Source organism: Schistocerca americana, chromosome 6, assembly GCF_021461395.2.
Source record: "Schistocerca americana isolate TAMUIC-IGC-003095 chromosome 6, iqSchAmer2.1, whole genome shotgun sequence".
Lineage (NCBI taxonomy): Eukaryota > Metazoa > Arthropoda > Insecta > Orthoptera > Acrididae > Schistocerca > Schistocerca americana.
In genome coordinates this window covers 108183477-108471834 of record NC_060124.1, presented here as the reverse complement: position 1 = coordinate 108471834, position 288358 = coordinate 108183477, and the positions used below count along the sequence as shown (strand labels likewise).

General features: G+C 40.2%; 1 protein-coding gene across 1 annotated transcript; it reads right to left on the bottom strand.

The window, feature by feature from the left end:
- Window positions 1–63795: 63795 nt before the first annotated feature.
- LOC124619390 (vacuolar protein sorting-associated protein 16 homolog) lies at window positions 63796–279945 on the bottom strand. The gene is made up of 16 exons (XM_047145737.1): window positions 279781–279945; window positions 279374–279692; window positions 234050–234194; window positions 205881–206002; window positions 184085–184260; window positions 157336–157582; window positions 156086–156211; window positions 155561–155688; window positions 153060–153204; window positions 122843–122977; window positions 106954–107115; window positions 106619–106768; window positions 96408–96652; window positions 72591–72687; window positions 71388–71491; window positions 63796–63975 (listed from the first exon to the last, which is right to left on the bottom strand). The coding sequence occupies exons 1-16, from the start codon at window positions 279834–279836 to the stop codon at window positions 63831–63833; spliced, it is 2502 nt and encodes an 833-aa protein (XP_047001693.1). The 5' UTR covers window positions 279837–279945; the 3' UTR covers window positions 63796–63830.
- Window positions 279946–288358: the final 8413 nt, after the last annotated feature.

The window sequence follows — 288358 nt, the reverse complement described above, 5'->3', positions numbered from 1 at the left end:
TATGTACTAAAGCTCATTGCCACTCTTAAAATAGGAGACAAAGGAAAAAATGGAGAAAATGGAGGAAAAACCGTCGAAAAATTGTGGAAACAACCATACCCGTAAAAAAACTCGTAAGGCCAAAAGGTACTGACCGACCGCCGTGTCATCCTCAGCTGATAGGTGTCACTGGATGCGGAGGAGCATGTGGTTAGTGCCTCTCACTCCTAGCCGTAGTCATTTCTCGTGACCAGAGCCGCTACTTCTCATTCAAGTATTCCTAAATTGGCTTCACAAGCGCTGAGTGTATCTCGGTTCTCAACAGCACTCGGCAGACCAAGACGGTGATCCATAAAAGTGCTAGCAAGTCCAAAAGCGCTTCACTTTGGTGATCTGAGGGAAACCAGTGTTATCACTGCGTCAAGGCGGTTGACATATATGTAAATGGCAATTACAAAATGAAAAGTAACGAAGTGCTCTGTCGAAAAGTACCCCAACTCTCATACACAATTCGGAAAAGACTACTCATTTTATTTCGACATATCGACAGAATACAGGACGATAGATTAATTAAAAGTATCTTACATTATCTTAACAACAGAAAGAACATAAGCCAATGGATCAGAGATCCTTAGAAATACTTAGGAGACATAAACGTAAGTGAAGAGGTGTTTCAAACAGAGAGAAATTCAGAACTAAAAAAAATTCGATAGTTTTCAAGAAAAAGAGAAGAAAGTTAACCCAGAAATAAAAACAACAGCAGAGCAAGAGAATAAAGAAGCACTGGGAAGATAGGAAGAAGAACCACACTCGAACGAACAATTTGTCTAAGTAATTTTTTACGAGATTAGAAGTTTCCTGGAGTCGAAGCAAGACAAAAAAACCTACATTAAAACATGTCAAGCAGATCATCTACTTCACTCTGTTACACACACTTAAAGATCAACAAAACCTTAGGCCTTTATATTTTTTTGAGACGTATCGTTCCACAAATATATTAAACATATCTCCAATATATCTCTTCAGACTAACAATATTACTTTTTTAGGAAATTCCATCGGTTGTTAGGCAAAGGCCGAAACTGGAATCCCACCCTGAGCATCATTAGCAGTTCACCTGGTTGAAAAGAATCGAATTCGAATCCCATGGGATAGAAGCTTAAATGTTGAAAAAGCTAGGAATGGCGACGGCATCATTGCGATAGTACACTGTGCTACACGTCACACGTACTCAGAGCCGAACAGCAGTACATCGTCATATTGAACACACAGTGAGCAAATGATATCAAAAAGAAAATCACTTCTTAGGTTTGCAAATACTGTCTCTCGTTGTTAAACTCGCGACCACTTTGTGCATTGCTGGACACTAGTGCAATGATGAATGATGTCAATACTCGAAAGGCTAGATGTGAGCTAATGAGACACCTGGAAAATGGCGGAATATCATTGATAGTGCTGCTGAATACTGGTCACAACATGTAGATAGATGAGATGAGACTGAGTAAATTAGTAATGTGATACGTTTCAAAGTGCTTACAGACTATAGCTTTCGAGGAGCGGGACATGGGGCGGAGGAAGGGAGAGGCTGCATGTAAGCTGACCTGATAGGCCGCTTCAGATTGTTGTTGTTGTTGTCGTTGTGGTCTTCGGGCAGAAGACCGGTCTGATGTAACTCTGCATGCTAGTCTCTCCTCTGGAAGCCTCTTCATCTCTGCAAAATTATTGGAACCTACATCCACTTCAACCTGTTTGCTGTTGTCAAGCCTATATTACTCTCTATAATTTTTGTACCCGATACTGACTTCCATAACCAAACTGATTTTTCTTTGATATTTCAGGATACGTCCCATCAACTAACCCCCTCTTTCCGACAACTGGTGCCACAACGCTTATTTTTTCCCCAATTCCATTCAGTACCTCTTCATTAGTTACTCGGTCTACCGATCTCTTTCCCTGTAGGCGGCACATTTACAAAGTTTCTATTCTCGTTTTGTCTGTACCACCTATCAATATTGTTTCAGCTCCATATAACGCTTCGTTCCAGACAAATACTTCCAAAAAAGACACTCTAATACTTAAATTTATTTTAGAAGTTATAATATTTCTCTTTTGGGAAAACCTATGCTTGATATTGCCAACTTGCATTGTGTAATCCCTTCACGTTATCCATCGTCATTTATTTTGCTGCCAAAATAGCAAAACTCATCTACTACATTTTAGTGTCTCCTTTCCTAATTTAAATCCATCAGAATCGCCAGTTAATTCCTTACATTGTGTTACCCTTGTTTTACTGTAGTTGACGTTCATCTTTCAACTTTCTCGGAAGACACTACCCATTCTGTGAAGTTTAAAACTTCCCTGGCGAAAAACAATTCCACAAAAGTTCAGGCGAGTTACGGCGTTTCCTTACACTGATGTATAATTCCTTGTCACTGTTTTTCTTTGGATTCGTTTACTGCTTGCTCAATGTACAGATTGAGTAAAATGGGCGTAGGCTACACTCCTATCTCACTCCCTTCCGGAATACTGCCAGCCTTTCACGTCCTTTGACTCTTACAACTGCAGTCTGGTTTCTGTACAACGTCATTTCACTTCTCCCCTATGTTTTCTTTGATTTTACTGGTACACGACTCGTTTCTGCCTTTTAGGTCATTTTCGTGTTCGCTGCTGGTGCTTATGGCACCTTGAACAGCTTTCACTAATGGATGATTAGTGATATTTTCATTGTATTCGGCACCACAGTAACAAATTTGTTAAAAGGAAGTGGCATTTTTCCAATCCTGTTGTATTCCGTTTGTAGGTACACGACTATTTTCTGTCTTTTTCACCATTTTAAAATGATCTTTTGTTTAAAAGAGAGGACACTACATTTCTTCATCGTCCTCGTAAAGCCAATGATACGAAAGTACTTATTACAAACATAGTATCTAGCAGTTGAAAAATATACCATATTCATTAAAATGGCTGAGTCTTTAATTCTGCTTGTTGTTGTTGTCGTTGTGGTCTTCAGTCCTGAGACTGGTTTGATGCAGCTCTCCATGCTACTCTATCCTGTGCAAGCTTCTTCATCTCCCAGTACCTACTGCAACCTACATCTTTCTGAATCTGCTTAGTGTATTGATCTCTTGGTCTCCCTCTACGATTTTTACCCTCCACGCTGCCCTCCAATGCTAAATTTGTGATCCCTTGATGCCTCAAAACATGTCCTACCAATCGATCCCTTCTTCTAGTCAAGTTGTGCCACAAACTTCTCTTCTCCCCAATCCTATTAAATACCTCCTCATTAGTTACGTGATCTACCCACCTTATCTTCAGCATTCTTCTGTAGCACCACATTTCGAAAGCTTCTATTCTCTTCTTGTCCAAACTGGTTATCGTCCATGTTTCACTTCCATACATGGCTACACTCCATACAAATACTTTCAGAAACGACTTCCTGACACTTAAATCTATACTCGATGTTAACAAATTTCTCTTCTTCAGAAACGATTTCCTTGCCATTGCCAGTCTACATTTTATATCCTCTCTACTTCGACCATCATCAGTTATTTTACTCCCTAAATAGCAAAACTCCTTTACTACTTTAAGTGTCTCATTTCCTAATCTAATCCCCTCAGCATCACCCGATTTAATCTGACTACATTCCATTATCCTCGTTTTGCTTCTGTTGATGTTCATCTTATATCCTCCTTTCAAGACACTGTCCATTCCGTTCAACTGCTCTTCCAAGTCCTTTGCTGTCTCTGACAGAATTACAATGTCATCGGCGAACCTCAAAGTTTTTATTTCTTCTCCATGGATTTTAATACCTACTCCGAATTTTTCTTTTGTTTCCTTTACTGCTTGCTCAATATACAGATTGAATAACATCGGTGAGAGGCTACAACCGTGTCTCACTCCTTTCCCAACCACTGCTTCTCTTTCATGCCCCTCGACTCTTATAACTGTCATCTGCTTTCTGTACAAATTGTAAATAGCCTTTCGCTCCCTGTATTTTACCCCTGCCACCTTCAGAATTTGAAAGAGAGTATTCCAGTTAACGTTGTCAAAAGCTTTCTGTAAGTCTACAAATGCTAGAAACGTAGGTTTGCCTTTTCTTAATCTTTCTTCAAAGATAAGTCGTAAGGTTAGTATTGCCTCACGTGTTCCAACATTTCTACGGAATCCAAACTGATCTTCCCCGAGGTCCTCTTCTACCAGTTTTTCCATTCGTCTGTAAAGAATTCGCGTTAGTATTTTGCAGCTGTGACTTATTAAACTGATAGTTCGGTAATTTTCGCATCTGTCAACACCTGCTTTCTTTGGGATTGGAATTATTATATTCTTCTTGAAGTCTGTGGGTATTTCGCCTGTCTCATACATCTTGCTCACCAGATGGTAGAGTTTTGTCATGACTGGCTCTCCCAAGGCCATCAGTAGTTCTAATGGAATGTTGTCTACTCCCGGGTCCTTGTTTCGACTCAGGTCTTTCAGTGCTCTGTCAAACTCTTCACGCAGTATCTTATCTCCCATTTCATCTTCATCTACATCCTCTTCCATTTCCATAATATTGTCCTCAAGTACATCGCCCTTGTATAAACCCTCTATATACTCCTTCCACCTTTCTGCCTTCCCTTCTTTGCTTAGAACTGGGTTGCCATCTGAGCTCTTGATATTCATACAAGTGGTTCTCTTCTCTCCAAAGGTCTCTTTAATTCTCCTGTAGGCAGTATCTATCTTACCCTTAGTGAGACAAGCCTCTACATCCTTACATTTGTCCTCTAGCCATTCCTGCTTAGCCATTTTGGACTTCCTGTCGATCTCATTTTTGAGACGTTTGTATTCCTTTTTGCCTGCTTCATTTACTGCATTTTTATATTTTCTCCTTTCATCAATTAAATTCAATATTTCTTCTGTTACCCAAGGATTTCTATTAGCGTTCGTCTTTTTACCTACTTGATCCTCTGCTGCCTTCACTACTTCATCCCTCAGAGCTACCCATTCTTCTTCTACTGTATTTCTTTCCCCCATTCCTGTCAATTGTTCCCTTACGCTCTCCCTGAAACTCTCTACAACCTCTGGTTCTTTCAGTTTATCCAGGTCCCATCTCCTTAAATTCCCGCCTTTTTTCAGATTCTTCGGTTTCAATCCGCAGTTCATGACCAATAGATTGTGGTCAGAATCCACATCTGCCCCTGGAAATGTCTTACAATTTAAAACCCGGTTCCTAAATCTCTGTCTTACCATTATGTAATCTATCTGATACCTTTTAGTATCTCCAGGATTCTTCCAGGTATACAACCTGCTTTCATGATTCTTGAACCAAGTGTTAGCTATGATTAAGTTATGCTCCGTGTAAAATTCTACAAGGCGGCTTCCTCTTTCATTTCTTCCCCCCAATCCATATCCACCTACTATGTTTCCTTCTCTCCCTTTTCCTACTGACGAATTCCAGTCACCCATAACTATTAAATTTTCGTCTCCCTTCACTACCTGAATAATTTCTTTTATCTCGTCATACATTTCATCAATTTCTTCATCATCTGCAGAGCTAGTTGGCATATAAACTTGTACTACTGTAGTAGGCATGGGCTTTGTGTCTATCTTGGCCACAATAATGCATTCACTATGCTGTTTGTAGTAGCTAACCCGCACTCCTATTTTTTTATTCATTATTAAACCTACTCCTGCATTACCCCTATTTGATTTTGTATTTATAACCCTGTAATCACCTGACCAAAAGTCTTGTTCCTCCTGCCACCGAACTTCACTAATTCCCACTATATCTAACTTTAACCTATCCATTTCCCTTTTTAAATTTTCTAACCTACCTACCCGATTAAGGTATCTGACATTCCACGCTCCGATCCGTAGAATGCCAGTTTTCTTTCTCCTGATAACGACGTCCTCTTGAGTAGTCCCCGCCCGGAGATCCGAATAGGGGACTATTTTACCTCCGGAATATTTTACCCAAGAGGACGCCATCATCATTTAATCATACAGTAAAGCTGCATGTCCTCGGGAAAAATTACGGCTGTAGTTTCCCCTTGCTTTCAGCCGTTCGCAGTACCAGCACAGCAAGGCCGTTTTGGTTAATGTTACAAGGCCAGATCAGTCAATCATCCAGACTGTTGCCCCTGCAACTACTGAAAAGGCTGCTGCCCCTCTTAAGGAACCACATGTTTGTCTGGCCTCACAACAGATACCCCTCCGTTGTGGTTGCACCTACGGTACGGCCCTCTGTATCGCTGAGGCACGCAAGCCTCCCCACCAACGGCAAGGTCCATGGTTCATGGGGGGAGGGTAATTCTGCTTGTGATGAATTAAAAATCGCCTATGCAAGAAATGAAATTTAAAGTTTAGTTTACCTCAGTCTCTATTTTTTTATTTTCCATTCTGTTTCTTGCTATTTACTTATAAATAAACAGTCATACTTGTTTGAAATAATAGTACACGCTTTGTTTTATCTTTGGTCAATGTTAAATCTTCACAGACTTCGCGCCTTATTAAACTGTTAAGCTGTCAAACTGACAAGACAGCATAATATGTGAGCCAAAACAGTTGAACACATAAATTTAAAGGCGATGTCGTTTTATTGCACTTCTGACTTCGTTCTCTCAGGCGAGTGGTTCAGGGACATATTGGTCATGCGCGTACAGCATCTCGAAGGTGATCTGCGCATTACAGAGGACACGTCACCACCCTAGTGCTCGCTAACTGAGTTAAAATGTTATGACCAACGCTCAACAGATGCAATTGAAGTTGTGTGGCCCCAAGGTCATCTGGCACCAATCTTATTGAGAAAACCTGGTAACCGTTATCAGGCACCAAGAGTGGCGTCACCGAAATATATAGTTTCCGTTGCATTACTCGAGGAACTCCACTTATAGCTGTGCCATTAGAATTTTAGGTTGTGTCAGCTTTGACGTGCCACCAGCCCACCTCATCACCGATTAGCGTCGTCTTAGATCCGCCTGGCGACTGCATTCCGTATCATTATCAACCTGATTCGGTTTCGCTATGTGCCAAAGTTTTATTTTTTAAGTTCTTTTCAGAACAAATTATTTGGGGGGGTGGGGGGGGGGGTGCTTTGATAAGTCTGGTAAATTTCCTTGAAAGAATGGAACACTTTTGTTGCGCTTTCATGGCTGGTAAGCTTGATTATTTCAAATAAATGGTTCAAATGGCTCTGAGCACTATGGGACTTAACTTCTGAGGTCATCAGTCCCCTAGAACTTAGAACTACTTAAACCCAACTAACCCAAGGACATCACACACATCCATGCCCGAGGCAGGATTCGAACCTGCGACCGTAGCGGTCGCATGGTTCCAGACTGTAGTGCCTAGAACCGTTCGGCCACTCCGGCCGGCTTATTTCAAGGATAGTAAAAGAATTTCAACAATGTACAGTGTACAGTTCATTACTGACAGCCATCTGAGTTGTCTAGTGTGTTGACTGCGACTGAAAATTGAGAAAACCAAGTTTCGTGATGTTATTAAACATTTTCATCTGAAGGTTTGGATTGCCGCACAAATCAAAACAGAATTATATGAAAATCGCGCGGACTCTGCACCATCATTGAATACCATTTGCTTTTGGATTAATGAATTTAAAAGTGGTTGGAGAAGCATTGAAGACGAAGCGCACACCAGCCGTCCAACTGAGGTCATCGCAGAGAAAACCACTGACAAAATCCACGAAGTTCGAGAGCTTGCTGAGGCAGCAGGCATCTCAGCTGAGCGAGTGCATAATATTCTGCACGGGGAACTGGCTATGAAGCAGCTGTGTGAGATGTGGATACCACAATTACTCACAGTCGACGCAAAGCGCAACTGGCACAATATTTCAACATCAGGTTTGGCGACGTTTAATCGCAATACGCAAAACTTTTTGCTTCGATTTGTGACTGTTAATGAAACCAAGATCCATCATTACACAAAAGTGTCAAACGAGCAGCCAAAAGCAATGAATGAAGGCTGGTGCAAGCACACTGAAGAAACCAAAGAATGACCACTGTTTTAATGGGATCCTCAAGGAGTAATCCGCATAGATTACTTGGAAAAAGTCAGAACCATAACTTCACTCTATTATGCTTCATTACTGGACCGTGTGAAACTTGCTTTGGCGGAGAAAAGACAAGGTTGGCATGCAGGATAATGCACCATCCCACATATCAGCGATGGCAATGGCCAAAGCGCCTGAATTTGGTTTTGAATTGGTTCCTCATCCACTCTTTTCACCAGCCACAAGTGACTTTATCCTGCTCCCTAACTTAAAACTTCGGATTACTGGGAAGAAATTTTCATCAAATGAGGTAGTGACGGTTGAAGTCAACGTGTATTTTGCAGAGTTTAACAGAGCCTATTTTTCTGATGGGATGAAAAAGCTGGAAGATCGCTGATCAAGTGTATATCCTTCAAAATAGGCTATGTCGAGAAGTAAGGTTAGATGTTTAAGAAACAAACATTTTTTCTTGCTTTTTTACTAGACTACTCAAATCACCCTCGTACTTCCAGAAATGTAGATACACTGATGAGGCAAAAAGTTACGACCACCTGCTTAATAGTGTTTTGGTCTACCTTTAAAATGTAATACAGCAGCGATTCGGCGTGAAATGGCTCGATAAGCCCTTGGTAGGTTTCTGGAAGTATGTGGCACCAGAGTTCTACTCACAGCTCAGGCCATTGCTGTAAATTGCGAGCCGTGTTTTGTTGGCAAGGAGCTGGTTCTGATAGCATCCCAGATAAGTTATACTGGGCTCAGATCAGGCAACATTGGTGGCCAAGACATCAACGTGGATTCACCATCATGCTCCGCAAATCTCTGTAGCACGATTCAGTCCTTGCGGCACGGGCAGTTATCCTATTGGAAGAAGGCATCACCGTCAGGGAAGACATCAAGTATGAAGGGATGCAAATGGTCCACAGTAATGGTCACATAATCCATACTCGTCATTGGGTTCAGATGAATCTCACCTCAGAATAACACTGAGCCCATCATCGTGCATCCGTGGTGCGGTACGTGTTTCGAGTAGCGGTTCGCGTGGATGACGACGTATCCTCACACGACCATCGAACTGGTATAACAAAAGACGTAGTTCATCAGATCAGGTGACACATTTCTGTTGATCCAGAGTCGAATTTAGATTAACCCTTTTCACGTGAAATTGTAATTGATAGTGTTGCTGGGACAATATGGGAACACGTATCGGTTGTGTGCTGTGGAGACCATGTTCAACAACGGTGTCCTCTGAAACATCTGAGCCTGTACCAGCACTGAACGTCGTATCTGCCACAGACCGCAACCTTTCCTGCTTTACAGGGCTTTACGACCTCCACCTTCAGTGATAGGGTGTGGACGTCCAACAGCTGACCGCCTACATAAGGTTTCATCGACGTCCATTCACCTTCCGCAGATGATCAAGACAGTAGCACGCGAGCAGGCGACCAGCTTTGCCGCTTCCGAGATGCCCGTTCGCAGACGCCGGGACACAACAAGCTGCGCTTTGCCAGAGTCGTTGATGCCAGTGATTTTTACCATCTGCGGGCCTTATCGTCGGCAAAACTGCTCCCCCATTGACTCAGGTCCATTTATATACTTTCCTCATCGCGTCGTGGGCCTGTAACGCCACCAGAGGGTATTCGACTCATTCATGTATGCTCCACTGACTGTGGTGTGTGGAAGATGCAACTCGCAGTGACAGTTCCGCTAGAATCGACACATCCTTTGCGGTGACGTTACTGTAGTAGCACAAAGAAACCAACATTTATTCTGTTGCTCGTGAGTTTCTATTGAGGAGGTATAGTATTTCGTTTTTTTTTCCCCCCTATTCTCACCTCTTTCGTATACGCAAATACAGTTATCAGCATTTTCCCTGGTCAAAACTTGGTCATTCTTCTTCTTCTTCTTCTTCTTCCATCATGCATTAGGCTTTCCCTCAGCCTGTTGCAGCTACACCTGGTCCTTCCATGCGTTTGCAGGTCTTCCAATACATCTTTTACCTTGCAGAGTATATCGCCGAAAGTGTAGTGGTAATCTTGATTAGTCCATTCGTAACAAATGGGATATCCATTTTTGTCGGTATTCGTCAGCCTTATGTTTATACCGAAAATATTTAATTCCTTCCTGATATCTGTATTTCTTTTGTAGTCCAGCTTGGTTCAGATCAAATGGTTCAAATGGCTCTGAGCACTATGGGACTTAACATCTGAGGTCATCAGTCCCCTAGAACTTAGAACTACGTAAGCCTAACTAACCTAAGGACATCACACACATCCATGCCCGAGGCAGAATTCGAACCTGCAATCGTAGCGGTCGCGTGGTTCCAGACTGAAGCGCCTAGAACCGCTCGGCCACAGCGGCCGGCAGTCTAGCTTGGTGTATCCTGCTATGTACCTGAGGAATTTCATTTCATTGGCTTGTAATCATATTTTATCTTTCTTTTTCATTACTCAAGATTCGCTTCTATATAGCAACGTTGGTACTGACATAACATTATAAAATTCTGTTCTTACTTTACGCTAGAGGGCTCCTCTGATAGTGACATTTAAGTAGTTAAATTTCTCAATTTTGTCTTTTTGATCTAGGTCTCCCCTGTACGACAGCATGGTTCCTAGAAATTTGAATTTATATACTTGCTTTATAATCTTGTTGTCTATAATTTTTTTTGTTCTTCCTGGATTTTTTCCACAGACTGCCAGGGCTTTGTTTTTTGTTTTGATATTGACATATTATATATATGGCATGTTTGGTATATTTCGTAGCCAACTCTCTGCAGTCCATCTTCATAATTCGAAATTAACACTTGGTCATCTTCGAACAACAAAGTCATAATGTAATCTTTTTGGTTTAAGTTATGTGTATAGTTACTCAGTTTCATTCTCCATTGCCGTATAATGTCGTCAATGTATATATTAAAAAGCCAATAATATTCACATACAAATAAGAAACAAGATGGCCTACTTTCAGAGCCAACGTCTTTTCGGTTAAGATTCCGTTTAATTTCATTTTGTACAGAGTGGCTTTCCTGTGAAATATGATGCAGTGAAAAACGAAATGTATTTTCAATAATAATTTTCATCAACTATCTCCATATCCATCGTCTGTTTCAGCCAATATCCATTACGAAATATTGCTTCTTCATGATCCTTGGGAAATCAATCTAGTTAGCGTTTGGAAAATACAGTAATTGATCACACGAAATTTTCCGAGTTTTTTGTCACGAGGATATTCATTAGTTAAGTTAAAAGCTGATTGTCAGTGAATGGTAAGTAATTGTCAAAATTCAATTCGTAAAATTGTGTTATGCAATGGTCAACAGTCTTTTGACTGGTTAGATGCGGCCTGCCACGAATTCCTCTCCTCTTCCAACCTTTTCGTCTCAGAGTAGCTCTTGGACTCAACGTCCTCAATTATTCATTGGATGTATTCAATTTCGTTCCTCGTCCACAATTTTTACCCTCTACCATGGAGGTTATATTTTAACATTTTTCCTAACATCTTGTCCTTCTCGTCACTGTTTTCTGTATGTTCCTGTCTTTGTAAATTCTGCTGAGAACCTCCTCATTCGTTATCTTACCAGTCCACCCAACTTTCAACATTCTTTTGTTGCACCACATCCAAACTGCTTCCCTTCTTTTGTGTTTCGGTTTTCGCGCAATTCATGTTTCACCACCATACACTACTGTGCTCCAAACGTACATTCTCAGAAATTTCTTCCTCAAATCAAGGGCTAAGTTTGATACTAATAAACTTCCTTTGCCCAATTGCTTCGTCCGTCACGGGTTATTTTGCTACCAAGGTATCAGAATTCCTGAACTTCGTCTACTTCGTGATTACCAATTTTTATGTTAAGCTTCTCGCTATTCTCATTTCCGCTACTTCTCATTCCGTGTGCCTTTCTTCGATTTACTCTCATTTCATATGCTGTACTCATTAGACTGTTAATTCCATTCAACAGATTCTGTAATTTTTCTTCGCCTTCACTGAGGATACCAATTTCATCAGCGTATTTTATGACTGATATCCCGTCACCTTGAATTTTAGTCTCACTCTCGAATATTACTTTTACTTTCCGTCAGATTGAACTGTAGGAGCAAAAGACTGCATCTTTGAGTTATACCGTTTTTAATCCTAGTATTTCGTTCTTTGTCTTCCAGTCTTATTGTTCCCTCCTGGTCCTTATGCATATTGTATATTACGCATCGTTCTTTATTGCTTACTTATATTTTTCTACAAATTTAGAACATCTTGCGCCATATTACGCTGTGGAATGCTTTTTCCAGGTCGGCATATACTATGAAATTGTCTTGATTTTTCTTCAGTCTTGCTTCCACTATGATGCGAAAAAGCCAAGACTGCCTCTCTGATGCCTTTAACTTCCCTGAAGCCAGTCATACAGAGTCTCCATTTTCTTTTCCCGTCTTCTGCATAGCAACCTAGTATTTCAATCGATTAGACTGAAAATTCGCCTCTGTTGTGAATGACATATTTTTTATTGCACGATTGTTTTGAAAGACCCACCGCTCCCTCATAGGGTGCCATATGAGGAGGAGGCTAACATTACGAGAAAAAAAAAGGAAGAAAGAGATCTAACTCGCACCAATGCGAAATTTGAAACTGCAAAAGAAACCGTTGTGCTAAAGGGATGGACACGTCTCATATCGAAAGCAGAAATCTGCACGCTTACACACCGGAGCGGCGAGAGCAGCGCCTGCCTCACCAGTACACAGGAAAATGGTGAGACCTGTTGGCTTACCAGCTGGGGATCAATCACTGTACTGTAGATGGAGATTGAGGGCGAACCGCGGAAGTTCTCGTATGCTGTATGTTAATAATTAAAATGCAACTACTCATGGAGGTCCAATGTGGTCTGTAATCATCGTATGGCAGTAAAACCTTGCTTAAATGCGGAACCTACTTACAGTGGAAAAAATTAGTTCCAGTTTTGGTCACCAGGTACAAATCTGGCACTGTACACTACTTGTACGACGGTATGACATCCACTCTGTCATTTGTCAAGCCATAATGCGAGTGCACGGTATGGATGTCGAGAAGAGAGACACTGCTAGCGAAATTGTTTGATATGAACGGCAGTAGTTACAGTCCTGCATTGAGAGAGTATCACCGACTGAAAGGGCTCTTCATTTTCTGGCTTGGATCGAAGTTGATGACATGCGGCCAGGCAATATTCTATGGAGTGACGAGGCACATTTTACACTTCACGGTGCAGAGAATACACAGAACAGCCGAATTTAGGGTACTGCTAAACCGTGTGATGCGCACGAAGAGCCACTGTACTCGCCAATTTGACTGTGTGGATTCACAAGCACCTTCATTTTCTGTCCGTTCTTCTTTTTCCTGACGCCTGTCAGGCGTACTGTGACATTTGCACGTCATAGATACATCCTTGAACAGCAAGTGAGTCCTCGTGTGGAAGAGAGCAGCTTTGTGAAAACCAATGTTTTTATGCAAATTGGGGCAACACCTAATATCGATCACCCAATTAAAGATCAACTTAATACAACCTTTCACGAATGTGTTATTTCGGGAAGTTTTCCAGATGCATGGCCTTTACCTAATCTGAACCCATGTGAATTTTGGCTTTTGGGATATCTAAAATAACGCGTTTACTAGAGACATGTTCGGTCTCTACCTGATCTTAAGGCCAGTATACAGAAACACATTGCTCAGATTCAATTGAAACTACAGCGAGCAACTGTTGATCACGTCTTTTCACGGATTTGGCATCTAAAGCACCTAATTGACGTCTCCAGTGCTCATATTGAACAAATTGTGTAAGCAGGAGTTAATAGCAAAATCAACATTATACTACCTTCACTCGTTTGATCATTCCTGCCCAAATGCCGTTTCTAATGTATTACATATGGCAACGTTTCTATATATCTTTCTTGCATTCACAGCGTCAGATTTACGCCTCGTGGTCAAAATTGGAACAATTTTTTTTCAGCCTAAATCGGTTGTGCATTAACGCGTTAGTATATCCACCACATTTCGCTGTCATACGATAATTACAACTCGTACTGGAACTCTGTGAGGAACCGCACATTAATTGTAACCAGCCACTATGGAAATGGATCTGAGCGTTTGGTGTCATTGGCCGGGAGGCCCCTTGCGGGACAGGTCCGGCCGCCTTGGTGCAGGTCTTATTACGTTCGACGCCACATTGGGCGACCTGCCCGCCGGATGGGGATGACATGATGATGAAGACAGCACAACACCCAGTCCCTGAGCGGAGAAAATCCCCGACCCGGCCGGGAATCGAACCGGGGCCCGTAGAACGGCAATCCGTCACTCTGACCACTCAGCTGTCGGGGTGGCACCACCCACTATAAGAGTGCAGTAATAGCTGAACCGTCTGTTTACGTTAATATAAGTCCCATAAAGAAAAGACAAAACTATTGTGTAAGGCGAAGAATATAGTAACACATGCAAAAAAAGTTACGTAAAATGCAACCCCGCATTTAGACAGTAAAAATGGGTAATACATACAAAAATTTATACTGAAATGAAAGAACGACGTTCAGACAGTAAAATAGATTGAGAAGGTGTTAGATCATACGCTGTATAAGACGCCTGCTTATAGTGCTCGTAAGGACAATAAAATGTAACAAAGATCTGCTAACAACCAAGAAAGGCAAAAACAGAATCTAGCTCTATGCTAACAAAGGTTGTAAAACCTGTTGCGAGTCGGTATGTAAGGTAAAAGTAATGTTCCAAGTTCTGTCCCTAGACGACTAATTGGGCCCGACCGACCGCCATGTCATCCTCGGACAATGGTGTCATCTCACGTGATTGGGCATATGATCAGCACACTCCCTATCGTTGTCGGGTTTCCTGACATCGGAACCGCTACTACTAGATCAGGCAGCTCCTCAGTTGGCCCCGCAAGGCTGAGTGCAGTAATAGTTCTCCCACCAAGGAAAAATCCTTGACAGTACCGGGAATCGAACCCGCGTCCTCCGCTTGGCAACTGCGCTGAGCACTCAGCTATGGAGGAGGACGAGCTAAAACGTACGTAGTCAAAACAAAACTGGTATCAAACATCGAAGTGTATAAACGCAAACGTGAAAGTGCATGATTACGTTTCAAACAAGTAAGATAAATGGTGTCCATTGTCAGATATAAACCAAAAGTATAAAAATGTATACATAAAGATTAAACCTATATATAAGGAATGACTATCTGTGAGTCAGGTGCACCAGCAATAACTCATAAACATGATATGACGTGTTGCTATACAAGATTGTGCATTTTGAAATGTATCGCCGTCATGCTATCCTAAGTGTTGTGCATCAGGTTTTCCTTATTTAGCGTACAGTCTTAGCTGTGATTAAAATTGTAGAGAATTTCTATCTCTTACAGAAGATCATCCTTTGGGTTGCAGTTGGAGGATGTTAAGATTTTCGGTAAAATCACAGAGCGAATGTCAGAAGGCCTTAAGATGATTACATCGATATTTTGATTTTTAGTGTTACCAAAGTTTCTCTCTAAGATCTTGAACAGGTGATCGAGGGCTCAGATTTCTCTCACGAGAAGATGTTCAGTTTTGCAATCGGATGAATGACTCATCCCATTGTTTTTCGGGATGAGCGATTTATGTTCTAAGTACATTTTCACCCAGTTCTGAGAGTTCGAGGTCATGCACTACGGGTGTCAGTGACGTCTTTGAGAAAGTAGTTGAGTCTAACACTACACTATATCCGTCCTTCCAGAGGTGTTAATCTTCTCCTTCTTCCTTTTCTTTTTCTTCTTATGATTTAGAGCTTGGCTTCATCTAGGAGCTCAGTTGTTTACAGTGTAAAATGTTAGTGATTATGGAACAGGACAAAGGAGTACACAATTTGGAATATTTTGGAGTGGATTTCCACATCCCGTATTTGTCACGCAACCAGAGGAAACCTGCTGAAAACTTTGGTTGGCACTGGAGAGCTGGAACTAATTTTAATTTGAAGCTAGCTTAGTTCTGTCTCACAGTCAGTAAAAATAAATAACTCTAGTGTGCGCCCGTTTATTTGTTTTTACACACCATGGAGAGTCAACATGATCTCATCGCTCTCATTAACAGCAGAAATTATTAAACACCCGTTGGAAGATAAAGCCTCCTGATGGACTACATCTTCAACTACACGTATCCTGGGAGCTTCTCCACGTCTTTTAATGGCAGCCACATTCCCTAGGTCGTTGTCTCGGTTTTGTGTTAGCCCATGGATTCCTGGGCAGTACGGGAGTAGGTTCGTCTACCACTACTCGTCCCGCTCACTTCCATTTCCTTTTGATTACAGCTGATCTATTTGGTTCTCGTCTCCCATCGTAATTCCCAGCAAAACATCTCTCCTTTGTTCCCTAGAAAACCCTCATTGTTTTTGAACGGTTGTGGCGTTAGAAGTCCATATTTCACTGTCGTAAGTCATCGTCATCTTAGCATAAAGTAGAGACATAGGCTGACTGCTCCGTCTCCATATTTTCTATGACCATCACTTCCTTGACCAACATACAGGGTGTCCGTAAAATCCCACTATCATTTCAAAAAATCACAACTTCGATACTATTGCAGATAGAGAACCGTAGTTTATCGTAAAACGTTTAGCAGCTGTCAAACTTTTTTCCCTTTATGCTTTGTTGCATGTTTGACTTGCATTAAAATGGTGGGAGACGAGGAGAAGGCGCAACGTGTCATGTGGCTCTGAAAACCGACACAGCACCCATGAACGCAGTCGTGATCGCACGAAATTTAATGTCTGGTGTGGCCTAATGCATGATAGAGTGATAGGCCAATGTTTCTTCGCAGAAAAAACCATATCGGGAAATTCAAAATGAAATTTTCACTCTGCAGTGGAGTGTACGCTGATATGAAACTTCCTGGCACATTAAAACTGTGTGCCGGACCGAGACTCGAACTCGGGACCTTTGCCTTTCGCAGGCAAGTGCTCTATTGGCTGAGCTACCCAAGCACGACTCAGGGGCCGTCCTCACAGCTTCAAGGTAGGAGACGAGCTACTGGCAGAATTGAAGCTGAGGACGGAGCGTGAGTCGTGCTTGGATAGCTCAGCCGACTTAGACATATGTCGTAGCATTGTACCAACTTTTCAACACCCTCTTCATAGAAGGCAGCCGCCTGTGCTTTCCACCAATTCTCTACGCTGATCTGCATCTCGTTGTCTGTTCCGAATAGCCACCTGTTCACGCGACCAAAGAGATGCTATGTATGGTCAGTGATCAAACACTTCCCATCAAAACCGCTGCAGGAGCGTCTTTGTTACAGCTGCTGTGAGTTCCTGCGCCACTGCTGCATGACAGTTCCGTTATGTGTCCCGCAAGTAATCAGAACTGAAAAAAGCACGACGTAGCGCAATCGACGGGCGTACTAGAAATACAGCGCAACACATATGCGCAGAGTTTCAGAGGATTTTCACTATGGTTCTTATTTCGCGATCGATCGGACCTTACAAAAGAAAGGAAAAAAAACTCGTATTTTTCATATATCTCTGCATTTATCCAATTCACCCATCCGCATTAACAGCACATACATTCAATTCATTCGAACATGTTAATATTTTTTTATTAAATCTCTTCTTGTGTAGTCCTTCACTCTGCTCAACAATTTCATCTTTGCTGCTTATACGAGAGCTGTTCAATAAAGAATGATCACTTTTTTACAACACACCTTTACTCATCCTCATAATTTTGATGATCCTTCTCAAGGCAGTCTCCCATGAATGCGATGCACTTGTCCCAGTGTTTCTGCAATCTTCAAATACATGCTGGAAACCTTTTTTTTTTTTTTTTTTTTTTTGAGTGATCCTTCAAAATCGCCTCCGCAGCCTTCACCACTGCTTCTGATGGTTGATAATGCCTCCCACGAAAACGTTTCTTCATGTTAGGGAATAGAAAAAAGTCACATGGGGCTAAATCCGGACTATAAGGAGGGTGATTTTTGCAAGATATTCAGCAACAACATTGACAAAATGCGGCCGCGCGTTATCGTGAGGCAGCATCCAGCCTGCTTCAAGGAAATGTGGTCTTTTGCGCCTGATATGGACTTGCAATGTTTTAAGGGCATCCCTGTAGTATTGTCCAGTTACTGATGTGTGTGTAGGTACAACATGCTGATGAACCATTCCATGAATATTAAAAAATTAGTTGACTATAACTTTCCCAGCAGAAGCAACCACTTTTGCTTTTTTGGGGGTTGGTGGCGAAGGAGATTTCCACATTGAGTTTTACTGTTTGCTCTCCGGATCAAAATGATGTAGCCAAGTTTCATGAGCAATGATTACATTTGAAAGAAACTCTCGATCTTCCTCTAACATCAGCTTCAACTGCATGCAGACCTGCACGTCAATGTCCTTTTGTTCGGGAATCAACAGTCTTGGAACCCATCGCGCACAAACACGTGTCATGTGTAATTTTTCTATCACCAACGTGTGGGTGGCACCCGATGAAATTTTCAGTATTTCAGAAAGTGATCTTAAGGTAATTCGTCGATCCTCTCTCACAATGACAGCAGTAGTATTAATGTTTTCTTCCGTAAGAGCAGTAACTGGAGCACCGGGTCCTCCTTCCTTTGAAGTTGATTGCCTCCCCTCTTTAAACATTTTAAACCATCTTCGAGCTGTGCTGTAGGGAAGAACAGACTCTCCATAGGCCTCCTGTAACATTGTAGAGGCCTCAGCTGAAGATTTGTTGAGACGATAGCAGAATTACAAAGCCGCATATTGTTCCTCGCTGTTACCTCCATTGCAGCGATAGGCGGTACTGAACACGTCTGACCTTGCCTGCAAGCGGGAACCAGGTGTCCCAACAATGAAACTACTACGGCGTGTTTATTGCACATTAAGCTAACAGAATATCATAAGATTAAATTTTAGCACGAGAAATTACGAGCATAAAAAAATTATGGTCTTTCTTTATTGAACAGCCCTCGTATTTTGCTGCCAGCTTTCTTTTTAATTATTTAACTCGCGCTTCTGTACAACGGTAATGGTATAGCCTTAATTTCATGTAATTTCGAGTTGTATTTTTCAGGTTACTATTCTGTCTTTTGTTGCACATACCACTAGAAATTTGTGTTTTTCTGTGTACGGGGTGATAATTATTGAACTACACTGGTGTCCAAAATCAAAGCAACAAAAGGAAATTTTGCAAGGTTGCGTTTATTCTGCCACAAAGCAGTATAAACAGGTGATAGTAAAGAAGAAGCAATACAGAACGCAAAAAATTGCAACATGCATAATGGTAGACAAAAATGTTCTTCGTTTTTTTTCCAACTTAACGGGTTTGCACACACATTCACACAACCGTATGGGGTGTGACCAACTCTGGCAGCAATACACGCCTGACAACGACAGGCGGTCATCAGTAGACCGCGGATTTTAGGTAAAAACCTATTTTGTTCCTGAATTCCTATTTGCATAAAAATTTGTACTTATGCGTTTCATGACTATTTACACTTAATAGCGTTAATTCTATAGGACCTAAAAAAGCCTATTTCGACGTTAGTTCCTGTTTTTGCCTATTTCGGCTTTAATATCCTAAAAAGTGCCTATTCCATCATATAAGACAGTGGCTCCAAGTTTTTCCACACTATACGACAGATGGAAAAAAATATTTTCTGCCCAGTGTGCAGCAAGGTGGCTAGTCGATAAGCGCTCATGCTTCGTATTTGCCTAACACTTCGGTCTTTTTTTATTTTTTTGTATCGTTATCCCTGTTAATACCAAATACTTTTTTAGGTGTTTTATTATTCATATGTAAAAAATAGATCACGGATCTTTAGGTTAAAACCTATTTTTTTTCCTAAGCTCCAATTTGCATATAAGTTGGTACTTACGCGTTTCATGACTAACCAAACTGAATACCGTTAATTCTATAGGATCTAAAATTGCGTATTTCAACGCTGACGGCTGATTTTGCCTATTTCGGCATCAAAATCCTAAAAAGTACCTATTTCGTTAATCTGACATAGAGTTCTTGTGTTTTCAAAGATTAGAAAAAGGAAGAAAACTTAGGGCTTTACGCCTCGTCGAAGGCGAAGGTCGTTAGAGACTGTTTACAATACCTTTGCTTGCCTTACTACCAACAGCACTCGGCACGGTTGACCGGTCAAAGATTTGAGTTGCACATTAGAATCGAACGTGGGAGTACTAAATGTTATATTTGAAAATATTTCGCCGGCCGAAGTGGCCGTGCGGTTAAAGGCGCTGCAGTCTGGAACCGCAAGACCGCTACGGTCGCAGGTTCGAATCCTGCCTCGGGCATGGTTGTTTGTGATGTCCTTAGGTTAGTTAGGTTTAACTAGTTCTAAGTTCTAGGGGACTAATGACCTCAGCAGTTGAGTCCCATAGTGCTCAGAGCCATTTGAACCATTTTTTTTTTTAAATATTTCGTTCGTAGGATTTTGGCCAGCTGTGTATTTTCGCAAAGAAACGGTTTCATAGTCCTTAAGATGAGCACGGATTAAAAAAGCACAATGTTAATCGTAGACGCCCTCTATAGCTAAATTACTGCCCTTCGCACATTTTCTCGCTGCTGTCTACAGGCAGTCCTATCAAACTACTCTGTTTCGTGAAAGGTATTATACGTGAATTTTCCGGTTCGAAAGATAATTTGCCAGTAGTGAGATGTTTTCATCTGAAGCACCGGTAGATTCTATTCGCTTGTTCAGAAGGGGCGGCCATCTGTCAGGTGCAAATTTCCAGCAACGAGTACGGTACTTCCCATACCGCTCCCATGCACCGCAGTAAAAGGAAAAAAAGAAACAGGTCATCGTTCACTTTTTCCCAGCGAAAACAAATCAGTACATTGTGTAGCGACCGACGAGTTAAGTGTTACTGACGTTCTAAGTGCAAAATAAATTCTAGTTTCTGTGTGAGAATACTACGCCATGCCGAAAACAGCTAGTTCAAAGTCTACTCATATAAGGCAGTGTCTGCAAGATTTTCCGCATTATACAACAGATGGGAAGATTATTTTCTGCCAAGCATGCAACAAGGAGGTTAGTTGATGTTTTTCTTAGACTTCTTATTTTCCTGTCACTTAGGATTCTTTTTTATCGCGTCCGCAGCTCGTGGTCGTGGGGTAGCGTTCTCGCTTCCCACGCTCGGGTTCCCGGGTTCGATTCCCAGCGGGGTCAGGGATTTTCTCTGCCTCGTGATGACTGGGTGTTGTGTGATGTCCTTAGGTTAGTTAGGTTTAAGTAGTTCTCTAAGTTCTAGAGGACTGATGACCATAGTGCTCAGAGGCATTTTGGACCTTTTTTATCACTATCCTTCAGTAATACGAAATACTCTTTATATGCGATTCTAAACTGCATTTCCCTTTTCTCTCGTATTGGGTTTCGAGTGTTAAGAAATCTCACTTAACATGCAGATGGAATCGCACATAAAGCTAATGTTGAACGAAAGTCAAAATTGAAGCAAACTCTTTTAACCAATAAATCTGGTGAATCCTCCGAAAAAAAAAGTTCTGCAGTGATTTGTGTCAAGCACTTGTGGCAGCAAACATCCCCTTTCGGAAACTAGAAAACCCTATTTTCAGAGGTTTTCTTGAGAAGTACTGCCATTTGTCTAGTCCTGCAGAGTCAACTTTACGTAAGAATTATATGGATTCAGCTTACAATGCTGCATTGGACAGAATCCTAGAAGATGTTGGAGAATCTTGTACATGGATTTCTGTGGATGAAACTACTGACAGTCTTGGCCGTTACATTGCAAACCTGATTATTGGCAAGCTAGATTCAGATGCTCCATCCAGGGCTCATTTGGTTTACTCAAAACAGCCTGCAAAAACTAACCAACAAACAATAGCACAGTTTGTGAACAATGGGCTTGAGGTGCTATACTCAAACAGAGTGGATGAGAATAAGGTGCTTCTGGCCGTCACTGATGCTGCTGCATATATGATAGCAGCGTTTCAACTGTTAAAATTATTCTACCCATTGATGCTGCACGTAACTTGGGTAGTGCATGGGATCAACCGCATAGCAGAGCAAGTAAGACTACAATTTCCTGAAGTAAATAAAGTAATATCCATGGTGAAGAAAATTTTTGTTAAGGCACCATCAAGAATACAAGCATTCAAAGAACAGCTTCCAAATGTCCCATTGCCGCCAGAGCCTGTTGTCACCCGCTGGGGCACGTGGCTGATAGCAGCAGAAAACTACATTACGCATCTCTCAGCTGTCCAGAAGGTGGTTGAAAATATACCGGAGGATGCTGCATCCGTAACTGCAGCAATGGAGTTACTCAAAGATTCTTCTTTAAAACGGGACTTATCTTACATTAGGGCCCACTACACATTTATGGCAAGAATAATTTCACAATTAGAAGGCTCAGGAAGACCTATCTACGACAATATTTCTTTGCTTGAAGAAGTCAAAATGAAAATTAATGAAGCGCCAGGTGAAGTAGGGGAAAAAGTACGGGCAAAAATTCAAACCGTTTTGCAGAAGAACACTGGCCTGAAGGAGTTGTGTGCAGCTGCCGACATACTTAGTGGAAAATCCAGCACTCCTGACTGCAGCATTTCTGTCCAACATGCCGAAAATGAAGTACGCCCCTGTCACATCTGTTGATGTAGAACGTTCTTTTACAGCGTATAAATTGATTCTGACTGACAAGCGCAACAGTTTTTCACCAGAAAACCTAGAAAAGATTTTGTTTATTTATTGTGAAGCCAACTGTGGTCAGAATATGTGAAACTACGAATGTATTAATTAAACGATTGCCACATCTTTTTTACGGAGATCATTATCTTGCAGGAACTCAAAAATATTTGGAGTTATGTTCAACATTAATGTTGCAGATTACTGTGCCCTGTAACTGTGTAAATATTCATTCTCCTTGTTTTAATGACTAATAAGATGTTCATACTGTCAACACTGTGTATTTTATTTTATTTTTATTTTCTCTGTATCATTTTTATTAGAGCCTATTTTACGTTTTATATAGCCTAAATGAACTACTGAAGGAGCCTATTTTAGGTGCCTAAAACACACTTTTTACGACCTAAAAAACCGTGTTCTAGTCATCAGTCTTACGATCAGAAGTAACGCCCATTCTTGCTGCAGAGTTTCCTGCAGTGTTGGAGAGTGGCTGGTGGATTCTGACGTGTTGCAAGCCGTCTCGCTAGTGCATCAAAGACATGCTCTGTGGGATTCAAATCGGGAGAGCGAGCAGGTCACTCCAAGCGTGCAGTATCTGCCGTTTCCAAGAAAACATCAGCCACCCATGCTCTACGAGGTCAAGTATTATCGTCCAACAGTACGAGTTCTCGGCCCACAGCACCTTGCCACAACTGCAAACGACGTCCCAAGATCTCAACACGATACCTGACAGCAGTTAAACCTCGCCGATTCATCTGTACAATTTCATGAACAGGAGTTCGAATGGTAAACATAATCCCTGCTCACACCATTAGGGGCCCTTCTCTATCTCAGTCTCTTTCCAAAATGTTTGGGTCCCGAAATCGTGTTCCACGTCCACTCCAGATGCGAATCCATCGAGAATCATTCTCCAGACTTAATCGGGACTCATCTGTAAAAACAACATTGGCCAGCTGGTCCGCCGCCCAGGTGGTACGTTGATAACTCCGCTCTAGACATTCCATTCAGTAAAGACGCGTCGGACGTACACAAATGGTAGGTCTGCGACAGTAAATGCCACTCTGCCGAAGCCTTCTGGATATAGTTTCGGTCACTATAAACTGTCACATCTCAAAAACAACAGAACGATTCACATTAAGCCACTGGGTCAAATCAGTCTGCTACTATCCTGCTTTCTTTCTTTCTATAGCCCTCCACTGCAGAGTGTCTGAACGGGATCTTCTCTGTGCCATACTGCACCGTCTGTGATTGCGTATGTGGCGACTGTGGGTGTGGGACTACCCAGCAAACTCGTTTCATAGGTAACCTGACGTCATCATTGGCATGGTTGTCCGTTGACTGGAATGCCATCTTCCGTGCAGAAAACGATCGTTCGGACATGTAGTTCACAGTTTGTATGATTATGTTGTGAATTAGACACAGGACGTGAGAATAACGGTTTGTTGCCTTAAGTTTGGATACCATTGTATATGAAAGAAACGTATATTAGTTTCAAACTATGTGGTGCAAACACTTTATTCAACATGTAAACGTCGTTACAGACATTCGAATTTCGGTTATGACATGTTCTATACTCCTGCCATCATTGACGATTATATGACGCAGACGAATAGCGAAATTCTACACGACCCGCCAAAGTATCTGAATATCGATGCTGTCGATGACCTCCTAATTGGCTGTTTTCAACTCAGCAGTGGTTTTGGGGTTATTGCTGTACATCTTGTCTTTAACACAGCCCCACAAAAGAGAGTCGCATGTACTCAGATCCGGAGAATATGGCGGCCAATCGAGGGTCAAGCCAGCGGCCTCTGGGTACCCCAGAGCAAGAATGCGGTCCCCAAAGTGCTCCTCCAGGACACCAAACACTCTCCAGCTTCGATAGGGTAGAGCTCCGTCTTGCATGAACCACGTCTTGTCGAAGTCAGCGTCACTTTGGATAATAGGAATGAAATCATCTTCCAAAACCTTCAAGGACCTTTCGGTAGTCAGCGTGCCATCAAGGAATATCGCACCGATTATTCCCTGACTGGACGTGGGCATCACACAGTCACCCATTGATGGTGAAGAGACTTCTCGATCGCGAAATACGGTTTCTCAGTCCCTCAAATGCGGTAATTTTGCTTATTGACGAACCTATTCAAATGAAAGTGGGCTTCGTCACTAAACCAAACAACATTCACACAAAAATTCCCATCAAGCCTCGCGGCTAACCGTGCAGTCTGAACGTCCTAGCGCAAACCGTTCAGAAGTTATGACGACTTTGTTTCATATAGTTCAATAATTGTCACCCTGTGTATCATTATCCCCCCCCCCCGCCGCCCACGAACCATAGACCTTGCCGATGGTGGGGAGGCTTGCGTGTCTCAGCGATACAGATAGCCGTACTGTAGGTGCAACCACAATGAAGTGGTATCTCTTGAGAGGCCAGACAAACGTGTGGTTCCTGAAGAGTAGTTTCAGAGGCAACAGTCTGGATGATTGACTGATCTGGCCTTGTAACACTAACCAAAACGGCCATGCTATGCTGGTACTGCAAACGGCTGAAAGGAAAGGGAAACTACAACCATAATTTTTCCCGAGAGCATGCAGTTTTATTGTATGGTTAAATGATGATGGCGTCCTCTTGGGTAAAATATTCCGGAGGTAAAATAGTCCCCCATTCGGATCTCCGGGCGGGGACTACTCAAGAGGACGTCGTTATCAGGAGAAAGAAAACTGGCGTTCCACGGATCGGACCGCAGAATGTCAGATCCCTTAATCGGGCAGGTAGGTTAGAAAATGGATAAGCTAAAGTTAGATATAGTGGGAATTAGCGAAGTTCGGTGGCAGGAGGAACAAGACTTTTGGTCAGGTGATTACAGGGTTATAAATACAAAATCAAATAGGGGTAATACAGGAGTAGCTTTAATAATGAATAAAAAAATAGGAGTGCGGGTAAGCTACTACAAACAGCATAGTGAACGCCTTATTGTGGCCAAGATAGACATGAAGCCTACGCCTATTACAGTAGTACAAGTTTATATGCCAACTAGCTCTGCAGATGACGAAGAAATTGAAGAAATGTATGATGAGATAAAAGAAATTATTCAGATAGTGAATGAAGATGAAACTTTAATAGTCATGGGTGACTGGAATTCGATAGTAGGAAAAGGAAGAGAAGTAAACGTAGTAGGTGAATATGGATTGGGGGTAAGAAATGAAAGAGGAAGCCACCTGGTAGAAATTTGCACAGAGCTTAACTTAATCATAGCTAACACTTGGTTCAAGAATCATAAAAGAAGGTTGTATACATGGAAGAAGCCTGGAGATACTGACAGGTTTCATATAGATTATATAATGGTAAGACAGAGATTTAGGAACCAGGTTTTAAGTTGTAAGACATTTCCAGGGGCAGATGTGGACTCTGACCACAATCTATTGGTTACGAGTTGTAGATTAAAACTGAAGAAACTGCAAAAAGGTGGGAATTTAAGGAGATGGGACCTGGATAAACTGAAAGAACCAGAGGTTGTACAGAGTTTCAGGGAGAGCATAAGGGAACAATTGACAAAAAAGTGGGAAAGAAATACAGTAGAAGAAGAATGGGTAGCTTTGAGGGATGAAATAGTGAAGGCAGCAGAGGATCAACTAGGTAAAAAGACGAGGGCTAGTAGAAATCCTTGGGTAACAGAAGAAATATTGAATTTAATTGACTAAAGGAGAAAATATAAAAATGCAGTAAATAAAGCAGTCAAAAAGGAATACAAGCGTCTCAAAAATGAGATCGATAGGAAGTGCAAAATGGCTAAGCAGGGATGGCTAGAGGGCAAATGTAAGGATGTAGAGGCTTATCTCACTAGGGGTAAGATAGATACTGCCTACAGGAAAATTAAAGAGACCTTTGGAGAAAAGAGAACTACTTGCATGAATATCAAGAGCTCAGATGGAAACCCAGTTCTAAGCAAAGAAGAGAAAGCAGAAAGGTGGAAGGAGTATATAGATGGGCGATGTACTTGAGGGCAATATTATAGAAATGGAAGAGGGTGTAAATGAAGATGAAATGGGAGATATGATACTGCGTGAAGAGTTTGACAGAGCACTGAAAGACCTAAGTCGAAACAAGGCCCCGGGAGTAGACAACATTCCATTAAAACTACTGACAGCCTTGGAAGAGCCAGTCCTGACAAAACTCTACTATCTGGTGAGCAAAATGTATGAGACAAGCGAAATACCCTCATACTTCAAGAAGAATATAATAATTCCAATCCCAAAGAAAGCAGGTGTTGACAGATGTGAAAATTACCGAACTATCAGTTTAATAAGTCACGGCTGCAAAATACTAACGCGAATTTTTTACAGACGAATGGAAAAACTGGTAGAAGCCGACCTCGGGGAAGATCGGATTGGATTCCGTAGAAATGTTGAAACACGTGAGGCAATACTGAGCCTACGGCTTATCCTAGAAGCTAGATTAAGAAAAGGCAAACCTACGTTTCTAGCATTTGTAGACTTAGAGAAAGCTTTTGACAATGTTGACTGGAATACTCTCTTTCAAATTCTGAACGTGGCAGGGGTAAAATACTGGTAGCGAAAGGCTAATTACAATTTGTACAGAAACCAGATGGCAGTTATAAGAGTCGAGGGACATGAAAGGGAAGCAGTGGTTGGGAAGGGAATAAGACAGGGTTGAAGCCTCTCCCCGATGTTATTCAGTCTGTATATTGAGCAAGCAGTAAAGGAAACAAAAGAAAAATTCGGAGTGGGTATTAAAATTCATGGAGAAGAAATAAAAACATTAAGGTTCGCCGATAACATTGTAATTCTGTCAGAGATAGCAAAGGACTTGGAAGAGCAGTTAAATGGAATGGACAGTGTCTTGAAAGGAGGATATAAGATGAACATCAACAAAAGTAAAACGAGGATAATGGAATGTAGTCGAATTAAGTCTGGTGATGCTCAGGGAATTAGACTAGGAAATGAGACACTTAAAGTAGTAAAGGAGTTTTGCTATTTGGGAAGCAAAATAACTAATGATGTTCGAAGTAGAGAGGATATAAAATGTAGACTGGCAATGGCAAGAAAAGCGTTTCTGAAGAAGAGAAATTTGTTAACATCGAGTATAGATTTAAGTGTCAGGAAATCGTTTCTGAAAGTATTTGTATGGAGTGTAGCCATGTATGGAAGTGAAACGTGGACGATAAATAGTTTGGACAAGAAGAGAATAGAGGCTTTCGAAATGTGGTGCTACAGAAGAATGCTGAAGATTAGATGGGTAGATCACATATCTAATCAGGAGGTACATCTACCACAACTACCATCTTCTCTCCCTGTTCAGCTCCCAAACAGAACGAGGGAAAAACGACTGCCTATATGCCTCTGTACGAGCCCTAATCTCTCTTATCTTATATTTGTGGTCTTTCCGCGAATTGTAAGTTGGCAGCAGTAAAATTGTACTGGAGTCAGCCTCAAATGCTGGTTCCCTAAATTTCTTCATTAGCGATTCAAGAAAAGAACGCCTCCTTTCCTCTAGAGACTCCCACCCGAGTCCCTGAACCATTTCCGTAACACTCGCGTGATGATCAAACCTACCAGTAACAAATCTAGCAGCCCGCCTCTGAATTGCTTCTATGTCCTCCCTCAATCCGACCTGATAGGGATCCCAAACGCTCGAGCAGTACTCAAGAATAGGTCGTATTAGTGTTTTATAAGCGGTCTCCTTTACAGATGAACCACGTCTTCCCAAAATTCTACCAATGAACCGAAGACGACTATCCGCCTTCCCCACAACTGCAATTACATGCTTGTCCCACTTCATATCGCTCTGTAATGTTACGCCCAAATATTTAATCGACGTGACTGTGTCAGGCACGACACTACTAATGGAGTATTCAGACATTACAGGATTCTTTTTCCTATTCATCTGCATTACTTTTCATTTATCTATATTTAGAGTTAGCTGCCATTCTTTACACCAATCAAAAATCCTGTCCAAGTCATCTTGTATCCTCCTACAGTCACTCAAAGACGACATCTTCCCGTACACCGCAGCATCATCAGCAAACAGCCGCAAATTGCTATCCACCCCAGCCAAAAGATCATTTATGTAGATAGAAAACAACAGCAGACCTACCACACTTCCCTGGGGCACTCCAGATGATACCCTCACCTCCGTTGAACACTCACCATCGAGGACAACGTACTGGGTTCCATTACTTAAGAAGTCTTCGAGCCACTCACATATTTGGGAACCAATCCCATATGCTCGTATCTTAGTTAGGAGTCTGCAGTGGGGCACCGAGTCAAACGCTTTCCGGAAGTCAAGGAATATGGCATCCGTCTGATACCCTTCATCCATGGTTCGCAAGATATCATGTGAAAAAAGGGCGAGTTGCGTTTCGCAGGAGCGATGCTTTCTAAAGCCGTGCTGATGCATGGACAGCAGCTTCTCTGTTTCAAGGAAATTCATTATCTTCGAGCTGAAAATATGTTCGAGAATCCTGCAACAAACCGATGTTAAGGTATTTGTCTGTAATTCTGAGGATCGGTTCTTCTACCCATCATATATACAGGCGTCACCTGCGCTTTGTTCCAGTCGCTCGGGACTTAACGTTGGGCAAGAGATTCGCGATAAATGCAAGCTAAGTAAGGAGTACTCTCTGTAAAACCGAATTTGAATCCCATCAGGACCTGGCGATTTATTTATTTTCAACCCATTCAGCTGCTTCACAACCCCAGGGATGTCTGTCACAATGTCCTCCATACGGGAATCTGTACGAGACTCAAACGGCGGTATGTTTGTACGATCCTCCTGCTCGAAAGATTTCTCAAATGCTAAATTTAAAATTTCAGCATTCTTTTTGCTGTCTTCCGTTGCCAGGCCAAACTGATCAGTGAGCGACTGGATGGAAGCCTTCGACCCGCTTACCGATTTTACGTAAGACCAGAATTTCCTTGGGTTTTCAGCAAGATCTTTTGCTAAGGTATGACGGTGGTAGTGGTTGAACGCTTCGCGCATCTCTCTTTTTACAGCAGCACGAATCTCTACTAACTTTTGCCTGCCCTCATTCTCCCGATCTTTCTTGTACCGCGAGTGCAACTGCCTTTGCTTCCTGAGCATTCTCCGAATGGCGCTGTTAAACCACGGTGGGTCTTTTCCGTCCGTAACCCACTTTTTCGGCATATACTTGTCCAATGCGTGATTTACAATGTGTTTAAAATTTGCCCATAATTCTTCTACGTCCATCGTACCGGAAGTAAATGAGGTCGATTCATTTACTAAGTGGGATGCTAACAACTGCTTATCTGCTCTTTCTAGTAAGAATACTCTCCTAGCCTTCTTGACCGACTTTTTAACTTTCGTAACCATAGTCGTAATGACGACATCATGATCACTAATCCCTGTCTCAACACTGACACCGTCGATGAGGTCGGGTCTGTCCGTGGTATTGAATAGATTTGGGGAGAAGAGGAGTTTGTGGCACAACTTGACTAGAAGAAGGGATCGGTTGATAGGACATGTTCTGAGGCATCAAGCAATCACCAGTTTAGTATTGTAGGGCAGCGTGGAGGGTAAAAATCGTGGAGGGAGACTAAGAGATGAATACACTAAACAGATTCAGAAGGATGTAGTCTGCAGTACGTACTGGGAGATGAAGCAGTTTGCACAGGATAGAGTAGCATGGAGAGCTGCATCAAACCAGTCTCAGGACTGTAGACCACAACAACAACAACAACAACAACGTATCATTATCGTAGTCGTAATTCGTGTCGCAACACACATACTTAAAATGTGACACCTGTCCAATTATTTCGTTGTTAATTACTATTTTCGGTTGAACTGGATATTTACCTTCGAACACAATAAATTTCGTCTCGTGTAGTAAAATTTTAAGACTGTATTCTGTACATGTTTAGTTTAACTGATATACATACTGCTGACTGGAGGTCTACAAATAGCAATGCACTTGTATTAGTGCGTAAATGTGATTTAATTCTTGAATTATCTGATTTCCAATTTTTAACAATATTGTCAATGTAGATGTTAAAAAGAGTAAATGAGAGAGAACAGCCCTATCACAGTCTTTGATTGATTTGTATCCCGTTTGTCCTTTCTCTCCTGTATTTATTACTAGTTTTGTTTTGCGATATAAGCTTTTGACTGCCTTTGTAAGATCTGGTGGGTTGCCACTGTCACCCACTATTGTGGATTAAATATGTCGGTTATCTCAATCGTTTTCGAAATCTATAAAATCAACGTGGGTCTCAAAATCTCTTAGTTTTCCTATGAGTCGTTTTATTATAAACGTTTCCGTTACTCCATGTCCCTGAAAATAACGAACTATAGGAATACACCTATCGACTCGGTCCGAGTGCAAGAAGGGAAACGTGAGAGTAACGAAACGTTTAAAGGAGTAACGAAACTGAATCTAAAGTCAACTGACATACACATTTCTCAGTGACGATATGTATACAATGTGCAGCAGCCCTACTGTGTGCTGTTGATGAATCAATTGTTGGGTACGCCAAATGAAAGCAGACAACGTGAATGTTTCCAGAAAGAATTTTCATCCTGCAGCGAGTGTGAGCTAATGTGAAACTTCCTGGTAGGTTAAAACTGTGCGCCGGACTGACAAGGGAACCTCCCCATCGCACCCCCCTCAGATTTAGTTATAAGTTGGCACAGTGGATAGGCCTTGATAAACTGAACACAGATCAATTGAGAAAACAGGAAGAAGTTGTGTGGAACTGTGAAAAAATAAGCAAAATGTACAAACTGAGTAGTCCATGGGCCACATAGGCAACATCATGCACAATGTGAGCTCAGCAGCGCCGTGGTCCCATGGTAGCGTGAGCAGCTGCAGAACGAGAAGTCCTTCGTTCAAGTCTTCCCTGGAGTGAAAATTTTACTTTATTTATTTTTGCATAGTTATTATCTGTCAGTTCGTTCATTGACGTCTCTGTTCACTGTAATAAGTTTAGTGTCTGTGTTTTGCGACCGCATCGCAAAACCGTGCGATTAGTAGACGAAAGGACGTGCCTCTCCAATGGGAACCGAAAACATTTGATCGCAAGGTCATAGGTCAACCGATTCCTCCACAGGAAAACACATCAGATATATTCTATACGACACTGGTGACGGCATGTGCACCACATGACAGGAATATGTTGTCGACCCACCTAACTTGTACACTTGGCGATTCTTCTACCTTGCCCGATGTAGGTTTTCTTGTGGATGTGATAATCACTCCCAAAAAAGTGATGAAAACATAAGAGTTTGTCACATAAACTGAAAATAAAAATTTTCACTCAATGGAAGATTTGAACCAAGGACCTTTCGTTCCGCAGCTGCTCACGTTACCACGAGAACATGGCGCTCCTGCGATCCTAGTGTCCTTGATGTTGCATATGTTCCCATGAACTACTCAGTTTGTATATTTTGCTTATTTTTTCACAGTTCCACACAACTTCTTCCTGTTTTCTCAATTGATCTGTGTTCAGTTTTTCAAGGCCTATCCACTGTGCCAACTTATAACTAAATCTGAGGGGGGTGCGATGGGGAGGTTCCCTTGTGAGACAGAAATGCGGGACATTTGCGTTTCGCAGGCAAGTGTACAATCAACTGGGCTACCCAAGAACGAACGACTAACGACCCGCCCTCACAGCTTAACTTCCGCCAGTACCTCTTCTCCCACTTTCCGAAATTCACAGAAGTTCTGTGTAATTTGCGAGGGCATTGCTGCAAAAAAGGATATTGCAGAGACATGGCTTAGCCACAGCCTGCGGGTTGTTTCCGGAATGAATTTGCATTCTGCAGTGGAGTGTGCGCCGGTGCAAAAGACTCCTCCGCCACGCATGTAATCTTCAGATTACTGTTTTTAATTACTCCGTGTCGCTTCTATCACGTAACGAGTGTTGGAGACGAGATTTCTCTGATAAATATGAAATTTAATTTGTAATTTCTAAATTTGTACTTTCTTATGTAAAGAGACACCCATTGCGTAAAATGAAACTTTTGGAGCGCCATTTCGTTTCAAATTCACTGTTTTTTACTTGGCCATCATGTATGAGTAGGAACAGATGCAGCGCAAACGCTTCAGAACTCGGGTCTCCAATTGCCAACCCAGGCGTCCCCCCCCCCCCCCCCTCCCCCCTGCTGGCTATACTAAGTGTGCCCGCACCTGACAGGTCTCGTCGGCAGAAAAACAAGGCCCGGGCCGCGCACTTCAGAAATTTAATTAACTTTCGAGAGCCAGCTGTTAAAAGAAGAACTGTGCATTCAGCAGATGGAGGTCAGCCGAAACACCTTTCCACTGCTACAAATTCCATTCCATTACAATCAACCCTGCACGTACTGTGACGTTTCCCAGTCATATTGGTCGTTTATTTTCGATTATTTATTTCGCAGTTGGGGAAGCGTATTTGTTCTCGCAATTCTAAAGGTTGATTCACACTAGACGTTGACGGAACCGGATCGGAACAGCAGACACGGAACGTCGATAGAAAAAATGGTTCAAATGGCTCTAAGCACTATGGGACTTAACATCTGAGGTCATCAGTCCCCTAAACTTAGAATTACTCAAACCTAACTAACCTCAGGACATCACACACATCCATGCCTGAGGCAGCATTCGAACCTGCGACCGTAACAGCCGCGTGGTTCCGGACTGAAGCGCCCAGAACCGCTCGGCCATATCGGTCGGCGAACGTCAATAGAAAGTCACTTCCGTTAGCCCACTACCGAATGGTAAGAGTGTGGTTATGAGAAACCATTCTGCATACAAAATATGGGAATGTAGTTCGAGACTTAAGAAACTAGCAATGCTAATGTTTATTAATGGCCAAAGTATGCGGCATAACGAATGTTTTTGATAAATCATAGAGTGCAAGTTTTTCACGGAAGGTATTTGCGTGACTGCTGATTACTTGTTTTATGGACATAAAGCTGTGGTCCAGGTATAATTCTCTACTCAAAGTTCCGTCTTCCAATTCTGAAGGCATCATCATGAGCTTTAACGACTCAGGAAGCAATTCCTCACTCCAATTTCAGCAAGCCGAAACAGTGCGGCTTGTTCGAGTCTGTAACGCTTTCTGAGTCGTTAAAGCCTCTGATGATGCCTCCAGAACTGGAAGACGAAATTTTAGGTGGAGAATTATACCTTGGACCACTATGCCCGTAAGACAGATATCAGCAATTGCGTTCTTGATGAAGTTTGTATGTTTAACTCCTGAGAAGTGAAACTACACGACAAGTGTCATCCAAATATTTCAAAAGACTGGCATTTATTCGCCATCGAAAATATATACACAGAAACATATAAAAATATTTTTGAGGCTATACGTAGAGCCTGCTCACCTTGTCAGCAGTGCTTTTTTTCTTTCTAAGTGCCTAATAATGTCAAAAATCCTGTGCTTCTCTCTTTCAAAAAAGCATACTTTTTCAAAGTTAGAAAAGCCACTTAATGAAAATTGTATCATCAGTTTTTTCTTCTTATTTACACACAGTGAAAGCTTTTTCTCTGTCCAGTTACTGTAAAACTTAAATCATTATTCGCTTTCAGATATCCAGCCTGTCTTGAGGAAGAACACTCAAAGGGGGAAAAAATATTGAAGCCGTCACTGAACAACTGCGGTGTCTCGTGAAAATAAAAGAAAACAACAAAATAAAAAAAGAAATCGCAAAAGAACGTCTCCTCAGTAACATGAGTGAGCGCGCGAAAATATGTTAACTTCCTATGTTAGCAGACAACAACAATATCAGCTCCAAGTAAATGTCATCAAAGTCAGCTTCCTTCCTGAGGAACCTGGACTCCGACTTCCCGTTCCGTCACCTCCCATTCCGTTTAGTTGAATGCTGCCATCTGACAAGTGCTGTTGAACGTTTTGGTGTTCCATTCCATTCCATTCCATCAAGTGAGAATGGACTGAAGTCTGCATCTTACTGGAAGGCGGCCCAGTTATCAGCCGTTCTGTGCATCCCCCTAGCCACTGGCAGCCAATAATATTCATTCTCTTTCCGAGCGGCTAGCAGCGCGTTACAGCAAGACAGCTAGAACCTCGTCCCTAAATCCTGCACTGTTGCCGTACTTCGCGACAACCGAATTATTCATTCAACTGTCAGTTTTTTTTAGTAATTTTTTTTTTGTTTTAGCAGTAGAAGTGTGAATGTGTTTCTATAAATGTTCAAGTGCGATTAAAAAAAAGACGCCAGGTGACAGCAATAAGTATAAAATGCTTCAAAAGCAGGCGAGCGGGATTATCTACCGCATTTATAACTTTTTCAAACATGAATCTGAAAGCAGGTCTCCTACTGTTGACATTTGAAGACACAAGAACGGACTCCAGAACCATGTGGTGTCGGCAAGAGGACTGTTACCGAAAGTGTCAGAGAAGTAGGAACCATAGAAAAAGTTGCTTTCATGTCGCCTGGGAAGCACCGAAATCGCAAGGAACCTGTAGCAGAAATGAATGGTTTTAACAACGATGTTTTAAAGTGCTCCGTGTGAATGATGAATGCCCAACATCACAAAAATGTGTTACAACTGTGCGGGAGAAAATTAGCTTCAATGGTAAGCGCTTCATCAATGTAAAGAATTTTGAAAGACATTGCTTCCTGATATGCTAAGAAGAGAGTATTTAGTTCAAAGAAGCGCCATAGGTGCAGCATGAACTACATCCCGTAAAAAGATTCATGCTACTAGTGAAGGAGGTAGTTCAACAGTGTATTACCTTGATGAAACATTGATCAATTAGAATCATTCCAGGAAGATCTGCTGGAATATGAGTGATGGTACTGGCACTTCTAAGTTTCCATAGGAATAGGTTCTCGGATATTTATTCTGCATCCTGACTCTTCTTCTGGTTTTGTTTCTGAGAGTAAAGTTGTATTTATGTGTAAGAAATATAGCAGTGACTATCACTCGGACATGGACGCTGTCAGTTTCTGACATAGTTCGCAATTCATGTCATACCTTGCTTCGAAGTCGGCCATTGCCAGTTATAATTCAACTGCTACAGAGAAAGCACCAAATATAAAACCATAAAAATAAAAATATTAAGCACAGTATAAACCAGACTCGTGCCGATCTCCTGCAGTTCGTTAATTTATACAAGTCACGTGACAGAACGTACAAACTTGACTTCCTCGCACGTGAACGGAGTCACACAGTTTTGTGTCACTGTCGGTGTAGCCCTATGGCATTAATTTGGGCAAAGGATAAGGCCACTTGGGAGGAAAAAAAACAACAACATTAAGATAACATTCACTGAATCGCTTGTGCGTGAGGCGATAGACAACATCCCACCTGAGCGGCATGCTGAAAAGCTTCAGAAAGCATAATTTGACTTGGAGGTATGATGGATATAAGCCTTGAACCTATCATTGTAAATTTACAATCAGATTGTTCGGAAACAGATGCAAATAGAAGTGACGGTGGTATTGAGATGTAGACTTTGGAGCAAAGTAATAAACAATATTTCTTATATCTAAAGAATTGTGGTCGTAAAATGTGTTTGTCAACATATCAGTTCCGTACATAATGACAAGAACTTCCTAGCCTTTTGATTCACTTTGTATCCTTTGAATTATGCAGACTATATTTTTCAACATACTGCCCAAGGAGAAGTTAAGCTTCTCGCACCATGTTGTGTGCTGTAATAACACGCAAGAATGCAGCTGGATAAATTCGTTAAAAGTCCGATATTTCCACATGTAAACCCCTGTCATTTTCGAGGTACGAACTGGATAAGGTCCTAAAATGACAGTAACTGTTACTTGTCGAGATATCGGTGGTTTTTAATGTTATCGGTCATCATTCCCTGGAGTTATTCGCAGATGATGGTTAATTGTTTGCTGGTTCAATGGATTATAAATGCAGTCTCTCACTGTAATATGGCACGAGTTACTTTACACTCATAAAGCCCATTAACAGCGAAAAATTTGATAACTTAATGACCATTTTTACGTTAGTCTTTTCTAACACCAATCCTTTTTTCTACACAGTGATTACACTTAACTACAAAAAATGGTTCAAATGACTCTGAGCACTATGGGACTCAACTGCTGAGGTCATTAGTCCCCTAGAACTTAGAACTAGTTAAACCTAACTAACCTAAGGACATCACAAACATCCATGCCCGAGGCAGGATTCGAACCTGCGACCGTAGCGGTCTTGCGGTTCCAGACTGCAGCGCCTTTAACCGCACGGCCACTTCGGCCGGCACACTTAGCTACAGCCAAACACATACACCTTATTCACATTTTTAAAAATTCTGTTGAGTAGAAGCAGTTGTCAAGCAAATATAATGATTTCTGTTTCTTCTTGAAGTTAACTTTGTTGTGTATTACATTTTTACTTATAATACAGTTCAAATCGCAATAAATGATAATTATTGCAAGCAGTTTCAATGATCTTGTCGTTAGACGTCATTTTGAGAAAAATTGTACTTCACGTCTTCACAAAGCTGTGCCAGGTTTTATCACCTCCCGACATCATGCTGAGTAATCTGTGGAGCAGTGGACGCAACGTTCGTCAAGACGTGAATTAATATTTCTCTCATGACTGATCGAAATTGGTTTTAATATTTACTATTCCCCTCATAGATTTGAACATATAATACGATGTACCATAGGTAAATGAGCCTGACTGCTGTCCGCAGCAACGCAGTTCGGCAACGTGGACATTTTTGGCCCACTCTCTGCTGCCGCGCATGCACAGTTCTCATCCCTTTAATGCTCCGCCTCTATGTGCAGAAGCGCCATCTTACATGACGCGAGCTATAGTACTCCTTGCACACTGGCGATTTGGTCCTGTAACTTCTCTGCGACTTCATTTTCACATGCAGTAGATAAACACAGTACGGCAAGCTGAAAAAGAGAGAGTAAGATGGGGAGGATGAATATATACATGCATGTGATAAAGCCCTTCTCTTGAAAACTTCCCTCCTTCATACCTCCTCTGTATTACCAAAGATAACATGTCACTGACATCAATTGTACAAAGACTGCAGTACAAGTGAGGTGCCTATTTGCTTCCACTGTCCTGAGTGGAATGCATAGGTTCTCATTAATGTTCACCAACCTGTAGTCTTCTATAGTTGTTGACTCCTGCACAGAAAACAGCAGGTAGGTCATCAATCCGTTATGTTCGGGAATCAATAAACTCTTAGCGAGGAACTGATATTTTAGAAATAATTAAATTTCTGATTAGTTTGTTTACAAGCAATGCCACTTGCTCTTTATTAACAGAGCGTGAAAAACTACACAATTACATTCCAATTTTTAGAGGCACAAATAATTTCCATACTTCAACAAAATAATGAAAAGCAAATACACAATTTTACATTTCTGAACACTTAAAGAAAGTTGCAAGTCTTTGCACTACTTTGAAATCTTATCAAGATCTGACAGAATATTTATGCAGCTCTTTTCAGACAGTACTTCACTATAGACAACTGCATCATCTGCAAAACCTCTGAGGTTACTATCATTTATTTATTTATTTATTGTATTTTTTTGCATGGAGACACCAACTGGTGTCTTTTGCAAATGTCATAGCATTTTTTTACAAGTTTAGTACAGTCATATATACATATGTGATTACATATACATGATACAAATGTACCATTGTACCTAATAAGGCACAATATTGGGTGTTACCTCGTACCTATTACAAAATATTCAGATTTTACACAACTATATATATATATATATATATATATATATATATATATATATATATATATATATAGGGAAACATTCCACATGGGAAAAATATATTTAAAAACAAAGATGATGTGACTTACCATACGAAAGCGCTGGCAGGTCGATAGAAACACAAACAGACACATACATACACACAAAATTCAAACTTTCGCAACAAACTGTTGCCTCATCAGGAAAGAGGGAACGAGAGGGAAAGACGAAAGGAAGTGGGTTTTAAGGGAGAGGGTAAGGAGTCATTCCAATCCCGGGAGCGGAAAGACTTACCTTAGGGGGGAAAAAGGACGGGTATACACTCGCACACACACACATATCCATCCACACATATGCAAACACAAGCAGACATATTTAAAGACAAAGAGTTTGGGCAGAGATGTCAGTCGAGGCGGAAGTGCAGAGGCAAAGATGATGTTGAATGACAGGTGAGGTGTGAGTGGCGGCAACTTGAAATTAGCGGAGATTGAGGTCTGGTGGGTAACGGGAAGAGAGGATATATTGAAGAGCAAGTTCCCATCTCTGGAGTTTCGATAGGTTGGTGTTGGTGGGAAGTATCCAGAAAACCCGGATGGTGCAACACTGTGCCAAGATGTGCTGGCCGTACACCGAGGCATGTTTAGCCACAGGGTGATCCTCATTACCAACAAACACTGTCTGCCTGTGTCCATTCATGCGAATGGACAGTTTGTTGCTGGTCATTCCCACATAGAATGCATCACAGTGTAGGCAGGTCAGTTGGTAAATCATGTGGGTCGTTTCACATGTGGCTCTGCCTTTGATCGTGTACACCTTCCGGGTTACAGGACTGGAGTAGGTGGTGGTAGGAGGGTGCATGGGACAGGTTTTACACTGGGGGCGGTTACAAGGATAGGAGCCAGAGGGTAGGGAAGGTGGTTTGGGGATTTCATAGGGATGAACTAACAGGTTACGAAGGTTAGGTGGACGGCGGAAAGACACTCTTGGTGGAGTGGGGAGGATTTCATGAAGGATGGATCTCATTTCAGGGCAGGATTTGAGGAAGTCGTATCCCTGCTGGAGAGCCACATTCAGAGTCTGGTCCAGTCCCGGAAAGTATCCTGTCACAAGTGGGGCACTTTTGTGGTTCTTCTGTGGGGGATTCTGGGTTTGAGGGGATGAGGAAGTAGCTCTGGTTATTTGCTTCTGTACCAGGTCGGGAGGGTAGTTGCGGGATGCGAAAGCTGTTGTCAGGTTGTTGGTGTAATGGTTCAGGGATTCCGAACTGGAGCAGATTCGTTTGCCACGAAGACCTAGGCTGTAGGGAAGGGACCGTTTGATGTGGAATGGGTGGCAGCTGTCATAATGGAGGTACTGTTGCTTGTTGGTGGGTTTGATGTGGACGGATGTGTGAAGCTGGCCATTGGACAGGTGGAGGTCAACGTCAAGGAAAGTGGCATGGAATTTGGAGTAGGACCAGGTGAATCTGATGGAACCAGAGGAGTTGAGGTTGGAGAGGAAATTCTGGAGTTCTTCTTCACTGTGAGTCCAGATCATGAAGATGTCATCAATAAATCTGTACCAAACTGTAGGTTGGCAGGCCTGGGTAACCAAGAAGGCTTCCTCTAAGCGACCCATGAATAGGTTGGTGTACGAGGGGGCCATCCTGGTACCCATGGCTGTTCCCTTTAATTGTTGGTATGTCTGGCCTTCAAAAGTGAAGAAGTTGTGGGTCAGGATGAAGCTGCCTAAGGTGATGAGGAAAGAGGTTTTAGGTAGGGCGGCAGGTGATCGGCGTGAAAGGAAATGCTCCATCGCAGCGAGGCCCTGGATGTGCGGAATATTTGTGTATAAGGAAGTGGCATCAATGGTTACAAGGATGGTTTCCGGTGGTAACACATTGGGTAAGGATTCCAGGCGTTCGAGAAAGTGGTTAGTGTCTTTGATGAAGGATGGGAGACTGCATGTAATGGGTTGAAGGTGTTGATCTACGTAGGCAGAGATACGTTCTGTGGGGGCTTGGTAACCAGCTACAATGGGGCAGCCGGGATGATTGGGTTTGTGGATTTTAGGAAGAAGGTAGAAGGTAGGGGTGCGGGGTGTCGGTGGGGTCAGGACGTTGATGGAGTCAGGTGAAAGGTTTTGCAGGGGGCCTAAGGTTCTGAGGATTCCTTGAAGCTCCGCCTGGACATCGGGAATGGGGTTACCTTGGCAAACTTTGTATGTGGTGTTGTCTGAAAGCTGACGCAGTCCCTCAGCCACATACTCCCGACGATCAAGTACCACGGTCGTGGAACCCTTGTCCGCCGGAAGAATGATGATGGATCGATCAGCCTTCAGATCACGGATAGCCTGGGCTTCAGCAGTTGTGATGTTGGGAGTAGGATTAAGGTTTTTAAGAAGGATTGAGATGCAAGGCTGGAAGTCAGAAATTCCTGGAAGGTTTGGAGAGGGTGATTTTGAGGAAGAGGAGGTGTGTCCCACTGCGACGGAGGACGCAACTGTTCCAGGCAGAGTTCAATTTGGATGGTGTCTTGTGGAGTTGGATCATTAGGAGTAGGATTAGGATCATTTTTCTTCGTGGCAAAGTGATATTTCCAGCAGAGAGTACGAGTGTAGGACAGTAAATCTTTGACGAGGGGTGTTTGGTTGAATCTGGGAGTGGGGCTGAAGGTGAGGCCTTTGGATAGGACAGAGGTTTCGGATTGGGAGAGAGGTTTGGAGGAAAGGTTAACTACTGAGGTTTGGAGGAAAGGTTAACTACTGAGGTTTAGAGGAAAGGTTAACTACTGAATAATTCAGTAGTTAACCTTTCCTCCAAACCTCTCTCCCAATCCGAAACCTCTGTCCTATCCAAAGGCCTCACCTTCAGCCCCACTCCCAGATTCAACCAAACACCCCTCGTCAAAGATTTACTGTCCTACACTCGTACTCTCTGCTGGAAATATCACTTTGCCACGAAGAAAAATGATCCTAATCCTACTCCTAATGATCCAACTCCACAAGACACCATCCAAATTGAACTCTGCCTGGAACAGTTGCGTCCTCCGTCGCAGCGGGACACACCTCCTCTTCCTCAAAATCACCCTCTCCAAACCTTCCAGGAATTTCTGACTTCCAGCCTTGCATCTCAATCCTTCTTAAAAAACCTTAATCCTACTCCCAACATCACAACTACTGAAGCCCAGGCTATCCGTGATCTGAAGGCTGATCGATCCATCGTCATTCTTCCGGCGGACAAGGGTTCCACGACCGTGGTACTTGATCGTCGGGAGTATGTGGCTGAGGGACTGCGTCAGCTTTCAGACAACACCACATACAAAGTTTGCCAAGGTAACCCCATTCCCGATGTCCAGGCGGAGCTTCAAGGAATCCTCAGAACCTTAGGCCCCCTGCAAAACCTTTCACCTGACTCCATCAATTTCCTGACCCCACCGACACCCCGCACCCCTACCTTCTACCTTCTTCCTAAAATCCACAAACCCAATCATCCCGGCCGCCCATTGTAGCTGGTTACCAAGCCCCCACAGAACGTATCTCTGCCTACGTAGATCAACACTTTCAACACATTACATGCAGTCTCCCATCCTTCATCAAAGATACCAACCACTTTCTCGAACGCCTGGAATCCTTACCCAATGTGTTACCCCCGGAAACCATCCTTGTAACCATTGATGCCACTTCCTTATACACAAATATCCCGCACGTTCAGGGCCTCGCTGCGATGGAGCACTTCCTTTCACGCCGATCACCTGCCACCCGACCTGAAACCTCTTTCCTCATTACCTTAGCCAGCTTCATCCTGACCCACAACTTCTTCACTTTTGAAGGCCAGACATACCAACAATTAAAGGGAACAGCCATGGGTACCAGGATGGCCCCCTCGTACGCCAACCTATTCATGGGTCACTTAGAGAATGCCTTCTTGGTTACCCAAGCCTGCCAACCCAAAGTTTGGTACAGATTTATTGATGACATCTTCATGATCTGGACTCACAGTGAAGAAGAACTCCAGATTTTCCTCTCCAACCTCAACTCCTTTGGTTCCATTATATTCACCTGGTCCTACTCCAAATTCCATGCCACTTTCCTTGATGTTGACCTCCACCTGTCCAATGGCCAGCTTCACACATCCGTCCACATCAAACCCACCAACAAGCAACAGTACCTCCATTATGACAGCTGCCACCCATTCCACATCAAACGGTCCCTTCCCTACAGCCTAGGTCTTCGTGGCAAACGAATCTGCTCCAGTTCGGAATCCCTGAACCATTACACCAACAACCTGACAACAGCTTTCGCATCCCGCAACTACCCTCCCGACCTGGTACAGAAGCAAATAACCAGAGCTACTTCCTCATCCCCTCAAACCCAGAATCCCCCACAGAAGAACCACAAAAGTGCCCCACTTGTGACAGGATACTTTCTGGGACTGGACCAGACTCTGAATGTGGCTCTCCAGCAGGGATACGATTTCCTCAAATCCTGCCCTGAAATGAGATCCATCCTTCATGAAATCCTCCCCACTCCACCAAGAGTGTCTTCCCGCCGTTCACCTAACCTTCATAACCTGTTAGTTCATCCCTATGAAATCCCCAAACCACCCTCCCTACCCTCTGGCTCCTTTCCTTGTAACCGCCCCCGATGTAAAACCTGTCCCATGCACCCTCCCACCACCACCTACTCCAGTCCTGTAACCCGGAAGGTGTACACGATCAAAGGCAGAGCCACATGTGAAAGCACCCACATGATTTACCAACTGACCTGCCTACACTGTGATGCATTCTATGTGGGAATGACCAGCAACAAACTGTCCATTCGCATGAATGGACACAGGCAGACAGTGTTTGTTGGTAATGAGGATCACCCTGTGGCTAAACATGCCTAGGTGCACGGCCAGCACATCTTGGCACAGTGTTACACCGTCCGGGTTATCTGGATACTTCCCACCAACACCAACCTATCCGAACTCCGGAGATGGGAACTTGCTCTTCAATATATCCTCTCTTCCCATTCCCCACCAGGCCTCAAAATCCGCTAATTTCAAGTTGCCGCCACTCATACCTCACCTGTCATTCAACAACATCTTTGCCTCTGCACTTCCACCTTGACTGACATCTCTGCCCAAACTCTTTGCCTTTACAAATGTCTGCTTGTGTCTGTGTATGTGCGGATGGATATGAGTGTGTGTGCGAGTCCATACCTGTCCTTTTTTCCCCCTAAGGTAAGTCTTTCCACTCCCAGGATTGGAATGACTCCTTACCCTCTCCCTTAAAACCCACATCCTTTCGTCTTTCCCTCTCCTTTCCTCTTTCCTGATGAGGCAACAGTTTCTTGCGAAAGCTTGAATTTTGTGTGTTTGTTTGTGTGTCTATCGACGTGCCAGCGCTTTCGTTTGGTAAGTCACATCATCTTTGTTTTTTTATATATATATATATATAGTTTAATATTAATATTCACTTAAATAATATAAACACTTGTCAATCAAGAAATATTTCAGTTTCACTTCAAATAAGTTCCCTTAGTGGCACCTTATAGAGCTCGGTAATCTGTTGTACCATATTTGACCACTAATGCATGGACTATGGTCTGTTGTTTTTAATTTTGTTCTTTGTCTGTAGTAGCAGTCTTTATTTCTTGTATTATAGGCATGCATATCAGAGCACTTTGTTGCTTTGTTTTGATGTGTCACGAAAAATATAATTGATTTGTAAAGATACAGTGAGTAGACTGTGAGGTATTTATGATGAACAAAGATTTCCCTGCATGAATTTCTATACCTTACTCCATGGATAATTCTGATTGCTCTTTTCTGTAGGGTTAATATTCTGTTCATGTGTATGTCGGCAGCACAACGCCATATCTCTAACCCGTAATTAATCTGTGCAAAAATGGTTCCGTAATAAATTGTTTTTTATGTCTGATGTGGGACTACTTTTGATAACTGACTGATTAGATGTAATGAACTGCTGATTTTATTGCATAAAAATTTGATATGGTTTACCCATCTTAGATTTTCATCTAGGTGAATACCTAGAAATCTGCAGCCTTCTGTGTCCCCTACTTCAGTTCCACCTATGTTACTGATAGAGGTTTGGTGTGAGTTTGTAAGTTTAAATGGCAATAACTGAGATTTACTGATATTAACTTTCAAACCTTGATCTTGGAAATAAGTAGTTATTTGACGTAGTCCCTCAGTTGCTACCCATGTTAACTCATCATTTTGTTTACCAAGAAATAACAGTGAGGTATCGTCTGCATAGGTTACCAATTGGGAGTTGAAAGGTTGCTCTATATCATTTATGTACACTAGGAAAAGGAAAGGGCCCAAAATTGAGCCCTGGGGTACACCTTGTGTGACTGTCTCATATTTGGACTGGAAATTAATGATCTGATTATTGATTTTGTAAGTCAGCTTTGTACACTGCTTGCGGTTAAATAAATATGTAGCCAGCAATTGCATGGATGCATTTACATTGTATGACTCAAGTTTACTTAAAAGTAACTCGTGGTTAACCGAGTCAAAGGCTTTAGTAAGGTCTAGAAATATGCCAGATGTTTGCATTCCTTGATCAAAGGCGCCATATGTTTTGTGAAGAAATTCCGTAATTGCTGTGATAGTACTATGATATTTTCGGAACCCATGTTGTGTCTCTGTTAGGAACTTATTTTTCAAGAAATAGTCACTAAGTTGTGTCAGCAGCACAACTTCAAATACTTTGCTGAAGACAGGTATTAATGATATGGGCCTGAAATTTGAAACCTCTTCCTTGGATCCTTTTTTATGCACTGGTTTAACTGCGCTCCATTTCAATACATTTGGAAATGTACGTTCTCTGATACTGCAGTTTACCAGGTGGGTGATTATTTTAACTAATTCCTTATTACATTTTTTTAATCACGATACTACTCAAAGCATCCCATCCAGATGAGAACTTATTCTTTAGGTTATTTATTATCCTGCCTATTTCTTTTTCACTTACTTGTTTGAATTCAAAAGGTGGCTCTTCAAAGGGGCAGAGCTTTACCTCACTACTCACAATTGTGTTATTAACTGGACTAACAGCTGCAGATATAAAGTATTTATTGAAAACATTGCAGACTTTATTGGGATCTTTAATTGTGTTTCCTTCATGTCTTATATTTACAATTCCTGTTCATCTACATCTACATCTACAACCATACTCCACAAGCCACCTGACGGTGTGTGGCGGAGGGTACCCTGAGTACCTCTATCGGTTCTCCCTTCTATTCCAGTCTCATATTGTACGTGGAAAGAAGGATTGTTGGTATGCTTCTGTGTGGGCTCTAATCTCTCTGATTTTATCCTCATGGTCTCTTTGCAAGATATACGTAGGAGGGAGCAATATACTGCTTGACTCTTCGGTGAAGGTGTGTTCTCGAAACTTTAACAAAAGCCCATACCGAGCTACTGAGCGTCTCTCCTGCAGAGTCTTCCACTGGAGTTTATCTATCATCTCCGTAACGCTTTCGCGATTACTAAATGATCCTGTAACGAAGCTCGCTGCTCTCCGTTGGATCTTCCCTATCTCTTCTATCAACCCTATCTGGTACGGATCCCACACTGCTGAGCAGTATTCAAGCAGTGGGCAAACAAGCGTACTGTAACCTACTTCCTTTGTTTTCGGATTGCATTTCCTTAGGATTCTTCCAATGAATCTCAGTCTGGCATCTGCTTTACCGACAATCAACTTTATATGATCATTCCATTTTAAATCACTCCTAATGCGTACTCCCAGATAATTTATGGAATTAACTGCTTCCAGTTGCTGACCTGCTATTTTGTAGCTAAATGATATGGGATCTATCTTTCTATGTATTCGCAGCACATTACACTTGTCTAGATTGAGATTCACTTGCCATTCCCTGCACCATGCATCAATTCGCTGCAGATCCTCCTGCATTTCAGTACAATTGTCCATTGTTACAACCTCTCGATACACCACAGCATCATCTGCAAAAAGCCTCAGTGAACTTCCGATGTCATCCACCAGGTCATTTATGTATATTGTGAATAGCAACGGTCCTATGACACTACCCTGCGGCACACCTGAAATCACTCTTACTTCGGAAGACTTCTCTCCATTGAGAATGACATGCTGCGTTCTGTTATCTAGGAACTCCTCAATCCAATCACACAATTGGTCTGATAGTCCATATGCTCTTACTTTGTTCATTAAACGACTGTGGGGAACTGTATTGAATGCCTTGCGGAAGTCAAGAAACACGGCATCTACCTGTGAACCCTGGCTTCGGTGTGGCTTTGCGAAATTGATTTACAATTCTCCATGAGATCTTGGCTATATTGTCTGATTGAGCTATTTCACTGCTATATATCTGTTTTCTTAGATTTGAAAGCTCTTTGTTAAAGATTTTCTTGGCTTCGTTGTACTTGACCTTAAAAACCTGCAGGTTTGTTGACTTGTGTAACACATCCAGGTCCTGGATGTTTTGCCTGAGTTTTATCTTATTTGCTGGAAGTATCAGTCTGTTGGTTTTTGCACTTTGGTTATGGGTAAACACACTTTGTATTTTCTTAACAGGGCACCATCTGTCAAAGTGTCTTAGCATAGTATCATAGAATTTGGCCCATTTGTTTTCAGATCCTTCAGTCTGGTAAACCAGGTCCCAGTCCTCTATAGTTAATTTAGTTCTTGGGGCAAGGATGTTACCCTCTTTTAGGATTCTTTTATTTTCAATAACTTTTGTCATTTTTGGGATGCTTGTGTTTACATACTCTACAAGCTGGCATTTGTGGTCAGAGTAGTGAAAATCCATATTCCAGCACCTAACACTGTCTTTAATTGTTTACATAGTATAACGTAATCAATTCTGCTAGATGTGGACTTTGTTACCCTGGTATCACTATTTACTACATTTATGAGATTATATGGGTTAAGAGTATCTATTAACCTCATATTACACAAACTGGAAGATTTTGCCTCAATATTCAGATCACCAAATATAGTTAGGTCACTGTGTCCACAATGTCCCACTACTCTACTAAATATGTCTATGAAGCTTTTGGTGGATGATTAACCCCAATAACTTTATGTTTTCTCATAACCTCTCAACACTCTTTGGTGTGGACTTCAATGCCTGTCACTTCAATCAAGCCTTCTTTGTTGTACTGGTCTAGATAGTTTATTTTCTTGTACTCGAGATTCTCACTAATGTAAACTGCCACACCACCACCCTTATGTTGCTGTCTACAATAACTATTTGCTAAGGAGTAGCCCTCTAGTTTATAGTAAATAATGTCATCAGATTTTAATCCATGCTCAGTTAACACTATTATATGAGGTGACTGTTCATTTACAAAAACATGTAATATATTAAGCTTATTTCTAAGGTACTGTATGTTTAGGTGCATGAGCCTTAGTGGTATTTTTAACTGGTCACTCTGATTATCTTCCTTTAAAATGCACTGAGTTGGTTCACTTACATAAGTTCTGGATCCAGGCATTAAAAGTGTTCCTGTTCTTTGGCAATCTTGCATTTCTCGATCTACTACCCAACCTGGCTTCTGTCTGTCTAGTTGTCAAAGTAGCAGTTGAGGTGCCTTCTTGCTCCGTACAGTCCGAGGAGTTGCTGAACTGCCTGGTGTTGCAGTAACTGGAGTTGTATACTCCACCACATTTGATTGAGTAAGTGATGCTGAAGAGTCTGCCGTTGATGCCACAGCTTCTGTTGTTTGCGAGGACATTGATATACAACATGAACAGCATGTTTCCAAATACTCTTCCATGGGCACATCTGAACTTACTTCTACATCTAACGATGACTCTGCATCCAGGATAACATGCTGTGGCCTCCCTACCAAAATTCTTCAATTCAGTCCCAAATTTCACTAGATTCCCTGTGTGATCATACTTTTGACAATAAGCGTAGGTGTGGTACTGAGTAAAATGCTTTTCAGATATCATGAAATACTGCATTTACCTGACTGTCTTGATCCAAAGCTATGAGAAATGTGTAAGTTGGGTTTCACATGACTGATGTTTTCGGAATCCATGCTGGCTGGCCTTGAGGAAGTCATTCTGTTGAAAATACCTCATTATGTTTGAGCTCAGAATATGTTGTATGATTCTGCAACAAATCGATGTCAAGGATACTGGACCATAGTTTTGTGGATCACTTCTACTATCCTTCTTGTAGATGGGTGTGAGCTGTGATTTTTGAGGTTATAGTTCGAAGAGGTGCTAACTCAGTTGTAAATTCTTTGGATCATGTTGATCATCATGGAATCCACCGATATCGGTGCCACTGTGAATGCAGCCTGGAGGTAAGATCTCACTGAGCATACATACTTGCGATTTGACCGCGCAAGCTGCTGCGCATGGTCCACGTGACTTCTCGCAGACACTCAGCAGCATTTGACCCTCTCATATGTGGTGATCTAGTGGCGCGGATGTCATGTTGTGTTGCAATTTTTGTTAGTGCTTCATGATTGTTGAATAACGTGCTTAACTTGTGTTGTCTTAAAGATTTTTCTTCTTCTTTTGTGGTGCAAAATAACTTTTGTCAAGGAAATCTTTTCAGGAGGGCTGCCCTACTGAGAATGCCATTTACATATTTTAATCACAGTATTCTCTCATCTAAATTTACATTTTATGGGACTGATGGTACAGCCATGTAATGGATAATACCATAGTTGATGAAAATAAAGCAGAGAGTCGTACTTAGTAATTAAAGCAATATAGTCCAGCGACATAATTCTGACTGAGGAAAAATTACGTATGGAGTTCCCTAAGATTCAGTCTTAGGTCCACACACTGTTCCTCATATATGTAAACTATCTACTGTCTAATATGCAACAAGCAAATGCTGTTCATTTTGCAAATGAGAGTAGTATTGTATGCATTCCAAGTATACATACAGACACAAAAGAAACGGCAAACAGGTTTCTTAAAAGCATCATTGACTTATTTTCTGTGAATGGTCCAACCTCCCAATTTTAAAAAGACACAATGTATTAAGTTTTGCACATATAGGGATAGTACACCAATGATAAGTGTAACACAAGGTTTTCTCTTGTCTCTTAGTAGGGCATTTTATTGTTGTAGAATAGATATAAAATTTTAGCATTTCTGTCTTCCACCATTTATTACTACAAATTTTAATCTACATAATTTTAATTAAAATAAATGGAAAAACTTATTAGTCCTAAAGATATTGCAAGTTGGGAAATCAATGTATTTGTTTATAAAATTAAGGATATTATAGAAAAGAAATGGTTTCTGTTATTATTTAGTTATTTAGCATATCATGTTTACCATATTTATTCTGCAGAATATGGAAATTTAATTAGTCTTTGTTATATTTTTGGAGATTATTATATTTGTAAATATATAGCACGTTTAGCTGGACTTAATTTACAATATCCACCATTAATGTTAGATTTTTTGAAGATAATAATACAATTAGTCCATAGATATTTGAAACAATTAAAGTAGATGCAATTACAAGCATATGCACATAAAAAATTAAACAATAAACACTAATATTTCTTTATTCTTATTTGGTGTTGTTTTAATGTTATCTAATTTAACTATAATCTTGTAATTTAGATTTATATTGTTATTTCTAATTTCTTCCTCAAGCCTATAATTATAACAATAATACCCGTGTATATTTTCGAATTTAAAAATACATCTATATTTCCACAATAATTTTTGACTGTAATATGGGAAATAGTTAGTTCCAATTCTTCTTCTGGACATTGTAGTCATTTACAGCTTATTATTTTTATTTTTTCTAATATTTCACCCATTTTTATATTTTCTATCGTTTCTTTATCTCTTTCTTTATACAATAAACTCTCTTTGTTGTCGAGGATTGGCTGCATTTTTAAGTAAGCTGTTGTGGGGAAAGAATTTCCATTATAGGTAGAAAAAGCCATCTGTTTTCATTTGAAAAAATAGTTCCTCCTTGGGATAGTAAAAAATTTCTAATTCTTGTCGAAGACTACTATATGGAACACAAATAAATCCATCTTTTTTTTTAAGAATATTGCTATTATTCTTCATTTCTATAAATTTATATTTATTGGGACCTTTAACAATATAAGAAGATTGTTTACTATTATTTTCACCCAATATGCTGACATGTGTAAACTTGTTTTTATTATTTACCATAAAAGCATATATTTTATAAACTCATATGTAGGAAAATCTATCCAATGCCATTTAAAATAATTTTTTATTTCTTCTGCTATTTCTGTTATCGTTTGTTCCTTCTCCAAAATATTTTTGTTTTCTACCTTTTAAGACTGTGTATTATCCAACACTCTAGTGTTCTTTCTTCTATATTTAAATTTCCTACTCGTTCTTGTAAGCAGATTGTAAATATGGTTTATTATTTGGTTTTATTTCTCGAATACTAAATGGAGAAAGTTTATTGGTTATATTTATTCTTTTTCCACACACTAATGCAATAATATTGCTTATTTTAATTAGTCCCAATTCTTTGATATTTATTTATTTCGGTATTGTAGAAAACAGGCTCTTGATTTCAGAAAAATATGTTTCTCCAGGTTTTATAAAATATGTTTGTTTTACAGAAATTACATTCACTGCCTCTTTGCAGATTTCTACACAGTTAGTAGGTAATAAGTTAAAACTAAAAACAGATAAAACAAATTTAGCTAATTCTTCTCTTTTTTTCTTTATTAACTGTTTTAACTTTTATTTGTATTCCAGTAAATTTTTTGGTATTTTTATTGCCCCAAGAGACATAGTGTAAGAGATTGTTGTAAATAAGGCAACAACTACATTGTAGAGTATGTGTTAACTTTTTCCACATTTCAGCGAGTGGAAAAAAATTAAAAAAAGGGCTTTTTCGAAATATTTGGTATTGCTAGTTATTAATTCTAAACAATCTGTTAATGGATCAAAGTCTTGTTGTTTTTGGAAATCTGGGTTAATATGGTCATAAATGGTTGCTTCTAATCTTGTAATTCCATCTTCTTTAGCTAATTTAGAAGCAAATATTTCTTTTAATCTTTTACCCGGCCAGTTTAAAACATCTACAATATGGTTACCTAAACTTTTATTTAGACCTGTACTTGTAATTTGACAAATATGTTTTTACTCCAGAATTGGAATTAATCCAACAGAATTATTGTTGTTTGCTATTACATTACATTCTTCTTTATGTTGTCCCTGTTTTCGAAAATTAAAATTATTTGTTAAATATTCAATGATTTCTTCTTTATTAAAAATTCCTACAAAATCTTGTGTAATGTCTAAATCCAATAAATATTAGCGTTCCTTTTTAAGTTCTTATAAAATTTCTGGTAATTCTATTTAAAGTGTATCTAAGTTAACTTCTGCTGATTCTATTTTATAAGAAATAGCGATAGGATTCTTCTATTTTGGTTTAAAAATTTTTATATCCTCGTTAATAATTTGTTTAGTACCTTTGATTATTTGTACATTATAATCCAATCAATATAGAATTTTTGCTTTAACTTCATATCATACACAATTCAATTTAGAATATCTAGATATTAAAGTACTAATAAAACCACCACATGCTTCCTTTTTTACAAGAAATTTTCCATTTTTCATTTCTTCTTCACAATCTACAAAATCTGTTACGTCAACAACCATAGTATTATCACAAAAGGGTTCTGTAATAGGTTTAAATTATTCTAACTCTCATTCACCTTTAGTGTACACAATATCTCCAGTATTAGTAACAAGATTATTATTATTTAAATTGTCTCTTAGTAGACATAATCCAAATCTTTTGTTGGTTGGTTTTACTTTGTTTCTGAAAAGTTCTCTAATAGAATATTTGCTTTTATCAGTAGTAGACATTTTATTTCAATCTCCATTTACAGAGGAAAAAAAAACAAAACATTAGATTTTTGTAAAAGTAGTTACAATTTATAATTTAAAGACTGGATAGATGAATGTAAAGGGAATTGTTTACCTACATGAATATCATGATCTATATCTTAAAACAGAGGTATTGTTACTGTCTGATGTTTTTGAAAACTTTAGAAAAACTTGTATATAAGCATATGATCTTGATTCATCTTGGTATTTTACAGCAGCAGGTTTATCTTGGGATTCATTGTTGAAAGTGACTAAACAAGCACTTGATTTATTATATGATTTTAATGGCAGAAAAGGAATAAGAGGTGGTATATCCACAGTTGTAAAGGATATGTAAAAGCAAATAATAAATATATGAGAGATTATGATTTTAAAAAGATATCGAATTTTTTTAGCATATTTGAATATCATCAGCTCCTGAAAATAAAATTGTACCAGGAGCTACAGAAAGCAAGTTGTTTACTACTCTGAATGACAAACATAATTATGTAGTTCACTATGGAAATCTTACACAAGATCTCTCTCTTAGAATGAAAATAACAAAAATACATAGTCTTAAAATTCAATCAGACTGGTTGAAGAAATATATAAATTTAAATACAGATATGAGACCTAAAGCCAATTTCTATAAATTAATGAATAATGCAGTGTCCGAAAAAAATGATGGCAAATATCAGAAATAGAGTGGATATAAAATTAGATTCAGATGGAAAAAAGTGTTAATAAAACTTATAGCTAAACCAAACTTTAAGGGATGAACTACATTTAATGAAAATCTTGTTGCTATTCAGATGAATAAAACAAAAATTACACTTAATAAACCAATCTATATTGGTATGAGGGTACTTAATCTACCTAAGGAACTGATGTATGATTTTCACTACAGAATAATGAAAGCGAAATAGGGAGAAAATATCAAGATCTGGGCAGTTACATTTACAATATTAAAACTGAAGATTTTTTTAAGGATATGAAATCGATGATTGATTACATTGATACAAGTGGTTACCCAAAACATAATATTTATGGAATTCCACAAGTAAACAAGAAAGTTTATGAAAACTGTATGCTTATAAAATTGGTGATCAAATAGAGGAAAAATTTAAGGAAGTTAAGAAATGTACTGTTCAGAACAGAATAAGGTTAGAAGATTATAAAGATTGTTTGTTTAACAATAAAGGACAGTACAGAAAAATTAATATGATTCGAAGGTGAGATAAGCAACAAAGCATTGAGTTCACAGGATAAGATATGTGTTTTGGGAAATAAAATATATACATTGTCATACAGACATTACGCATTGTAAAAAATCTGATGAAATGTTTTCTATACAAATGGAGAGCAATCAAGAAGCTCCACAATGCAAGTGTCTTGAAAGAGATTAGAAAAATAAGTGAGTTAGAGGTAAATGTTTTTCATAACATTACTGGATGTGAATATTTAAATACTAGATATGGAGAAAAAATTTATAAGGAGCTTAATAATGAGTTTTAGATTATTTTACCAGGCAAACATTCTAAATTAATTACTGATTTGGATTTTCAATTAGTTGAAAAAGAACTGATGAAACTGAAATACAAAGGAATGAAGAAACTTAAAAATAGAAATAATAAATTTCATGATCTAGAATTCATTTTGTGAAATTTTTTACATTTTATTTTTTCCTATTAAATTTTATAATCTTTAAATGGATAATACTAAACAGCTAAAGCAGTGTAGTGATTGTATGGATAAAAATGATATCAATGAATTTAATAAAGATAGGTATTGAAAAGATGGACATCGTAATATTTGTAAAGAATGTAGTAAAAAATAACAGAACATTTACATTACATGTAAATGTGGTAAAACTATCGATAAGTCTTGTCTGAAAAGCATTTACAATCAACGATTGATAAAAATCTTATGACCGCTCAAGAAGAAAATATTAGAAAAATTTTGGGTATGGAACAGAACATACAAAAACAGTTTTTATTTATTCACCTTTTATAATAAAATACACTAAACAAGCCAGCCAGTAAAATTTTAATATTAATTATTCTTTGTGAGAGTGAATCAAAATTTTTTCCTTCATGCACCTCTGATGAAAAAAATATTAAATTTATTTCATTACGTTCACCTTTTGTGAGAAAAAAATAATTTTTTTATAATAAGTGAATGCAATAAGAAAAAATATACATTTTTCTTAATTTTTTTGAGTAATTTATTGCAAAACATGCTTTCTAATGAAATTAAATGAAGTAGCCCTGAAAATTGCACTTTAGTAGATGATAACTGTAGGTTCTAGGTAACTTTTTTACAAGACAGCTCGATTTTTGTAGTAAAAGTGTAAATTCTGTGATATTCAAAAAATTGGCACCTACATTATTCGTTCTTGCTACATTAGAAACATCTCACTGCTACGCAGGTTAACTATCAAATGGGGCTACCTCTGTGTCTGCAGTTCGAAGCATTGATGTGCAAAGTAGTTCCGGGTACCTTATTAGATTGCATGTATGAGAGATTTTGCAAATCACAACAGGCCAACATTTTGAGGAAAACTCTATGCGTTTCTTCATTTACTCATCGATACATACGTTTATTCAATTAATTAAACTTAATCAAAAATAGTAAGTAATCAAATAACATGAAATTCACTAAAACTTCATGCAAATACATGTGTTCTTATAAATTATATTACCTATCAAATGTCATATAAATTAAATAGTATGACCATGATGACTTGACCACCACGAACTCTAGTGAGGTATCTACGTACAGCTACATCAGTGTCACATAATAGATGTGGAAAAATTCTCTTGTGATTTTCTCAGAATTGCCAGAGTAGTGCACTGCTTGCACATTATTTGGTTTTAATGACCTTCTAAAGCTGTGTAAAGTTTGAGGTAAATATATGATCCCTACGTCGTGGCCTCTCCTTATTAGTTCTGCCACATTTACACTTAGAATCATTGCAAATCTTGGGGCGAAATTAATCAGTACGTTGCCATATTCTGTACATTTTCATTCAAGAATGTCATATGGAATAATGTTCTGTGGTAGCTCATCTTTAAGAAAGATCTCCATTGTGCAAAAACTTGCCACAGGAATAACAGGAGGTGCTCACTCACGACCATCTTTTAAACACCTGTTTAAGTAGTTTGGCATTCTGATTACTGCTTCACAGTATATTTATTCCCTCCTACATTTGTTGTAAATACTCCACTACAGTGCAAGAGGAACAATGATGTACATAATTACAATACCAAAAAGGAAAATGACATTCATTACTCCACATTAATGTTGTCATTAGCACAAAAAGAGTGTACAATGCTGTGACAAAAATTTTTGATCACTTACCCAGTGATAAAAAATGTCTAACAGACAGCAAAATGTGTTCCAGCGTAACGACAAGTGCCAGCACGATGATCAAGAATGGAAGAGCAGAGAGGGCTGCGAGATGGTGTCAGCCAATAGTACACTGACAAACCTCTCTCTAGGATGACACCAAGACAGGAGCGGCCTCTACATGAAGAGAACATAAGCCCTGCACTAACTAGCCATGGCCGGAGTGGAAGACGAGCCATCCTACAAACACTACAGCAGTGACTTATGAACTGTACTGTTTTGCTTGCAATGAAATTGTATATACTGAATGACACAGATTATTTCCATGTTGCTATTTGCTTGCAACACATCTTTGTGAATACATAAAATTAAGTATTGTCAATTTCACTAACTGTAATAATATCCATGAATACGATTTGCCTGAATTGTTGTCTACCAATTCAAGAAAATAGTTTCCTCGGCACCATGTATTAGATGAGTGGGCCAAACACAAAAATTGGCGATGAGGATGGGATCAACCGTCAGCTTGGTGCTTCCATGTATCTCATTTCAGGTCCAGATGGATTGCAGCACCAACATCACAATCATCTTTGCCACTGTCATGTGCACGGTGATCCTTCTGTGTCTCTTCCCCAGATTCAGGGATTCTGAGAACACTGCGGCCACAGCAGCTGGCAGAGAGTGTCATCACAACATCGCAGGGTGACCCCATGGAGACGGATCCTTCACCTCCTCCGCCTCCTCTCGTCCTACTGAAGGAGCTGGACCCGCCCACGTCGCAGCAGCTGACACCTTCTACATCTGGTTATTGGCCTCAGGAGGTGGACATCTACCCTCCTGGTCGTTTTCCGGGGGATGTTTCCGCCAGAGCAAAGGCCGGATGGCGGGGTACGACCAAAAGCTTGATGTCCCCTGCAGCCACAGCTTCTGGTCCAGCAAAGCATCCACACGCCTGCTCCCCCACCATTGTTGTGCTCCCTACACGACGACGGTCCGTCACTTTGGAGGGAGGACTGTTCCGGTATAACGACAAGCACCGGCATGACATCAAAGAACAGAAGAGAAGAGAGGGCTGTGAGACGACATCAGCCAATAGTAGGATGATGAACCCCTCTCTAGGATGACACCAAGACAGGAATGGCCTCTACACAAAGAGAATATAAGTGCTGCACTGCCTAGCCATGACCAGAGTGGAAGACAAGCCATCATATAGATGCTACAGCATTGACATGAACTGTATTGTTTTGCTTTCAATGGAATTGCATATACCAACGGGCACTGATTATCTGCATGTCGCCATTTGCTTGCAACATACCTTTGTGAATACACAGAGTTAAGTGTTGTCGATTTAAAGTACCGTAGCGCAACTGCTGCGGTCGCAGGTTCGAATCCTGCCTCGGGCATGGATGTGTGTGATGTCCTTAGGTTAGTTAGGTTTAAGTAGTTCTTTTAAGTTCTAGGGGACTGATGACCACAGATGTTAAGTCCCATAGTGCTCAGAGCCATTTGAAAGTACCGTAATAAACTTCATTAATACGGTTTTCTTGAATTATTGCCTAGCAATCCAAGAAAACAGCCTCCTATGCACCTTATATTAGACGAGTGGGCCGAACACAAAAAACTGATGAAGTTATTCCTTGACAGTTACTTATAGACCGTAGAACAACTTCCATTACTGTAATGTGCAAAAGGTGGTGAGTAGGAATTACTAACTCCCATCTTAGAAATGTTCAGAGCGTAACCAAATATATAAACTGACTTGCAATGTGAATCTAAAAGACTCATTCCACATCATTACAATCTATCAAGCAAAATGATCCATGGAATATGCAACAATAACTAATAAATATCTACATAAGTACATATTATAGCTGAAAGATCATAAAATGTAATGCCTGGAAAAAGAAAAAAAAATGTTCTTTACTTCGAAAATGAAACTGCATAAAAAAGAGTCTCATGCATATTATTTTATTTATTACTGACTATACTACATTTTAATCTTGTTTATTTGCCAAGCAATGGTGGTTTCAATGGTAACTAAATAATCTGTCTCGTACACTCGCTTCATAGCTGCTTCCTAAAGGCATGGTGCTGTGTCCATCTTCTAAACCAATTATTTCTAAAGGTTCATACAACTTGAATCCATGTGTTTCAAGAAGAAAGTTTTGCAGAATACAGCATGCTCAAATTATTACTGCACAGAAGTCCTCTTTCACATTTTGTGCGATGAAATATTCGCTATTTTGTTGTCATTTCCTAACTGGCTCGCACAAGCACAAGGCTCTTGCCAGTTGTCAGAGAACGTCAGCCAAATGCTTCAATCGCATTTCCAGCGATTCAATTGCACAACTCAATCACACAATAGCCACGCCTTGCAACAACTGAACCACGCTGTTGAATCGCTAAGACTGAGTCATCAGTGCAAAAGCAGCCTTAAAAAGGCATGCAGTGAGCAGTGCATTTGTCTCAACCTGAAGACATATTAAAATTCAGCTGATGCATAGACAGCTCAGCTAGATAGTAGCATGTGGTGGTGCATCTCGTGTGAATGCTGAGACTATAGCGTTCTAGAACAATGAAACGAGTGCGAAGTCCCTGTGCAAGCCACAGACTCCATAATTATTTACTGAAGTGGGACTGATGTCTCAAAAAGGTTCATCATCCAGTTTCACAAGACACCTACTATGTGAATGAAGATAGAGGCTTCAGATGAATTTTAACTTACACATCAAAATTAAAATTTATGTTGGCACAGTTCAAAGTTGCCAGTTCATACGGTTGTCATGGGGGTCTTCCTCATGCAGCTATCTAGCTCATTCATTAACCACAGTGTGTCAAGTCGAGATGGCTATCTAACATATCACCAAAAGACATTTTGCGTTCCGCATTTCAACCCGTAAAATTCAGTTAAAATTATGTGGCGAGAGTCCGGCACTACGCACCATCTCAACAATGGACTGCCAGTAATAGCCCAGTCAGGGAAGATTGATAAAGGTCAACTGAGGAATAATTCATGTAGTCGCAAATTTTTGTATAGTAGTAGGGGGAGTGTCTGCCGCTGGTGGTCTTGCGGTAGCATTCTCGCTTCCCGAGCACGGGGTTCCGGGTTAGATTCCCGGTGTGGTCTGGGATTTTCACCTGCCCCGAGATGACTGGGTGCTGTTGCCATCTTCATCATCATCATCATCATTCATCCCCATTACAGAGGAAGGCAACGGCAAACCACCTCCATTAGGACCTTGCCTAGTACGGCAGTGCAGGTCTCCTGCATCGTTCTCCATGCTCTGTCAAGAGGCATGGGACTTCATTTCCAATAGGGGGAGTCATGAACAACATATTGAAAATCCTGACCAGTGGAGTCTCATTGTGGGCATGGGGGTGGGGGGGGGTGGGGGGGGGGGGGTGTAAATCCAAATGTAACTTTTTTTTTTTTTGTTTGTTTTTCTTGAATATCTCAAACACCACATCCTCTAGAGAAAATTTTTTCCAGTACAAAATTAAACTACTTTACATTTCCTACAAAAAAAGGTCTTATTCATTTTTTTCTCTACGATTAATAGTTTCCACTTTGCAGGGAACAGAAAAATAGCAGATTATTAAAAATAGTGTTACAGTGGTATAAAATTAACATTTACTGTTAAATAAAGTAGGTTAAAACAAATATGAAATATGCATACCACATCTAAATGCAATAGAACTGTGTTAGATGACAAATTTCGTTCTAGTGTTGTAACACGGTAGAAGGGGAGCGTCAGGTTACATAGGTGAGAGAATGTAGGTTGACAGATTGTGGTCATTCACTTACCTTCTTCATAGGTCTGCAAACTGAAGAGCAAGCAGGGAATTCCCTACACTCTCAACTGCTCAAAAAGTTATACCGACCTATTATGCAGCTTGACCCATTATGCATCTCACAAAAACTGGTATTTCTTCTTTTAACTGATGCATTTGTGTCCATAGATAAACACACTTAAATATAGAATGGCCATTTTCTTCACTCAGTCTACTTCAGTGTCATCTGAGCAAACTGTAGCTGGTTTTCTTTGTCCTCAGAAAATAGTAAACAACTGACATGACTGATTTTTGGGGCAGCGAAGAGGCTGTCCTTGTGAACAGATATTGAATTTGTATACTGCAGTCATATTCACTTTGTGCTGGGTGTTAGAACTGTAGCTTGACGATGGCTGGGAACCTGGTGAGTTTGTTATTGCGCGACAACCAACTGATCATTTTTCAATAGGAAACTAGTGTCCGGACATTTATAGTTTTGTCAATGAGGGACATCGGAGTCTGAGAATGGTGGCAACCTTATTAGTGATACAGCGCATCAGTCAGTGGTATAAAGTGGTTTTATGGATTGCACCTGCAGAATGCCTAGTATGTTCAACAAGAGGAAAATTACAATTTTTGTGATGTGGGTCATCTTATGTAGAGAATGTTATGGGTATGGTGATCAGTTAGTATTCCACATTTTGACAGGAAGCCCATCCAAGGCATCACACAATGTAATACATTTTTAAAAATGGATTCAAAATTTGATTACAGAGAGTACATCACTCCTGTGGGGACTGTCACACATTATGATCAAGTATGGCTGCATGTTTGTTTCAGCTAGGACTCTTGCGATAAGATCCTTTTCTGATGTTACAGGAGTAACAACATGTGGTTTTCATAGGCCTCAACAGAAGATGATCAAGAGGTGTTTGATCTGGTGATTGATGGACATGGAATTGGCCTATGTCTACCAGTCCCTAAACTGGGGTATAGAATCCAGGTGGTACCACACATTTGCACCACAATGTGCTAGAGTAGGAAAATTTCTATGAGAAAAATGATGTATATTGGTCCCTTTCGGTTGGCATTAGATGTGATCAATGATATTATCACACATTATCCCAGCCCATACTTTTCTGACTACGCCTGTGTTGGTTACCTCTAACCATTTTTGCTCTCAGATTTTCCTGTAGCAAACACATATGTTGTGCAAGTTCACAACGCTCTCTCTACTGAAGTGTGCAAATTACAGGTCAAAAAAGTGATCTCTCCTCAAGTTTCAAACTTCTCAGTTTTATTAAAAGCAGGACAGTGGGACATGCAGTCACAGAGTTGTGAATTCTGCAGTCCAGTTGACAAAACTGCATAATAACTTGTCAAACTGGGGACATGAGACCACCTATTCAGTACTAGGCTGTTAAGTCATTCTATTTGCCGGTATGAATGTTGTTTCGGTAGGTATCCCACTTTCATCTAATTGAATGCTGACCATAAATTACACTTGTAATGTAGCTTTCAAAACATATTAGCCTGACTTATTACACCCATCAGCATTAAAAAACAGTAGTCATGAAAATCGCAAACAAAAAATCCAGGATGGAATATAACAGTACTATAAAAAGGAAATTTGCTACTCACTTTCCTTTTCATAATATTGTAGTCATGAAATTAATACACTAAATTAATTAACATGATTAGATGTTATGTTCCCTGATCAATAAAATGTTGTATGTGACATCAAAGTTAAATGAGTATATTTTATTTTTTGTTTCTCTATTTTAAGGAGTATCAGTCAATGGCAGTTACTGTTAAATATTTTTGTTGATATCTAACATGATTTCCCTAATCAACCTAATTTTTCACCTGTTTAATATTTTTCCCATGGCAGCACACCTTGAATAATCAAGTAATATGTTTGAGTGTCAATCAGACATTGATAGTATATGAATAACGTTTTCTATCTTTATTCCCAAACTCATTGGAGGGAAGGATGACTAGCACTTATCCATGGCAAAGTTATCAGATATAAACTATTTCAAAACAAATAACATGACATTCATCTTAATCAGTTTAGGGAAGTCAAGGAAACCCTAAAACTGGTTAGCTAGATTGAGATTTGAACCGCCATTTAGTGTCTTACCGCTGCAGCCTCACTTGGTAAGCTTGCTGGATATGCTGCATTTAATTATATGAAGACATAATTTCAGATCGTTAAATCAAAAAGGCAGTGTTCACATCTGGATACAAAGCATTTACATATGTGATTACATAATGCCAGATGATGAAACCAAAAATTCGGCATCCATATTCACATCAATAATACAGAAATATGTACTTCGTATGTACTAATAAAATATGCTTACCTTTTAAGTATCATCACAATCTACCTTCAAACAAATATTGAGTGGATTACTATGAAAATATATAATAAAGCAATTACTTTTTGTACTTTGGTTTCAAAGTTAGTTCTTGAGACACGACACATTGATCTCACTGAATCTGTTATACCAAAAATTCAATTTTATATGTATGTCTCCTTTCTGCAAGGATTTGCATAGTCCAAGTAGGACAATAAGCAGACCAAGACTATTGTGTTCACCCCATAGCATGACTGAACACCCATAATGCATCACAGTACGGCATGCATGTTCAAAATACCAGGCTTCTGCTGACATTTTTAAAATTTAAACATGTCTATAGCTGGGAATAACCTGACTAACAACATTCTCCCCATTGTTGTTGTACCCAGTTTGAATGCTCATTACTCCAGTTTCATCATTTCAAGGCATTGCATGGTGTCATCAATAGTTCTGATATAGGCACTCTACCACAAATGTTTGGCACAGAGATTCACATTTGATAGGTTTTGGTAATATAGCATCTTGTCTATGTATATTCATCTCAGATGCCATTTCTTTGTACCTCCTTCCACAATTCACTTTAAAGTCCTTACATTTCTTTAAGTCCAACCTTCAGCCACTGTGGTGAATTATAGACGATACTTTTCCTTATTTAATGCAGGCTGTCATTGTACACCACACAGTACTACTCGCAACAACAATGATGGTGGTGGCAGTTTTCATTCCTGAGGCTCAAACAATGGATATTCCATTTGTGCCTCTTTCTTAATCTAAAAGATAAGCCATAACGAAGATTAATATATTTTGCATCCAACTACTATCACTGATACTATTAGCCTGATGTGTATGGACTCTCACTAATTAGCAAGCTTCAACATGAGATGATGAGATTACACAACTGGTTTCCTTTGAGTACTGTTACTGATATTAGGGTCAGAACATATGGTGCACTCCACCCAGAAGGTTGGAATTTGATTATGACAGTGTATGAAAATTAATGAACTATAGCAATGCATTTTACTGTTGACTGTATTTTGTATTTTACTACTGACAGCAGTGATGAAGGATGGATTTTATTTAATTTGACGTTATTGTAAAAACATTGCCATACAAACTGCTGTAATATATGATACCTGGGAATGATAAGCTGATTGAAACTGGTAGTTAATAAAGATTTTTTCACTAGCAGTTCTTGGAGTTCCTAATACATGATATTTTTCAAATGTAGGTAAGGCTGAAAACAGATTGCTTTTAAAATAAAGGCAACAGTTTACAATGTACAAAATAAACAAATCCACTAATGATGAGGTCATCTGAGTTGGAGCACTAGCTAACCCAAGACAAGGAATTGGAAGAAAAATAGCTGTGTTCCTTCCAGAAGAATTATCTACATCTTGGAATAGTAGTCACCTTCAGTGATTCTGGACATGTCATGGAAACATCCAGACTCCTGAAATAAGAATCATGAATCCACAGCAAGCTACATGTGGATCTTCAACATCATCTGAAATGGCATCCACATTGCAGATATCATTAAACATAAAGTTCTCATTCTTTTTTCCCTACACATGAAGAAGAAATGGAAGACAAACGTTTAAAAAAAAATAAAAATAATGACAGAAGAATTTTTGCTTGCGTTTACAGAAAAAAAAATGTGTTAATCTGAAATACTTAAAAGGAAACAGTGGACTAACAGAGGAGGTAAGTTCAAACGTGTCTAAGATAAACAGTTTACTATATGAAGTGCTTACATTAACAATCAGAAAAAATGCAATGACTGATATTACATCTTTTTATAAAAACTGAAAAATGTTTATTTCAAGTCTGAGACTGCCAGAAGCTAGAAACTTTTACATATACATACAACACATACATAAATACATTCACAAAAACTGTGCTTTAATAAATGTTGCTTACAAGCTATAGGAACAAGGAAATGTTGGCAGAACATTGTAGGGAATCACAATTTGCATTTACTCACTGTCAGAATATTGTAAGTGGAATTATCACCTTGCTGTTGGATAGAGAACATAAAAAGTGTCTAATTTTTGCTAACAAATTTTATCACAGTAGGTTGATTCTGGGTCATGTTGCTGAGTTCCAGAATTAGATCATTCACTTGTATTTTTCACCACACTCTAATAGTTACCCTCCAATTTCTTTCTTCATCTACCTCGATGCATACATACTGCATCAACATACATTCTATAACATTCTTGAACAACTGAAAAATGTTCCTTGGAGTAGCAATAGGCAATGTTTTTATTCTTCTTTCATTTTTTGTTTGCAAGCTGTGACACAAGTACATTTATTTTGTCAGACAGTGTTCTGTCAGATGTCTGGCAATGATTCTGAATGTACAAGAGACCTTGTACATCTTTCTGCTCAAACGCTATGCGTGACGCCTCTTCAAATAACCTGGTGAAATGAGGAAAAACGTATTAATTAACATTCACAGGGGCACAAAAAATCAGAAAGACTGAATTATATTCGTTACAGTGAATAATTTGATAGCCATAAAAGATTTAATATGAAAAAATTAAATGCATGTTGTTGTTGTAGTACCTGATACAGGTCACTGTAAACAAAATTACTCCATGAGCTATTAATACCAAGTGTCTATTTTATCATACACATTTCTGATTTAATTCCGTTTGAAATATGCTGAAGGTCCTAACAAGGGTTCTACAGACTGACAGTATCCTCCCACCTTTAACATGGGTAATCTTTCTATGCTCTCTACAACCTCATGCACCGCAACTAACTAGTTACTGGACACAGTGAATCTCGCTTATCGCTTAAAAAAGAAGCAAAAGTACTGTTTTTTTTTTTTTTAATATAAGGATTGTTTTTCTATTTATAAACAAGGAAATCAAAACTCCTTCAAACTTCTGCCATCTGACACAATGCAACAGTTTCAATTAGGGATGTTCAATAATCATTGTTATTTACAAAATATCAATGTTGGGCATTGTAACACTGATGTTTCAATGCTGATACTGAAGTCTTTGAAACACCATAATGTTGATGTTAAAGACAAAATATAAACCCTTCAGTGTTAGGGCACTTGCTACCAATGTCAGTAATTTTTTTAATTGTTGTTGTTGTTGTTGTTGTTTGTTGTTGTGGTCTTCAGTCCTGAGACTGGTTTGATGCAGCTCTCCATGCTACTCTATCCTGTGCAAGCTTCTTCATCTCCCAGTACCTACTGCAACCTACATCCTTCTGAATCTGCTTAGTGTATTCATCTCTTGGTCTCCCTCTACAATTTTTACCCTCCACGCTGCCCTCCAATGCTAAATTTGTGATCCCTTGATGCCTCAAAACGTGTCCTACCAACCGATCCCTTCTTCTAGTCAAGTTGTGCCACAAACTTCTCTTCTCCCCAATCCTATTAAATACCTCCTCATTAGTTACGTGATCTACCCACCTTATCTTCAGCATTCTTCTGTAGCACCACATTTCGAAAGCTTCTATTCTCTTCTTGTCCAAACTAGTTATCGTCCATGTTTCACTTCCATACATGGCTACACTCCATACAAATACTTTCAGAAACAACTTCCTGACACTTAAATCTATACTCGATGTTAACAAATTTCTCTTCTTCAGAAACGATTTCCTTGCCATTGCCAGTCTACATTTTATATCCTCTCTACTTCGTCCATCATCAGTTATTTTACTCCCTAAATAGCAAAACTCCTTTACTACTTTAAGTGTCTCATTTCCTAATCTAATTCCCTCAGCATCACCCGATTTAATTTGACTACATTCCATTTTGCTTTTGTTGATGTTTATCTTATATCCTCCTTTCAAGACACTGTCCATTCCGTTCAACTGCTCTTCCAAGTCCCTTGCTGTCTCTGACAGAATTACAATGTCATCGGCGAACCTCAAAGTTTTTACTTCTTCTCCATGAATTTTAATACCTACTCCGAATTTTTCTTTTGTTTCCTTTACTGCTTGCTCAATATACAGATTGAATAACATCGGGGAGAGGCTACAACCCTGTCTCACTCCTTTCCCAACCACTGCTTCCCTTTCATGCCCCTCGACTCTTATAACTGCCATCTGGTTTCTGTACAAATTGTAAATAGCCTTTCGCTCCCTGTATTTTACCCCTGCCACCTTCAGAATTTGAAAGAGAGTATTCCAGTTAACATTGTCAAAAGCTTTCTCTAAGTCTACAAATGCTAGAAACGTAGGTTTGCCTTTTCTTAATCTAGCTTCTAGGATAAGCCGTAGGCTCAGTATTGCCTCACGTGTTTCAACATTTCTACGGAATCCAATACGATCTTCCCCGAGGTCGGCTTCTACCAGTTTTTCCATTCGTCTGTAAAAAATTCGCGTTAGTATTTTGCAGCCGTGACTTATTAAACTGATAGTTCGGTAATTTTCACATCTGTCAACACCTGCTTTCTTTGGGATTGGAATTATTATATTCTTCTTGAAGTATGAGGGTATTTCGCTTGTCTCATACATCTTGCTCACCAGATGGTAGAGTTTTGTCATGACTGGCTCTCCCAAGGCCATCAGTAGTTCTAATGGAATGTTGTCTGCCCCCGGGGCCTTGTTTCGACTCAGGTCTTTCAGTGCTCTGTCAAACTCTTCACGCAGTATCTTATCTCCCATTTCATCTTCATCTACATCCTCTTCCATTTCCATAATATTGTCCTCAAGTACATCGCCCTTGTGTAAACCCTCTATATACTCCTTCCACCTTTCTGCCTTCCCTTCTTTGCTTAGAACTGGGTTGCCATCTGAGCTCTTGATATTCATACAAGTGGTTCTCTTCTCTCCAAAGGTCTCTTTAATTTTCCTGTAGGCAGGAATTTTTTTAATTATTTAAACAAATATTTTTCTGAACATGGCCCACAATAACATCAGTGGAGTGGTTAAAGCAGTAGAAATAGTATTTCGAAGAAAATGTCATACATTTCTCCATATACTCAATTTAGTGGCAAAACATCTATGGAGAAGCCAGGCAAACTCCTGACTTGATTACTGATGTGAAAAGGATTTTAATGTGATCTAAACAAAGTACAGCAGCAAGTGATGAGCTGAAAAGTGAATGAGGCTCAGACTGATTCAAGATATATCCACCAGATGAATACAACGCTACACACAACTAAACAACTTATCTGGCAGCTGTTAGCAATGATGAAAAATGTCATTGATATACTAGTGCACCAAGCCATTCTAACAGCCACATGTATTGTAACTATGGAAGATGATTGGCCATTTTGCAGTCTACAGAACTGGCTACTCATGAAAATTGTGTAGATAAGTATGTTGCAGGCAGTAATGTAATCCCCATAACTTTCAGTACTGATTCTCAACATGTCTGACTTCCAACAAACACAGACTGCTGGAGACAATCTCAAGGGGAACACCACAACAGAAATCAAAAAGCACTTTTTACCAACTGAACATATTAACATATTATCCACATCAACAATTCTCAATCCTAAATTCAAGAAGATGCTTTGTATGTTCAAAGGCAATCAAAACCATCACAGATTTGCTTGCAGAGGTTGAAACAACTATCAGTTAGCATGTATACATCGATACATGACAGGAAAACAAAGAAATAAAATTTTATTTGTGGAGTAAACTTTATAAAACAGCACAAGAAAAGAATAATTTATGAACAGTGGAAGAAAAATATCAGTTATTATCTGAAAGACCGCCTTACAGATCTTAAACACGATCCATTAGAAGTACGGAAACACATCATCGGTGCCGCCACCCGAAGCTACAAATCCTTGCACTGAAGTATTTGAGCTGTATAGCTACATCATCAGCTTCTGCAGGCTGTTCTCAAAAACAGGATGCGTGCACTGTCGCCTGATAAACAAAGTAAGAGCCTACGGAATATCAGACCAGCTGTGTGGCTGGATTGAAGAATTTTTAGCAAACAGAACACAGCATGTTGTTATCAATGGAGAGACGTCTACAGACGTTAAAGTAACCTCTGGCGTGCCACAGGGGAGTGTTATGGGACCATTGCTTTTCACAATATATATAAATGACCTAGTAGATAGTGTCGGAAGTTCCATGCGGCTTTTCGCGGATGATGCTGTAGTATACAGAGAAGTTGCTGCATTAGAAAATTGTAGCGAAATACAGGAAGATCTGCAGCGGATAGGCACTTGGTGCAGGGAGTGGCAACTGACCCTTAACATAGACAAATGTAATGTATTGCGAATACATAGAAAGAAGGATCCTTTATTGTATGATTATATGATAGCGGAACAAACACTGGTAGCAGTTACTTCTGTAAAATATCTGGGAGTATGCGTACGGAACGATTTGAAGTGGAATGATCATATAAAACTAATTGTTGGTAAGGCGGGTACCAGGTTGAGATTCATTGGGAGAGTGCTTAGAAAATGTAGTCCATCAACAAAGGAGGTGGCTTACAAAACACTCGTTCGACCTATACTTGAGTATTGCTCATCAGTGTGGGATCCGTACCAGGTCGGGTTGACGGAGGAGATAGAGAAGATCCAAAGAAGAGCGGCGCGTTTCGTCACTGGGTTATTTGGTAACCGTGATAACGTTACGGAGATGTTTAATAAACTCAAGTGGCAGACTCTGCAAGAGAGGCGCTCTGCATCGCGGTGTAGCTTGCTCGCCAGGTTTCGAGAGGGTGCGTTTCTGGATGAGGTATCGAATATATTGCTTCCCCCTACTTATACTTCCCGAGGAGATCACGAATGTAAAATTAGAGAGATTAGAGCGCGCACGGAGGCTTTCAGACAGTCGTTCTTCCCGCGAACCATACGCGACTGGAACAGGAAAGGGAGGTAATGACAGTGGCACGTAAAGTGCCCTCCGCCACACACCGTTGGGTGGCTTGCGGAGTATCAATGTAGATGTAGATGTAGATGAAGAATACAACAGACTTAGGGGGCAATTCCTTTCAAAAAATGTTATTTTTCCAGTCTGTATACAAAAAGCTGCAGGACGCATAACTTTAATTATTGCTCAATAAACATTGTATTAGATGTATTTTTATTTACATCAATGTTAAAAACACTTATGTTTATGGGTCAATTATTATTGAACATCTGTGTTAGACATTGATGATGAAACTGAGATCAGCAAATTTGCCAACAGTGCATGTCCCTAATCTAAATATGTTTAGCAGTTACAATGAGATAACAAAAGTATGGGACACCTCCTAACACCACGCTGGACCTCCTTTTGTCTGGTACAATGCAGCAACTCAACATGGAATGGACTCAACAAGTCACTGGAAGTCCCCTGGAGACATATTGAGTCAAGCTGCCTCTACAGCCATCCATAACTGCAGAAGTGTTATCAGTGCAGGATTTTGTGTGCAAACTGACGTCTTGAAAATGTTCCATAAATGTTCAATGTGATTCATGCTGGGCAATCTGGGTGGCCAAATCACTCGCTTGAATTGTCCAGAATGTTCTTCAAACCAATCAAAAACAACTGTGGCTCAGTGACATGGCTTATCATTGTTTGGGAACATGAACATAACCATTTCCAGTCAATGATTGGTTCAGTTGGACCAGAGGACCCAGCCCATTCCATGTAATCATCCCCCCCCCCCCCCCCCCCTGCCACTTTAGCTTCTTGAGGTCCAAGATACACTCGAACCCCACCATCAGCTCTTACCAGCTGAAATTTGGATTCACCTGATCAGGGCACTGTTTTCCAGTCATCTAGGGTCATGAACCCACCCAAGAAAGCCAAAGCGTGCCACATTGTCCAAACACATGGGTTTATCATACATCCCACATTAATTTCTGCATTTTTCACAAACAATGTTGCTTCTCTGGTATCACTTACAGTTCCAACCACTGCATTTTCTATGTTGAGAGGTAATACCTGAAATTTGGTATTCTCGGCACACTCAACACATCAGATCTCTGAATACTGAATTCCCATGATTTCTGAAATGGAATGTCCCATGCTTCTAGCTCCAACAACTACCCCGGATTCAAAGTCTGGTAATTCCTATTGTGTGACCATAATGACATCAGAAATCTTTTCACATAAATCACCTGGGTACAAATGACAGCTCTGCAAATGCGCTGCTCTTTTTACACTGTGTACATGATACTACCGCATACTACTACCGATACTACTACCGCAATGGACTCAATAAGTCACTGGAAGTCCCCTGGAGACATATTGAGTCAAGCTGCCTCTACAGCCAACCATAACTGCAGAAGTGTTGTCAGTGCAGGATTTTGTGCACAAACTGACCTCTTGATGCCACACATAGTGAGACTGGTTGATAGCCTGAATCCTGATCTTTTTTTGGTTAACAAAACAAACAAACTCTGTCTGAATAGTCCTTTAAGGCCCAACAGTACTGACCGACCACAATGTCATCCTCAGCTGTAGGCGTCACTGGATGACAGCAGTTGTCAGTTCTCATGACTGGCTTTTTGGTTAAGAACTGATGCATAATCACAAATAGGTGCTGCGGGCTGTTGTGGTGGAACAAGCAGTACCCACTTTTGCACAAGACAATGCTTTTTTCCTCTGACTGTGCCATACAAACATTTAGCATCTGTGTGAAATTGCAGTTTGTAAATAAATCTGGAAAACAAATGACTATGGTTTATTTTGAATCTTCCCACACGTTCCACCTGTTCCACCTGACTTATTTATTAATCATCTTTGCTGCAACCATCATTCTCTGCACAGATAAACACCAACCAGCTGACCACTCACATGAATGGCCAGAATCAAATTTTTATCAACAACGAACATGATCACAAAGTTGTCAAGTTTGCTGTCCAGCACAGCACAACTGAGTCACATTTTATCAATCCCTTGTCCCTCTTTTTTCATCCCACCAAAGAATAGCTTTTCAAAAATTGCACAGTTGGAAAAGGGTGTAGTGCTGCTGGTACACTCCATTATCTCACAATCCACCACGATAACATTTATTTTATTTTCTCATATTTTGTGAGTGTCTTTCTTTACTGTCTTATCCTCCGGAATGTGAGTACTCCCTATCTTCACTTGAAAATGGATTTCACCTTCCTCTCCCATTTCTATGCAGTTCCATTACCACTGAACATTATTCTGCTACATTTCCTTATCCTAGTTTTCATGTCTTATCAACTTCCTTAGCCAAAACCAACGAGTGACTTTACACAACAAAAATAAGAAATTATCTGAAATGTGTAAAGTTATTAGTTTCATTACAGATATTTTGACTTAAATAATGATTTATATTTTCAAGTTATCTATCTGTTTATTAAATCTATGCAAATTTTGAACACCATATGATTATCTTTTGCATAACAGTGCCTGTATTGAGGTATCCCCAGCCTCTTTACAATTATATTATTTCTTATGTAAACACAGCTTCCCCTTATTTTATCAGCAATGAAGCTTTGGTTTTTTTTAAACATTTTGTTGACTCTGAGGTAACTATAAAAAGCTGAAAATTTATGGAACATCCAAATCACAACAATTATGATAGAATTTGAACAACATTCTTCACTAAATAAATTACCCTGTGCCATCTTAGTACATACTATTTGAATGATACAAAACTATTTAGCAAAAAATAAAAAAATAAAAAAATCCAAATGACTTCTTTCCTCCTCATAGTAATCTAGCCTTATTTCCCCTCCCCTGTCCCCTCCAATGATTTCATTCATTATTACTGAACCCAATTGCTTTAACCCTTTGACAAAAATAAAACACTAAATTATACATTAGGTTATCAATATCTGAAGGACTTAATGTCACAGAGGCAGAAAACATATTCAAACAGAACTAAAACTTTAAACAAATACTCAACACAAAACCACTGACAAGTACTAGATACTCACTTAGCCTTCACATAATACTTAACCTTCAGTTCATCCCTCACTTTTGGTAAATACTTCTGTGCTTCATGTATATTATTATGCTTCAGACAGACTTCCACAAATGGCTGAAATGGATTAATAGAAGCACCCAATGAAATTAACTGTACAGATTTGTCTTAGATCAAAAATTTATGTTTTTATTAGTATGGCTAATAACAAGAAATTACTGCAAGCAAATTGAAATACATGGCTACTATGAATAATTTTTTCACTTTCAAAGTTCTATATTTTCCAAAGTATTTGATCTACTAATATGACTAACACATTAACACAACCGTAAACTCACCCAATTTGCATTGTGCCCACCAGATAGTATTGCAAGCGAAGTGCCTTGACAAAATGACACCTAAGAGGATGAACATTTCACCTCCAAGCTCATATTCAGTGATGAAGCAACATTCCATTTATCTGGAAAGGTTAATTGCCAAAATTTGAGGAAGTGGACACTGAAAATCATCATGAAATTGTAGTGCATGAATGAGATGTGCCAAAGATTAATGTTTCCTGTGCAACATAATAGAATGCCCACCAAGGAAACTGGAATGGCCACTAGTGGGTGACAGGGACCATGTTGACTACCACTGTCACAGACAAAGTTGTATGGGTCATTTTTCTTCTGCGAGAAGACTGTGATGAGTATGTCTTGTCTTGATATGTCGCAGTTGTGTTTGTTTTCATGATTGACTGCTGATTTTGAGAATTTCATCTTTCAATAAGACAGGTCACTGCCTCTCTGGAGCATCATGTTCATCACTACCTAAATGAAGGACATCCACAATACTGGATTGTGTGTAGTGGTACAGTCGATGCAGCTCTGTCCCCTAACACTTTGTTAAGTTTTTCTTTGAAAGTACATTAAGGACCACTGCCAAGAACACTGGAACAGCTCAGAAAACCCATCAGTGTTGCTGTGCTGACCATTGACATGGTTTTGCTACATAAGGTAAGGAACAAACTTGACTACCATTTGGACATGTGTTGTGTAACCAGAAGGGCACTCATAGAATATCTGTACAGTGCAAATGCAAACTTGGTGGGTTTATAGTTCTAGTCATGTATCAATAATATTTGTACATGTAATACTTTGGAAAATAAAGAGCTCTGAAATGAATGAATCATTTATAGTTGCCCTGTATGTTTGACAAAAACAAATTAAGTACTCACTTCATGACCTGCTGGAGATTTCTTGACTTTTGACAACTTCTCTAACTCAGTCCAGTTACCAAGCTCAGCAAGGCTGAGTATTCGCAACCAACAATAACTGCAACAAAAAACAACACACAACTCAACTTTCCATTACTCTTCATGTTCCACGATGAAACTTATGAAAGAAGTAGTGTAATATAAACACATGGCAATAGTCTGAACCACATGAACAACTCTGAGGGAACATTAGTTTCTCAAAACCATAGGTTCCAGCATCTAACAATTGAGAGGAAACAGTTGTAGAGAATGAGACCAATTAGAATGAAGCTGAACAGCAAATCTTGACAATAGTCTAACATAAAAACAATATGATAGGGAATACTATACTGTCCTGGCTACACCTACACCGAACTACGTACTGACAGTCTTCACTGCACAAGAGAAGCTGACTCTTAGACTGACTAGAAGATTTTGGGACTTATGAATTAAGTGGCTTGACAAATATCATCAGGCCACCATTTTCTGGGTGTTTCCTTATTGTTCAAATACAGCTAGTTCCTTGACCCCAGCAAATCAGCTTTGTCTACCACCCATCTTAACAGCCTCCTTACAGGTACTGTTGTTTGTAGCAACCTGCACCACATGGAATGATTATCACTGAATGAAGAGCCACCTGAATTTCTAATTCAGCCATGTCATGTACAGTTGACAAAGTGAGAGGTCAATTGTGGATGATGACTCAGGGTGTGTAAAAGTTCACTTAGGCACTGTTTAAACTATTATTGTCTTTCAGTTGAGTCCCTCAACAGCACAACTTCTATGCAGGTGTGCCTTAAGTATCGCATCATGCATTGAAAACTCCCATTATAATAACCATTAGGAGTAGTCATTTAATTAGGTCAGTGGTCCATTCATATCAAGAATTTCATATAGCAATAAGTAAACAATGATATTTAGTGAAGTGTCTGTAACAGGAATAACTGCTTACAAACTAGTTATTTATAGAATGAATTTTGCATAAGATTTAATCATAAATAATGCCACTCTGGCCTTCTGACTTTCATCATTGATGACATCTTTTCTTTGAGGAGAGAAACTTTTCAACACTAGGGGATCAGATGACTTCAAATTAGTTTACTGGAGACATACCTACAAACATTTTTCACTTCCATGTGTAGCCAGATTCCATTAATTTTCCACTGAAGCAAGGAAGTCATTCTAACAACAAGTATTTCTTTCATTTATTGTTTTCTTTTCAGGATCAATTCTTCATCAGTTTCTGTAAAAGAGGGGCAACTTGGAGGCCTGTACAGTACTATGTACATTTTATATTCATCCAGAAAGAAGTGTAGTGTTGCACTTTTTCCCCTGTTTACAGAGATATATTTGCAGCTTCAGATACAGCATTTCTGCTAACTTCAGTCAAGGGTGTCCTATACCGTGCTTGGGGTTTAGTTTACTGAATATTGTAACAAATGAAGCTGGAACTACCGAGGACCGCAGTTTCCTTGCTTACGAATACGGATTTCATTTTGTGGTCTTTAACTCTTGTACTTTCTTCTCTGCATCACAGACTGGGCAAGTTTTGCTCCAAACTGAACATTTGACTGAGCAATTCAAGTGACACTGTAAAGGTAAGCAAGGTGATCCAGGCTCATAGTATACGTACCACAAATTCAAAATGGTGACGTCCCTTCACAAGGTAACATGCCATACATCCAACTAACTGACAATGGATTTGGAAAACACAGATGGAGTTGTAACAAGGAATCCATTGAGAGTAAGGTCGAAAAGGCCAACGATGTTTATGGCACTTGATGCACCACATACTGTCTACCTCTAGCATGCAACCACAACATTGGCTGTTAATGGCAACAGGGGGCAGGACTGGAGGTATCCAAGGGTTAGCATAGAAAGAGGAATGGAGCATAGTTGAACTGCTTAGTTCACGAGTAACTCACAACTCTGCTACAATGCTAGAAGTGTTGATACAAATCAGAGTAATAGCAACAATAAACAAATCAAACATTGCACTGTATTATATCAGTTGTCGAAGTTGACATTCCTTCAGAAAGGAATCCAGTGAATTTTGCAGAGTGAGAAAGAATTGGCTGATGAAATATTAGCATTTCTGCAAGACGAGTCAGTGGAACTTGTGGTGTCGTTTACATTCAATGTGTGGACAATGTACATGAAGAGTACAATGATGATGATACAGTACTTGAGCCAAACATCCCTTCTCCAGTGAAACACAGTAAAGAGCACTCATTGTCCAAGGAGCAGGTGCTAAACATAATTACATACATGGAAGATCATCCGCAGTATGGATATTTGAAAATGACCATCAAACTGGTCAGTAGCACCAACTCTTAACAGCCTACAATTCAATAAAAATGATCTTCATTTCTCTAGTTTGGTATGTTATTGTGTAGACATGTCAAATGGACTACAAATGCATGTTAGATGTCAGACAGGATTGCACCCCATACAATTCAAGAACTGTGTAGTTCAAGAAGATCAAAACACCTCTTCAACCTTGATATTTCACCATTTTTTCTTCTTATTGGATGCAGAAGTTTTATTTCTTCTGTATTCAGACTTGCACACAATGTATAGTTTACCAACAGTAACGCTTGACTGTGTTCACACGCTAATATAATTGCTTGACCATGAAAACTGAATGAAGCCTCAGCAAGCCTTGATGAATCAAATTGAAAATTACTGTTGAGATTAAGATGTGCACAAGTGAATGGGCTGCTCTTGCAGGGATTGGTGACACATGTTTGGCCATACTTGTACTATGGTAAGTGCTGGGACTGTCCCTTTTTGTAGCTTCTTAACGACCATAGTAAGAAATGACAGAGAAAAGTTTGGGTATCCTGTTTTGGCAATGTTCTGTAAAGATTCAAAGCCTGCAAGATTTCAAAACAATGCTGATATTGCTGCCACAACAAGAAAATGGTATAATTTCCTATTAACAACCCGAAAAATAAACAATAGAGTATTTAATGAAGCCACTGTCTTGCTCATTGCATGTGGTTGAGTATAATCAGAGACAGTCATTTCTCTAAAGACTCGAGAATCTTGAAATTAATAAAAAGTCTACCACAGATTCCAAAAGCAGTGGATGCCTAGCATTCTCAGTTTTCCAGCTGTCATCCATATCCCTTATGAATCTGAACCTAGAATACGTATACTGGAACACGCCCCCCCCCCCCCCCCCCACACACACACACCCCCATCTCTGTGCTGGGTCTCATGTCAGATCCACAGCCTTCTCCAAAACCAACAGCAAGCCGAGAGTCTGTACCACAATTGCCTTCTGCCTCTCTGGTGCAGGACATGGGAGCAGCTCCTCTACTATCGACAGCATCTGAAGCTGCACCCCAGGTTTCACTGCAGGCTATGCTGTGTCCACTTCATCCTCTCCTGTACTAGCCAGGGTGGTTCTGGCCAAATAGCTGATTGAAAGGGGGCAATGATCTTGTAATCCCACTGAAGTATCAGTGGGTCATCAATATATAACTGTGCATATGTCTGCTAAAGTTGCTAGGCATGGCACAGAAGGATAAATCTGCCAGTACCATGTCACTTGGAAAAACACCTGCAGCAGATGTAAAGGCTGCCGTGGACTGCCACGGTCTCACTTGTCAACTAGCTGATGTTTACATCAAGATCTCCATTACATGTATTGATGATGACCTTGTGTTATGTGGTTTTCTACTGGACTGTGACTTGGACTTCATTGTTACATACAACCATACGGAATTACTTGTCTGCCTACTGTGGTACTGTTTTTGTACACCACTCCACTGACCACTGTTCTTTCAGTGAACAAACTGATGACACTTGATTACACCGATAGATGGTTCATATTCGAGTGCTTCCCAGTCAAAACTACAAACAGTGTTTTCATGTACAAACTTATGAGTCATTCAACAAACATCCAGAGTACTGTATCAACCAAGAGATATACATCTTCAGAAGTCTTTCTTTCCATATATTTTCAGAATAGTCAGGAACTATTAATTTCTGTGATTTGTTTCTACATAATTGGGTTAATAAAATCTGTGTTGTTGAAAAAGACAGCTTGCAATAAAAGCCACCTTTTACAGAGCATCACATTCTCAACATATTTCTGATATTAGCATATGACAGATGTAACTGAATTAATTCTGACCTGCCCTTCAAACACTTAGCACATTTTTGGCATAACTAGCTATGACAAAAATTGCATCCAGCAACTGAGTTTGGCTAGAAATGTCTTTCATATTAAGTACAGCAACAAATAAAATTATGTCCCTCACTAAAAAAACTCACACTCTTTTGGGCATCCACAGTTTGTTGAAGTCTTATCACATGACAACAGTTTTAATGTCTACATAATGTAGTATATGGCACCATTTTACGAATTTACAGAACTCTTTTAGGTAGCCTGATGAGATTCAGATTAAAAATTGGAGTTCTCCAATAGTAATTACAGTAAAAATTGCCTATGAGAGAGACACCTATGTAAAACCACATCAAATAGGTGAAAAATTTCGCCATCTCATAATCCATATTTCAAGCAAACCTACAGCACCACTTGTAATGTCTGAAATGGATGGTTATGATGACAAATGAGTGTAAAGAAATATAACATTAATGGCAACGAGGTCTAGTAACATACTACCCCATTTACTGTTCATTTCACAATAGTAAGCAAGAAGAACAATTGCTGTTATGGCTCTATAACATAAAACATTCATGTGGGGTCCTTTTCCTCTTTTTAATATTTCTTAGATTTTTTGCGATTCTGTGGAAAGTGGTTTTCTAATGGCTTGTTTTGTTTTGGTAGCTTCTTAGATTCACTATTTTATAAAGTGGGACACAGAACATTTGTTCCACTGACAGCACAGGATGGAAGCCAATCTTATCTCCTTTACACTTTACGTAAGTAATGCCTGGGCACCAGTTTCCTGGTACATTCTTGTTTTTAAATGACTTCTTACCCATAATTGTAATTTATTGTTCCATCATTACAATACATACTAGAAAATGGAACAGTATTATTCCAAAACTGGTGGCAAATAATAAAATTTAACTGATCCAACAACTGTTACAGTTTTCCTCATTCTGTGAGAACCTCTATAACATGTCACATTACTCTGATTTTCCATCATGGTTATTTCACAATGTGCATGTGGAAGGAAGTAATATGATAACTGACTCTTCTTGGAGCATCATCATCATCATCATCAGTTATCTGCTATATTAGTAGGTCCTTTGCCTCTCCATTTTCTGCGCTCCATTGGAGCATATTCTCTTGGAATTCAAACAATCATTCTCTCTGTGATGCACAACACCTCTCTTGGAGCATATACCCCTGGAGTTTGATAAGCATCTCAATGACACTCTTTGCTTACTACTTGAATCTGCTCTTCTTTGGATCTTCATCATCCCCTCATATGATTTTCACACTTCTGGGCAGTACTCAAGAATCAATAAAATAAATGTTTTGTAAGGCAGTTCATCTGGGAGGAAATAATTTTCTTTAAGATTATTCTAATTAATCTCAGCCTGGTATCTACAACGAAGGAAAAGACAGATTGCTACTTACCATAAAGAAGACACATTAAGTTGTAGACAGGTGCAATTAAACAACACTTACACAAAGTTTTCAGTCACAGCCTTCAGTAGCAAAAGAGAAACAGAGAAACACACACTATTCATACACACAAGCAAGCACACCTCACACGCGTGACCACCAACTCCAGCAATTCCGGCCAGAATGTGACTATCATGTGGGGTGGCAGTAGCAATCTGGAGGGGGTGGGGAAGGGGAAAGGGAAGGGAAAGGGGAACGGGAAGGGGAAGGGGAAGGGGTAGCAGTGTACAGGTGGGGGACAGAGGAGCACTGTCTGGCGGAGTGTGCAGGGATTAGAATGCCAATATGCACAGTGTCAGGAGGTTGTGGGACAAGGAGTTGGGGAGAAAAGGAGAGGAGCAGGGAAAGATAGGTGGGTATGTTGGCAGAGAGCAGCAAACAAAGAGGTTGGGAGACAAGAAGGAGGAGAAGATGATAGGTAGGACAGAGAGTGTGGAAACTGTTGGGTGGAAGATGTGGGGACAATATGTTACGGTAAGTTGAGACTGCAATAATTACAAGAGCAGAGAATGTGTTGCACGGATAACTCCCACCTGCACAGATCAGGAAAGCTGATGGTGGACGGGAGGATCCAGATGGCTCGGATAGTGAACCAGTCATTGAAATCCTGTATATTATGCTCAGCTGCATGATGTGCGACACGGGGATGGTCTGCCTTGCTCTTGGACACAGGTTAGCGGTGGCAGTTCATCCTGGTGGACAGCTGTGCAATGGGTGCAGCAGAGCTGGTAAATGACAAGGCTGCTTCCACAGGTGGCTGGCCCCTGATGGGGTAGGATAAACTTGTGGCTGGACTGGAACAGGAAGTGCTGGCTGGGTGGACTGGGCAGGTCTTGCACCTCGGTCTTCCACAGGGATATCATTCTTGGGTGGGCGATGGAACACCACTTTAGAAGGGGTGGGAAGGATCTCGAGTAGGATGTCCCTCATTTCAGGGCATGGTGATAGGTAATCAAAGACCTGACAAAGGATGTGGTTCAGTTGTTCTAGTCCAAGGTGGCACTGGGTGACAAAGGAGCAATCCTTTGTGGCCATTTCTTGGGGGTGATGGGAGGACTGGGAGTGTGAGGAGAAATGGCACAGGAGATCTGTTTGCAGACTAGGTCTGGGGATAGTACCTGTCTGTGAAGGCCTTGGTGAGACTCTCAATTTACTGAGCAAGGGAGTTCTTGTCACAGCAGATACACCATCTATGGAATGCCAGCCTGTATGGGAGAAATTTTTTTTGGTGTGGAAGAGATGATAGCTGTTGAAGTGCAGGTACTGTTGGAGGTTGATGGGTTTAATGTGGATAGAGGTGTGGATGGAGCCATTAGAGAGGAGGAAGTCAATGTCTATGAAGGTGGCACACTGGGTTGTAGAGGACCAGGTGAAGCAGATGGGAGAAAAGGTGTTGAGGTTGTGAAGGAACAGAGATAGGGTGTCTTGGTCCTGAGTCCAGATCATGAAGACATCATCAATGAACTTGATCTAGACAAAGGATATGGCATTTTAGATGGCTAGGAAAGTTTCCTCTAGTAGATGGCCCATAAACAGGTTGGCATATAAGGGTGCCGTGGATTTGTTTGTATACCTTTCCTGGAAAGGACAAGTACGTGTGGGCTAGGATAAAGTTAGCAAGGTGTATGAGAATGAGGTAGGGGGTTTGGAATCTGAAGCATGCTGCGAAATGTAGCAGGGTTGCCAAAAGTTTCCCCAAGTAAAGTTCCCTGATTTCCAGACAAGTTTTAGCATTTTTCCCTGACAAAGTTTGAGATCTCTAGGGCAAGTAGACACATAAGTTGACAAAAAAATGTAAGGACTTCTGTACTTCTAAACGTGTGAGCAAAAATCTTAAGTATTAACATCAACATCTTTTGTAATGAACTGTTTTTAGATGGAGAAAGCAAGGCAAATGATATGTCTGTTTCATTAAGGCCACTGGTGTTATTTTACTTCAATAAAGCGAAACACATTTGGTGACAAAAATATGAATTTTGTTGGAGTCGCAAGACAGATTTAAAATACCTTCACTGTTTTCAGAAATAATCTCAGAAAAAGGTAGGTCTCCTGAAAGAAATGTATAAGGTGAGGAAGAGTTGTGTAAACCAGCACTACAGGTGGCTGTCAATCAAATGTTGGTTCTACTATGTTCATTATTGTCAGTTATTACACACTGTCTTATGTCTATTATTCTACAGGTATTGTGTGATTTTTCTTTCAAGAAACACATGAGTAAATAGTGTACCAACTGCGAGTGACTGCCATAATTTTCTTTTTCTTATCGTCCATACTTTCTAATATATAAACTACTTTCGAAGTGGCAAAATGTACTAGAATAAATTAAATGTCTATAAAATGCCACACTGTACAATGTACATTTGCTTCAGATCAGCAGCCTGATCCATTAGAGATCCCCACAGAACTGGCCTGTGGTTTTGGCCCACCATGGAAGTCCACTCGTGTGGCCAGCTATTAACATGTCACTGACACTATGTTGATGAAATGAGATCGCAGTGATCACCCACACAACAGATAATGTGTGCAAATACTCAGAATCAATACTAATGAGGATAGGTAGCAACTCTCCATAAAGATGATTGCTGAACCACGGACAGGCACATAGGTAAGACAATCACACTCTCACAACTAAATTTTTGGCCATAGCCTTTGTCAGAAAAAGAGAGTGCACACACATTCACATAACCACTCTAACCACTCAGACACAACTCATGCACACATGGCCGTTGTCTCCAACAGCTGCATCAACAAGCTCTGAGAATCAGATACAAACAAACCACTCCTCACGTCCTGCCTGCCTCTCATTGGCAGCTGCTAGGCTAGCAGCAAGCAGTGATGGGATGGGTTGGAAGGGGAGAAGCAGTAAGAATGAGAGTAGGGAAGTGGCACATGTACTCAGCTGCGCCCAGCCAGTGACACAGCATGACATCTCAGTAAACAAACAATTTCATAATTTCATGCTACTGAGACAAAAATGAGATTTTTCCAGTGTTTTTTTTTTTTTTTTTTTTCTTTTTCAAATTCCCCTGATTTCCCTGATACGTTTGAAATTCCCTTATATTCCCTGATTTCCAGAACTTTTGGCAACCCTGGGTAGTGTTCAATAATAGTAAGACCATGGGCATGAGGGATGTTGGCGTAGAAGGAGATGGCATCAACAGTGACGCGTAGGGATCCAGATGGTAAAGAGGTGGGGACGGTGGAGAGTCAGTGAAGGAAGTGGTTGTATCTTTGCTGTGGGAGGCTAGATTACAGGCAATTGGTTGGAGGTGTTTGTCAATGGGGGATGATATTTTTTCAGTAGGGGCACAATAACCACCGACAATTGGTGTCCAGGATTGTGGATTTTGGGGAGCATGTAGAAGGTGGGTTTGCAGTGTGTCATAGGGGTGAGGTGGGAAATGGATTCAGGGGAGAGGTTCTGGGAAGGGCCTACGGCTTTAAGCAGGGATTGGAGGTTGTGTTAGACTTCTGGGTTGGGATCACTCTGAAAGAGTTTCTAGATGGAGGAACCAGAAAATTGCTGGAGGCCTTCTGCCAGGTAGACACTGCAGTTCATAACAACAGTGGTGGAACCTTTATCTGTAGGTAGGATGATTATGCCAGGACTTGTTTTAAGGTTGTGTATGACTAGTCTTTTTTCTGCTGAAAGACTGGTATTCTGAGGAAGGATTGTGAGGCTAAGCTGGAGGTAAGGACTAGCAGGTGGTCAGATGGGAGGGAGGGTGGATAACGGTTGGATAGTGGTATGAACCAGGAGACGCAGGGTTCACTGTTGGAATGAGGTTGGTTTTGGGTGGAAGGACAGATGAAAAGAAGTGCTTCCATTGCAGGTATTGGGAGAAGGAGAGTAGGTCTTTGACACATCCAGCATGGTTAAATTTGGTTGTAGGGCTAAAGGCGAGGTCTCTAGAGAGGACTGAAACTTCTGTTGAGCTGAAGGTTTTGGTGAAAAGGTTTCTCTGTTTCTCTTTTGCTGATGAAGGCTGTGGGCAAAAGCTTTGGGTAAGTGTATTTTAATCGTGCCTGTCTGTAACTTAATGTGGATTCTTTACAGTAAGTAGCAATCTGTCTTTTCCTATATTGTTGATATTCCTACAGGGAGTTTCCATTGTTTGATTCAGGCTGGTATCTACTTCTCCTAGCACTAGCTCACCGAGGATGTTCAATGTTATGGTACTTTGGATGGTTTCTCTCATATATTTCACATTTGTTAATGTTTCCAGCAATTTATCAACAATAATGTAAAGGCAATTACACCTTTCCTCGGCTTCTAACACCTGTTGCCTCTGGGCCCATGCCTTAAATCCCTGCAGCAGACCTAGGTGCAAGATGTGTCCCATACAACCTCCCATTACCAGTCCAGTCCTGTCACCAGCACCAATTATCCCATCAAAGGCAAGGCCGCCTATGAAAGTAGCCATGTGATCTGCCAACCCCGCTGCAACCGCTGCACCATGTTCTGCATGTGTTTGGCCACTAACAAGTTGCCTGTCTGTAGGAATGGCCACCACTACACTGTGTCGCTGAGCATTCTGCCCAACATGATGTGCTTGACTGCTTCACAGACTGTGCGACTGAAAGTTTTTTATCACCAACACCAGCTTTTTTGGATGATATACATAGGAACTCTCCCTGCAACAAATCCTTCATTCTCTTAACAACCTCCCCCTGCCCCCCTCAACCTTCACTACCCCTGTTCTCCACATAGCTAATCCCTTACCAAATATCACTCCAGACCTAAACATGCCTTCTATCCTGGCAGAGCACCTGTGTAGCCCATTTCACTTGTCCACTTCTCTCCTGCCCTGCCCCCAAGCACAGCCTCCTGATGCTGTAGCTAGCAACCCACCATCCTGTACTCTGCATGTCCCTGCTCAATCCCACATGCAGTACTAGCATCTTCACCTACCTGAACACTGCTATCCTTCCCCTCACTGCCCCACACATGTACCCCACTACCCATCACAGTAAAGATCGCTGCTTGCCTCAGACGCAATCGCTGTTGGATGTTAGCACCCAGAGAAAACAGTAGCCATGTTTGTGTTTCAGTGAGGCATTTGTGAATCTGTGTGTGTTTTGTTTTGTCCACATGATGAAGGCCTTCACCCAGTACTCCTGTAATGTGACAAGTAACTATCTTTTCATGTTGTTATTCCATCACACTTTTGATTATGCACGAAACCTTCATACATACGTCTCACGTGCCTTACTGTCGTTGCCATAGAATAACAAAGAGAAATCAACTTTGAGTCACAGATGGTAAGACACAACACTCTGGTTATTGATAACACAGTTATGCAGAGTCATGACTAGCAATCAAAACATCCTGGATCCCAGGTCTGAACATAGCCACTGCTTAAATTTTGAATAAAAATCATCGGCAATGGCAGGGTAAGAAGTCACTCTCATTTTGCATACACCTTTGTCAAAGAGGGTGGAGGAGCAGACAGATGTTCAAGTTGATCTCCTGCATTTGCGATGAGAAAAGGCAGATGCATCTGCAATGACCAATGGCGTGATGGTGCAGAAGCAATGTAAACCACTATATTAAAGACAAATAAGATGTGTCCACAGGAAATGTGGCCTGTAAGTGAAATATTGTCATGTCACTGCCAAAAGACTCTGGTTTAGTCCCCAATTGGATCTACAGGAGGGAATTTCCAAAGGGAGTGGACCATGAGAAAAAGATGGAATAACCAACAAAAAGAGCAACGTTCTATGAGTTGCGACATGTGATGTCAGAAGTTTCAGTGAGCTAGGGAAGCTGGAAAATCTGAAAATGGAAATGCTAAGGCTCAATCTAGTTATAGTGGGGGTCAGTGAACTGAAATGGAAAGAAGATAAGGATTTACAGAATGCCAAATATAGGGTAATATCAGCAGCAGCAGAAAATGGTATGAGTGGAGTAAGATTTGTTGTGAATAGGAAGATACAGGAGAGAGAATTATTGTGAACAGTTCAGTATTGGGTCATTCTCATTACAACTGAGAGCAAACCAATGCCAATAGGAATGCTGATGTTGCAAATAGAAGATAATGAGATAGAGAAAGTAAATGAGGATATTGAATGGGCACTTCAATACATAATGGGAAATGAAAATCCAATAATGATGGGGGGTTGGAAAGTGGTTGTAGGGGAAGGAGTAGCAGAAAGGGTTACAGGAGATTATGGGCTTGGTAGTAGGAATGAGAGAGGAGAAAGACTAATTGAGTTCTGCAATAAATTTCAGACAGGAAAAGGGAATACTCTGTTCAAGAATCACAGCAAGAGGAGATATACAGGGAAAAGCCCAGAGACACAGAAAAATTCCAGCTGAATTACATCACGATCAGGCAGAGATTCTGAAATTAAATACTGGATTGCCTGCTGCTCCTGCTGATATAGACTCAGATTACAATTTAGTAATGGTGAACAGCAGGCTGAGGTTTAAGAGAATCACTGTGGAAGGAAGTTGGAAATAAGTACTGAGAAAAAATGAGACACATTTGAAGTTCATGCAAGATGTTGATACTGTGATAAGGAATAAAACAGTGGACAGTTCAGCTGAAAAAGAGTGTACATATCTCAAAAGAGCTATCACAGATGTTGGAAATCCAAACATAGGCATTAGAAGGGTAGCTTTGAAGAAAACTTGGGCAACAGGAGAAATACTTCAATTGATCAACGAAAGGATGAAGTAAAAAAATTTTCACAAAAAGACGGGAATAGAGTGATCACTTAAAAGCAAAATAAATAGAAAATGCGGGGAAGCCAAGGTGAACTGGCTGCAGGAAAAATGTGAAGAAATAGAAAAGAAATGATTGTCGGAAGGACTGGCTCAGCATATAGAGAACTCAAAACAACATTTGATGAAATTACACGCAAGGGTGGCAAGATTAAGAGTGCAAAGAGAATTCCATTGTAAAATGCAGAGAAGAGAGTGAATATCTGGAAAGGGTGCACTTAAGACCTCTATGAGTAGAAGAAATTGTCCAGTGATGTGATAGAAGAAGAACCCAGAGTGATGTGGAAGAGATACGGGATCCATTATGAGAGTCTGAATTTGAAAGAGCTTTGGAAGACTTAAGATCAAATAAGGCACAAGTGATAGATAACATTCCACAGGAATTTCTAAAATCATTGGAGGGAGTGGCAACCAAACTACTGTTCTAACTGGTGAGCAGAATCTGTGAGACTGAAAAAACAAAAAATTATTACTGACACAATTCCACAATTCCAAAGACAGCAAGAGCTGATAAATGAAAGCACAATTGCAAAATCAGCTCAACAATTTATGCATCCAAGTTGATGACAATAATAATACATAGAGGAATTAAAAAGAAAATTGAACATCTGTTAGATGAAAATCTGTTTGGCTTTAGGAAATGTAAAGGCACCAGTGAGGCAGTCCTGCCATTTCCCTCGATAATGGAAGCAAGACCAAAGAAAAAGCAAGGCACAAGCATAGGATTTGTCAACACTGATAAAGCTTTTGACAATGTAAAACAGTGCAAGATGTTTGAATTTCTCAGAAAAATAGGATAAAGCAATAGGGAAAGACAGATAATATACATGGTGTCCATAATTACAGTTCCAGTTTCAGCTTCAATATGCTGTAGAAAGGGAACAACTGCTCAGAATAATGCCAAATTTGAACAGCATATTATTGCACAGGAGAAATGCCACAGACAAAAAAATTAACAAAAATGTTCCAATAGATGGCACTGTAAGCGTCTTCTCATAAATGGGGTTGGCTACAAGTGACAGATGAATTGCAATATGACGGCTATGGTTTGAGTTGCATATTCACCAGCCGTACAGTCAATGTGCATGACAGCACAAGTTTGGCAGTCAACATATGTGGCACTACTAGTCAGGTAAGCCCATCCACCACAGCAAGGTCATATGAAATTGGCCGGAAAAAATTTGTTTTTAATTGTCCTGAGGCCAAAAACAACATGAAAAACAAAATTTCATCTGTTTTTAATTCTTCCGGAGCCAAAAACTGCATAAAAAGCAAAATGACATTGGATTTTAATTGTCATGTAAACAAAAACTGTGTAACAAGCAAAACGACATCGGTTTCTAATAGTCACGAGATTGGTGCAAGACATATTCAATTTGCTATCTACTGTTTTCTGCCATCATGTTCCGTGTGTGTGTGTGTGTGTGTGTGTGTGTGTGTGTGTGTGTGTGTGTGTGTGTGTGTGTGGTTTGGGGATCTTATGGGACGTTATTAGCACCCTAACAATGATTAAAATAAACGAATGTGGATAAGAACGAAAACTGGTCATTTCATGTGCATTTTCCATGTCAGATCCAAGTGTCTTGAGGGACATGCTCAGAATGTGTCATGTAATGTATGCCTTCAATTCAGCTATGTTCATAATTGGAGCACTGGAAACATCTTTAAGATAATCCCACTACCAGGAGGCACATGGATTACAATCAGGTGATATGGGTGGCCGGCCGTAGAGGAATGACGGTTTATAACTCTAACATTTCTGAAATACCTCTGCAGCAGCCACTTCTCTGGCAGTGCAATGTGCAAAGAGCATCACACTACATAAAAATGACCTGACCCATGCATTCACATTGCCAAAGTTTTGGGATAACGCTGGTGCACAAAAGACTGACTTGGACAGTGAGATCGAGTTATCACAACTATCCCAAATCAATTCATACTTTCCACCTGCACTACTGATGGCACTGTGATCTGCGAGTGTCCACCCCAAGACAAGCTCCAGAAAGAAGCCATGCCCTCGAGGTGATCACTGCATCAGCTGGCAGGATACTGTAGCCGATCTAACTGATATAAGCAGATGCTCCACCAGAAACAGCAGTTCCCACTGGTGCTCTGTATGATCTGCATATTAAGCTGGCCGCCTTGTAACAACAATGACCACTTTGGACCAGGACTACTCTTGAACCATGAGATACTGTACATCTTGTTCATCATCAGTCTGTCTAGTGATTATGGAACAGTGTTAGTAATAAGTGTAAATCTCAACAAGACTCTCATGGTGTCTACCAGCGACAGTGCAGATAAAAGGGCAGGAAGGATTTCTCTCTTTGAAAAAATATGACCCCAAAGAAATTGGTGCCACAACCTGCACCACAGAGTCACTTCTGCAGAATGAAGTGGTACTGGCTGATGTGCGTGCAGATTTTCCATTGCCTATATCCTGCAATTCAGCACACTGACATGTCACTGGAGATGGAAATGAGCTTTGTCTGTCCATAGGATGTTCCACGGCCATTCACTGTACACTTTCATGTGAGCAAGAAATTCCGAAGCAAATGTCTGTCTTGTTGGCAGATCAGGAGGGAGCAACTCTTGAACACAGGTGACCTTGTATGGATAGCAACGTAGGATGTTTCATAGGATTTTATGCAATGTGCTCACAGGCACGTCCAACATTCAGGGGATTCCTCGTGCACTGCATATTTGTAAACCACCACATGGCTCCATCTGCAATGGCCACATCTTCAACAGATGTTGGATCAACTGTTTGTTTATTTTGTTGTAGGGAGCAAGAACAACTAGGGTCATATGCACCCATGTCAGAACCATAGAACACAAAGATGAAAAAGGAGTTAAAAATGACTACACGTTAAGCCCAATCAACAGAAGGAAAGGCAGCTACTAACAAGGAGGTGGGGAAAGATCTATAAATACATCATAGAGAAACAGAGGTCCTGAACAAAAGATAAAATGTCCTTTGCCATATTGCTATGGTGGATAAAAAGTGAAAGGCGGTCAACAGCCCGAGCATCATTCGCTAAAGTGGCCGATAACTCAGATGACAAACATAAATGAGAATGTAAGTGGTTAAAAAAAAAGGGCATTCCATCAGGACATGGTGAACCGTCACAGATTGAGGGCAATGAGCACAAAGTGGTGGGGGAGCACCACTCAACAAATGGCAATGGCTAAAAAGACAGTGCCCAATACGCAACCTAGCTAAAATGATCTCATGGCAAGAAGGCAGAGAGGAGGTCATTCAAGCTGCTGAGAGACGCTCAATTCCCCACCTCCCTTGAAGGGAGGACCAGTGGTGATGCCGAAGTGACACCACCTGCTGAGAGATAACACAGAGATCATTGGAGGGAATGGGAGAACTAGCGGGCCAAGGTACGAGGACTCCAGCCTTGGCGGCAGCATCAGTGGCCTCGTTTCACATCAAACCGATGTGATCAGGAACTGACATAACATCGCAGTGGCTCCATCAAGAGTGAGCAAGTGACAGCTTTCTTGGACCCGTTGCACTAAGGGATGGATGAAGTACAGCACACACAGGCAGAAACCGCACATACCTTGAAAACTTGGTCTCTTAAAAATGCCTGAAGGAAACGGGACATGCATCCATGGGAGCCCCACATGTAGAGAATACAGAGGATACCAGTCCTGCAGCAGGTGTCTGGCTTTCTCCAAATCGAAAACCACAGCCACAGTGTGATATTTCCGCACAGAAAACCATTCATGACATGGGTGGACAATGTCAGTAGTTGGTCAACTGCACAATGCTGTGCCTGAAATCCACACTGTGCAGTGGTTAGTAAATTGCGAGACTCGAGCCACCATAGCAGCTGGGCATGAATCATATGTTTCATAACCTTACAAACACAGCTGGTGAGAGAAATGAGATGGTAGCTAGAAGGAAGGTGTTTGTCCTTGCCGGGCTTAAGTATGGGTATAACAGTGGCCTCACACTTGCATCCGGGGAATGTGACCTCCCCCCCAATGCGATTGTATGTATGGAGAAAGTGCTTGCCCCAAAACAAAGGTTCTGCAACATCTGAATGTGAACAATGTACGGCCCTGGGTCAGAGCATCGTGATGAAGTGAGATCATGATATAGCTCCCTCATAGTAAAGGGAGCACTCATTTCCAATGGAGGAGGGCAGGGTGATAGTGGGAAGAGCTTGAAATCTCTGCAAAATAGCGGCATTAGGTGCTGGAAATTGGGGAATGGACCTTGGTCCCAGAGTATCATCGGAGGTTGGACCAAGTGACTGACGAGGGAGTGGAACTGTTAAAAGAACTACTAAGTGAAATCCAGTTAGCTTTTTTATCCCAAAGAATGCGACGACACTGTGCACGCAACTGTTAACAACAAATGCAGTTTGCCATCATACGATGACAGTTAAAAATGTGGAGAGCATGTTTCAGTGCACGAATTGTGACATGGCATGCCTCAGTCCACTAAGATACCAGGGCACAGTGAGGTAAAGAGGAAGTGCAAGGAACTGAACATTCTGTGGAGGTAAGGATAATGTTTGTAAGACTTTCTACCTGGTCATCACAACTGGGGAAATGTTGTTCGTCAAAGGTTGCCAGCGAGGAGAGAAGCCTCCAGTCAGCCTGAGAAAGCTGCCATTTGGGTGTGCACATAGGAGGAGTAGAAGTCAACAAACAGATAGCACACGGAAAATGGTCACTCTAGTACATGTCAGACACAACGGACCACTCATCCCCCTGGGTGCTTGCATGTTAATGCAGATGAGGTTAAGTTGATTGGGAAGATCAGCCAAGAGGGCACCTCTGGGACAGGTTCTGGGACAACCCCAATGGGGATGGTGTGCATTAAAGTCACTGAGCAGCAGAAAGGGGTGAGGGAACTGCCCAATAAGCTGGAGAAAGTCTGCCCTGGTGTAAGGCAAAAGGTAAAGTGAAGAAGGAAAATGCAGACTGGAACAGATTGAAGCCAGTCAGTCAGAGAATGGGCTGATTATGAACGTCATCCCAGATGGGCAGCATGACTCCCTCATAACATGGAATGCCATCCTCAGGGGGAAGGCCAAAGTGGATGGGGAAGAAATGCGAGAGCTCAAAGTGAGCGTGAGGACACACGTTAGGTTCCTGGAGGCAGAGAACAAGTGAATGCTGTGATTCTAAGAACAGCCTCGAGTCCTCTTTGTGAATCGAAGGCTGCAAACATTCCGTTGGAGGTGAGTCAGGATCAGGGAAGGGGAGGAGGGAAAAACTGAAGGGGTGTCACCTCGGTGGCTGCTGAATGGCAGTCCTCAAAGACTCACTGCTACAGGGCACAGAGGCTGGAGAATCCTGCTCCATGAGATCTACAGAGGCTTTGGCATTCTCCCTCTGCCAATCTGCAGAGCCCAGGGCACAAAAATGGTTGGCAGTGCACATCAGCAACATAGAGGTCAGCTGGGTGAGGGTATCACATGGTGACACTGCTGAAGAGGATCTCAGAGTCAGAGAATAAGAAGACCATTTGTCTTTGTTTGATTTCTTGGACAGAGGAAGACCCCAGATGTTTGTTGGCTGGAGGGACATAGGAAGTCTTTGCGGGAGTATTCCTTTTGTTCTTTCCGTCCTGCCGGTTGCGTAGCTGGTGACTTTGCCCCTTGTGGTGAAAGTTTAGTGGCTTGTTGCACAGCTGGAGGAGGAGATGGGGATGCTACCATGACACTGGCCAATTTTACAACTGCAGTGCTGAATTTGAGGTCGCATGTCTGCATGGCCATGTCCTTCATGGAGCAAAATATAACAAGAACAGTACTGTAAGTGCCAGATGGTAGAACGCAGGGTCTGCGACTAGCCAACAACTTGCGAGCAACCGGGTAAGGCATTTTTTCCTTCACCCGGATCTCCTAGACAACCCGCTCATCTAGATACATGAGACAATCTTGAGAGGTGGCGACATGGTCGCCATTGCAGTTGATACTGCGGGCAGAAGGAGGCAGACAATCACCCTCATGAGCATCCCTACTACAGTTTACACATTTGGCTGGGTGTCGACAGGATATTCAAGTGTAATTGGAATGATGACACTGGTAGCAGCGCATCATGTTTGGAATGTACAGTCGGACTGTTATAACTTCATAACTTCCTTTGATCTTTGATGGAAGCAGCACTATATCAAAAGTGAGAAAAAGAGTTCGTGCGGGCACTAAGGATGCTTCTACCTTTTTCACTGTCCCATGGACTGCAATGACGCCCTGATCTGGGAAGTACATTTGGATTTCTGCCTCGGTCAGACCATTGAACAGCCTAGTGTAAATAATGCCATACGAAGACTTCTGCATTTGATGGGCTTCTACACAAACAGGACAGCCATAGAGGAGTAAAGCTGCAAGCAGTTGTTGAGCTTGAAAACCAGAAGCAAAGTACCAATGCGTAAACAAGAGCACGATTTCACAGAGCCAGCAATTGCATCAACAACTTTCGGTATAATAAATGGGTTGACTGTAGCAAAGGTCTGACCACCTTCAGTATGTGAAACCATGAGGAACTGTGAGGTAGTTGGGAGGGTCTCTGAATCATTAGCCTCACTCCATTTACATTTTGTAGAAATTGACTGTAAAGAAGGTGATTGGCTCATAGCAAGAAAATCCCCACGTCTCCGATGGCACGCTCCTTCCAACTGGGGGAGGGGGGGGGGGGGCCCTCAGAAGGGGGCAAACGTGCCCTAGGTGACTGTTCACACCTCAGGTCAAACCTCCTGAATATCTGACAGATAAACCAATTGGCAATTTGGGAAGCTAGCACCTCAGGCAATCACCCCTCCCTGGGCCTGGTCCTTACGGTGAGGGGGGGGGGGGGGGGGAGGAGGGGGGGATTACGTGTGAACCCTACCTGTCAACCAAGGGTTGGGAATCATGCATTACGCAGTCATCTGTCACACATCAGATGCATGGGCTGGCCTTCAGGAGCACACAGGGAGAAAGAAGAAAAAGAGGAACCTCAAATGCCGAAGTAGAGGAAGGATAGGAGAAGGGGAATGAAGAAAGAAAAAAACGAACAAAAAGCACTAGAGAGACTGTTCTGATATTGACTACTGAAAATGTAGAACACATTTCCTAAAGCATCCCAGACATCTTCCGCAAGGGAGGGGAAAAAGAAGAGCAAGAGTATAGACGTGCAGCATGGAAGGGAAAAGATGCTACAAATGTTGGAGCCCCATGGTAGTCAGGCACAAACCCACCAAAGAGCAGCGAGCCTCCTGGGGTAGGGGGTGTCAGATCAACTACTTTCCTCGCTCTGCCACACTGCACTTCAAAAGAAACTGTCTTTTTGAATTTTGTAATCATTTTCTCCGCACCCTTACAGACATCACACCAAAGCATTTTTTCATACTCTTGAGTGTCCAGAACTTCTGCAGGGCTACTGGTACACAGTCACTGTCATTGGCCACTGTTCTTGTACAAGAATTTCATCAGCAGCATGCAACCCTTCATGTAGCCAGTCACATTGTGCATCTCAGATGCAAACTGAGGAACAGCTGTGTGCCACACATCTGTTGTTGTGCATATTCTGAACAGTGGTTTTATTTCTACTGTATTTTGAAACTGGAATTTAATTTTGGACACCCTATACAATATGTAGAAGAAGCAATGTTCCATTGAGAAATGAAGACTAACAACAAAGTGCTCAGATTAAAAAGGCTGTTATGACAGGGCTAAAGTAATCCACCCCTACTGTTTGATCTATACATCAAAGAAGCAATGACAGAAATAAAATAAAGGTTCAGAAGAGGTATTAAAATTCTGTGTGAAAGGATATCAATGATAAGATTTACTGATGGCATTGCTATCCTCGGTGAAGATGAAGAAGAATTACAGGATCTCTTGAACAGAATGGATTGTCTAATGAGTGCAGAATATGGTCTGAAAGCAAACTGAAGAAAAACAAAAGTAATGAGGAACACTGGAAATGAAAGTAGTGAGAAATGTAACATCAAAATTGGTGATCATGAAGTAGACAAAGTTAAAGAATTTTGCTACTGTGCAAGTAAAATAACCAACAACAGATGGAACTACAGGACATAAAAAGCAGACTAGCACAAGCAAAAAGGACATTCCTGCCCAAGAGAAGTCTATTAGTATCAAACATAGGCCTTAATCTGAAGAGGAAACTTCTTAGAATTTACATTTGGAGCACAGAATTGTACAGTAGTTGATTGTGGACTATGGGAAACCAGAACAGAAGAGAATCAAAGCACCTCAGAATTGGTGCTACACAAGAACGTTGAAAATCATGTGGTCTGATAACATGAGGAATGACAAGGTTCTCTGCAGAATTGACAAAGAAAGGAACACATGGAAAACAATGGCAAGAAGAAGGGAGAGGTAGATAGGAAATGTGTTAGGCTCAGGGAATAACTTCCATGGTACTAGAGGCAGCTGTAGAGCGTAAAAAGTGTAGAGCAAAGCAGAGACTGAAACACATGCAACAAATAGTTGAGGATGTAGAATGCAAATGCTACTCTGAGATGATAAGTTTGGCATAGCAGAGGAAATTATGGCAGGCTGCAGGAGTGGAAAGGGGGGGAGGAATAACAATGAAAAAAATTAGCCATAATTAATAAATCTCACATTTACCAATTAAGTACATCCACTGTTTTAAATCTGCGGTCACACTGAAAGAGATATTTTGACATTTTATTAGTATTACACTAGCTGTATCTATTGTAATGCATTGGGAATTACACTTTTGCAAGACTCCCCATTACTCTTTTGCCATTTTCCAACTTTAAAAAAAAAGAATCATTTCTGGATTGTGCTAATCCATATCCCTTAGAGATGTTAAGGATTCCACATTCTTTTTGTTTTAAAAACGATGTAAGTGCTACCCTCTCATACCTTTCCTATGGTCTTGGTGAACAAATTCAGGAGGAGTGGTGTTCAATGAAACACATACACATTCGAATGCATGTTTTCTATGATTTCACTAAAATGAATGCCAGGTTGACTCTTTGAAAATGACATAGCCAACTTCATTCTCCATTTGCTGTTCAGTCAAAGTTGTACATCATGACCTGTGAATTTTAATTAAGAAGAAGTCAAACAATTTCAGATCGCATGAATAGGCACGCTGACGTTACTAATGAAACATTCTGTGGCAAAATATCAATAGCTCTCTCAGCTTTGTATTCAATCCTTGGTTGTGTTCAAGAAAGTAATTAATTTTCCTTGACACTGCACACTTTGGAATATCAGAGAAAGCAAGCCGAGTTAAAAAGAGTGTCACTTAATGCTCAGTAGTCACTGACCACGAACTACTCAAGGAAACAACTACAAAGTCCTGTCTTCATGAGAAAAGAGGTGAAGGGAGCACCCTTCACAGAGTAAAACCTAACACTGTATTTTCATTCAATTAGTGGTATACATCATGGTGGTATAATAGTGTCTTAGGGATATAATAATGTCTTAGTGGTTGTGTGGTATAATAATGTCTTAGTGCAAACAAGTAAACCATTGATTCTTTAAAGAAGATTCCACTACCATGTACAAAACAGTTTCAAACTCCTGATTACGTTACAAATGAGTTAATGTGTTAAATATCTGACATTAAGCTTGCAAGAGAGAAAAAGTTTAGAAAAGGTTTGAAATTATGTTTAGAGTTGATTAGAAGTGACTAAGTGCTCTCACTATCAAACACTGGATGAATATACCTGTTTTAAGCAAAAGTTAGTTTGTCATGCATCACAATGTTTTCTGATGCCATATGTCCTGAACTAGGTGTCATACAATGATACAGTTTTCGAGGTACATATGTGGACACTGTCTGCAAAATGAGTTAGTAGTAAAGAATTAATAACTTAAAATTTATTGTAGCAGTTTTAGTGCATGAACAGCAAAAATGTGTATGCAATAAGCTCATTTCTCATCGTCATTCTGTCGGGAGGTGGGGGGTAAGAAAAAGTTTCATAAACATTTGAAATTATGTGAAGTTTACTGCAATCTGCAATTCACTAAATGCTCTCATTCTCAAGACTGAATATGGTCTGAGTATTTACACATGTTGAGCTACACTGCCTCAAAGCAAACACACACTTTCCAACATAGTGTTTGTCTTAATGTGTTAAACCTTTACCAAAAGGCTGCATCTCTTAATGAGTGGATTATGCCAAAATAATTCAATAATTATGCAAAATATTGAAGATCAAATTTATGTTGTCCTTGGAATCCATTAGAAAGGCAACCAGCAGCTGTGGCTGTGCACCATCACACAGAATCATGAACCAGGTTAGACATTAGTAGCATAGAATTATAGAGCATTGTGTCATAGTTACATTTTCTTAGTATCTACTCTGCTGAATTTTTCAAGCATAAACCTTTGTTGCTCCATCCTTCTGGCTTTCTTCTGCAACTGTGAGTAAATATGACAACCAACAGGCACACCACTTAATGAAACAATGTTCATTTAAAATCATTCATACCCCAGTCAATTCAACATTAGGAGTCCACTTGACGTGTAAATCACATTATACAGTACATCAAAGGTGAAAAGCTGGCCTTTGTCAATAATTTGAATATTTGGTCACAGAAAATATTCTCGAATTACAATATATATTGAGAATAGGCACCTGTGCATTCACGTGCTCTTAAAATCAAATTCATACTCATTTTACATATTGTACAAAAAGCCCATGGATAAAAATCACAACCAGACAAGACATCATTATTGGACTACTGTGTCATTATCAACTTGTGACACAATCTTTTGCAAGAATACTGGAGTTTGGGAAGACAACTTTACGAATCATCTTAAGTGAACAATTACGGATGTAGTTTAAGCTATACAGATGCTTTTATTCAGAGAATGTGGCAAACTTTACTCAGATAACTTGGAGAATGGCGAAAAGACACTCACAGCTGTTTCAAGCACCAAGCAACAACTGAAGCTGTGACAATTAATTATATCTGTCATGTGGTCAAAAGAGTGGGTAAATGGAAAAACGGAAAATCAAGTATGGCTTACAGAGGAGACCACTCTTATCTTGAACATAATTTATAAGGGTTCTCGGCAACAGATGTCCTCAAGTATTAATGTGTTGCTGCATCAATGATGTTGTTGGACACCCAGTGTGTCATCTCAAGAGAGATGAAACCAAATTCTGACAGCACACTGAAAAGGGAAGACAGGTATCTTCTACATTTCAGACATTTTTATAATCATACAAAATCAAGCCATGAGAAATATATTTTGGAATACGACTTGTTTGTTTATGCCTTGAGGTTTTTCACTCTTCCCGTTATTTCAGTGAAATATACTGAATCAACACCTTTGTGACGTGTGGTACCAACATTTAACATTATTTTATTTCTGAGTTGTTCTATGTCAATGTTGCTGAAAAATTTTGACATGGCCCTTTTACACTGTTTCAAGTGTATAGGAAAATACTATTTAACCAGCACTAGAGAGCATAAAATAAAAGAATACATTGTGAACATACGTGCGATCAGAGACTTTATACTCAGTGCGTAGCTTGTCAGCCAACTTGACTTCTGACAACATCAACAACCTGTACACCGTGTCTCGAAGTGAGGCACCTGCAAACTTGGTGCCCATTTTTTCTTCCAGTTGTCGCTGATATCGAGAGAGACGCAGCTGCTCCTCACAAAGGCTGGCACCAAAGTCATTACGTGCCCTTCGGTATGCATCTTGAGCAGCTTCCAGTGATGCATCTCGTGACTGGTTCTGTAACATCAGCTATATTACTACTAATGCTGAAATTGAGAGATCGTAAGAAATGCACAGTTTACAAATACAATGTGGAATGTGCCCATTTTACAAATTTACAAACAATATCTTGAACGGTCATGCTTCCTAGATAACTTAATTCTTTAAAGTCCTATACTGTAATTCTCAAAACTACAACATATGCCCATGGTTATTCTCATTTCAGCTACTGATCAGCATGTCCTGCATTTTTCTGTTAACTACCCCATTAATTCATCTTAACAGCACTTCTTAACTCTTCCCTTATTTCTATTACAGTACCGACATTGGTACAGGCTAAGAGGCACAATCACCCATGAAAACAGGCATGTTATAAACAAACTCTGCTGCAGCTTGTATATGGCTTTTTATGTGGATGTTTGCTACATCTGTGCCCTGAATAGCTTGCATTATACACTAGCAAAGACTTCACCTGCATCTGACTTTTTTTTTTTATAAAAAGAAAGAAAACCACTCACGAGCAATCAAATACACATGAAATAAAACAGTTCACCTTGCCAGCACAAATTCACTCTATACTGTGCAATGCTCTAATACCTACCTCACTGGCACAGTGCATATGTGAGTCGGCTGCTTACTGGATCTCATTTGGACAACTCTTTGGATTGCGAATACAAGGATGCTTGACAAACTTGCATGACACGGACTGTCTGGAGTCTTCTCTTGGTATGTGTCTACAACTTTACGTTGACCCAACATGGATCATTTTTGTGAACTATCAGGTGATAATTGTGTATCTCCTTACTGTGTAATAAAGCATGTTTGTTACACTTTAACAGGTGTAACAGGCAGTGGCTTGTGTACCCACTAAAATTGCCATGTCAGAAATAGGAATTACTGTCCAACACAACATTAGTTTCTGCAATCCATTTGGTCACAACCTCTGCTATTCTCATACTTAAATCCATCTCTGTCTCAATCCCTGACCAATTTTCACTCCAATTTTCACTCCTACCCCAATATGTTTCTTGCCTTGTGGTCCACACTGCTCCACTCTAGCTATCTCACTCAATAAAGGTAAAAAAAAAAACGCTGCATTTAGCTGCTTAAATTTTTAAACTGAAGATTGAAATATCTTTGCTTTCTTCAAATTTAACTGTCTTCATTAACTTTTTCAGATAATAATCAAACAAAATTGCCAATGAACTGCAGTTTTGTTTCCTTGCACTTTTAATGCAAACTTGGCATCCTTGTTTATTCCCTCGTATCGTTTGCTCAACAGATTTCATTTTTCTTCAGAATTTTGGACATCTTATTCAACCTTACATTATCAGAGGCTTGTGTGTTCTCCCTGTCCAATCTTCTTCCTCTCTTCCATCTTTCTTTCTGGTTTTCTGTATATAATTCTATTTTGTAACTGACATGTGTGAAGCAATTTGGTTGTCCAATAACATTGCTATAGTTCATAATGATATTAGTAACTTCAATGGTATTGTCTTTAAGGTCACGTCGCTAAATGCTCTGTTAAAGTCTTATCACATTACCACATCATTTATTTCTTCTGTATCATTTTTGGCTACCATATTGTTATTTTTTCCTACAACTTTTATAGTAAAGGCACTACTGTGTCTTTATTTAGTGGGTTTCCATAAGCAAGTTGAGTCTGCATTTATAAATTTCTGGTAAGATAGCCTAGAATGTTTCACGCATGTAGGTAATTGTTACTTAATTTGAATCAACATAGTACATAAGGTTTAAAATCATTTGTCCTGGAAAAATAAGGGTGACCCTCAGAAGTTTGTTTTTGTGCAATAGACCCCTGATCATTAAGTAAAATTAAATATTAGTCTTAAAAGTAAGAACACTACTAACCCAATTCGAGTGGTTGCAGATGTTATATTGACAGTACAAAACCATCAAGTGAATAAGAGCACTTTTGCTAAAGTGCATACAAAATTAATCAGATAAGACTATAATCTTGATGTACGAGATGTGGTCAAAAGGTAAGGGGAATTATTGTTTTTCTTAAGCAATCTTTATTCATTCAACAACATCAACTTTTCCCCATTCCATGTAATACCCCCACCCCCAGATATATGGCAGAGCTTCTTCCAGTTTTGAAAGTACTTCTGGAACTCATTTTTCATTACGGTTTTCAGCTTCTTCAGCTATTCTGTTTTTACCTCAAAAACAGTGGCAAATCAATGTGCTTCTATGGTTCTCTTCTTTAGAAGTTCTAGATCATTGTCAACTTCATTTGGCAATTCCTGAGTGATGTCTATGCAACATCATTTCTTGTTGAAATTTGGCAATTTTGGAACAAACTTTTCTTCTAGACATTTCATGGCCAAAATGCCCAAAAAAATTGCTTGGTATGAGTCAAAGGATATGCTGGCATCTTCAGCAAACTCTCTGACAGTGATGCAATGATTTTTTCCAGAACCATTTTCTTTACTTCTTTCACATTGTCATCACTAATTGATGTGCTGGGCATCATTGTGGCTGTCTTCAACGTCTTCTTAACCCTCTTTCAAATGTTTATAGCACTCATAAGCTCTTGTCTTACTCATAGCAGATTCCTCAAAATTACAGTTTTGTTAGTGGTGGGCATGATAAGACATTCTGTGAAACATTACTAAATGCCTCCTCTGAAAACTACCTACAACAGGTATTTAGGAACCCCACTCATGAAAATATATTGGATCTAATGGCAACAAATAGACCTGACCTTTTTGAGGATGTCTGTATCAAAACTGGTATCAGTGACCATGACATGTTTGTGGCAATAATGATTACCGAAGAAGAAAGGACAACTAAAACAAGCAGAAAGATATGTGTGTTCAGTAAAGTAGATAAAAGATCATTAGTGTCATACCTCAGTGAGGAACTTGAAATTTTCAGCACAGGGCAGAAGCATGTAGATGAACTACGATTCAGCTTTAAAAGAATAGTTGCAGATGCATTGAATGGATACATACCCAGTAGAACAATTGATTAGGGGACGTACCCTCCATGCTACACAGTCATTGTAAAGAAACTTCCATAGAAACAGAGATTACGGCACAATTGATGCAAAACAAAGTTTAAGGCTATATAGAGAGAAATTCTGAATAAAATGCATTTGGCTGTCAAGACAGCAATATGTGATGCCTGTAATGACTGTTGCAGCAGAATATTGTCATCAAATGATATTTCACAAAACCCAAAGAAATTCTGGTCATATGTAAAGGCTGTTAGTAGCACAAAAGTTAGTGTCCAGTTCCTATCAAATGAGACAGGAACTGAAATTGAGGGTAGCAAAGTGAAAGCTGAAATGCTGAACTCCCTTTCCAAATGTTCCTCCACAAAGGAAAACCCTGAAGAATTGCCCCTATTTAATATGTGTACCATTGAAAGGATGAATGAAATAAGTATTAATGTCAGTGGAAATATTATGAAAGATAATTGCTATCACCATACAAGGGGGAACCCCCACCCCCCCCCCCCCCCAAAAAAAAGAAGAAAAAACTGAAATTGCAACATTGCCATGGGTGGAGCTTGTGTAGTACACACTTCTACCACTAGGCGTATACAGCACAGCTCATAGCTAGTTCAGTGCTGCCTGTGTTGCTGACCTGGCTTGTTCTGTTCACCTGCAGCAATTGTTTTTGCTACTGCTGTTTTGTTCCTGTTCTATTTTTTATGATGGAAAGTTTAAGTGAACAATGCGTAGCTGTGAAATTTTGTTTTCTACTCAGTAAAAATGCTGCTGAAACTGTTTTAACCCTTTTAGTGCCAAATACGATCTGATCGTGATCCAGATTTTCGGCGAAAAATGCCAGTAACGATCTGATCATGATGCCTTTCTCATTCGCTAGGAAATACCTACAACTTTGCCTTCAAGCGGGAAAAAATGAATGAGAAAGGCATCACGATCAGATCGTTACTGGCATTTTTCGCCGAAAATCTGGATCACGTTCAGATCGTATCTGGCACTAAAAGGGTTAACATTGAAAACAGCTTACCAAAATGATGCTATGGGAAAACCCAAGTGTATGAATCATTTGTGTCATTTAAAAATGGTGACATGTTGATTGATGACAAACCTCATTCTGGACATCCATCAACTGCTCAAATCAATAAAAAAAAAAAAAAAAAAAAAAAAAAAAAAAAAAAAAAAAAATAAAAAAAATAAAAAAAAAATCAGAAGCTTTTGCTCACAGACCACTGACAGACAATTGATCAACTGTCAAAGATTACTGGGTTGTCTTGCAGCTTGGTTCAGTCAAAAAAAAGACCTATTTGTGGCTGACAAGAGACAGGTTTTTTTCACCACAACAAAACACTAGCACACACAGCCATCTTTGTTAAGACAGTTTTTGGCTAAAAATGGCATGGTTCCATTACCTCACGCACCTTAGTCGCCTGACCTGGCTAAGTGCAGCTTTTTCTTATTTCCATGAATGAAACGGGGCATGAAAGGACACAGATTTGACAACACTGAAAAGTCAGGAAAATAGTGGGGAGGAGCTGTCAGCCATTTCTGAAGATGATTACAAAAAGTGTTTCAAATAGAGGAAGCACCGGTAGGACAAATATATTAGTTGTAATGGGAAGTATTTTGAAGGGGATAAGGATGTTTTGTAAACAATTTGAAAATATATAGCTTTTAAAAAATAATTCCTCTTTCCTTTTGAGTACAAATTCTTTGTCGGAAAAAAAAGGACACCACCCGCCCGCGCGCGCGCCCACACACACACACACACACACACACACACACACACACACACTGGCAACTGATGCCAAACTACACGAGCAGCACATGATGGGAGAGGCAACCGGGTGGGAGGAGGAGGGATAGCAGGGTAGGAGTGGGGGATGGTGAAGTGCTGCTAGTGGGGGCATGTAGGGACAAAGTGGAGAGAGTGTAGGACAGCTAGGTGCAGTTGGGAGGTTAGACAGAGGGCAAGTGGTGATGAGAAACAGCTGAAATCGTTGAAATAGAACAAAGCTACAGGGTGTGATTGAATCACTATCAGACTCTATATTGAATTTGCAACTGAGGGAGCCCCTCTTCTTACTACAATAAATCGTAGAACCGTTGAACAAAAAGCCGTGAACAGTTCTTGGAAAGAAGCACAGGTCACACGGGTCTACAAGAAGAGGGTGATCCACAGAACTACCATCCAATATCCTTAACATCAACTTGCTGCAGAATCTTAGAACATATTCTGAACTCAAACATAATAAGGTATCTTGAACAGAATGACCTCCTCCAAACCAACTAGCATGGATTCCAAAAACATCGATCATTTGAAACCCATCTCACACATTCCTCACATGACATAGTGAAAGCTTTGAATCAACGCAGTCAGGAAGATGCAGTATTTCTTGAGTTCCGAAATGCATTTGATTCAGTACCACACCTACACTTGTTCTTAAAAGTATGATTCTATGGGGTATCAAGTGAAATTTGGGGCTAGACTGAGGACTTTTTGGTAGGGAGGATGCAGCATGTTATCTTGGATGGAAAGTCATCATCAGAAGTAGAAGTAACTTCGGGTGTACTCCAGGGAAGTGTTTTGGAACCCCTGCTGTTCATGTTGTAGACAATATCAATAACGACATCAGTCTTAGGTGACACAGTTACATGGATGAAGTACTGTCTGAAAGAAGTTGTATAAATATTCAACTACGAAAATAATCAATTTTAATAATATAATGTACAATTACATTACATTGCATAAATATTCAGTCAGATCTTGATAAGGTTTCAAAGCGGAGCAAAGATTGGCAATTTGCTTTAAATGTTCAGAAACATAAAACTGCGCACTCAACAACACAGAACAACGTGGTATCCTATGAGTATAATATCAACGAGTCACAGCTGGAATTGGCCAACTCATGCAAATACCTGTGTGTAACACTTTGTAGGGATATGACGTGGAATGATAACAGTTGTGGATAAAGCAGGTGGTAGGAATAAGTTTATTGGAATAATACTGAGGAAATTTAAGCAGTCTGCAAAGGAGATTGCTTACAAACCACTCATGCGACCAGTTCTAGAATATTGTTTTAATGTGTGGGACCCGTACCAAATAAAACTAACAGGGGATATTGAACATGTACAGAGAAGGGCAGCACAAATGGTCATAAGTTTGTCTGACGCATGGGAGAGTGTTACATTCATGCTGAAGAGACTGCATTGGCAACCTCTTGGAGATAGACATAAAGTATCCCGAGAAAGTCTGTTAACAAAGTTTCAAGAGCTGGCTTTAAATGATGACTCTAGAATAAATTACAACCCCCTACTTATGACTCCCAAAGGGATTGTGAGTATAAGATTAGAATAATTACTGCATCCACAGAGGCATTCAATCAATCATTCTTCCCACACTCTATATGTGAATGGAATGGGAAGAAACCCTAATAACTAGTACAATGGGACGTACCTGCTGCCATGCACCTAATGGAGCTTTGCAGAGCATAGATGTAGACGTAGTCGTAGCAAGGATATAGTCAATACTTTGGAAATGTGGTGCTGAACTTTATTCCATTTTCAAGCAAAATTTAATGCAGATTCTTTGGGCAATATTTTTTTAAAGTAAAAATTTGCCGATCACTCGAAAACACATATAACCTTTTCAACTGTTAACAAAAAACTCAATATTCGAAACAGCATAAACTGCAAACATATACCAAGAATTTGTGTTCCAAAAAGATAGAAATAGTTTTGAAAATCATATGTACAAAGCCAGGAAATTAAAAAACTCCTTTCACTATTTTTATCACCCCTCATATAGTTAGCTTCCTATCATTCCCTTTTTTTAATTGGTTTCATACTGATGATTTACCGATATGCCATCTGTGATAGTGATCTTATGAAAAATTGCGTTTTATTTTGAAATACTATGCTTCACCTTCCTACAGACAGTATAAATATAATTTATAAGCAAGTATTTTATAATTTCTGTACAACTGTCTTACATTTCCTATTTTCCTTCTTTGGATTTTATTTCAAACTGACTTCTACTGCTGACTCATCATTCTCTTATTCTCTATGTTCTTTTAACTAATATTTTTATCAATAAGATTAAGTACATCTGATGGCTCAGATTACTAATGAGGAAGTATTGAAGCGAACTGGAGAGGAAAGAAATTTATGGCAAAACTTTGTAAAAGGATGGGATCAGTTGATAGGACAAATCCTGAGTCATCAAAGAATAGTCACTTTGGCAACTAGGACAGTGTGTGGGCTCATGGGAACAGAAAGGGGGATGGTGGACACTAGAGGGACACCACAGCTTGATTACAGTAAGCAGGTTGAAATGGCTGTAAGTTACAGAACTCATGCAGAGATGAATGGGCTTGCACTGGATAGATTAGCATGGAGAACTGTATGATACCAATCTTCAGACTCAAGATAACAACAAATGACAACAACAATGATGATGACTCTTTGTGGAATTATGCATGGTTTATATGCCCCTGCCTTTGCTGTATCAACAGTGGCCTTAGTTATTTCCTTCTTTACTATTGTTCTCTCATCTTCTTATGGATTACCCTCCATTGCCTCAAAGCCCATATCATTCTGTCTTAATTTACCAGTATCCCACTTTCAATATTTCTTTGTTTTTCTTTCCGTACAATAACTCATTACTCAGAGGGAGTCCAGTTGATATTTCCCAGTGTCACTTATGTTTTCTTTTTTCCAAGTATATCTCCTTTTCCGATTTTCAAACCTGTAAGATAACTCGTAATACCCACCTCAATAACCAAAGATGTTAATGTTTGCTTGTAGAGTGGTGCTCAATTCTCAGTAAGTCAGTTCAAATCTTAGTGCTGCAAAATTTTCGCTGGCCGTATTTGACCAGAAAGGGGAGGAGAGTTGGTGATGTAAGGCTTCTCATCACAGTCTTTGCAAACCTCTCTGTAGTGTCTCATGAAGTGAGGGCGTTTGACACTGACAATGGTGATCTGTCCATTACATTAAGCCCAATGGCTCCCTCAGGACTATTCGACAGAAGTAGGCAATCTGCCAGTACTGGATGTCACCTTCTCCCTTCCATTCATCCTTAACAACACAAACCTAATATTACCATCTACAAACACTCTCATCAGAGTCATCCCCATGACATAGTTACACATACGACAATTTGTGGCAGGTTTCAGAAGACAATGGCAAACCACCTCCACTACGACCTTGCAAAGAGTGGTGATGAAGGATTCCTGCCTCTGCTCCCCTGCACTCATTTCCTGAGTATGGGACCACAAAACTCTTTTAGGATTGTAACCCCTCTTGTTTGTTTCACCCAACCCATATTGCTCATTAATTCTGCCACTCCCCCCCTTTGTCTTCCCATGCCACCAAATTGCAACAACTCAAAATTACTAAATCATCATTCCGGCCTGCATACTTAATCAGTTCCTTATTTTCATCACACACACTATTTTATAATCTTTGACTGTTAAATGAGCATGTAAACCTGTACAATAATACTTGTTTCCTTTATTTCAGCCCTGAAAAGCATAATTTCATCACTGTATCAAAATAAAATGCACTTGAGGAAAGTGCACAATTAGTATGAGACACAATGGGTGGTCAGTTTTTACCATCATGAGGTGGAATTTCAGGTACTGTTGACAGATATATTTAGAAGTAGGAAAAGCAATACCTAGCTTTTGGAATTGACAGTCCTCTGGGAGAAGAGATGAACAGGTTTGGCAAAGTTGGAAAAGAGAAGCAAATCACTCAGACCCCAGATTTGGAAGTACTGCCTTATCGTGAGGAGGAGGGAGACACATATGACATGTAAGGTGTCAAAATGTAGGACAGTTCTGAAAGTGAGGTATTGCTTTTCGTGCTTTTGATTGTGTCAGTCAGCAGTTCTTAGAATTTTGCTTTCTGGATTTTATCACTGTTTTGTTCACAGTAACTCACTCTCACCCTATAATCTACTCATAACAAATCAATGCATGCTAAAAATATTCACTAATATGCTCCTCCTCCTCCTCCTCCTCCTCACTTTCCTCCCCCTTCCCTCACTCATGCTCCCTACTGTGCAGTCCTCAATCAGGGACTGAAACAAGGGACTAGCTCATCTCTGGCCTTTTTCACTTTTTTTCATCTTTGAAGGCACCCCAAAGGCAAGAAAGTGTCTTATCTGTTCCTTTAATCACTTTTCAAAATATAATCAACAGAAACATGGTTCCTCTGTACACTGAAAATATCTGAATTGAGATGTTATTTTTATATAAAAGCAATCAATGGTGGGACTCAGGACCTTCAGGTTAGTAATTACACATTAATCATGAAGGCCACAGTGATAATAGCACAATGAGATCAACAAAGAGACATTAAGAGAGGTGACATTGTATGGTTCATTCAGCATAATAGTACAGAGGAAGGATGGGTAGGATGGGACAGAGTATTGAGAGAGATCATGAAGACATTGAATCAACAGAAGCTGAGGAAGAGAGAGTATCGGACTAGAGAATTTTCTGCAGAGCTGCGACCTACAACATTATGAAGGGCAAACCCAGAGAACCCCTATGATATCGTAATGCTACTTAACCCAAATCCATCTCAGTCTGTGTCACTAGTGAAAACTATTCTTTATCTCCATCTATCATTACTATTTAGAAAAATAATCCATTCCATCATTTAACTAAAAACAAAAAATATGAACTGTGACACTGGTAAGAATTCTTATGTACAAATGTTTGGATGTCTTGAATCCCCCTTTTCTCATGTGGACTTTGATGAACTTTTATAAGAAACTCTCTTGGCTTCTCTGTAACATAAGTGTTGTGTAATTATTTTCAAGCTGAGGATTTAGCAACTGCAGTCCTATTACACTACAAAAGAAGCAATAGTAAATATTAGCATATTATTTTAATTGTAAAAGTGATAGAGTCAAACCAATATTAGTTTGGATCTATCAGTAGCTTGCAACTTCATCAACCAAAATAGAACAGCATACAAAAATGTAATAAATATATTACCTTCAAGTCATAACTTTCACGAATAAAGCAGGCAGCCTGTGCATTGAAATCATCCTCCTGGACATATATGTCCCTCAAGGTTTCAGGATTGTGATCTCGACAATATTTAATATACAGTGCTTGAGCCATGGGAAAATTTCTTACTGCCAACTGAAACACACATAATGTGTATATTAAATACATGGTACATAAAAGCAATCCTCTACATTTAGTTTCCCATTATATTATGACCAAAATATAAAAACAATGTAGTTGTTAACAGAAGTCTGTTACACTCAAATTTGTAGAAAAAATTAAAAAAATAAACACTCTACACCCTCAAACATTTTACTGACCTGAAATTCTCCTAAAGGCATATTCTCACGGAGATGGAGCAGCACAGTGAACACAAGATCTGTATCACCACTTTCTATGGCTTTTACTAATGCTGGTTTTACTTCACCCAATCTCAACAGGAGCGGAACTTGAAGATTTGCACGAGGCTCATAATCCATTAACTGTGAACAAGAATGTAATGTGTACTATAAGTGTACAAAACCATTTTGAAAAAAGTTTATATGCAATCACAAAAAGAATTAAACAAATAGGAGGGACTTGATCACTGCTCATAAAAGAGGTGGTACTGAGCAGTGGACAGGGGCATGAAAATAGGTAAAAAAAATCCTTAGATTTCATAAAAGTCCTCATGCAATGAACTGGGAAACTCTGTCTACCAGCAATACAAGCATGATGGGTGGGTTGCTGAAGCTGTGGCCCCACCAGCGACTCTATCACAGCAAGACTACACTTAAAACTATAGGTGAACACAACACAATGGTTTGTTTTCAAGTGGCCCTCCAACAGATGCCACAGAAAAGGGCAGTGCCCACTTCACCACAAGCAGTACTTGCATTGTCACTGGAGGCACTACAGGTATGGTACTGCTTGCTTCCACTGATCACATGCCCACAAGTTCACTGTGCAAACATCATTCCACCAAAGCTGTACTTGCTACAGGGCAGGCAGTTCCAACCACAGTGCCAACCATGGTGGTTCACTATAGCATCCATCCATGAGCAGCCAGCAATTGCAGGCAGAGACCTCACCTCCTCTGAACTCAGTCTCATTCATATTATGTGCTCCTGGATTAGAATACACCAGCTGACTTCTGTACAAGCCTGCCGTGTAAATTTACATTATTTGCTGATGATACCACAATTTTTATGAGCAGTAGAACAGACAACAATCTTGAGGAGCTCAGTAATCACATACTCTCAGATATGGTTAATTGGTTCAAGGTGAATGGTCTCTCATTAAATTCCAGTAAGACCAGCTTTATTCAATTCTGTACAAAAACAGAAAATGAGAGAGAGATAAGTGTGACATGTGGTAATCAACCAATAGTCAGAATGGAAACAACAAAATTTCTTGGAGTGCACATTGACAAGAAAATGAACTGGTCTTCACATATTATTGATCTCTGTAAGAGGCTTAGCTCTGCTACCTATGCTTTACGGGTTGTCACTACATGTGTTGAACCTAACACTGCAAAAGTGGCCTATTATGGCTATTTTCATTGTCTCATTGAGTACGGAATTATTTTTTGGGGGCAACCAGCCATTAGCAAGGAAAGTGTTCATTGCACAGAAGCGAGCTTTAAGAATTATATGTAGATTGCGCCCAAGAGACTCTTGTAGAAATAGTTTTCGTAATCTTAAAATATACTCAACTACATGCCAATATATTTTTTCTCTCATGTGTTTTGTTTGTAAAAATATAGATATATTTCAACCAAATAGTAATTATCATGAGCATAACACACGAAGGAAGAATGACATACACAGTGAACTCAGAAATTTGAGCTTGGCACAAAAGGGTGTCCATTACACTGGAGCAAAACTCTTCAATGCTCTTCCTCCCGAAATAAAGACAAAGATTCATAACAACAGCGAGTTTAAGAAAGCACTAAAAATATTTCTGCTAGAAAAAGCTTTTTACAGTCTAGATGAATTTTTAACTAAATAAATTGTAATATTTTAATATTATATCATACAAGTTGACATAATGCCACTACGAATTTTATTTAACCTGAGATCTGTATCTGTGTGTGCTCCGTATCTGTTTTCTGTAGTGTTTTATTAATTCTAAGAAAATATGTATTTTCTTTTTCTATATTGCTGCCCAAAGAATTTAGTGTATAAATTTTTATATAATTATGTACTCAAATTTCTGTATATGCTATAAGATTATCAGACTGTATTTGTAAAAAACTGACTCGTTCCACGTCCTTGTGTATTCAACACAGTTGACCTATGGAACACGAAATAAATCAACTCAAATCAAATCAGTATTATTGCCTATTAACTATTGTCAATGACAGGCAGCTGACCAGTATTAGAACTGTACAAATTAACTTTCAGTGGTGAATGACATTCTATAAAAGACTTAGTTAAACTCCAAGTGGTTGTGTTCTGTGTCAACTAACTAATCAAGTCAGAGACTATTATTTCTTATCTAAAGTGCACATCAAGAAGATTATTATTTAGTGTGTTATCAGATTTCCCGTGTGGAGTTTGATGGTCTCCCATCGGGTGCCTCCCCAGGTGGCGGATAGGGGAATGCTCACCAGATATGGTCGGTATGGGTACCGGGGAAATAAAATACCCGGAGTGGACCAAAACTAGCAACTGCTGCCTTGTAGTATGATATCGGCTTATCAAAGGCTAAAGGAAGAAAACCCTGAGTAAAAATTACCTGCTCCTCCGGGTTGGGGTTGTGCAGCGGGCCAGCTCCTCACTCACATAAAAACATAAAAATGCTAAAAAACCTAATAATATGCCTTGGAAAAATTAGAACTTTGTACGACGAACTGGCGATGAGAAACGGAAAATGATGTTTGGGTGCTGGAATGTGCAAGGTACTTCCACTAAAATAAATTTACTACCTGCAGAACTTGACATGTTCAACATGGATGTTGTTGTACTCTCTGAAACAAAGAAGAAAGGCCAAGGAGAAGAAGAAGAACTGGATAATTATGTACATATCTGGAGTGGGGTATCAAAAGCAGTAAGAGCCAAAGCAGGAGTCTCCATTATGATAAAGAAATCATGGAAAGAAAGAATCACAAATTGAACATTCATCAATCAACGTATTATAACTGTTGAAATGACATTATTTGCTAGGGAAGTTGTGATTATTGGCGTATATGCACCCACGAATGACACAAAAGATAAGGAGAAAGATACATTCTGGGCCACCCTCAGGGAGACTATTGAAAAAAATCCCAAGAAGAAAGGAACTGATTATCATGGGAGATCTGAATGGAAGGGTAGGAATTAGAGAATCTTTAAGAATAGTAGGAAAACATGGAGAGGACGAATATAATGACAATGGGGAACGATTGATTGCAATTTGTGAACAATTTGATCTAAAAATTACCAACACTTATTTCAAACATAAGGACATTCATAAATATACTTGGCAACAGAACACTAAAGAACTTCGTTCTATAATAGATTATATTATCATTAGGCAAACAAGTAGATTCAAGGCAGTAAACGTCAGATCTTATAGAGGAGCCCAGTGTGGATCAGACCACTATCTAGTTAAAATGAAGTCTTTCTGGCCATGGAAGAATGCAAGGAATGATACAAGTAACATAAATAAAATGAACCAGACTGAGAAAGATGAAAATTTACCTTTTAATATTGACAGCCTACAAGACGAAAGTATCAGAACACTCTTTGCGGCCAGGATGGAAAGGAAACTGGTTGAATCATTTGAAGGAAGTACAGAGGAAATATATGACTCTATAAAAGCTAATGTGAAAATCATAGCAACAGAGGTGTTGAGTAAAAAAGATAGCAACCACAACCTTGCAGCAGAGTGGTGGTCAGAGGAACTAGAGGTCCTCGTTAGGGAAAAATGAAATGCGTTCCTTCAGTGGTTGAATGATAAATCAGATGAAACAAGATCAATATACAAGGAAAAGAAGAATGAAGTGATGAAAAAAATAAGGATGGCAAAAAATGAAGCATGGGAAAGAACATGTGCCAAGGTGAATAGCAAATTAGGATTTGGGAGAGCAAAAGAAGCATGGTCAGTATTAAAAGGGCATCGACAGGATACAAAAAGCAGAACTAATCTCCAAGTGATAACACAAAAGGAATGGGAAGAGTACTTCCAAAAATTATTAAATTAGGACAGAGAAGAATAGCTAGAAGAAGGAACAGTGGAAGAAAAAGGACATGAAGATGATGAGATCCAGATTTTAGAAAGTGAAGTACTTCAGGCATTGAGAACAGGAGAGAATGGCGAATCACTGGGACCAGGCAATATCAATCTGGAGTGTCTGAAATACGGTGGTGACAAAATTGTGAAACTGAGAACACAGCTCTTCAACAAACTGATACATAGAGATTCAATATCCACTGAGATGAGCTAGGTTACATTAATACAATATTTAAGAAAGGGGATCGCAAAATTTGTTCAAACTATCGAGGAATTTGTGTTACAAACACATTAATGAGAATTTTTGTGAAAGTAATTAAAAACAAACTGCAAAAAAATTTTAGAACCCAAGAAGAACAATGTGGATTCACGCCTGGGAGATCATGTGTAGTCCATATTTTCACATTACAACAGATTTTGGAGAAACATAGGGAAAAATTAAAAAATATAGGATTCATTTTCATAGATCTAGAAAAAAGCATATGATACTGTTCCAAGAAAATTACTTTGGAGAGCACTACATATGGCAAACATAAACCCTTCCTTGATTAAAATAATACAACAGATGTATAAAGGTAACATTTACCAAGTGAAAGTTGGTAATAGACTTTCACAGAAATTTAGAACAAGCAAAGGCCTTTTACAGGGCTGTCCCATGTCACCATCATTATTTAAAATCTATATAGATATTAGCCTTAAACATGGTCTCGTAAATGTAACAGTATGGGATTAGAAATAAGAGATGGAGTTTACCTACATCATTTATTGTTTGCTGATGATCAAGTAGTCGTAGCACAAGATGGGGAGAATGCTAACTATATGTGCAATCAACTAGCAGTAGCATACAAAACTTGTGGTTTGAAGATTAATTACCAAAAAACAGAATACTTGACTAATGATTCAGATGAGCTGTACATTGAAGGAAATAAAATCAAAAAGATAAACACTTTCTGTTATTTGGGATCCATTTTAGAAATCGAGGGAAAATCAGAGTCAGAAATCAATAAAAGAATTAGTAGCGGACGGAGGGTCATTGGGATGCTTAGCTCAGTCTTATGGAGCAGGAATGTAATGAGCAGAACTAAAAAATTAATTTACAAATCCATATTAGAGGGTGTGGTTCTGTATGGAACGGAGACCTGGACAATTAACATGAAGCACATTAAAAAATTACAAGCTCTAGAGATGGACTTTTGGAGAAGTTGGCAAGAATCTCCAGGAAAGAAAAGATAAGGAACACTGAATTAATAAGGAGAATGGAAATAAAAGAAAGAATATATGACATAATGGATAGGAAGAAATTACAGTGGTACGGGCATGTACAACAAATGGAGAAAACCAGAATACCAAAATTGATACTGGAGTGGGAACCGGAGGGGAGAAGAAGAAGAAAAAGAAGAAGAAGAAGATGATGACCTATGACCACCTGGCTCTAAAATGTACAGCACACAATGAGGAGAATGGGCACAGAGGAAGAGGACACACAAGATTGAAACACCTGGAGGAATATTTTGAAACTGTAGTTTAAGAACATTTATTGTTTGTATTGTAATTTCCAATAAATTATTATGTTGGAGATAAGCCTCTGTAATGAGGAAAAGCTCAAAATAATAACAAATAGTTACCAGTTTTAATAACTTGAGGTCCATGAGGACATTGTTTGTGAATCATTTCATTTTATGGTTGTTAGAATAAAGTATTTTCACACACACACACACACACACACACACACACACACACACACCAAATAACCAGGGTGAGTAGAAGACTCAGATGGAACAGAAGGTGTGGAAATGAAGCTCATGGAACAGGAACAACAAGAAAGGAAGGCTAGAAAAGATAGTACTGGGGTGCAGGGGCAGCCATTCCGCAAAGGATATATAAGGAGAAAAAGGCTTAGAGTATCAGAGAAAGGATGTAGAGCAGGGAAAAAGAGGAGACAGGGAAAGACTCTAAGAAGACAGCTGGGATGTAGTAGAAGAGAAAGAAAGTGGGGTTAGTGATGAACAGATGAGGGAGTGGGATAAGGTGGGCATGGGAGAGGGGGAAAATGTATGTGGGGGACAGGGAGTAGGGAGATTGAGATCACAAAGATTGTAGGAACAAAGATAGATTTCTCATCTACACAGTGCAGAAAATCAGGGAGAATTAAAATGTTGTGGATTGTAAAACACCTACTGAAGTCAATCACGTCATATTGCACAGCATGGTCAAAACCAAGGTTACACAGCTTGCCTGTAGTCAATTTAATAGAGTGCACTAACATGAGTAAATAGTTTCTTAGTGGTCAAACCAATGTAGAATGCTGTGCAATGACTACAGCGAGGAATACATAGGATTTCTCTCCTGAGAGTTGTCAGTTGCAGTTCCCCTGGTGCTTCACCAGGTATTTGCAATTTCGTTTGTGGGATGTGTAGCTTGAGTCATTCTAAACAAATACTGTTCATCACATCTTCCATGCTAAGCCCAGTGTCAACAAAAAGCATCAATTTGTATCCCCTTATTAGCAAAATTACTTTTCAAGCTGAATTTTACACAGCCATTCGATAGAGCAGTCGCAAACTAGTCTAGTTCCATATTCATTTTATCAATATGTATTGACAAGAACAGTAAAACATGAAGCACAACTGGCGCTCCAGTCTGAGAAGCACTCCTGCATGGCAGTAGGAGACAGCACAGAGCGGGACAGCATGGAATATAGCACAAATTGGGCAAGGCAGACATGGTGTACAAATGATTATCAAACTTTCGGTGTCTGTTGTGGTTACCAGCTGCATTAGAGACATTAGTAATAAATGTTACTGGTATTTTCTTGTGCTTTTCTACATTGTTCACTTTGCCACCATGCTTCATCCATTATATCACAGATCTTTGTTTCTGCATAACTCACGCACCTTTGACTTTAATGCCCGATGTTTCAGCAAGCATACCTGACCTTAAACCTCCCATCTTCCTCCAACCTTCTCACTTTCAGTTTTATGCATCTTCCCTTCCCTTTCCAACCCCCTCGCATTCCGCAAGGCGCCCAGCCATGCCTGTCTCCGGCACAACTGTTCTTTGTACCTGTAGGCTTATTGCAAAAACGACTTTGATGCCTCTACACTACAATCCACACATGAAAACATGCAGTCCTTATCAGCCCACTTGGCTGAGTTTCTCTACATACTTCAGAACCTCAGCTTTCATGTCATACTCTTGTTGGAGACATGGCTGAAGCAGAGTATTCCCTCCAGCTTTCTAAGCCTCAATGGCTAAGCTTTCCAGAGACACAAAAGAACAGACAACAGGCCTAACACATTTTCATTGAACTTAAACCTCTCAAAAGATAAAACACTACCTGTCTAATATACAAGTCACCAAAACTTGGGCAGCTCTCTAGCTTTGAATCCACACTCTCAGGTTGTGAATCTTAGCATAAACTCATACACTACCTGATCAAAAGCAACTAGGCACTTCTGCTTAATACAGAATTGACCTCAAGATGTCACAGGAGGCAAATATGCCAGTATAAATGGAGGAGGAAAGTACTGTGTTGTCAGTGAAGAAGCAGTAACTGCAGCATGGGTCGGTCAGGAGAGCTCAGTGATTGTGAATGTAGACTAGTCATGGATGTAACCTGAGTAATAAATCCACCAGGGACATTTCAACCTTTCGAAATTTGTTTAGTTTAACTGTTGATGATGTAAATGTGAAGTGGAAATACAAAGTAACAACCATAGCAAAACCATGACGAAGCAGACCTCGTGGACTGATGTAAAGGGATCAACAAGAACAGTGGAAAGTGTTTGTAAAAAAATTGCATGAAATCAGCAGAAGGAATCCCTCATGAGTTCTGAAGAGCTACCAGCAATCCAGCTAAAACAATGACTGACCATAGGGAGTTAGAAGGAATGAAGTACTATGGTTGAGCAGCTTGAAGTGGTGTTGAAGAGCAATACCACTGGACAGTGGGTGATTGGAAATGAGTAATTTGGAGCAATGAAACATGTTATACCCTGTGGCAACCCAAAGGAAGAGTTTGGGTTTGGTAACTTCCTGGAGAATGTTACCTGTCATCATGTATCATGTTAACAGTAAAGTATGGAGAAAATGGTGTTACAGTATGCAGATGTTTCTCATGGTTAGGATGTGGTCCCCTTATGGTGCTTATAAAAATGCTGAATGTGGAAGGATAGGAACACAGTGCTGTGTACAGTACAGGAACAATTTGTAGAAGGCTGCTTGTATCGGCATGACAACTGACCCAGTCATACAGCACCATCTGTGAGATAATGGTTTGTGGACAATACCATTCCTGAAATGGATTGTCCTGCCCAGAGTCCCAATCTGCACCCACTGGAATACCTTTGCGATGAATTGGAGCATCGGCTTCGCTGGGGCGGGGAGGGGGACAGTATGGTGGGGGTGGCGGATGGTGAAGTGCTGCAGTTTGGACAGAAGGCAGGGGAGAAGGGGGGGGGGGGGAGGGGGGGGAGGAGTTAGCGAAAAGGAGATAAATAAAAAGAAACTAGAAGACTGGGTGTGGCAGTGAAATGACGGCTGTGTAGTGCTGGAATGGGAACAGGGATAGGGCCTAAATCAGGATGGCCGGACACGGGATTGAACCGTCGTCCTCCCGAATGTGAGTGCAGTGTGCTAGCCACTGCGCCACCTTGCTCGGTCACATGACTGGTTTCACACGTAGCCCTGCCTTTGATGGGGTAAGTGATGTTAGTGACTGGACTGGAGTAGATGGTGGTAGGAGGATGTATGGAACAGGTCTTGCACCTAGTTCTATTACAGGGGTATGAGCCATGAGGTAAGGGATTGGGAGCAGGGGTTGTGTAAGGATGGATGAGTATGTTGTGAAGGTTCGGTGGACAGCGGAATACCACTGTAGGAGGTTAGGTTAGGTTAGTGTTGTTTAACGTCCCGTCGACAACGAGGTCATTAGAGACGGAGCGCAAGCTCGGGTTAGGGAAGGATGGGGAAGGAAATCGGCCGTGCCCTTTCAAAGGAACCATCCCGGCATTCGCCTGAAACGATTTAGGGAAATCACGGAAAACCTAAATCAGGATGGCTGGAGATGGGATTGAACCGTTGTCCTCCCGAATGCGAGTCCAGTGCCACTGTAGGAGGGGTGGGTAGGGTATTGGGCAGGACATTTTTCATTTCAGGGCATGACGAGAGGTAATTCAATTGCTCCAGTCCCAGATGGTACTGAGTTTCAAGGGTGCATGCTCCTCTGTGGCTGTACTGTGGGACTTTGGGAGGTGGTGGGAGACTGGAAAGATAAGGCAAGGGAGATTTGTTTTTGTACAAGGTTGGGAGGATAATTACGGTCAGCGAAGGCTTCAGTGAGACCCTCGGTATATTTTGAGAGGGACTGCTCATCACTGCAGATACAATGACCATGGGTGGCTAGGCTGTATGGAAGGGACTTCTTGGGTTGGAATGGGTGGCAGCTGTCGAACTGGAGGTATTGCTGGTGGTTAGTAGGTTTGATATGGACGGCGGTACTGATGCAGCCATCTCTGAGGTGGATGTCAACATCTAGATAGGTGGCTTGTTGAGTTGAGTAGGACCAGGTGAAGCAAATGGGGGAGAAGTTGATGAGGTTATGGAGGAATGTGGATAGGGTGTCCTCACCTTCAATCCAGATAGCAAAGATGTCATCAATGAATCTGAACCAGGTGAGAAGTTTCGGATTCTGGGTTTCTAGGAAGGATTCCTCTAGATGGCCCATGAATAGGTTGGCATAGGATGGTGCCATGCAGGTGGTCATAGCCATACCCCGGTTTTGTTTGTAGGTAATACCTTCAAAGGAGAAGTAATTGTGGGTGAGGATACAATTGTTCATTGCGACTAGGAAGGACATTGTTGGTTTGGAATCCATAGGGCATCTGGAAAGTTAGCGTTCAATAGCAGTAAGGCCATGGGCATTAGGAATGTTAGTTTACAAGGAGGTGCCATCAGCAGTGACCAGCAGGGCACCTTGTAGTAAAGGGACAGGAACTGTGGAGAGTCGGTGGAGGAAACGGTTGGTATCTTTTATATAGGAGGATAGGTTCCAGGTAATAGGTTGAAGGTGTTGGTCTATGAGAGCAGAGATTGACTTGGGGCACAGTAACCGGCCACAATGGGTCATCCTGCGTGGTTGGGTTTATGGACTTTAAGAAGTATGTAAAAGGTGGGGGTGCAAGAAGTGGTAGGGGTAAGTAGAGAGATGGACTCTGGGGAGAGGTTCTGGGATGGGCCTAAGGATTTGAGCAGTGACTGGAGATCCTGGTGGATTACTGGAATAGGGTCACTGTGGCAAGGTTTGTAGGTGGAAGTATGTGAAAGCTGACGGAGTCCTTCCATCACGTAATCCAACTGTCAGAAAAGTGGTGGTCAGCAACTGTCAGAAAAGTGATGAGAGTGGGTCAGCGATGTTACAAATAACATCACTGACCCACTGTCATCCAAAAGTCAGAAAAGTAGCATATTTGGAAAACAAGTAACATCTGATATACATCTCCACTCTACACCTGGACGAAAATAATAATTCCAAAACAGACAGGAGATGACAGCAACAATGTTACGTGTAAGAGCACCTGACAATGGCAATTTGCCAAAATGGGCTCATTGTGAATGAGATAAAATATAAACAACTTACATAGCAGTGTAACTGGATATTATTCATAAAAAAGTATTTTTATTAATGATTAGTACAGTCTGTACAAAGCATGCCACGCCTGCTTGCTGGACTTCTACCCGGTGGTCAGCAGAATATTTACGATGACTGTTTATGCATTTTGGTCTTCAACATTTCCTATGATGTCCAGACCATTTACGTCATGACTTTAGCATGACTCAGTGAGGATTTAGCATAAGGCTGTTATCAGTGTGAGTTGCCCATTTTATTTGTTACCTAGCTGTAGTTTTAGCCTAGTTTCTTTTCACTGCTGGCAACCTGAAGGTGTTCAATGAATGAAACTGGTCACAACACAATAAATGAGTGATAATACAGCTGAGCTGGTTTTTTATTAAATAATACAGTTGAGCTGGTTTTTTAATCATCAACATTAGTGTCAGCTGTGGTGCTCAACATGATCAACAATAGTATTTGTTTGGGTTGTCTCAATCTATGCTTTATTAAAACAAAATTGTACAGACAAAATGTTCCTGACGACTCTTAGCAGAAACGCCACATATATGATCTGATTGCTTCCACATGTGGCTCTACATTTTATGGGATAAGAAACGCAGTGCAAGGCCTTGAATACATGGTGGTGGGCTGATGTATGGAACAGGCCCTGTACTTAATCTCTCAGAAGGTCATGAGCAGTGTGAGAGGGAGCTGGGAGGCAGAGAGCATATGGACAAATAGGGATGCTGCATATGTTGGGTACACAGCTGAATATAACTTTTGGAAGGGTGGGAAGGACTTTTCAGGTGATATTCCTCTTTTCTGTGCACTACAGATCAATGAGACTTACCCAAGCCTTAGTGGAAATCTTATATTAACTCTTCCTTCTTAAGAGGAGGAATCGTGGTTTTTGAATGCACAATACAAAGACTGTTTTGCAAAAACAGTGATGCGTACTTTGCTCCTGTTTCACAAACAACTCCACCAAGTTTTCCAACAAGAGACAGTGTGAGAGACACTATGTCTGCACTACTGATTGTATTGCAAACAAAGTAAGTATGTAAGTATTAAAAAGCTCATTTCCCTATTGCTGATCACAATCTTTCTCCAGCTGCAGCCACCAGTCAGGTTGGAACTTTACCAACCTATTTTGATGTCTCTTAAAGGTCATAGATTTTCATTTTCATCTATCTTCCTCTGATGATTAGTAAGTGTTTTATTCAGCTAATAATGATTTAGCACAACACTGTTACATTTTAATTCTCACTTCATTCATATTTACTTTTATAAACACATAATGAATGATCAGCTTGCTTACAATGAAGTATGCAGCTTTAACAACACAGACTGGTAAACTCCATAGGCTATCTATGAAAAAGTCACAAGTGTAACAGATAACTTACATACATGGTGGTTATAATTAAACTTCCGCTACTTGAGCCAGTGTACACACAAAACTATTTACCGTAAGGGTACCCAACTTTACAGAAATGATGTTCAGACTGTGCACTGCAGGATTTGCACTGTTAGTATGTTGGCGTCTTGACATGCCATTACGTGCCAATACTGCTACAGCAACACAGGTTTGAACGCTGTTTTATAAAAAAAAAAAAAGGAAAAAAAGGTACAGTGTCGCTGCTCTTTGTTGGTATCTATGCATTAAAGGAATATGGAGGCCCTCTTTCCACACTAGGGTTGAAGTGATCTGGGAATTGCTCCTGGGAGAGGCTGATGGCCAATTCTACCACAAATTGTTGAAGAAGTTATTGCTAACACAGCTGATAATGCTGAAACCAACGTGTGATCTTCAAGCAGTGCACAAGCTGTGTCTCAACAGCTGGACATTCCATAGTCTACCATTCGAAAAGTGCTGTGAAAAATTGTGAAATGGTATCTCTAGTGCGGTTCCAGGCTGTTGAGGATAGAGATGGCCATCACACTGAGTAACATTTTTAAACTGGAATATATATATGGTACACAATTAACATATGTTATTCTCTTGTGTGGAAATTAAAATGTGTTTCTGCCAATGGTTCATTCATTATTTCTCTTTCGCATGTGCTTAGAAATGTTTTCACAAAATTTCTTTGTCCTAAGATCACTCTTTTTCATGGAGTCCCTCTCCAGTAGCAAAAGTTCAATTATAACTATCCCATAGAACAATGACGGTAATTCTTGGATGGAGCAATATGTAAAATAAGGGAAAGGCAAGCATTCACCTATAGCAGATCAATACATCAATCCCAGAAACACGTAACAGAAAACAGCATCCCCACTAGCTTTTAGATACCAGATGTTTTTCTAACTAAAGTACACACATTCACATACACAACCACATAGAAACCCAAATGCACACAGCAGGAATGGTTATCGGTACTTGATTATTAAAAGCAGTTGCCTGAGCTGATGAAGGTGGGTACAGGGAAGAGAAGAACAAGAAAAGGCAGTAAAGGAAAAAGGGAGGTCTTTGGACAGATGAATCTGTGACCACACTACAAGACAAAAAGAGTACAGGGTAGAACAAAAAGATATATAGGAAGATGGTGAGGGGGGAAAGGTTAAGATACAGAGGGAGAATGAAGGATGAGAGGCTGAAAAGAGGGAGGGACAAAGGGGGGATGGAGGGAGGGAGGGAGGATAGAGATAGATAGATCGATAGATAGATAGATAGATAGATAGAGAGAGAGAGAGAGAGAGAGAGAGAGGGCTCACAGGGGAAAGGGTGGGGGAGAAGATTGGTGGGAGAAGGCAGAGCTTAAAGTGATACAATAGGAACAGGTCAGTGGAGGTTTAGGGTAAGGGGACTGAAAGTGCAGGATATTCTGGAGAGACAATTCCCATCTGTGCAGTTCACAGAAACTTGTGCTTGTAGGGAGTATCCAAATGGCCCATGTACTGAAGCGGCTGTTAAAGTCATTTGTGTTGTGTGTGCAGCATACTTGGCAACTGGGTAGTCAAGTTTGCGGTTTGCCACAGTTTGGTAGTGGCCACTCATGTGAGTAGACAGCAGGTTACTTGTCATGCCCACATAGGATACTGTAGAGAAATTGGAGCATAGCTCATATATAACATGACTGCTTTCACACGTGGCCCTAGTGATACGAAATGCCTGTGAAAGCAGCCATTTTATATATCAGCTATTAATCCAGTTGCTGAACATGCTGCACTCCTCAACACAAAGACTTCAACAGTTGTTTCACTGTGTGGGCCATTTGGATATTGCCTTCCAGCACAATTTTCTTGGGACTGCACAGATGGGAATTTTCTCTCCAGCTTATCATGCACTGTTGCAATCCCTCTAGTCTAAACCTCCACTACCCCTCTCCCACTACCTTCTCTCTTCTCTTCTTTCTTTAGTCCACAGCTCAGCTTCTCTGTCCACGTCATTCATCGCCTTCTCCCACCATTCTGCCTCCCCCCCCCCCCCAAACCACGTGGTCATATTCTCTCTCTCACTCTCTCTCTCCATGCTTCCTACTCTCCCCCCCCCCCTTTCCTTCTGCCCTCTCCATCTTCATCTTTCTCTCCTTCCCTCCTCCCTTTCCCACTCTCTCCCTCTTCCTACATGTGTTTTTTGCTCTACTCTCTGTACTCGTTTCCACTTGTAGTGCAGCCCCACAGTCATCTGTCCAAAGAACTCCCTCTTTATTGCTGCCCCCTCCTTACACGCTTTACTTCTCCCTCCCCAATCTATCAGCTCAGACAACTGTTTTTAATAATCAAGAATGAATAACCAGTCTTGCTGTGGCCACAGAAGTGTGTGTGTGTGTGTGTGTGTGTGTGTGTGTGTGTGAATGTGTGTACTTTTGCTAGAAAAAGAGCTAGTCCTGAAAAGCTAGTGCAAAAGCCATTTTGTGTTACATGCATTTATGCTCCATGCATCGATCTGCTATAAGTGAGTGGTTGGCTTTTCCTTATTTTACAGATAACTGACACAACACCTTCAGTCTTTGAATGGTAGCTGCCAACTGACCTTACATGTTGAGAGCTCAGCACTGACATATAACTTAACGCAACAATGAGCAATGACTGACTAAAAGGTCAAACTGAATAACACAGAGTTCATACTGGTTGATTGTTCACCACCAACTGACAATGGCTTCGTGCACAATGCCTACTGCAGATGCATGATAGACAAACATTACAACATACCCAGTACCTACATCTTCAATGACAGCATAAAAGACCGGAAAAATAGGTACTACTGTTAACACACATATACATTACACAATAAGTAATTGTAACTGTAAGCTGTATAATCTGGCAAAAATAATGGTTATATTTTATGGGATATAAAATTAGGCATGTACCTGGATCTACAAAAGCCAGAATTTTCTGTGAAGTTAAATTTTCCAATTGAAATATTCTATGCACTAATGAAACTTTATACAATTTTGAATAAAAAATGTGGCTACAAAACTATTAACACTGAAATTTGGAAAGAATTACATTTTAAGATTCAAACTTTCTAGAATACAATAATTTTGAATGTGAATAACTTCTGAAATATTAAGTTTTTGGTAAACCAAAAATGTTTGCTTGAAATAGAGTGAGGGTTTTCAAATAAACTATGTTATTCTTAAAATAAATAATTATTAGCAGGATTAGCTTTTGAAATGTATATGGATTGCCTGACCCTAAAACTGTATTGCCTGACCCTAAAACTGTATATATTTCTTTATATAAAATGTCTCGGAAAACTACTTGTATCATATCCTCAGCAGTACAAAAAATTTACCGTAAATTAATAAAGTTTAGTAAAATACATTAGACACATAAATTTAGAGATTTTAATTATTCATGGCATAAGCATTAAGACTGAAAAGAAATTTAAAAAAGAAAAAATTGTATTTGTATTAGGAGCATTATTACAGAAACTGGGCTATTCCACCTTGCTACATTTCAAAGATTTTAGTAAATAAACATTTTTTCCAGTTTGACTGAAAAGCAATCAAAGATGTTGCAAGGTAGTGAAATAATACTGGCAAGGCGGGGGAATACAGCAGTTGTCTGAATCCAGTAGCTGTGACACAGTGAAATTATTGTGTGCAAAGCTGTTCTAAAAATAATTTAAATTTCCTTACAACCATTAAAAAAAGGGCTGATTTGTCATGTGTACTTAAAAGTTGCAGAAGGAGGAGGAGGGGGGGAGGAGGAGGGGGGAGGGGGAGGGGGGCAACAGAGAAGAAAAATAGTTATTAGTCTTGGGGTTAATCTGAAGACCACAGGGAATTACAAGACGTGAACCTCCTAGAACTGAAGTGACACTGCCTACCTATAACTGACTTGCTTCCCAAGTTAAGAATGAGCTGTAGTATGATTTTAAATTTACATGCGATGAAAACAACTGCATTTTGGCACTTTCCGTCTGCAAACAGGTGAATGGCTGACTGAATTATACAAACCTTTATTGCAAGTTGTGTCCGACCACAGTCTGCAGCCTTAATAGCAATATCGCTGTATGATACACCAGGCGTATCCCCCAACTTCTCTGCGATTTCACGAGCCACCTGTTCACGATCCAGCTGTGTCTGCTTTACCTGCAAGAGATTCAAAGAATAATTTCAACATACCTACAAAAAAGAAGGAAACTGCATACCTCTATATGTACATACATACTCTGCATACTAGTCCACACCAGGCCATTCTGTTTTCCCAAACAGAATGGCACTGAGTAAATAAGCAAAACATTTAGCATACTGGCTACTCCAGAATGGAGGAAGGTAACCTTATTTTGGAAATGAAATGTTTTTAATTAAGTCAGTATAAACATCATCAGCATACTGCTGCATACCATTAAAGTGGCTCTCAAGGTGCAACTGTCGATGTTAATGTAGACTTCCAGAGCAAGTTTATGTTAGTGCAGCATGGCACTGAGCTCAGGTATTTTTAAAATATGAATAACCTAGTTGCACCCCTCAGTGTTACAGTTAAATTACAAAATGTGCCAGGAAAGAGAGAGTAAATAATTTCATGACTGTTTGCAACATTCCTAGCACAGAAAGGATCATAACTGTCTTGGTGTGTATGGAGAGCCAGCTCTGTAAACAGCATTCTGTGACTTCTCATTCTCTGTGTATATGAAGAGTTTTCTGGGTCCCAATATACACGAGCAGCCAACTTAGAGCTGTCCAAGCGAAAAACGTGGTGTTCCAGATGAATACCTGCCACTTTTAACAATTGTCCTCGACTGTTATGTACAGTGATCGAGAAGGCCACTTTCAAAGGGAACTGTAAGCAGGCAAATGGTATCAACACCATCTCTCCTTTGGCTCCACTACTGATGATGATGCCCTGCATGATACACCCACTCAGCTCTATGATGTGTAACCTGGTGCCATTGCACAACTTTGGAGTATCCAGGTTATGCACCAGTGTTGTTGTTTTGTTATAGGTTGCAAGAACAACTGGGGCCATACATGCCCATGTCAAAACTGTAGAACACAAAGACAAAGAGAGGAATTAAAAATGACTACACGTTAATCCCAATCACCAGAAGAGAAGACAGCTAAAAACAGGGATTTGGATAAAGGTCTACAAAATATGCTTTAGAGAAACAAGAGGTCCAGAGCTAAAAATTAAATGGTTTTAGCCATATTGCTACGACAGATAAAAAGAATGCATCAATACGACAGGCACACCCGTCTTCAGCTCCATCTTTTGGGATGACACCCCCAACAGCTATAATGAGTAGAAATTTTACAGAGTATGTAGTAGTGTCATCTCTTGTTACCACTGTATCAACTGACATTAGGTTGTCAATTCCTTAGACATGTGATCAATAACTTTTTTATTGGTATTTGTCACTGACTCATTCATGGGCACCAATAACTCTTTGCTATCATCATCATCATCATCATCATCATTTAAGACTGATTATGTCTTTCAGCGTTCAGTCTGGAGCATGGCCCTCCTTATACAGTTCCTCCATGATCCCCTATTCAGTGCTAACATTGGTGCCTCTTCTGATGTTAAACCTATTACTTCAAAATCATTCTTAACCGAATCCAGGTACCTTCTCCTCGGTCTGCCCCAACTCCTCCTACCCTCTACTGCTGAATCCATGAGTCTCTTGGGTAACCTTGCTTCTCCCATGCGTGTAACATGACCCCACAATCTAAGCCTGTTCGCCCTGACTGCTACATCTATAGAGTTCATTCCCAGTTTTTCTTTGATTTCCTCATTGTGGACACCCTCCTGCCATTGTTCCCATCTACTAGTACCTGCAATCATCCTAGCTACTTTCATATCCGTAACCTCAACCTTGTTGATAAGGTAACCTGAATCCACCCAGCTTTCGCTCCCATACAACAAAGTTGGTCGAAAGATTGAACGGTGCACGGATAACTTAGTCTTGGTACTGACTTCCTTCTTGCAGAAGAGAGTAGATCGTAGCTGAGCGCTCACTGCATTAGCTTTGCTACACCTTGCTTCCAGTTCTTTCACTATGTTGCCATCCTGTGAGAATATGCATCCTAAGTACTTGAAACCGTCCACCTGTTCTAACTTTGTTCCTCCTATTTGGCACTCAATCCATTTATATTTCTTTCCCACTGACATTACTTTCGTTTTGGAGATGCTAATCTTCATACCATAGTCCTTACATTTCTGATCTAGCTCTGAAATATTACTTTGCAAACTTTCAATCGAATCTGCCATCACAACTAAGTCATCCGCATATGCAAGACTGCTTATTTTGTGTTCACATATCTTAATCTCACCCAGCCAGTCTATTGTTTTCAACATATGATCCATAAATAATATGAACAACAGTGGAGACAGGTTGCAGCCTTGTCTTACCCCTGAAACTACTCTGAACCATGAACTCAATTTACCGTCAACTCTAACTGCTGCCTGACTATCCATGTAAAGACCTTTAATTGCTTGCAAAAGTTTGCCTCCTATTTCATAATCTTGTAGAACAGACAATAACTTCCTCCTAGGAACCCGGTCATATGCCTTTTCTAGATCTATAAAGCATAGATACAATTCCCTGTTCCACTCATAACAGTTCTCCATTATTTGCCGTAAGCTAAAGATCTGGTCCTGACAACCTCTAAGAGGCCTAAACCCACACTGATATTCATCCAATTGGTCCTCAACTAATACTCGCACTTTCCTTTCAACAATACCTGAGAAGATTTCACCCACAATGCTGATTAAAGAGATACCTCTGTAGCTGTTACAATCTTTTCTGTTTCCATGTTTAAAGATTGGTGTGATTACTGCTTTTGTCCAGTCTGATGGAACCTGTCCCAACTCCCAGGCCATTTCAATTATCCTGTGTAGCCATTTAAGACCTGACATTCCACTGTATTTGATGAGTTCCGACTTAATTTCATCCACCCCAGCCGCTTTATTGCACTGCAATCTATTGACCATTTTTTCCACTTCCTCAAATGTGATCCTATTTCCATCATCATTCCTATCCCATTCTACCTCGAAATCTGAAACATTACTGATCGCATCTTCACCTACATTGAGCAACTCTTCAAAATATTCCCTCCATCTGCCCAAGGCATCCACAGAATTCACCAGCAGTTTTCCTGACCTGTCCAAAATACTTGTCATTTCCTTCTTACCTCCCTTTCGAAGACTGCTAATTACACTCCTGAATGGTTTTCCAGCAGCTTGACCCATAGTCTCCAACCTGTTTCCAAAGTCTTCCCACGATTTCTTCTTGGATGCTGCAATTATCTGTTTGGCTTTGTTTCTTTCTTCAACATAACTTTCTCTGTCTACCTGGGTTCTGGTATGTAGCCATTTTTGATACGCCTTCTTTTTCCTTTTACAGGCTGCCTTGACTGTATCATTCCACCAAGCTGTTTGCTTCATCCTACTTTTACACACTACTGTTCCAAGACATTCTTTAGCCACTTCTAGTATTGTGTCCCTGTACCTTGTCCATTCCTTTTCCAATGACTGTAATTGACTACATTCAACTAACTGGTACCTTTCTGAGATCGCTGTTATGTACTTGTGCCTGATTTCCTTATCCTGAAGTTTCTCCATTCTTATCCTCCTACATATGGACCTGACCTCCTGCACTTTTGGCCTCACAATCCCAATTTGACTACAGATTAAATAATGATCAGTGTCATCGAAGAATCCCCTGAATACACGTGTGTCCCTCAAGCCTTCCTGAATTCCTGATCTGTTATTATATAGTCAATGACAGATCTGGTTCCCCTGCCTTCCCAAGTATACTGGTGAATGTTCTTATGTTTAAAAAAGGAGTTTGTGATTACTAAGCCCATACTGGCACAGAAATCCAAGAGTTGTTTCCCGTTCCTGTTGGCCTCCATATCCTCTCCAAATTTACCCATAACCTTTTCATACCCTTCTGTTCGATTTCCAATCCTGGTGTTAAAATCACCCATGAGCAGAACACTGTCCTTGTCCTTTACTCTAACAACTACATCACTGAGTGCCTCATAAAAACTATCCATCTTTCTTGATCTGTCCCTTCACAATGCGAATATACTGACACAATCCTAATTTTCTTGCTAGACACTGTCAAATCTATCCACATCAGTCGTTCGTTTACATACCTTATTGCAACTACGCTGGGTTCCATTTCTTTCCTGATGTAAAGCCCTACACCCCATTGTGCTATTCCTGCTTTGATTCCTGACAGGTAGACCTTGTATTCTCCCACTTCCTCTTCTTTCTCACCCCTTACCCGAATGTCACTAACAGCTAAAACGTCCAGCCCCATCTTACTTGCAGCCTCTGCCAGCTCTACCTTCTTCCCAGAGTAGCACCCATTGATATTAATAGCTCCCCATCTCATTACCATTTGTTTGCCAAGTCGTATCTCGGGAGTCCCTGGTTTGTCAGTTAGAGGTGGGACTCCGTCACCTCCAAAGGTCCGAGGCATTTTGCTCTGATTGTTGCCAGCATCATATTTAAAGTACCAGGGAAGCAGGTAGCTAGCCTTACTTGCCCCGAGTCCCATTGGGTTTTACCCCTAACAACTGAGGGACTAACCGGTGGATTTGGTAGTCTTTGCCGTATGAGCACAAAGGTGACCACGACTCAGAATATGTCCGAGATGCCCAGCCTTATTCCAAAGTAACTGGTATCCCGACTGTCGGGACCACTTACTTGGCCACTCATACGTTGCCCGTGGTTCATGAACTAGGACATGACTACAGGAACCCACACCATGAACCACTAACTCTTTGCTAAAGTTAATGAATTCATTTCACAGTTAAATTTCATGGATGACATTTTAGTCTTGTTACGCACCCCATGGGAACAGTAATCACATTGACCATCCCACGAGTACAGTGACTTTTTTTCAGAAAAAAATGTAGCCTATGTGTTAAATCAGGGTACAGGCTATCTCCATTCCAAAGTTCATCCAAAACCAGAGAGATGCTTAACCATAATGGAGTAACAAACACAATAACTTGATGAAGAAATAAAATAACCAATTTCTAGTTTGGTGCAGCACATATGTTATAATATTTCTATGTGCAACAACACTTTTATGTGTGTGCGCCTGTTACCTGCAGATATGCTTGCATATCATAATCAAATCCAGCCTCACTAAAAACCTACCACATTCTACACATAAAGGAATGTCACCTCTATGTCATGCATCGCCATCATTGTGAGTCTTCAAGCATCTCAAAAGCTGCAAGATGGCCTGACTTTCTAAATGCTAAAATGCAATGGGCTTGTACTACTTTGAGGGTTATTTAAACACTGTATTCATTATGTTGGGTTGGGGTCGGGTTGTTTGCGGAAGGAGACCACACAGCGAGGTCATCGGTCTCATCCTAAATCAGGATGGCCAGATGCGGGATTGAACTGTCGTCCTCCTGAATGCGAGTCCAGTGTACTAGCCACTGCGCCACCTCGCTCGGTTTCATTATGTTGAATCATAATATGTAGGACGTATTAAAAATAAAAGCATTTTCACAAGTACGTTACAGTTCAAAAGTCAAAGAGTAAATAGCTTTTCTAAGGCTAATTATTGTTCCACATTTCATGTTATATTCTTCATATCAATAAGTATCTTTTACTACACACATTTAAAAGTAGCCTATGTGTGAATTTGGTGCACAAGCTAATTCCTTGCAAATTTTTTTCCATATATATATATATATATATATATAAAAATAGGCTCCAGCATACTACTCAATAAAATGTTGGAATTTTAATAGTCAACTTCTTCAACAATACCTCTCTTGTAGCATCTGCTACTGGGGCTGGATGAGTATTTCCATGATGTTTTCGCACTTACTAAACAAAATAGTGATAAAATCCACTTCTTTGGATCCTTCATATTTCCTCTGTCAATCCTACCTGGTAAAGTTCACAACTTGAGCAGCAATATTAAAAGTATTGGTGATGATGTTTTGTGATCTACCTCCTTCGTAGGTAGATTATAATTCCTGAGGATTCGTCCAACGAATTTCAGTCAAGCATATGCCTTCCCTATGATTAGTTTCATGGGGTCATTTTACTTTACTCTGCTCTGTAAGCTTACTTCCACACAAGTAATGGATGTGACTGTTTCCAGTGATAGTTCGCAATCATGTAAATCAAAAGGTAATGGGTCTTGCCATTTATTTGTGCACTAATGCTCTGCAGGTATTTCTGCATTTCACTACAAGTTTCTGGTGTTGCAACTTCTCTATATACAACAATGTTAACCATGATCAGCTTCATGGAACATCTGACATTATTCACTATGTCATTTATAAATATTGTAAACCCTAAAGGTACTAAAACACACTCTTGGGGTCTGCCTGAAGATCTCTCTTTATTGAGAATGACATACAGTTTCATTCGCAAAGAGCCCTTCAGTCCAATCACAAAACTTGTCTGATATTCTGTATACAGATATTTTATTCAGTGCAGGACAGAACTGAATGTCTTCTAGAAGTTAAAGGAACATGCCATCAACCTAGAAGCCACTACCTTCTGCCTTATAGGTTTAATGGGTTACTGAAATATAAAAGGTAGTGAACAGGACTTATGAAATCACAATACCTGCATACTTTTTTTTTCTTTTCGGGGAAAAAAAAGAAACAACTTAGAAATGTTCAGAACGTAGCTATATGTGCAAATTAATTTGCGATGTGAATGTAAAATGACTTGCTCTACCATGCAAAATGATACACAAAAACTGGAAACCAACTAACAGGGAGTTGGGTTTGAGATGGTTGTTGTTTGCACCACCAATTTTGACCCCTATAGAGGAGATTGTAATTGTACAGCAAAGTCATCGTGTGCAAGCATAAAATGTGTTAAAACAACATGTGGTGTCATCGTAAGACACCACTCGTGCGCTGACCATCAAAAGCCTACCCCAGCACGAACATCAGTATCTGCGGACCCCTAAGGGTGGCACCAGCATTGCAGTATACATAAATTACACCCCCCCCCCCCCTCTCTCTCTGGGATGATTACATGATACCAGTGTTCTCACTCTGGCACTGGCATAAAGGATGATGTGGTTGGCAGCCCTGCAGCTAAGCAGATGCACATATACGGAGCTCTCGCTAAGTTAAGTGATTAATATTGACATAAGAGCTAATTTAGTTAATATTACATTTTAGACTAGCGTATTTACTTCTTCTCTAGGCTATCTATTGAAGGTTTCGCTTTCCTGGCCGTATTTAGATCAAAAAGAAAGTATTTCATAAAGGCCGGTAGTTGCTAGTTTTGTTTATGTTTTCTAGTCGTAAATTTTGCGTGAGTGTAGATTTTCGTTTTTGACTAGAGTTGTCGGTTAGAAATGTGGTGGTTGCTGTAGAAATTTGAAAGAGGGGGTGTTCTGTGTAGATTGTAAGTTATAGTTTCATTGGGGCGAATATAGCGGTGAGGAAACGAGGGTAGAAAATGTGGCTCTTCCATGGCAGTGTAGGTTATGTAGAAACAACAGAAAAATTGCTGAACAGGAGGCAAAAATTTGTGCCCGTAAGGCTGAATTAGATAACATGAACTTAGAATTATGTAGGTTAAGGGAGGAAAAAAGAGACTGGGAACTGGGAAAAGGTAGCAAGCAAAGGGCGAAAAAGGGAAACACTTGAAAAAACTCTAGAAATTCAAATAGTGAATCAACGGCTTGCTATTTGAAGTGGAGAAAGGGCCTCATCCAGATGTCGTTGAAACTAGGTTGAAGCAGAATACTGGCTTAAAGAAAAAAGACAGGTCGGGATCAAACCAGAATAGGAAAAGTAGAATTCTGCTTATAGGCAGCAGTCATGGAGGGGTGTGGACCAGCAGCTTCAGGAGAAATTAGGTGCAGGGTACCAGGTCACAAGTTTTGTGAAACCAAGTGCTAGCCTTAGCCAGGTGACAGAAAACTTAGGTCAGCTATGCAGAGATATTGAGAAAGAAAATCAGGTAATTATAGATGGGGAAGCAGGAAACAGCCTGGCTATGAATCCAAGATGCAGTATTAGGAGTGACCTGGATAAAATAGGAGCAGAAACTGGGTGCACAAGTGTGGGGTTTGTGGAGGTCTTTGAGTGCCATGACCAGCCTTGGGTAAACACTGCTGTCAGGCATGTTAACACTGAGCTGAACACGATGCTCCAGACACCGGCAAAATCTCACATAAGTGTCATTCCAGCTAATGCAATTGGTAGGTGGGGATACACTACACATGGCCTGTCCTGAATAGGAAGGGGAAGGGGCCCACAGCCACACAAGGGGAGATCCTTGTGGTTAATGGGTCCAGACAGATTAAAGACAACAATCAAGATAAATAGAATAAAAGAAACTTCATGTACAGTAAATTGGGGCAAAGCTAAGGGCAGTATCAACTTACTTCATCAAAATATCAGGGGAATAAAAAATGAAGTAGATGAGCTATTAGTGTGTTTACATGATCTCAAAAATAAGAATGAGATTGATATACTCTTGTCTGTCTGAACAGGGATGGATAGTGTCAGTATAAATGGGTATAATTTAGCATCTTACACTTTTAGATCTAGGCTGGATAAAGGAGCAGTTGCCATTTTCATAAAACAAGGGTATTATTACAAAACTGTAGAAGTAAGCAAATCATGTGCTGATCATGTGCATGTCAACTTCAGCTAGATAATGCGCTATTGATTTTAGCAACAGTGTACAGGTCCCCGTTAGGAGACTGGGAGCTATTCATAAAAAGGTTTGACCCCCTATTATGCTGTCTGTCAGACAAAAAGAAGTATTTATCAATCTGTGGTGATTTCAATGTAAACTTTCTAAGCAGTTCTGATAGGAAAAGTGAACTAAAAGTGTTATTAACAATTTCCCTAAACATATAGCTCAAGACAGTAGAACTCTAATAGATACCGGGATCATATGTGATATGATGAAACTTATCATAGTATGTATCTACCATTCCCCTGACTCAGATGATAAAACTTTTTTAGATAATTTAGACAGTGTACTCTCCTACATAACGAAATGGAAACAGTATGTAACTGTAATTGGGGGAGACTTTAATTCAAACTTTGATGTAACATGTAACAAACCCAGTGTAAATAAGTTACTGAATATACTAAGGCAGCACAACTTCCATCATGTAAATTCAGAACCAACAAGACTACAAGCGTGCTTGGATAATGCTTTTGTCAACTGTGCTCGTGATATGTACTCCACCAAGGTAAAGGAATTTGTTTTCTCAGACCACTCCATGTTAACGGTAGAGTTAAGACATTTTATAAAAGGGGATGAGAGCAAGGCTGCACAAAAGTTAACAAAATCTAATACCTTAATATTAACAAAACACAATCTCATAAAACTAACACACCAGCTGAGCATAACAAACTGGGACAAATTATTTCAAAACTGTGATTCCAGTGCCCAAACAGTTTATGAAACATTCCACAATTATTTAACAGATATTTTAAAAGCCCATCTTGTTCAAAAGAAATACCATAAAACAAGAAAAGGTAAATTTTGGTACACCAAAGAACTGGAGAATCTAAAAAATAAGCTACTGCTGTTGAAGCGCCTTGCCAAAGTAAACAATTCTAATGAAATTAAGGATCTCGAAAAAATCACTAAGAAACAGTATAAGAAAGAGTTGCAATTGGCGAAGCTAAGATACAACACAAATTTCATAAAAAATAGTAAAAACCAATGCAAAACAGCCTGGTCAGTAATTAATACTGTTAAAGGTGAAGTCAGAAACTTCGACAAGACAGTCCCAATACCAGCAGATACATTCAATAAATATTTTGTAAGCTGTGGTGATGATATCAAAAAGCTGATCAGTAAACCCAATGTAACATGTATAGATTATCTGAAGAGAGCAAACCTAAATCATAATAGGGCCAGATCATCATTGAAACACTTCAAAGAGGTATGCCAACATGAAGTTCTTAAAATAGTCAAAGAAATGAAAAATTCATACAGTACAGATATTTTTAATATGTCAAACAATCTATTGAAAGAAATCATACATTACATTGCAGCACCATTAACATATTCTATAAACCTGTGTCTCATAGAAGGGTTTTTTCCTGATCCTCTCAAACTATCCAAGGTAACTCCAGTCTTTAAGAAGGGTGTCAAATCAGATCCTGCAAACTACAGACCAATTTCACTAATTCCAGTACTAGGAAAAGTGTTTGAAGGCATAATATATAAGCAGATGTATGAGTACCTAGAACTAAATGGTATGTTAAGTGCATCACAGTTTGGTTACAGAAAAGGAAGGTCAGCTATACATGCCATAGAGCTCTTAGTCAGAGACATTCTAGCAGCATTTGAGGACCATGCGCACGCACAGGTAACCTTATGTGATCTGAGCAAAGCTTTTGACTGTGTTGACCACTCACTTCTGCTCTCTAAACTTGAGTACTATGGAATATGTGATAAAAGTTTAAAACTCATCAAATCATACCTCAATAAAAGGAACCAGGTGGTGAGTTCAGGAAGTCATCTGTCAAACATACTCGAGGTTCAACATGGAGTGCCACAGGGATCTAAATTGGGACCACTTCTTTTCCTTGTACACATAAATGACTTACCAGGAAATATAGATGTAAAGACATATATGTACGCAGATGACACAACTTTTCTATCCGTAAACCATGTACTTGATAACCTTGTAAGTGATATGAAATTGGCAAAAGAAAATGCAACATCATGGTTTAATGCCAATGGTCTGCTATTAAATGAGGAAAAGACCCAGAATATGTGGTTCAGTCTATCAAAGACTACAAAAATAGAAAAACAAAAGGCAAAGTTTTTAGGTATTGTACTTGACAACAGTCTAACATGGAACTCTCATGTTGATCACATAGTGGTTAGGTTGTCAAGAGTTATATATTTGTTGAAGAGACTGATGTGTTGTGTGACATTTGAGTAAGTAAGGACAGCGTACTTCGCCTTTTTTCAATCTGCTTTAAGGTATGGGTTAATACTCTGGGGAAACAGCAGAAAAATAAATGAAATTATGGTGATCCAGAAGAAAGCTATCAGAGTAATGGCTAAGGTAGATAATAGAACACATTGTAAACCATTGTTCATTAAATATAGAATTTTAACAGTAATTAATTTATATATTCTTGACAGTGTTAACTACATACTTGCTGAACTACCTAATTTAAGTGTAACAAATGAAAGGCATGGCTACTATACAAGAACGTGTACTTCTCTGCTGTTGCCACAAAATAGATTAGCTAAAACTAACAATAGTCATAAGTATATGGCAGTTAAAATATATAACAAATTGTCTAAAAATGGGTCAATCAAGCCTGACAAATTATTTAAAGATAATGTTCATAACTTCTTGTTAACTAATCCATTCTATTCATTAGAAGAATTTTTAGAAATGCCCAATATCAACTTAAATATGTAAAAATTTATTTTGTAAAATTAATAGGTTAAGTGAACTGACGAAGTCTATTGCATGTAACAATGCTGAATGACTAATAAAGAATCTGAATCTGAATATGTATTTGTACAGAAAGAGGATGTAAAACAGTCACATGCTTTCCCTGTGGTAACTGGATTGTCAGACCATGATGCACAACTGATTAACTTACAAAACCTTACAGGGTGTATAGTTCTGAAACCATTACGTAAAAGTGTGAGGTTGCTCAACCCGGTATCTATAGAGCACTTCAGAGAAAGTTTAAGAAATGTTAATTGGGGAGATGTATATAATGAGCCAAATGCTGATGATAAATGCAACATGAGAATAGTTCAAAAGAAAAAGCCAGGCAATACAGGGAAGAGTCAATTTCGAAAAATTTTAGTCAGATAACTTTCACCTAACAACCTCTTGTGAAATAAGTAAAATTATTAAATCTTTCAAAAATAAATGTTCTTTTGGAGTAGATGACATCTCTAATAATATATTAAAACAATGTGGCGCAATTACAGCTGATGTTCTGAGTCACATATTTAATGCATCACTAACTCAAAGTATTTTACCAGACAGGTTAAAATACGCCATTGACAGGCCTCTCTACAAAAAGGGGGACGCCGCAGAAGTCAGTAATTATCGGCCAGTATCCCTGCTTGCAGCATTTTCAAAAATCTTCGAGAAAATAATGACTCAAGAGTGGTTAGCCATCTCAATAGCAATGGGATACTTATTAAATCATAGTTCGGATCTCAAAAATGTAGTTCCACTGAGGACAGCAATACACAATTTCACTTTCCACATTATAGAGTCTCTAAATAGTAAAATGTCACCAATAGGAATTTTCTGTGACTTGTCCAAAGCATTTGATTGTGTGAACCATGGCATTGCGTTACAGAAATTGCAATTCTATGGTATAAATGGAATAGCGTATGAGTGGTTTACGTCATACCTACAGAACAGGAAACAAAAAGTTTCTTTATATGGGTCAAGTGATTTAAATAAGTTTGCCTCTTCATCTAACTGGGGTGAAATTACAGTAGCTGTTCCACAGGGTTCAATCATGGGTCCCATTCTGTTCTTGATATATGTGCATGACCTCCCTTCTCATCTGAAACAAGAAGCTGAACTGACACTGTTTGCTAATGATACGAGCATCATTATTAAACCAGTAAAAGAAACTCCAATTGAAAATGATACAAATAAGGTCTTTGGAAAAGTAATTGATTGGTTTTCTGCAAATGGGCTTGCTCTAAACTTTGAAAAACACAGTACATCCAATTTTCTGCTGCAAAAAGTACAGTTCCTTCAATAAATATAACACATCAACAAAAGTCAGTAGACAGGATAGAGCATACTAAGTTTTTGGGCATACATACTGTCCCATAGAAGAAGGTGTAATTAGATGAATGATGAGCATTAACTTCACTTAACAAAAATTTATTCAGCAGTTGCACATACAAGAGCGTGGAGCGAGATGCCTCCGGCCAGAACACATATGGTATATATACAGCTATAGAACATTCCAGTACAATGATTCTTGACATTTGTGGATACTTCTAGAATGTACTCGAAACAAATATAGAAATTAAAATGGTACAGTACAGGTGAGTTTTGAACTCATGACCCTCAACAGTTTAGTACCATAACCACTACACCACGGTACTACTCAGCTTCCTCTGCAACATTGCTCCCTCCTTAAGAGAACCGTGTCTCGGTGTTACATCCTCCTAGTCCAGAACGAATCATCAGTCCTGCATACTCCAACTCCGGATGACTGATGCTCACCCTGGTGGTGATCTTCTTAGAACTTCTTTTGCCACTACGCCCTTAATCACCTTTCTGCTTGTTGCCTGTCACTGGAGCTTCGAATTTACCCTGGGTGACAGGATCCTTGGAGGGCTTCATTTGAAGGACATGGACCGTATCTCTGATCTTTCGGGGTTGAAATCTTCAACTTCATAAGTAACATCAGACAACTGTCTTACAACCTTATAAGGTCCAAAGTAACGCCTGAGGAGCTTCTCAGAGAGACCAACCTTCCAAACAGTAGTGAAGATCCAGACGAGGTCACCAGGCTGATAGACAAAAAGGCGGTGGCTCACGTCATACCTTCGGCAATCGTTTCCTTGAGCCTGCAGCATGTGGAGTCGAGCTAACTGCCGAGCTTCCTCAGCTCTGGTTAACACCTGGCCGATGTAGTCATCCACGTCATCAGGATGTAACGGAAACACAGTGTCCATTGTCGTAGTCGCCTCATGCCCATGCACCAGGAAACATGGCATAAATCCTGTGGTGTCTTGTTTGGCGGTGTTGTAGGCAAACATCACGAAAGGTAGCACCTCATTCCAGTTGCTCTGCTCAACATTGATGAACATTGATAGCATATCCACCAAGGTCTTATTAAGGCATTCAGAAGCCCGTTAGATTGCGGATGGTAGGCAGTAATGTTGCACCGATGGTTTATCTTGGTCACAAGATTTGATTGAAAAACTTTCCTTCGATCCATAATTAATGACCTTGGGGCACCCTGTTTTAATACAATGTCTTCCACAATGAATTTGGGTACCTCGGATGCTTCGGCTATTTTCACGGCTTTAGTAATGACATAGTGTGTCAGATAATTAGTGCAAACAATAATCCATCTATTGCCACTAGCAGATGTTGGAAATCGTCGGAGGAGGTCAATCCCAAAACACCGGAAAGGCATTTCAGCTGGTGGAATTGGTACGAGTCGGTCAGGTGGTTTCTGAGGAACTGCCTATCTCCTCTGGTACTCGTGACAGTGGGACACATTGTGACAGACACTCTTAAATAAACCTGGCCAGAAAAATCTCTTGTGAATTCTATCATAGGCCTTAATAAATCCTAAATGTCCGGCCTCAGGTGAGTAATGGAATTTTTGTAGAACATCTAAGTGCATGTGTTTAGGAATCATTGGTAGCCACCTCTTTCCAAACAGATCAAAGTTTTTATTGCAAAGTAATCCATTAACTATCTTAAATTGTCCTTTCACATCCTCTGACCAGTTTAAGGCAAGCAAAATTTGAGATATCTTGGCATCCTTCTTCTGCTCAGCGGAGAGATCCTGGAGTGCAGCGAGACAGTTACTATGTTCATCGAAGTCTTGATGGTCTTGTACTGGGTTTCTTGAGAGACAGTCAGCATCTTGGTGTTTTCTTCCACTTCTGTACACTTTGGTAATGTCATACTCTTGAAGACGTAGTACCCATCTGGTGAGTCGTCCTGTTGGATCCTTAAGACCTATCAACCAACAAAATGAATGATGGTCTGTAACAACTGTGAATGACCTTCCATAAAGATACAGTCGAAATTTGCACATGACTCAGATCACAGCAAGACATTCTCTTTCTGTAGTTGAGTAGTTTCTCTCGGCTTTTGTAAGTGTCCTAGAAGCATAGGCTATAACCTTCTCTTTTCAATCCGAAATTTGCACCAGAACAGCATCGAGCCCATACCCACTGGCATCTGTGAGTAGTTTTGTAGGTGCTCTCTCATCATACAGACCAAGTATAGGATCAGACATCAGAGCTTTTCGCAGCACATCGAAAGAATCTCGTTGAGCACCACCCCAGACAAATATAGCATCAGCTTTTAACAACTCTTGGAGTGGCCTGGCTTTGATACAAAAGTCTTTGATAAAATGATGGTAATAAGAACAGAATCTGAGGAAGCCTCTCACATCTCTAATACTTTTAGGAATAGGAAATTCCATTATAGATCTCACCTTTTCTGGGTCTGGCCACACACCTTCGTTTGACACAAGGTGTCCAAGTATTTTGATTTCTTTTGCTCCAAAGAGACACTTTCTTGGATTAAGTTTCAGTCCACTTTGTTTGAGACATTTAAGAAAGGCCCTCAGACTTTTTTATACCTTCATCAAATGTCTCTGAGAACACTATAATGTTATCTAAACAACAAAGACACATCGTCCAATTCAGGTGATGTAGAAGATTATCCATCATCCGTTGCAAAGTTGCTGGTGCATTACACAAACCAAATAACATTACCTTAGACTCATACAGGCCCTCAGGGGTGATGAATGTAGTTTTCTCACGATCAGCCTCATCTACTTCGATTTGCAGTATCCCGAGTACATGTCCATGGTTGAGAAAAACGTAGCCCCCTTCAGACAATCTAGTGTATTGTCAATTTGTGGAAGAGGGTAAACATCCTTTTTAGTTACCTTATTAAGCTTCCTGTAATTAACACAAAAGCGCCAACTGCCATCCTTCTTCCTGATGAGGACCACTGGTGACGACCATGGGCTCTGCGAAAGCTGAATGATGTTATTCTTCATCATTTTCTCTACCTCATCGCGAATTATTCAACATTCTGTTGCTGACACACGGTATGCTCTCTGGCTTATTGGTTGATAGTCTCCAGTGCTTCACCATCGATTTGTGTAATTTGCTCTTCACCTGTGGATTGAAGCATTCAGAGACCACTTGAAGAATGGCAAGTAGCTTCTTCTGTTGTTCCTTAGTGAGATCTGGTGATAGTCAAGCTAGAAGATCTTGTCTCATAGTGGTAGTGCTAATTTCACCCACAGTCTCGACATGGGAGGTTTCTATTATGCTCAGCTGTTCTTCAATTGACGGCTCAGCGTTTGCTATGCACACGCATCTTGGAAGGATCTGCGGTTCTCGGCGACAGTTAACTATCCACAATTCACCGAATCCTTTCTTAAACGAGATGATAGAGGCTGGGATGACCAAGTTATTCTTCAGTGGTATGCTTCTCTTACATTCCACTACAAGATCCATGGGTTGATGCATGGCATGACATGTGACAGTTACCTTTCTAGCACTGACTGCAGGAATGATCACTCCATCCAGCAAACATAGTCTCCATACACTCGGATGTTCGTCTTCCTTTCACAGTACCTCATCTCGTCTAGCATAATCTTTGAGCGACCACAGTCTGTAATTGCCTGCAAAGCTTTCAGAATGTTCTAACCGAGAATAACGTCATGACTACACTCTTGTAAAATGATGAATTCTAAGGGCTGTGTATGGCCACTTACACCCACACAAATGGTACATCTTCCTGCAGGTTTTACATATTTCCCATTAGTCACCTTCAGCAGAGATGTTTTGTTGTCGATGAATACGGTTTTCTGCAACTGGTGACAGGACTTCTCTGAAATGACTGAATATGATGCTCCAGAGTCCACAAGAGCTTGGGCTGGTTGGCCATCCATGAGGATATCGATGTAGTTTCCTATCATTTTTTTAGTGATCTACGGTGGATGATTTTGCTCTTCCTCCAAGGAAGGTCGCACCCTTTACTTTTCCAGGTTGCAGTGGCTAGGTGATCGGCTGGAGCTTCTAAAAGGCAATGGAGACCTTGATCAGTGTGTTGGGGAGCGTCCTCTCCACTGGCTAGCTTGCAGCGATGGTGACCTATGTCGTACTGCACCCACATCATCTTGTTCATCTTCGTCGTCCTGGAGTTGGGGTCAGCTAAGATCGGTCTGCTGTCTTCTGGCGCAGGCGTCATCAAATATTCATCGCCTTTCTCAACAATAGCGCACCATATGTCCTGGTCGTCTGCAGTAGAAACATACTGGTTGGTTATCCTGGGTCCTCCCGACAAGTCTTCCTTGGTTTCCTTGGTGCCCAAACAGGCTCCTTATGCAGCATTGTAGGAATGTAACTCTGCCTCAGTTTCGACTTTTTCACCGTTTTAAAGGGAAATGAAGGACAAGAGATTGGGTTCAATGTCTCTTCCACTTCCTCCCTTATGACCTCTTGAAGCGTTTCGGTTTTTTGTTCACCGTGCAATCCAAGTGCCTCCTGAACTTCCTCTCTCTCGCTATCTGATGAAGAAAACTTGTGAAATCAGTTGCTCCCTCCATCACAGACATTGATACAACATTTGGAAGCCATTCAAACTTCTTGCGTGTAATTCTTTTTTGATGCATTGTCATGATATACTGGCACCATTTTATGAAGTCGTCTGCTGTCGAAACCTCCTTCAGGAATAAGGCTTGGTACATGTCCTCAGCAACACTCTTCATGAGATGTGCAACCTTATCTTTCTCCTTCATTCTAGTATCCTATTTTACACAGTTCCAAGATGTCGTGAATGTAGGAAGCTGTAGTTTCTCCGGGACACTGTGCCCTGCACCTTAATTTATCTTCAGCCTTGCACTTCTGTCGTGGTGTGTCGCCAAAATACTTGTGCAGTTCCGCTTGGAATACTTCCCAGCTTGTGAACTTCTCCTTGTTGTTCTCATACCATTGCTTTGCAGTGCCCTCCAAGAAGAAAAATACGTTAGCCAAACACAAGGTGCCATCCCATTTGTTACAATTTGGCTATACACTCATATACCTTCAGCCACTCGTTTGGATCTTGGCCATTGTCACCAGAGAACCCGGAAGGATGTCTCATGTGGTGGCACACAGTTGCTGTCTCTGATAGATTGCGATCTGTTAAATATGGCTTGAACTCGGGTTTCTCACCACGTAAACGGTGGCTCTGTCGTGGCCTGATAGAAGCCACTGTGTCGTCGATAATGTGTGCTATCACAAGTTCCAATACCCAGTGCCTCCACCAGAATAATGTCACACAGAAGAAGATGTAATTAGATCAATGACGAACACTAACTTCAATTAACAAAGGTTTATTCACCACTTGTACACACAAGAGTGCGGAGCGAACTGCCTCCAGCCAGAACACATTCAGTATATATACAGCTACAGAACATTCCAGAACAATGATTCTTGACATTTATGGATACTTCTACAATGTACTCGAACTGAATATAGAAATTAAAATGGTACAGTCCAGGTGAGTTTTGAACTCACGACCCTGCATTCAACATAACCACTACACCACGGTACTTCTCAGCTTCCTCTGACAATATAGATGAGAATCTTAATTGAAAAATTCATATTTTGGATCTTCTAAAGCAACTAGGTTCAGCAACTTTTGCAATCAGAATAATTGCCAATTTTGAGGATATAGAAATTAGTACGCTAACATACTTTGCATACTTTCACTCTCTGATGTCATGCAGAATAATATTTTTGGGTAACTCAACACTTAGACAAAAAGTATTCACTGCTCGAAAGAAAGTGGTTACAATAATGTGTGGGGTTCATAGTCACACTCTTGTAAGCATTTTTTTAAAAAGATTGGGAATTCTTACAACAGCCTCACAGTACATTTACTCACTAATGAAATTTGTTCTCAACAACATGGGCCAGTTTAAAAACAACAGTGACATTCATGATTATAATACCAGAAAAAAGACAGACTTACACTATCCTTTACTCAACCCATCTTTGGCACAGAGAAAGGTAAAATATGCTGCTATAAAAATTTTTGACAAATTAGCAGACAAAATAAAATGTCTGACAGACAGCATCAATAGCTTCAAAAATTAATTGAAATCATACCTCCTTGACAACTCCTTCTACACCATAGATGAATTCTTGAATAGGAATAAAAAAATCTATAAATATAGTATATGCATGTTGTGCCATTTAAGGTAATGGGGTAAATAATAGAAATATTAATCTTTAACACTGTACTTTAAAAAATATTTTTTCATACCAGTATGTGCATTTCTTGTGCACTTGACACATTCCACATCATAATGGCTACTCTACAGTGCAATTGATCAATGGAACACACAACCAACAAAACAAACAAACAAACCGCGACAGCAGTTGGGGACCAGTTCATCAGAGCTCATCGTCTTCTCAGTTCAACAATTCAGATGTAAGTGACAGCGACTGCCAATGTTATAGTTAATTAGGTCTTTGAGAACCAGGAAAACACACACACACACACACGTTCACACAAGCACAACTCGCAGACACATGACAACTGTCTCCAGGCACTGGAGCCCAACTTTGATTGCTTCTGACGTGAACAGCAATCTGCTGGATGGGTGGTGCAGGTCAGGAGGAGGTATGGGGCAGGGAGGGATAGCAGGGTAGGGGTGGGAGAAGATGCTGGGCTGGCTGTGGGAGAGTGCAGAGACATACCGAGGACAGAATAAGGATGCAAGTTGCAGTGTTGGGAGGCTCTGCTTGGAGGGTGGAGGAAAGGGAGGGGGGTAGGAGAGGATTAGAGAAGATGGAAAGACTAGTAGGAGTACCGGGAGAACAGAAGGCATGTATGGATATGGCATGTATGGATATCCACCCCTACTTCACCCTTGCTCTCAACCCCTTGCCTCACAGCTCATATTCATGCAACAGATCCAGATGCAAAACCTGACTCGTATATCCCCACACTACCACAGTCCTGTCACAGGTAACTCCTTATCATATCAAAGGCAAGATATCTGTGAAAGCAGTCATGTGATCTACAAAGCAAGCTGCAACCACTGTGCCACTTTCTGTGTGAGCATGATAACTAATAAGCTGTCTGTCCACATGAATGTCCACTGTCCAACTGCAGCCAAGAAACAGCTGGACCACCCAGTTACTCAACATGCTGCCCAACACGATATGCTTCACTCTAACGCTCGCTTCACAATGTTTGTCATCTGGATTCTTGCTACCAACACCAGCTTTTCTGAACAGTGCAGGTGAGAACTCTCCTTAAAACATATCATTCATTCCTGTAACTTTCTGGGCCTCAACTATAGAACATGTCTTCCACCAATCTATCCCCTTCCCTGCTCCAACGCTAGCACAACACATGCCTTCTATCCCACTAATACTCCTATTACTCTTTACACTTTCTCTACTTCTCTCTTCTCCTCCTCCCTCCTCCCCCCCCCCCCCACTCCCCTCCCAGCACAGCCTCCTAACACTACACCTAACAGCCCTCTCCTGTCCTCAACATGTCCCTGTATGCTCCCACAGGCAGCATACCATTTTCTCCCACCTCTTCCCTGCTATCCCTCCCCCTCCATTTCCAGTCCCAGTCTCATTCCTCCTCTTTACATTACCTGCACCACACTCCTCCTCCTTACATTACTTTCACCACCCACCCCAGCAGATTGCGGCTCATATCAGACACAGTCATAGTCAGGCTCCAGTGCTCGGAGACAGAGGCCATATGTGTGTGAGTTTTGCTTTAGTAAAAGTGAGTGTGTTTTCTATTTCGGAGGAAGGACTTAGTCCAACAACTTAATATTTCAGCAGTCTTTCTCATTGTGCCTGTCTGCGATTCAAAGCCTCCTCTGAGTGGTGAGTAGCAGTCAATCCTTTCATATAGTTTTTATCCTGTCCAGAAATTTCCATTATTTAATACAAAATAATATGATGATAGTTTGATTTTATGCAATTGAACCTTGTTTAGTGTTGTTTAACTCTCTGGGCCTCCATTTGTATTCAAGGCATGTGAGCTCATGATACCCCAACTCCTTTTCAAGTTGCTTTGCAAATAAATTGTCAACAATATCTAGAAATCTCTCTCTCTCAGTGCATGATTTTCTATGTAAGCTATTTCTAGCTCTTTCTGTTGCCATTGGTTTCACAATTCAGCTAACTCAGCTTCCAGAACTGTTAATCTGGTCTGGAAGATTCTTTAAGCAACTGCATGTTAAACCTGCATTCTAATTCATTTACAATGTTCACATCATTCTTGAACATATCAAATTTAAGTGACATTTTTTGTTTTACTCTTTGATATTCTCCTGACTTTTTGTCAAATTTGTTCAGCTGTTTTTGCTTCAATGAGCTCACTGCAGTATCTTTAGGTCAACGTTCTGGCTACTTACATTTAATGTTGAACATATCAGTGGTGGATTTTGTTATGTGATACTGACAGTCTCTGTAGTGATTACAATCAGACATACAACTGTTATCAGCAAAGGTGTACATGCCTCTTCTTAAAATTCTGCTAGATTCATTTCCATTTCTCTAATAGTCACTCAGAGCCTCACACAATACTTCCAGCACAATTAGATGTTCACTCCGATGATATCTCGTTTCTACTGAAGTATCAACATTTCTTGTTGGAGCAGTTTTACTGTTTCCCCTCTATATTTAAAAAATAATAATTTAATAACTTTTGCTCTGTCATCATCTCAAACCACTTCCCACTTCACAGAAACAACTTCACTACCAACTCTTCCTAAACTTATGAATCTTCAACATACCATTTTAAGTGTTCATGGAATGAAGTTACCTAAATTTTTATGTGATGGTGATATATGTACCACACACCCAAACGAATGTTTCGTCATTTCTTCCTCCCATTTTTTGGAAACCAGACACACATCTTCACATTTTGTAAAAGTACTTCCAGTAGGAAGAACATACTGCTTCAATAGTTTTCACTTTGATTGGGTTCACACGCAAATCTCAAAAATTCAAAATTTCATTGCTTTCCTCTCAAGTATTAAAACTCATTCTACAATTGTTTACAAATATTAGGGAAAAAATATGAAAAATAACAATGAACCAAGAAAATCTTTTGAGTTGTCGAAGACTTCTTAATTTCCTAATGAATTTTGTGAATGAAAACAAGAAAAAAATACTTCACACTTTAGTGCTGAGGACCGACTTTTGTCTCACTCATTTTCTTTTGTAGATCACATAACAAATGAAAATTTTTCAGCATGTGGAACAAGTAAAATTATACATTAATTATAAATTAATAGGAAGAAGTAGCTGTTACACACTATATTTGTAACTTAATGTCTTTAAACTGTGTGTTCTTATCTTGGCTAACTCTAAGACAGCTTGAAAAAAGCAGCTGCTTATATTGAAGATTTGTTGCTTTATTTGCTACTGCTAGTTTAATATCTACATGCTTACACAGCAACTTCTAGAACAATAGTCATCTAAATTTGTGAGAACAGTTTACAATAAGCATGTGCAACAATGTTTCATATGTTGTTATACGAGGAAAGTGGTTCTGTGAATGATGGAGCGGAGGGGGGAGGAGGAGGAGGAGGAGGGGGAGGAGGAAGAGATTAGTGTTTAACGTCCTGTCAACAACGAGGTCATTAGAAATGGAGCACAAGCTTAGCCTAGAGAAGGATGGGGAAGGAAATAGGCTGTGCCCTTTCGAAGGAACCACCCCAGCATTTGCCTGAAGCAATTTAGGGAAATCATGGAAAACATAAATCAGGATGGCCAGACATGAGTTTGGACTATTGTCCTCCCGAATGCTAGTCTAGTGTGCTGCCTACTGCGCCACCTCACTTGGTTTCTGTGATGTGGGAAGAATGTTGGATAGGTTGGGATTAAACAATGACTTAAGGAGCACCTAAATATTGCAAGAAAGTTCATTCATTACACCCTAGGATAATACTGAGTAATAAGAGGTACAATGCATTATTTTCATGATGATTAATCAGTTTAGGAGGTAGCAAATATCTTAGTGTGAAAAATTGCTAGTGAATGAAGCTTGTGAAGGAATTTTAAAAAGTGTAGGTAGCGGTGAAGCTGAAAATGTATTTGTTATTCATTCATTCCGTGCATTCCACACATCCCATCAACAAGAGGAACTTTTCCCGATGTCAAATGAGTTAAGGTATACATTAACAAAAGACTAGGATATCATAGATACTTAATTTTTATACTACATTTAACAATCAACTATTCTACTCACACCATGCAAAGTTACGATGGAAACTGTGGAGCGGGTGTGAAATTATTATCGACAACTACTCGTATGGCACTGATCACCAGACACACTTTCTCATGGGTTCTTGCCTAACTACAGAATATGAGCTAGCCTAGGCTGATCTAAGCATTTATTCTTGTAACAGTAGAGTGTGTGGCCTGTTGTTGTATTGGCTACTGTGTTATTCTGGTGGGCTCTAGTTGTAATACACAGAACTCTGATAAGGGCTGGACTGGATTTAAGATAGCTTGCACTGCATCTTGCATATACATTTCTTGTTCTGAATAAACTCCATTGTTGTGTCAATAGGCAGGCTTTTACAAAAACTGTACTGCTTAATTTTTTTCATCTAAATCTAATCAAGCAAATTAGTAAGAAAGTGGTTACATCGAAAAAAGTTGCTGCCTCCTCAGTGTAATATAAAGCTGGTGTTTATCTGTTACATATAGCTGAACATTTACTTGATTATACTGATATTTTTCATATACTATAATTTCCTGTATTTGTCAATACTGAATCTTATAGACAGTAAATAACTACTTGCCATACAGCTTTATAGCAAACTTTACAGAATTTTTCAGTCCCTAAATTAAGCTATTCAGATAATTTGTAGGAGTGGTTAAATGAAGTACGTTTTTAATTTTCTTTTGAGTTGGTCAGGATTGCCAATGTCTTCTTTTATGTTAGATGGATGCTAACTGAATGTCTTACCAGTGAAGTACTTAACTCAATTCTAAGACAGTATGCAATTTCTTCAACCACTTTCAGATAAAATCTTTCACATTTTTCTTTATATGTTGGTCTGATGTTTCTGGTTGCAGACTTTTTTCTGTATTTATTCTATTTTTGACATAATTCAGAAGACACACAATTTAATTGTTATGGATACCAACACTGCAAACAAGTAATAATAAACATGGACACCATTTTTTGACTGCATATCTGACAGAATTATGGTATTGCCATCAGCTTTAAGACTTGAAATGCAGAAGTACAGCATTCTATTTGTGACTAACAAAACTCTATTAATTAAATTGGTGGCAGTAGTCTAACAGGGAAAGGGAGATTTCTTGTGATTTATGAAGTATGATACTTTACCTTCTAGATTCAGTAGTAATATAATGCACGTTACAGTGCCCTGTCCTCTTGCTTTGAAATGTTCTTCACCAAGAAATGAAATAAACAAATTTTGGATGGAAACATTTTAATGCTATATTGACTAAAAAGAGCCTGCTGCAGAGTAAAAACATTACTCTCACTGTGCTGGGAAATTTCATTGTAGTTTACTCTCTACTATAGATTGAAAGACTTATTCCAGAAATAACTCTTGAGCTGTGACCAAGCCGTTATCCCAATGTCCCTTCTCCCAGCCCACTATCCTGGCAACATGGAGAGGAGGGTATTTTGGGGTTTTGAAGAAAGGAGAGAGGAAGAAAAGAAGACTGCAGTTCAACAGCCCATTGAGGACATCATTAGATATGGAGCACAAGCTCAGATTAGGGAAGGATGAGGAAGGAATTTGATCTCATCCTTTTCAAAGGCCCCACTATAATACACATCAAAGGTGAATGAGGGGAACAACATAGAGTTTTGAAATTAAGGGAGAGATACTGGAAGAACTGAAGCTTTGAAGTGGGCTGTGTCACATGTCTGCATAGCCCATATGCCAAGAACATTGCTCGAGAAAGGGAAGGGTCTGAGTGTGAACCATGTCAAGGAGTTTGATACTTCTTAGGACTTAGCATGCTTCTATTAGCAGTTGCATTTAGGATTCAAACTGCCTTCTACACGAAATATATTTCAAGGAAGGAAGAAGTAAATATAATGAGAACGACAACCCTATTCTTTCGCTAACACTGATAGTTTGGTGTGGATGGTCAAATTGAATAGCCTGAAGGGTATTCAGGCATCGGAGTAGATGAAAATTTCATGGCACTATTTGTCTTCTTTCCATTGTTGCCTTCAAGCAAACAAGCAACACAGCTTCATTCCTCACAATTAAGGGGTATTAAGAGCATGATAAAAATCAGACTATTTATGGATGAGTGACTGTGTCATAACATAAAAAATCTGATGTTCAGCCACAGCCACATACGATATTCAAACGATTTATTTTACATTAAATATTAACCCTTTCGCGGATGCAATTTTTTTTTTTTTTTTTTTCAACTCAGTGAAAATAATTTTTTTGCTATCCTTTTAGAATTGTCATCCACTCACTATATTTATTTTTCGATAATTTTATTTTTGTTATTAGGGAGCATAAACTATGTTGGTACATATATCACCACAGCACTTTCGTGAGGGATTAGAACTATGGTGGTAATCTCATTTCCCACTTCTCTTTTGTGAGCTGTTATGTGTTGTTGTTACACATAAAAATAATGAACAGTCTTTTCTGTTTTTATTTTATGTTTCCTTTTATTAGATTTCAAATTCTTTTCACTGATGTTAAAGTTGACTTACGGCAATGTGCAAACAATCCTAGAAACTTTGTCACACTAAAATGGTATGAGCTGATACAAGTCAGAATAAAGCATATTGCAGAAGTGAAGCAATGTGTTCCAACAACAGTTGATCCTATGTCAAATACAAGGTGTTTATAAATGAATATCGAGGTTTTAATGCTTTATAATATTTATTATATTAATCTTACAGTTATAAATGGTATGTCAAATGAAAGAGCAACTCAAACAGTTTTACCAAGGACCTTATAAATGTTCAATGTGAGCACCATTTGTCACACGGCAGCACACATCAAGTCTATTGCCACATTCTTCGCAAATGTTGATAAGTGTGTCTTCAGTGATTGTAGCAACAACTGCTTCAATCCGGTTTCTTAATTCAGGGAGGTCTGTTGATAGCAGAGGTACACGATCCTTGATGAATCCCCAAAGGAAAAAATCACATGGCATTAGGTCGGGTGAACGTGGAGGCCTTGTCATTGGGCCCATTGCAGCCTATCCAGCACTTGGGTACAGTGAAGTTCAACCAATCGCCATACTTCACTACACCAGTGAGATGGCGCACCATCTAGCTGGAAAATGAAGTTCTCTGGCTCATCTTCTTCCAACTGAGCGAAGACCCATTGCTCTAGTATATCAAGGTAAGAAGTGCCAGTTACAGTAGATTCACCAAAAAAGAAAGGCCTATAAACCTTCCACTGGGATACGGCACAAAAAACCGTCACTTTAGAGGAATCTCGTTGCATCTGTACCATCTCATGAGGATTTTCTGAGCCCCAGAGCACACATTGTGAGTGTTAACATGTCCACTAAGGTGAAGGGTCGATTCAGCACTGAAGACAACATGATCCAGAAAATCTACATCGTCATGAAACAACATTTTGTTTGCGAAGTTGGCACATAATCGATGGTCTACCAGCTTTATAAGGTTCTTGATAACTCTTTTTGAGTTTCTCTTTCATTTAACATATCATTTATAACTGTAAGTTTAATGTAATAAATGTTATAAAGTGTCAAAACCCCAATATTCATTTATAAACACCCTGTAGAAACTGACTGTTGTTTACATATAGCTCATGCAGTGTAATATCACGAGATGTCAGGCGCAGACAGAGGTGGTAAGATGTATTCCCAAAAGCTTTAGAATACCCCGTTGGTGGTAAGTATGCTTCCCAAGGACCATGAATGACAGATTAATTTTGTGGGAAGTATCCTTCCCAAGACCCTTCCAGAAACTACTTTGGTGGTAAACATTCTTCCCAAGAACAATTAAAACACAGTTGTTTGATGGGAAGGCTATATTTTACAACAAACAGAAACTACAGCTGGTGCAGTGGACTGTTACTAAATGCCAGGAGGATACTGAAGTGGTAACAGCACATATTCCCTTAAATGCTGTAAGGAAATACATTTAGTGGGAAGCATATTTCCCCCACGGCCCGCAAAAGGATCAATATTTGCTGAAGATATTTACTCAACACAGAGTACCTTGTTTTACTTGCAAAAGTTTGCAGAAGTTTGTGATTAACGATGGATTACATCATCCTGATAAGGAACATATAACAGAACTCTGGTGAGTTGCTACCTGCAACAGAGTTTTGTGCACTAATTGCATTAGTATACAGTCATTACTATTTTCATTTTTGTCACACAACATCCTCATGTACAATATCTTCATTATGAAGTTAAGTCACTTTAACCTTTGGAGGAGGCGAGTGACCGTGGATTCTAAATTTTAGCCTTTGCAGTGCTGCTCATATTTTAATTTATTTGACATACAACCAGTTTCAGGTTTACAGACATCATCATATCTTAAGAAAAGCTACAATACAAAAAAACTCAACTATATGTCCTTCATGTTGGTGTATTGTTAAGATATGATGGCTGGTTATTTATTCTGATTAATTAAGATTTGACGAAAGGTATGAAGTCTTCTTCAGTGTAAGCACAGATGAACAATTATGAATCATCATCCCCATGGATTGTTTCCAAACAAAAGTGGCACCACTCAGTGACTAGTATCTCTATATTTTTCCATTTTTCAGCTTGTGAAGTAATCAACAATCACAACCCAGGATTCCAAAAACAGTTTATGTAATGGTGATAGTTCGTAAGGCATGTTTGTTCAAATGGCAACTGCAATGAAGATGCCGTCACAAATAGTACTTAATACAGTCTGTATGCAGTGAACCCATAAACAAAGCCATTGCAATCTTTTGAAGAGATAGTGACTTTGACAATGACCTAAAAAATAGCAGTGGTCATTGTAAGAAAAGTAGATTCAAAGTTCAGCAAAATGTGCAAATAAAACTGCAAAAGAAAGGTCACGAAGGCTAGTCCTACGCAAATTAATTGTCTTAATACCACAAAAAGTGCTGCAGTGAGAGGAAAGACAGGCAAATGTTACAGTCTGCAATAAGTATAATATTCAAACAATGTACTCGGATTACATTCAGTCAAAGATTCTGATTCAAACAGAGGATACAGCATGGGGTTGGCACTTGCGGCTGTTCATGCCATATCACAGCATTTACAGTAAATTTTCAACCAAGTCTCACAAGCCCACCAAACAGAGAAAGAAAAGAAACCTGCCATCCTGTGGCTTTGTGTCAGGCAAGATAAGCCACCTGCTGAAATGACACAAGACAAAATCAACCTTCAAGCCTACGACAATAATTCATCCTTTACCGAGACCAGTTAAAGATGCAGCAGGTCTCAGAACATCTAAGGTCTATGAGACACCTTGCAAAGATGGCCAGTCTTATATTGGACAAACAGTATGCAGTGCAAGGTTTGTACAAAAACAAATCTCCCGTGCCAGATCTTTCCATTTTCCCACCAGCTCCCAAAGTCACACCGTCCGGTCACAGAGAAGCATTCCCCTCATAACTCAGTACCACCCAGGACTGGAGCAACTGAATTACATTCTCCACCAGGGTTTCAACTACCTCTTGTCAAGCCTTGAAATGAGAAATATCCTTCCCACCCCTCCAACAGTGGTATTCCACCATCCACCAAAGCTACACAATGTACTCGTCCATCCTTACACAACCCCTGCTTCCAACCCCTTACCTCATTACTCATACTCCCGTAATAGACCCAGATGCAAGACCTGTCCCATACATCCTCCCTCCACCACATACTCCAGTCTGATGACAAACATCACCTATCCCATCAAAGGCAGGGCTACCTGTGCAAGCTACGCTGCAACTACTGTGCTGCATTCTTTGTGGGCATGACAACCGACAAGCTGTCTGTCCACATGACTGGCCACTGATAAAGTGTGGCCAAGAAACAAGTGGACCACCCTGTTGCTGAGCAAGCTGCCAAACATGACATCCTTCAGTTCAATGACTGCTTCACAGCCTGTGCCATGTGGGTCCTTCCCACAACACCAGCTTTTCTGAATTGCACAGGTGGGAACTTTGCCTGCAATACATCCTACATTCCTGTAACCCTCCTGACCTCAATCTTCGTTAGTCACTGTCCTCACCCATCCAGCCCCTTCCCTGTTCCCATTCCAGCACTACAAAGCCATCATTCCACCATCACATCCAGCCTGTTTACTTGCCTATTTTTCCACTATTTCCCCTCGCCCTTCCCCCTTCCCACCTCTCCCCTGCCCTCTGTCTAACCAGCAGCACTTCACTGTCCACCACCTCCACCACCACCATACTATCCCTCCCCCTCCCTGCCCCAGGCTCCTCCTCACACTCATCCAGTTGCCAGTCCCATCAGACACTGTGCTGCTGTTTGCAGTGTAGTTGCAGTTGCCTGAGACTGCAGTCATGTGCGTGAGTTGAGTTTGCATGTGTGTGTGTGTGTGTGTGTGTGTGTGTGTGTGTGTGTGTGTGTGTGTGTGTGTGTGTGTGTGCACGTCATCTATTGTTGACGAAGGCCCTACCAACCGAAAGCTTTATTTGCGACTGTCTTTTTGTTGTGCCTCTCTGCGACTCAGCATCTCCACTGTATGGTGAGTAGCAACTTTTCTTTTGATAATATAGTTGTATTGTATTGTATTGTATGTTAACCAGGGGCCTAGAAATGACAGAGAGGCTCCGTCCTCACCACAGCCGCAGTGGTCCACAACCCACAATGAGTACCACAGTCCACTTCACCCCTCCGCTGCCCCACACCGAACCATTCTTGCAGGGTTACTGTGCACTTCGACCCCCAGTGGACTACCCCCCCTCCCCCCCCACCTAGGGAATGTGTCACACCAGACGAGTGTAATCGAGTGTAACCCCTATGTTTGCGTAGTAGAGTAATGGCTGGGTAGATTCGTACCGGGGACCGGGTGTTCCTTCCCAATTCAGAAAGCCATGCATTAGACTGCACGGCTAACTGTGCAGGTCATAATATAGTTGCTTTTCAGTATCCCTTTAACAAGTCTTCTCCATTTTCCTAGCCACTAGGCATGCTTCTTTCTATTTACATATCCAATATTAGTAAAATATCGAATTATGGGAATACTGCATATCCAATACTTCTCTGACCAAAGTTCAATGTGTATAGCCTACATTAATTTTACATATGGGGGAAAAAAGATATAACAACAGTAGGATAATAGTTTTTTTTTTTTGGGGGGGGGGGGGGGGGGGGGGGGACAGTACGATCAGATAACTGAACATGTGCAATTGTGGCACTTACTCACATACCTGTCCTCTCATGCATACTACAACCAGAAATTAATAATAAAGTTCATGTAAGTCATTACATACCATCAATTAATGTGATGACAAAAATAAACAATGATGTGCTCACTTTATAGCAGGCCCAATGCGCAAGAATACGACTTGATCCCTCTATCTCTGGCAGACGCAAATATTTGGCGATGTGGATGGCCAGGCAGTAGTGGTGTCTCAGCACCAATCTGTCCAGCAATACCTGTGTAGTCAAATGCTCCAATCTTGTGAAAGTTGAGGAAGAAATATCTCACTCTTGGCTGTTATTTATACATTTACTTAACAATAATAAAATGTAATGAGTGTTTACTTTGTACTTTTCAAAATGAAGAGAGTTCTATTCAAATTACAATGCATTTATATTTTCCGTCTCAATTAATAAGCAGCATGACACTCAATCTTCCTCTGGAAATTAAGCAAGATGTAAATACAAATGAGGGACATTCAACAATTTATAAATTTATATTTTTTTATTTAATTTTGCAGGTGAGAATAATCATACTCCTCTTTTACTACTGAATTTTATGTCGCTTCTTAACCAAATATGTAGAATGTTTGAAAAAGATTCATCTGATTTCACATGACTACACTTTTCCACTTGAAAATACACAGTTGGAGTACATTATGACTAATGCATAGACCTAATATGTTGTTATTTTCAAATAAAACACACACAAACACACACACACACACACACACACACACACACACACACACACACACACAGAGAGAGAGAGAGAGAGAGAGAGAGAGAGAGAGAGAGAGAGAGAAGAGGTTGGGCATTCTTCACAATTACATTTACAATCAAAATTTACCTTTCACAGACGTTCAATGCACGCTCTACCAGAAGTATAGCAAACATCCAGATGATACTCAACTTTTCCCATACTTTTACAACCATGTCACCACTGTTGCTATGTGGTGTCACAGTTTACCCAAAAACTGTTGGAATGGGAGACACATAAACAACATCATTTACAAACCTTCACAAAAAAGAACAATGTACCATGAGATCAGGTGACTTTAGATGCCCATGGTGCAATGCAAGATCCATAAGCCCTTTACACTCAATCTACTAATGAGCAGCTCAATGTTAAAAAATTATTTTACTGGTGGGTGCAAGTGTGGTAGTGTTCTGTCCTATTAAAAAATGAGTTTCAGCATGTTCTAGCAGTTGTGGAAAACTCAGATGAATGAACAAGTGAGTGAGAGTCCACCAGTAGGATGCCTACTGGCAAACAAATGAACAGGCAACTTACAACTAGTGCCAAAGTAGACCGTTAGTTTCTATGTATAAGTTAAAATTTACCCCAAGTCTCTATTTCCATTCATGTAAAAGATAGTCTTATGAAATCATATGAATCTTTTTGAAACATCCAGGATTTTGCCTAACTGCTTTAGGCATCTTCAGTGGTTTTTATCTCTCTTATCTTCTGCTTGTGTAGTTAGTTAAGCACTACATCAAGGCTATATGTAGTATAGTAAATGCATAAAAGACAGTTTGATTTAATGGCAGCCATAATGATAATGATGAATAGGTCTTTGAACCTTCCCAGCCATTACACTGGATTTCATTCTGCATCATGTTTTACACATGCACTCATTTCCCAAAGCGAGAAGAGGACAGATTCCAGAATCCAACTAGAATAAATCTAAGAAAAAAGATTTGAAATACAGCTGATGCAGATAATTCATATGACAATCACAGTCAATACCAATTGATAATGAAAATCATATCTCCAATGAAAATCATATCTCCAATACAACAAACTACTTCAGAACACACAGAGATCCATGTATTAGAAAATTTAAGTATTAAACTGCAGAGGTTCACAAGAAGAACAGTTTATATATGCTGCACATTAATTTTTTTTATTTCATTTATGCACTCACACACATTCACACAATCAGGCACCAGGTGCGTGCGCACACCCATTCGCTCGCACTCACTCACTCTCTCTCTCTCTCTCTCTCTCTCTCTGTCTGCCTGTCTGTCTGTCTGTCTGTCTTTGGGTAACATAGATACAAACAAAAACAACCAAACGCAAAAACTGGGAAAGTCAATAAAATGTTTTTAAATCAATAGCCAATACATGACAACAACAAAAAATCATTTAATATTCCAGGACATCCACGGAAGACACCTTGTTAAAATGGCATAATGTGTGTGGATGCATAAACAGAACAGAAAATTGATGTGCAGCATTCCAAAGGTGTTTTTCTTGTAAACTACTGCAATTTATATACAGCTCTGGTGGAAAATGGCCACCACAAGAAATTTTGTAAATAATAATTAGAAGCAAACACTACCACATTTTTATCCATGCTTATTGTTCTAGTTTCACATTCATTGCATAAAAAGTTTCAAGAACATGGCCCACTTTAACATCTTCGAACTCAAAGACAAATGTTAATATTTAATCCCACTGTCCCACACATCAGTACTGACCTGCACTGTTTACAGCAACATCCCCACATCCATGTACCTTATTGCCCTTTCAGAATGTTGCCACAGCAATGAAATATATTAACTATTAAGTAGTAGTTAAAAATCCACCTCCAAGTGATATGAAAGGATACTGCGTAATCGTCAATGGTATTCCAACATGCCGATTTCGCATAGCATTAAGAACACGTAGCAGTCGACACATCCTAACATATGAATCGGAGTTCATACTGGGAACAAAGCCTTTGCCAAATTGTGCTGCCTAAAAAGGGAACAGATTTTAAAGATGTTACCATGCTGAAACAAATTAATGTTTCCAGATAAAAAATTGGTCAGAAGCTGTATTTACTATATCCCAAGTATTTTTCATATAAATTTTACTAAGCACTTTCTAAAAAGTAATTTAAAAAATGTGTTGGAAAAAGACAAATTAGAAATCTATTTGTGTACTGCAGCCAGAAAGGCATTCATGAGAACTTAAATACTAAGCCACAAAAATCTGTACTATACTGGAAGACAACAACATCAAACTGGGTTAATTTATGATGTATGAGGCAATAGTAAAACAAGACACCAATAACATAAAATCAACAAATAACTTCAAAACAGTTTGCATCTATATATTCAATGAAGATAATAAGCAGAAGAACAAAAAATACCCGAATCAGCATTTTCTGTGTGTCTGTGTCAAATTCATAGCCTGCAGCCTCAATGCAATTTTTAACTGCTTCCTCTAGCTTGTCTTTGACAATTCTTATATATTCATCTGCTCGATGACTTCCTTTCTGGAACAACAGAGACACATGACATTTTTCTAACAGAGGTATACCACTTACTGCATCATTACCAAGTTTACCTCATCACAAGTATCGTAGTACATTTAAAGATGACACATTATGTTAGTTCTCTCTTTCAGTTATTCTTCCTAACATTTCATTCAGCTGTCAGTCACAGTTTCATACTACATTTTAAAACAAATGTAAGCTACTACTTAATCACTGACTTCTGAACGTATGACCTTTACAGGTAAATATGCAACTGTGACTGTTCAATTGCAGTAACTTTCATATTTTGCTACTTCATTAAAAGACCCTGAAAACAAATAATCTTCATTTCAAATATATGAACAATTTTATACAGCATAAACATGACCCATCTCAGCCAACAGATAACAGGTCACATGCAAATAGAAGCCAATAAAATAAAAAGGTTACAACATGAAGTCTTCCAGTCTCATTTCCCATATTCATAATTGTGAATCACAGAACTATAAACAATCTTTTCAACAGAAAAATCTTATGTCCTTGCTGAAAATGGACTACTGTCAGTCAGGGGTGATCTACTTATTGGCTAACATTATGACAAAACAATTACAGTAACAGAATAATCTATATGGCATCTATAACAATTTTTTCTTTTACATTATACAAGGTTTTGCAGTGACAGAGACTTCATCACAGAGCATCAAACATTCTCAAACCCAATATTCACATGTTGAACAATAATGTACAGCTACATATTCTAGATACAAAATGATAAATGTTAGACAGATACCAATGAAAAAACTTTTCCTGTATTGTAGAATTATGATATGAACCAACAGACTGACTGTTACCCAGCCTAGGGCACCTAATTCGGATGGAAAGCACTTTTAGTATAACACAAGCAGCAGAAATGATTGAAGTACTTAAATACCTCAACAATAATGCACTGTGTCTGTGTGTGTGTGTGTGTGGGTGTTTTTTTTTTTTTTTTTTTTTTTTTTCGAATTTTATGTTTCCATCACTGTTCGGCAGATGTTTTAAACAATGGTTATTATGCTTAATGTTTGTAAAGTGATGACAGACATTTTTTATTCAGTCATACTGCTTGAAAAATTTTGAAATGTCCCTCACTGTAATTTTTGTACCTGGAACTGCTTTGAAGCTTCAAATAAATAAGATCCAGGATCATTACTATTGATTCGAAAAATTTCTTGCACCACAACTGGCACTTTCTGAATCATTTCATGAGAGAACAGAGACAGCACGCGAACACCATCCATCTCAGGCACTAAGTACACTCCAGAATCATATCCATACTTTGTGGAGTCTCCTTGCCGTCCAAAAAGTAGTAGTACACTCTCCCAATATCCAATGACCGCCTCAGTCCCACACCTGTCAAACAACAATTTAAAATTATTGAGCTCTGTGGATACGTACATACTGCAGACAATCACATATGATAAAGAAATAATGAAACATGGTAAACATTTTTACCTTTGGTGTGAAATATGCAGAACTACGAAAAAGTTATCCTTTCAATCTACCTGCCACTTTTTTCGCTATGTTATCTATCCCAACAACCAAACTAAGGAGTATTTCAAAAAATAATCTTTACCAATAAACATAATAATTATTATGAAATAGAATTCTCATGACACAAACAGCATACAACAACAGAACACTCAAACACAACCGCGCATTCATTACCGCAGACCCTTCAGGATCGCACGTACGAACAGTTTGTGGTTCCACTAAATGACAATTAAAACTTGTGAAAGACTACAGAAGCATTTACCTAGTGCTGCACTTTTGCAGTGTAGTCAACAATATTTTACAGTATCTATGGTCTTGAACACTCTTCCCTCCAACTAACACAATATGAACAGGAATTCAATTGAGTAAAACAAAAGAGAAAAACCTTTGTGAGCACAAAACATACATAAGAAGGAAAAGCTTAGTATACAGAAGGAAAATATTACAGAGAAATGATGATGTAAAGAAAAGACTCTTACCAACAGAGAACAGATGTGAGAAATTAACAACAGTAATGCAATATACTGAAAGATGAATAAGATAATTTAATTTAAAAGTAATAAGTGAAATATATTTGTCTTTTATAATTAAATGAGAATATTATAAATATAATATCCAACTTAAGCAACTATACTGAAAAGCTTACATTAGCAAAAGTGTAAAATAAAATGAGATTTTTTGCAAAGATACTCACACTGACAGGTGCTAAGTGAAATGCTTTTATTTTACATTCAGTTTCGGTCTTTCAGGCCATTTTCAGGTACAAAGACATCACCCCACTGTACATATGTTCACATTATGATTTCAGAACACATTTATGATGTCAATCGGTGACAAAAAGTTCTTTAAATTGTGTTTCAAGAAAAACCTCACATTTATGTTTCTTTAATCAGTGAAATGAACTGCTCATATACATTTGACTTAACTTTTATAATTATCTCACATAGCACATAATGTCAAAAAAAGCCATCTAGCCTCTTGTTATGAGTGAACTATGTTCAGTCACTCCTCATGAAAATTCTACAACACTCTACTGTCTTGATAAACACAATTGGAATTGTAATCATGTTAACACTGTAGTGATGTTTTTGTTCCTGAAGATGTTCTGAAATACTGAAAATGCTTGTCAAATGAAAGCAATTCACCCTGCAGCTTTTGGTATGTTTCTTAAAATACAGTTCATAACAGCTCCAGGACAAGGTTACCATTTGAGACGCTTAGTTTAAGAAGGAACCAACCCTGTGAACAATTTGAAGTTAAGTATGCACATATCATTCATTCTGGTTACACCTGTGATAAATTAATTTACAGAATACCAAATTTATATCTTTCTCTGCCAGGATGCAGGGGAAGTGAAAGAAACTGAATAAATGAATGGAAATTGTTATAATCATGTGATTCCAATGTTTCTGTACTGTGGAAGAAGGGTTCATCCACCCCAGAGATGCATCTGTGTTGTTGCACAAACAAAAGAGAGTAGAAGTAACAAATTATTTTTTTAATTACATACTATGCAGACATATATGTATATCTTTGGTCTTCATTTATTAGAGTCAATGGAATAATTTCATTATTCTTTCATATGAAATGAACAAAGTTCCTTGGAGTCCTACTTTCTTCCCACTCTGTCATCTGTCTAGATGCAAGTAAGAATACCATGTTGTATCACAAATTGTCTATACAAGTTTGTTACCCATTTTAGCAACCCAATTCTGCTGGAAAGTGCAAGTTCAGCAATGTTACAAAAACATGCCATCAGCTTGCTGTCAATATGCATATTTGCATCCTTTCTCTTAGAACCTGTAGTCTAAATTGTTTATTATTAGAAGTTGCCATGCACTGTGACATATTTCGTCATGCTGTACTGCATTTTAACAAGGTCAACCATCACCCATTTTATCCCTCTCCTACGGTGATCTCTGTGGCTGGTTTCATCACAGTGGGAAAAATTATGGGAACACACTCAGAATCAGCTACACTGAACATCTGTTCAAATCACATCTTAACTGAGAACTAAATAAAATCAGTTTCACTCCCACTACGGCCTTTGTGATTTTCCCACTTCAGAACAATTAGTATTCTGACACACAAAGCAATCTAGTATTCCATCTTTATACTGACTACATTTTTATGGAAAATGTCACATAAGGCTGATCTAAGCTAAGTTAATGCAGTTTGTGATTTTGGAAACTGAAATAAATCCAGAAGTGGAAAAGAAATGTTAATGATAGAAATGAAGAATAAAATTTTTGCAGAACTGGAAATGAACACGTCTGCCTCTGGGAAAGTGATTCATGTGATGAAGCTCACTGAAATCAAACAACATTATAAGACAAGTTGCCAAGCAGATAAGAAAGGAAGAAAGGTGACCTATTCCTTGTGACCTCTACAAATGGTCAAAACGCTTAATCTACACATTCTCTTCGGTTAGGTTAGTGTTGTTTAACGTCCCGTCGACAACGAGGTCATTAGAGATGGAGCGCAAGCTCGGGTTAGGGAAGGATAGGGAAGGAAATTGGCCGTGCCCTTTCAAAGGAACCATCCCGCACATTCTCTTAAGATCCACTGATGCAGAAAAGGCCTACAAAAAAGACAGATATAAGCTCCCACTACAAATATTAGTTACATTACCACGGATTTTTAAGGGAGATGACTTACAACAGATCATGTCTGACATAAACAATAAATTATGTATCTAATTTTTCGTGATGTGTCTGTAACTTTACGTGATCAGTATATGTTATAAAAGATAACACAAAGTATATGAACTTGTTTTACTGGTTTGAAAACAGAAGTTTCTAACTATGCCTTCCACACCAACGTTTTGCAAACCACAATGATGAATTGTCACTCCAGAGAAGTCATTATTTAATATTAACTCTTTCAAAGATGTCCATTTCTACTTATACTACGGTCTCCTGCAGGTTGTTAAATTGAGTAAATTATAATCAATAACTTCAGTTCTACTCACGCTAGATAAGTTAACACTCGCTCCCTCTGCTTAACTTTGATGTATGTAATCATTAATGAATAATCACTTGATTTGCTAGTACAGTTCTTCCTCACAATACTTTCAACTTTTACCATGACTGATACATATCCTTATAGTTGATCAACACTTCTAGCTTCCAGCACCGTCCTACTCACGTGTCCACTTGTCACTTAATGGAACAATTCCAACACAACTTGACAATGTTCCCACCGCCAAAAAAAATATGCATTGCGTATCAAATGTTTCAGAATGGCTGATTCACCAGCTAGTGCACACTAACCAAACAGTATGACTATAGAAGACTCAGTACACTTGCAGAGAAAACAGTCTGGCAGTAAAAAAACCTTTTAAATATTTTGTTAAGGATCAAAAAAGATGCAAAGCTTGTTTATGCAGGAGTTCATTTTGTGGCCCTACAAGTAAATGTTTGAGAAATCTCAGCGGTGAGTAAAGTTTGACCTGAGTTTGAATTTAATGACACCCAATGTTACAATAAATGTCTTATGTCTTCCATTTCATTTAAGATAACACATCACATGGAATCTACACCTGTCAAATAATGGCACAGCTCACCTACAGCATGGCTTGCAAAAAATAAATGATGTAAAATAAGCAATATTCAGAAAGAGAGAGAGAGAGAGGTGGGGTGTGGGTGGGGAGGACTTGGGAGGGGAAATTATACCCTAGTTTCCATAAAATTTACTTTATTTAACAACAGTGATCTTAACAACAATACCAGTGTGGAAATGTAGCCATGGGCCATGTCTCACTGCCCAAGGAACTGGAACCTGGATGATGTGGGCTGGCATGTGCCTGCACTCCTTACGGGCAGCAACAATGATCCCTTGGATCACGTGAGTCATCCCTTGTAACCAGGGGAGCTGACAGATAACAGAAGAGGCAGATGCAACCATGATGCTCTCTGCAGCACGCAAGGAACTGGCAGGGTATACCTACAGACTGGGGAGCTATGGAATGCTTTGTAGAATGTGGCAGACAAGAACTTACACTATAAGGAAAGGATAAATTGCTACTCACCACAAAGAGGAGGCACTGAGTCGCAGACAGGTACAATAAAACAGAAAAATTCTAGAAAGTCCGTCTTCAGAAGTAGAGCTCTCACACATTCCCAAAACAACAAAAACCAACTCTCTCTCTCTCTCTCTCTCTCTCTCTCACACACACACACACACACACACACACACACACACACACACACACACACACGTGGTCATATGTGCATGAACTGTTGTTATGTATATGTGTGAAAGTTCTACTTTTGAAGACATACCTTATCTGAAAGCTAAAAATATATCTAGTTTTCTTTTTCACTGTGCCTGTATGTGACTCCACACCTTCTCTATGTGGTGAGTAGCAATCTCTCCTTTCCATATGGTTGTTATCCCATCCTATGTTACCCATATTTCTTTGTTATTATAGTAGTGGCAGAAATAGTTCGTTTTATAGTACGTGTAATGTTTATTAATACCAGAATTAGTTATATTAACTGGAACTAGTACTGTAACAATTTTTACATTCCATTCTGGATTTTCCATTGTTGGAACTAGTACTGTGTTTGATGTAACAATTTATTCCATATAATTAGTTGATGATATATAGAAAAAATATTGTTGTTGATAATATTATGAAAAGGATAGGATGCCACTCCCCATAAAGAGGAGATGTTGAGTCGCAGTCAGTCACAACAAAAAGACTATTCGACATGTAATTTTTCGGCCAGAAGGCCTTCTTCTGAAACAGACAAAACACACACACACACACACACGCAGAGAGAGAGAGAGAGAGAGAGAGAGAGAGAGAGTCTGGCCCCAGCAGCCGAAGACAGTGGTCAAGTGTGTGACAGCTGCATTTGCATGAAAGTGTGTGTGTGTGTGTGTGTGTGTGTGTGTGTGTGTGTGTGTGTACACTATTTCAGACGATGGCCTTCTGGCTGAAAGCTTTGTGCTTAGTAGTCTTTTAGTTGTGCCTGTCTGCAGCTCAACATCTCCACTTAACATTTTCCATTTCTGTTGATAGAAATCCATGCAAGGATGAAAACAGTCTTTGTTTAAATTACAGGTAATAAAAAACAGGAGATATGTTTTTGTACAAAAACAAATCTCCCATGTCAGATCTTCCCAGTCTCCCACCCCCTCCTAAAGTTCCACCGTTTGGCCACAGAGGAGCATCCCCCTCGTAACTCAACACCACCCAGGACTGGAACAACTGAATTACACTCTCCGCCAGGGTTTCGATTACCTCTTGTCGATCTTTCCCACCCCTCCCCACTGTGGTATTCTGCTGTCTACCAAGCCTACACAATATACTCGTCCATCCTTACACAACCACTGCTTCCAACCCCTTACCTCATGGCTCATATCCCTGCATAGACCAAGATGCAAGACCTGTCCCATACATCCTCCAACCACCACCTACTCCAGTCTGGTCACTAACATCACCTATCCCATCAAAGGCAGGGCTACCTGTGAAACCAGTCATGTGGTCTACAAGCTAAGCAGCAACCACTGTGCTGCATACTCTGTAGGCATGACAACCAACAAGCTGTCTGTCCACATGAATAGCCACCAAGAAACAAGTGGACCACCCTGATGTTGAACATGTTGCCAAACATGACTGCTTCATGGCCTGTAGTACATGGATCCTTCCCACCAACACCAGCTTTTCTGAACTGCATAGGTGGGAACTTCCCCTGCAATACATCTTATGTTCCTCTAACCCTCCTGTCCTCAACCTTCGTTAGTCACTGTCCTTACCCATCCAGTCCCTTCCCCGTCCCCATTCCAGCACTACACAGCCATCATTCCACCACCACACCCAGCCTTTTTATTTCTCTACTGTTCCGCTACTTCACCCCCCCCCCCCTCCCCATGTCTCCCTTGCCCTCTGTCTAACCTGCAACAGTTCACTGTCCACTAATCCCACCACACTACCCCTCCCACTCCCCACCCCAGCCTCCTCCTTACCTCCACCCAGTTGCCACTTCCATCATCCACTGGTGCTGCTGCTCGCAGTGTGGTTTCAGTTGCCTGAGACTGCAGTCGTGCGCGCACGTGTGTGTGTGTGTGTGTGTGTGTGTGTGTGTGTGTGTGTGTGTGTGTGGACAGAAGATTTAATTGTGAAAGTCTTTTCGTTGTGCCTATCTGTGACTCAGCATCTCTGCTATACAGTAACTTTAAATGTTGATTTATTTATAACTATCCAGATTATTTTGAAAACTGTTAGTGTGAGGAAATGATTTTCTTATTAATCATTATCTCAAAGTAAACAGGAAAAATTATACATTGGCAAAGAGCTGATTCTATGAAACAGTTCTCTCATGAAACTGTTAGTGAATGAATTTAATGTACTTATTTAGATTTTGGCTTTAAAGATTGCAATTGCCCTGTTAACTAAAATAAATGTCCAATCTGAAGTGGCAATCATTTTATTACTTGTAACAGATAGTTCCATCTGCCTTGTGTGACCCGACAAAAACATTTCAAAATCAGCATTTGTGAGTTTCAAAGATGAGCAAACAACTTTTACAAAATTGCTGAGGGTTTTGTGACGACTTGTTGACATAATTCTTGGTGGTTTCTGTCTTGAGATCTTTGGCTGACATTTGTTTAAGGATTTTCCAGACATTTCGTCAGCATGAGTGGCTTGCTTTGTCAAAGATTCAGCCTCCACTGCTGGTGGTGGACTGGAGTCAACTCCAAACAAAGCCAGAGATTATATGTACCCATTACACCAACGTTTAAGAGCTTCCCCGTTATCATTACCACTGTTTTTCTCCCCTTGCTACCCGCAATGGTCATTCACTGACCTACAGAAATCCAGTATCCATTTACCTTGAGGCTCCTGGATTCCCAAGCTGGAGCTAAAGACCATTGCAGGCAGCATGAGGAGACCTAAAGCGATAATCATCAGGGAAACCCTCATGTATTGGCCAAACCCTCATATATTGGCACAACAGGTACATATAATCTCTGGTCATAGGCTTGACTCCAGTCTACCAGCAGCAATGAAGAGTGAACCTTTGATGATGGCAGCTACTTGAGCTGGAAAAGTATTAGGGAAACCATTAAACAAAAGTTGGCCAAAGGTCCTGAAACAAGAAGCCAACAGGCAATACATAAAGTAATTTTTAGTCTGATTGCCTACATAAACCATTAGTAACACATCCAAGATTAAAATTTAGTAAAATAACTGCATAGGAGAGTGTGTATTACAGTGGGACTACATGCCTCAGGTGTGTGTTGGTATCTGTCCACCTCCACTCTCTTCAATGATGATCATCAGATGTCAGACACAAATTTTGCTCTTGTTAATGAAGAGAACTCCACATCCACTAACCCACACTGCCCGGGGGTTTTATACGGTTGATCATAATGGACACTTAGAGAACAAACCAATCATGTAGGGACAGTTTTGTACTATCTGGGTAGACACAGCCATCCCAGTTGCCTCCACGAACGTAGTACACACTTACATTGCTTTCTTCTTGGAGTACCTACAAACTATAATTTCTAAGTAGCAGTCAACAACTTGTGTTGTTGCCCATGGGCAACCACTGTGACCCAGATCTACAGCCAGCCAGGGTGGCCAAGCGGTTCTAGGCGCTTCAGTCTGGAACCGCGCAACCGCTACGGTCCCAGGTTCGAATCCTGCCTCAGGCATGGATGTGTGTGATGTCCTTAGGTTAATTAGGTTTAAGTAGTTCTAAGTTCTAGGGGACTGATGACCTCAGATATTAAGTCTCACAGTGCTCAGAGCCAGATCTACAATGTACATAATTGTCAGGATAAGGCTAATATAAAAGAAAACTTTTGGAAAATACACCAGAAAAGTTGGAAACTTGGGTGGTATTTTTGTACAAAAATCTCAATGACAGTTCTGTTGTCACACGACAACAGTTGTACGTTTCACTGACATCACTGCAGTGTATGCTGATCCCACAATCAGCTTCCCATGCTGATGAATCTTCTTGCCATAAAGTGGCAATGGAAGCACCATCCACACTTAAACTGATCATTCAAGGAATGTTCACAGGCTGAACAGTACACTCAAGTCGGAGTTCTTTAATAGTACAGACTAGTATACTAATCAATCTTTATCTTTAATATAGCACCCAATACATAGTTCATGGGAATGAAAATACTTGTAATTACTGTTAATGTTCTGACATTTATAATTTTGATGTTTCAGCAAGTTGAACTAGACTTAAAGAACATACTGTTTGAAATCATGATATTTTTATTCTACAAAAAAAAAAGAAATCACCAATTATAGAAGTTTCTAGATGACTCGATATTTTGTAACCAACACAGAAATGTGTTTCCTTCTCATCCTGTACGGTAAGTCTCCCCTGACCCGCGGTTCTGGGTGACCTTCCTGATACTACCCCTTTACCTAGACCTCTCCAGTCCTTTCCATCATTCTCCTTCCTTCCTCTTCAACCCTTCTGCCTGAAGAAAGAGCCACTGGCTCCGAAAGCTTGCCAATCACAACAATCTTTTATGTGTGTGTGTTCTGCCACTGCTTAGGGAGTAGATTTTTAATCTAGCCAATTAAATAATTGTTTTAATAATATTATGCTATGGTAGTCACTGAAGGCTTCATGCACTGCTCTCTTGAGAGTCAAATGTGTTTCATTCAGTAGCTCCCTATCTATGTCGTCTCTGTTTCTTTACACTGACTGAGTACCATGGAGGGCTCATCCCATCATGAACTATTCTATTATATACACATCTATCCAGTGCACAGTCAACTACTCTTTTAAATGTAAGCCATGTTTACTCTACATGCTCCTGTTCTGAGCTAAAAGTTTCATGCTCCTGTTCTTAGATAAAAGTTTCAAGTTCCTCACTGAGATATTGTACTACTACTGCTTCTTTACCTAGTTTACTTAAAATGTAAATCTTTCTACTTGTGTTAGTTGACATTTGTATTTTGGCAACCATTGTTGCTGCAACTGCTTCACTGTCACTGTTACTAGTTTCAATGTGGACATTATCAAAGTGGTCAGGTATATTTGTTGCCATTAGATTGATCGTATTTACATCATGAAAGCAGATTCGAACTACACGTTCTAGGTAGTTTTCTGAGAAGGCATTTTGTAATGTTTCACAAGATGTCTTGCCACAACTACCACTAACAAAACTGTAATTATCTCAGCTGACTGTTTGGTGATTAAAATCTCCTGTAGTGATTACAATATGATCAGAGAATTTAAATACTAGATAACAACTGAAGTTGTTGGTTACATCAGGAGATAGCCTGCTGGTCAATAGAAAGATCCAGTTATAATTTTATGCCCATACAACATTGCCTGCAGCTTCAATTTTTATATCCATGGATATGACAAGTACACTATTCCCATTTTCCATTAGCCTATACTTTCAATATGTGCTTGAATTTTCCCAAAAATCTAAGTGTTGTCAATTCCAGTTTTTAACCAGCTTTCTTAACTAGTATTATGTGAGTGTCACTGCAGTTTTATGAGTGTTTCAGACTGTGGCACTTTGTTCTGACTGCTTTGGTAGTTAACCATAAGAATTTTAATACTCTCTCCCATGGGAGGGTTTCATGGACCTTATACTGATACTTCCATGTCTCCTACAATTATGACAACAATGAAAAAATGTTTGCGTACATCTTCTACATGGTTAGCTAGATGGTCAGCAGCCTCTGGTGTGTAGTGCACACCCGCCCATTTAGGGGGAACCCTGCAGTACTATCGTCTACCATGGCTACTGGGCCTCTATAGAAAGTACATGATCTATCACCAGTTGCCCAACTGACTTAGTGGCTTGTCAGTCGTAGATCTAGAGGTCCTTAAAAGAAAGGCTGGGACAAGGGAGAACTCAGGGCAGTACACACATTCTACTAACCAACAAGCCTGAGGTGCTGTTTTCTACTGAAACTCAGCCATTGAGACACACTTCAACTGTTGGTAGGCATGCTGTAGCACATCGGGAGTAAGCAAGCACAAATGTGTACCAACCTGTCAATCAGTGGTAATCTGAATGTAGAGCACATAATGGTGCTCCTTAGGGATATTGTGGCAAAGAATGGGAAGCCTCATCGCTTGCACTCTGTTGTATGCCTGGAGACTACTTTCAACATGTTGAAGAGACTGATGTGGTATCCACTGAGGGAACTGAATACAACTAACTGTAGATTGTGTTGCAGGTTGATACAAATAAAGCCTGTCATTTGAGCTCTAAGGTTGTACTTGGATCATACCAGAGATTGGCAGAAGAGGTCGAGAAGACTAACCACACTCATGGAGGTTCAATGAATCTCACAATCTGCAGCACTGTCCCCAGAACCAATTGCGACCCTTTGTTTCTGAGTCAGAGAGAAGGCTTGATCCAGAGACTTTGAAGGTTCTGTGATAGTCTATGCTATGATTTCTTGGGTGCACAACAGCTTAAAATGCTAGGATCAACCTAAACATGTCAGGAGAACACTACTTATCTGAGACTGCTATCCCATGTGACTAGCTAGCACAAAGGTTTTCTTTTAGCTTAATTGACTCTCCATTCAGTCCAAATAATGATAAATGTAGAAGTCCCAAGTACTAGTGTAACATCCAAAGAAATATGACCTACAGACAAGCCTGTTAAAACCTTTTGAGAAACTGGTAAAATAAGCCCAAAAAGCAAAGGTACCTCACTTTATACTAGGTACAGAAAGCTGGCTAAATCCAAAATATTACAGTAGCATTATTTTGGGGGTAAAGTTACATATGTAATAAAATTATAGGCTAAACGGAATGGTGGCAGCATATTTGTTGCAGTAGACAAGAAACTTCAGAGCACCAAAGTGGAAATTGGAGTTTCATGCACGTGTTTGAACAAGACTCAGTATCAAGAGTGTTCTTCTATCAACCACCAGACTCAGTCTTAGATGTAGCCAAAAATTTCACAAATTGTTAGTTTACTAATACGTATGTTCCTCAATTATATAGTTCTTATTACAGCAGACTCTAAACATCACAACTGATTGGCTTCATTACAGCTTTGTATGTGGTAAGCATGACAAGACATACTGTGAAATAATACTAAATAGTTTCTCGAACTACTACTTGGAATAAATACACTCCTGGAAATGCAAAAAAGAACACATTGACACCGGTGTGTCAGACCCACCATACTTGCTCCGGACACTGCGAGAGGGCTGTACAAGCAATGATCACACGCACGGCACAGCGGACACACCAGGAACCGCGGTGTTGGCCGTCGAATGGCGCTAGCTGCGCAGCATTTGTGCACCGCCGCCGTCAGTGTCAGCAAGTTTGCCGTGGCATACGGAGCTCCATCGCAGTCTTTAACACTGGTAGCATGCCGCGACAGCGTGGACGTGAACCGTATGTGCAGTTGACGGACTTTGAGCGAGGGCGTATAGCGGGCATGCGGGAGGCCGGGTGGACGTACCGCCGAATTGCTCAACACGTGGGGCGTGAGGTCTCCACAGTACATCGATGTTGTCGCCAGTGGTCGGCGGAAGGTGCACGTGCCCGTCGACCTGGGACCGGACCGCAGCGACGCACGGATGCACGCCAAGACCGTAGGATCCTACGCAGTGCCGTAGGGGACCGCACCGCCACTTCCCAGCAAATTAGGGACACTGTTGCTCCTGGGGTATCGGCGAGGACCATTCGCAACCGTCTCCATGAAGCTGGGCTACGGTCCCGCACACCGTTAGGCCGTCTTCTGCTCACGCCCCAACATCGTGCAGCCCGCCTCCAGTGGTGTCGTGACAGGCGTGAATGGAGGGACGAATGGAGACGTGTCGTCTTCAGCGATGAGAGTCGCTTCTGCCTTGGTGCCAATGATGGTCGTATGCATGTTTGGCGCCGTGCAGGTGAGCGCCACAATCAGGACTGCATACGACCGAGGCACACAGGGCCAACACCCGGCATCATGGTGTGGGGAGCGATCTCCTACACTGGCCGTACACCACTGGTGATCGTCGAGGGGACACTGAATAGTGCACGGTACATCCAAACCGTCATCGAACCCATCGTTCTACCATTCCTAGACCGGCAAGGGAACTTGCTGTTCCAACAGGACAATGCACGTCCGCATGTATCCCGTGCCACACAACGTGCTCTAGAAGGTGTAAGTCAACTACCCTGGCCAGCAAGATCTCCGGATCTGTCCCCCATTGAGCATGTTTGGGACTGGATGAAGCGTCGTCTCACGCGGTCTGCACGTCCAGCACGAACGCTGGTCCAACTGAGGCGCCAGGTGGAAATGGCATGGCAAGCCGTTCCACAGGACTACATCCAGCATCTCTACGATCGTCTCCATGGGAGAATAGCAGCCTGCATTGCTGCGAAAGGTGGATATACACTGTACTAGTGCCGACATTGTGCATGCTCTGTTGCCTGTGTCTATGTGCCTGTGGTTCTGTCAGTGTGATCATGTGATGTATCTGACCCCAGGAATGTGTCAATAAAGTTTCCCCTTCCTGGGACAATGACTTCACGGTGTTCTTATTTCAATTTCCAGGAGTGTAGTTTGCTCATGAAGGATATATATTCAATCTAATAGCAACAAAAACTTGGTCTTTTTGAGGATGTCCATAATGAAACTATTATCAGTGACTATCAGACAGCTGTATCAATGTTAATTAATAAAGAACAAATGGCAACTGAAACAAGCTGAAACAATTACATGTTAAAAAAGCTTGATAATGAGGCAGTCACGTCATATCTCAAAGAGCAGCTCAAAACATTGACCTCTCGAAAGGAGTATGTAGAGAACAGTGACTCAGGTTTAAAAGAATAATTGACCAAGCACTGGACAGATATGTACCTATAGCAGAACAGTTCATGATGGGAGGAACCCACCATGGAATAAAGTCACTTTAAAGAAACTTCTAATGAAACAGTGACTACTGCATATTAGCTGCAAAACAAAGGATATGTATACAGACAGAGAGATGCTGAATGAAATGCCTCTGCTGTCAAAAAGACAATGTATGAAGCCCTCAATGACTGCTACAGTAAGATCTTATAGAAAAATCTCACCCAAAACTGAAGTAGTACTGGTCATATGTAAAGTGCCCACACGCTCATGTATGACAAACAGAAATGGAGGGTAGCAAATAAAAGGCAGAAATACTGAAACCTGATTTCAAAAGTTGCTTTGCAATTGAAAATATGGGAGTACTGTCAGTTTAATAATTACACTACTCACTACTGCAAGGATGAGTGACATGCACTGCCTGTCAAAAAGAGTGAAGGGCCCAGAAAGGGAGGAAGAAAGAAAGCTTCTCAGGATGAGATGGATGGAGTGTGAGCCGAATGAGCAAGATGTTGCACTCCCTCTGATGCATGCACTGATTCAGTTAGAGAGAGTAAAATGTAAAACGTGATTTATTAGTCTCATTATATACATTGCACAGATCATACAATCTGTTGTACAGGAGACACTATCAAGTTTAGCAAAAATATAATGTATAATGATTTACAGAAATTCTTTTTACACTATTTTAAGAATAATGCCAATAAATACAATACTACACTATTTGCTATAAATTAACAGTTTACCAATTTCCTTTGTTGTACACAGACAACACTGCAATATTAGCTATAGATTTTTATTGTTCAAAGTGACAGACTGTCTTCCATGAATTCTTCAATGGTGTAATAACATTTCTCTATTAAAATATTTTGGAGTAAACTTTTCAGTGAACCAAGGTCCACTGTTAATGTGTTTCTTCCTTTTAATTTGTTATATATTTTTAGCCTCATGTACAGTGGTGTCTGAGCATAAAGCTTTAAGTGAAGCTCATGTTTCCCTTGTGACGAGTACCATAGCTATGCTTAAAACATAACTTTTCAAGATTATGTTTATTATTACATACAAAAATCAAAATTTCAAGGATGTACAATGAAGTAATTGTTAATATTTTTAATTTCTTGAACAATGGGCAACATGACTCATTTTTGTGGGCATAACATATGTTTCTAATGAATTTCATCTGACGAATTAGCAGCCTTGTACTGCTCCTAGAGTTTTCCCAGAAAATTATCCCATACCGAATAACAGATTCAAAATAACTGTTGCAGGCTGTCTTTATTGTTCCATATGAGTGGCACTAGATAAAATTAGCATTGCAAAAGCTAGGGAATTTAATTTCTTTACCAGGAAGTCCATATGTCTTCCAGTTTAAACTTTTATTAAGGTTTAGGCCCAAGAATGTCACATGGCTCACTTCTGTCATCAGTCAATTATTATGGGCTATTTCTACAGGACATATTGCTGACAATTTAGAGAGAAATTGCATTATCTGGGTATTAGTGACATTGAGCTTTAGTCCATTTTTGTGGAACCAGGATTCCAGTTTCCCCAAACATTTTCTTTACTATTTGGAATCTTTTCTATTGTATCATTTGCTATCAGGACTGAGGTGTCATCTGCGAACAAGACTGAATGAACTTCAATATTTAATGGTAAATCATTTATACACAACAAGAACAGGTAAGGACCCAGTATTGAACCCTGTGGAACTCCTTGGGAACTTGTTTTCCATTTGGAGTGGTTGTTAACTGAACTTGATGTTAAAATAACTCTTTGTTTCCTTTCTGTCAGATGAAAGTTGAACCACTGTAATGCAGTATCTTCGATCCCATAGCTCTTCAGTTTGTGAAGTAATAATGAGTGGTTCACCGAGTCAAAGGCTTTCGTTAGATCACAGAATATTTCTGAGACTTTTGTACCCCGGTCTAGTGATGTGCTTATTTTTTCTGTAAATTCTCCGATGGCATTTATGGTGCTTTTTTCTCTTTGAAAACCAAACTGATTTTTACAAATAATGTCATTTACTGTAAGGAAATTTTCTAGTTGTTTTGTCACAAGCTTTTCACATATTCAAAAAATAAAAAATAATAATAATAAAGGTAGGAGAGAGATAGGCTGGTAGTTTCCCTTATCTTCTGGTGATCCCTTTTTAAATAATGGCTTAATCTCTGCATATTTTAGGATATATAGGAAAGACCCATGTTCAAAGGATGGGTTTACAATAATCGTCAGTGGGTATGAAATAATATGGCATACTGCCTTGATTACCGTTGAAGGTATTCCTTTTTTTAATGATAATATTGTGTCTTTCACATCTTTCTGAGAGATTTTTCTGATTTTTTTAAAACAAATGTTCTGTATGTCATCTCTATGCCTGAAAATCATATTGTCCTGATGGGCTGTCATGTCTATGTCAGATTTTTTTATATTGACAAATGAATCATTGAAGCAGTTTGACATTTGAACATGATTTACAATAATATCGCCCTGAAACCTAATTTGAGAAATTTCTTGACTTTTAAAATTGACTGCCAACTCTCATTTCACAACAGACCAGACTGCCTTTGTTTTATTTCTTTGTTTGTTTATGAATGTACTATTTGACAGTTTTTTTGCTGCCATTATCACTTTTTTGAATATAGTCTTATAGCACTTAATATGTGTTACAAAATTAAGGTTTTTATCTTCTTTGAGCTCATTGTGCACCTGTCTTTTTCTGGCACTTGAAATTTTTATGCCTGGTGTAGTCCAATTTCGTTTATTCCTGACTCTCTTTTGAAAAGATTTTGGGGGAAATGTTTCATTGAATACACCCAATAAACAATTTAGAAAATTATCAAAATTTTTGTTGTTTAAATCACAGTCATTTAAAGGCCAGCTTATAACACTCAATTTATCACAAAACAACTCTAAATTTTCTTTGCTAAAATTCCTTCTGATATAAGATTCAGATTTTAGTTTCTCTGTTTTGGGGAGTTCTATAAACGAAGCTGAGTAATCAGAAATCCCTAGATCTAGGCAAAACTTCCTTGTATCATCAAACTGATAATTTGTAGTAATATTATCTATGCAGGTTACTGAGTGGAAGTTTTCTCTAGTGCACATAGTTTAGTTTCATTTGAAACCAGATTTTTTTTTTTTTTTTTTTTTTTTTTTTTTTTTAAATTAAGTCATGAAATTTTTCAATGTTACTGCTTTCAATAATGTATTTAAGTTGAAGTCTCCTGCAATCACAACCTTTTTCTTGCTTCCTTTTTTAATTTTATCTAAGAGATACTGAAATTTTTTTAAGATCAATTCAGTAGCAGAGCTCCCAGGAATTCTGTATAAATTGATATTATCACAGTATTTAAATCACACAGGTCTACACAATAGCTTTCAAAAATACATTCTTCATTTAGATAACTAAAATCTTCTTTCACTTTAAAGTTTACAGAGGCATGCAGTAAGATACAGGAGACCTCATGAGATTTTTTTTTTCTAAAAGCTCCTGGGAACTTTGAAATTATTAATTTTATTTAGAATGTCTACGCATTCTTTTGTGAGCCAGTGTTCATTTAAGCAGACTACCCGTATGTTTGTCATGTCAGAAAGTATAACTTGCAGTTCATAAATTTTAGAGTAACATAGATTTGGACGTCTTTCTGCTAAACCGTTTATATTTAGAAGCATCAAGATTCAAGATAGAATTTTTGAGTTTGTTGAAGAGCCTCATTTGTTCCTTTATATTTACAGCTTCCATTTTGGATCACCACTTTTGTTTTCTCAACCCTTTCAGAAGCTTTCAGTTTCCCTTGCTTTTAATGAATCTGTGAATGTCCACGATCATTTTGCTGAAAGTCATTGAACCTAACCTATTGAAGTGTAGCCCATTCTTTCGCAGACACTCACCACTTACAAATTTATATGAGTCTACAAAAATTGCATCCAGCTTGTCACACTGTTCCCTGATTCCACTGTTTATCTTATTTATGTGTGTATCACTTACTTACCTGTGTAAAATTGCACTAATGACAATTTTTGAATTTGCAAACACACTTCTTGCTGAGCAGATCAAGTTCCGTGTTCCATTGATTATTTTTTCCTCACTGCAGTTCTGGATAGAATTTGTGCCAACATGAATGAAAACACCTTCGTGTTTGTCCTTTTTTTCATTTCCACTTTCAGTTTCACTTCATTTTGAATTTAGGATATTTTGAAAGTGTCTGCTGATCTGATGCAGTCGGATTGTGGGATATACATTGATTTCGCAGCTTGGAGCTATAACATTTTTCAGTATGGTGTCACCAACAACAAGAAAATCCCTTTTTTCAATCCGTTTTGCTGTGGCACTTCCACATTTGTCCTTTTTGTAGGTCACTGTTTCCCATTTATATTTGTTTACAGATAGTCTGGTGGGAGGGTTTTTGGTCACATTTCACACACTATGTGTATTTTGAAGGTTTTGTTTTGTATTTGGCTGGTGTTTTTCAGAAACCCTGGATTCCGTTTCACTTATTTCCGTTTGATGGATATCACACACACAGAAATGTTTTTCTTGAGTTACTCTATCATTTTCTTTCTTTGTAGTCAGTAATTCAGTTTTCAATGCTTCAATGTCCTTGTGGAGCTGCTTTATAATTTTGTTTTTTGTATCTTCTTTTATTTCCATTTCACGTATTAATCTATGTTTTTCTTTTTTTATAGTCACTATTTCAGCATTTAATGCCTCAGTGTCCTTTTGCAGCACCTTTATAATTTCGTTTTTTGAGTCCAGTGTACTTACAAGATCAGCTGTTTTAGCTCACAAACAAACATAGCATGTCCATGGAATAACATCATTGATGATTTTTAGGTTCACTTTCGCACACTTTTCGTGCAACCAGTAATTGCACTTGACACAGAAAATACCCTTCATCACTCACTTTTCACATTCTCTACATGAAAAACTGTTTGTTTTTTCCTTTTTTTGATGAGAGCAAAATTTTACTACACTTTCCTATCGGCGCCATCTTGAACACCAAAATCACTGTATTCTCCCCTGAGGCAAACAGACCCACAATTGCTGTAAATGTTCCTTGGAGTCCTGGATTCTGGCAATGGAAAGGAGTTGACATCCAAGCTGGTCCCATACATGTTCTTTTGGGGCAGATGTGGAGATGTTGCTGGAAATGGGAGTACCTCAACATCACACACACAGTTCAGAGACACTTGTCATGTGTGGATGAGGATTGTCCTGTTGTAAAATGGTATGAGATGTAACACAAGAGGATGCAGTATGTCTATGACATACCAATGTGCATTGGAAGTCCTCTCAATCGCTACCAGCTTTAATGTGGAGTCATTCCCAATAGTTCCCCATACCGTGATACCAGGAGTAGCTCTGCTATACCTCTACAAAGCACTGGAAAAATGAGATCTCTCTCCAGGTCACTGTCTTACTTACTGATAATGATCCCCAGAGTAGCGCATAACTGTGATTCATCACTGAACGCAATGTGATGCCGTTCGTTGGCACTCCATGCTTACCTATCACATCATCATTTCAAATGCAGTTGTTTGTATTGTGGTGTTAATGGCAGCCTATGCATGGGACAGTAATTCCCTAGTCCCACATCAATAGCGTGGGATGACACAGAATATTGCAGGGAGTCCATTACTTACTTTTTGCTGGCAGGCACAGATCTGAGGGGCTACGATTTGCTTGGCACTCAATATAGCGCTTCTCCTTTGTGATGGACATGTGACAAAACAAACTGCTTGGCTGATATGTTGAGTGCTATATTGAGGTAAGCAGTGAAGAACTGTTTGTTATTGTGTATGGACAGTCTACGTGAATCAGGAAGAATGGACAGAGCCACAGCATGAGCAAAGCAGCCGAATACTAGTTTACCTGCAGACAAAGCACGGGCCTGGGGAAAGCCCAAAGCTAACAACCCTGGTGACAAAGTAAGTGAATGCCAAGATGGCCTGGCAGCTGAATGTGTTACAAGAAAAGTATTGTATACCTACAAAAATAACCAAAACTGCCTACAGTTGATGTACAGAAAATATAAGGACATTTCTGGAATTAGTGGAAGCCCTAGAACACAATCTATATCTATACAATGTCTATATAATGTCTTTTATAGAAGCAGTTCAGTTTTAAATGTTTATTTATACCACATAATAATCATCAGCAGACATCTTATTAACACATACAACACACCAACAAATAGATCATGACTTCATTTACATGATAAGCAGGCTCATTGTGTGACATGCATGAAAAAAATTGTTAAATTATTTATAATTTTTAATTAAGCTGCAATAAAATAGAATTTGGCACATGAACACCATTATTTAGCTTCATCAGCATGTTGACACTGCAGTAGAGACTATGATATAATAATTTATGTAAATATGATTTATTATGTTCATTAAAAAATTAAGAAACTTGCTTTGAGTCTTGTAGTGCCATAGTGATGAATAGTGCATGACAAATAAATGGAATCCGTCAAACTCATACAAATACCTGGGTGTAGCAATCTGTCTGAATATGAAATGTAATTATCACATACACTCACTTGTAGGTAAGCCAGATGTCAAATATGATTCATTGACAGGCTACTGGGAACAGGCAGCCAAACTACAAAAGGGGAGCACTTACAAAGCACTCATGTGATCCTAGAATAATGCTCAAGTGGGTTGCGTCCTTAGCAAATAGGACTAATGGGGAAGATTCAACATATTCAAAGATGGACAGCATAATTGTTCACAGGTTTATTTGACTCGCAGAAGACAAAGGAAAGCTGGGAAACCTGATTTGGCAGATGAAGGGAAATGCCAGTTACCCTACGAAAGCCAACTCATTAAATTTCGAGAACCAGTACTGACTAATTAATGTGTGCACAAAGGTATTTAAGCAGTCATTCTTCCCACACTCCATAAACAATGGCAAGAGAAGAAACTCTAACATATGACACTTTGCTACGTATGCTCTGCCATGCACTTTACAGTAATTTGCAGAATATGTATGTAGATTTAAGTGTTGAAGAAAGAGGTTCCCAGTCAGAAAAATACAAAATATACAAGTTATGGGAGTGATGTAAAAGATTTTTTCGAGCAATTTAAAAATATTTGAAAGAAGACTGCAAGTTTACTCAGAGGGACAATGGGTTGCATTCAAAAAGAAGAGCCTAGCTTTCAGTTCTAGGACCCTTACTTTTCCTCTTATTTCTCCGTGATCTGCATCTGAATTTACCTAGTGCCTTACCCGCATTGTTTGCAGACAACTAACTCTCCTTTTCCAAAATCCATCTCTTCAGGTTGTAAAGCATGTATAAACACAGTCTATACAAGGTTAATTCTGTGGGTAACTTACACAAAAACTATTATTAAACTAAAGTAAAACTGCCCATATGCTTTTTAGTGCCTCCAAAAATAACCCAAAGCATATAGAGCCCATACTAATTGATGATGAAACAATACAGCAAGCAAATGAGATAAAATTTCTTGGGGTATTGATTGACAATAACTTATAACGGAATACTCACAGAGAAAAGTTGCTACAGAAATTAAGCATTGTGTGCTTTGCTTCCCTAATTCTTAGACAGTCCTGTGGTATCTCAAACCTAAAAACAGTTTGTCTTGCTTTAGTACACTCTTTTGACAGCCCGTTTTGGATGTCAGGATTTGGAAAAATTTGTGTGATGTGAAAAAGGCTCTTAAAGGTAACGAAGTAGGTGCCTCTATGTATCACCACTAAGCCTACTTTCAGGGAATTCAAAATACTGCCTGTTCCCTGCATTTATATCTTAAAAACTGTGGCTTTTGTTAATAAGAATTTGCATTTATTTGAGACCAACAGATCTCTTCATGATCATAATAGTCATTATAGTGCAGGCATTCACCTGAATGGTCAAAGACTGACGAAAAGTTTATTTGGTGTAAGAAATATGGGTAGCATGCTTTACTATTAACTATCCCTCTTGTTTAGGGAAAATAGAAATACATTTAGGAATAAAATAAAATATAACTTACTTACTATTTTTATTGTGTTGATGAATATCTAAAATCCAGTTTGTTATAACAGTTCTTGTACTTCTACTCTACAATACTACACTATGTATAAATGTATAAGTTTTATGGAATAGTATGTGGTGTCCCACATAAAACTGGTCTGCCTCATTTACTGGTTAAGCACCTATAACCAAATTGCTTGTGAAATGGCAACACTGTCTTGAAAGTTGGCTGCACTACATTTTATCGGAAAGTTGAGTGCAGTTGTGTGTTCACACTTAGTGTTGTAAGAAGCTCATACTGTTGAGGTGTTACAGAAATGGGGCAGTTTGCATTAGAACAGCAAACTGATATTGTGGAGTGTTACATAAATACAGGCTCCATCGAAGAATGAAAAGAAATGTTTCAAGTGAAGTGTCCTGATAGGAACTCTCCACAACCAGCACTGTTCAAGAACTGTACAAGGAATGAGAGGCTGTTGGATCCATTCAGAATGTTGAGAGGAATAGGCAACCAACAGTGACAACCCCTGAAACTACAGACAGAATTTGCCTGGACATTAAAAGAAGTCTCTGCAAGTCAATAAGGAGGTTATCGCAGCAGGTTGGTGTATCTCGTATATCATGCCATCATGTACTAAAAGATATGAAATTAAAAGCCTGTCGTGTGAGTGTGGTGCAAGAGTTGAAATTTGAAGAACAGGGGGGGGGGGGGGGGGGGGGAGAGTTCATTATTGTGACTGACTGTTAACATCATTTGCCAATGATTATCTTTTGATCCCTTACTTTACTTCATGTCAGATGAGGCCTGGTTTCATTTGTCAGCCTATGTAAACTCCTAGAATTGCAGATACTGATCAAGGGACAACACACGTATTCTGCACAAAGAACCTCTCCAATGATAGATGATGGTTGTTTGGTGTGCATAGTCCAGCATGTGCTTCATTTGCTCCATGTTTTTTTAATTACATCTTATACTCCATGATATAGAAAACAGAGATTACTGCATAATAGGTGTAAAACAAAGTGTAGTGCTTTAGATAGAGACATGCTGAATGAAATGTGCTTGACTGTCAAGAGAGAAATTTGTGATGCCTTCAATGGCTAACATAGCACAATATTGTCAACTGATCTTTCACAGAACCAAAGGAAGTTCCGATCATATGTAGAGGCTGTTAGTGGCACCAAAATTGGTGTCCAGTCCCTTGCAAATGACACAGGAACTGAAACTGAGGGTAGCAAAGCAAAAGCTGAAATGCTTAACTCCATTTTCAAATGCTCCTTAACAAAGGAAAATGCAGGAGAACTGCCCCAATTCAATCCTCGTACCACTGAAAAGATGAATGAATAAGTATTAGTGTCAATGGCGTTGAGAAACAGCTCAAATTGTTAAACTGAACAAAGCTCCTGAGCCCCATGGAATCCCTGTCAGATTCTATACTGCATATGTAGCTGAGTTAGCCCGTTTTCCAACTATGATCTATTGTAGATCCCTCAAACAAAACACCGTGCTCAGTTCTTGGGAAAAAGCACAGGTCACACCCATCTACAAGAAGGGTATTAGAAAAAACTACTGTCCAGTTTCCTTGACATTGATTTATTGTAGTATCTTAGAACATATTCTGAGCTCAAACATAATGAGATACCTTGAACAGAATGACCACCTCAATGCCAACCGGCATGGATTTCAAAAACATCAATTGTGTGAACCCCAACTCACATTTTTCTCACACGATATACTGAAAGCTTTGTATCAAGGGAACCAGGTAGTTGCAGTATTTCTTGATTTTGGAAAAACATTTGACTCAGTACCACACCTACACTTATGGTCAAAAGTACAATCGTATGGGGTATCAAGCGAAATTTGTGACTGGACTGAGGACTTTTTGGTAGGGAGGACACAGCACGTTATCTTGGATGGAGACTCATCATCAGATGTAAAAGTAACTTTGGGTGTTCCCCAGGGAAATGTGTTGGGGCCCTTGCTATTCACATTGTATATTAATGACCCCACAGATAATATTAATACTAAAATCAGGTTTTTTGCAGATGACAGTTATCTACAATGAAGTACTCTCTGGAAAAAGCTGTCTAAATATTCAGTCAGATCTTGATAAGATTTCAGAGTGGTGCAGAGATTGGCATCTTGCTCTAAATGTTCAGAAATGTACAATAGTGAACTTCACAAACGTAGTAACATATGACTGTAAAATCAGTGAGTCACTGATGGACTCGGTCAACTCATACAAACACCTGGGTGTAATACTATGTAGGGATACAAAATGGAATGCTTACATAGATTCAGTCGTGGGTAAAGCAGATGTTAGACTTTGTATAATAGGTAGAATACTGGGGAAGTGCAATCAGTCTACAAAGGAGATTGCTTAAAAATCACTTGTGTGACCAGTTCTAGAATATTGCTCAAGTTTGTGGGACCCATACCAGATACGACTGACGAGGGATAATGAACGTACATGCAGAGAAGGGCAGCACGAATGGCACAGGTTTGTTAAATCCATCGTAGAGTGTGATGGAGATACTGAAAGAACTGAACTGGAAGGCTTTTGAAGACAGACGTAAACCATCCCACAAAAATCTATTAACAAAGTTTCTAGAACCGGTTTTAAATGATGACACAGGTATCATGAGGATAGGATAAGAATAATTACAGCACACACAGAGGAATTCAAACAATCATCATGGTGTTTGTGGAGTATAAATGTAGCTGTACATGTAAACAGTGCCAGATTTCTAGAGATCTTTGACTACTTCTATGCACAATTAACAGATGCGGACAAGCTGTAAGCAGTATTCCAACAAGATGGAGCAACCAGTCACACATATAACCACGGTAGATGAACTTGTCAATACGGGCCTCTGGCCCCCAGGTCTCCGATCATGTCATTCTTATTTATGAGGCACACTAAAAAGCAAACTGTATGCTTGACAATCATCACACAATAGACAATCTTAAACGGAACATTAGAAGGGAAATTAACATCATATCTGCAGAATTACATTGTGTTGCGGTAATGTCATCACACAAAGTCAGCAATGTCTGATGCCAATAGCACCTCTTTCAGCAATCTCTGATAAACAAGTAACCTACATGTTTTTTTAATGTTACTATTACCTATTCTTTTTTTAGTTAGTTTGTTTGTTACTTGAATCTCGGGGGGTGTACTGGTTTATGTGGAACACACTGTATATAACTGGCCTGAGTTTTGCTATTATGATTTGTATTTTATTTTAAATTTTAAGTGTTGCTAACTTGCAGTTAATTAAGTTTTAACTGCAAATCTAGTTTGATGAATTTTGCTGTGCTCAGTTATTTATGTATTATATCAGATAGGCCAATCTGTTTAACAGTGCTGTATAATTTATAGTTTAAAATTTCTATCCTATATTGTAAATTGAATTTGTTAAAAAATTATTCTTGTGTATGAGGTGTGATCAAAAATTTTTAAACAGGAATTTTTATAATTTTGTGGCCTTCATACATCATTTTCATCCCCCCCCCCCCCCCCCACCCCCCCCCCCCCCCCCCCCCCCCCCCCCCCCCCCCCCCCACCCACCCCCCCCCCCCCCCCCCCCCCCCCCCCCCCCCCCCCCTTCTCTCCCCATCGCTCAACATGTTCCCGATATGTGTTTGCATTTTCAGCTGTTTTGAATATTTAGTTTACTGTAGACAATCAAAGAGGTTACACATTTTCTTGAGTGCTTGGTGAATTCTTCCTTTTAAAAAAGATGGATCAAAGAATATGCATTAAATTTTGCTTGAAAATGGAATAAAGTCCAGTACCACATTTGAAATGTTGACTGTGGCTTTTGGTGAATCTACTATGATCAAAACAAGAGTTTATGAGTGGTTAAACATTTATAAACATTTCAAAGAGAGTTGAGAAGACACCGAAGACGATGACTAGCACATCATTTACTGACAATACAGAAGTAAAGGAAATGGTCCTGGAAAATCACTATCAGAGAGGTTGCTAATAATGTCAGCCTAACTCTCGCTCAAGCTAAGAAATTGTTTTTGGCATTTTGGAGATAAAACATGTAGCAGCAAAATTTGTTCCAAAACTGTTGAATTTCAGAAAAAACAGACATCACTCAGGAACTGCTAAAAGAAGCTGACAATGATCCAGAACTCCTAAAGAAGGTTATAACAGGTGACAAAACAAGGCTACACATGTGTGATATCAAAACCAAGGCTCTATCATTGCAATGGAAACTGCCTGAAGACCCAAGACAAAAAAAAAATTTGACACACTCAATCATATATGAATGATCACTGTTTACTTTAATTACAGTGGGATAGTGCATCATAAGCTCCTGTCTTATGGTCAAACGGCCCCCTTCTTTCTATTTCCAAGGCTGTCAAGAACCATGAAAAGACATTGTTTTGCCATTATTGATGAGATAAAAACAGAATTGTTGAACACTATAACAAAAAGTGATTCCAGAAGTGCTTTCAGAGAATGGAAAAAGTGTTGGCACAAGTGTGTTACCATATATCTGAGGGGGATTACGCGGAAGAGGACAAAGTTGATGTTGATGAATAAATAAAGATTCTTAAAGAAAAACAAAAATTCCCATTACTTTTTGATCACACCTTCTATACTGTACATGTAAGATTTGGTGGACCACATAAATAAATAATATGTACATATTATTGGTAAAAACAAATGTGTCAACAGGCAAACAGAAAGTCTGCAATAGGTAGGCACCATAGTTCCTATTTTACAGAAATAAGTATGCAATATTCTTTCTGTAAAAGTTTGCAGTAGGCAGATGCCCCAGTTTGTATATTACAGATGTAAGTATGCAATATTCTTTCTGTAATATAGTTGCAAAAGAAATCTATTTTGTAAAAATGGAAAGAAAACTGCTGTTTGTAATGTGATTTAATCTGTCTTTTGAAACACCTCATTGTAGGTCACTTAAGAAGCTTGACTATGATGATATCAAATCTCTCATGAAATTCATGTCTCCTATATATCAGATTTATATAAAAACCACACAGTAGGAGCTAAAGATACTTCTGTGTCTAACAATTGGGGGTGTAGATTGTGACTCAGACCTATGACCTGATGTTAAAGAAAGATATTCATCTTCTCGTTTTCTTTCTTTATAGAGACTGCTTCACATGTACTCTTCGTGCAATAAAATTTATAAAAAGTAGCTACCATATGAAATAATTTACAACCATATCTTCCCTATGAAATGACATTTGTCCATTTACACGGGATTGATTGGAAATGTTACAATACATGATTAATAATCTCAAAAATAACTTATATTGACTTTTTGCAAACAAAAAGCTTCTTGAACTTTGTCATTCCTTGCCAAAAATTAATTATTTAATATTTATGTATACAACAAAGAAAAACTCTTTTAATCTTGAAACTAACTCGAGCAGAATGTGCTCTTATTTTACTGAGATAGTCATTTGTCACCTCAACAGAAACAGAGATACATACATACCGTAAACTAAGAAATTAAAAAATTAAGAATACTGACAGGTATTAATAAACTATCAACCACTAACTATGTATCTTTGGAGACATACCATACAAGTTGTCGGGGCTTACAAGGAAATTCTGTGTCCCTTTCAATGTATTTGTCACGTAAGTCAGATGAACCAAGCCATAATTTTCCATCATCAGTAATAAGTGCAACATGACGGTTGTTTTGCGACACTGCCATCTCCACCACTGAACTGTTACCATCAGTCATGTCAAGCATCTATAACAAAAGAGTCAATTAATTCACAGCTCATTAAGCATCCCTGTGGACACTGAAACACTACCATTATTAAAAGATATTTTTATATCCTTCCTAATGATAAGATAAAAGAAAATATTCAAACAGTTAAGGGAGATGAAACTTTAATTGTGATGGGGGACTGTAAATTGATAGCAGGAACAGAAAAAGAAGGAAAAATAATAGAGGAATATAGACAGAGGGAAAGGAATGAATGACAAAACTACTGGTGTAATTCTGCACAGAGCATTCTTTAAGAACTAGGAGACACTAGGAGGTATCATACTGATTATGTAATATAAGACAGACTGTGAAACCCGACATTAAACTGTAAGACATTTCCAAGGGCAGATATGGGCTCTTACCATAATTTATTGGTTATGAACTGCAGATAAAAATTTTTTTAAAATGCTAAAAGGTAGGAAATTAAGAAGAAGAGACCTGGATAAATTGAAGTAACCTGAAAGTGTTGGGAGCTGCAGAAGGAACATTAGTCAACATTTGACTGAAATGGGCGAAAGGAACACAATAAAAGACAAATAGGTAGGTTTGAGAGATGAGATAGCGAAGGCAGTAGAGGATCAAACAGGTAAAAACACAGTCTAATGGAAATTTTAGATAACATAGGAGATAATGAATTTAACTGTTGAAAGGAGAAAAGATAAAAATGCAGCAGCTGAAGCAGGTGAAAGAGAATAAACATCTAAAAAAAAGAGATCAACAGAAAATGCAAAATTACCAAGCAGGAATGGTTAGAGGACAAATGCAAGGCTATAGAAGCATGCATGACTAGGAGAAATAAAAATGCTGTCTATAGCAAAATTAAAGAAAAAATAACCAATTGTATGAATATCAAGAGCTCAGATGGGAAAGCAGTACTAAGAAAATAAGGTAAAGCAAAAAGGTGTAAGGAATACATAGAATCACTGTAAATGGGAATACTGTAGACAGGGAAGAGGGGAAAAATGAAGGTAAGATGGGGGCAATTATGCTACGAGATGCAGTGAAAGACCTAAGTCGAAACAAGGCCCCAGAGTAGATGAGATTACCTTAGAATTACTGAGATCTTTGGTAGACAGCAAAACTACTCCACCTGGTGTGCAAGATACATGAGAAAGGTGAAATACCTTCAGACTTCAAGAAGAATGTAGTACTTCATACTCTACAGAAGGCTAGTGCGGGTGCTGATAGGAGCAACCACTATTGAACCACCTGTTTAAGTCATAGTTGCAGAATACTGACATGAATTATTTACAGAAGAATGGAAAAACTGGTACAAGTCAATCTCAGGGAAGATCAGCTTGGTTCCAGAGGAATGTGCAAAGACACGAGGTAACTCTGACCCAACACTAATCTGAGTAAGATAGATTAAAAAAAGGTAAACCTATACTTATAGCAGTTGTAAATTTACAGAACATTTTTTGAAAGTCTGAAGGTAGCACGGATAAAATGCAGACAGCTATAAGTTACCTATAACTTGTACACAAACCAGACTGCAGTTGTAAGAGTCAATGGAGATAAAATGGAAGAGGTGGTTGAGGAGGGAGTGAGACAGGGTTGCAGCCTCTCTCTGATGCTTTTTGGTCTGTGCTCTGAGAGAGCCGTGATGAAAGCCAAGGAGAAATTTGGGAAGGGAATTAAAGATAAGGGAGAACAAACAAAAACTTTGAGAACTGTTGATGAAATTTTAATTCCATTTGAGACGGTACAGTGCTTAGAAGTGCAGTTGTGCAAAATGGAAAGCATCTTGGAAGAAGGCTACACGATGAACATCAAATAAGTAAATCAAGTGTAATGGAATGTAGCTGAATTAAATTAGAGGATACTGAGGGAATTTTGTACTTTAAGAAATGAGACACTAAAAGATAGTAGATGAGTTTTGCTATTTAGGCAGCAAAAGAACTGACAATGGCCAAAGTACAAAGCATATGAAATGAGGAACTCGTTTAGATGAATTTAAATGCTAGAAGCTCCATTTAAAATATATTTTTCTGGAGTTTAGCCTTGTACAGGAGCGAAACATGGATGATGAGCAGTTCAGACAAGAAGAGGATAAAAGCTTTTGAAATGTGATGCTGTAGAAGAATGCTGAAGATTGGATGGGTCGGTTGAATAACTAATGAGGAGGTGCTAAATCCTATTGGAGAAAAACGACATTTCTGGCAAAATTAGGCTAAAAGAAGGAATCAGTTGATAGGACTCATCCTCAAGGAACCAACAATTTTATAATGGAGGGCAGTGTGGAAGGTAACAATTGAGAGGGAGACCTAGGCATGAACACAATAAACAGCTTGAGGTGGACATAGGTTGCTTGAGAGAAGAGGGTTGTACAGAATTAACTAGTGTGTAGTGCTGCATTAAACCAGCCTTAAAACTGAAAACAATGATGACAACAGTATAATAGCTGAAAAGTCTGAATGCAACATAACATTATGAGGAAAACAACCACTTATCACATACAAGAAGTTGTACTAAGCAATGGAGAGGCACATAAATGACAAAATATAAACTGAAGCTACATTGTTTCTTATCATTTCTTAAAACTTGGTATGAAACCAAGGACAGAAGTCCATAAAGAAGAGACTAACATAAAGGTTAAACTAAAAACTGAACAATCACCCACACGGAAAAGTATTATATGAGAGGTTTAGATTAGAGCCTAGACAATATTTAATGCACACGCAAAAGTCGTTTCATTATCAGCTAATATAGAGGGTAGCTCCTCATGTATACAGAAGCCTTCTGATGAGAATATAGAATAGTGTTGCCATGATCATTGGGTGTCTGTGAGGTTGTGAGGTTGTGTGTGTGTGTGTGTGTGTGTGTGTGTGTGTGTGTGTGTGTGTGACTTGTGATTGAAAAAGAGCTACTGCTCAAAAGTTAGAGTAATTGCTGTTTTCAGTAACATGTTTCTGTGCTCCACACATCGAACTGCTATAAGAGAGTGGTTGTCTTTCCCTTACTTTATGTAAATATAGTTTTTTTTTTTAATGTAGCGAACGTGATTCCAACATGTGGATAAGTTAACTAAAAAGCTCAGTTCTGTCCACTTTGCACTTAGAAAACTCTCTCATCATGTTGACCTGCAGATTGCTAGCATACTCTGTACTTTCACGCAATAGTCTCCCTATGGCATAATCTTTTGGGGCAATGCTGCCAAGGAGTAAAAAGATCAGTGGAAAAAATGTTCCTATTTGAGCACAAAAAAGGCGAATACGCTCCTGTTTACAGAAAGACTGACTGAAAAGTGGAATATCAGCTGCCTCATGCTGCCTACATCAAGCATCTTTAAAAATTTTCCAAAAAATGTTGACATGAGAACATATTTGCACTTTTTAACATGCAACTCACCCCTCACTCCCATAAGCTCCCATACCTGTAACTCACCACACCCAATAATCGATCACTGTAAGTCGATCAGACCCATCCACTCCCACTTGCCCACTCTCTCTCATCCATTCAGGCCAACTCATTGTCATTATCTCTTCATGTGTCTCTAACTGTCACTGTCCCCCACGTCATAGCCACAGTTTCCTTTGTTCTATCCTATCAATACTGTCTCCTCTCACTGTCACTGTCTCCCTCTTCCAATTCATTCATTCATTCCCATGCTACTGTCTCTTTCCATTGTCACTATCTCTCTTTTCCTCACAGTCACTGTCAACTTTTTCTCATTATCGCTGACTCTCACTCATTTCTAAGTTTCTTTGAGTCATCAGTCTTCTGCGGCCCACCACAAATTCCTCTCCTGTGCCAACCTTTTCATCTCAGAGGAGCACTTGCAACCTATGTCCTCAATTATTTGCTGGATGTATTCCAATCTCTGTCTTCCTCTACAGTTTTTGCCCTCTACAGTTCCCTCTAGTACCACGGAAGTCATTCCCTAATGTCTTTAACAGATGTCCTATCAATCTGTTCCTTCTCCTTGACAGTGTTTTCCACATATTCCTTTCCTCTCTGATTCTGCACAAAACCACCTCATTCCTCACCTCATCAGACCATCTAATTCTCAATGTTCGTCTGTAGCGCCACATCTCAAATGCTTCGGTTCTCTTCTGTTCTGGTTTTCCCACAGTCCACGTTTCACTACCATACAATGCTGTTCTCCAAAGGTACATTCTCAGAAATTTCTTCCTCAAAGTAAGGCCAATGTTCAATACCAGTAGGCTTCTCTTGACCACGAATACCCTTTATGCCAGTGCTAGTCTCCTTTTGACATCATTGGCTATTTTGCTGCCTTCGTAGCACAATTCCTTAACTTCATCTACTTCGTGACCATCAATCCTAATATTAATTTTCTCGCTGCTCTCATTTCTGTTACTTCTCATTACTTTCGTTGTTCTTCGATTTACTCTCAGTCCATATTCTGTACTCGTTAGACTGTTCATTCTATTCAGCACATCATGTAATTCTTCTTCACTTTCACTCAGGATAGCAATGTGATCAGTGAATCATTTCATTAATATCTTTTCACCCTGTATTTTAATTCCACTTCTGAACCTTTCTTTGATTTCCATCACTGCTTCTTCAGTGTACAGATTGAAAAGTAGGGGCGAAAGACTACATCCCTGTCTCACACCCTTTTAAATCCAAGAATTTCGTTCTTGGTTGTCGACTCTTATTATTCTCTCCTTGCTCTTTTACATATTGTATATTACCACTCTCTCCCTGAAGACAGATTACCCCTATTTTTCTCACAATTTCGAACATCTTGCACCATTTTACACTGTCGAATGCTTTTTGCAGGTCTAGTTTCTACTTCTCTTGATTTCTCTCCCAGTGGCATAGTCTCCTTCATTCTTATCCTAGCACAGTTCCATCACTGTCAACTATGTTCCACTACCACTATGTCCCACTCTTTCTCCTGCACTGCCCCTGTTTCTTTCACTCTTCCTATATCACAACCCCCGTCTATTACCTTGCAGTATTTATTACCGCAAGCTCTTTCCCACTGACACTATCTCTTTCTCTCTCGAAATAACAAAGGGAAAATGTTCGCATGTTAACATTTTTCAAAAAAATTTTAAAAGTGCTGGAGAACGTGGAATGAGGCAGCTCGCACCCCACTTTTCAGTCAAAGCCTTTTAAACAGGGGCATATTTCCCTCTTTGTGCTCTAATAGTAGCATTTTTCTGCTGGTTCCCTTCTTTTCCCTGCTACAGTAGGGCGTTTCACTCATACATGAAAAGAACTTAATGGATCAGTAAAATTTTGATAGTTTACTTATGTGAAACTGAAGTAATATAGAACTATATAATTTTACACCTCAGACCAGATTTTATGTGCACAAAAATATGTTTAAGTGCTTCAGTACAACAACAACACGGGATTCCCAGAACCCTTCTGCTGACTATGGAGACACTTTGCAGTATATTTCTCCATGCTAAAACACTTTATAAACTACATTTTGTCCTCATACCAGATTTTATGTGCATATTTTACGTGTACAAATAGGTTAACTTTTAAACTCTGTATCTCAGAAACAGATAGAGATTTCAAGAAAATTTTCAAGGGTGTTCTGGATAGGGATCTAAGGAATACATCATAAAAATTACAGCCATTCACTGAACGTACTGATCTTGGACCCTACAGCTCAGTTTTGGTACCCAAACACCACGTTTTTCACGTTTTTTCAGGAATAGCACTCGAACTAAATGGTGGCCCTGTAAGTCCCTTAAGGCACACCACTGACCACATCTAAAACAAAAAGAACCAAATGATTTTCTCCATTTGCCTAATCTAGAGGAAGTGTGCAATACTAAAACTTTGGCCCTGTACTGTAGTTAAAGTAAGACAATCCTTCAGTTGGGTACACAAATCGTCCATAATGCAAGGGCTATCCGAAACACTTGACCCTCTATCACCAACTGAATCCAGTGTATGAACCCCAAAAAATCTCAATTTTATGCATAGCATTTCAGAACATAGGTAGTACATACTCTCATATGAGCAGTGATACTGAAGAGACTCAGCATTTGACTCACCATGAGCCACAGGCACCCTTGCATATCAGAGGTTGTCCCCCTTTTGGACCTCTGGGCAGGGACTACTCAGGAGGACATTGTTATCAGGAGAAAGAAAATGTGTTCTATGGATTGGAGCATGGAATGTCAGGTCTCTTAGGGAAATTGATAGGTTAAAGTTAGATATAGTGGGAATTAGTGAAGCTCGGTGGCAGGAAGAACAAGACTTCTGGTCAGGTGAATAGAGGGTTATAAACACAAAATCAAATAGGAGTAATGCAGGAGTAGGTTTAATAATTAACAAAAAAAAAAAATAGGAGTGCGAGTCAGCTATCATGAACAGCTAAGTGAACGCATTATTGTAGCTAAGAGAGACACAAAGCCCATGCCTAGCACAGTAGTACAAGTTTATATGCCAACTAGCTCTGCAGATGATGAAGAGATTGAAGAGATGTATAATGAGATAAAAGAAATTATTCAGATAGTGAAGGGACATGAAAATTTAATAGTCATGGTGGACTGGAATTTGATAGCAGGAACAGGAAAAGAAGGAAAAGTAGTAGGTGAATATGGAATGGGGGTAAGGAATGAAAGAGGAAGTCGCCTGTTAGAATTTTACACACAGCACAACTTAATTATGGCTGACAATTGGTTTAAGAATCTTGAAAGAAGGTTTTATATGTGGAAGAGGCCTGGAGACACTGGAAGGTTTCAGACAGATTATATAATGGTAAGATAGATATTTAGGAACCAGATTTTAAATTGTAAGACATTTCCAGGCACAGATGTGGACTCTGGCCACAATCTATTGGTTATGAACTGTAGATTAAAACTGAAGAAACTGCAAAGAGGTAGGAATTTAAGGAGATGGGACCTGGATAAACTGAAAGACCAGAGGTTGTAGAGTGTTCCAGAGAGAGCATTGGGGAACAACTAACAGGAAGAGGGGAAATAAATACAATAGAAGAATAATGGGAAGCTTTGAGAGATGAAATAGTGAAGGCAGAAGAGGACCGAGTAGGTAAAAAGATGAGGCTTAGTAGAAATCTTGGGTAACAGAAGAGATATTGAATTTAATTGATGAACTGAGAAAATATAAAAATGCAGTAAATGAAGCAGGCAAAAAGGAATACAAATGTCTCAAAAAAGAAATCGACAAGAAGTGCAAAATGGCTAAGCAGGGATGACTAGAAGCATATATCACTAGGGGTAAGGTAGATACTGCCTACAGGAAAATTAAAGAGACCTTTGGACAACAGAGAACCACTTATACGAATATCAAATGCTCAGATGGAAAACAGGTTCTACGCAAAGGAGAGAAAGCAGAAAGGTGGAAGGAGTATATGGAGTATCTATACAAGGGTGATGTGCTTGAGAGCAATATTATGGAAATGGAAGGAGACATTTATGAAGGTGAAATGTGAGATATGATACTGTATGAAGAATCCAAAAGAGCACTGAAAGACCTAAGTCAAAACAAGGCCCGGGGAGTAGACAACATTCCATTACAACTACTGATAGCCTTGGGAGAGCCAGCCCTGACAAAACTCTACCATCTGGTGACCAAGATGTATGAGGCAGGCGAAATACCCTCACACTTTATGAAGAATATAATAATTCCAATCCATAAAAAAAGCAGGTTTTGACAGGTGTGAAAATTACTGAACTATCAGCTTAATAAGTCACAGCTGCAAAATACTGACACAAATTCTTTACAGACGAATGGAAAAACTGGTAGAAGCTGACCTGGGGGAAGATCAGTTCAGATTCTGTAGGAATGTTGGAACACGTGAGGCAATACTGACCCTATGACTTATCTTAGAAGATAGATTAAGGAAATGTAAACCTACGTTTCTAGCATTTGTAGACTTAGAGAAAGCTTTTGACAATGTTGACTGGAATACTCTCTTTCAAATTCTAAAGGTGGCAGGGGTAAAATACAGGGAGCGAAAGGCAATATACAATTTGCACAGAAACCAGATGGCAGTTATAAGAGTCGAGGGACATGAAAGGGAAGCAGTGGTTGGGAAGGAAGTGAGACAGGGTTGTAGCCTCTCCCAAATGTTATTCAACCTGTATATTGAGCAAGCAGTAAAGGAAACAAAAGAAAAGTTGGGAGTAGGTATTAAAATCCATGGAGAAGAAATAAAAACTTTGCAGTTTGCCATTGACATCATAATTCCATCAGAGACAGCAAAGGACCTGGAAGAGCAGTTGAACAGAATGGACAGTGTCTTGAAAGGAGGATAGAAGATGAACAGCAACAAAAGCAAAATGAAGATAGTGGAATGTAGTCGAACTAAATCAGGTGATGCTGAGGGAATTAGGTTAGGAAATGAGACATTTAAAGTAGCAGATGAGACGTTATTTGGGGAGCAAAATAACTGATGACGGTCGAAGTAGAGAGGATATCAAATGTAGACTGGCAATGGCAAGAAAAGTGTTTCTGAAGAAGAGAAATTTGTTAACATCGAGTATAGATTTAAGTTTCAGAAAGTCTTTTCTAAAAGTATTTGCATAGAGTGTAGCCATGTATGGATGTGAAACATGGGCGATAAATAATTTAAACAAGAAGAGAATAGAAGCTTTCAAAATAGGGTGCTACAGAAGAATGCTGAAGATTAGATGGGTAGACCACGTAACTAATGAGGAGGTACTGAACAGAATTGGGGAAAAGAGGAATTTGTGGCACAATTTGAACAGAAAAAGAGATCAGTTGGTAGGACATGTTCTGAGGCATCAAGCAATCAACAATTTAGTATTGCAGAGCAGTGTGGAGGGTAAAAATCATAGAGGGAGACTAAGAACGAATACACTAAACAGATTCAGAAGGATGGAGGGTGCAATAGTTACTTGGAGGTGAAGTAGCGTGCACAGGATAGAGTAGTATGGACAGCTGCATCAAACCAGTCTCTGGACTGAAGACCACAACAACAACAGTAAATTCAATTTAGCATTAACGTTTAGCAATGGAAAAAACAGGGTCTTGTCAATTGATGTATGGAAATGATAAAAAAATCTGACTGATGAAATGCAAAATTTTTATAAAACATTTTAATAGAAGAGGAAATTTGGATACACACACGAGCTGGAAATTAATCAGCACTCTTTGGGTGTTACAATATGATGTGATATCCAAAAAAAGAAGTTCCAACCAGGAAGCAATTCCAAGGAAATGGTAACTTGTTGATTCCATTTCAATCGGCCTGTCACTGACACAACTGCAGCAATAACATATGGAAGAACAGATAATGCTGAATGTTATACAACAATATCTTTGCTACAAGTAATCAATGAAATAAGGAAAAATAGCCAAAAACTTACCCTCAGTTATCATAATGACAATGCCATCTGCCACAGCCACACAGTGCATCAAATAATTGATTATTTTATGAGAAAAATCAAATTAATGTTTCATTGTGTTAATTACCTAATAGTCTTTTCTTCCCTTATGTCAAACAAGAAATCCATAGATAGTCACTTTAATCACGTTAAGAAGCTGTTGAACTTCTTTGAAAATGTATTTCTGAGGCATCATCAGAGCAGAAAAAATGTTCCCATAATTGGTTTGAACCCTTGCAAAACAGTATAGTTTTTAAAGATGAATATTTTCAAAAACAATAAAACAATTCGTATCAAAAATGATTTCTTTCATTGCTTTTGTACATAGTTAAAAGGCAATGCTTTTATTAGGTGACACTTGCACCAGAAAGCCTACAGTGCAGCCACAGTTGTGTGACACTGTTTATGATGGTACAATACTGCTGTATGATGCTACTAGTGCTCCGGCTATAGGTTAACGCAGGTGCTGCAGTGATGTTATTGAATTCTCGAACGTATGAGAGTTGGTGATGCTGGTGTTGAGAACTTGTTCAGGATGGACACATTTCAGGAATTTGGATTTTCTATCACCAACTCAGTTCACCTTTTGTCCAATAAGGTACTGTATTCTCCACTGGAAACACTGTGTGAGGAGTTTTCAGGTCTTTTTTTTTTTTAAAGTACAGGGTGTGAATTTTTCTGCTCATATTTCTTTGAAACCCAAGGGTCTGCTTAGTTTTTATTGTGTGCATCCTATTCCTGTCACCCTGAAAGATAAGGTGAATGCAGAACTGGACAGACTTCAATCTCTAGGGGCACTGCAATCTGTTATGGCGAGGTTCTCTCCAGACCAGCACATAGTTTTGGCGATTGATACCTCACAGTGCAGCCTCGGCACAGTCCTAGTGCACCAACATGCCGGTAGCTCTGAATGACCTGTTGCTTTTGCCTTTAAATCTCTCACTCTAGCCCAGCAGTGTAACTTTCAGGTGGAAAAAGAGGCTCTTGCCATAGCCTATGCTCTCCAGAAATTACATGTTTTTTGTTTGGCTCCAAGTTTCACCTTATTCCTGACCATAAACCCTTAGTTTCCTTGTCCCTCACACTTCCTTGCCTACAATGCTGGTGCCGTTCTTCTCTTGCCACAATTATGAAATCCACTTTTAACCTTTGCCTAGACATGCCAATGTGAGCACCTTGTCCCACCTTCCTGTGGGTCTTGACCCCAACTTTGATTACGAAGAACTGCTTTGCTTCTATCTTTATACTGAAATGCAGACTGCGGTCGAGGGTTTTCCAATTACAAGCTTTCATGCAGCAGCTGTCGTTACTCTGACCTGGTTCTGCACCAGGTGGTTCGGTTTGTTCAAAGGACTGGCCACACTAACTGCCAGGTCTGTTTTTGATGGTGTTTTGTTGTTGTCCATGGAAGACCTCTCTCCCAGAGTAACCACCCCACCGTGTTATGGCATGAGGGTCTATGCATTCTCCACCACAGCTATCAGGCAGTTTCACACACTAAACTGTCAGCTAGGAGACGTGTTTTGGACCTGGACTGGTGGCGAAATTGTGCATTTTGTCACAGCTTGTGAGCACTGTGCCTGACAACAGGCACCTTCCAAGACATCTCTGCCCCCTGTCCCACTCCACACCAGCTATGCGAATGCATTCATATAGACTTTACGGGTCCCTTCTTGAATTCCTGTTGGCTCTTGGTTGTGGATGCATTTGCCCAGTTTCCTTACATTCTCCAGTGTGTCTCAACATTGGTTGAGATCACAACTCTCACGCTTTTGAAGATTTCTCTATTGAGGTGTTGCCTTGCATCTCATTTCTGATACGAGGCCCCACTTCATTTCTCATACCTTTCTTCGCATCATTGCATTCATCATGTTACAGCTCTGACATTCCACCCTCAGGCGAATGGTGAGGTGGAATAAGTAGTGAGTAAGTTCAAGTCCCAAATGAAAAAGTTTGTTATGAGTTCTTCACCAGATGACACCCTTCTCCATTTTGTGAGCACCTATCACTTCACATCTATGAGAGAGCAGAGCCGGGTTGAGTTGTTTCACAGCTGACAGCCACGCATACTCCTCCAGCTTCTGCAGCATGCACCACACCCACTGTGGGAAGGTTCACCTGGTCACTCTGAACTGCAATCGCTGGTGTGGGCATATTGGCTTGGTCACCAGCTCAAGAGGATACTGACCGCTTTTGTCTGCCACCAGACGCCATCTTTGTGACATCCCTCCAGCCAATGGGCTGGTGGAAAGCCACTTTGATCAGTTGCACTCCCGCTAGCCACCAGAAGCTACTGGTTCAAGGGTGCAGCCCCCTTCACTGCAGCCTGCACCACTGCCCTCCACTTCAAGTCCGTCTTCGCCTGCTATGGAGATGCCCCCTCCCATTGGCTGCCTCCTGAACATGCGGCACCCTGGGGTTCTGGTTTTGTGGTGCCAGACACTGGTCCGTGTTCAGCATCACATCTGTTGCCGCAGCCTGCTGTTCTACACCGGCCCCCTTGTCATCATCATCTGAGCCATTGTTGCCGGTGGGTCCACTAGGACCTGCGTGCTGATGACAATGCAATGCAGATATAGTGATGGCACCCTCCTCTGTGGTGCTGTTGTCAGGTGCCACACGGGACCACTGCCCTCGAGTGCACCCATGTCTCTGAATGTTCTGGCACTATGTTCAGTGCCCACTTGGTACATTGTCCCACCTTACCGTAGACACCAGCTACCACCACTCCATATCCGATGGATATGTCTCTTGTTGGGCTGTTGCCATCTCCTCTGTCACCTGGGAATCCTTTTCGCATGAGGGAGAGGTGTGCTGTATCTTGCTGCTAGTGTATGTGAGTGTGAGTGCACCGAGCATAGTGTCACACACTAAATTAACCACCAACTGCATCTGCTTGGGCCTAACGCTAGAGGCTGCCTGTATGAAGTGTGTGCACGGCACAGTCTCCACCACACCATCTACTGGCGACTCGTGCCTACATACACGTGGAACAGCACTAACCCACTCTCACTATGTTCTTTTAGATCATAGCGCTCCCTAATGAGTTCTGTGTATTGTTTATGTTGCAACTTCTGTATGATTCTTTTGTCTTGTTACATATGGAGTCACATGAGGTTATTGTTCAGAAGTTTGTTAATAAAGCCATATTTGAGTTACTTGGATCATTTAGTGTATTACTTGGTTACCTTCTAAGCCTACACAAAAGGCGATTAAAGTGTTGCTTGTATTCAATCATCCAGACAAGGCAGTGGATGAGCATTCATTACAATTCTTTTTACATGCAGCTAGTTAGAACAATACAACAATAATTACTTGTGTAGTCTCCACCAGGTATGTGGAGGGGAATGACAACAGCTTCTTCCTACAGGTCAGGAAACTGCTGTTCTTCATATGTTGTTGTTGTTCTTCTTGTTGTCATAGTCTTCATCATGAACGATGGTTTCATGTGCCTTTCCACACTATTCTATCCTCTGCAAGCCCCTTCATCTCTGAATAACTACTGCAACCAACATCCACTTGAACCTGCTTACTACATTCATCCCTTGTTCTGACTCTACAGTTTTTACTGCCTAAACTTCCCTCCAGTAACAACCTGATAATTCTTTGAACACTTACAATATGTCCTACCAACTGATCCCTTCTTTTAGTCAAGTTGTGCCATAAATTTGTTTTCTCCCCAGTTTGATTCAGTTCCTGCACACCAGTTATGCAATCTACCCATTTAAAATTCATCATTCTTCTACAGCACTACATTTCAAAGTTTCTATTTTCCTCCTGTCTGGAATGCTTACAATCCACATTTCATTTTCGTACAATGCTACTCTCCAGATAAATACCTTCAGAAATGACTTCCTAACACTTAACTAATTCCACTTTTTCAGAAATGCTTTCAGAAATAGCCAGTCTGCATTTTATATTCTCTCCAATTAAGCCACCATCAGCTGCACTGTTGATCAAACAGTGAAGCCCATCTACTATTTTCCATGTTCCATTTCCTGATCTAATTCCCTCAGCGCACCCTAATTTAATTCAATTACATTCCATTACACTTGTATTTTTTTTTTTTAACTTTGTCTTACAAGCTCTTTTCAAGACATTATCCATTACGTTCAACTGCTCTTTCAAGTCCTACAATGTCATCAGCAAATTTCGAAAGTTTCATTTCTTCTTCCTGAACTTTAATTACTTCTCCATTTTTTTTTTTTTTTTTTTCCTTTGGTTTCCTTCAGCGTTTGCTCGATGTACAAATTGAATAACATTGGGATATAACCCCATCTAATTTCTTTCTCAACTATTCCTTTCCTTCCATATCCTTTGATTCTCCTAACTGCAGTCTGGTTTCAGTACAAGCTGTGTATAACATTTTGCTCCCTGCATTTTATCTCTGCTCCTTTCAACTCTTCAAAACATGTATTCCAATCAATACTTTCAAAAGCTTTCTCTACATCTACAAATACTATAAACATTTGTTTGCCTTTCTTTAACACATCTTCCAAGGTAAGTTGTTGGTCAGTATTCCTTCAAGTCTCCAGAACCGAAACTGGTCTTCCCAGTGTCAGCTACTACAAGTTTTTTCATCCTTCTGTAATTAATTTGGGTAAGCATTTTGCAACAATGACTTATTAAACTGATAATTCAGTAATATACTATACCTGTTAGCACCTGCTTTCTTAGAGATTGGAATTATTGAACTTCTTTAAGTCTGAGGGTATTTCGCCTGTTTCGTATATCTTATACAACAGGTGGAATAGTTTTGTCATGGCTGGCTCTCCCAAAAATCTCAATAATTATGAAGGAATCTCATCTACTCCAGGGGTCCATTCTGACTTAGCTCTTTCAGTGCTCTGTCAAATTCTTGTTGCAGATCATATCTCTCATCTCGTCTTCATCTACATTCTCTTCCCTTCCTATAACATGGTTTAAAACTCATTGATGTTGTAGAGCCCCACTAAATATTCCTCCCACCTTTCAGATTCCTTTCTTTGCTTCATATATGAAATTACAAATAACAGCAAAGGTTTCCTTAGTATTTGTGGAGAGGTGCAACATGCCTTTATGAATTTTGTAATGACTTTGTGCCACATTAAGTTTCGCACACCAAACCAAATCCAGCCCCAGCACTGACAGAGGGCATTTATATATATCATTGGCAAAACTCTGACTTTACAACAGCTCCACTCAGTGAGCCTTCAAATATAATGGAAAGCTACATCCTGACTGAGGGTAGCCGTTTCGCAAGTAAAAATCCGTGCTATGCTCTGGAAAATGTCTAATTGCCGATCCAGACAACACAGTTCCTTGTTACAGTATTAATAGGACGTGTTGCATTCTGGATTTAAATCCTGTTGACAGTATCTTCGATAACCATTGGCTTGGTGGAACAATTTAAAGACTTTAAGAATTCTTCTCACTGTCTCACTAGCTCTTGTATATAGGAAAGTAGTACCTGTCTGGCTCTCCTCTCCAGCTGGTCTCCTTTTAGAGTGAGTGTTACTGTTCTCAGATGCCATACATATCCAGTAGCGGGTGTTTTCCCACAAAAGATTGGAAATCGTTTTCTTCACATGAGGAACTACGAGTATAAAAAGTGACTCCAGCAGAGGCCCACACATCAAAGCAAGTCCGGTGGCGCAGCACTTGCTCAACGGACTGCCTGCCAAGAATGCTTTCAGGGTGAAGCTGTCATTCCCGTTGGCACATAGTGCATCATGAGGGGGAGACTACTACTGCTTCTTCATACAGTTTGCAATTATCCTCACAGACCAGACAGACAGACAGACCAGACAGTAGATTACGCTATTCAAGGCACAATATTTTACTATCGCAAATAATATTAGTCAAGATGGCTTGTCCAAACCTTTGGTAATACAGGATCAGTCCCCAGCAAAGGAATATCAAGTTTGTCAAATCAGAAATTAGCCACTAGAAGCTGAACTCCGTGAGGTCGCCACCCTTTAGCAACACCCAAAAGGTAACTATAGCTAATGGAATTTTATGGCTGTAGCAAATGTTATCCCCTTCACACACACACACACACACACACACACACACACACACACACACACACGTTGCACAGTCCTTATGGTCACAGTTAAAAATAGTTCACTTTTTGACCAAGATCTTCAGCTTATTGCCTGTGCCTGTAAACCATCTATCTACATCAAGGACATTTACCTCTGTCCCATTCCTGTTCTGGTGGTTACCATGAATCTGTTGTTTATTACATCTTTAGTCAACACTGTTGTCTTTCCTCATTTAATAAGTTATGTGAATGTTAGGATAAATCAAATTACAGCTTGAAAACAACAAAAATGTTTGTTGTTGTTGTTGTTGTTGTTTGTGTGTGTGTGTGTGTGTGTGTGTGTGTGTGTGTGTGTGTGTGAGTGAGAGAGAGAGAGAGAGAGAGAGAGAGAGAGAGAGAGAGAGAGAGAGTGGGGGGGGGGGGGGGAGGAGGAAGGGGGGTTGGAGGGAGTGGGAGCATTGCCAAAGACAAAGTAAGAATGATCTGTGTAAAGTTATGGCTTTCTGACCTTAAGGATTTTGTGTATGCAATATCATATTGCCAAATTTTCATCATATTCTTTCATGGGACAGCGATGAACAACTGAGCATTACATAAGAAAGTGCAACAATTTGTAAACACTGACTATGAAGACCAAACTGCTATAAAATGACAATGCTACAGCTCATACAGTCAACAACACCATGACTCTTTCAAGCAATGTTTCCTTGGACAAGTGATTAAGAAGGGACTGTGGTCTTCTCAGTCTTCTGATTTAAACCCACCTGACTATTTTCTTGTGGGGATAAATTAAGGATGCTACTTGCAAAACTCACCCATACACTATTATTGAACTGCACAAAGAAATTCAAGATGTGTTGTTGCATTTCCTCAGAAATATTCATAGGTTACAAACTGTATTTAAGAATATGCAAACATCATATCCTATTATGAGAATTACACAATGGTGGGCACTTTCTGCTACTTTTATAAAGTAGCTATCTCCCTCTACGTGTGCAATGCCTTTTTAACACTCTGTAAAAATTATTACAATTTGCAACAATGACAAAAATAGAGTTCCACGGTGAATCTTTCACTTTATAGAAAAGAGGGTGCTGTTATCAGACTTCTTTGAGATTAAAATTTCTGCCAGAATGAAGTAAGCTAGCCGACGACAATGTTCTTACCAATTTAGATATTCAGGTGCAATTCATGATCTGCTCTCACAGCTTCAATTCTGCTCGTACCTTTCCCCTACTCTCCAAACTAAACAAGCTCTCTCACATTTTTTCTTTATCTAGCAGTTCTGATAGATAGGATATCACAGAGAAATGGGTAAGCCTCAACCTAGGGTTTGTTTCCAGAATTAATTTCTACTGTGATTGGAGGTTGCGTGTAATCACTGGCTAGTTCAAACAGGAAGAGCATTTTCTTAGAAAGGCAAGGTTCTGGTTTTAGGTCAGCACAGCATGGAAGTTTCAAAGACAGAGTTACTGAAAACATAATCTGCAGGCTTTTTGCATGTTATTTAATAGCCTCACTGCAAACTGATATGGAAAACGCATCATCGATCTCTCTTACTGCTACAATATGTGGCACTCAGGTGTCACCAGCTCTCACGAAGCAGTTCCATAGACCACCACGTCTGCTGTTGCCTCCCGAGTCTCAGAAGCACCCAGCAACCACTATTCGACAACTACCGACTGGCTCTTTCAATATCCCAACCGAGAAAAGTGTGCTCACCTCAGGGAGCACATTGGCTAGCATCTTCTCTACCTTCCATCTTCAAGGAATGGTTCAAAGCAAATAACACTCAACCACCTGCAACTGCAAGCCCATCCACACCACACAGTCCCAACAGCACTGTTACATTGCATGCCAGGTGTCCTATTCCACATCAGCACGGCTCATTTCGTTCTATGGGCTGGTAGCAGGAGGAAGGAATTTTCTAGCACTGCAGGATATTGGCAAGTAACTACTACAGTGTTCTGCAAGCCACTTAGCATGATGTGTGTGGCTGCAAATTGTGTGAGTTAGTCACCTGGGTTGAGGGAAGGCCAGCCAAAGCCTACTGCAAGGCACTTTGGTGTATAAGTGTCGCAACACCTTACAGCAATGCTAGTGTACCCTTTATAATAAACTGTGTTATCCTCTGACTGTGTTTGTGTTGCTCTTTGGTCTTTGCACCCATTGTCACTAGGCTCATGTTTGGACTTGGACTGTGACAGGTTTCCTTACCATGAAATGCCCTCCTCGGCCTACAATGAATTTACTGCTTCATATTTATGATGCCACATTTATTTCACAACCACACAGACAACCAAACAGTCTTTCACTTTGCCTCAGTGACACCCACCACATATGAGAGATGGCTCAGGCTCATGGGACGGGGTAGGAATGGGGAGGAAAGGAGTATGGTTTCTGGAAGTAGGTGGGGAGGTACTGAGTAGCAAGAGAATGTCATAAAATACTGTAGGGAAAGGGAAGGTATGGGATAGCATAGGGGGTAGGGGTTTGGGCAGGAGGGGAACGGTGTGGAAAATGATGGCAAAGGAAAGTGTGAGGAAAGGGTAAAGCATTAACAGAAGTACAGAGGTTTACGTTAGAGATGCTGATAAACAGGGGGCATGTAGGAATGACAGTACTGACCTGCAAAGTTCGCAAAAGCTGATATTGGAGGGGAAAGCATGTCCACTGCAGCAGCTGTTCAAGTCATTGGTATTGTGTGCAGTGTGTTCAGCAGCTGGATAGCAGAATTTGTATTTAGATGCTGTAAGTATCCAATTATGTTGATGGACAGTTAATTAGTTGTAATCCCTGAACATACTGTGCTACACATTAATTTCACTACAGCTGATTTGTAATACCATTGCTTTTTGAAAGAAAAATAATCCGCACTGGCTGTGGAACACTTTTTATTAAGAGCCATGACTGGTTTCGCAGCACCTAGAAGACACATCCTAAGGTGATAAAAATTATTTTTAACAAGTCATGACCAAAAGGTACCTGTCTTAGAGCCATTCCCCCTCATTCGCAACATGCTGTAAACAATTAACACGCTAAAAGCGGTAGTCCTTATTGAAAATGAAGGAGACAGCAGAACCACAACACAAGCTGGAAGTTGACTGAGCCGCAGCAGGCAAGACAGTACTGACCGCTATGCGATGGAGAAGATGTTTACATTAAACTTCTTCCCCATTGCATAGTGGTCACTGCTGCCTTGCCTGTTGCAGCTCAATAACCTTCCTGCTTATGGCAGCATGGTTCTGCTATCCCCTTTGTCTTAAGTAAGGACTTCTGCTTTTAGGGCACTATTTGTTTACAGCATGATGTAAATGATGGGGAGTGGCTCTAAGGCAGTTACTTTGGTGATGAACTGTTAAAAATAATTTTTATTACCTGAGGACGCATCTTCTAAGGGCACGAAACAGGTCATGACTTTTGATAAAAAGTATTCTACAGCTAGTGGAAATTATTTCTTTCAAAATGTGGAAGTTCGGCAGTAGTGGCCCTCAATTTAAAATAAAATAGCGTTGCTGCCACAAGTGGTCCTACCATTTACAGGATAGAAAATACCTGTGACTGTATGACAACAGGAAGATGTAGGTGGTTGTACAGAACAGATCTTGCTCCTGGTTTGTTCACAGGATAATGAGATGTAGGATTGGGAGCATAGTTGAGATAGGTATGGCCTAGGACACTGTGTAGATGGGTGGGCAACAGAATACTGCTTTGGGTGATGATGTCTGATATCAAGCAGGAAACCCTTCAACTCTGGGCATGGCGGGAGGTAGATTTGTTGATAACACAGGATGAAATGACACCGGAAATATGTTTCTGGATTAGTTGAGCAGGTTTTTGACCATCTGACAAGATCATTGGCACATATGTATAATTTTTGCAACCCACTGCTAAAGTGGTGCCTTTGGGTACCTTCCTGACTGTTGTGTGTTATATGGACAGATGTTTTCATGAGGTACCTGAGATGTGGCTATCAGTTAGGAAGATAACTTGATGACTTGAGTAGGATCAACTGAAGTGGATTGGGAATAGGTGATGAGTCTCTGGAAAAAAAAAATAAAAATAAAAACAGACAGTGTCATTCCTGAATTAAACTGGACAAGGTTTGTTTAGAGTAGAGTGGATGTGACAGATTCCTCTTGCTGTGGGTTGGTTTGGAGTTATCATAAGATGGTACCATGCTGGTAACCATGGAAGTCCTACAGACTTGTAGGTATATCAGGGCATCAACGCGGAAATAACTACAGCTCATAATGAGGTTGGCCAACAGCATTAGGAAGAAGGTGGTGGTTTTAGTACAACGAGGGCTCTGGAAAATAAAGTTTTCTACTACAGCGTGGTTGTGGGCACAGAGGATGTTGGTATATGAGGATCTGGCAGGAGCCTGATGGCAATGGAAAAGAGCTGTGGAAAGTCAGTGCAGGAAGACTGTCTTGAGTGTGAGAAAGGACACCAGACAACTGCTCGGAGATCAATGAGGAAAAAGAGTTTCTTTCGGTGACAGTACTGTAACGGTCACAATGGCGCAACCACTAAGGAAACCAGTGAAATTATGTTTGTCAAGCTATGGCTGCTGCAGGTAAAATGTGAGTGTACAGGATGTTTCTGGTGAGAGGAAGAACATGGATTATTGTGACAGCTTTTGGGACAGACCTTGTGTATGAAGGAGCTGTGAGATGTCAAGTTGGACTTGTGCAATGGACTATAATGGTAAAGCTTGTAAGTATTAGCAAGGTGGCGGATACCTTCAGACAAAAAGTCATTGATGCATGAGCAAAGTGGTGAAGCCCTTGTCTGCTGAAAGAACAATATGATCATGCCTGATTTTATGATTATGGATAGCTGTTCATTCCATTGTTGTGATGTTGAGCTTACTGGGAAGGAATATGGCAAAGGAAAGTTTCAAAGTTGAAGGTGAGGAATTCTTAAGAAGGCTATCAGTGAGGGGCTGGGCATTAGGGATGAAGATAATGCTTAGAGGGAGGTGGGACCTGTCTGAAGCAAGATTATGGTGTGCTTTTGGTTGGTCCTGGTCAGTACGATGAATGGCAAAGAAATGCATCCAGTACAGCGAACAAATGAAGGAAGGCCCTTTAGAAGTCCAGCACGGTTATACATGGGTTTGAGATTAAGATGAGGTCTTCTTCGAAGATAGGTTGACACAGTGTTGGAAATGTGGAGAGGACATTCAAGAATATTAGTTCTTACTGAGGTGGAGGTGGCTGAATGCAGGAAGTTTCTGAAAATTTTCATCCAGTCACAGGCATTTCCCATACCACAAAAGATAGGGCCACAGGTGAAAGTATCTATCAGCCTTGTTGACATTATTGAAATCTGTTCTATTTTGGGATAACAACCAAGAGACCACCGATACGAGTGACCATCACCAAACTGTTGTCTATCATGAAAATGCCAGCCAATTCCTATACATGCTATACTGTAAACATCAGATACCAATGATTTAACAGCTGCTTCAGTATCCCATATCACTTGCCCCAAGCCCCCTCCAACCTCAACCCTCCAGTTCCATGATCTTTGAACTACACGGGTATAAATGATCCCTACCATATATTCTTGCAAATCCTCCTTTCCCTTCCCATTCCTGTCAGTCTGGGCACCCACTCATAAACAGTTAGTATTGACACAGGTGTGGATAGGAATGTGCATCTGTTGTCTGGTTGTCATGAGAATGAGTGCTTAAACTAGAAAAAGAGTAGCTGATCAATGTCTAGTGAAGTCTCTTTACTGTTACATGTTACTATGTGCCAACCAACAGTCATTAATAGATATTTTTGTATATTCACTGATGCATGTGTGGCCCACTGGACAATAGCCAGATTACACATTACACATTCATCCCCACTTGGTCTTTGGATGTTTTTCTCTCATTTATTGTTTTTTTTTTTTTTCACCTCTGCCAATGATTTGTTGATGTGACAAATGCCAAGTTTCACAATGATTTGGAGTCCACAATAAACATCAGGGCCCCTGGTAACTGGCTGCATATATCAGTTCAGGTCAGTGGAAGGTTAGGGGACACCACCTTCAGTAGGCCCATGCCTAATTCAAACCAGCAGTGTTCAGAAAAGCCTTTGGGTTGAAGCCAGCTAAATCATAAATGATCTTAGAATAATATAACTGGAATTGTTTAAGTGTTAGGGTCACTTTTAGGAACCCTGGCGTACAAACATTATAATTCACAATTCACAATGAAGATGATGTGTGAACTCTGTCTCAATTTTACTTTTACTGAAAACATAAAATATACTTACAACTGGTTTGGCTTGCAGCTCAGATCGGATAAGTATAAACAGATCTCGCCCCTTAGCAACCAGAACTCTACTCTCACGGTCTTTCACTACAATCTGCCAGCTACTTGGAGACATGTTTGGTCCTAGATGAAAAATGTTAAAGAAATTGATTACAATTAACAAAAAATAAGGAACTGCTTGTGAGATATTGTGTTTATATGTAAACTAGCACTACTTTTAAAAAATAATATGTACCAGATAAAATACACTGATGTACCAAAACATTATGACCACCTGCTTAATAGATAGTTTGTCCACCTTTGGAACAAAATACATCACTGATTCTGCATATCAGGAATCCGACAGTTTGTTGGTAGGTTTGTGGAGGTACATGGCATCAGATGTTTACTTATAGGTCACGTAATTCATGTAAATAACGGGGCACCAATTTGCTTATGCAAAGGTGGCACCCAATAGCGACCCAGATGGGTTCCATAGGATTTATGGCTGGCAAATTTGGTTGCTGAGATGTCAATGTGAGTTCACTATAATGCTTCTCAAACCACTGTAGCATGGTTCTGGCTCCAAGGAATGGAGAATTATACTACTCAAAGATGACATCATTGTCAGGGAAGACATCAAGCATGAGGGGATGCAGGTGGTTCACAGCTGACAGTGTTCCTTCAATTACTACCACAGGCCCCATGCAAGCATGGGAGAATGTCTCCCACAACATAATACTGCTCACACATGCCTGTAGCTGTGGTGCACTGCACATTTCGAGCCACCATGCACCTCAGAGACCTAGTGCAGAACAAGCATGATTCATCCAAAGAGCTGGCACATTTCCACTGATCGATGGTCGAATCCCAATGGTCCCACACCCACTGCAATCGTAATTGACTATGCTGTTGGGTCAACCTGTGAACACACAGGGGTTGCCTAATGTGGAGCTCCCCATTCAAAAACGTGCGATGAACAGTGTACTCCAAAACACTTGCGTTTGTACCAGCATTGCTCTCTTTCGGCAGAGATGCCAAAGATCACCATCTATCCTACTTTACAGAGCAGACAAGTCTCCAAACCCCACATTCTGTGAAGACTCATGGACATCCAACCTTTTAGCACCTAGTGGTAGTTTCACTATCCTCCAACCTCTTCCCTTAGATAATCACAACAATAGCATGTGAATATTCAACCAGCTTCCCTGTTTTGAAGATAGTCGTTCAGAAGCTCCATGTAATAATGATTTTCGTTTTGTCAAAGTCATTTAACTCAATGGATTTCCCCATTTTAAGCCTATATCTTCACTAAAGTGATCCCCGGTCCGTGTCTGTTTCACTTACGAACTGTTGTTGCCACGTCATGTGTCTGCAATGCCACCAGGGGGCATCTAACGTCACTGTTGGCAGTGGTCATAATGTTTTGGGTTATTAATATAGTATAAGTCTATCAGCACCAGAAATTTTATCAACGGTATTATGAACACTAAAAGAAAAAAATGTGTATGAAATAACTGTGATGGAAATTACAAAGTGCCACAGGTCTGTAAACAGGAACTTCTAACTTTACTTCAAATGTATTGGAACACTGCTGAGGCACTTTTCCCATGGCAACAAGGCAGTGAATGATCATCTCATAAAATTGAAATCCAGTTCTGTACATACTGCCTCACATCCTCTTCTAAGGTAAATAATTTTCCTCTCAGAGCATTCTTAAGCTCATCAAAAATGGCATAACCAAAGGAAGGCAGGTCCAGAGCCTACGTAGGGTGACTGCGGTCCTCCCATTTGACTGTCTGCAAGACTTCCTCAACTGTGTTTGCTGAAAGGACCTTGCATTGTCATGGAGCAGCATGAACCTATGGTGGAGCTGCCCCAATCATTTTGATTTGATTCGCTTGCAAAGGGCAGTCAAGGTTCGTGAGTATCGCTGAGTCTTCGTCATTGACCCATGCTGCAGAAGCCAATAAGAAGGTGGCCTTTTGGTCAAGGAATAAGATGAGAGTAATCTATCCCAAACTTGTGTGGAAGGGCTTGGATTTCTTGGTTGGTAGTGATGTTCCATGGTTCTCTTGGAGACTTCATCATTTTGACTCAGGTTTGATGTCATAACAGCATGACTCGTCTCGAGTGACCACTTGAGACACAAACTTATTCCCTTCCTTGAGGTAGCACCACAGATATTCAAGAGAGAGTCCCATTTGGCACTCTTCCTGTGATGGTTGAAGACTTTGAGCCAACCTTACAGCAGACCTGTTTTCCATCCCCACTTAATGGTGACAACAGAACAACTCTTTTATCTCTACCGCCACTGGGGCATGCACTTATGTGAGTTCAGTGGACACAATGAGGTTAGTTGTGGTGGTGTGGCACGACAATGGACAGTCTGAAGGACAGGACAGCATTAGGAAGCCAGTTGTGAAGACCATCTTCTGTGGAAGACAAGCGTTTGGTGCAGCATTGGGGACCAGGAATGGCAAGTCAGCCAACTGTGTTTTGCATCAGCAGGACAGATTCTGGGAAATGATGCTGGGAGCACGGTTCTGGGTATTCTAAGAACTTGCAGCCACTTTCACCATCAGGTGAGGCAGGCACAGTGGAGCAGGGTTGGAAATACTGAACTGGAGCAGCAGCTTGAACTGGGAGCCTGCACTGGACCACGGGTTGTGGCTGACGAGGCTGCAGTGTGGCATCAGGGACCATGCTTGGTGCACCAGTTGAACTTGTTTTGCATCGATATGGCTGTACCATGGAGTTGCCACAGTAAATACATTTCACTTTAAAGGGGGAATTGGAATCAACCAACAAAAGCAAACACGTCTGGGAGGAAGCTCAACTGTGTCACCTGGAGACGGAGCAGATAGCATGGAGACAGTGAGACAGTGGGACTGAAGATTGTCAACACATTATGTGGCATGCTGTTAACTGCAGACATCATTTGATTGGAGCAGCACATGGAGTATGCCTCTGTATGTCCAGAGGACTGGGAGTCAGGAAGTGTCTGCAGAAGAAAGCTTTCCATCATAATAAGGCAAGGCTGTGCATAAAACAACTTGTGCCATTATATTGTGTTGACCTATGAGTCTATGGTGGCATTTGTGTATTGGCAAGATTCTGAATTGATGTAACATGGCAGGGCCACTATTGGGCCTGTAATTTGAAGATCAGTGTCTGGCATAAGTGTATTTTATTTTCGTAATCCATGATGAGGCAGTGTGGGGCCTGAATATTCTAAAGTAATGAATTATCTACAGAAGTGTACTTTGGTGGAGCTTTTAATGATTCAAGTTGTCGTTCTACATTCCTTGATAATTTATGCACATTTGGCTATTGTGTCACTGTTGACTGTGTAGGTTGTCTTCGTTGTCTCACCGTGTTAGCTTAATGTGTTGGCTGTAGTGGAGTGTCCTTGTGGCGGCTTGTTGAGAAGAGAATGCCTCTTTTGATGAGTTATTCTCAGTAATGCAAAGTATTTATACTGCATGTGATATATACACTCCTGGAAATGGAAAAAAGAACACATTGACACCGGTGTGTCAGACCCACCATACTTGCTCCGGACACTGCGAGAGGGCTGTACAAGCAATGATCACACGCACGGCACAGCGGACACACCAAGAACCGCGGTGTTGGCCGTCGAATGGCGCTAGCTGCGCAGCATTTGTGCACCGCCGCCGTCAGTGTCAGCCAGTTTGCCGTGGCATACGGAGCTCCATCGCAGTCTTTAACACTGGTAGCATGCCGCGACAGCGTGGACGTGAACCGTATGTGCAGTTGACGGACTTTGAGCGAGGGCGTATAGTGGGCATGCGGGAGGCCGGGTGGACGTACCGCCGAATTGCTCAACACGTGGGGCGTGAGGTCTCCACAGTACATCGATGTTGTCGCCAGTGGTCGGCGGAAGGTGCACGTGCCCGTCGACCTGGGACCAGACCGCAGCGACGCACGGATGCACGCCAAGACCGTAGGATCCTACGCAGTGCCGTAGGGGACCGCACCGCCACTTCCCAGCAAATTAGGGACACTGTTGCTCCTGGGGTATCGGCGAGGACCATTCGCAACCGTCTCCATCAAGCTGGGCTACGGTCCCGCACACCGTTAGGCCGTCTTCCGCTCACGCCCCAACATCGTGCAGCCCGTCTCCAGTGGTGTCGCGACAGGCGTGAATGGAGGGACGAACGGAGACGTGTCGTCTTCAGCGATGAGAGTCGCTTCTGCCTTGGTGCCAATGATGGTCGTATGCGTGTTTGGCGCCGTGCAGGTGAGCGCCACAATCAGGACTGCATACGACCGAGGCACACAGGGCCAACACCCGGCATCATGGTGTGGGGAGCGATCTCCTACACTGGCCGTACACCACTGGTGATCGTCGAGGGGACACTGGATAGTGCACGATACATCCAAACCGTCATCGAACCCATCGTTCTACCATTCCTAGACCGGCAAGGGAACTTGCTGTTCCAACAGGACAATGCACGTCCGCATGTATCCCGTGCCACCCAACGTGCTCTAGAAGGTGTAAGTCAACTACCCTGGCCAGCAAGATCTCCGGATCTGTCCCCCATTGAGCATGTTTGGGACTGGATGAAGCGTCGTCTCACGCGGTCTGCACGTCCAGCACGAACGGTGGTCCAACTGAGGCGCCAGGTGGAAATGGCATGGCAAGCCGTTCCACAGGACTACATCCAGCATCTCTATGATCGTCTCCATGGGAGAATAGCAGCCTGCATTGCTGCGAAAGGTGGATATACACTGTACTAGTGCTGACATTGTGCATGCTCTGTTGCCTGTGTCTATGTGCCTGTGGATCTGTCAGTGTGATCATGTGATGTATCTGACCCCAGGAATGTGTCAATAAAGTTTCCCCTTCCTAGGACAATGAATTCACGGTGTTCTTATTTCAATTTCCAGGAGTGTATATATATATGTTTGTGTTTGTTTGTGTGCCTGTCGACCTGCCAGCACTTTCATTTGGTAAGTCACATCATCTTTGTTTATATATAAGCCTAAAATTTTGTGACTGTGTATTCATTGGTGCCCCACTAAGGCTTTATTATTATCATGGGGCAAGATTTTATTTTACTGAATTTATCATTATGTCGGACACTAGGGCATTTGGAAAACTGAACACTAACTCCAGGTCTGTTTTGTCTTAAGCATGCGCTCTTGGTCAATGCGTGATTCATCCTGTTAATAAAATGAAATTATAGTCATTTAAGAGCCCACACTTGCACAGCCCCCAGTTAAACATTCCCACCTAAATCCTGTCCTACAGTTCATAATTATTGAATTTATCTAAGGGATCTGAATTATCAATTTTTGGAATGTCCGCTCTATTCAGCACATTTGATATCCTCTGATTTCCACCTAGAGCCATGTCTAAAGTAAATGAAGGCTGAAAAATTGTTTGTCCTTGGAGACATTATGGCAGGTCCAGATGTGTATTTTTTCATACTATCAACTTCACACTTTACAGGTGCAATTCATTCACTGGGAACTCATTGTGCACAGTGCATTGACCTAAAATAGGACTCAGGACTGTGTTTTTTTACCAAAAACTCACTGCAGGCTCAGAACTTTGCACCTTCACAATACTGTATTTTACGCACTATAAGACACTACAGATTATAAGATGCAACTTAATTTTTAAGTATCTTCTTTTAAAAATAACATTTTTACCATTTTTATTATTAGACTGCAAAGAAAGACTAAAAAAAAGTTCTTAGTTTAAAAAACCGAACTGACTTGTAAAATCCCTGAAAATCGTCATCTGAACTTTCTTCTTCTTCTTCTTCTTCCTCCTCCTCCTCCTCCTCTTCCTCTTCCTCGATGTTGACATCTTCATATATATGATGGTCTTCACTAACACTGACAGCATTACTTATGGCACACTTCTTGAAAGATTTAACGATAAAGTCATCTCCACCCTAGACCACAACTGTTTTATCCACTGACACACTTGTTTGATTGTAGGTTGTTTTAAAGCTCCCTACGGTGTGAATTCATGTTGGATTTCATCCATCATCCATTTGTTCCATTCCTCTCTTACACACACTTTAAATGGTTTATTTATCGAGACATCAAGAGGTGGCAATTGTGAAGTATGTCCTCACAGAATAACAGCAAGCTCTGTATTTCCCTGTCTCAATTTCTCTTTCACAGAATTTTTCAATAACTACTAAACTCATGAAGCACCTTTCCTTTTCTCTCACACTCTGTTAATCCATAATTTCATACCAGCCTATCCACTCAACCCTTGTTGTCTATGTGCAAAACAACACCTGCCAGTATTTCAGAAGGTTTTGGCATTGTTTTGTACTTGAAAGATCACTGGATTAAGCATAGTACCATCAGCACAACACAAAAATACAATGGTGTAGGGCAGTTTTTCATGTCCACTTTTATTTATATTTTCTGTTTTACCACCTTTCATGACAACATTTCTGTTACTCGGCACATTAAATGTCAGAGGAGTTTTGTCAATATACGTTATTTGGCTTAGTTCCACACTGTTTTTCTTTTGATGTTGAATAATAAGGTAATGGAAAGACAATATTTTCTCTTCATACTCTTGTGGCATTTTCTGGGCTATTTTGGTTTTGGTTTGCATGCTAAGCCCATGATGCTTCATGAACCTGTAGCACCAACAAACTCCACCCTTGAAGTCTTAAGCTTCACTGTAGTTGTAGCTTATATGGGTGTATTTGAATCATTTTTTTATCAGTTCAAATGCCATTTTGACAGTGTCCTTGAATCCAGTTCAATATGCCATCTTCTAGTTTTGGCCATTTTGCATTCAGTCCTCTATTTGCACATTTGATTTCCCTCATTTCTTTGAGTTGTTCTCTGCTAGCCCATCAGTCATGACTGGCTTTTCTGTTGGCAGAGCCGAAATCCTGCTCTGTTCCCATAACCTTTTGCATAAGCCATTTCTTTCAATTTATAGCTCACATAATATGAATGCCTTTTATTTTTTCCACTATGAAACTAGCTACTAACAAAAGTACTCCTATACTGTTACCGATAACATAAATCACTTTCAATTCATAATTTTTAATGCAATAGGGTCTGCAGCTGCAACAATTTTTTTTAATGATTACAGGATACCTTCAGCTGCCATTCCCTTTATTTCATGTAGAATTGCACAATTGTGGCCTTAGTCTATTTTCAAGTGTTTAAAATGGAAGCATTATACATTGTATATATTAGAGACACATATGATTTTGACATACACTACACAATCAAAAGTATACGGATATCCCCAAAAACATACGTTTTTCATATTAGGTGCATTGTGCTGCCACCTACTGCCAGGTACTCCATATCAGTGACCTCAGCAGTCATTAGACATCATGAGGGAGCAGAATGGGGTGCTCCATGGAACTCACTGACATTGAGTGTAGTCAGGTGATTGAGCGTCACTTGTGTCGTATGCCTGTACGCGAGATTTCCACATTCCTAAACATCCCTACGTCCACTGTTTCCAACGTGACAGTGAATTGGAAACGTGAAGGGACACGTACAGCACAAAAGTGTACAGGCCAACCTCGTCTGTTGACTGACAGAGACTGCCCACAGTTGAAGAGGGTCGAAATGTGTAATAGGCAGACATCTATCCAGACCATCACACAGGAATTCCAAACGGCATCAGGATCCACTGCAAGTACTAACACAGTTAGGCAGAAGGTGAGAAAACTGGGATTTCATGGTCAAGTAGCTGCTCATAAGCCACGCATCATGCCACTAAATGCCAAACAACGCCTCGCTTGGTGTAAGGAGCATAAACACTGAATGACTGAACGGTGGAAAAACATTGTATGGAGTGACGAATCGTGGTACACAATGTGGTGATCCGATCACAGGGTGTGGGTACAGCGAATGCCCAGTGAACGTCATCTGCCAACTTGTGTAGTGCCAATAGTAAAATTCGGAGGTGGTGGTGTTAAGGTGTGGTCATGTTTTTCATGGAGGGGGCTTGCATTGCTTGTTGTTTTGCATGGCATTATCACAGCACAGGCCTACATTGATGTTTTAAGCACCTTCTTGCTTCCCACTGTTGAAGAGCAACTCGGGTACGGCGATTGTATCTTTCAACATGATCGAACAGCTGTTCATAATGCACGGCCTGTGGCACAGTGGTTACAAGACAATAACATCCCTGTAATGGATTGGCTTGCACAGAGTCCTGACCTGAATCCTGTAGAACAGCTTTGGGACGTCTTGGAATGCTGACTTTGTGCCACGCCTCACTGACCGACATCGATACCTCTCCTCAATGCAGCACTCCGTGAAGAATGGGCTGCCATTCCCCAAAAACCCTTCCAGCACCTGATTGAACGTATGCCTGTGAGAGTGGAAGCTGTCATCAAGAACTGATGAACGGCGCCATGAACTTGTAAGACATTTTCAGCCAGTGTTTGGATACTTTTGATCACACAGTGTAGGTACAAGTCACATCAACAGATATACTACACACATTATAACTTACTTTATGGATGATTCTTTAGTAGTATATTATACCATGTACATTCTTGCCCTATGACTGCATATTATGCTCATAAAATAAATTAGAGAGGTTTTTCGCTATTTTAGGAGCATGTTATCTCCTAGCAGTTGCTAAGCGTGCGTGTGTGTGTGTGTGTGTGTGTGTGTGTGTGTGTGTATAGAGGGAAACATTCCATGCGTGAAAAATATATTTAAAAACAAAGATGATGTGACTTACCATACGAAAGCGCTGGCACGTCGATAGAAACACAAACAGACTCATACATACACACAAAATTCAAGCTTTTGCAACAAACTGTTGCCTCATCAGGAAAGAGGGAAGGAAAGGGAAAGACGAAAGGAAGTGGGTTTTAAGGGAGAGGGTAAGGAGTCATTCCAATCCCGGGAGCGGAAAGACTTACCTTAGGGAGAAAAAAGGACGGGTATACACTCGCGCGCGCGCACACACACACACACACACACACACACACACACACACACACACATATCCATCCACACATATACAGACACAAGCAGACATATTCAAATGAATTCTGCTTATGTCTGTATATGTGTGGATTTATATATATATATATGTGTGTGTGTGTGTGTGTGTGTGTGTGTGTGTGTGTGTGTGTGTGTGTGCGCGTGCGAGTGTATACCCGTCCTTTTTTTCCCCTAAGGTAAGTCTTTGTGCTCCCGGGATTGGAATGACTCCTTACCCTCTCCCTTAAAACCCACATTCTTTCGTCTTTCCCTCTCCTTCCCTCTTTCCTGACGAAGCAACCGTTGGTTGCGAAAGCTAGAATTTTGTGTGTATGTTTGTGTTTGTTTGTGTGTCTATCGACGTGCCAGCGCTTTTGTTTGGTAAGTCACATCATCTTTGTTTTTAGATATATTTTTCCCACGTGGAATGTTTCCCTCTATTTTTTATAATTTATTAACATACTTACGCTTTTGGTCTCAATTATGTTTAATTATCATTCACCACCAGTGTAAAACAGTAAGTATTTTCTTTAAAGAAACTCATTAATATTGTACTCTTATGGTGGGAGCGTGTCATTTTTGAATAGTTGTTACAAAGATCTTATTTATAAAACTGATAACAGTACTGTAACAAAACAGTACTGAAAAATATGAGAGTCGAATAAAAACTTCTTTATGGTTACATGACGTTTCATATTACAGTCATATTTATTAATGAATGCAGCGATAATTTTACATTCTATGGTTCTGTAATGCTTTGTAGTAGAACTGGTATGAAGCTGTCTTGGAACTTCAAGTTTTGCAGGTCTTTTTGCTAATTTAAAACTCTGTCTGACTGGTCTTTTAGATGGATGTAAATTTCAATTCCTTCCATTACATCCATAATTTATTCTTTCTGTAACGTATGTAATATTTGACGTGATGCATCTATATTAGATATTTTGTGATTGGTTTCTTTTAAATGTGCAGCAAATGTGGATGGATTATTGTCACTTATTGTCATGTGTTCTCTAAATTGTGTGCTAGCTTTCCTTCCTATTTGTCTAATATAAAATTTTGAGAATTATTTACAGTTAATGTTGTAGATGACCATTTGCAAAAACAGCTCTGATTTCCGTGGTATCTGTCTCAATAATCATTGTAGATTGTCAGTGCTTCTGTAGATGGTGTATAATTTTGTATTCTTGAAACATTGAGTAATCGTGTCAGAAGTAATACCTAGATAAGGCCTTACAAGTACTTTATTTTTCTATAGTTCATTTGTGTTTCAGGTTAAAGTTATTTCATCTGTGAGATTGCATGTGTCTGGTTGGTTTTCTTTTTGAATAACATGTCCACTACATTTTTAGGATAACTGTTAAAATGCCACATTTTGGAGAAATCCAGTTCTTTTTCAGTTTTTTCATTTCCAGTGATAAGTTGATCAGTCTATGTATTATAGAATGAAAATACGTGAGCTTGTGTGCTCTTGAGTGGCACGATTGACTGTGAATAATTATATCTGCTGTCATTGGTTTACAAAAAATATTGAATGTGAGTTCATATTTTTTGTTTGAAATTTTTAAATTCAAAAAGTTTATGTTTTTACTTTTTTCTCTTTGCACAGTGAAGTTAATTTTTGGATGCAAACTGTTGAATTGTGAATGCGTGATGTTACTCTCTTCTAGATGCTATTGAATAGAATTAAAATGTCATCAACATATCTGTAGTAATAAAGGATTTTTTTGGCTGTTCGAATGAACTTGTTAAAACATTTTTCTTAAAAAATATCAGTTAATGTATCCACTAGGTATGAGCCCTTTGCTACCCTCCCTTCTTGGAAATAAAGTTTGTTCTGAAATGAGAAGTAATTGGAGGAAGTGATTAATTGTAAAAGTTCTACTATTTCACAAACTTCTACTTTGATTTTCTTATATTTGAGAAAGTTGTTTTTAATGATTTCTACAGTCTCTGTTACTGGAATGTTCATGTACACATTAGAAATATCGAGAGATAAGAACGCTCCATTTTCAGTTATTTTTATATTTTTAACTTTATTGAGAATATTGCAACAATTTTTTTGTAGTGTATTCTATTTCATATGTGTATCACTTCTTAAGAAGTATGTTGAGTTTTTTACTGACAGCATTTGCTGGGCTGTTAACTATGTCAATGATTGGACGATTCAGGATTTGTTCTTTATGTATCTTGGGCTGGGCTTGCAGTGATGGTGGTGTTGTGATCATTATTATGGAATCTTTTATGTCCTTTTCTGTAATCATGAAGTTACAGCCTTTCAGTGCTTTCCTTAATTGTACATTATATTTGTTGGCTGGATTCTGGATGATAATTTTAATATTATTTTGTCCAAAAACTCTAGTTGATTCTACTGTAATTTTCTTCAGACACAATCATCAATCTATTTCCTTTACTCGATTTTACATGCATTGCATTATGTTCTTCAAACTCATTATTAATATGACATATGACATTACTGTCCTTTGCTCTTATATTGATCCTAATTTCTCATTTTATTTGTGTTTGTATTATTTTTGCTATTTTTGCAAGTAGTGTTGTTTTGCACATGAGGTGGCAACTATGCCTTATCAAGTGCTACTTTAGTGTTTGCAATAACATTTTTAATCAGTTTCCAAAGTGGAGTTGTATGTTAAATTTGAGGACCTTATTTAGTACATTCATTTCTATGGCAGTGATTCTACTGTTGATCAGATATTCTACCTCGTGGGAGAACATGAAGCTACTTTGCATGTGACGTTTATTTTCACTGAGTGTACTTATATCTTTTTCTTACATGCGCCTTTTTAACTTTTTTCTATCTTAGTTAAATGTTTGTGTTGTAACAGCGACCGGAATGGTCGCGGGGTAGTAGTTTATCTCATGTACGGTTATACAATTTGGGCCTTACGCTATGTTCAAGTATCTAAAATGGAAGCATTATATGTTGGATATATTAGCGATGCTCGTGATTACGACATACCCACAATTCAACAGTTTGCATCCAAAGATTAATTTCACTATGGAAAGAGGAAAAAAATAAAAGCATAAACTTTTTGGATTTAAAAATTTCAAATGAAAAATCTGAACACATATTTGATATTTTCCATAAACTGACAGCAGATATAATTATTCACAACCAATCATGCCACTCGAGAGCAAACAAGCTCACATATTTTCATTCTATGATACATAGTCTGATTTACATCCATTTAGCGGATCAGTCAGACAGAGTTTTAAATGAACAAAAGACCTGCGAAATTGGAAATTCCAAGGCACCTTCTTACCAGTTCTACAATGAAGCATTACAGAAGCAAGAATGCAAAATTATCACTACACTTATTAATAAGTATGAAACATCGTGCAACCATTAAGAAGTTTTTATTTGACTCTCATACTTTTCAGTACAGTTTCATTAGAGTACTATGATTAGTTTTATATATAAGACCTTTGTAACAACTGTTCAAAAATGATGTGTTCGCACAGTAAGAGAACAAATACTTACAAATTACTTTAAAGAAAATACAAACTGTCAAATTTACACCACTGACAAATGATAATTAAATATAATTGAGAACAAAAGCATATGTAGGTTAATAAACGAATTTCTGTAAAATAATTATAATCTTCCTAGTGTTAAGCATTCTGGCATAACCACAAGCACCAGAACAAAGATGAAGAATGCAAGGGCAGAGAAGGCAGTGAAACTACGTCGGCCAACGGTGCGCCGATTATGACCGCACCACGACAGGAGCGCCCCTTTGCCGAAGAGAATACAAGTGCCACTCCTGCCAGCCTCGGCCAGACATTAGTGGACAGGATTAGCAGAGTATTAGCATGGCCTAGGAGAGAGTGCTACAATATCATATTGTACTGGTCCATATCCACTGATGGTTTGAACACTGTGTATAGCAAGGACTCGGATTTATGTTGAATGTCGCCCATTGCTTGCAACACCTTTGTACATTGAAGGTAAGGATTGTCAATCCGCTTTACAGAAATTTTTCAATATGGCAAGAGCATCTAATGATATTTTTTTAAATATTGATATTTCAGCTTTCTAAAAATTTTTTTAAAATATCAACAGTCCTAGTAGTAAGTATGAATAGTTTCATCTACATATGTGATACACTGGGAGTTGTCCTGTGATATGCTGACTTTTTAGAGAGTCATCTGCTTTTAAATAAACAATCAGACTCTTGGCCCTCATTAACAATTAACTAGAATGCATAAAGTTGTCGTTGATGGCTAACTACACATCATTCACAAAGTTTATTTGCCCGTGTTAATGTTTAGGTATACCAACAATATTCTTAGTATTACGTATAAATATGAAAAGATACAATGATGATTTCACCAGAGAATCAATTGAAAACAATAAGTGTGAGAAAAAATGAACAGAAGCATATGTTGGGTCGACAACTCATTTCATAAGTTAAAATGGCAGCTGGCATATTAAGACATGTACAAGCATTTGAAATTTCTTTAAATGTCTGTATAGTATCAGACATGAATCAGAAATACATAATGAGAATAAGGACCTTCCAGAAGTAATACCCTACTGAATATACACAATTGAAGGTAAGAAGAAAGAAAAGCTCCCTAGAGAAGAATGTTATCAATACCAAGATGAAGCAAAATTAAGCTAAGAAAAATACAGGATGTTGGAGCAAAAGTAATATGAAAAGATGTTGCAAAATTATTTATGGAATGCCTGCAGACAACAACTATTCCTCAAAACTGGACTGATAATGTAATTATTTCACTTCGCAAGAAAGGAGTCAGGTAAAGTATAAAAAATTATAGCCTTATTTGCCTCCGCTCTGTAATGTACTGGATGTTCACTATATTATCACCTTAAGAAAGAAAAAAAGAAAAAGATGAAACTTTACATTTTAATTAAGCACAGAGTTGAAGAACATGAAAGGGAAGCATTAGTGTAGAAGTGAATGGGAAAGGGTTACAGCAAATCCACAATGTTATTCAATCTACACACTGAGCAAAACTAGCATAAATTCATTCATTCTGTACGCAGTAGTTGCTCATTTGTTTTGTTTTGAAGAGAGCTGTCTGTTCATTTAGTAAGCTAGTCAGTAAAGCAGCAGCTCTCAGATGATTCACATCTACAGAGTGTTTATCTTCTTCTGCGTTTTCCTCATAGTAAATTTATTAAATTTCATGTGTGTTTTTTTGTTTAGGAGGTTCTGTTCTGGTGTAACCACAAGCACCATAATGAAGAGGAAAAACACAAGACCAGAGAAGGTGGTGTGGTGATCTCAGCCAATAGCCTGCTGACAAGGATTATACGATGACAGGAGCGACCCCTGAAAGAAGTGAATATAAGCGTCGTTCCTGCCAGCCTTGGCCAGACATTAGTGGACAGTACTGCAAAGAATGCTTTGATCACACTTAGTAATGATCCACAAACTGTATGTCAAACTTGCTTGAACATTATAAATAGCCGAGGACTCAGTTTTATGTTGCATGTCGTTCACTGCTTGCGACACTTTTGTTATTTCAAAGTTAAGTATTGTCAATCGCTTTATTGAAATAAAACTACTAATGTTATTTGCTAGAACTGTTTTATAGCATTCCGAGAATGCAGCATCCCTTAGGCACCCTATACGAGATGAGTGGGCAGGACGCTACATTTGGTGACGAGGACTCAACATTTTAGCGACGAGTATTCTTGTCATTTTTGCTAATAAGTGTTTTCAGGTGGGCGTTGCAGATATTTTTTTTTGTCTACTTGTTGCATTTGTGTCTTCCAATAAGCCCCCCCCCCCCCCACACCTGCCCCGCCCCCTGCTTAGGTGCCACCACCGCAAGTGTTAGATGTCACACAGCTAATGCAGATGTCTCAGTTTCAGACACAGAATATCACTACACTGCTCAATACAGTGCAGCAGCTACTGGCCAACGCTGCGCACCCGACACAACGATCACCAGCTACTACAGCTGTTAATCACCTTTCTGGCAGTTTTGTGAACAGTTCGATGCCCATATGCTAGCTCACAACATCCAAGGTACTGTGAAACTTCCATATCTATTATCCACGGTAAGAAATGCAGTGTTCAGATTAATTCCAAAACTCTTTCTTAACGCCACTCCGAGTGCACTTGCTTACGATGCCGTGGCAGACTCACTAACAAACTATTATGAATGACAAGTGCATGGTCAGAACAAATTTATCGTGAGTGGGTAACAGATTTTCAAGGAATGACAAGGAAATGCAAATTCGAATGTGCTTGTGGTGCTTTATATTCAGATTTTATGTTGTGTGATGCAATCGTGTACAATGAACCTGATGTCAAACTCAGAGAACAGATTTTGAAACAGTCCGATCCATCATTTCAGCAGGTAGTGCAACTCTTAGATCAGTACGATTCCAGTGCTTTGTTGGCTGTTAAATTTGAGCAGCCAGCTCAAGCGTAACAGGTTGAGTTCCTTGCTTGCGAACACCACATTCTGCACCGGTGGTGTGCGCTAGCCACGCTGAATAAACAACGTTCCACACCCACAAGCAGTTCCGTAAACAGGTGGCTACACAGCCGAACAGAATTAAGTCTTGCCCTAGGCGTTTTTCACGGCACAAACACCAAGACTGCCCCTCCCGACAAGCCCAGCGTTACGCTTGTAGAAGGAAAGGACATGTACAATCTGTATGTTTGCAACAGAACATACATAAGAATTCGGCCCACTCACAAAAATCTAGTCACAAGACCCATGTCATTAATGTAGTTTATTCAAAGTCTGCAACAGGCAATAGCAATACTAGCAAGCGTTCAGTTTCTACAATGATATGCCAGTCAAACAAACTTTATGTTCATTTGCCTATTTTTGGGAAATGTGTGAAATTTTAGTTGGACACAGATGCCTCTATCACATTGCTCAATCATCATGCATATGAACTCTTAGGCTCCCCGTGCCTGCCTAAAACTAGCATGCAACTGATGGCTTAAAGAGGACAAGACATTCCTGTTCTCAGAACATGTACTTTGCCTGCTACGTATTGCTCGCATAAGCAAACAGTGACTTTTAGAGTGCTCAAATCATGCGACTGTGAGAACATATTTGGTCTACATTCTTTTGATTTGTTTAGCTTTAACATTCAGGACAATGTGTTGTCAGTGTCTGCATTCAATGCCAAAGACACTGTAGCTAGCTTGCTAAAAGAATTCCTGGAACTCTTTTCTGATGGTTTAGGCAAAGCTAACACTTTTGTTACACATATTACCATGAAAGACAATGCTCAGCTGAAATTTTGCTGGGCCAGAACTGTTCCCATTGCATTAGGGGGCCAAGTTACTGCTGAAATTAAAGAATTGCAACATAACAGAGTTATTGGGCCCATATCAGCTAGTCACTGGGCAAGTCCACTGGTTTTGCTCCCCAAACCTTCAGGTCACATTCACCTCTGTGTTGACTTGAAGTCTACAGTCAACCCACCAACTGTCATTGATACCTATTCATTGCCATGCCCAGAAGATCTCATTGACAAATTAGGCGCTGGATGCTACTTTTCAAAAATTGATCTGTGCGTTGCATATCTTCAAATACCACTCGATGACAAATCTCAAAAAGTGTGTGTAGTAAATACTCATCTGGGCTTGTTTAGATATTTGTGTTTGCCTCTTGGCAGTACTTCCGCACCCGTCATTTTCCAATGATATTTGGAACAGCTGACTGCGCAATTGTCAAACTGTTCAAACTATTTATTGTAGTAGCAGGTCATACAACTGAAGAACATATTGCAAATTTAGGTACTTCGTTTGTTATGTTATCTGATGCAGGACTAAAGTGTAGACTGGACAAGTGTGATTTTTTTAAACCTGAGTTGCAGTATCTTGATCACGTCATAAACAGTCAAGGTGTACATCCACTTAAGTCGCATTTGTTAGCCATAAGAGACTTGCCAGTACCTCACAATACCACAGAATCACAGTCAGCTTGAGGGAAAATTAACTATTATATTCGGTTCATGCTGCACAAATCGCAGCTCCTTTGCATCACTTGCGTTGCAAGAATGTCCCCTTTTCTTAGGCAGATGAGTGCCATGTAGCTTTTCAAAAACTTAAAGATGCATTGCTCAGTGATTGACGCTTAGTTCACTTTGATCCTGACAAGCCAGTTGTACTGCAAGTTGACGCTACCTCTTACAGAATCAGTGCAGACTTGGTGATAAAGACAGACCTATTGTTTTCGCATCAAAAGTGTTGTCTAAAGCTCAGTATAACTATTCACAAATTTAGAAAGAGGCTTTGTCTATTGTGTATTGTGTGACCAAATTCCACCACTATTTGTATGGCAGAAAATTCTACCAGTAACGGATCACAAGCCTTTGCAGTACTCGTTTCATCAGACAAAACCAGTTCCTGTACGAACTGCCCAAAAATTGCAATATTGGCTTTGTTGTTGTCTCAATACCAGTACAAGATTGTGTATTGTCCGACAGCTCAAAATGGAAATGCAGACGTAATTTCATGCCTTCCAATTGACTATCACACAGACTTTGACACCTCTGCTGCATCTTGTTGTCACATCGATGCTCAGGATTCTGAATTGCTTCAATCTTTTCCGCTGAACTATAATGAAATTGCACAGGCCACGGAAACGAATTCCAATTTAAACATTTTGCTCAATTACATTCGCACATCTTGGCCTCACTCACTGAACAGCATAAAGAACTCCGTAGTGTGCCGATACTTTGCACATCCGCATAGCCTCGTTGTACAGAAAAAGGTGTGATTCTTGTTCAAAATTACAGTGGACAGTCACGTGTGTTGATACCTAAAGTTTTGCAAAAAGAAGTGTTGCAGTTACTTCACCAAGGACACTGGAGGATTGTTCGTATGAAACAGTAAACAGTTAGCGCATCGACACTGTACTTGGCAGGGTCTAGATGCCCCAATAGAACAGATGACGTCACAGTGTCATGCATGTGCGGAAAATCTGTCCACTCCACCATAAAAGTTCACTGCCTGGCCTAAGTTGCAATCGCCATGGCAACGTGTGCATATAGACTTTGTGGGACCTTTTTGGAAGACCCATCGGTTGATTGTAGTTGACTCACATAGCAAGTTTCCTTTTTTTGTGCCAATGAACTGACAACACCACATAGCACAATTCAGTTTTGTCATTGATTTTCTGCCTAGGTTTACCTGAAGAAATAGTGTCAGACAATTGACCTCAGTTCACGTCAAATGCATTTGAAACATTCTGTGAGCACAATGGCATACAGCATCTGACTAGTGAACCGCTCCATCCACAGTCAAACGGTGAAGCAGAATGTTTCTGTCAGAGCCTTCAAGCAGCAGATGGCCAAACTTTGCTCCACACACACACACCAGGGATCGAGCACTGCAACATTTCTCATCTCATATCATTCGCACCGATGAGATGGACCATCGCCGGTGGAATTGCTTCATGGCCGTTGCCATTGCACACTGCTCCACCCTCCTCTGCATCCGGTGCCAAAGGAGGGCCAGAAGTATTGCTTCACGCTGCATAATATTGTGTTTTACAGGGTTTTTAGCAGCAGAACACAGTGGGCTTGAGGACAGATCATCCGTCAACTTGGACTTGCATCTATTTTCTTTCCGGTCCAGATGGCTTGCAGTGCTGCCATCAGAATCAAATTCACCTCTGTCATGTACACGATGATCTTTCAGTCTCTCTTCCCCCAGATTCACCACACAGAGGACAGTGCAGCCACAACAGCCCCCCAGAGGGTGTCATCACAACACTGTGGGACGACCCCATGGAGACGGAGCCTCCAACTTCTCTTGAAGTACCGCTGCAGCTGGACCTGCCCACACCGCAGTGGTTGCCGCCTGCATCATCTGGTCCATGGCAGCAGGAGGTGGATGCGAACCCTTCTGGTGATTTTCCGGGAGTGTTTCCACCAGAGCAGAGGCCGGATGGTGGGGTACAGCTGGAAGCTTGACGTCCCCTGCAGCCACAGCTTCCAGCCCAATGGGCGCACTCTCTACATTCATCGCTTTGGGGGAGAGGAATGTTCTGGTGTAACCACAAATGCTGGAACAAAGATGAAGAACACAAGACCGGAGAAGGCGGTGAAACGACGTAGGCCAATGGTGCACGGGATAAGACTGCACCACGACAGGAGCACCCTCTAGCCGAAGGAAATATAAGCACCGCTCCTGCCAGCCTCAGCCGAACATTAGTAGACAGGATTAGCAGAGTATTAGCATGGCCTAGCAGAGAGCACTACAATATCATATTGTAGTGATCCATATCCATTGATTGTTTGAACATTGTGTATAGCAAAGACTTGGATTTATGTTGCACGTCATCCATTGCTTGCAACACCTTCCTACATTAAAGTTAAGTATTGTCAATATGCTTTATAGAAATAAAACTACTAATGTTACTTGTTTGAATTGTTGTATAGCATTCTGAGACTGCAGCATCCCTTAGACACTCTATACGAGACAAGTGGCAAAGACCAAACATTAAGCATGTTAAAACCTGGACCTTATATATTTGAGCTTTGCAACAACTGTTCGAAAGTAATGTGGTCCTAAAATAGAGGAAAGCCTGTACAATTTATTTTATGAGCATAACATGTCATAGGAGTAAGGTCATACATGGTATAAAATAGGGTCAAATCCAAATGAAGTGGTCCAATAAAAATTAAGTTGGTTGCTTGACCATTTTTAAATATATTAATCTTGTATGTGGTTACCCTATAATTGAGAAGTTCAAAACAGTTTTTTAAAAAAATTTACCTTTCTCCTTTACTGAATGGCAGCCATTTTCATTTGTAAGATGTTCAGTTTAGAAACCTTAGGAAAAATATGAATATCTCTACACTGGCTTAAGTTACAACACTGCAATTGACATGATTGATTTTAGAAAAGTGTCCTCTACAACATTGTCTATTACACAAAGAACGCTAAATTAAAAAATAACCAGTCAAAATGACCTCCAAAATTTGGTATTGAAATTTTCAAAAATCCACTTTTTAGGCCCAAAAATAACAAACAAGGAGTGATTTATGAGACTCTATTTTTTCCTAAGTTTGATATCACACACTACCAGCCTCATCTAGTGCAATTAGTTATCTCAAGTGGGACTGAAGATAAAAATATGATTTTTGCACAGTTTGTACACCTATATGATAGCAACATACTGCAAAAATTTCAACATTGATATCTGACTGTGAACAAAGATATGAATTTTGGAAAATGAGGAGATAATTCACATTACTCTACAACAGATATTATGGCTGTTGCCCATTCATGTGTGATATTGGCAGGATACAATCAATTATTATTGAAATAAGGTACTGAATTATACACAAAAAGTGGAAACATCACTGAAATTAACATTTATATTATTCTGACATACTTAAAATAAATATTTTCAATTAACATCCTTCAAGATGCGACTGTTCCTAAACCTGGTGGTGAATGCTAAGAACACTTATTCCTTCAGACAGCTTCTGTGATATAGAATATGACCTCCCACTTGCTGTGGTAAGTTCAAGCACTGAAAGTTTCCTTAAAATATTTTTCATTGGTATCCAAACTTTGTCAGTAGTAGATTTCTTGAATGATGTTCTTGGGCCAGCAAGCCACCACTGTCCATCATACACACATGCCACTATGCCATTCAATGTTAAAGTCAGAGATGTAATTTTACTGACACAATGATCCTCGTAAATTTCGGTTTCTGATGTTACACAGCATCGAACTAAGTTTTCTGCAATGCCAAGGAATTTGTGGAAATGCCTTGTTCCCTTTATTGCTATACAGTTTTCAAATCTGGTTTGAAGTGTTGTTTTCATATGCAGAACCACTTCTTTCTTGATCAGAAAATAGGTAATGCCTTTAATATTATCCTTGCAAAAGATATACATGTCTGTACTGTGAGAATCTGGTATGTCGTTGGTCTTTGTAGGCTGGCTTTACTTACTTCACGTTTTGTTGAGTGTCCTACTCCATCACATGCATTTTTACCATGCAAGATGCAAAAAAGTGCCTTTCAGCCTCCAACCCAAAGTCTACTTTGTGGTTACACAGATTTGAAAAATTCTTTTTGTTCTTATACTGACTACCACTTCCATCTGAAAAATATATCAGCTTCTCAACCTTGGGAAAATTTTCTTTTATGTAATTTATTACATACTTTTGAAACACATGTACAGCCAAAGTGTTGTGCTCCAAGTAGTCGCTTAGAATGCAAATTGAAGAACTGCGAACTTTATCGTTCTCATTTTTAAAGTAGAGAATAAATGGATGCACTGTTGCCTGGTCATTGACCCAGTGGTACCTTTGTATTGCATCCTGAATCACAAATGTGAAATTTTCTGAAAAATCAGCTAGCACTATGCATTCAGTTTCATGAAGTTGTGCTTTTTTGTCTTTCAAAAACTTACTTTGGATTTTAGAAAAATAGTGGTGACTTTTTAGTTTTTATAAGTTATCAGTTAAAGATTCCAAGTACTCTTCCTGAGATTTAACCACTGTAATCTAGTAACTCTTTGTAGTTAATATCACTGAGTTTTGCACCCGTAATCATCAATTTGACATTTTGATGATATAAACAAACACATACGGAGTGTGTCCCTGTGAATCCAGCCAAAATACACCACTTAGGGAGGAAGTCGAAAAATTTTGACCTTCTAATTTTGCATTCAGGATGAGAATTTTTGAAAGTTACAAAAAGTTCATTTAAATTTGACAGCACTAGTCGTTTCTGCTTTGTTACTTGAACTCCATTTATAACAACTCTTTTGCTACCTTTGCAACCTGGGCACATTCTACTGCTTTCATAATCTTCAAAAAATTGCTGGATCTTTTTAATTGTTTCCTCACTTATACCTACTCCTTTCTTCTTCCCTAAAACTGGAAGAATCCCTTGCTCTTTCACTAATTTTCAGATTAGTTTAACCAAACGATGAGATACCTTGGAATCATGAACTTTTTTTTTCCTTTTGACCATGAGTCAGGGAGCAAACTTAAAATTTTAACTTTGTCCTCTTTAGATGTCACTGAACATTTAATTTTTAATTTCTCTATTAAGCTCAAATATTCAGAGTCAGATGATGCTGGTGGTAGGTTTTCTTCTTCTTTAGAAATTATGTTGGTATCTGTATTATTAAAGCATAATTCCAAGTCTTTTTCTAATTTAGTCTGAAACTTGTTGTACCTTATTTTCAATAGCTGCTTTTCTTTTTCTGCTGCTTAATTTTATTATTTTTGAAGCAGGAGATACGTCTAACTTAGAACAGGCAAAGTCCAATATACTAACAGCTTTCTCATTAGGAATATCAATGTTATTAACAAGGTTACATGATTCTGGTTCTGGATTCACAACAAATATTTTTAGTAACAATTTGGGCACAGGGAATTTCCAGGAATCACATTCTACATCTACATCTACATTGATACTCCGCAAGCCACCCAACGGTGTGTGGCGGAGGGCACTTTACGTGCCACTGTCATTACCTCCCTTTCCTGTTCCAGTCGCGTATGGTTCGCGGGAAGAACGACTGTCTGAAAGCCTCCGTGCGCGCTCTAATCTCTCTAATTTTACATTCGTGATCTCCTCGGGAGGTATAAGTAGGGGGAAGCAATATATTCGATACCTCATCCAGAAACGCACCCTCTCGAAACCTGGACAGCAAGCTACACCGCGATGCAGAGCGCCTCTCTTGCAGAGTCTGCCACTTGAGTTTATTAAACATCTCCGTAACGCTATCACGGTTACCAAATAACCCGGTGACGAAACGCGCCGCTCTTCTTTGGATCTTTTCTATCTCCTCCGTCAACCCGACCTGGTACGGATCCCACACTGATGAGCAATACTCAAGTATAGGTCGAACGAGTGTTTTGTAAGCCACCTCCTTTGCTGATGGACTACATTTTCTAAGCACTCTCCCAATGAATCTCAACCTGGTACCCGCCTTACCAACAATTAATTTTATATGATCATTCCACTTCAAATCGTTCCGTACGCATACTCCCAGATATTTTACAGAAGTAACTGCTACCAGTGTTTGTTCCGCTATCATATAATCATACAATAAAGGATCCTTCTTTCTATGTATTCGCAATACATTACATTTGTCTATGTTAAGGGTCAGTTGCCACTCCCTGCACCAAGTGCCTATCCGCTGCAGATCTTCCTGTATTTCGCTACAATTTTCTAATGCAGCAACTTCTCTGTATACTACAGCATCATCCGCGAAAAGCCGCATGGAACTTCCGACACTATCTACTAAGTCATTTATATATATTGTGAAAAGCAATGGTCCCATAACACTCCCCTGTGGCACGCCAGAGGTTACTTTAACGTCTGTAGACGTCTTTCCATTGATAACAACATGCTGTGTTCTGTTTGCTAAAAACTCTTCAATCCAGCCACACAGCTGGTCTGATATTCCGTAGGCTCTTACTTTGTTTATCAGGCGACAGTGCGGAACTGTATCGAACGCCTTCCGGAAGTCAAGGAAAATAGCATCTACCTGGGAGCCTGTATCTAATATTTTCTGGGTCTCATGAACAAATAAGGCGAGTTGGGTCTCACACGATCGCTGTTTCCGGAATCCATGTTGATTCCTACATAGTAGATTCTGGGTTTCCAGAAATGACATGATACGCGAGCAAAAAACATGTTCTAAAATTCTACAAGAGATCGACGTAAGAGATATAGGTCTATAGTTTTGCGCATCTGCTCGACGACCCTTCTTGAAGACTGGGACTATCTGTGCTCTTTTCCAATCATTTGGAACCCTCCGTTCCTCTAGAGACTTGCGGTACACGGCTGTTAGAAGGGGGGCAAGTTCTTTCGCGTACTCTGTGTAGAATCGAATTGGTATCCCGTCAGGTCCAGTGGACTTTCCTCTATTGAGTGATTCCAGTTGCTTTTCTATTCCTTGGACACTTATTTCGATGTCAGCCATTTTTTCGTTTGTGCGAGGATTTAGAGAAGGAACTGCAGTGCGGTCTTCCTCTGTGAAACAGCTTTGGAAAAAGGTGTTTAGTATTTCAGCTTTACGCGTGTCATCCTCTGTTTCAATGCCATCATCATCCCGTAGTGTCTGGATATGCTGTTTCGAGCCACTTACTGATTTAACGTAAGACCAGAACTTCCTAGGATTTTCTGTCAAGTCGGTACATAGAATTTTACTTTCGAATTCAATGAACGCTTCACGCATAGCCCTCCTTACGCTAACTTTGACATCGTTTAGCTTCTGTTTGTCTGAGAGGTTTTGGCTGCGTTTAAACTTGGAGTGGAGCTCTCTTTGCTTTCGCAGTAGTTTCCTAACTTTGTTGTTGTACCACGGTGGGTTTTTCCCGTCCCTCACAGTTTTACTCGGCACATACCTGTCTAAAACGCATTTTACGATTGCCTTGAACTTTTTCCATAAACACTCAACATTGTCAGTGTCGGAACAGAAATTTTCGTTTTGATCTGTTAGGTAGTCTGAAATCTGCCTTCTATTACTCTTGCTAAACAGATAAACCTTCCTCCCTTTTTTTATATTCCTATTAACTTCCATATTCAGGGATGCTGCAACGGCCCTATGATCACTGATTCCCTGTTCTGTACATACAGAGTCGAAAAGTTCGGGTCTGTTTGTTATCAGTAGGTCTAAGATGTTATCTCCACGAGTCGGTTCTCTGTTTAATTGCTCGAGGTAATTTTCGGATAGTGCACTCAGTATTATGTCACTCGATGCTCTGTCCCTACCACCCGTCCTAAACATCTGAGTGCCCCAGTCTATATCTGGTAAATTGAAATCTCCACCTAAGACTATAACATGCTGAGAAAATTTATGTGAAATGTATTCCAAATTTTCTCTCAGTTGTTCTGCCACTAATGCTGCCACTAATGCTGCTGAGTCGGGAGGTCGGTAAAAGGAGCCAATTATTAACCTAGTTCGGTTGTTTAGTGTAACCTCCACCCATAATAATTCACAGGAACTATCCACTTCTACTTCACTACAGGATAAACTACTACTAACAGCGACGAACACTCCACCACCGGTTGCATGCAATCTATCCTTTCTAAACACCGTCTGTACCTTTGTAAAAATTTCGGCAGAATTTATCTCTGGCTTAAGCCAGCTTTCTGTACCTATAACGATTTCAGCTTCGGTGCTTTCTATCAGCGCTTGAAGTTCCGGTACTTTACCAACGCAGCTTCGACAGTTGACAATTACAATACCAATTGCTGCTTGGTCCCCGCATGTCCTGACTTTGCCCCACACCCGTTGAGGCTGTTGCCCTTTCTGTACTTGCCCAAGGCCATCTAACCTAAAAAACCGCCCAGCCCACGCCACACAACCCCTGCTACCCGTGTAGCCGCTTGTTGCGTGTCCTGACCTATCCAGCGGAACCCGAAACCCCACCACCCTATGGCGCAAGTCGAGGAATCTGCAGCCCACACGGTCGCACAACCGTCTCAGCCTCTGATTCAGACCCTCCACTCGGCTCTGTACGTTTCACTTGGGAAGCTGTTTCACTCTCACATAACAAGGACAAGGACAAATGTTCAAGTTTTATTTCCCTCAAACCTTTAGTAATAGGCTTTTTATGAACTTTAAATGGGTCACAGCACTTTCTTCCAAAAATGTGGTTGTACTTAAGAATATATTTTTTCTCATGATACTCATACACTGATGTTATAAAAGAACTTACTCAAAATTTAAACACAGTTTGTCTAACTTCATCAAAGTCATTGACATTTTTCAAGTTTTTTGAAACTGAACTGCAAACTGCTTTGTGACACACTTCACTTGCTATCTGTCCAACAGAGCACTGTTCATCCATGTTACTGCATTCCAGTTAATCCCTCAAAATTAATTACAAATTACACACAGAACAAAGCACATAACACATTCTACATTCTCGATGAAGTATGTACATCCACTCTATAGAGGTTTTAGAACAAACTGGCTACAACAATACCACACCCAGCAATAATGTACTTCTTTATTGACAATAAACCTAAACGTCAATGGGCATTTTTATTACCACAGAACAAAAGCAAAAGCTCCTATTGTTTAATATTGCAATATTAAAAATAAATAAACTAAATGAATATTGGGTGATAGTGTTAACTAAATATATGTCACAATCAAATTTTATTACAATGAAACAATAAATCATTTAAATAGGCAACACCCCTAAGATCAGTTGTAGAGTAATGTGAATCATTTCCTCATTTTCAAAAATTCATATCTTTGTTCACAGTCAGATATCAATGTTGAAATTTTTACAGTATGCTGCTATCATATAGGTGTACAAACTGCGCAAAAATCATATTTTTATATTCAGTCCCACCTGAGAGAATAACCCCAAACTTTACAAAAAATGAGAATTTTCAAATTTCAAAAATTCATAAAAAATTAAGGAAACATTTGTAAGTGTTCTTGCTCTATATGAGGCTAGTAGTGTATGATATCTAACTATAGGAAAAAATAGACTCTCATAAATCACTCCTTGTTTGTTATATTTGGGCCTAACAAGTGGATTTTTGAAAATTTCGATACCAAACTTTGGAGGTCATTTAGACTGATTATTTTTGAATTTAGCGTATTTTGTGTAATAGACAATGTTGTAGAGGACACTTTTCTAAAAACAATCACATAAATTGCAATGTTGTAACATAACCCAGTGCAGAGATATTCAAATTTTCGCTAACGTCTACAGACTGAAAAATCGTTGCACACCTAGAAATAAAAATGGCCACCATCCAGTAAAGGTGCAAGATAAATTATTTTTAAAAACTGTTTTGAACTTCTCAAATATAGGGCAATGACATGTAAAAAAATTAAAATATTTAAAAATGGTCAAGCAACCCTCACTGGACCACTTCATACAGACTGACCCAATACTGCGAAAGAATCATCCATAAAGTAAGTTATAATGTACCTCGTATATCTGCAGAAATGATTTGTACCTATGACAAAATCACAAGTGTCACTAACATATGCAATGTATAATGCTTCCATTTGAGATATCCGGAAATGACCTAGGGCCAAAATTGTACAATTGTACATAAAATAAAGAGAATGGCAGCTAAAGGCCTCACAAAATCATTCAAAAAGCTTCCAATTCAAATTCACTGGCACTGTAGACCGGAATGACGCTACATAGTATTCTGGGTTTGTCATGGTGGGGCAAGAAGGAGACATCATTAGCAAGCTTGTGAATCCCTGCAACCTATGTTCTTCATAGTGGTAGACTGCTGCTGCATGTTGAACCCAATAGGTTTCCAGCAGTATCAACTATATGGCCATTTTTATGATTGGTAGCAATTTTAAATCAAATGCCGTACTTGTTTATATTAATTTTGAGTAAAGACGCATCTGAATTTTGGAGGCAATTTATCAAAGAATAAAGTGTCTCTCACATTCTGTAAAAAACAGTTAAGTCATTTCTTGAAACTTTTGATAACAATATACATCTACAAACATTTTGGTAATAGTACATAAAACAAGACTGATAAGTATGACTGCTTGTAGTAAATGTAAGATGTGAAGAATTTAGATAACAATCCATACTTACAGAGCTCAAGAGTAATAAAAACTGCTTACTGATAGTGAAAAAAATGTAAAACTTAGAATATTGTGAATAATAATTATATGCCAATGGTTTTAAAGCTACGTTGCTAACTGGTCCTATGTCATAATGAAAATGTGCTGCAACAAACCTTCACAACAATCACAGTGAGTCACAATCTTCCATCTCAAAGCAAACAGGAGATGGTTCCAGAACAATTATAAAGGAGGTACATCAAAGATATAAATTAAATACATAAATAAAAATAGCTGAGTTCATCCTAATTCTTAAAGACAAGAAAAATCATGTAAAAATAAGAATTACTGGGGCGGCACTTTTCTGCTGCTATTGTTCACAGCAACAATGTTTAACTGACAAGTTTCCAATATACCCACATCAAATGAAGATGCATTTCATTACCATCTTTATTTTCCAGTTTTTTCCCCCCTTCATTTTCTTAGCACAAATCTGGACCTGCATGTATGGGGACGTGAACCTCAGTCTCCCACTGCCCCCTCCCCCTCCACCCCTCCTCTTCTCATCTACCTTCTCTCTCTCTCTCTCTCTCTCTCTCTCTCTCTCTCTCACACACACACACACACACACACACACACACACACACACACACACACAAACTAACTGCTTTCAAACACAGCAAAATGTTTCATTAGAATAAAATTATTACCAGGAATTTCTGGAAGTCTGTAGACCTTTGGTTCAAGTACACTGTTGACTAAAAATATGCGATAGGAAGATGTTAGTACAGCAACACCTGTTCCACTCTCGCTCGCAAATATTCTTGCTTCCAGAATTTTTGCGTCTTTTGCTTCCTGAAAAATTTGTGGAACACATTTAAATTTGCCTCTAATTTTAATACAAACATTAACAGTGACATTACAGTATAAGCATTATCTTGATTAACACAACTACAGTATGCCTATACATAAAAAGGACTGACTCTATAGATACTGGTTTGTGCCACTGACATGGAATTCCTGAATCCTATTTTTATATGGAACAAGCAGTGGAACTGACATACAATCAAAACAGTGTTATAAAATTAAAATGCTTGCACCAGGCTGGAAGACTTTTTTTTCTTTCATCAAAAAAATTATCACTGAAATAAAAGGAAAACAAAAAAAAGTTAGCAAACAAGTGCTGTTCTTGGATTAGCTACATATGTTACATAAGACTCTGTATCGTGTGAGACTGGACACGAGTGATTGTGTTTATCTCAGTTCAGTTGAAACCAAAATTGTTAAGGCTTTCGTGGCCACTTGTTGACAAACTGGCTGTTGGCTTATGTCTCCGGTTCTTCGGCCAACGTTCATCTGATGATTTTACTGATGTTTTGCCAGCACGAGTGGCTGGCATTGTCAAAGCTTCACCCATCCAGTTCACCACCGGCAATGGAGGGTGAAGCTTTGACAATGCCAGCCACTTGTGTTGGCAAAATGTCAGTAAAATCATCAGATGAGTGTCGGGCGAAGAACCTGAGACAGAAGCCAATAGGCAGTTTGTCAGTTGAAACCGATCATTACTGGCAGAAACAAATAACATTTAGGAGTTAATGTTTGCTGCAAACTGAGAATGAAAAAGCAGACTCATTTCATGACATAAATTCATCAGGAAGTTAGTTTACTGAGTACATTTACATCCAGATTAAAACTTCTGAAATTATGCAATTTAACAATATTCTTAATGCCCGATCACCTGCCAGTTACTCCACCTACTTCCCACAGCAGACATAAAATGGGCCACTACAGCAAGCGTAGTATGTGCCAACATTCGAACGGCACACCTGCAACTACTCAAGATGGTTGCTTGGAGCAGCCTGTCCATCAACCACCATCCACCAGGTCCACCACGTGCGCACAGCACTACACCAGCGACACCTGACATGGATAGCATCTTTCTAAGGGCATGCACAGACCTCCACGGCCATCAGTTCGAGATGTGTAAACTACTTTCTTGTATTTTTGTTGACTTCACTCCATGACCCAATAAACTGTATCTCTTTTACAACTGCGTATTTCCTCATGTTTCAACTTAGAGCATAAATGTAAATCTCAAGGATTGAAACTTTCATGTGCTACAGATTCTGTAGTTTTTCTGTCATACGGCTCTTCCATGGAGGCTTTACTCCAGTCATATCTGCAACAACAGCACGCAAGCAAGCACACACAGATGTGTTGAAATGGTTGTTGACAACACTGACCCAGGCTCACCTGCCGCTGTCCCCCCCAAGATGAATCCATGGAAGCATGGGCATTTACAAGAAGCAGCTTCATGAACATTTCATGGTGTTCTGGGGGCCAACGCAGAGGACTGTAAGGCTCTTTTCTTACCGTGAAACCCCCATTTATATATCATTCACTGTGCCAATTAGTTTCTCCACAAGAACCAATGTCACTTTACGACATGTCTAGTTTACTCTCCTCCTATCGCCAAAAGCATACACTTGTGTGTGTTGAATTCTACCAATGTCACTGTCGCAGCAGTCACATCAGGCTTGAACAGTCGAGCTCCACAGCTTCACTTGAAAGTGTTGGTTGGTCACAGCTAACTCTCAGGAGTCTTATGTGGACACCATGGTCAGAGATGCAATCATCTGTTCCACCACAGTTAAGGAGATGTGTCAACATGTCATTCAATTTGAGGACCCTAAATATGAAAAGATTTTGAAATGAATACTGTGCACAGTCGTCTGAGGACTCCCACGACACGCGCCACCAACTAGAGGCCTGGACTGATGTCACCACTGTTGACAGTATGCAGCCCCGGCAAATGGAGCCTAGTGTGCTGGGGGAAAGAGGACGTAGCTGCAGTAAAAACAAGCCACTGGGCTGACATTGACAAACATGTTGTCAGAAGCAAGAACAGTGAACACCATTTTCTTTGTTACCCTCGTTTCATACAGCACAAGTGGGCAACCTGTCCCATACGGAGAGCCTCTCACCATAAATGTTAAAAAGAAAAACAAAAGAAAGAAAGAAAAATTCACACAGCAGAGGTATGCCTATCTCTAAACCCTATCCCCTCAGGAGTCATTGCAGGAATCAATGTATGTTGATATTCATAACATTCCGTCAATGTGCTTGCCACATTCTGCAAGCTAGAACCAACTTTTCATGGAAGTGTGAGTGATGGATCCAATGGCCTTGCTGCAGTGGTAACACTGCTTCCCAACAGACCACTGAAGTTAAGCGCTGTCGGGCTGAGCTAGCACTTGGATGGGTGACCATCCGGTTTGCCGAGCACTGTTGGCAAGCGGGGAGCACTTAGACCTTATGAGGCAAACTGAGGAGCTACTTGATTGAGAAGTAGTGGCTCCAGTCTCGGAAACTGACATACGGCTGGGAGAGCGGTGTGATGACCACATGCCCCTCAATATCCGCATCCAGTGACACCTATGGACTCCGCATCCAGTGACGCATATGGACTGAGGATGACATGGCGGCCAGTCAGTACTGTGGGGTCTTCATGGCCTGTTCGGGTTATGGATCAGCCATTAATCCTGGAAGTTGACATAGGGGCCATGGTGTCCTACTCAACTCTCAGAATTATATCACATTATGGTTCCCATCATTGGCACGTGTTGAGTGTCAACTGGTAAGTGATAACAAACAACAGATTCCTATTCTTGGCCACTTTATGACCAACACAGTTTACAGGTCAGTTTGTTACTTAATTTGTGGTTAACAATAGCTGTTCGGATTAGAACCTTTGCTATTTTTGGTATTTCCATTTAGACGCAGTGCATCTGGTGTCAGTCCAAATGCCTTGTCACAAATTCGATTCCTTGTGTTCTGAGCTTTTGGATCTGTTTGCCCCGAGGTTAGGTTGTGGAAGCAATTTTACAGCACACATCACTCTCAAACTGCCCGCCCTCACATTTTTTCAGGTGCAGCCAGTGCCAGTAGCTTTATGTGACCATGTTAAGACAGAGTTGGACAACTATGTATCATTGGGAGTGATTAGACCAACTTCCTCAGGTGAATGGGCTATACCCTTAGTGATTGTAAAGAAGCTGTACGGTCTGCTTCAGCTTTGTAATAACTTCAAGGTCATTATTACTGCACTGGCAGTCATCAATCGTTACTTCCTACTTTGCCCAGAGGAGTTGTTCATGAAGTTGGCTGGGGGGCAATTCTTTCAAAGATCAACTTTGCTGAAACCTATCTTTGGAGTCCATTGACATTCCAGAATGAAATTTTCACTCTGCAGTGGAGTGTACACCGATATGAAACTTCCCGCAAGATTAAAACTGTGTGTTGGACCGAGACTAGAAATCAGGATTTTTGCCTTTCGCGGGCAAGTGCTCTACCATCTTAGCTATCCAAGCACGATTCACGACCCATCCTCACAGCTTTACTTCCGCCAATTTCACAGAAGAGCTTCTGTGAAGTTTGACAGGTAGGAGAAAAGGTACTGATGGAAGTAAAGCTGTGAGGACGGGCTGTGAGTCATGCTTCGATAGCTCAGATGGTAGTGCACTTACCTGCGAAAAGCCAAGGTCCTGAATTTGGGTGTCGGTCTGGCACACAGTTTCAATCTGCCAGGAAGTTTCAGCATAACAGTTGCCTGCAGTTAATACACCTTTTTGCCTCTATTAGTATCAACTGCTAATGTTTTTGTTTGCTAGTGCACATGCCATCTTTCAACATTTTTCAGAACAAGTTATGATATTTGTCCCTCATTGTATTACTATTTTATGATATCAACGTGACAGGTAATACCACAGAGGATCACCAACGTAACCTCTGTTCTTTGTTTACTGTTATAGGCTACAGACCTCAAATGTAATACCACTGATTCTCACTTTTTCCAGTCCTCCATTGTCTGTTTGGGTCATGAAATTTCTCAGCACAGCATACACCCCATGGAACAACATGTCGCTGTCTTTATGATTATGCCCGATACATCTTTACAGGAACTTAAGGCATTCCTCAGGAGAGTAGCATGCTATCACAAGTTTATTCCCAGAGTGGCTAATGTCACCCATCCTTGCATCTGTTGCTTTGAAAAGTGCTCCTTTCATTTGGTCTGCAGTCTGTGCCACATTTCAACCCAGCAAGCATCTGGTCCTGGCCACGGATGTGTCACAGTACAGGGTGGTGGTGGTCCTGGTCCATCACTACTCAGATGGCTCCAAAGAGCTTATTGCCCTTGCATTGAAAACACTCAGCTCGGCTCAGCAACATTATACTCAGGTGGAAAAACAAGCTGCTGCTGCTATCATCTATGCCTTAAAAAATTTCATGTGTTCTTCTATGGTGCAAAATTTCATTTTATTACTGACCATAAGCCCGAGGTTTCCCTGTTTAGCTCTTGTATGGTGCAAAATTTCATTTCATTACTGACCATAAGCCCTTGGTTTCCCCATGTTTCCCCATTTAGCCCATCAGCACACTTACTGGATGATGTCGTTCATTGTCTTGAACATTGGCCTCCGTTCTTGTCCTTGTACAATAATGAGACCCACTTTCATCCCACATTGCAGATTCTCTGTCCTGGCTCCTCACAGGCCCTGAACCATCATCATTTGACCAGGGGGGGGGGGGGGGGGGGGGCAAACTGCTAGGTCATCGGTCCCTCATTCCAATTAAAATAATTCCACAAGGATGGGAGTAAAATAATCAAGGCGTACAAAACACAGCTGGAAGAAAGAAGAAAACCACAAGAATGACAGAAGGGCAAACAAACACTAAAATGGACAAAATCGGACAAGAAAACCACAGAGAGACGCAAGAAACATGTAGAAGAGATCAAAACAAGAGAGTAGATTACCATGGCTGGCTGACCATGAGAATAAAAAGGAGAAGCCAGCCACTCTGCAACACATTAAAACCTCCATCTCAAAAGCACTAGGGTGGAGGCCACAGAGGGACAAAGCACATGCACTAAAACTTAGATCGAGTGATAAAACCCATCCTCACGAATACAACATAAAACTAAAGCTGCTGTTGACGCATTGTCACTCAACACTGAAGGTAGGGTGCTGGGAAAGTTAAAAATACGCCATAGAGCAGCTAAATGTGGGCAGTTCAGCAAGAGGTGGACAACTGTTATTGGTAAGCCCCAGCGACACTGAGGTGGGTCCTCGCGATGGAGGAGGTAACCATGCGTTAGCCACATATGGCCAATGCGGAGTCAGCAGAGGACAACTGATTCCCTGCAAGAGGACCGCATGGAAGACTTCCACACATTCATAGTCTCCTTGATGCCACACAGGTTGTTGTTCATACTGTTATGCCACTCCGTCTCCCAAAGCCGAAAAATTCTGCTGTGTACGACAGAACACAGGTCAGTTTCGGAGATGCCCATCCCCAGAAGCGGTTTCAGTGTAGTCTGTTTGGCCAGCCTGTCGGCAAGTTCGTTGCCTGGGATTCCGACATGTCCTGGGGTCCACACAAATACCGCTGAACAACAGGACCATTCCAGGGCATAGATGGACTCCTGAATGGACGCTACCAAAGGATGGTGAGGGTAGCACTTTTGATAGCTTATAGGCTGCTTAAGGAACCAGTACACAGGAGAAATGACTCACCAGGGCATGAGCAGATGTGCTCAAGAGCACGAGATATGGCCGCCAGCTCTGCAGTGAAAACACTGCAGCCATCTGGTAAGGAGTGCTGTTCAATATGTCCTCCATAAACATACGCAAAGGCTATGTGACCATCAGCCATCGAGCCATCAGTGTAAACCACTTCGTGGTCCTGGTACATGTCGAGAATTGAGAGGAAGTGATAGCGGAGAGCCACAGGGTTAACGGAGTCCTTAGGGCCATGCAAAAGGTCCAGAAGAATCTGCAGCATAGGTGTACACCATAAAGGTGTACATGAATGGACCTCGAGGAGAGGTGGTAATGGGAAGGACTCCAGTTCATACAGAAGGGACTGGACGCTAACTGCAATCTTAAGCCCTGACCTGGGCCGTCAATGCGGGAGATGAACCGCCGTGGTTGGGAAAAGGAGATGGTAATTCGGATGTGCAGGAGAACTACGAACGTGTGTGACGTAAATGGCAAGCAGTTGTGCACACCTAACCTCCAATCGAGGGACTTCGGCATCCACCAGGACACTGGTCACCGGATTCATTCTAAAAGCTCCCGTCACCAGGTGAATGCCACTGTGGTGCACTGGGTTGAATAAATGCAATGTTGAGGGCACTGCCAACCATTCTGTTCTCCGACACAGAGGCTTGACCAAAGTGCTCGGCAATCGTGTTTGCGTCGGTAGATAACACACAATTGATGTTAATGCCAGGGACACATGTTGAGGTCTGGTACCCAAAAAGACACCTAATCTTCATCCAGACTTGGGAAGGTGATGTATGGCACCCAAATGGTCGACACGTACCTCTCCTAACAGTCCTGTTTTCGTATGGCGAACGCAGGAACAAAGCCACTTAAAGGCTATTATGTGCTCTGGGGAAAGGTGCTGCTTACGTCACTGTAGAGTTCGCCGATGCACTGTAATTGCCTCAGCGACTTCCAGCGACCACCAAGGGACTGTCTTTCGCCAGAAGCACCCTAAAAAACGAGGGATCACATTTTCCGCCACAGATACGATTGTTGTTGTGACCTGCTCTACAACAACATCGATGACACCATGTGAGGGAGATTCAGCAGTGACAGCAGAGGTGAAGACCTTGTTTAAAGTGCATCTGGGTAGGCGTCCATGGGCACGATGCCGGGGGAGTGACAGGAAGATGGGGAAGTGGTCACTACCACACAGGTTGTCATGTGCTCTCCAGTGGATAGACGGAAGGCCAGGATTGCAAACCAAGAGATCAATGGCTAAATATGTGCCATGCGCCACACTGAAATACATGTGGGCACCTGTATTTAAGAGGCAGAGGTTGATTTTGTGATAGTAAATTTTCGACCTCCCTACCTCAGCCAGTAAGCATGGCGCCACCCCGCAAGGGGTTATGCGCATTAAAATCTCCCAAAAGTAGGAAAGGTTTAGGGAGTTGATCAATCAGTGCAGCAAATACATTCAGGGGTACTGGAGGACAATATACATTGCAGACAGTTATTTCCTGTGTTATCCTTATCCCGACAGCCACAACTTCAAGAAGGGTTTGAAGGGGCACAGGTTCACTACATACTGAGTTCAGGACACAGACGCAACTCCACCTGACACTTTATTATAATCACTACGGTTCCTGTAATACCCCTTACAGCCACAGAGGGCAGGGGGTTCACATTGTCGGGAACCAGGTTTCCTGGAGGGCAATGCAGAAAGCATGTGTAAAGCTTAACAGTTGCCGTAGCTCAGCCAGGTAGTGGAAAAAACCGCCGTAATTCCACTGCAGGATTACATGATCATGAGACTGGGAAGGCATGAAACACTCTAAGTGGCAGTCTATGTCTCAGGGTCACCTGCTGCAGATGAGTAACTGTGCGATCAACATCCATTGTGTCTGAGGGCCCAGCAAGATCTAGGTCCTCAGCAGACGCCAGAATCTCCACCTCATCCTCAGACACAGAGCTTGTAGGTAGTGGTGGTGTGGGTGCCACTGCAGTGCCTTGGTTCTTGGGGGTCTATTTCTTTTTAGGTTTCTATTGCTGCTCCTTAGGTTTGTCTGGCTGGGAGGGCTTCACTGATCCAGTCTCAGGGACTGAGGAGGACCGTAAAGCCCTATGACCAGCTACCTGTGGTTGCTGCGGCCACTGGTAGGAACCTGGGAAGGGAGTAGCCCAAGGGATCCCTTCCTGGTGAGAGGAGCCGAAAAAGAGTTACGCTTTTCCAGCTGAGAAGTGAAGGAGTGAGGACTGACGTCCCCGATGGTTGGGGGGGGGGGGCATTGCTCCTGGCTCCTGAAATAGGTTGTGCAGGAGCAACAGCGAGAGAAGTGCCCCCCACCATCAAGGGGGCAGGTGGAGTCTGACGGCTCTGAGAGCCAACTGAGAACGGCAGAACGGAAGATGGTAGAACCATTGTTGTAGCAGTGATGTAGGTTGACGTCATATGGACAGGACGTAACATCTCATATTTTCTCAGAACTTCAGTGTAGGTCAGTCGGTCCAGGTTCTTGTATTCCATTATTTTTCTTTCTTTCTGGAGAATCCTGCAGTCTGGCAAGCGAGGCGAATGGTGCTCTCCACAGTTGACACAGATGGGAGGTGGGGCACAGGGAGTATTGGGATGTGAAGCACATCCACAATCCCAACAGGTGACGCTGGAAGTACAGCAGAAAGACATATGGCTGAACTTCCAGTACTTAAAGCACTGCATAGGGGGAGGGATATATGCCTTTACGTCACAGCGGTAGATCATCACCTTGACCTTATCAGGTCATGTATCACCCTCAAAGGCCAAAAAGAAGGCACCGGTGGACACCTGATTATCCCTCAGACCCCAGTGAACGCGCCGGACAAAATGGACACCTTTGCCGCTCTAAACTGGCGTGCAGCTCATCGTCAGACTGCAAAAGAAGGTCCCTGTGAAATATGATATCCTGACCATACTTAAGTTCTTATGGGGTGTGATGGAAACAAAAACACTCCCAGCTTGTCACAGACAAGTAGTGCCCATGACTGGGCAGAGGATGCTGTTTTGATCAAGACCGACCCTGACTGCAGTTTGGACAAGCCCTCCACCTCCCCAAACTTGTCCTCTAAATGCTCCACAAAAAACTGAGGTTTCATTGAGAAGAAAGATTTCCTATCAACACTCGTACATATGAGGTTTGTGGTTGTATTTCTTAGCTTTGAAGTTAGACCTTGATCTCTTAGAGACTGCTGGTGTTTGATCACCAGCAAGAGATGACGTACTACGCTTCATAGCATGTCATCCGCCCTGATGCCATCCACTCCGACCAGGGGCCCTCCCGGGCATCTACTCCTTGGCATATGTGAAGAGTTAATAGTGCAGGGTCAGGGGGCTACAACCAACAGAGCACATGGCGGCCCCACCACAACGGACTGGCTACTGTGCTGGATGTCATGCGCAAAAGAGGAAAGAAGTCCATTATTGTCGACAGTGCAGAAAGCGATACTGCACAGAGGATGGAGGAAAATGCACCCAGGAGGGTGACCTCACCCAACAGCTGCAGAATGAGCAGAAGTGCAGATCCATGTCAACAAAGGACGCGAGAGGTCTCAGCGCATGATGGACACTACGCACTATGTAAGGTGCCCTTCCCCAATTAGCTTGCTCTTCGGGAAAATTTTGAAAAATGGAGGTCAAACCCTAAAGGGGACCATCACATAAAGGCTGAAACATGTGAGACTCCTTTTAGTTGCCTCTTACGACAGGCAGGAATACCTCGGGCCTATTCTAATCCCCGGACCCACAAAGGGGGAACTGTTCTATTTTCAACTGGATACAGAGAGGTGAGGCACACCATGGATGGCTCCCACTTCACTAGTTCCTGTATTGTCTCTGCTGTGGTGGTGGATCCAGTGCTCCCACAGGTCATACGGACTACACCAGGCTGGGCATTGGACCCACTTTGGCATTTTTTTGCATTGTGCCATCACCTCTTCCTCTTGGATGGTATTATTCGCATATCAATGGAAGAGTAAACTCCCTGCATCATAGTTCCAGTGAGTCTGCAGTGGGAGGTCCTCTACTTCATCAGGGTCACAGGAGGGGGAGATCTCTTGCACAAAACCATTGGTGCACTGCCATATGTTTTGACTAGGCATTGATTGGGAGGTGTAACTCCTCATCATGGCTGCTGCCAATGTTCAGATCAGCTGATGGTGCCGTGCACGATTTGTTCGCAATGACCAGCCCTTACACAGCCACGGAAAAGAGTCCGCATTGATTTCACTGGTCCTTTTTAGACACTTTCTGATTATTCATGACTGGTGCTTTTTCTCATTTTCTTATGCCATTTGTCATACATCTGCAACAGCAGAAGTGACTGGCAAGCCCCTGTCACCTAGATATTCTTCACAGAAGGCTTGCTTGCACCCTGGTTTTGAACAATGGGCCTGAGTTCATGGCACAATCTTTCAAGGACTTTTGTATACACAATGACATTTGCTACATTAAGCACCTACCTTCCATCCACAGTTGAATGGTGAGGTGGAACACCTTGTCTGAATGTTTAACATACAAATGTGCGAGTACATGGAAGATTTCCTGGCGAAGGGGGTCACACATTTTTTAAGCTCTTACAGAACAATGCCAACTGGGGCCAAGAGTCCTGCCGAGCTCCAGCATGGCTATTAGCCACAGACACTGCTCAACCTCTTGCTGCCAGACAATCCACAAGCACTACAGTTACTGCATCTTCATAGTTCACACCGAAGACTGACTCACGGTACGCCACTAAAACCAGCTGCATCCCAGGATGGACACAGGAACCCCTCCTCGCCCGACACCTCTTCATTAATCCTGGGCACTCCAGGAGTTGAGCAGGCCTGGCTGCACTCACCTACCCCAGCAGTCGTGGCTTCGTCAGCACTGACAACAAGTTTGCTTCCTGCAGCAGGTGCTGATGCCTCCCACTGCACTGAGAAAGTGCTGCAGTCAGCAAGTACAGAAACCGGATCTCCATCACCAGAGCCTCTCCTCTCCAACCTACCATCTTCATTGCCCATGCCGGCACCCCTTGTCATAGACTCCAACATCCAAATGGCTCTCGCTCCCATCACTTGTCCTACCCAGTGGTCACACTGGGGTTTACAGGCAGTTAGGAGTGATCCCATCCCACTCATTTTCACACATACGTGCTGGTCTGGGCAGATCAGGAACTTCTCACACCTTAGGCTCCCACCCCCAGCTCTACCACAGACACCATGGACTTCTCTTCAGTCACAGCACCGTGGACTGCAACATGTAAGTCTTTCTCCCCACAAAGGAGGAGGAGTGTAGTAATCAACCTATTGCTACACCTATCACCCACAGCAGACATAATTCGGTCACTACAGTATGTGTAATGCACGTTGACAGTCAAATGATGCACTCACAACTACTCGAGGTGGCCGCCAGGGGCAGCCTACCCATTGACCACCATTAACAGGTGTGCCGTGCATATGCAACACTACACTGGTGACACCCAATATGGATGATGTGCTCATAAGGGCATGCACAGGCCCCTGAGGCCAGCACGGACCTTTGAAGCACTCAATTGCTAAATGTGTCTGAGACATGTAAACCACTTTCAATGCATTTTTATTAATGTCACTGTGTGCACCAATAAATTGTATCTCTTTTATGGCAACATGTTTCCTAGTTAGACAGTCACCAATTTAAATTCTTTACGTAGTAGCCCTGACACTTTCAGCAGTACGTATTCAATCTCATTTGTTCCTGTTTTATGCTTGTTGGTAAAGTTTGTGCTGTCTAACAAAGAAGAATAAGGAATTGTTTCATTCAAGCAACAGCCCAATTGCAGTAAACTAGTAAAAATTCAGGAAAACATCATTTTTCTTTCCCTAGGTACATGTGATGTATTTTACAGTGATATGTGGACCATCTGCTACAAGAAAATGTGACACGGGAGTATTGGTATGTCGAAGGGCATATTTTGTCTAATTTGTCTCCTGGACCTAATGGTCTGAGAGGTCATAGTGGTAGCTATGTTAGGATTGTATGAACTTACGTTAACTTGCAAACCACTCTGCCCACAAAACAGCACTATATCACAGCTACATCTTTGCTCTGCAAAAAATAAACTGTGATGTGCGTGACAAAGGGTGTTTCCCATAGTGTCACTTACTAGAGCTTTTTCCCATACATTTGTGTACAAAGTAGAGGCAGGATGCTTGCTTAAATGCTTCTGTGCATTGATTAGTTCAGTCTTATCTATGCAGCCCCTATGGAGGAGATACATAGTTGGTTGTAATATACTCTCAGATTCCACACTTTATGCTGATTCTTGGAACTTTGTAAGTAGGCTTTCGCAGGATAGCTGGCAACTATCTTTGTCTGCCAGCTTAGCTTTTTCAATATCTGCAAGATGCCTTCCCATGCGTCAAACAAACCATTCATGCAGCCCTTCTTTGTACACTGCCTGACAAAAAACAATGATGGTAACTTTTACACATATACTCCATTGGAGGGTATGTAAATGACTGGAGGTGCAACGCTCTGTGATAGATACAGCAGCCACCAGTGCACATTCGCATTTTTACCAGGCCTGATACGATACATAAGGGGTCTGAATAGCATCAGATGTTGAGCGATAACTGTGAAGGACATGGAGATGCCACATATTTGTGCAAGACAGCATCATAAGTACCTGGCAGAGATTGAAAGGGGCCCCATTGTGGATCTCCATTTGTCCAGCTGGTCAAATAGTATAATATCCAGATCTGTCGGCACGCAGATGCGAAAATGGCTCGATGCTAATTATACGGAAATGTGAGGGCAGGCAACCATACCTGACCATCGCATGTGAAGATTGTAACCCCATCACATCAGTACTGCCATCCAAGAACAAGTAATGGACTCCCTGCAACATTCTGTATCATCCTGCACAACTGGTGCAAGACTAGCAGCAGCTAGACAAGAGAATTACCATTCCATGCATGATTGTGTTTGGAGTGGTGCTGTGACCAGGTGCCATGGGCTGTCAATGAATGGTGCTGCTTTGTGTTCAGCAATGAACCATCATTCTGCACTACCCTAGAAAACCACGTTTAGTGAGTAGAGTAGCAACCTGGGAAGAGGTGTCTTTCTTCCAATATTTTACAGAACTATGGCTGTGTTAGTACTGATGGTGTGTGGAGCCATTCATTATGACTACAGGTAAGATATGGTAACGACTGAGGGAATTCTAACTGCACGTCGGTATGTCACGGACATGTGTTAACTCACATGTAACAATATTGTGGTGCAATTTTTCAACAGGGCAATGCTCATCCAGGCATAGCACTTGTCTCTATGAACTGATTGACTGATTAATTAATCAACAGGGGTTATGGGACCAAATGGCGAGGCCATCAGTCCCACAGAGGGTCCACTAAAAATGGGTTGATCCAGTCAAGGGAGTCAAATTATAACTCAATGAAGTTAAAACACACACAGTAAAAGGCATAAATGTTGAAACCAAATTAAAAAAAAGAAAATGACAGATAAAAAGAGCGGTCTTTCCATTGGGGAGTGGTCATGGAGTCCCAGAGCAAGAAGGCATGAAGAGATGTCCCAACAACCACCATCCTGCCCCTGCTCCAGGAGGAAAGCAAAACCTTTTATCTCGAAATAAAAACTACTTTCATGGAGGAAACTGAGGACCAGTTCAGCCATTTGTGAATCATCTGCTAATATTAAATTTAAGGAATCTGGAAGACTATACTTAGCACGAAGGGCTAAAAGAAGGGGACATTTCACCAACATGTGGGATACCGTCAGTCTGGCTCGACAAACACATTATTGGGGTCGTTCATTACGCAGAAGGAAACAATGGGTGAGCCTAGTATGACCAGTGTGTAAACAGCATAAAACAGTGAACTCCATCTGAGAGGAGCAGAAGGAAAAGTGCCAAACTGCAGTAGACTCCTTGATTGTAACACATTTATTAATGTGAGCAGTAGAGCACCAGATGTCATTTCAGTTTTGGGCAAAGAGAGAGATTTGACGGAGATTCACCTATCGGCAGCTGGAATCATGACAGGGAATGGGAGTAAGTATCTGCTTCTCTAGCCAAATGGTCAGCCAGTTCATTCCCCAGGATGCCCATGTGACTTGGGACCAAGAGAAAGACAACTGAGCTGGTGGCATGGCCACGGGCAGAGAGAAGGTCATGGACAGCAGAGACCAAAGGGTGACAAAAGTAGCATTGGTCAATAGCGTGCAGGCTGCTCATTGAGTTGTTACAAATTAAAACATTGTGGAGAGAGGCCTGACGAAAAAACGTAGAAGGCTCTGTGAATGGCCGGGAGATCTGCTGTAAACACACTACATGATCCCAGCAACAAATGGTGTTCTAAGCCATTAGGAGAAGTGAAAACATATCCCACCTTATCCATTGTCTTAGAACCATCTGTGTATAAGATGGTGGCACCCTGGAGCTCTGCAAGGATGGCATGTACAAGACCCTGAAATACCTTAGGGGTGACAGAGACCTTAGGAGCCTGGAATAGGTAACTCCTAATCCGTGATCTAGGCACCATCCAAGAGGGGGTGTGGAAGGAAATACATGGGGTGCTTTCCACTGAGTGGAGATGGAGATCCTGACAGAAGGAAGCAAAAAGCGTTCCATCTGGCAATCCCACACATGGGCGGTTGTCAACAAAGAGGACAGGGTACACAGGATGGTCAGGGAATTGGCTAATGGCCATTTTGTACGAAAACAAGAATTGGCTCTGGCATATTTGTGGAGGGGGAATTCCCACCTCTGCGAGGAGACTGTCAGCAGGACTAGTGCGAAAGGCACCAATAGCCAGGTGCACCCACAATGGTGAACAGAGTCAAGTATTTGTAGAGTGGAAGGAGCCACTGAGCCATAAACCCAACTACCAAAATCTAGTCTGGACAAGACCAGAGCATGGTAAAGATGGAGTGATACAGACTGCACCCCAAGATGTTTGGGCCAGGAGGAGGAGAGCTTTAAGCTTCCACATGCATGTAATCTTTAGGTGGTGAATATGGGGCAGCCACGTCAGCCCTTTATCAAAAATAACACTCAAGAAACGGAACTGTGCTACAACACTGAGAAGCTGGTCACCTAAATAGTTCTGGATCAGGGTGCACAGTTGATCAACAACAAAAATGCATAACCTGCATTTAGGAGGGATAAAACTGGAAGCCATGGGAGACGGTCCCTTGCAGAGGCCTGTTAGATAGTGCCTTGGAGCCGGCGCTCAGCAGATGCTACCGAGTGGGAGCTGCACCAGATGCAAAAATCGTCGATGTACAATGCCAAGGTAACCACAGGCCCAACAGAGGTCACAAGCCCATTGATGGCTATGAGTAAGAGTGTGAAACTTAACATAGAACTCTGTGGAATACCATTCTCCTGAATGAGAGAGGTGCTGAGTGAAGTGGTAACTCGAACCCAGAAGAGCCGGTGAGATAAAAACTCACGGATAAAAATCAGAAGGGGGCCACAGAAGTGCCAGTCATAGAGAGTAATTAAAATGTAATGGCGCCAAGCCATGTCATATACCTTATGTAGGTCAAAGAAAACCTACATAAGGTGCCAGCGGTTACTAAAAGCCCGTCGGATTGCTGTTTCCAATCAGAGTAAATGTTCAGTTGGAGATCGTCCTTCCCAGAAGCAACACTGATACAGGGGCAAAATGCCCCAAGATTCGAGTACCCAACATAATCTCAAGATAACTATCCTCTTGAGCAGTTTACATAGTATATTCGTCAGGCTAATTGGGTGGTAGGTGATGAGAGTCACTGGGGTCTTCCCGAGCTACAGAACAGGGATAACTATACTATCTCATTATTGCGACGGGAAAGCACCCGAGAGCCAAATGCAGTTGAAGACTCTAAGGACATGTTGCCTCGTGGGGAATGTCCAAGTGTTGAGCATTTTGTTGTGGACAGAATCTGGGCCTGCGACCATGTCAAGTGAAGAGGTAAGATCCTGCAAGAATTCCCATTCAGTGAATCGCTTATTACAGGGTTCAGCACAGTGTTGACTGAAACAGAGTGGGTCTGTTCAACTCAGCATTTCTGCTGGAGAAAGGTAGCATGATAGGTAGAGGACGGCAAAGCCATCGTAAAGTGTATGACGAGGTGTTCTGCAATGACCAACGGATCAGTGCACGGAGCAGCTTGGAAATTAAGACCCTAGACAGCTGACTGACGGTGGTGGCCCAGAAGGCTACGGAGCTTGGACCAAACTTGTGATGAAGCATACATCCCCAGGAAGGAAACTTAGTGCTCCCTGCATTCCTTTTTACTCTGCTTAAGAAGGTAACAAGCCTTACAACAGAGATGCTTAAAAGTGAGAAGGTTGGTCTGTGAAGGGTGTCGTTTAAATCGCTGCAGTGCCTTTTGGCAGTCCTGGCCAGCAACTGCTACATCCTGTGTCCACCGAGTTACAGTTAAATAAGAGGTGAAAGAGTGGATAGGTGAAAAGCAGTGCCAGCAACACGAAGAATAATGGCAGAGACATCTTGCATGACCACATCAATGCAATTCGAGAGGGAGGTTCGAAGTGCACACCAGATGTATATAAAGGCCAATTGGCCCTGTGGAATGCCCAACAAGGGGGCCGGTCTGCCTGACAGGAGCAGGGGAATGACAGAATCACAAGAAAGTGGTCATTGTCATGAGGATTATCATGGGATGACCAATGTTGGGAAGCCTAGAGAGCATGGGAGGAGATCGTGAGATTGATAGCAAAAAATGTACCATGAGCACCACTAAAATGGCTAGGGAAACCATCACAGAAGAGAGACAAATTGAAGTCTGTAATACATTGGTCAATTAGGAGGCCCCTTACTTGTTGAAGTGGCACTCCCCCAGTGGGTGGTGTGCACTGAAGTTCCAAAGGAGGAGAACCGGAGGCTGAGTAGCTGTATTATGGAAGTGGCCTATCGGGAGGGAAGTAGACATTGCAAGTGGTGATTGCTGGAGTCGTTTGCACTCTAATCACTATTGCTTCCAGGTTGGTATGAAGGGGGATCCAGTCACTAATAACATAGGAGCAAACCAAAGTGCAGACCCTGCCAGATGCTACCACAGGGCTGGACTGATTCCAACAGAATGCGTGATAAGCAAAAAATGTTGATGAGTGGTCATCACGGAAGTGCTTTTCTTGAAGATCAAGACAAAACATAGAATAGAAGGAAACAAGACTTCTTATTTCCAGTAGGAGACAATAGTATCTGTTGCTATTCTGCTGGATGATCATGTGGCAATAGTCCAGGTTAGACACAAAGAAGCCTAGAGGAGGTCATGTCACTATCAGTGGTTGTCACTGACAAGGATGGGGTGACATCCATAAATAAGATGTCAGACTCAGGTTGCAAGGGGTAGACGGCACCGGGGGAGGAGGTGGGGGGAGCTTGTCTTGGGAGTTAAGTTTCTCCTTCTTCTTCTCTTTCAGAGCTGAAGGAGAGCAGGGCACAGAGGGAGTACAGGCGTCTGCAACATCTGGAACCAAAAGAGAGCAGGCGACCTTGGGACGCATAGATGGTGCATCTTGTGGCCAAGTTGTGGTAGGAGGCTTCCAGCCTGAGAGACACTGGGAAGAGGGGTCGGGGGCGGGGGGTAATGAAGAAATAGAAGGGGGGGAGAGGATATAACAGACGCAAAAGTTGAAGAAAGTTATACAGGATGGAGTCTCTCATATTTCTGGCAAGCCTCAGCATAAGACAGGCAATACAGGGACTTGTACTCTTGGATCCTCTTTTCTCTCTTGTACACCAGCCAATCCGGCAAGCGAGGGGTGTGGTGGTCATGACAATTGACACACACAGGTGGCAGAACACAAGGGCTTCCCTCAAGGAGTGCGTGTCCTCAGTCACCACACAGAGGGTCAGCCATACAGCAGGAAGTCATAGGCCCAAAATGCAAGCACCAATAGCACCTCATGGGTGGTGGGACGTACAGCTTCACATCACAGAATCTTTACCTTCTCTGGGAGGGTCTCACCCTCAACAGCCAGAATGGTGGTTGTCTTTGCAACTCTTCTGCACACGTTGAACAAAATAAATACCATGTCACTCCAGATTAGCATAGAGTTCCTCATCAGCTTCCAGGATGAGGCCCCTATGAAAAATCACTCCCTGGACCACATTCATAGATTCGTGAGGGGCAATAAACACTGGGACATTGCCAAGATGATCACACGCATGAAGAGCTGCAGATTGGGTGGCAGGAAGCAGCTTTGATCAACAGGGAGACCAACCACATCTTACTGAAAGACTCCACTTCACCAAACTTGTCCTAGATATTCTCCACAAAAAACAATGGCTTTGTGGCAGTGAATGTGTCCCCATCCATCCTAGTACAGATGAAACAGTGGGGAAAGTGTTTCATCTCAAGCCAGCGAGCCTGGCCCTCCTCCCATGGTGTAGCCAGGAAAGGGAAGGCTGCCGGGTCATACGAAGCAGCATTCAATGATCGTTCACCATTCGAAAAGATAACTGTTTTAAAATGGCCAGATTTTTGCAGCTCGATATGCTTCAAGCGCCAAGCATCTGCCATGATACCACCCACTCCTATCAGCGGCTCTCCTCATGGGTGCCACCCAGCCACAGCAAGAGCCACCTGGCACAGCAACCATTGCTGGGAGTTCCAATGATCCAGGAAGACAAGCAACCACTCCTTGGCATACATGGGGAGCGGACAACTCAGGTATCAGTAGTGTGATTCCTGTGTTGTCAGGGGACTCAACCAGATGGGTACATAACAGCCGCACCATGTGAACCGGCTACACGTGCAGGCGACTTAGTAGTGGGGAAGGGGGGGGGGGGGGGGGAGCTACAGTGGGAATAGGAGAGGGGAAGGAAGGTGGGAAAGGAATCCACATCACAGATGCTAGGAAGGGAGTTCTTCCCCAAATGGCTCACAATAAAAACAGAAAATTTAGAAGTGGAGGTCAAATGTCAAGCAGGCACCTAAACACCAAAAAGGATGAAAAATAGGCAGAAGGAACAAAATTGCAAGTAATACAGGGAACCAGGTGGATAGCCAGAGAGGGGAAGGAGGGGTCAATGGGAAAGGAGCAAGGATACGGAGGGAGGGCACAGTGAAGGAAATGCAGCCAGGGGAGGAATAATTGGCTGTTATAGCTTGGGGTCCTGTGTGCGCCACGCACGATCTCACGAAAGAACCATGAGCCCCGTGGGGGCTCTCTATGAACTGACTGCATGTTGTTAGGGTACTACTGTGGTCACCAAGTTCCCCAGACTGATCCTTGACAGAATGTGGGGAGCACCAGCATAGACGTCTACCCCATATCAGTGTCAGTGCTCAGGACCAGTTAAAACAATTGAGGGCCAGTTTGTCTCAGGAGAGACTACAACAGCTTTGTAACACCCTACTCCATCAACTCGGAGCATGCATCCAGAACAGAGGGCGTGCAAAGTCATATTGATATTGAGCTCATATTGTCAATTTCTTTGTAAATTTGTCTTTGTACTGTAATCGCTAAAATAACATTACGTAACCTTTCAACCAATGAAGTTTCAATTTGTTTCCTCCTCCTTTCCTGAATGCTTCAGTTTGTTTTTTCAGGGCATGTCACCTTTTAGTTGAACCAGGCATGCGTTCACACACTGGAGCATGTGGAAATAACTTTTCAATTTTATTCTATGAAGTAAAGATAGACGTAGCTAATACATTATTTTTATTCAAAATAATTTAATTGGATAGATAAAAAATATACTCACCAACAGGATATTGTGTGTTGCCAGTTAATGCCCTCTGTCTATGCCATTCATCCCAGTTGATAATTTGGTGGTAGTCGTGCTGATGTAAAAGGCTAAACAGTGTTTACATAACAGCTTGTATATGACATGTCATTTCACTGGTGGCTCTCCAATTGATAGTATATGTTTTGCCAGTCACGGGTTGGTGTAGGTGGTGGTAAGACAGTGCATAGACCAAGCCTTGCACTGGGGTTAGTCACAAGGATAGGAGCCACTGGATAGGGAGACGGGTGCAGAATCAGCATAGGGTCTGACAAGAATATTGTGGAGATTGGAGGCGGGGCAATGAAAAGCTATTCTAGGTGTGCAGGGTTGCTACATGTTTCCCCAACTGAAATTCCCTGGTATTTCCAGACAAGTTTTAACATTTTTCCCTGACAAATTTTGAGATCTCAAGGTTAAGTAGAGATATAGTTGACAAAAAAAGTGTAGGGACTTCTGTATTTCTAAACATTTGAGCAAAAATCTTAAGTACTAACATCAACATCCTTTGTAATGAACTTGGTTTAGATGGAGAAAGCAAGCCATATAGTATATATGTTTCATTAAGACCACTGATGTCATTTTATTTCAATAAAACAAAAGACATTTGGTGACAAAAGTATAAACTTCCTTGGAGTCCCAAGAAAGATTTAAAATACCTTCACTGATTTCATAAATAACCTCAGAAAAAAAATAGGCCTCTTGAAAGAAGTGAATAAGGGGGGGAAATATTGTGTAAACTCACTGTAGGTGACTGCCAACAAATTGTTGGTTCTACTATGTTTGTTACTGTCAGTTATTCTCCACTGCGTTATGCCTACTATTTTAAAGGTATTGTGTGTTGGCCTGCTTAGCTGAGTGGTAACATTTTTGTCTACCATGTAGCAAGCCTGGGTTCGATTTCCGACCAGGTTGGAGATTTTCTCCACTCGTGGACTGAGTGTTGTATTGTCCTCATCATCAGTGACGTGCAAATTGCCCAATGTGGCATCACCTGAATGAAGACTTGCAACCTGGCAACCAAACTTCCCCAGATGGGGCCTCTCGGCCGTCAATGCCACACGATCATTTCATTTAACAGGTATTTTGTGATTTTTCTTTCGAGAAACATATGAGTATATAGCATACAAATCGCCAGTGACTGTCACAATTTTCTTCTTCTTATCATCCATATTTTATAACATACGAACTACTTTCAAAGTGCCAAAATGTACTAGAATAAATAAAATGTCTATAAAACTCCACACTGCACAATGTATTTGCAGTAAGACAGTCGCAATTGCTGAAATCCATTGCCCATGGCCTCTAGCCTGCCGAGGAGCACCACAGTCCTGGGTCCATGGATAAACCACACATATCCACCACATTATGCCACACACAGACAGACGTGGCCTGCAGGCAGGTCAGTACAACTATATCCAATGAGCAGGGCCTGCATTGCTGGGAAACAATGGGCCTCAGATTGGCAGGCATGATCCATTAGAGATGCCTGCAGAAATAGCTGAGAACCAGTACTAATGAGAATAGGTACCAACTCACCATGAAGATGATCGCTGAGCCACAGTCAGGCAAGTAGAAAAGGCAATCACACTCTCACAACTAAATTTTCAGCCATAACCTTTGTCAGAAAATGAGAGCTCACTTACTTTCACATAATCACTCAGACACAACTTATGTACACACGCCAATGTCTCCAGCTGCTGCATCAACAGTCGCAGTGAATCAGACCCAAACAAACCACTCCCCATGCCTCCCTGCTTCTCGTTGGCAGCTGCTAGGCTATTGGCAACAAATAGTGGCAGCACTGACTTCAAGCTGAGGGGAATGGTAGGAAGGGGAAAAGCAGAGAATGAGAGAGTAGGGAAGCGACACACGTAAACAAACCATTTTATCTGCCAAGACAAAAATGAGATGTTTTTTTATTTTTTTTTATTCTCTGATTTCCAGAACTTGTGGCAACCCTGTTATGGTAAGCCAAATCTCATTTCAGGGCATGATTTTAGGAAGTGATGGCCTTGTCAAAATAGCTGATTAATACATTCCAGACCAGGATAGTATTGAGTGAACAGTGATGTGCTCCAAAGTTGTTTTTTGGGGGGATCAACAGTACCAGGTTTGGATATGATGCTCCAGGAAAGCACGTTTTGCTTTTCACTCGTATTATCTCATGCACAATGTTTACGCAGTTATCTCTGTCCTGCATATTACCCTGTCTCCCACCTTTAAGCTCTCAGGTTTTCAAATCTCATCCGAAGCAGTCCCCAACAGTCTGTCTTTCCTTCTCAACCTGTCCGGTACGTCTCCCCTGACCCATGGTTCTGGGTGACTTTTCTGAACCTCTCCAGCCCTTTCCTTCACCCCTCTTCCTTCCTGTTCAACCCTTCTGTCTGAAGAAGGCTACAAAAGCTTGCCTACTTACAACCTTCTTTTCTTTTTGTGTTCTTCCACCGCTTGGTGAGTAGTTCTTTTATCTATCCAATTAAATTATTTTGTCAAAAATCGACTGTGTTCATTGTTAAAATTACTTTTATTATTTCTTGAATGCCTCTTCATTGTATGAGATCATCCTTCAAATACGCAATTTCTATTTTTTCCTATCCTTGTTATTTCTAGGCTTAACTTATTTTCTTATGTGTGGGTTTTTCTCTTATATATGCAACATTTACTATGTTCCTTGGTAACAGTGGTAGTAAGTAGAGCTGTTGATAAAATACTGATGTATCAATATTTTTCCCAAAAAATATTAATATATATAATGGGGATATTTATCCCCCAATATAAATCAGTATCAAAATGGCAATAGTGAGTGCCCATATTTTTATTTTATATTATACTTTTTTCACAATTTTCGGTATATATTTGAAGCTGTTCTTTTGAAATTTTAGTAGAACATAAATGTACTTTCACTGTGTGAAGCAGTTGCTTTTTGAGCTTTCATCACAAATAGTCTTTCTCTTTGACCATGTGAAGCAAGTATAGGTGGCACAAAAGAAGAAGTCCAATTCCACTGGGCGGTGACGGAGTGAATGTAATAACAAAAATTCCAGTGTGAAGAAATAGCAGTAGCTTTAAAAGCCAATTTTTAACACAACTAGTACATTACTACTTCACATTGGCATTCTTCAAAACAGGTGGTGAAAATAATGAACAAAAATCTCCTCACCACATAGTGGAGATCCTCCTTGGGGGACACCCCCCTACAGTAGCACTGTCTACGCTTGAGGGCTATACCCACTGTAGCTTAGCTACCAGCAGGGTCACCCATGCCGGATTGGCCAAGAGGGAGGAGCCAGACGAAGTGTGTCCCACAACAGCCCACTGGTCCTTTTCACCTATCCCAAGCCTGTCCTTACCCTGTCCTTTTCCTGCCATCTCAAATCATAATAAAGGGTAGGGGGGACTCTTAGGCGTAGGGAACCAGCCACCCTAGGGGAGTAAGAAAATTGGGCAAGTCTGGAGGCTCTTAGGTGGCAGCCCCACCACCAGACTATGGAGCTGTGGGCCAATCACCGGCACTCCCAAAAACACATGATTAAAGAAACAGCAGAAAAGAACAGCCAGACGGACTCAAGTATGACGATCTTTGGCATGAAAAGGACAACAAAAATAGGTTTCTGGAATATTACAACATTGAGGGAAGCCAGCAGACTGAAACAGGTTACAAATCAGATGAAGAGTTACAGGGTGGACATTCTCAGACTTAGTGAGGTGAGGTGGCTAGATTTTGGAGAAATCCAAACACAAGATGTATACACCTTTTTATACTCTGGACCCGCTGGAGAGGACGCAGAGCACAGAAACTGAGTTGGACTTTTGTTAACCAAAGAAGCAAAAAAGAGCCTTATGGAATGGAAACCGGTTTCAGAAAGACGACTGACAGCACATTTTAAGACAAACATTAGAAATGTCACAGTTATCCAATGCAATGCTCCTACAGAAACCTCAGATACTGAACAGAAAAAAAAGAGTTCTACCTCTCCTTAAGTGACACCATTAAAAGTACCAGTAATAGAGACATCTTGATTATTATGGGAGACCTCAATGCAAAATTTGGAAAGAACAATGAAGGCCTAGAGCAGTATTGGAGAAATGAATGAAATGTCGTGTGGCTAGGGCCTCCCGTCGGGTAGACCGTTCACCTGGTGCAGGTCTTTCGAGTTGACGCCACTTAGGCGACCTGCGCGTCGATGGGGATGAAATGATGATGAGTAGGACAACACAACACCCAGTCCCTGAGCGGAGAAAATCTCCGACCCAGCCCGGAATCGAACCCGGGACCTTAGGATCGACATTCCGTCACGCTGACCACTCAGCTACCGGGGCCGGATGGAGAAATTAATTAAAATGGGGATATGTTATCAAATTTCTGTGCCAGTCACGATTTGGTGATTGGAGGTACATTATTCCCACACATGGATTGCCATAAGGTTACACGGGTATCCCCAGAACACAAAACGGAAAACCAATAAAAATTTAGAAGGTCGCTGATGAACGTGAGAAATAAACTTGGGGCTGATGTTGGCAGTGATCACCACCTTATTGTTGAAAATTTTAGACTAAAAATCACGGCTACAAACAGAAAGTTAGAACAACGGAACAAAAAATATGATGTGGGAAAACTTAAAATAACAGCAAAACAAGAAGCTATCTGTAGGGAGCTAAGGAGCCACTACGAGGCACTACAAGAAGCACAGGAAAATGATGAAAATAGTATTGTTTATACATGGACTCAGATTAAGGACATCTATTGCAACGTGAGAAAACAGATCCTTGGCTTTAAAAACCTTTTTAGAGAAAGATTGTATGTCTGTTCATACATGGAATTTGATCAGCTGTAGAAAAGAGATTAAGGTAAAATTAAATATGAGTAAAACAAGACAGCAGAAAACTCGAATGCAAGCTGAGTATGCAGCTACTGATTCTCAAATAAAGAGGACTGTGAGGAATGACAAGAGAAAGTGGATTGATGAGCAAGCTCTGAGAGCAGAGACAGCCACAGCAAGGGGCGATGCAAAATAACTGTATCGCATCACTAGATTGTTGTCTAAAAAAGGTTTCAACAAGAACAGACCTGTGAAAAGCAAGGAGGGTCGACTGTTGATGACAGAAGCAGACCAACTTAGAAGATGGAGAGAACATTTTTCTGAAGTCTTAAACAGAGAGCAACCTAAAGAGAGGGATAGGCAATGGAAGTTTCCAGATGCCAGTGACAGAATCAATGCAAACACACCAACTAAGACTGAAATTAAAATAGCTCTCAAACAGATAAAGAATGGGAAGGCTCCAGGTATGGGTAATATTGCATCTGAGGTGATAAAAGCAGACACTGACACCACCGTAAATCTACTGCATCCATTGTTTGAGAAGATATGGTCAGAAGAGAAAATACCAAAGGACTGGAAAGAAGGGCTGATAATTAAGTTGCCAAAGAAAGGGGATACTACCAACTGTAGTAACTGGTGAGGCATCAGCCTCCTATCTGCACCAAGTAAAGTATTATGTAGACTGATGCTAAATCGTATCAAGGACTAAGTTGAGGCATGACTGAGAAAAGAGCAAGCTGGGTTTAAAGAGCAAAGAAGTTGTGTCGATCTTATCAACACACTGTGTATAATACTTGAGCGGGGTGCAGAATGGCAGAACACACTCTCCCTTACACTTATTGATTTTGAAAAGGCATTTGACTCTCTTAATAGAAGAGTTGTGTGGCATACCTTGGAAGAATATGGAATACCATCAAAGATAATAAATATTATTAAAGCCATGTATGATGGATAGGAATGTAGGGTGCTACACAATGGGAAACTTACTGAATGTATCCAAACAAATGCTGGACTGAGGCAGGGATGTATTCCGTCACCTACATTGTTCTTGTTGGTAATGGATAGCATAATGAAAAGAGTTGTTGATGGTAGGAGAAGAGGTATTCAGTGGGGAATGCAAGACAGGTTTGAAACCTTGACTTTGCTGGCGATATCTGTCTGCTCTTGTAAAGATTGTATGACATGAAAGAAAAGCTGAAAAGACTGAAAGAGGAAGCAGAAATTGCAGGACTTAAAATAAATGTTCAGAAAACTAAGGAAATGAGAATGCAATCTGAAAAACAAGTGAAGCTAACAGCGTATGGAAAGGAACTGAAACAAGTAGACTCCTTTGTATATCTAGGAAGTACCATCTGTAAAGATGGAGAGGCCAAGGAGGATGAAAAGGGTTGGATACGGAAGGCAAATGGAGCCTTTGTACAACTGTACCCTGTCTGGTGTAATAAGAACATCTCGAGATGAACCAAGCTGCGCTTGTTCAATAGCAACGTAAGGTCAGTCCTCCTGTAAAGTTGTGAAACATGGAAGGTTCAAACATGATTGTAAACCAGCTGCAAGTCTTCACTAACCGGTGTCTTTGGCAAATTATAAATGTGAGGTGGCCAGATGTTATATCAAGTGACGAATTGTGGGAGATGACAAACCAGCGACCAACCCATGAACAAATAAAGGAAAGAAATTGGAGGTGGATTGGTCACACAATATGCAAACAACAAGGAGCTGTTGAAAAGGCAGCACTGGATTGGAAACCACAAGGAACACATAGACATAGCCGCTCGAAAAAGGCATGGAAAAAAATGGTGGAAGAAGAAGTTCTGAAAACAGCTAAAACATTGAGTGAAGTGAAATGTCTGGCTGCCAACAGAACCAGATGGAAGGTCTTTACTGCTGCCCTATGATCCAAGAGGAACAACAGGAATTAAGTCAAGTCAAGTAAGTCATATAGTGGAGATGCTGAGTTGCAGATAGGCACAACAAAAGGATGTGACTTTCACAATTGAAGTTTTCGGCCACTCGCATTAATCAACAATAGACACACACGCACGCACACGAACATGCGCGCGCACACACACACACACACACACACACACACACACACACACACACTTACTCACTTACCTACGCAAACACAACCCACACACACAGCTGCAGTCTCAGGCAACTGGAACCACTGATTTCAGGTTTCATTTGCCTGAGACTGCAGTTTGTGTGTGTGTGTGTGTGTGTGTGTGTGTGTGTGTGTGTGTGTGTGTGTGTGTGTGTGTGTAGTTGATGGAGGCCAATCACCGAAAACTTTAATTGTGAAAGTCAAGTTCTTTTGTTGTGCCTATCTGCGACTCAGCGTCTCCGCTATGACTTACTTGACTTGACTTATTTCCTGTTGTTCCTTTTGGATCATAGTGCAGCAGTAAAGACCTTCCATCTGGTTCTGCAGCAACTTTCCTTCTCATAATATTGTTACATTCCATCCTGGATTTTCTGTTGTTTGATGAACAAAAATCTAAATGACAAGATTGGTATTTGCATTGGATAGAGACACATGAGGGGAAATGCTGACATAACCAGTGCTCAGCACTACCAACAGAAACTGCAATGTTTAGCTTCACCATTCAATTTTGACACTACTACTGCTAGGTCATTGGCATTGGGGAAAAAAAAAAGAAAAAGAAACGGGAAATCAATAAGAAGTGTTCCGGACAAATTTGATATGTGACGAAACTGAAAGACAGTCTAATCAGACACCTTTTATTGTGCCACTTACGTGCAGTTACCAATGTTAGCAACGTGGTTATCACCAATCATGAACGTGCATTATTTTCCTTTAATTCTTGCTCTAAGGGGGAAGTAGGCTATCAGCTTGTTGATGTACAGAATATCTAATAGTAAATGAGTACTTAAATGTGCAGCTTTAAAATCAACAGTACATTTACAATGTGCAGCCAATATTTTTCAGGGTGTATACGTGGACAAGGAAAAATAATTCCCGGATTTTTCCCGGATCTCCCGGTCAAAAATACATTTTCTCCCGGGTGAAAATACATTTTTTTCCGTGTTAAGTGACAGTGTACTTTCCGTAGAAACAGTAAAACTTATCAATCCTTTGAATGGATATGGTTTTATATAGCAGCGTAGAGTTTAGAAAACGAAACTCAGGGGGGGAAACACTTTTTGGAAAGATCTTTGATGTGCAGCAACATGTACGCTGCATATTTTCGTATTACAAAAGTCTACATTCTAATTCCACCAACAGGAAAAGTTAATGGTTTAAGTTAATATATATATAGTGTTGCTACAAGAAAAGCAAAGCTTTCGCAAATAATATTTGTCTCGAAGATTAATAAGCTACAAGGAGGAGGAGGAGGAGATTAGTGTTTAACGTCCCGTCGACAACGAGATCATTAGAGACGGAGCGCAAGCTCGGGTGAGGGAAGGATGGGGAAGGAAATCGGCCGTGCCCTTTCAAAGGAACCATCCCGGCATTTGCCTGAAGCGATTTAGGGAAATCACGGAAAACCTAAATCAGGATGGCCGGAGACGGGATTGAACCGTCGTCCTCCCGAATGCGAGTCCAGTGTGCTAATTAATAAGCTACAAGGGAAGCTGAGCTTTCACATATAATGTTGATCTGTTTGGCGCATGTTACACTTTAAGATACATCACACAAATACGCCAGTAACATTTTTAATACCGACATAAATCTCTGGTCTTCTGGGCTCGAAATACTTCTAAATGGCTCGTCATCAAAGAGTTGATTTTTAAATGAGAGCAAACACTTTATGATTTAAGAATTTCATCGTACATTCTCGCACATAGTTCATCTTGCGCTAAAGGAAATTTACTTCGAAAATAACCCTTTTCGAACCACAATTCGCAATATTTTCCCGCGACCTGTTTAGATTCATTTCAGCAGTTGCCAGGGAGCGCCAGATAAGAGGCGTCACCGCGCTTGCGCAGCTACGGTGACGTGGGAAGCCCGTATGCTCGTACGTATAAAACATTAGATCTTTCTTACATTATGTCCTAAAAGAAACAAGACATCAGAAGATACTCCAAGAGCGTCAGAATTTCGTGAACCATACTGAAATGCATAGTTCGCCTTAAAGCGCCCATTTGACGTAGGCCTCGATCTGATATTACGCTTTTCAGTGTGGTTTTCGGCAGGTAAATTTTCTTGGAGTACCAGTACTGTATTATGTTATGTTTGGTTCTTTATTATGGCATAATGCCATACGTGCTAGAAGATGAAAACGTGCATTTGAAATGCAGCGAACAGTTGAAACTAGCCAATAGTGTGGAATTAAACACTTCGTTTCAAATAAATTTACTGCCTCAGCAGGAAAGCCTAATGAAAGCCAAATTTCTTTAGCAAACTGAAAAAAATAACTTTATTGTTCTGCAAGGCGATTAATGCTTGACTGACAGAAAAGTGGAAAAAAATTAAAATCTGAAACTAGTAACATATTTTAGCCTTCCGTAATTATGCGAATGTATTTTAATTCACTTGATAGCTCCCAGCCACAGAAATCCGTCTTGTTTTCATTTGACGTGAGAGCAGTAAACGAAGAGGAAACAGAAAACAAAAATTAAATGTAAACGAAGGTCACGTGGAGACTACGCCCCCCCCCCCCCCCCCTTTCCACTATAACTCAGACTGCTCTGCGCATCAGAGAACGTCAAAAAAATTTTTTTTTAGAAAAACGGCTTTTCAAAAAAAGTTCATTTTGTAGCGCACATCTTTATGAAGAGTGTAATACATAAAACATATATCTTCGAGGAAATGTAAAACATGTTATTTGGTCTTAAGTGTGCCGAAGTGCAGTGCCACACCTGTTCGAACAACATTCTTATACGGCACATCACTGTATTTCGCTCCGTGGAACTCAGACGTGTATATTTTGTAATGGTTGCCATCAAACTATTTCAGGACAGTGGAAATAAAAATGTCCTGTAGTGCCTCTCCTACTCTCAGTAGGCCGGTTTGACATGTTGCCCCTTTTAAAAATAAAAAAAATCGCTATTAATACTGAATGGGATTATTTGTAACCGGGAGAACAAGCACTCTTTATTGCCTATTAGCTAATAACTGCTCTTCTGAGTGACATAAAATTCAATATAGGGTACCTAAAACCAGCAAAGACAAGAGACAGGGAGAAGGCACATTTATTCAATCCTTAGGTTCTAGCGATTTTTCTCTGATCTTGCTACAGCTTTACATGGCGTGCTTTCCTTTCTGCGAAAGAACTATTACCTCATCAAAGTTCGTCAACATGAAAAATCGAAATGACGTCGTCTAATACTGAAAAAGCTGTTAATACTGGTGTGGTTTCTCGATCTGATTACGTCTATTTTGTCACCGTGTGCTGGATGAAACAAAATAGGCCTTTCTAATATTGCAGCAATTGTAACACACACCAAATAAGTGAGACTGTTTTGGCGATAATGATCATTATAATAGTATGACAATATAATTCACGAAGTACCAATAGAAATACCTATTTGGCCTACAACAATCAATTCATTCATACAGTCCAGTTTCTCATGCTCGAGACCGAAAAGTAGTAGAATGAAAGTTTTGTATAAATTTGGAATTGTCATATAATTTGTGTGATGTCTCCGTTTCTTCTCCTTGCTCGTCCTAACAAACAATCTTGTCATCACTAATTCTGTAACTAATCCAACTACTGTCAAAACTTATTCTTTGGTTAACTTTACTAGCCCTGCCACAATCACCGTTTTCAAAAATGGTTCAAATGACTCTAAGCACTACGGGACTTAACATCTGAGGTCAATAGTCCCCTAGACTTAGAAATACTTAAACCTAACTAACCTCAGGACATCGCACACATCCATGCCCGAGGCAGGATTCAAACTTGCGACCATAGCAGCAGTGCTGTTCCGGACTAAAGCGCCTAGAACCGCTCGGTCATAACGGCCGACATTTACGTCTTCGTACAATGCGTTTTCCGCGCTATTCCCAGAACGGAACTTAAAATGGCTGTTAGCCCGGGAATACAACTGGCCCTGTCAAGTGTAGCGATCCGGCCAATAATTTTCTGTTAGAATTTCACTTTCTTGGATACACCGTGAAGATAATACATGATCTTTCTTACCTGTTATTCCTGTTAGTCGTTTATTTCCACTCTGGTAGTATGAATCTATGGATTTCGCTAGTAATTATAACAACGATGAACATTTGCAAACCCAATCAATCACATAAACAAGCAGCAGTTTACGTTCACCGGTTCTACTTTCTCAGCTCGTATAGCGCCGTCCCGTTTTGTCTGCAGGAAAGTTAAATTCTAGATGCGACGAGGATTCCCCTGGTGGACACACCACTTACACTATGCACGCATTCAAAAATCAACTTAGACTGTGTTCAAAAATGTCCAAAAAGCAGCAGAGGTGCATTTCAAAATCATATGAATAATCGATGGCCCGACGTGCGCTGAATGCTAGGTGCCTTGTGAACCAAGGTTTTTTCCTCAAGAATATTAATTGGCACCCCAGATCATGGCCTGCTGCGCACGCGTGAATCTGGCAGCTTGGGCGCGCCAGTAAAATTTTTTCCGGGTACCCCGTGTGGCTGGTTGCTGCTATTGTTGCTGTTTCACAGCCAACAGTCGCACTTCAGTAGCCAGAAGCGGGAGAAGGTATTATTCATACGCGACTCAACTGCGCGTGTACATGACCCCGCTCGTAATTGCTTAAATGAATCTAATGTAAACAGTTGTGACGTCACTCTCATCGGAGGCAATTTGTTGTTATGAAGTATTGCATAGTCTTCCAAAAGCCTTTGGCACATTTTACTGTAGGCAGACGCTTGTACGTGCATTGTGTTATTTTATATGGCGCCTTTCAATTTAAGTTTTATTTTCGTTTTTTCTCTCGTTCAAGTTTTAGTACTGCATTATTATTCTGTAGTAGTGGGATACTGTAACATCCTTTGCTAGAGTATCGGTTCTTACCAGCTAAAATTACAAAAATTTAACTGAAAACTAAAACAACAAAAAATTCGCGGAATTCTAAAAAATTCCCGGGTTTTCCCTTCTCCCGGATGAAAAAATTCCCGGTTTTTTCCCGGATCTCCCGGTTGTCCCGGGTCGTATACACCCTGTTTTTCTAGGCCGGTACGTCTATATTTTTTCTGTCAATATATAGATAATATTTTTCAATATGTCAAGAGCTGCTAATGATATTTTTTTAAATATCGATATTTCAGATTCCCGATATTTTTTAAAAATATCAACAGTCCTGGTAATAAATATGAATAGTTTCATCTACCTATGTGATAGACTGGGAGTTGTCCTGTGATATGTTTACTTTTTAGAGTGTCATCTGCTTTAAATAAACAATCAGACTCTTGGTCCCTCATCAACAATTAACTAGAATGTGTAAAGTTGTCGTTAATGGCTAACTACACATAATTCGCAAAATTTATTTGTACATGTTAATGTTCAGGTACACCAACAATATTCTTAGTCTTATGTATAAATATGAAAAGAAATAATGATAATTTCTTCAGAGAATCAATTGAAAACAATAATAGTGAGAAAAAATGAACAGAAGCATATGTTGGGTTGGTAACTCATTTCATAAACTAAAAAGGCAGCTGGCATATTAACACATGTACAAGAATTTGAAATTTCTTTAAATGTCTGTGTAGTGTCAGACATGAATCAGAAATACATAATGAGAATACTGACATTCCAGAAGTAATACCCTACTGAATACACACAATTGAAGGTATGAAGAAAGAACAGGTGCCTAGAGAAGAATGTTATCAACACCAAGTTGAAGCAAAATTAAGCTATGGAAAATACAGGATGTTGGAGCATAAGTAATATGAAAAGATTTTGTAAAATTATCTATGGAATGTCTGCAGAGAACAACTATTCCTCAAAACTGTACTGATGGTGTAATTATTTCACTTCATAAGAAAGGAGTCAGGTAAAGTATAAAAAATTGTAGCCTTATTTGCCTCCCCTCTGTAATGTATCGGATGTTCACTATATTATCACCTTAAAAAAGAAAAAAAGAAAAACGAGAAACTTTACATTTTAATGACGCATAGAGTTAAAGAACATGAAAGGGAAGCATTAGTGTAGAAGTGAGTGGGAAAGGGTTATAGTAAATCCACAATGTTATTCAATCTATACAGTGAGCAAACCTAGCATAAATTCATTCATTCTGTAGCATAGTAGTTGCTCATTTGTTTTGTTTTGACAAGAGCTGGCTGTTTGTTTAGTAAGCTAGTCAGTCAAGCAGCAGCTCTCACCTGATTCACATTTACAGTGTGTTTTTCTTCTTCTGCATTTTCCTCACAGCCCATTTATTAAATTTCATGTGTGTTTTTCTGTTTAAGTGGCTCAATCTTGCATTTTTGTCAGGGTAAATTTACTCGATCTGTAGCACTATAGTTGCTCAGTCAACAGCCAGCTACTTAGCTCATTAATGCATCAGCATGCATTAGTGACACATCAGAAAGGTAGCAAGTTGCATATCTAGAATACTGTTTGGATTTATAGTTTACGTCCTCAGTTAGTCTTGGCTATGGTCAGTCATCTTCAGGCTGCTGCCTCGGGGCTTGGCAGTGGCAGGTAGTAACACGTGCACATCACTATAGGCGTAGGGCCAGTGCAGAGACTGGCTGCCTGTCCTCACCCATTCACCCTGTGAGTGGACAAGTGGCCGCTCCTTCAGCACGGTCCAAGCTGGCATGCAGGGAGAGGGTTTTACTAGTTAACATGAGCTCCAACATTAGGCACAAAATGCATAATGGAGCGCCTTGGCAGATAGCATTCACGGCTAGAAAGAAAGCCAATGTGTGCTTGGTATGTCTGCTGGGGGCCTCACCTGAGATGTGGAAGCGTCCTTGCCTGTGGCTATCGAGTGTGCAGGCTGCAGTTTTACGCAAGTTGTGGCTCACATCGGCACCAACAATGCCTGTCGCATGGGCTGTGAGGCCATCCTCAGTTCATACATGCAGCTGGCAGAGGTGGTGAAGACTGCCGGCCTCATACATGGTGTGCAAGCAGAGTTCGCAATGTGCAGCATTGTTCCCTGAGTTGATCCAGGTCTCTTGGCTTGGTGCCAAGTCGACGGTCTCAACCAAAGGCTTCATCAACTCTGTGACGGTCTTGACTGCAGATTTCTACACCTATGTTATAGTGTGAGGATTTGTAGGACTCCCCTTGACAGGTCACAAGTGCATTACACAATGGAAGCAACTACTCGAATAGCAGAGTATTTGTGGAGTGCACATGAGGGCTTTTTAGGCTAGACGGTAGTTTGAGGTGCTCTGATGAACACTTGCCAGCTGATACGTAGCAAGGAAAGTCAGACCACATCCAGAGTAAAGACACTTTGAGTGTCAAAATTTTATATCAGTAAGCTGTCAAGTATTTGTAATTAAGTTCCTAAATTTACTGTCATCCAGGAAAGTTCCCACGCTCAAATTATTCTTGGGACCAAGAGCTAGCTGAAACCGAAGAGGAAAGCTCTTAGATATTTAGCAGGTCATTGAATGTATATCAGAAAGACAAATTAGAGGCCCTAGGAGGGGATGTTCATTGCAGCTGACAAAAATATTATCCCTTTTGAGGTCAAAGTTGAGTGTGACAATGAACTTACCTGATCACATATAACATGAAACCAAGTAAAATGTTGGACATTTTTACTGACCACCCAGTTGTGCTGTGACAGTTCTAGAGTCATTCAAATATAGTCTACAGTCAGTAGTGCGTAAATACTCAAATTGTCGAATGCTAGTTGGAGGCAACTTCAACATACCAAGCATAGACTGGGATGTCTATGGATTCATTGCAGGGGATGCAGACAGACAGTTGCACGAAATACTGTTGAATATGTTTTATGAAAACTGTCTTGAGCAGCTAGCTCAGCTGCCCACATGCAATGGAAATATCTTAGACTTTGTAGCCACATATAGGCTGGACCTTACTGACAGCATCAGTACAAAAACAGAGATTAGCAATCATGATGTCATTACAGCAACTATGGTTATGAAAGTTAATAAATCAGTCAAGAAGGGTAGTAGAGTGTTTCTGCTAGATAGAGCAGATAGGCTGTTGTTGGCATCTCATTTAGACAGTGAGCTGACATCCCTCAGTTCCAATATGATGGGTGCAGAGGAATTATGGGCAAAGTTGAAGCAAATTGTAAATTGTGGTTGCACAGTTATGTGCCTTGTAAGTGGATAAAGAATGGACAAGACGCACCATGGTTTAATAACTAACTTTGTAAGATGCTGTTGCACCCGTAGTTCAAAAGAGAACACACAAATAACAACAAGCAAACATTAGTACAACTTCGTGTATCTGTGAAAAGATCTATGTGTGAAGCATACAACTACCACTGTCATACCTTACAAGGGAACCTCCCCATCGCACCGCCCTCGGATTTAGTTATAAGTTGGCACAGTGGATAGGCTTGATAAACTGAACACAGATCAATTGAGAAAACAGGAAGAAGTTGTGTGGAACTGTGAAAAAATAAGCAAAATATACAAACTGAGTAGTCCATGGGCGACATAGGCAATATCATGGAGACAGTTAGCTCACGAGCGCCGTGGTCTCGTGGTAGCGTGAGCAACTGCGGAAGGAGAGGTCCTTGGTTCAAGTCTTCCCATCGAGTGAAAATTTTACTTTCTTTATTTTTGCATAGTTATTATCTGTCCGTTCGTTCATTGACGTCTCTGTTCACTGTAATAAGTTTAGTGTCCGTGTTTTGCGACGCATCGCAAAACCGTGCGATTAGTAGACGAAAGGACGTGCCTCTCCAATGGGAACCGAAAACATTTGATCGCAAGGTCATAGGTCAACCGATTCCTCCACAGGAAAACTCATCTGATACATTCTATACGACACTGGTGACGGCATGTGCGTCACATGACAGGAATATGTTGTCGACCCACCTAACTTGTACACTTGGCGAATGGGTAAAAAGATTCTTCTACCTTGCCCGATTTAGGTTTTCTTGTGAATGTGATAATCACTCCCAAAAAAGTGAAGAGTTTGTCACATAAACTGAAAATAAAAAATTAAACTTTTCACTCGATGGAAGATTTGAACCAAGGACCTTTCGTTCCGCAGCTGCTCACGTTACCATGAGACCACGGTGCTCCTGCATTTCCGATGTCCTTGATGTTGCATATCTTCCCATGAACTACTTAGTTTGTATTTTTGGTTATTTTTTCACAGTTCCACATAACTTCTTCCTGTTTTCTCAATTGATCTGTGTTCAGTTTTTCAAGGCCTATCCACTGTGCCAACTTATAACTAAATCTGAGGGGGGTGCGATGGGGAGGTTCCCTTGTTAGTAAAAGATCTGGCACAGAACCTGAAAAAATTCTGATCATATGTAAAATTGCAAAGTGGGTCTAAGGCTCCCATTCAATCCCTTGTTAACCAGTCTGGTGCAGCAGTTGTAGATAGCAAAATGAAAGCTGAAGTTTTAAATTTCATGTTAAATAAATCGTCCATGCAGGAGAATGGTGCAAACATTCTGTTATTTGACATCGGACAGACTCCCATATGGATGACATAGTAATAAGAATCCCTGGTGCAGAGAAACAACTAAAAGATGTGAAAGATAATAAGTCACCAGGTCAGGATGGGAATCCCAATTCAGATTTACAAAGAGTACTCTACAGAATTGACCCCTTACATATCTTGCATTTACTGTTAATCTCTCACCCAGCACAAATTTCCAAGTGACCGGATAAAAGTGCAGGTGACTCCTGTATACTAGAAAGGTACAGGAACAGGCATGCAAAATTACAGGCCAATGTCACCAACTTGTTTGCTGCAGAATCCTTGAACATATTCTCAGTTTGAATATAATAAACTTTCTTGAGACTGAGAACCTTATGTCCACAAATCAGTATGGTTTTAGAAAGCATCACTCATGTGAAACTCTTTACGTGACATACTGTGAACTATGGATGAAGGGCAACAGACAGATTCCATATTTCTGGATTTCCAGAAAGCATTTAACATGGTGCCCCATTCCAGGCTGTAAACGAAGGTATGAGCATGTGGAGTAGGTTAACAGATATGTGAGTGGCTTGAAGACTCCTTAAGTAATACAACCCAGTTTCTTGTCCTCGGTGGCAAGTGTTCATCAGAGACAGGGGTACCATCAGGAGTGCACCAGGGAAGTGTGATAGGTCTGCTGTTGTTCTTTATATACATAAATCATTTTGTAGACAGGATGGGCAGCAATCTGCTGTTGTTTACTGATGATGCAGTGGTGTACAGTGCAGTGCCAAAGTTCAGTGACTGTGGCAGAAAAAGTTTCTAGTTGGTATGATGAATGGCAACTAACTCCAAATGTGGAAAATGGCTTATGGCGCCTTGGCTGTGGAGACCTCTAGTGGTAATCGAGGTGCATACCATCTGGCGCGGATTCAAAACCCGTGGCACTTGGTACTAGAACTACCACCAACATACTTTGTGCTTAAGGACTGAGAATATAATATATGAGAAATCAGATCTCATGCAGAGGTATATAGACAATTGTTTTTTTCCTCGCTCTGCTTCTGAGTGGAACAGGGGAGGTATGTGGTACCCTCCACCATGCACCGTACATGGTGGATTGCAGAGTAGCTGTGTAGATATAGATGCAGATGAAGGAGGAAATTTGATAAGGGAATTGAAGTTCAAGGACAAGAAACATACACCCTGGAGTTTGCTGATGACATTGTACTTCTGTGAGGGACTGCATAAGAACAGAAAGGTCAGTTTCACTGTTGGATACTGTCTTGAAAAGTGGTTACAAGATGAACAACAACAAAAAGTAGATGGAGGGTAATGGAAGGTAGGCATATTAAATCAGACAATGCTGAAGAAATTAGGTGCAAAAAGTAGTAAGCGAGTTTTGCTTTTTGCACAGAAAAGTAACTGATGATGACCAAAGTAGAGAGGATATAAAACACAAACTGGCTATAACAAGAAGAGAATTTCTGAACAGAAAAAAAAACGTTAAATCATTTTATTTTTTTTTAAATTTGAGGTAAGGTCTTATGGGACCAAACTGCTGAGGTCATTAGTCCCTAAGCTTACACACTACTTAATCTAACTTACACTAAGGACAACAACAGACCCATGCTTGAGGGAGGACTCGAACCTCCGACAGGGAGAAACCACGTGAACTGTGACAAGGTGCCTTAGACCGCTCGGCTACCCCGCGAGGCTGTTAACATCAAATTTCAGTTCAAGTGTTAAGATGTCATTTCTGGAGATATTTGCCTGGAGCATAGCCTTGGACAAAAGTGAAATATAGATGAAAAACAGTGTGAATGAGAAGAGAATAAAGCTTACAAAATGGGGCATTACTGAAGAATCCCAAAGTTTAGATGGGTAGTAGAAATTTACAGTAGGACTTGATTAACAGGAGGAATCGGATACTGGTTGAGAGGACATTTTGTATTGGCAATGGAGAGAGAGAGAGAGAGAGAGAGAGAGAGAGAGAGAGAGAGAGAGAGAGAGAGAGTGTGTGTGTGTACGGGGGCGGGCGGGGGGGGGGGGGGGGGGAGGGAGGAGAACAAGGCCTGATTACTGTAAGTAGGTTCAAATCGATGTAGGCATGTATAAAGAGGTTTGCAAGGGACAGATTAGCACGGAGAGCTGTATCAAACCAGACTGAAGACCACAACAACTCAAGCAAGCCACCTAAGGTCATGCAAGGAACACCCTTTATCATGATCTTGGGAAATCAGGACTGAAAGATGAGTCCGGAAAAAGAATGTCCATATCTTTAAAACTGTTCTCTGCTGACCCAGAGGAAATTCTTAAAAGTAAGTGTATAAGCGAAAGATCAAAAAGAAAATGGCACAAACTGATAATTATGTCATAGGGTCAATTGATCAGTTTCTATATTTATGATAGTTCAGCAAAAGTATAAGGGGAGATAAAAAAAGTTTCGGTTTGAAGGCCATATTGCCCAGAATTGGTATGCCAATTAGGCAAAATTGCCATGAACATTTAGGCAAATCACCTCATCAATGCACCAAGTTGAAGAAAACCATTTGGAAAAAAACAATGTCCTGCTCCGTAGAGAAATCTGTAACAGCCTGCTGCATGTCCTCGTCTGACAGAAATCATTGAGCCTTCAAGACCTTTTTTAAGGAACCAAAGGCATGATAATTGCACTGGGAAAAATTAGGACTACAGGGCTGTGCTCAAGTGCCTCCCACTTGAGTTGGCATATCTTCTGCATTATGACATTAAAGGTATGGGACGTGTGTTACCATGAAGCAGCAGTACTCTTTGGTGCACCATTCCACAATGGTGGTTTTGACAGACTTGCTGCCCTCTTCATAATATCATCACAGTGGATGTTTCCATATTTGCTGCAAACATGTGAGAAAGATACAAATGTCGCACTAATCCCTTGCCTACATGTTGGTGCTTATATACCAACATTGGGGTTGCACTAGATTACATAAACACGGCAACAAGGCCTTAAAACAGAAACTTTTTGATCACCCCTTACAATAAACAAAAGAGCAAAGAAAATGACATTCTAATGAAAGATCAGTAGATGACACTACAAAATTTTGGAAAACAACATGGACACACTTAGAAAGAGATCATAAACTGTAGATGAGGCCTTTATCTTATAGTGGGTGTGAAATGGCTTATAATAACATCAATATCAACTGACTACTGGACAATGTAATAATACTGATACCACATCAGTCAAAATTCTTAGGTACCTATTCTACACAAGCAATCATTTGAAAATGAAACTAATGATGAAATAAAGAAGATTGTTTGAAAAAGGCTGTAGAATATCTTTTTAACCAGTTTTTCTACTTTTTTGTCTTTCTACAGCACTTCATTAGTGTATACTGGTATAACCCATGTATGTTCGAAGCTGACTGAGAAAGTGGCAAAATATCTGTATCAAAATTGTGGAATGGCTGGGTGGGTTCCACTCTAGTAGTGCTCCAAGTATGAAAGAAATGCTCAGTTGCGCTATATCACAAAAACCATATTAAACTGCATGTTTCACTGTTAAGTGGCTCACTGCAACAAAAATGATGATGTTACCATTTCTGACTCTGTGATGCATGGACATTTAAAATGAAAACCATTGAAAAATGAATGACTGTACAGTAAGCAATGGATGGTGGAAACTACTACAAGAGAATGGAAAACAAAGCAGAAGATTTTGGAATACACTGGGGACCAAGATATAATTATGACTGGGGTGAAAACGAAATGATAGCTGATGGGAAAAGTAGTTTGCAAATGGTTGGTAAAGAGATCAAGAAAGTTCTTTGCTGGATCTGAAAGGCCAAGACAACCAACTAATGCAAAGTTGGTAAACGACATCGAAATCGTGCAGGAACAACACTGATGATTAAGCCAAAGAGATGCACTTTACCCAACAGCGGACAACAAATGATCATTGTTGTTGTCGTTCTTGTTGATGACGATGATTATCTATTAAATGTTACAGAGCTGTTAAAATGCCCATTTCAGCATCATTTTAAGACAAGATCAGTGTAAAAGTAAAATTAAAAAGGAAGGAAGTTTAGGGTTTAACGTTCTTTCGGCATCGAGGTCATTAGAGATGGAGCACAATCTCAGTATTTTTCAAGGATGGAAAAGAAACTCAGCATATACTTTCAAAAGGAACTATCCCCACATTTGCCTGGAGTGATTTAGGAAAGTCACAGAAAATATAATCCGGACGGCTGGACACAAATGTGAACCGTGGTCCTTCCCAATAATACTCAGTCGGTAACAGTAGTAAGTCATACCTTCGGAATATGATTTTAATTTAAGGGATTCAAAATCTACACTGAAACTGTAACAGCTATTCAAGAATTAGGAGTGTCTTGCTGGACAACACAAATCACAAATAACTGCTTCTATTTATTGTTCTAAGAAAAGGCACGTGATTATAATTTTTACCTTATTGCTATCATTTATCCGAACCATATTTTCTCCACATCTTTCCCACAAAAGCAGGCAACTAAATAATAATTTCAGTTTTTTGAGTCTGAAATTTAAGTGATTCTGAAAAGACACAGAATGTCTGCTTCCTCTTGGCTTCTTAACTAATGCACACAAGCAAGAAGAATAGTAATGATATTTGCAATACTCAAATATTTTAGCAGATTACAAAAAAATTATCTTGCAACTATTCTGCATTAAACTTTCAGCCAATTCACTGTTTCCAGTTCAATGCATTTATGGCTTATCTGACTGAATAGAAAGGCTTCTATGGTTCTGGCTGCCAAGAGAGACAAAACAACAGACCAAAGTTACAGCAGAATACACATTATAAGGGAAATATGCAACATGACTACATCCTTAATGGCACATGGGAATGTAGAGCTGTGATCTTTCTGTGAGGTGCGTATTCTTTTCCTCACTTTTTTTTCGGTTTGTTGTGCTACAGTGGCAGGAAGTCTGACACCGATAAATAAAAACTCTCCCCCTCAACACTACCTTACTAAGGTGAAGGGATTGAAACTGTGAGATAGAAACATTATGAGCACAAGGAGAGAGGTGATTTTCTGGTAATGGGTCATTCCATGTCAAACCAACCCAGAAAAAGACCATTTTCAACTGTACACTCATGTTAATTATTACAACATTACTAACACTGACATTTTCGTGAAAATAAACATGAACACTGTTGAGATAAGGATTCAAGTAAATAGTCCAAAGTAAAACTAACCAATAAATAACAGGCTCTGTTAAACATTTTAAGTTTTAAAAGGCTTCATTCGTTTGGTACACATCATTTTTAAGTAAAGTATAAGTTCTTCCAGTAGGAGTCATGGAATTTACTTTCACCAGAACTACCATTACTGACACCCATTGAATATCAGCACTTTTTGGATATGAGAAGGATGTATATGGCCCAGCTAGGTAGAGAAAAGTTATTTTTACTTCATCAAGTACTTCATTTTTCTGTAATACGTATCTGAGCCCCTAGTTTGCTTAATAGACACTGGTCATGGAGCCTGATAGAGCTGCTAATTTTGGTTTATCAGGAAATTTCAACACTTCCTTTTCGCAAACTTCTGAATCTAAAGAAAAATTTTTCACCCATGTTTTTGATCTAGTCTTCAGAATGAATGCATGGTATTGATGAGTTCCTTTGGTAGTTGGTACTTGTTCAAAGTGATTTTTCAAGAAACATTTTGATTCAACACAGTCTTCTTGAGCTGAATATGCTATGATAACATGGGTAATATTTTCTACAGCCCATTCAAAAAGTTGCACTGGGGTTTGCATTTGGTTTTCATAGGGTCTTTGCATATTGGCATCAGCCAACAGTCTCTTTAAAGATCCCCAACACTGTCACAAGCCCCTTTGTCATGTGCTGTGGCAAAATAAATGCCACTCTGCTTCCACTTTAAAATCTTCCTCATGAAAACAAACGTTTAAGAAGTTCTTTTTGGTTTTTTATTGGGCAGCAGAATCATCTGAAAAAGTGTGTGTGTGTGTGTGTGTGTGTGTGTGTGTGTGTGTGTGTGTGTGTAACAAATGCAATGGCAGTTGTGTCATGATGGACCAAAGAGGACAACTTGCTGCAGAATAAATCAATAAATTCTTCCGAATCTTTCTCCAACGTCTCTTGATTACAGCGGACAACTGAAACCCAATGGTGAGATTGTACTTTTTCACCTGAATTTTCAGCAAAGGATTCTTCCAAAATTTTTACCCATCTCAGTTCCATATGGACAGTAAGCACATTTCACTACATTGCAGTCAATAGACAATGGCTAAAACACACTTTTCTTGTAATTTTGGATTTTACCTTTTGTTACGACTTTCAATTTAGCATTTTATATCAGTAGTTTCAGGTTTTGTTGTGCCACTTTGACCAGCTTACATACAATGTTTAGGTCTCAATTCAGCAAACTTGTGGAAATCTACTATTTTGCTGGAAATCTGGTCTTTAAAATTTTTGTATGCTTCTTTAAGTCTTTGAAATCTTTGATTTACTTCCATCTGATCCAGTAACTGTCATAGTCTTCAACAAATGGCACTGTCCTACTAACGACATCATCTTTATATAATGAATATACAATTCCAATTGTCTCTATTGGCAAGCTTATACCTGGTTTTAAATATGGACCATCAAAAAGGCCTTTTTCTTTAAGAATTCTTTCTGACTGCCTGGCCATGTTGTTCAGTGCATTAAAGCCACGCATTACCTTTCTAATGCTCCAGTTATCTGGCAAACATGTTAGAAGCATTAGCCTTTTCATCCAATTCGTACAACTGGAAGACTTATTTTTCAATTTTTTACAACTCCACATTTCTCAAAATCACTATCGCTTTCTGACGACAAACTTTTGGCAAAAGCAGGACAAATTTTATGTTTCATGGTTGTAGAAATTTTTCTTACTTTTGATGTGCAATAATTCTTGTATTTCATTTTTCTCTTAGCAATGGGAGACTCGCCCAAGTGTTCAAGAGATACATTCAATGACTGAACTAACTGTGAAGTGGTTATAAATTCTGTATCACTGTGCAATAATGTTTCTGAGTGAGAATTATTATGTCCAACATTTATGTCATTTAGGCACTGTGTATTTTTTAATTTCCTTCCTACATTAATCACAGACTTTTGAAACCCTGACTATTTGTGGATACAATGCAGGCATCCATAATATTACATTTCTGAGCTTCCCACTGTTTTTAACACATGATTTGTTTCCGGCAAATGATTGCAACATTGTATTCCAAATGTGTCTCTTTTCATCCCAAGGAACAATGTGCCACTTTCCATCTTGAGTGGAGGAAAAAAAAAACACTCATACATACTTAAAGTTAAAACAGAACACTTGTTAAAAATTAGCCATTAACTTTAACTTTACATTTTCATGATTGATTTTAAGTCACTTTATAGCTTCCAATAACACCTTGTGGGTTCAATGGAGGTGCCCAATCCCACCCGTCGGCTTTGACTCATGACGTAAGGGTGTTGTGGTGTGTGACGTCACGAAGGCATGGAGTTTAGTTTATGAGTGTGTTGTGTTTGTATATGTCATTTTGTTGCAGTCGGTGGTGTGTTTACGGTTCGTATGTTATGTTGTGTATTGGGTTCATTTTGGTGTTGCCACTTGATTTGCTCAGGTGTGGTTTGTAACTGGTCTTCGACAGAAATTGCTTTCAGGGAGTTAAGAATTAAGTTTTTGTTGTGTCTACATTATTGCAGTGCTGTTTGCTGTATGTCACTGTATGAGTCAGTTAATTTAATTTGTGGCTGCTTTTGTTAGGTATGAAAATGACAGATAAATATAATAGTTCTCGTTTGTGGGCGGAAATGGGGGACAATATGATGTCCCTGATAACATTCTTACAATTATTCGGGCTGTTGGCTGAAGTGGTGAAGTGCAGCTTGTGTCGGCAGAACATGCGGTTGGTCAGAGTTCTGGCCTCTCCGACCACGGACTGCTACATGTGGCGGTGCCATAGGGACAACCTATGGCGCTCCATAAGACATGGTACCTGGTTCGAGAGGTCTAGGTTGGGCATGTGAGAGATAGTGTTGAAGATGTATTATTTTTTATATAAATCCTCCCATAGTTATTGTGCACATGAGATTGGTGTTAGTGAGAGGATGGTTTATGACTGGTTTTCGTTTCGTAGGGAAGTTTGTTCTGAATATATTAAGTGCAGGGGTAAGTGGGGTGGGTCTGGTGTGGTTGTGGAGGTTGACGGGTTGCAGTTAGGAAGAGGACATATGGGACGGTTAAGTTTCCGGTTCGTTTATGGGTGTGGGGGGCTGTTGTATCTGGGGGTGATTTTTCAGAGTGTGTTTTTAGGGTTTTGGAGGGGTGCACAAAAAGGGAATAGGTGGGATTAATTGAGGAGTTTATAGAGAAGGGCAGCACATTAGTTTCCAATGCTTTTTCATCTTATAGGGGGTGGAGCCAGAGGAGGTATGATCATTTAGTTGTTAACCATAGTTCAGAATTCAAGAATTATGAGACTGGAGCATGTGCATATATGACAGAGGGTTTTTTTTTTGGGGGGGGGGGGGGGGGGGGGAGGCGGTTAAGTCAGTTATTGGGAGGGGGAAGACGCACTCTTTTGACCTTCAGTCTCATTTAGATGAGTATTGTTGGCAGAAGAGAATCCCTGGGGATTATTGCATTTTTCCCGTTTTTTTTTTTTTTTTTTTTTTTTTAAAAAGAGCTATTAGTAAAATGCATAGGCCGAAGGGTTGATTAAAGATATGTTGCGATTGGGGGGGGGGGGGGGGGAGGGGGGGCTGTGGCACTGGCGAGGGAGTGGCCGGGGGAGGGGGGAGAGAGTTGTTGGTAATGTTTGTGGAGGTGTGTGGGTAGTGGGTGGTGGTTGTTTTATGATTATGTTGTGGAGGATCTGTTTTGTTGCAGTTGGTTTTTGAGTTGTTGTCTGTGATTGGGATTTGTTTATTTTTTAGTTTTTATTTGTTGATGGATCTTTGATTTTTTTGGGTATGTAGTCGTATTCTTGGTAGTATTTTTCGTGTTTTATGATGGTTGGTGGGGTATTTCTGTGTTGTTTGGTTGGTGGTTGATGTTATGGTATTGGCACGGGGGGTCGATTTAGATATCTTTGGGGAAATACTTGATTTAATTTTTTTGGTATCATTAGTTTTTTTTTTTTTAGATTTATTGGTAATGGGAAGTGTATGATTTCAATATGTTCTGGTAGCTATGTGTGTTGTAATATCGTGAGCTACATTGGTGAAGTGAAGTTACCGATTCCATTGGATCGTCGTCGCTGTGTGTGTTTTGGTATCGTGAGCTGCTGTTGACTTAACAGAAACACAGGTGTAACTAACGTCAACAACAGTCTTTCTTATCATCGTACGTTTTACACAGGCAGAACACATACTGCAAACTGAAAGTTACTCTTACCTGGCCCATGCTGAAGGTATGTTGATACGTTCCAAAAATATCGTACTTTAGCACGGAACCATCATCCTGCACACAAAGGAGATCTTCTGTTGATGACCACCCCATTGCTACAATGGGGCCACTGTTCCACATGATTGAAGATATAAGTTTTCCAGCAGCAGTATAAATTGATATTATAGGTTTAGTGCTTCCTTGTACTTTGACAATCTTTTTTCTGTCTCTGACAACTGCAACAGGGCCACCGTACGGTGCAGCTGCCAGCAGTACATTATCTAAATTTATTTCATGATGCCAGTCCATTGAATAAATTTCAAATTTTCTGCGAACAAAATAAAATATACATGGACATAACGAATAATAGTCGTTTGTTAGAAAGGAAGCAAACTGCACAAAACAGACCACGACACCTGTAATATTTATCCCGTCCCAAAGGACACCAATCCGCCGTCAACATAGCAGACATGGCTTGGCCGGTACGTATATATACATACACACAAACAAACACACCCACTACCGATTGACGTATAGCTGTGAAGTGTCAACAAGCATTGGGTTATGAGCTGCAAAGATGTTCTTGAACGCAAAGTGCGTTGCGCGGCCATGGAGGTAAAAATAAGAGGAGTTGTCATGACGTCACAAACTTGAAGCCGACCCAAGAGAAGGTCCGCCATGTTAGCTACCCCAAAACATTCGCTTCTGGTGGTTTGATTCCGTGTAGTCGTGAAGTGTTTTGATAAAAAAATGCCGGCTGCGTCGCTTACGGGTGTACTAATCGTTCTGATTGTAGTCTAAAGTTTAAACAAATCACATTTCATTCGTAAGTGGACTTATTTAAGCGCTATTTTCTTATATATACTTGAAATTCTGATGGACTGTAAAGTTTTACAGTATGGTTTTATTTCTGTGATTTAACTTTAGATTTCCTATCAATCTAAGGCGAAGAGCTGCCTGGAAGTGAGCATTACACTTGGTTTTCACTGTGTGGTTATTCTGAAGTAACTGAAAAGTCCTGGCAAGAAATATCCTGGAAATGGGGACTAATGTTTTAAAATGCAATAATTTAATATAAAACTAATGTAACTACATGTAGTTAATTAAATCTTCAGTAAAATGTGTGGAACACCTGTTACAGTGGTTAAATTATAAGTACTTAAATGGTTACATATTTGCTAAAGCAAAGTCCCCTATCGAAGTCCAGGCTTAGATCATTACATTAATCACTGTGTTGTTGTATTACCCTGTAAATTTCTGTTCTTTGCCACACTGAATGTCATTTGGTAGGTACAATTTAAAAAGAAAGCAGATGTGGAAATTGCAATGGGCCTGACAATCTTAAATTCAGTTCTGTTCCTTCGTAATTTAACGTATTTTTCACTTTGTTGACATGACAGCTGGCTTGTTTATATCATCCCTGCATACATCTATGGGACACCAAAGGAAATAAGGTAAGTTTCTTGCAAACGTGAACATTTAAAATTTGCATTTGTCTTGAAAATGCAACGAATACAAATCGGTGCCTCTAAACTATCAATCATTGTTTTTGGAGCTCTGGCTTTATCAATTATCGACACAAACACAATGAAAGTGAATAGAAATGGATTACAAAAGCACGCTTTTCATAGCACATACGTCTCTTCTCGGTTATTCTAAGTGTATAAACAAAAAGGAATTACAGTACTGAGGCAAGAAGCGTAATATTTTTACGTATTACCGTATCGAATACGCATTTAAGACCAGAAAAACGTTTGAAGTTGCGTTCCTTATGCTGTGTTGTTCACTAAAACCGAGTAACATTTACTATATAAAACAAATATCACGTGTACACGACATAAATAACGAACAAGAAGCAATTGTAAACACTCGTCTGCTAATGTTTTGGGGGAACCAAGATGGCGGCAGGCCCCGCCCACTGGCTTCAAAACAACGTGCAGCGCAAGTCTGTAGCGCCATCTCCCCTTATTCTACCTCCATGTGCGCGGCAGAGGGTCAATAACAGTGTCAATACCAGTGAGCTCTAGAGGTGGCATAAAATAACGTAGCTGATAGAAATAACCGGTTACTGAGAAGTAATGGTTACTGCGATAACTGCTCATCTGATACTGACAGATATTTCAATAACTGCCAACAGTGCCTCGCGCTATCTGTTGACTGAATATCGTACTACGCTTTCGCATCAACTCATCGGAGATCTGGCTACCAAGGAGGGAGATTGACCATTTGGAAGCCGTTCTATAGGTCATGGCAATGACTGTGAGACTGCGCACCATCTGTTGATACTATTTTGTTCGCCTTCGTTACTTTAGCACAAACAATTAAATGAAGTTAATGTCAGACCGGTGGCTGATAGGAGCTGCAGTATAGGCATTAACAAGTACGGTCGTTCCCTTGAGCCACCGCCTTATATGTCAATTTAGCTTGGACGGGTAGTACAAAGAGAGTTACCATAAGGAATTCGAGTGACTATGGAAATAACTGTGAGAGATCTGTATTTCTCTCTGCCAGTTACCTTGATTGGCTCACAGTTCTCGTTCTCTGGCAGTTATCGGACTACCGCTACAGGTAACCTGGAAGCTGGTAACGGAATGACTGTGTGCTTGTGTTCCTGGCTCGGTGATATTTCCATAGAGGATAGTTACTGGAGCGAACAGATATTTTATTATTATGCCAAAAAGCGTAACATAAACCATTTGAATATAATAATTATTATCCTCATCATTTGTTGGGAGATTGTCAAAATACATGAATATATTACAGTAACTGCTAATATTTACAGAATTGATACACTGTCACAATAAAACATAGTTATGCACTTTTAATAAATTTGTCATACACAGAATACCTGATCTTGACTGTTGGGTCGAAGTGCTGTCAAAACTGAAATATAGCAGAATTTTTACTTAAGTTGGTCTAACAGTCATTGTTAAGGTATTCATCTACAGAGTAGGAGAAGGGATAAATGGAAACGTCCGATTCCACCTATATATGGGGTTTATTTGAGCCTTGGTGTTGGATGTGTGAAGCCTTTGGCGACAGTGTTTGTAATTCCAAACGTAATATTTTAAAGTTTTTTCAATGAATTACCAAGTTTTTTTCTTTATATGTTTGGCGTTTTCGTTAGGTGTTAATGGTTTGTTGTTAGTAGTGTGGTAAGACGTTTAATGTGTGTGTGTGTGTGTGTGTGTGTGTGTGTGTGTGTGTGTATGGGGTATGGGGGAGGGGGTGGTTTGGGCTGGTCGATCTAGTTTGCAGCACTGTAATTTGCTGGTGGTAAGCAACCTTCTTTTTTTTTTCTAGTTGTGATGTTTTGTGTATTTATGGAGTATTGAATGTGTTTTAATTTATGTAGGGATGTTTGATTTGTGGATTTTGGAGGTTGTGGTTTTGGTTTTATTTTTCGCAGTTGTAGGTGTTGGTTTTTTAGCGTTAATAGTTGTAGTGGACCTTTATAGGTCACCGGAAATGACCATTCCCATTTTGTAGTTGTTGGTGTTTTGGTATCGTCATATAGGTCAAGGGAAATGTCCGATTCCAATTTTCGTACTTTTAGTCGTAGGTATTAGTGTTTTAGTATCGTCACCTACGTTTGACCTATATAGTTGAAGGGAAGTGTCCAATCCCTGCAGATTTTGTTGGCGTACCAGAATGTTGTAATTTTTTTTCTTTTTGTTCGTCATTTTGTGTTTTGGGATCGTGGTGTGTTTTTCTACTATTATATTTAGCTCGTCCTCACCCTAAAGCCCCACCTTCCCATGGTTGTCCCATTACTTTGATTGTATTTTTTGGAGGGAGATGTTATTGTCTTATTTATATGTATCTTCGTGTTTGTTGCCGTGTGTATGTAGTGACGTTATAAGAGACACTTAGAATAGCCATTTCCGCCATATTGATGACTTCATGTGTCAAAGCAGACAGGTGGAATCGCACACTTCTGTATCAAAAGTCTTTCCAACTCTATTTAAACCGTACTTTATCTGAAACCGAGTTTTTAATGGTTGTTAACTTGCTGGCAGTTTATTGAAAATGCGTGTTCCTTAATATTGGATCCCTTTTTGGACCAAGGTAAGTGATTTTAGGTCTTTATGTAGATTGCTGTTCCTATTTTTACTACTGATATTATGTATTGAGCTATTGGTTGGAAATACGTGCAACAAAATTTCATTAAGGAACAAATATACTAGGAAGCAGTGGTTAGAATACGAAGTTCGCCGAACAGGTTCCTACATGATGTTCTTAATTTATACCACAAAGGATTTTTATTACACACTTTTACATGCTAAAAACTTTTGCTCCGTTTGTGGTATGCCGTTCCCAACTGAATTTATTATCGAGTTGTAGTCCCAGGAATGTAACAGTGTCAACCTTTTCGATCTGCATGTCTTCATATGTTATAGGCCTACACATGTTGTAGCTGGAGAAATCGAGCAGTTTTCCAAATCTCACATAAAACTTTGATTAGCGTACTCACACTTTCCCCAATAGGACTATCTTGTACAGGACAGGCATAAACGAATCTGTCACATTATGTATATTTTTGTTGTTGTATTACAAGGCTGTGCACTCTTATTCTATTAAGTGAGCAGCACAAGAAATTAAGCTTCGAATTTAAACTACAGTATTCAGTTTACATATTACTCGATACTTAAAAACGCATGTTGTTAGCATTTTACTTAAACAGTGCTGTGGTGAAGTTCCTCGTACTTTCTGTTGCAGCTACGAGGATAATACTTCTAATAGCGACCGATAACCTACATACATATAATATGAAACACTAATAATCGTTCTAACATCAACTGAAATGTACCTGGAGTTAATTAGCTAAGGTTATGACACGATTCGTACGACATTCCTGCCATTTCACACTACTCGCAGTTATACTGGTAACTAAACTGATGGATTCCAACTATGTTTTTATTTGACTGTACAGCCCCGTCGGAGTATTCGGTAGTGAAAAATAACTTGATAGTTATTGATAACCGTTAAAAATAACGGTTATCAAAGAATAACTGGAACTGTGATAACGGTTACTTCAGAATAACCGTTTGACCCACCTATGTGAGCTCAATCAAAACCACCTACATTAAATCAGACCCAGTGATCTCCATACTAACTGGATGGCGAACTTCGGCTGTCACAGCGTGCCGTCGTCTGTTAGCGCCTCCATATTGCAGTTAGGCAAGAAACTGTATGTGATATTTCAGTTAGAAAGGCGGCACTCGTTTTCGTTCGGAAGTATCTACATTCTTGACGATAATAAAACTAACTAGATTAACATTAATGCAACGAATTACCAATTTCGTTTTACGCTCATGAACACTAAAGTCTACTGTATTATCGTGAATATAAAGTACCTAAAAGCGAAACAATATTTTTCCCAGGCGTAAGGAACCGTTTTATTCTCATATGTCATGCACTTATCAGTGGCGACATCATCTTTGGCGTCGGCAATAAACGTAATGGGGTTTATTTAAACGTGAATTTGGATATCTACAACAATATGCTAATTATTGTCAGGCACCATATGAAACAACCAAAAATGCGTGTGACACTGACACGAAAATTGATCTCTTCTTTTACTGAACTAATTCACATGTACCAACGTGGAAATTGCGATGAAATCAGTTAGTTTAAAGCGCGTATTTAACTGAGAACTAACGTATACAAACAGTTAAGTCAATCTGGGTAACTTTGCACCAATTTTTCCGTCGTTTTGAAAGTACTGCACACACAATCTACATCCCAACAGACACTAAAATTTCACCCGTATTGCTAAGGTGTGCTTGGCAATGAGGAAATATGTACTAGAGACGCTCTCTTGGAGTAAAATTTCAATTTTAATATTGGTACAAAATTACTCAGTCATTCTGAGTAACTTTAGTCTTAAAGAACATAGTATTTTTCCCATATCTAATGTTCTGAATAAATTTACATCCCAACAAAAGGAAATCAGGTGTTAATAAGAAGTAAAACAGTGTTGATTCAGTTTCCAGATTTATTTTGAAATATCAAGATATTTGTATCAACCTGGCTTTGTTCAACTTAAATCACTGTCAGAAGCTCACTTCACAATCAAAGAAATTAAAGAAAAATCACAAGCCTAAGAGCTTTTAGGGAGGTGGAAATACATTTGAATGAATCACAGAGGTAATAAAAACGTTACATTTGGTACAAATAATACAAACAGGTGGAACACCAGCAATTTGAAACAAGAGTAGCAACTGGTACAAAGATACTATGATTAGTTAAAAGGTACCCTGATTGTAATGTTCCAAGGAACACCTTCATATGTCTATGTACTTTTTTATCATTTGTAAAATGATGAATACTGTAAACATTAAGCATGAGCAAGGGTATTGAAATGAGAACACAAAAACACATTGAAACACGAAATTTATTTTTGTCATTTCCATACATTTTTAACCACTGCTGCAACGTTACAGGCACAACACTACACATTACTGAATAAAATGATCTTACTGAGTTTTTGTCTTACACTAGTTGTATTGTGAACTATTTTCTCAAGTGAAAACCTTTTCGCATATGTTTTTCAGCCACACCTGGATGTACCTGGATGCAATCTTATGTACAAACTGTGTCTCATGCAAATCTTCAATTTCACTAAATGACACATATCCAAAACACAGTAAACATTGTGGTTTGAAACTGGATGATGGAACTGAGAAGAAAAAACATTTTGATGAAAATTAATACTGCATCCCAATGAACGAAGAGTACTTATATTTGTCCTTGTGCCATCACAACTGACTGCCCAAATTCTGATGCCTGAATTGCTTAGCCTCTCTAGAGCAGAGTTTATTAACTTCGCCTGCACACTACCATCAAAGCCATTCACTAAAAAAATACGCTACAGGACACTTAAATTTACCTTTTATGGACACAAGCATAAAAACTAATACCTCTTAAGCTTCTTTCACTTCTTTTGATTCTTCAACTTCTCCTCCAAAATCTACAAAACCTGTATAGCTCTTAGTTTCCTGGTCCCACACTACCTGTTTTCTAATTGCCATACTGTCTGTTATGAGGCTAGAATCTTTAAATTCAGTTCTTACTTGATGGTTAAATTCAAAGTACCTGAACACATCACTTAAAAAGCCAGGATCACAATTCACAGTCCCTGCCCAACGAGATCCCAGTGATTTGTGAGGCAGAGGCATTAATATCTGTAAATATTCATACGCCTTAGGAGAGTAAAAATACACTGTCATTGCAAACATTTTGATGTCGGTTTTGTACCTGTTTCCCTTAGATGACACACTATCATTCAACAAATTGCACACTAATTCCACCTGAGTCCCTGTTTGTTGATTCAGGAATTCATGCAGCTTCTCTGTTAGATAACCCTTCTTTTTTATAGCACTTATGATGTCTTTCATTGAATAGTTTTTCTTCTCTCTTCTCCTATTTTTTCCTGCAGGCTCTTGATTTTTCTTCTCAGTGTCTCTACAACATCTGGTAAAAAACTGCATGTGTCAGTGGCCTTGTCAATCATTTCTATTTGTGTTTGAGATCCACATTCCTTAGATGTTTCACAACTCTGAGAAAACTGAAACAAGAATAGAATACAAGTTGTACAGGCATGAAACAAAGTTTGGCAAGTACTTATGAGAAAACATGTTTATTTGAAAACAGAAACAATGTTTATGTGAAGTGACTAACCTGTTCAATATAATCGTGAGTTTCTACAGTAGGCTGTTCAGTTGTTATTCTGACCTGTCGCCTTGGTTGCTTTTCCTTGGGCATTAAATGCGTCGGAAACGCAAACTGTGATGGCACTGCATCAGGCTTGAGATGCCTTCTCGAAGTACCAGGCCTTACTAAATAATCTTCTTCCAAGAAGTGATCTCCACACAAGAAACTAGCCCTTGTAGGCGTGAAACCTTTGCGCTTAGTGGCAATGACCCATTGTTTCAGCAAATCCCCTTTTTGCAGAGGAGACCTGTCCAAAACAAAAGACACAATGTATTATGCAAGGGAACGACCAAGATATTTACGAGATTGTTGTCATTGCTTGAGATTCAATTATTACCTGTGGAAAGTTAAATTACTTTCCTTGTTCCACCGGTTTGTACAGTTGTATGCAGAGCACGAAATAACCATTTTACACTCACAACATACACTTCATAAACACAAAGAGAAACTTTTTGCCTAACTAAAAATGGCGGACGATATAAAAAAACACTCCTGAGGCGCCACGGATAAGCGCTATGGTCAAGGACAGAAGATGTACATCCAGTTAAGCTGCGTTTACACTAGCAAGTCGCTTGCAGAAGTTATTGCTAGCCGCTCGCAGCTGTGTTTACACAGCAGCACAAGAATTAAGCAAGATTCTTCTGCAAGTTCTTTAGCAAGAAACTTGCGTCAACAACTTGCTGATACTGTTTACATATGCTTTCAGTACCACTACGAGTGTCAGCAGAAGTGTAAAATGACAAGTAGGCGGGTGAGATAAGCTGCAGCTCTTGTAATTGTAATGCAAAACGTGAAAAAGAAAAGAGAAGTATTTGGGTTAGAGAGTAGATAATGAGAAGATCGCAAAATGGTGCCTGTAATAAGCTTTTTCAAGAACTTAGTATCGAGAGCATGGATACTTTTGAAAACTTTTGCAGAATGTTCTCAAATGATCTGGAGTATTTGTTGATGTTAATAGCGTCCGTCCTATCAAAACGAGACACAATCTTTGGTACTGCTATTTCAGCAAAGGAACGTTTGCTAGTCACTCTATGATTTATAGCTACCGGTGAGCTACGAATAAAATAAGCATTTCATTTATTTATTTGAAACATACAACAAAAAAAGTTTGAATTTTGAAATCTTTTCTTTGTAGGAGACTCATACAAGTCCCTAATGCAGTTGTTTCATATTGCCATCAGCATGATTTCTCTGATCGTACCCGATGTATGTAGAGCCATTTTTAATGTCTTGAAAAGCGAAAATTATTTGAAGGTATGTGAAAACACAACAATGAAA

Excerpts from the sequence above, each read along its gene's own strand:
- LOC124619390 (XM_047145737.1), bottom strand. The coding sequence starts at position 279,836 with ATGTCTGCTATGTTGACGGCGGATTGGTGTCCTTTGGGACGGGATAAA. Across the intron at positions 206,003-234,049 it reads CAGACTTCCAGAAATTCCTG|GACCAAACATGTCTCCAAGT; the intron begins GTAATAATTTTA and ends TTTTTCATCTAG. Across the intron at positions 153,205-155,560 it reads ATACCATTGACGATTACGCA|ATTGGAGCATTTGACTACAC; the intron begins GTATCCTTTCAT and ends AACTTTCACAAG.